At 41.2% G+C, this 288,358-nt stretch overlaps 4 protein-coding genes and 2 long non-coding RNA genes across 23 annotated transcripts in view; 3 read left to right on the top strand and 3 right to left on the bottom strand.

Moving 5' to 3' along the window:
- MXD4 (MAX dimerization protein 4) overlaps positions 1 to 3,204 on the bottom strand; it is a 36,566-nt gene extending 33,362 nt beyond the window's left edge. Inside the window, exons 1-2 of one of the 6 annotated variants that reach the window (XM_021396328.1) lie at positions 2,980 to 3,204; positions 2,389 to 2,557 (exon numbers count right to left, since the gene is read on the bottom strand). In XM_021396328.1, the coding sequence (XP_021252003.1) occupies positions 2,389 to 2,557; positions 2,980 to 3,043 (233 nt within the window). In that variant the 5' untranslated portion in view covers positions 3,044 to 3,204. The remainder of the gene's footprint in view (positions 1 to 2,388; positions 2,558 to 2,979) is intronic. The other 5 variants (XM_021396332.1, XM_021396327.1, XM_021396331.1 and 2 more) reach the window with 5 other exon arrangements.
- On the top strand, positions 24,766 to 37,236 carry LOC110398302. 6 transcript variants are annotated; one of them, XR_002438310.1, is made up of 5 exons: positions 24,766 to 27,023; positions 29,100 to 29,211; positions 29,371 to 29,895; positions 30,050 to 30,379; positions 30,848 to 32,877. It is a non-coding gene; the product is annotated as an uncharacterized LOC110398302 (long non-coding RNA). The 6 variants fall into 6 exon arrangements; XR_002438307.1 differs by lacking the exon at positions 29,100 to 29,211 and adding an exon at positions 34,481 to 37,236 and having other exon boundaries at positions 24,810 to 27,023; positions 30,848 to 31,118; XR_002438308.1 differs by lacking the exon at positions 29,100 to 29,211 and having other exon boundaries at positions 24,810 to 27,023; positions 30,848 to 31,118; positions 32,683 to 32,877.
- Positions 30,507 to 32,002, bottom strand: LOC110398301. Its single transcript, XR_002438305.1, has 2 exons — positions 31,782 to 32,002; positions 30,507 to 31,105 (listed from the first exon to the last, which is right to left on the bottom strand). It is a non-coding gene; the product is annotated as an uncharacterized LOC110398301 (long non-coding RNA).
- On the bottom strand, positions 59,012 to 203,427 carry ZFYVE28 (zinc finger FYVE-type containing 28). Of its 3 annotated transcripts, none has more exons than XM_021394859.1 (14): positions 203,323 to 203,427; positions 131,964 to 132,104; positions 113,543 to 113,680; positions 110,845 to 111,047; positions 109,045 to 109,134; positions 107,518 to 107,607; positions 103,328 to 103,429; positions 97,754 to 99,115; positions 88,524 to 88,628; positions 76,065 to 76,219; positions 74,172 to 74,288; positions 72,887 to 72,991; positions 61,472 to 61,575; positions 59,012 to 61,288 (listed from the first exon to the last, which is right to left on the bottom strand). In XM_021394859.1, exons 1-14 carry the CDS (start codon positions 203,359 to 203,361, stop codon positions 61,157 to 61,159), a joined length of 2,883 nt encoding a protein of 960 aa, XP_021250534.1. In that variant the 5' UTR covers positions 203,362 to 203,427; the 3' UTR covers positions 59,012 to 61,156. The 3 variants fall into 3 exon arrangements, with proteins under 3 accessions (XP_021250534.1, XP_021250536.1, XP_021250535.1); XM_021394861.1 differs by lacking the exon at positions 203,323 to 203,427 and adding an exon at positions 114,075 to 114,269 and having other exon boundaries at positions 131,964 to 132,100; XM_021394860.1 differs by lacking the exon at positions 88,524 to 88,628.
- CFAP99 (cilia and flagella associated protein 99) lies at positions 204,107 to 252,490 on the top strand. 4 transcript variants are annotated; one of them, XM_021394865.1, is made up of 16 exons: positions 204,107 to 204,238; positions 206,649 to 206,776; positions 212,770 to 212,914; positions 215,693 to 215,787; positions 222,139 to 222,251; positions 224,325 to 224,499; positions 228,244 to 228,324; positions 230,596 to 230,661; positions 231,651 to 231,722; positions 234,864 to 234,952; positions 237,116 to 237,320; positions 238,475 to 238,616; positions 239,705 to 239,856; positions 243,468 to 243,673; positions 249,662 to 249,824; positions 251,979 to 252,490. In XM_021394865.1, the coding sequence occupies exons 2-16, from the start codon at positions 206,657 to 206,659 to the stop codon at positions 252,144 to 252,146; spliced, it is 1,992 nt and encodes a 663-aa protein (XP_021250540.1). In that variant the 5' UTR covers positions 204,107 to 204,238; positions 206,649 to 206,656; the 3' UTR covers positions 252,147 to 252,490. The 4 variants fall into 4 exon arrangements, with proteins under 4 accessions (XP_021250540.1, XP_021250539.1, XP_021250537.1 ...); XM_021394864.1 differs by having other exon boundaries at positions 204,128 to 204,337; XM_021394862.1 differs by having other exon boundaries at positions 204,129 to 204,328.
- On the top strand, positions 255,206 to 271,570 carry RNF4 (ring finger protein 4). 3 transcript variants are annotated; one of them, XM_021395296.1, is made up of 8 exons: positions 255,206 to 255,337; positions 260,447 to 260,614; positions 261,126 to 261,246; positions 262,168 to 262,247; positions 263,538 to 263,547; positions 264,814 to 264,979; positions 268,526 to 268,574; positions 268,964 to 271,570. In XM_021395296.1, exons 2-8 carry the CDS (start codon positions 260,606 to 260,608, stop codon positions 269,111 to 269,113), a joined length of 585 nt encoding a protein of 194 aa, XP_021250971.1. In that variant the 5' UTR covers positions 255,206 to 255,337; positions 260,447 to 260,605; the 3' UTR covers positions 269,114 to 271,570. The 3 variants fall into 3 exon arrangements, with proteins under 3 accessions (XP_021250971.1, XP_021250970.1, XP_021250972.1); XM_021395297.1 differs by having other exon boundaries at positions 255,272 to 255,408; XM_021395295.1 differs by lacking the exon at positions 260,447 to 260,614 and having other exon boundaries at positions 255,254 to 255,408.

Below are 288,358 nucleotides of genomic sequence, written 5' to 3'. Positions count from 1 at the left end.
ACAAAGGGAGCTGAGGATGCTGCAAGCAGCAGGACATAAAAACAGATGACGAAAACAACCAAACCCCTGCAGTTTCGAAACGTGCAGTTCTCTGCTCCTTTCCTTCCCCTCCAACCTTAAGCACGTATTTTTGTATCTAAGAAGAACGCAATCGTTAGGAATAAACTTCAGACACATATGCACCCTGCCTGAATCTGATGCTCCAAGCCTGGAAAAGGGTTGAAGTAGAACAATAGCGACAAACGCTTTGCCCAGCGCTTCACACCACCACGACCACTCCAGATCCTCTGAACTTTGGCCCGTCGTCTGCCCCTGGTAATCTCCGAGTTGCTTAGGGAGACTTAGTGGCATTACCCAAACTCTAGACTGGGGTTTAGACCCTGCAGCCTATAAGCTCCAAATAATAATAATAAACAGCGATGCTGGTGTACTTCGTGGGGCTCAGACTGGATGTTCTAATGTAAAGATCATTCTTCCTCCTGGAATTCAAGCTCAGGGGCAAAGCTGAGCAGCAATAGCTCAAAGTGTGGATGGCAGCAGGAGGTACGATGCAGAGGTGCCCACACAGCTCCTAACACAGCAGGGTGCTGCATTTCAGCAATGCGTCTCCACTCACAACCTGACAGCATCCACGCCATGCAAGACAAACCTGGGGGGGCTGCCTCAGGGCTCAGTTTGGGAAGCACCACCTTGTCCCATAACACAAAACTCATTGCTGATCTAATCACTGCAGTGAGGAGGAAAGAAAGCGCAAGGAAATGTGTAGGTGGCATGTCACAGGATTGCATGTTGGAGGCTGGCACTGCTGCATGGTGAGGATCAGAACAAAAGTCCGAGCAGGTAAACAGAGGATGCAGGATGGTAACTGCAAGCAGGCATGCATGCCTCAGCTTCTGCAACACCAGCAAATCTGTGACCAGAAATCTTTTAATTCTGCTGTACTTGATAGGTTACAAATCCTCTCCTAAAAACTCCGGAAAGCAGCTTACGGTTCAGACAAATAACTATTTTGCAGGGATGACAAGAGACCTAAGAAAGGAAATGATGGAATAATAGCTCTCTAAGTAACACAGCTTTCCAAACACAGGAGACAGAAGAAGTCCGTAAGATGCAACGAGCGCTTTGCAGTGGGAAATCCTAGGAGCCCTGCTTAGATTCGCCATGAATTTGTTTCAAAAGGCAGCCAGCATACTTTGTGAGTAAATAGCTAGAAATCTCCAGGAGCACAGTCTCAGGAAACATCTCCCACTCCTGATGACTCTCTGAAATGAACTGACACCTCCGTACTCCAAAATGAGACAAAGAATTCAACTAAACCCAAAAACCACACCTGAGTGCTGCAGCGAGAACGCAGCAGCGTGTGCCTGACTTACAGCGGGGGACAGGGAACAAGCAGCTTCCCCAGCAGCTCTCTGAGAGGCACTGCTCAGCTGCGGCGGGCAGGAGCCGGGCATCGGCTCTGCCTTCCCAGGGAGCCAGCTGCCAGCTTTTGATTTCAGTCTGCACCTCGGGCACCCTGCAGTATCCCTGCTGGGGGAGCGAGAGCGGTGCGGGCCCACCGAGCTCACGGCCGCTTTGCAAAACAAGTCACGTGCGAGCCGAGTTCACGTTAGGCTATTCCAGAGGAAGCACCGTGCCCAGCGGAACCGGCGGTGGGGCCAGGCCCAGCCGGGCACAGCGACTCTGGAGCAGCCTGGAAGAGCCGAGCAGAGCGGAGCGGAGCAGCACAGCGAGGGCTGGAGGAGTTCCCAGGCGGGGGCCGGCACTGTCCCTGTAAGACAGCCTCCTGCACGTACACAGCCACTGCCGGAGCAGCAAACAAAGCTCCAGAGAGCCTGCGCGCAGCCGCCCTCCGCTAATGCCATCGCAGCACAGGTAGCGCTGCGGGGAAAAAAAACAACAGGCGACGGCACAACAAGGCAGGCGACGGCCACGACGGGCCACGCGGTGTGACAGTGGCACGCGTTGGCCGCGCTCCAGCACTGGGTCAAGCTCGCTCCGGCACCTCCTTGCCGTGTACCTATGGGAGAAGTTCAAGCACGGGGCTGGGACCGTCCCGTGCACGCGGTGATCCTGAGGCCCCACGGGGGGAAGGTTATAAANGGGGGGGAGGGGGGTGTTGAATTAGTGCCATGCAAAGAAAGGGCTGCGTGGGGCCCGGGGAAGGCGCCGGCAGCGAGCGCGGAGCAGAGCAGAGCCGTGGGGGCGGCCGGCCGGGAGGAGATGGTGTACGCGTGGCAGTGTTTATATGAGAGATCAAAACAGAGCCAAGCCCATCCAGGGAAAAATGGCGACTCCCGGGATGGGGGAGCCGAGCCACGGGGTTCGCTGCTGTTTGGATCGATGGGACACGGGACAAGCACTGTGGGGATGCGCTGCGTCGGTTACCTGTTATTCGGGGACTTTCTGGCCATGGAGCCTGCCTTTGTTTTCTTTCTGGAATAGTCACTATCGAAGGGTAACACTGATGCATAGCCATGTTCTGCTTCTAGGGACAAAGTCAGCATTAGTGGCAATATATTTTTTCCATGCATTTTTTTCCTCCTTTGCAGGAACGCTAGGGGTAAAGAACAGAATTTGTTGCGGTTGATTTGGTGGGATTTCATTCCGGCATCTCTTAAAGCAGCGACACGCACGCACTCACACACGCAAATAAAGGCCACGGCGCGGGCACAAAGCGCAACGCCACCCGAAGTGCCACCGCCGCAGGATCCCCCCCATCCACGCGGGTCAAAACCACAAAAAAAAATAACGACCAAAAAAAAAAAAAATGATCTACATTCAGAACGGTTTGCTCTATTCCAAAAGCAGTTTGTATTTTGTGCTGATGCTTTCCGACCAAAAAAAAAAAAAAAGTAAAAAAAATAGGGAATAAAGCGGAAAGGCGAGCGCCGTGCCCCCCGCGCGGCGGCCCCGGGGCAGGTGGGGCGCGGGGCCCGGCCTCACAACAAAGGGAGAGCGGCTCGCGGCGCCCAGTACCTCGGTCTCTTCTCTCCAAGTACTCGGCCGCCTCCAGGAGAATTAACAGAGAGTTCAACTCCATGGCTGCGTGTGAGAAGAGGGCAGAGCCGAACCGAGCCGAGCTAAGCTAAGCCGAGACGAGCTATGCCGAGCCGAGCCGAGCCGAGCCCCCCGCACCCGGCCACTCCGCTGCGCGCCGCGCCCCGCGCCGAGTTCACGCGCGGGGGACTTCCAAGTCCCCAGTTATAAGGCACCTCTCTCAACCTACATTTGACACACAGCCGACGGGCAGCCCTCGCGGCCAATAGGAAAACGGGGTTCAGTGAGGGGGCGGGACGAGGCCCCTCCATGGGGCCAACCGGCGGACAGAGCCCCCCTCCCTTTTCCTCTGGCTGGGGCAGGGAATGTTGACAGATCCCCATCTCGCCTCCCATTGGCTGGCCACTATAGTAACAATTTAGAAGCCGAAGCTTAGCAACAGCACGTGGTGGCCCGGCCCCCTCGCGCGCTGATTGGCCTGCTTCTTGCATGTTAAGCAGCTAGCTGGCGCTGATTGGCGCGATGGCAACTATGCAAATGATAGAGAGGAAGGAGCCAATGGGGCAGGAGGGGCGTGGCAGGCAGCCGGGGGAGGGACGGAGGGAGGAGACAGCCAATGGGCGTGGAGGAGGCGCGGCGTTGCCGTGAGGAAGAGGCAGGCGGGGCGGGGCATCGCAGCGCCTCACGTTACAAACAAACCTGCAGCCAGGCAGCGCGCCGCGGGAAAAGCGTGAAAAAGGGAGACGGGGCAAAACCAAAAAAAAAAAAAAAAAAAAAAGCGGGGCAGAGGAGACTGAGCACTCCCACAGCCCTGCCGCGCAGCCCGCGCTCGCCGCGGGGGCTCAGGGCCGCGGTGCGAGCTGCGGGACGGAAAGGCCGACACGCCAGCGCACTCGCCGAGGAGAAGCAGCAGGCCACGCGCTGCGAGTGTACTGCGCGTGCGCGGGGCGGGGCGCGCATGCGCTGTGCGGCGCAGGGGGCGGCCGCGGGTTGAGATGGGGCGGGGGGCGTCGGTGCCGCGTGGGCGTCGGTGCTCGGTGTCTTGTCGGCGCCTGGTGGCTTTCAGCACGGAGTTGTTCTCAGGAAACGGGAGGGCCGTTCGGAAAGAAGCGAACTGGGATGAAAAAGACGCTGCCAATTAGATGGTAGGGATCTGCGTAATAAAGCGCCCGGCGCGTGCGTCTGTGATCCCTCACAGGCGAGCGGAGAACGGTAGCGCTGCAGAAATACAGCGAGTTAAAAATCCAACATGCAGCGAAAGCAAGGAAACGCGTCAGAAACGCAGCAGCACCGCCCGCCGGCTCCCCGGCTCCTGCCAGCACACGCAGCTGCCTTCCGTCACTGGCACCCAGCAGCCACCCACCAGCGCAGCCTGCTGCTGCAGCGCCGGGCAGGAAGGAGCTCGCCGCCTGCCTGTCCGCGCTGTCCCATGTGCGCTGCGAACTTGGCCTCTTTATCTCGGCTTGCTGCTGCACAGCTGCTGCCTGAAGATGAGTTGGCTTTCACACGAGGAAGAAGTTTTAAAATAGATGGTTTTTAAGCGGTGCTGCGAGTGCACACTGGTACGTCTTCCGGCCAGAAGCGCTGAAGGCTGTCATCAGCCCTGCTGCCGAACAGCGCTTGCACGCACAAGCGGTCCTGTTGATTTCAGTTAGCTGCTTGAGTGAGAGCTGCTCCGCACATAGGAGGACGCAGAATATTGTGCTCTGCACTTATACTTTAGCAAAAGACATCACCTCCCGTGGGTTCAGTTACAGGTTCGTTTTAAGAGTAGAATAGCAATTCAGATTTAAAATACGGATTGTGTTTTACCTTTTTTTTTTTTTCTTCCCCCCCCACAGGAATGTAGTAAGATTTCATATATGTAGGTTTCTCAGAAAGTAGTGTCTCCTATTTATTTCCATGGAAACTACAACAAATAGAGCACAATAATAATGTTTAATAGAGCAAACTCTCAGCTACAAAACACTTTCTTCAACACAGTCACCACCATTAGCTGTGCATTTTCACCAGCAATGAACAAGAGCCTGCATGCTGTACTCATAACAATCTACACCAGGAGAGGTGACCCACTGTCACTGCTATTGAAATGTATTACCCACTGCCTCACTATGCTCACAACATCCACTGTTTGGTCTCCAGAAACGTTCAGCAAGCCTTGATGAATGTCGGTGGCTGCAATTTTTTCCCCACATGGAAGAATTCCATTTCTCACATTTATTTCATATACACTTTCATATTAGACACCATCTTGTCAGACTGCCCCTCTGCTGCCATCTGTCACATAGCGACAACATGTAATAGAATATTGGTGGGAAGGCTCAACCTCTACTGCCATACCCCCAGTATCTGCCTCTAGTGTCATGGGCCGACATCATAAAATAGGAGGCATTACTTTTGGAGCAGCCGTCATACATTACACCTGGTCTTTCATTAGTCTGTATCTTTGCCTCAGATAAGTGAATGTGATATGGCTGGTGAACGCTGCTGATCACATAGAATCATTAAGGCTGGAAAACACCACTGAGATCATCTAGTCCGTCAGCCCATCCTGCTGTGCCCACTAAGCACCTCCCTCAGAGCCACATCTCCATGTTTCTTGAAAACCTTCAGGTATGGTCACTTCCCTGGGCAGCCTGTTCCAATGCCTCACCACTCCTGAGGAGAAATTGTTCCTAATATCCAACACAAACCTCCCCTGGCTCAATTTAAGGCCGTTAACTCTCATCCTATTTGGTCCAGTTCCCCAGGATGGGACAAAATACAAGGCTGTAGAGAAAGCAGCATTGTAGCTGTAATTTAAGGGAATGCTATATCTGCTTGGAAAAAGTACAACTCTGTACGTTGCACAACAGAGGAGAATTCAAAGTATGTATGGCAATAGAAAAAAAAAAAAAAGACTGCTCTAAAATTTTTTACTTGTTGCCTGAACTGCTGAAATTCTGCATGTGGATGAGACAGTAATGTCTTCACTGTAAACCCATCAAGATTAATGGCCATTTTGCTGCTGACTCCGCTGGGAGTAGATTTAGAAACTATTTCACGTTGCTTTCTTCTGTGAAATAACATGAAACTATATATGCATAGGTCTGCATTGTCCACACAGGAAAGGAAGTTCCCTTTGCCTGACCGCATGCAATAGGGCATGTAGTAAAGAAAACAGAAAGATACACAGATAAGGCAATGCTGTTCACTCCTGTAGCCAGGGGACTAGCTGTACCTCAGATTTGCAGAGTATCTGTATTTCTTAGTATGCGTGTCTAAATGCATCTTACAGTCTTTGATACCCACGCTGTACAGTCATACGGCCAGAAAGGAAGATAAATGCAATCAGTGTACAAATGTACCTGGGTGAAAGCAGGGTGCACTTGTACCTAAAGCAGGGATTCAAGTATGGCTTTGCCAAGGCTCCAAGGGCCTGAAGCGTCTCCTGCTCCTCCTCACCACACTTGACCCATGCTGTTCGCCTCTGAAGCTTGTGCATGAGTAACTGTCATGCAATGTTGTTAAGGGCTGCAAAATAGGCCCCCTTGCAGTCACGACAATAGCTGATTTCTGTTCATGATGTCGGTCAGTCTGAGTTATAAACTCTATTTTTTTGCTTGAGCAGTCAGTGTGTGTGTAACCACACGCGGACCTATACAGACGTAGCCCCTACAGATGACATCCAGAGTAAATCCACATGCTTTTAGGTAGGAGTGAATGGATTGGCTTATACCAAACAAATGTTGTACGTTGTGTACATTGTACAAATGCACACATTAACCTGTAGTTGCATTGAAGGAGCTTCTGTACAGCATGCAACATTGCGCTAGAGTACTTAAAGCAGGTTTACCAAGATATTTCCTGGAGTAAGTTCTTCTCATGAGGCATCATTAAAACTTTCCAAATACTTAGAATGAATTGGACTGGATCTGTTTTTATTTGTACCTCTGATCTAGGACTAGCTTCAGAGAGGTCAGCATAGAGGCACAGGTGGATGTGAAACTGAACTACTGTGAGAACCGAAGGACATGCTCTAAGATGCACACGTGCTCAAAGGCTTTGCAGATTTGCATCTCTAAATAGCCTTTTTCCATTTCTACAAGCAAGCAGCAGGAACAGCTGAGTGCTAAAGGAACAGCTGGCCTCCAGTGATAGCGGGTGGCTGTCACTTCATGGTGAAGTTTGAAAACCTTTATATTTAGTAAACAGAAGGGAGAGCCATCAGTAGCCACACCCCACAACCTGCTCTCTGTAGTAAACTCACAGCCTGCGCTTTATGATTGGAATGCCAGTACTTACATTTTTAAATGCCATCATTCCTTTCCTTTCCAAAATCCATCAGTGGTGTGACACGCCATGTGAGGCCGCTGATGCCAGAACTGCTTCTTGTCCTGCACTGCAATAGGGGCAGAATTCTGATGAGAATCCATACTTAGAGAAACTTGCTTTGTTCACTGCTCACCGCATCTACTTTTAAAGAAATAATTAGTCCTTACACGCTTCTCAGATTTGGCTCACTGCAGCTACCACCTATTCCTTTCTTTCATCTTTTTAAGTTCCCTATTGTATCTTATCCCTGTGTCCAAAACCTTGGCCTCCTTCACTGTGCCTTGGAATCCATCCTCTGCTTCCTCAAATGTTGCAAGGCTCAGTTTATTAACTAAGAGCTTTAGTTGTCTTCCCACAGAGGAGGGGATCTGCACTCAGAGCTGGCACTGACAAGTTCCATCTCCTTGTCTCAGCACCCCACATCCCATTTACTCTCTCATCTCACCTGTGGTTCAGCTCATTAACTCCTGTTTCCTAAATGCAGAACCCAAACCACCTGAAAGGTGAATGGAAGGAAGTTCAGAAGCAGTAATTTTGGCAGTGCCTAAGCCCAATCTGAGATGCTTTAACTACACCTGCTCAGCTAACTAGAGCAGGGCAGAAGACCACTTTCCAGCCCCGATCTCAAACAGCAGATACTTACTGGACACAGGGCTGTGATAACAAATCAGCCCCTACTGACCTGAGTCACCCCTGTCTGCTCAGGTGATGGGTTCTGTATGCGATGCTCACCAGCCCAGCTTCCTGCCTGCTCTGGATCAGTTGTTTCCTGCACTGTTGGAATGGCTGGCTTTTCAAAAATGGTTGAATTTGCCATGTTTTTGTTTGCCATTTAGTTAGGGTTTATGAAATGCTACTTTGATTGAAAGTCAAATTTGAAATGTCAGTCCTTTATAAAATCCTTTCCTTGTTAATTGCAGCAGTATGAAAGACAACATTTGTATCTTGGCATCCTTGAGGGCTTGGCTGAGGGACCTTGAATGCCCCGTGCCAGCACTCCCTGACTGGCGAGCTGCACGGAGTGTGAGACGTGCAGTACCCTGCTCCTGGCCCTGCAGCCATTTCTGTGACAAGGCATGAAATTATGATTAACTGATTGAAGTGAGGCATAGGTTGAAAAGCTTGAGAGACACCAATTTACTCCATCAGCCTGCTCTACGTCAAACCCTATTTTACCTAAGCCATGCCTGACAATTTTGGATAGCATCTTCCTAAAAAAATCTTCACATATGCTGCCACTCTCAAAGAGCTTTGTGAAAGGCAGCAGTACCACTGCTTTCATTTTAAAAGACAAAAATAAACAGAGACATAGACAAAACAATTCAGTGTCAGTGAGTGGGGGAAAAGCTGGAGATAGGACTGGGTACCCGGTTCCCAGTGCAATATGTTAGGCATTATGTTACGCTCCAAAAGCAGGATTTATTATTTGATTTTGATTCCAAATCACGGACATGCCACAGCTTTATTATATTCCTCTGGCATAGGGAGGGGACATTGTGTACGTTTGTATCGCATTAAAGTTCCACAAAATCTGTAGCCTAGTGCAGTGCAAAGAGGCTTTGAAGAAACTATGACTCAGATCCACTTTGTGTTAGAGTGCTTACTGGGGGTCATGGGCATCTTCCTGAAGTTACTGCCTGAAGGAGCTGCTGAATTAAACATTTCTACTTTAACCCATAACATTTGCAGTTAGGCCTTCTTATTAGGTTACTTTGATATAAGCATGTCATATAGCACTAAAAGTGTATTCCAGGTTGCTGTCATGATCATGTAAGCTGTATTGGTGTTTAGCACCACTTTTGCAGTCCAGGAGAGAGAAAGAGAGCAGGGCTGAGTGCATGTTAACAAATGGAGATGAAACTTCAGTGTAAGAGAAGAGGGAGGCAACTCTGGGCTTCATAAATAAAATCAGTCAGTTGTAACACAGCCTCAGTAGCATCATTGAACATGATGGAGCCTGTGAATGTATGAACATTTAAAAAAAATAATAAAACATTTTCTCACCCAAGATACCTGCCTTCTGCGGGTCTGTGAAGTGAATCTTGTCTATTGAGTTTGCAGGAAGAATCTCAAAAAAAAAAAAATGGTATTGTTCTTCAGTCTGAAAATCCATCTAGATTTGGAAGAATGAGCTCATTTGTCCTGTGGAGACAAACAGAGCTGTTAGCTCCCATTCGTTTCTGGAGTATTCATTACAGGTAAGAGAAAAATGTCGGAGAAGTAGCCTTACACATTTGAGGATAGAATTCTCTCACCTGGACGTTTGGACATCCAAGATCAACTGAGTTGTACGCTTGGTGAATCAGATTTTGAGATGAAAAGGAATTACAGGTGGACTCCTAATGTCTCATATATGGCCTTTCCTCAGGAGCCAACTATGTGCTAATGTGTACGGGAGAACATATTTTTGTTCATCAAAGGATTGATGTCTGTGACATATTTACAGGCCTGCAGTAAGTATGTAAGCAAATCAATAAGTTTTATTCCCAGTAGGGAAAATTAATGCCTGATGTGGCTGATGCAGATCTATGACTGGGCACAGGGTTCTGCCACTTGTGTTAGCCGTGAGTAGATCTAGATGAGTCTGGAAGAGCGTAGGTGTAACCTGTGCTGTGCGATAACACTGTTTGTTTCTGCAGCACATCCGAGACTGCTTAGTCAAGCTTTGCCAGTTCAGGCCTTTTATAGATATTAGTAATTAGGTAAGTAAAATGCTGTTCAGCTGAAAGAGAGAGGAATCGGTATTGATTCTAAACCTCATACTGCTGGTACAGTTGGGCCTGTACCACTCTAGTAGAGATAAAAGAGCTGGTGCATCAATACACATGGTCAGGAGGAGATCAAAACAGCCCAGGTGGTAAATAACCTGGGCAATTGCCTGCAGCACGTAAAATTAGGGAGCAGCATAAAGACTTGGCAGGTGAATAGTCAGCAGATGCTGTCTTATCTCTCTATTTGCTTTGGATGTTTGGGTCTGACCCAAAACATGTTGAAATCAATTTGTATCTTCTCTGTTACGATAGGCTATGCACCAGGCTCTGATCAGCTGTGGGCCTAATTAAGTGATTTTCCTCATTGGAAGCTAATTAACCCAATAGAGGAATGAAACTGAATGCTGAATGAGGCACCATATCTGTAACATACGCTTCAGAATAAAAAATTGTGGGCTTGATTTCTCACTGTCTCTTATGCTGCATAAAGCGAGTATAGTTTCCTACTCTATTTTATGGGTAAAAATACAGAAGCTGAGTGAAGAGTCAGACAAAAGGTCTGCAGAGACCTCCTGGGCCACTCTTGCCTGGTACTGGATGGAGTTTTGCACTACACCATGAAGAAATGTCATGGGAAATTCAGTCCCATCACATTGTGGTGACAGGGTGTCTGCTATTCTTGCTCAGAGGGTAAAGCAGGTAACATGAAAATGTGAAATCTGCAGTAATTAATTAGATAATGGGAAATCAATCATGCTAATGGGTATGTAAACATTGGCAGGGTCTAAACATTACTGCGTGGATGGAAGTGATTTAGTGAATGCTTCTTTCAGAGGTTGTGGGTGGGAGGCTGTGTAGGTCTGGCCAGCAGTGATAGTGTGGGGTGCCTTCCTGTGCTGCTTCACAGCTCAGCTTCCAAGCTGAGAGCTGGCTCTAGTGCTTTACTCGACACAATGAGCCCCAGCAAAAGGAAGATCTTTGCTCAACAATCCCATGACACTTCTGTGACAGGGATGGAGAGGAAAAGGCGTAGCCTCCAGGAGACACAAAATTGCTGAAAGCAATACATGGTTGGATGGTGACAGAACAAAGGGGGATGATTTTACACTAAAAAAGGGGAAGATTTAGATTAGATATTTGGAGGAAATTCTTTTCTCAGAGGGTGGTGAGGCCCTGGCACAAGCTACCTAGAGAGCTGTGGATGCCCCATCCCTGGAGGTGCTCAAGGCCGGGTTCGATGGGCCCTGGGCAGCCTGAGCTGGTGAGGAGCAACCAGCCCACGGCGGGGGACTGGAACTGATGGGCTGTAAATTCCCTTCCAACCCAAACCATTCTGTGATTCTATGATTCTGTGATAAGTTCAAGTCATGCCAAGTAATTCTATCACCTCTATATTTTTGAATGAAACGATGAGGATCGTTTTAAAATGTCATGCATATTGGCAGTTATCCCAGAAGGTGTGAAAATTAGTAGAAGTACATTCCTGGATCAAAAAAAGGTAGCTGTAATGTTCAGAGGTGCACTGATGGGACTTAAAGCTTTACCTTCTAATGAACATCTCTCTGGCATTTCAGGACCCCTGATCTACAGCTATGAGGGATTGTAATTAAAATCCAAACTCCTGCGAGCTCAGAAATTCCCCAAACGCAGTAAAGTCTGATTGCTGAGCAGCAGTACTGTTCACTTCTGAAATGCTGTCATAGGCTTCTCCAAATGTGAATGAATGAACGAGACCCATAAAAGGGGCAGCTTTTGTTAAGACTGAGGTGACTAGGGCAGGACCAAGGAGTGGTCGTGGCCTTGTGTGAAGCAGTGCAGATCTCCCACCCACAAAGAAAGAGTCGGTGCTGGGACACTCTAGTCCTGCAGAGGACCGGTTTGTGCTTGATGGAGGACAAAAACCCAAGAGATGGTGGATTGTTCATCCACACCTCCTTACAGATGGGTGGACTTATTGCACAGAGCTGCTGCTATTAGCAGAGGAGCATGCTGTGTGTCTGTCCTGACATCAGGTAGAAGAACCCTATTTGATGGCTCATCCCTCTGCTTACAAGTTTGCCTCTGCTTCCCAAATAAAGATACATGCTTTACACAAGGCAGAGAGCATGACAGCTTAATAAGGAGGAGGTAGGAAGTAACATCTGAGCGTGACCTCTGCTTTCATTGTTTGTTTGTGCCTTTGACATCTCATAAAACACATTAAACCACCCCAAATGCATACATCTGGGCTTTTTGTCTTGAATACTTGTTTTATTTTTTTAGGGCTTTGGTTACCTGTGGAGCCTACTGTTTATTGCATGATGGTTTTTGCCACTTAGGCACTATGCTTAATCAGATTTGTAAATTAATTCTCTCCTGGGGCTTCTCTTTGTGTGCTCAGAAAGCATAAAAAGTGTTCATGACACGCTTCAAAACATACTAGTTACATTAGTCATCCTCTCAGCATAATAGTTTTATGGAGAACACTTCATGTTAAAAACGTCCTTTAAACCAGTGTCTTTATCCCACTTTTGATCCCTGCAGTTACGTTACATGTTAGTAAACAGCTACACAAAGGCTGTAATCGTGATTTTTCTCTGGAGGAATTACCTACTGTTTATGTCTTCAAGTACCTATTACTATTTTTTCATGATTTATTCAACTGAAAGAATTTTCATTCTGGAACCTGACCTTCTCCCAGTAGCTTGGAAACTGCTTTAAAAAATTAGCACTGCTGAATCATTGTGTGCCTTGTGCCTGCTCCCCATCTCCTCAGCTCTGCAGCCCCTTCTGTGGTACAGAGGGCAGCAGGGGCAGAGGGGAAAATCCAGAAAATCACAAGATAATGTAGCTGTGGTCTTCTCTTCAATCCATTGGGACCCAGGGAAAATCACATTCTTAAACAACCTATCAATCCCCTTAACCTATCAATCCCCTTCTCACCCCTTTGCACACCAGTCTTTCACTTTGTGTTTAACGGGAAACCAGCAGATAAATCACAGCTTTAAATTTCATAGAATCATAGAATGGCTTGGGTTGGAAGGGACCTTAAAGATCACCTGGTTCCAAACCCCCTGCTGTGGGCTGGGCTGCCAACCACTAAGTCAGGCACTAGATCAGGTTGCCTCATCCAACCTGACCTTGAATACCTCCAGGGACATGGCAATTTTGTAGTTACTGAAAAAAAGAAAAGAAAAAAAATGTAGAAACTCCTAAACTTTCAGAGGCTTAGAAAGGCTGAAGCAGTTGGGAAAAAAAATAGGTAAAGGGAAGACCTGAAAGCAAATGGGGATTTCACATTGCTGATGTTGGGATCTTGCAGACATTGCCAAACGCTTGTGGTTGTATTTGCCAGAAGAAGACAGAAGCATGTGTTGGAGAGAGCTGTATGTTGGAGAAGGATGCAGAAGCAGAAATCTCTTTTATCTGTCAGAACAATCCGTGATCCTGAAATGAGAAAGCTTTGCCTTGAATCGCTGCCGAGAGGAATTTGCTCAGCACGGCAGGGAGGAAGCCGTCTCTGACACTGTTCTCCAACAGGACCTCGGAGCTTTCTAGACACATTTTTCCCCAAACCATTTCTCTCTCAGCTTCTCTCATTCCCTAGACCTTGCCTCAGAGCTGTGGGATGGCCAGAACCCCCAGGAATTCCCCCAGTCTTCACCAGTATGGCACATGTGATGGCAATAAATGCACATGATGGAGCCCCAGCAAGAAGCTGGAGGGCAGCTGTGACCTCCAGTGTTTTCGTGGTCCTTGGTCACCTCAAGAGGCCGAGCTCATCCAGCTACTCCCTGGTCTCACACATTCACTCTCCCATTTCTTCCCTCTTGCCATTGGTTTGCGGTGCATGAATTAATCCCTTCCAAATGTTCCTGCACTTGGAACCAATTTTGGGAAACAGGAAAGTCCTCCACTGAGATGCACCTGCGGGGCCAGGCTGGTGGGACTGGAGCCTGTCCACGGGTGTCCATTCACCTCTCCCACCACTTGAGCTTCTCTCTTGCTCTTTCCTTGCTAAGCCCTCTGCTTTCAACTTTCCCTTGGAGAACAGCGTGGTGATGTGGAGGAAGCAGGATTCTCCTGCTCTGCTGAATTCGGGGAACAAGTACCACTGTTCTCGGCCAGGTGCCAAGAAACCCATGTTGTTCAAAAGCACAACTCACATTTGCTTCCTTAGCAATTCCTTTGCTCACCTGTGCATCATCTGGGCCAGAGGGAGAAGGGAGATCTGCCAAGCACTGTTGGCCAGCCTTGCAGGCAGCTTTGCATTTTAGGACAAGGTCAGGAACCAGTATGGATATGTGGTTCCCGTTAAAGGAAAGTACAGGCATGTGTCACACTAGAGGAAAATAAAGCATATCTAAAGAGGACGAAAGTGGTATCTTTTATTGCTCTGTGTAGAGCTTTCATCACAGATTAACTTGGCTCATCAATGCAAACTCTAATTTTGTCCAGCAGTAAAGAACAAGCCCAGGGGCTAGGGCAGAGGCAGGGACAAGCAAACTTCTCAGTTTTGTTCTTGATGTGGAGCAAGTGAGCTTTGGTTTCCCTGTATAAAAACAGAGGACTGATGTGGATGGGATGAGGGGGAATGGTTTTAAACTAAAAGAGGGGAAGGCTTAGTTTAGATGTCAGGAGGAAATTCTTCACTATGAGAATGGTAAGGCACTGGCACAGGCTGCCCAGAGAGCCATGGATGCCCCATCCCTGGAGGTGTTCAAGGCCGGGTTGAATGGGCCCTGGGCAGCCTGGTCTGGTGGGGACAACTAGCCCACAGCAGGGGGCTGGAACTTGGTGGGCTGTAAGGTTCCTTCCAACCCAAGCCATTCTATGATTGAGCCACTCTATGCTGACCGTGCAGAGCTCCAGGGGTGGGAAAAATAGGAGGTTAGCGATGCAGATGCTGAACACTTCTGGTGATGCCACATGGCATTGCTGAATGATGCTTGTCCGGCACATCTATCACTCTGGAGAAACTTAATTCCTCCAAATCAACACATACACTGAAGTGGTACGTGTTGTCTCATGGGAGTCAGACATGGATGGCAGCATGAGCTGGATCAGGAAGATGGGCTTTTTAGGTGAGGGACTTCACATCCCCTCCTAACAGTGGCCCTGGGGAATGAGTCGGAGAATCATGCACCAGAGAATCTCAACTGCATTGGGCTCCTTCCAGATCTTCCTGTTCTCACTTGCAATTGTTTTATCTGTAGCTATTGCAGAATTGCACAGAGTGCACGTTTCAGCCTGAGACTGTCCTGCTTCCTTTTGTATTCCCCTTATGGTATTACACACAGCAAACGTTTTTGGCGACATGCACTCTTTTTTGTAGCTTGGGTATTTCTCATAACAAAAAGATTTCTAAGTCTGGTGTTACTTCTTTCCCTTACTGGGAATATTCAGTCAGCGATTACCTTTGCCAAAGATGATGTATTGCAAGCAGGTGTTGCGGTCTTACTTTTAGCTGTAATACATGGAAAACACATTTTATTTCTGACAGAAATCTTGCTGTTTCAGTGGGAGGCTACCCCATGCAGAGATAGGCTGGTAAGATCAAACTGTACTAATTGCATAGTGCTTTTGAAATCTGTTCCACTTGCAAACAGAATGAATCTAACACTTTGTAACATTGAATTAACAAAGGTCACATTTCATGAATATTGCAGAGCCATTTTCATAGATAATGCAGCAGTCTAGTTAATGATTAGATCAGTAAACTCTTGACGTAAAGCCACGATGAATAAGGGATGTATTTTTACAGCTTCCATTATTATTGCCTTAGGAATTTTAACCAAAGCCAGCAGAAATTATTAGAGTCCAACATATCTTTAATATCTAGCCTGTCTATTTCTGGTCTTTGCAACAGCTTCTAGATCAATAACAGCACCTAGCAAATTTAATAGATTTTACAGTGTCAGTCAGATTCTCAATGGGAAAATAAGCGTGTTGGTCTCAATCCAGTTCTACTGGATTCTGCAATTAAAAAGCACCCAGCCTCGATAACTGGTGGGAATTGGCAGCACTTAGGCTAGGCCCAGATTCAATTCTCCCTCCTGCTCCAGTGCTGGGGCTGCCAGGTCAGGGCAGAACATGCAAGGATTGCTCTGGTTGTGCTCCGAGCACAGGCTGCAGAGATGGGCTCCAGTGCCATTTCTTCAAGTGAGAAATGTTCAGGCTACCTGAGCAGCAATCTGGCTGAACTCCATGGGACTCTGTAGTGGGGCAGTATTTTACGTATGACGTGTAAGAAGGCTGTGGAACGAAACCTGCGTGAGCTCAGATTACTCAGAGGCATAAAAACAGGAATCTTGGGTCCGTGTATAAACAGAGAACATAAAACTGGAGAATGTAATTTTCCAGGATTTAATTAGGAGTGATTTATATCCAAATGCTGTGCACACACAGGCAATCCATATTTCTCTGTAGGGTTTTATCTACTGTGAGCCATTCATGTCTGAATTTGATGGGCAAGAAAATCCTGGTGTAAAGCTGTGGGACCACTGCCACCATTCCAGCAGGAATTTTGTGTTTCCTCCATCCAGAAGAAATCCCCAGGGGATGGAAAGTGGCTGGTGTAACACTGCAATGTATTATTGAGAAAAACTGAAAGGTGAAGCCTGTTTGGGAACACATAGCCATATCCAGACACTTTGATGGAGAGGTGGGGCCAACTGAGCCTCTGTTGGGGAAAGCTGTTGAAGAGAAGAAATGTGAATTCTCTGTGCAGTGGCACTTGCCATTTGGACATTTCAGTTCTTAAATTTTTACTTTTAGACACTTCGTGCCTTGAGGCCATTCAGAACCTAAACTGTAGGTCCTTGAAAATCTGATGCAAACTGAGTGGAAAAAATCCAGAAACAAAACTAAACTCTCCAACCTTTCTGCAAGCAGGAGCTCAGCTACATATAAACCAACCCCAGCTACAAAACCCAGCCCAGAGCAGTATCAGTACCAGGGTCACACAAAACCTTGAAGGCTTTTCCCACAGCTGGACTCCGGGGAACTCTGGCAGGAAGAGGGAGGGCTGTGGGGCCACCGCTCCCGCAGGGCTCACCCTGCCCACAGTCAGCACTTTCTCCAGCCCTGCCTCCGACCCAGCTGGAACGGGCTGAAAAATAACTGGAAGTTTCTTGTCGCAGCACACGCACGGCACAGCCAGTTCTTCCTTTGACAAATGAGCAAAAGAAAAAAATATATATCACACTGTCATTTAAAAATAGCTCCGGTGGAAATACAGCAGGGAGGGCTTTGGCGTTATCACCATACCTGGTGCTGGATAAAACCTGATCCTGCTGCAGGCATTCTCGCTCCAAAGGACAGACTGCAGCGTGGCAACAAACACCTGAGAAACTGTAGAAGTTTTCTGATAGCACTGGAGTTTGAGACAAGGGCTTTCTGCCCCTCGCCTGCAGTGCAGCTTTAGCAGCTCCACATACGTGGTCTAATCCTGCAAAGTGGTGTTCCAGGAGCTTGTTGAGACAGGAGACAGTGAAAGAGCTCAGACACTGTTCTTCTTCCATGCCAGTTTGCTGTTCATGCAAAAAGCAAGCTGGCTTATCCCACTGCCAATCTGGGGCGAGTAACTCTGTGCAAGAGTGATGCCATCACCGAAACTCAAAGTGAAAGTGATCATAAAGACAAGATCCTATTGTGAAGAGCTTTGGTATGGAGACTTTAACACATGATGTCTGTGCCTTCTATCCATGCTCTGACGTGGTATATTTTGGTCACAGGCTTTACCATGTGATTTTTGGGAAGTTGGTCTTTGAGCTTTCTTTGCAGGGTCATCACTGTCTTTTGTAAAAAGCAACATGAATCTGCAACAGTTTTCCAATGGCAGAGCTCAAATGTTTGACCCAAGTTCAAGGTCACTGCAACTTTGGACATTCTTTCTCGTCTTCAGCCTCTCAGTTCTGCTTATACAAAGAATTCAGGTGTTGAAATGAATTTATTTTAGGTTTCATTTAAAATGAGTTTACATCCATAGAACATTGTTTAGTTTTCAACTTTTGATTGGATCCATTTGCACTGTTCCAATTATTTTCCTCCAAAGGGGAATAAATATGCACTAACTGAAAAAAAATCAAGCAATGATCCAAAGAGTCTCTGTTTTAAGAGACTCTTGGATGTATTTAAAAGTGAAAGAAAAAGCGGATGGAAAGAGAGCAAGTCCTCAGTGCTTCTGGGATGGTACCGCTTGCAGTTCACTGCAGTCCTCTTAAGACCTATGTGGACCCATCACTCATCTAAAACTTCAAGCTGGAGACATGGATGAAATCTAGAGGCTGGAGGCACCATTGGTATTAAAGGAAAACAAGTATGTTATAAGTAGACTGATTGCAAATGTAACTTTGCTAGGTCAAGTGTCATTCTCATGACCCTAAGATTAAAGATCTTTCCTGTTTTTATGTAGTATATCCTGACTGCTTTTTACATAGGACTGCATTAGCAAAGCACATCCTGATCAAAATATATGCCAAAAATGCACCTGAAGAGACATATCAGGTACCAGTGAGGAGCTCCAAAGCAGCGCAAGTCCCAAGTTGCTCTTGCAGCCACAAGCATGTGTGTCCTCTGCATGATGCCGTGGCAACATTCATTCCCTGTGGGATCCACACAAATCATTGCTGAGGCAGTGACAGATCCACCATGCCTCCAGATCTCCCCTGTCCTGCTCTTGAGGCTAGTTTAATACCAAGGGGCTATGTAGGACTGGTTCTTTACTCACGCAATATGGGACTGCTCTTCTGCTCTTCTTCATGCTTTTCTGCATGAAGAAATGGAGGGCTCTGCCTTGATGTACACCTTCTGCTGTTCCAGGGCATTCAGTCTTCCTTTAAAAAGGTCTGCCAAACCTTGAGCAGCTTTCTGTTTGAGCTCAGCCCATCCCCTTGGATGGACAGGTGGAGCGAGGCCAGCAGCACATCCTGGAAGCAGGCAACATCTTTGATGCTGAATGCTTCACATTCCTCCTGGACACTTGTTGGGATATCAAGAAGCACTGGAGACCTGACACAGAGGTCATTCATTGTAAGACATTTGTCTCTGCTTGCTAATCCTATCAGTGTTGTCTTAAAACCTGGATAGGTGTTGTTTTCTTTCTACTCTTCTGTTTGGGTGAAGCCAACCTGACCATTCTCCTTCAGTATATTGGTAGGCAAGTGGATTAGTAGTGAAGAGCAGCATGGCTTGGGCTTTTCCCTTCTTCATGGCTTCTAGGCACTGTGCTGTGAGAACTAAACAACCCTGCCTACATCCAATAGGTCTAATGAGTATTTCTCATGTGTAAGGTCCAGGTTTTGGAGAGCTCAGCACCAGCATGTCCTCCTGAGAACAAAAGGAGTTGCTGAAATGTCAAGCCAAAAGCCATTTGCCCGTAAATACGAGATTCAGAGCTGCCGACCCAGTCCTGCTCTTCCTGCATTTGGGGCCAGAGACAGAGATCAGCCTTATTTTTGGAAGGAACAGAACCAGGACAAGTTGAGGAATTTATTTTCTTCTCCCTGCCTCACTCCTCTTTGACTTGTTCCCACACTTTGTGGCACTGTTTCCATTTCTCCCTCAGACTGATGTGCTGCTGTGTGGAAAGGAGTTCATCTAAGAGGGAGTTAGGCCAAAAGAAGGAAAGCAGCATCTGAGGACCATATTTTAAGAATTACTGAAATAGATTCTGGTATCACTTATTTTTTAGAACAAGAAGTCAAGACTAAAAGAAAACTGTAAAGTGCTGCATTTCCCCTTTCTATCATTGCAGTTGTTAAGAAGAAGGTGACGTTTGCCATCTGCCCTCTGAGGACACTGACACTCAGGCAGCTTTTCCTCCTGCCCCAGAGTTTGCCCTGCGGTGCTGCTGCTCTTTACTCATTACTGCTGCTGTTATCACTCCCCAGGGTTATGGGAAGATAAAGCAACAGAAAAGTTTGCAAATCCAGGTTTCAGGAAGAAATAAGAGGCATACATCTGGTGGGGGAAAGAATGAAAAATAAATTGTTCTGGTGACATGCAGTTGCTGGCTAGTAATTCCTTTGAGGATTTTGTAGTGCTTCCAAAGCAAATACAGGATTAGCTGTTAGAGTGGTGGAGTAGAATGGGATACAGATCCCAGCGTTCTTGTAAAACAGATGTTCTTTTTTTAGCCAACACAGAGCAAATCTACTTACAGATAAAATTTTGTGTTCATATGCTAACTATGACGTCCAGCCGCCCAGTAGCCCCTATGATAACCTGAGGAAGCCGTGATCCTGGTGAGGCAGTAAATGGTGGGACATTCTCCAGCTCCAGACAGGATGGATGTCCTACCCTTGGAGCACAATGTTCCTGAGTTGCCAGGAGGGTGCCAGCCCTTTTGATGCAGCTTCATCTCATTATGCAGAGGTGAGCAGAGCAAAAAGCAGCCTAGGTGCAAGCAGCAAGTGGAAAGCAGGCCTCATTTCCTGACATGTTTCTGGTGATGCCCCAGCTGGAAGGGCTACCCATCCTAGCTGCACCAGTCGGTGGTGCTCAGAAGAAATGCCGCCACTGTAAGAATGCCACTATTTTGTTAGAGCGTTTTCAGGACCTTCCAGTGCCAGATATCCAGATGTGCTAATGCAAAATGCATTAGCCTGAGCAGCAGGAGCTCTGGAGTTGCTGGCGCCATTGAGTTCCACTTGTTTCATCTTTATTATAAATACTGCTTTGTCATCTCTTTCTCTTCTCTTGTCCTTTCTTTAGAAAAGAATTAAAAGGCTCTAGCTGACGGGTCCCTTTGACATAGTACTGTTGTTAAACCACAGGCAGTTAATACCTCCCTCAATTGTTTAAGGTGAGTATGCGTATTTCATTGGAGCAACTGAATTAAATCAGTAAGAGCCAAAAGTCCCCTCCTCATGGCAGATGCATTTCTCCACCTCTGAGCTGAACACAGAATAAATTCCTCCTACACTTGAAGTGCAAAATCAGCCTAACTTCAGGCTTGCACCTGCTCAGAGTTCAGCTTTTGGGGGTTCAGGATGTATTCCGATCAGGGATTTGGATGAGTAGCAAGGCTCACTCTACAGCTCAGCCTTCCCACTGCTTCCCAGCCCACACAGAGCTCCAGGATGGGGCTGAGCAATGCAGTCCCACCCTCTGATTCTGCACTGAACCTATCGCACTGGGCTGGCTGTGGGGGAATTTGTACTTCCCAACCATACCAGTGCAGTCATCAGCTGTGTAGGACTTAATGGGTTTGATACAGTGCAGTTTGAGATGAAAATAGATAGATAGGGAGAAAGAAAGGACTATGAATTGAAGATTCAGACAACAAGGAAAAGCTTTCACTGTTTTTAAGACCTAGTATTGCTTACTTTCTTTGAAGCTCATTTGCATTGATTTGAGAGGCAGCAGGGCTGCAGTCTACTTAAAAGTAAACAAAACAGTATTTGACCTAACAAATCTTTTCCAGCCTCACATCTTCCCTGCTTTCGCATCCGTTCGCACTGTCTGGCTCAGCTCAGCTGCCACGTGCTATCTCTGTGCTGCCCGCTCCCTTTAGCAGCTCTGTCTGGCAATATGTTTGATGCAATATGGTGCAAGTCCGTTCCCAAAGGGCCAAAAATGGATGGCCCCAGTGATTAGCAAAGGCCACCAGTTCCTCTCAGCAGGGGCACTCTCTACAGGCGACTCCAAGAGATGAGACCCCAGCTCACAGCAAACTGTTTATTATTAGTCTTCTCTGTATCATTTTACAATTGCAAAGCACCTCAAGATCTGTCCCTCCAGGAATTTTTCATGTTTATTGTACTATATTGGGATTTTACCTCACACTCACTTTAGTGACTGCCGTGCTAGTACGCTCTTGAGATTTAAAGGTTAAGCTTTTATTTATGTACATTCTCCTGATGTTATATATCTGGTTTTAAAGGTATATCTGTTTAAAAGTGATGTTGCTTGTTTTAGAAATACTTTATTTACTAGGTTCTTTATTACAGTCTCATCTAACTCTTGGGTGATGGGTGTTACCAGCAGCAGCTATTCCTGAACCAACAGGCTTTCAAACATCTGGATTTCAGCACCCATCTAGCTCTCAACCTGCTGTCCCAATACTGCAGCTCCCAAAGTGATACCCCTTAGGGGTAAAGAAGCTCCTACTTGGCTGCCCTGAGCTCAGTATTTCCTCCAGGACTCCACCATAACTTCCCGTTCTTCCAGTTCATCCCTCCTGGCAGCTCATGTGTGTGTGTGACAGAACAATGTACATGAAGACTCTGCAGGGGAACTGCTTAAAGTTACCTTTGCTTTATACTCTATGCTTAGAAACTAGCAAATAATAAAAACACCTCTAAAAAACAATGAACACCAGAATGCCTTTCCCATCTCTGGGAGTACTTACTGCTTCTTGAGTCCTTTGAGGTTTGACTGATGCGTTTCAAAAAATGGCATAAAATGGCTCAGAACCCTTTGCTTAGTCTTTTGTTTCTAGACAAGGTGTTGCATTTATTTTCTTCAGGCTGTCTGTCCGTAATGGGATTTGATCTATGTGATGTCTTCATAATGCTCAAATTTTAAATTATTCTGTTCTTTTTTTTTTCCAGGTAGCAGTTTAGAAGAGATCCCTGAAAAGCCAAAGGCTCTCGGGACAGTGCCAGTGGTCCTTGAAACTTTGATTTGGAGCTATGATCATTTATGCTGTCTGCATAAAACAGACATTTTAGTTGTCACTGAGAGTTAAAATTCATAGCAACTTTAGAACTGAAATCGAATTTGTACATACACAAGAAAATTCCCCAGGCCATGTGTGTGTATGTGTGCATAAACATATGTATTTACCTACATATGTCTACATTAATACACACACGCACAGACACAAATGAAAAAAACCCAAACTACATTCTGGCAGGAAAGATAAGAGTTAATAAAGCTGTACCACAGAGAGGCAATAGTCAATACATTCAATAGCATAGTAAACATCCAGTCACCCTCACAGAAGATACCATTTCCCTGGTCCTGCCCTCAGGAACTGTGTTACCCTACCCATCTGTACAGTGCCCACATTACTCAAGAATTTAAGTGATGCAAAATAGCAACATATTTTTCAGCTGCTGGTGTTCAGGGAACCTTTCTGCTCTGGAGTTTCTCAGCTTGAGGAAGTGCTAAGCTGTGCATAGAAGATTCCTGTATTTAGAGCAACCATGCAAATTACAGTATAATTTTCCCATGCCCAGCTTGAAATACAACTTCCATCTTTCTCCTTCTTAACCATATCCTAGTGTGAGACAATACCGTATTGAGAAACACTTCACACTACAATAGTACCAAAATAATTCTTTTGTTTTATCATCAAGTGGAAAGAATCCCTGAGGACTAGAGAGAACTCCAGAGAAGCCTATATAAGTAAAAAGAGGTTACTTACGTTAATCAGGGTTCTTACTGATGTATTGTCAATGTGCACGTTCACGCAAGGAGTGCACAAACACTCAAGTATGATGGGCATTTTGGTGAGGGACCCTTCCCTCTTGCCTGTACCAGCAGAACAAGGAGTAATCTCTGTCACCGTTTATGATATTTCAGATACACAGATGAAGCATAGGAGTAAAAACAGGTCCAGCTATAGTCTGTGACTCCTTCTTTTTTGAGGACAGATTTTATTCTTCTGTATTGACATCTGCAGTAAAGACGTTTCTTTCCAAGTGTCTCCTGCCTGAGAAACCAGCCTACAAGACAGCAGTGCCTGTATTCCATCAGAAGTAGATCAGTCAGTCTGTCAACTAAAAGCATTCACTGAAGGTGAGCTGTAGATTAATTAATTAATATAATAGGAAAGCTCCATAGGTCAATAATTCCCTGTCAGGCACCGGGGAATGTCACAGCACATTGCTTGCTGGGATTGCACATGACGGTAATACTGTCTGTCATCACCTGGAAGCAGTGTCCCTGGATATGTTAACGACACCATCGCCTGCAGCCTGCGTGGTGCTACAGTTCATCATGTTTGATCCACAGGTTTGTTTCTGTAAGGACCAAATTTCTTGTGCTACCGAGCTGTCCATGTTAGCACATTGTGCTAGCACCCTGGAGGGCTGTCTCTGCACTTGGGAAGCTGATCTGCTGCATGCACTAGAAGAACTATTCTCACATACCCAAGAGGAGGTAAGTCTGGGTCTGTGTGTAAGCACTAATATGTGGAGTCAAGATCGCAAGTAGATAAAGTGCAGTCAGCGTGGGGCATGATGCAGATACAAGCCAAAGGAGTTCCTCACAGGGGTCAGCAGCATTTAGCAGTAGTTGTTAGCCAAGGCTCTGGGGACGAGGGGGTCCCACATGCTCAGCAATTTCCTCCAGGTCCAAAGCAGTGGCAGTGGAGTCGAGTCACTCCAAGGAAAACACAGACCAAAGTGGTGAGCTCCCAACCATTCACAGTGAAGTCCTGCCCTCTAAAGAAAAGGTGGCCCAAGATCATAGAACCATAGTATAGCCCAAGATGGAAGGAACTCACAAAGATGATTCCAGCTCCTGGCTCCACACAGCACCACCCCAAACCCAAACCCTATGTCAGAGTGGTGTCCAAACACTCCTTGAGCTCCAGCAGCTCGGGGCCATGCCCACTGCCCTGGGCAGCCTGTTCCATGCCCACCGCCCTCTGGTGCAGACCCTTTCCCTAACCCCCTCCTGCCCCTCCCCTGACACAGCTCCATGCCATTCCCTCGGGCCCTGTCGCTGTCACAGAGAGCAGAGCTCAGCGCTGCCCCTCCGCTCCCTGTGAGGAGCTGCAGCCGCCATGAGGCCTCCCCTCAGCCTCCCCTGCTCAGGGCTGAACAATCCGAGGGCCCTCAGCTGCTCCTCATACACGTTGCCCTCCAGAGCCTTCCCCGTCTTTGTAGCCCTCCTTTGGATGCTTTTTAATAGTTTCATGTCCTTATATTGTGGTGCCCTTGCCACAAGGAAGCAAACAAATTACAAGCAACACAAGAAGACATGACTGCACATAAGATGTGGAAGAGCAAATCTACACACAATGTACCTCAGAACTTCAGGAGAAGGGGAGGGAAAATGCTCAGCAGCACACTCTGATGGTCATTTCCCTCAGATTATGTTTTGTTGCCTAGAATAATGTTTAAAACATTACATTATTGGCTGATGTTCCTCAGCCAATCAGTTAACATCTGTTTTTTTCAACTTCATATTTATCCTCCCAGAGACCTCTAAGCGGAAGTAGATGTTTTCAGAGATGCAGAAGGAATTCTGGATTAGTTTGGGGTTTTGTGGAGATGAAGAGGAATTTGAGGGCAAGAGCAGTTTATATTTACTCACCAAGCCCTGTATTTTGTAATATAGATACCAGACATGAGTAGAAGAAAGTGATGGAGATTTCATGAACAGAAGGGTAGCCTCTATCTGTAAAACATGTATCCAAAGAACTATTTACAGTCCAAGTAATGGAAAAACATCCTTTACTGGGAGACAATTGGTTTGTCACAATTCAGACAAATATTTGTTATGCAAAAACAATTCTTAATTTAAAAAGGCAGCACAGTACCTTTGGGACTGCTCCCACAAGCTGTATTCCCATCTCTTTGGAAAAACAAAATGACCCAAATCAACTGTTTGCATTGCAGCCTCGGGTCAACTGCTCCAAAGGCATCACTGGGCACAGGAGCTGCTTCTGCCAGAAATTGTAGACGTTTTACGTCATGCAAATTCTGGTTCTTCGTTTCCCGTTACTGTTTTCTTTCAGTTTAGGGATAATCCAAGATGTATGTTTCTTGCCATTTAAAACCAAGAGAAAAACCACAACAGTATTTTCCACGTAAGCCAAAATCTTTCACATGTGCCAACTGTCAGAGCAGACAAAAGAGCTTTGATCATAGTCAGACACCATAACTAGCTACTCGTTTTAATTACAGAAAGTTTTAGCTATTATTACACGACAGGCTGCCACATTCAGCACATGACATAGTTTCATGAAAGCGTTTCATTTCTCTCAGCACAGATCCAGCCCTAGGCTATTTCACTCACAGCAGAAGCATAGGTTTGAATGAACCCAAGGAGATAACTGAGCCCGAGACCTACAACAACCCACATGTGCACCAACCCAGCTCCCAGCCGGATGGGAAACCATCACCCTCAGGACCCCAGCTGGTGCAGAGCTGCGCACTGCCCGCAGGTCATGTGTTTTCTTTTGTTCTTTAAATTCTTCGGAACGAAACAATTGTAAATCCATGGGTTTGGGGACATATTTCAGTTATTTTAAAATTCTTTTTCTTGATGTTTTCCTTCTATTTTTAGTATGCTAGCTGTTTTGAGGGGCTGATGAACTCAATCCCAAACTATTGTTTTTTTCCTGCCTGGATTGCTGTCAGAGAATCAGAAAGAAATAGCTGTGGCACAGGTCAGCCCAAACATTTTCACGAGGGCTGTTACACGTTTTCATCTCTATTAGCAGTACTTTCATTTTGGCAAACCTTTCTGTGAGCAAACTCACAAAAGCACTGATGAAGAGCAAATCAAAGGGAATATGACAGTTGTCAAAAAGGCTCTGTGTTTTCTGTTTGAACAAATGCTTATGAGTACTCATTTACTCATAGCTGGGAGCTCTAATCCTCATCTATTCAGCACATTACAGAAAAAATACTAAATTACATCCCCTATCACTGCATCTAATTCCGAATGAAGTCAAATAAGTGTAGTAAAGAGAATAAACAAATAATTAGTGACACTGATAACGTAGGAATTGGGCTGAAAGAATGTCTTTCCCTTGGAAAACAGAGAAGCAGTGTCAGAGTTGTTGATTAATTTAACAGCCATTAAAACATCTTATTAACTCAAGTGCTAATTGAGTGCCTGGCAGGAATAACAGGGCAGAGCCAACCAAATGCATACATACAAATTGCTAAAATATGAAGAAATTCTCTGGCTTAATATTTCATTACTTCTATAACTTGTTTTTTTGTAGTGTGTTTGGCTGGCTTATGTGACCTCACCTGCCTGCTTTGTGCTGGTTTTGAAGATGCCATGGCACACAGTCTCAGTCTCACACAGTCTCATTTTCTTTAAAATGTAAGTCCATTTACAGTCCTCGTGGCTGAGATCTTCCAAATCTGAGTGAAACGAGTGCCTTGCAGTGGTACCTGAGTTTGCAGTGGTACCTGAGTTTGCACAAAGGCTGCAAGTGCCAAATGCTGAGCTTTGGAAAGTCTCAGTGCTGTAACTGCTGAAGTGACGGGCACCAGAGGAGGGGAGGTGGGCACTGAGGGAAAAACTGCTCCAAACATTCCAGTCAAGAAATCACGGTCATGCTCACCACCACGTTCATGGAATCACAGAATCATAGAATGGCTTGGGTTGGAAGGGACCTCAAAGATCATCTGGTTCCATCCCCCCTGCACTGGGCAGGGTTGCAGCAAAAAATCAGACTGCCCAGGAACCCATCAAGCCTGGTCTTGAACTCCTCCAGAGATGGGGCATCCGCAACTTCTCTGGGTAACCTGTTCCAATGCCTCACCACTCTCTGAGTGAAGAATTTCTTCCTAAAACCTAAACCTCTCCTCTTTCAGTTTAAATCCATCCCCCCTTGTCCCATCACTCCCCCTTGTCCTATCCCGTACCTTCCCAGGACCAGTGTTTGGTTTTCAGAGAGTTTTGGTTTTCAGAGTTTTTTTTCTTGTCGATTGGCAGTGTGCAGGCGGAAGTTAGACTAACATTACTACATCATCTGCATTTGAATCCCAGCTGTTTGTGGTTGACACATTGCTTCTCATGTCCTTTCTTCCCTTGTACCCATTACATGTTAAAACATCCCTAGATGGCAAGAGGAGAGCCACATGTTGCTGTACTTTGCTCTTGTAGAAGCACAGAGGAGATCACCTCCACTCCTCCCCACCATCACACTGAGTGGGAGAGAAGCAACTAGTTTTTCCTGACTGAGCAAGGCCAAGACATCGCACTGCATGAATTTTGCTTGGGATCTGAAGGGGAATATATCCCACTGCAGAAATTGTTGCAAAAGCTCCATACTTCTCCCACTGATGACTACAAACGGAGGTGGTGGTAGGGAGCTCACTCCTATAGGGCAAGCCCAAACTTCCAGTCATGTCATACTAGTTAGTTGAATACAGGCAGGAGGTATTTTGAGCTCAGATACTTGAAGATCAAGTGATAGCCAGCAAAATGGAAGAAAACTTACAAGTCATGAGGACCATGCAGGACCATGCATAACACCACCTTAAGTCAGTCTTCCAGACCTCAGAACAGACGCAGCTCAAGTAATTTGTCTTTAAATACACAGAAAGCAATGCATGAAGCCAGGAATTACAGCCAGTCTACAGCTGCCCTTGTTGACCCAAGCTCCTGACTTGTGTACAGCTTCTCCATGTGCTCCCATATGACTTCAGCACGAGCTCCTGTATGTTGGGAGTCTGCTGTTGTTGCAGTATCTGCTGCTCAGCAGCAGTTTTACACAGAGCTGCTTTGAGCCTGTAGGAGCCTCTGAAAGATTATTTAGCTGCAGCTTAAAATCTGCTCAGCTGCCCTGGATGGTCTGTTTGCAGCTCCAATGGAGCATGGGCCAGTAAGCACAGTCAGGGCAGGGCTGGAAGCTGTATCTGGAGCAATGTTTAGGCACAGGTACCCAGGTATAAAGTGCTTTGAAGAGTCAAATCCACTGGGAACCTTGGTCAGAGAAGAGTGGGTGTTTGTGCTGTGTCCATCTCCTTCCTCAGCCTCCTAAAAATGATCAGCCACCTAGCACCGGTGCTTATTAATAACCTCGCTTAAGGAAATTGGCTGGAGACTTACTTTTCATTGTGCTGAATGAATGGGACTAAATATAATCCAGGGCTCATTTTGGTGGATAACAATGCAAGAGAAACTTCCTGTTCTAGCAGAAATCCTCCAGTTTTGAAGTAGGAGTTTGTCCAGGCTTGGTGAAATTCTTCAAATTTCAAGAAACGTTAAGGTCACACTCTAAATCCTCTATTCTCCCAAATAAAGATATTCTTTTAATATTCTGTGTGAAGGGTAATGTAGTGTCTTTATTATAATCCAGCTGAAAGCACAAGATATTTTAATCAATGAGAGCTCAGAAACAAAGGTACTTCTTGGCTGAAGACTCATATTCAATAATTATTTTTTCAGCTGAACTGGAATAAAGACATTATTTAAACATGCATCTGTCATCTCAGACTGCCTGCAGCTAGCTGCTGGGTATCTATTTCTCAGGTGCACTGTGGCAGCTCCATATGCAAAGGTAAAAAATATATATATAACAATTTCCTTGCATGGCTTCACTTGGGATTATGCCTTCTTACATCTCTGTTACTGGAGTGCTATGTCAGGGGAGGGTTCCAGGTGCTGTCAGGTGTGTGAGTGTGCTCTGTCTTTGCAAACATGCCTGCTTGTGTTGCAGGTTTGCAAAACCAAGTCCCATGGTGTCTGATTTGTCACTTGATGCTGGTTGGAGGACAGGTCCAGGGACTGCAGGAAAGGGGAGCACAGGAGAACCAGGAGCTCAGCAGCAGTACTGCTGCCAAGACCAAACTCACGAGATTCAGTAACGTAAAAATGCATCAGCCTTGCCCATCTCCTTTCCTTCATCTTGCCATTTGTTACCAAGCTATCAGCCTTTCTGACTTGTTCTCCAGGAGCTCTGATCCTCTGGTGCTGCTGGCACGAGCAGCCTCCTTTGCAAAGATCTTCACTCTGGGAGAAAAACAAGAAGCTCACCTGCGAGTACTCTTTCTCTGCAAGTGCAACATCTGGTGTTTTCCCATCTGAAGGATGCCACACATAAATGGACCTGAATCCAGCACTGCTGATAAACTGACACTTCACCATCTCAGAAGGACAGAGACAGCTTGGCCCTGCTGGGCTCTGTGCTGCCCCATGCATCAAAGACCAAGTTACAAAGGGTGGAAGCAAGGAGGAGAGTGAGGTCAGTGGGCTGTATGGGGAGGGACATTGCTGGAGGTAAAGAGGAGAAAGGGCAGGAGGCCCTTGGAGTAAAGGGGTGAGAAGAGGTGGAAGGGAAAAGATATGTGAGGCACTTGCTGGGTATCTGGTGATCTTAAAGCTGTGATTCTCCACAGGGGACCCTTCACTGCCTGCAAAGGAGCTCCTGGCTCTGGTGCAGCCACATCTCTGAGCCTGGAGAAAGTGGGTGAAGAGCTAGAGGGCACACTTCTGCCCACGAGTCGCTGAGATGGCCCATTGTGCAGGACGGACAGCTTGCACCCAGACGGGCCCTGTAGAAACCACTGCGTGTGAGGAGTGGCTGGAGGACACAGCAGGAGATTTCATGCTCTCGCCCTGTGCTTTGATGCACTTGGCTAACAAGTTAATCAGCTGTTTGTTGTCAGGTCTGATGGGAAAATATCAACAAACACAACTAGAGGATGGAGAGAGCAAAACCTTTTCTGGTATGTACTCCTTTGACTGCAACTTCAAAGATCTCATTAAGACTTTTTTGTAGAAGATCATTTAACTCTAGAATAGTCAGGGATGTCAAACCCCAGGTGCAGGAAAACCTGGGGAGGAGGACTGCACTGAATGGGCAAGAGTGTTTAATATTTCACAAAGGGCATGCACAGACCAACACACAGTTCTCAAAACATCCTAATTAAAATGCTTTAACGAGTGTATGTTTATAAACTAGCAGACAGAGCTTTGCAAGTCCCAGTTATGTCAGGTACCACAGGAGCATCCTTTCTCTTTCCCAGGAGAAGGACACATCTCAAACCCCTCAGAACTTCGTTTTATCACTGGATGATTTTCCTCATCTCAGAGGGCCAGGAGATTTCTTTTATTCAGCTAGAAACCAGTCATGCAAAGCAAACAAAGTAAAGAGTGTGAAGGGAGCAGCAGACATGATCTTGTTTCCTCTCCAGGGCTGTAGTTTCAGTTCCCCAATGGCATACAGACCAGGCACCTTCCAGCTCTCTCACAGGGACTGGGAGCGCTCCTCCAGCCTCAGCCACTTTGTCTTGCTCTTGGAAAAGGGACAAGCAGAGTCCTTCAGAAAAAGCCAGATGATACAAATCCAAAGACATACTTCCATTTCCAAAAAGACATTTTTTAAATGGAGAAATAAAACTGCCTTGGTCGCTCAGAAGAGACGGTGAGACATGCATTTCTGAAGAACAGGGCTGAAAAAGCAAGGTAAGGAAAGGCGAGTGGAAAGATACCCTTTGTTTATTTTATGGGAAGTCCCTCAGGTCAGGAAGGGTTTGGCGGCTCTCTAGGAGAAAAGCTTGCTGCCAGGACTTAGTGGCCACCTTCTCAGGAAAGTCAGTGACTAAACATGCTGCAAAGATTGAGTGAATTTGCTTGCAAGGAAGCATGCTTTGCCACATCTGCTTTATCTGCACAGAGATAAGAGTTGGCTGCTGCCCTTCACAAATGGCCCCACAGCCCATCCCACTGCAAAGTGGCAGAGAAGCAGGATGGCAGCTCAACTTGCACAGCCTTTTCCAGTCATTATTAACCTGGGCTGACTGCATGCTCTCAGCAGCTGCATTTTGGCAGCACTGCCAGTGAGCCACCATGAGCTGGGTCTGCAGAAATGTGCATGCTGAGTGAGCAGCCGGATGATGGAGGAGCCTCCACCTCAACTTGCAATGCATATGGAGAAAATGCATTTTAATTATGCAAATGACACGCACATTTTTTACACATAAGGAAAGAAAAATAGGACTACGCCTTGTCTTTTTGTGAAATCGTCATTTGGTTTGAAATCTGTGGATAATTAACAACATTATCATGCAAATTTAAGTGCATTCAGCTGTGTCAGCTTCATCTACCTTCCAGACAAAAAGCACCTACCTTTCCAGAGAAACACGGCACTGCCATCAGGAAGCGCTCAGCACTATTTTTAGTGTGGCTCTATGAGAGAGGGCCTGTGGGAGGGCATCTTCCAAAGGAATGCAGACGGTATCTTATAGGAGGAATTAATCCTTAGGAAACCATTGCCTGCTCTCACCAATGACCAGAGGATATTTTTCTCGCCGGGCTGGAGTTTATACACAGCGGGCCGCATGCGCCGAAAGAAAATCATGACTCATTGAATTTAAGGAACTGTTCACTGAAGCCAAATTTTCCAGCGCTCCTCCCTCTCCCTTGGCTCGCTGCCCCCTGGGCACACCAACCCTCTATCAGCACTCACAACAGAGTCACAAAGTCCTTTTTATTTCCTCTGAATTGGAGAAGTCAGGCTTTGTCAGGACTGCGATTCTGCAGAGCTCTCGTGCGTCCTGAGAGCTGTGTGAAAGGACACTGGCATGCTAAACTCAGCTCATTTCTGTGCTCTGTGATTTTGCAGTGCTGCTCCCTCTAGCTCGGCGGAGCTGGCAGTGGGCTGGGCTCCTTATCTCTGCCCGCAAACCCCGCAGTGTCAGGCACAGCAACATCACAGTATCGTGTCTGTCACACGGCCACAACATCTTCCCCCTATGGCAAACATTGCATGAATGAGCATCGTCTTAAAAGTGGCTGCTTTTCCCCTAAATATCTACAAATGCATGAGCTGATGCCTATCCAGGCTGAAATGTTTTGCTAGTGTCAAAAACCACATAAACTCACATTGTACCTGTGTATGAAGTACTCTTAGCAGCATCACCTATGGGGAAAAATAAGGAGGAGAAAGGCATCAATACCCAATCAACAGACAATTTTAAAGAAAGTTTGTGCATTTTTTTTAAATACATTCTCTTTCTCTTCCCTCCAGGCATGTTGTGACTCAAAAATGTTTGACCCCACAACAGCATTCACAAAGCTTTAGCAAGCAGTGATTTCAGAGGTGTTCAGGAGTTGCTGTCTCCCTGAACATTACTGGGATGGAGCTTTGTGATGCTGCGTAAACGGGACTGCAAAGCCTTTCACAAAGTTATAGTTGTGGGAAATAAATAAGCAAAAGCTGCAACTGGTGTTGGCCTAAAATTTTAAAACAGTGAATGACTTTTTATGGAACACATTTCCATTTATCAGCTAGTGCTTCACAGATCGTGCAGCGGGGGTCAGGCTGGCCACTCATCCATAACACAAACCTATATTTCTAATTTTGCATCTTGCTTGTTGAATCTTGCTTGCAATTGCAAAGTCTTTAGGGAAAGACTTTACGTTTTCCTGTGTCTGCAAAACACCTGCCACAATACGTGAGCTCTCTAGATGCTACCATAATAATAATTACTATTATTATTATGAGCATAATTCCCATTGTGCTCAGCATGCAGCAAAGCGGCCAAGAGCCCTGCCATGAGCAGCTTTATAGTCTGCTGTCAATTACAGGCAAAGGGAGGGGGCAAGAATGGCTATAGAAGGAGAAGAGGGAAGAGCTCTTGGGGAATCAGAGAATCATAGAATCGTTTGAGTTGGAAGGTACCCCTAAAGGCCATCCAGTCCAACTCCCCTGCAATGAACAGGGACACCTACAGCTCCATCAGGTGCTCAGAGCCCAATCCAGCCTGACCTTGAGTGTCTCCAAGGATAGGACATCCACCAAATCTCTGGCCAACCTGTGCCAGTGCCTCACTGCCCTTATTGTAACAAACTTTTTCCATATGTCAAATCTAAATCTCCTCTCTTGTAATTTGAAATAATTTCCCCTTGTCTTATCACCACAGACTCTGCTAAACAGTCTGTCCCCTTCCTTCCTAAGCCCTCCCTTTACATACTGAACGGCTGCTGCCAGGTCTCCCCGGAGCCTTCTCTCCTTCAGGCTGAACAGCCCCAGACCTTTCAGCCTGAGAAAAGATGAGCGTTTTACAACAAGGTAGACTTGCTCTCCTTACCCATGCTTAATGAAGATGCTGAGGCTAAATACCTTCAAGGTATTGCCCCAGACATCCCATTTTTCTTCTGTTAGGGAAGTTTGGGTGGACTCTGTGGTCCTTCTGTGTTTCTGTGGGATGTCTGCAGGCTGGACGAGGCCTTGAGATGCTCCGAAGCAGTGACAAAAATTGCAGTGTGGCCTCCATGCCCGGGACAAGGCTATGCGGGGAACAGGCTGCACAGGTGCTAAGGGCACATGCAGAAAGTTGGATGTATCCTGAAACCCTCTGATTTATGGCCCTACTCCAAGCCATCTGCCTAACACTCTGCTGAGAAATCTCACATGGAAACAGAGCAGCCTTAGGCGTGGGGCGAAAGGGACCATCCAGGCCATAAATAAAGAACTGTGGTTTTCAGGGAACCAAGCTACTTGTTACATTTAGAACTAAGCAAGGAGGGAGCTTAGTTTTTGTCGTTGCATTTGGTTTATGTATTTTTTTTATGGGAAAAAACAGCAATTTTGGAATTGGTTTTCTGCTCTGAGGCAGGTAATAAATTTGTCATGCATTGCAATTCTAAAATTGCCTAATTTCAGGCAGATCAAAGTGCTTGGTTTCCATGAAATCAGCCTTGAAAATCATACATTATACCTATTACACTTTTGTATGAGACTGAAAGAAATTCAACCCGAATGTTTCAGAATGGAAATTAAAATTGTTCTTTCTTGTTTTTCTGTTTTCTGGTTTTTCTTTCAGTTTCTCCATAGAAATGATATTTTCTCCAAGAGGATTAATTTCTCAGCATGTTGGCCTTTCCATAGAGGGCACTGGTCGTGAGGTGACCCATCCCACACTGCTAATAGAAGCTTGTCCCAGCAGGGTCAGCGTTTGCACTGGGAGACAGTGGCAAAAGCCCAGCCTACAGCTGCAGCTGCCAAAGAGCTGCTAAAAGGCAGCCTAAAAACTAACCACTGATCGGGGCGAGGAGGACCAGCTGCTGTATCGCTGCCTCAATCAATGATGAGCATGACACTAGCTGGGAAGACTTCTTCATTAGGAGCCATGCTCTGACTCACGGGTTGTTGCGTCTGAGCAAACACAGTCTGTTGACTTAATGCTGGTGCAGGTGCTGGGCTGCACCTTGCCCCACTTGCTATCAGGCAGAGCAGCAGGACGCCCCATAAAAGTACATAAAAATCCAACAGCTGTTAGAAGCTGGTGGGTTTCCTTGTGGGTATGGGTGCTCAGCTCTCCCTCACTTCCCCACTGCTGCGGGATCAGGCTGTGGGCAGGCAGAGGGAAACGCGAGCAACACTTCTCCTGCAAGGAAAAATACAGCTTCACATCATCTGCGCAGCATGACTGGATGTCCCGAGCAGATGTGTTATTTAAGGAGCATTTCAGCGAGCACAGGGTGGCTTTCCTAGGGCCTTGCATCCCCGGCTTTGCAGCCACCTAACCACACCTCCGGCTGCCCCGTGGTGCTCAGCAAAAGCAACTGGCCTGACTGGGCTCCTGTGGCTGTTTCTACTGGAATTAAACCAAATCAGGGATCTCCGGCCGTGCAGCACCCAGGGGATGGCGTCAGCGTGGTGGCTGTGGCGGGGATGCGGCCATACCAGGCACCATCCCCACCGCGCCGGCAGCCCTCGCCGTGGGAAAGTCTTTGATGTAACCAAAGCTCCGGGGCCGCGTTTCCACCCCGGTACCTGATCTCGTAAACATCAGCGATGGCGCGGCCGCTGCGCACGCAGAAACCACATCCTGTCACCCGCTCGGCAATCGGCGGGGCCATCTCGGTGGCCAGGACGTGGAGGAGTTGCGACACTCGTCTGCATGCTGCAAGCAGGAGCGCTTCCCGTCAGGGCGAGGGGTCAGCGTTTTGCACCCTGTGACCCCACGGGCTGGTGACAGCCCGTCCGTATGCAGCCGGGGTTTCAGAGAGGCTATGTGCATCAGTTCATTTTTGCCAGCAGTTCTCCTTCCACAGGAACATGGATCTGACTTTATAATTCATGCATGCCTGGGAAGTTCAATCCAGTCCCGCTGGAGTAGCAAGCTCAGTGGGAGTTTATTTATTTAAAGCAGTGGATGCAGTAGCATGGAAAAAAAAGCAAATCTATCAGAAACCATAAGTCTTAATCCTGAAACAGCTTTGCTTTTTGTAAAATATGGTCTAGAGAAACTGCTTTTACGATGTGGCTTCCACAGAGCCTTGGCTTAACATTTCAATCCCCACAGAACTATATTATAGCATAATAATTAAAACATTTACAAAATGAAGATAATCTATGGCTCATCCAAGTTTCTATGGAAATTTGGAGGCTATGGTGTATGCAGCTGTTCTCATCTAATGCAAAGGTTGGCTGTAGCTCTGCTTCTGAGCACATTCGTAACTTAGGGGATAATTTATCCACTCTGTTTACACAGTTCTCGGCTTGCACAGCCCTCGGACCTTTTCTACGGTTCCCAAGCAAAGGGCTGCCTTACCCTCCCCTCTCAACTTGAGCAACGCTAACAAAACTCCTCTACTGAGAGACATGGGTGCTCGCATGTGTTCCAGAGGCTCTGTTGGAGATACGTCAGAGCATCTCAGAAGAGACACGGAGATGCATGCGCCCTGCCCTGCAGTGTCCCATAAAATGCAGTACCACAAAAACTTGTTACCTTTCCCCTTCGGGAGGAGTTGATCTCCCATTTGCTCCCCTCCCAAGCAGCACCCCAGTGCTCAGGGCAGCAGGGGAGGGGGCACAGCTGGATGGCACTGCCAGATGTGCTGCCCCAAGTTCAGCTGTGGGTATGGGATGTTCTGCTCCTGGGGGGATGTTTCCTCCTGCTCACATTCGTGGTGGGACAGGGTCTCACATTCACGAGCTTATCAGCTCCAGTGAGCCTGTGGATGATGCAAGCCGTTTTCATTTTGCAATGTGAAATTGCTAATGAAGAAGGAGTTAATGACCGCCAAGCAAAGGAAATTAGCCAGCAGCACGCAGCTCCAGCCGTCACGCAGTGGCCCAATGGGTGCAAATCTTCAAGTCTCATCTAAGTCATGTCACGGAAGCCTGCGCTTTGCAAACAGGACAGTGCAGCTACATTATTCAGGGGTTCACAGAAGAAAATATTTCAGCTGAAACAGTGCTAGAGCATGCCATCCTGAACAAATACTTAGTAATGTTCAACAAATAATGTGCCTGGTAGCAAAAATTTTTTTGAGTATGAACTTAGAAAGTCTTGGAGTGTCAGTACTGTGCAGTCTGAGGGAAAAAAAGAAACAGGAAACCAACAAAAAATCAATTGATCGATCGATCTAATGAACAAACAAGAAACACTGTAAAACCCATTATTTTAGTTCCTGGTCATGTGTAACCCCTGCAGCCCAGCTGAGCTGCTGTTGGGATGGAGGTGGTGGTGGCTGAGAAGTCCCATGGATTTTGGAGAGCAGCTGTATCCATAGGCTCTCAGTCACTTCTCAGTGCAAATAGCCTGCAAATAAAGATACACATCTAAAGACACTGGAAAGCCTGTCAGAACACGAGGGAACTCAGAAGCTGAGATCACTATCACTTTGCACGGCAAGTCTTCACTAAAGAAGCAGTCGCTCTGTTCTGTGCTGCCGAAGTCTCAACACCTCGAGCTTGTTCATGGGAATACTCGAAGGGAAAATTGTTCCCTGCCATCCTGAGAACATTAATTTGGCTCATGTGTGGTATTGCAGGGGGTCATGCCAATGAGGAGAATCTCTGCTAATAATGAGTTTGCAGGGCTTGTGTGCCCTTTACCATGATATTACTACAAGGGAAAGCTCATGGGGTGTAATTACTGGGCATGTGTTTATTTTACACTGTTCTTCAGTGTTTTATAAAAGACACCCAGAGCAGAGAAAGGGGTTTGTTTTGTCTTTTTGTAGACCTCTGAGTACATAAGATTCCAACACAGATAGTTGGTAGTGCAGAGGGATGCAAGCCAAGCTGCTGCTGACCGAACCCACTGCTGCCCGCAGGTGCAGAACCACAGCAGGCAGAAGCACCGGGATGCCCATGCACAGAAATGCCCCACTCACTGCCTGACACACCTGGGAAGGTGTGAGGGGCAGGGCTGGGCTTTGAAGCAACACCAGTGTTCTTTCCTAGAAGCAGACAAGCCGTGTTCACACTTGGAAGTGGCAAGCATAGTTCCCTTCATACCTATGCAAGTGTTTGCAGCAACCAGTCACTGCCTTGGCCACTTGCAGTCCTTATTCCCCTCTGGAGCCCTGTTGCTAAGTCACACAGTTATGTCACTGGGGAGTGCCTATGACTTTCATAATTTTTTAATTTATTTTATTTTTTCCCCAGCAGACTGACTGGGCATCCTGGTTTCCTAAAGCCAAATTCCTAAATCTCCAGCTGTATGTCAGCTGGATTTTTCTTCATCGTCTCACCTGCAGCTTGGGCAGGCCATGTCTGCATCCAACATCAGTCCCTGACCAACACATTAACGAACTGGAATTAAAAAAGAACTGGAATAAGACACTGGAACAGGCCACCCAGAGAGGTGGTGGAGCCACCATCCCTGAAGGTGTTCAAGAAACATGGAGATGTGGCACTGAGGGACATGGTTAGTGGGCATGGTGGGGATGGGTCGGTGGTTGGACTAGATGATCTTTACGGTCTTTTCCACCCTTAATGATTCTATGATTCTAAGAATTAAACCAGATTAGACTAACTATAATTTAGGATCTTCATAAATCCACCAAAAAGCAATTTGCGCAGGCTGCTTGCTTTTTTGCAGAACACCTTCTCTCTCTGGGATTACACTTTTTTAAACCAAGAACCTAAATGCTCCACGCATGTTCAAATCTCTCTCTGCACAGATGAAGACTTCTGATTTTTTTTTTCAATTACTGACATTCTGATAGAGGATTTTCTTTGTAGCTACTACTGCCATGCTCATTAAAACAGATCTGAAGTTAACCAGCAATTAGAGCAAATGCTAAGATCCACAGCCTCTCATGTCTTCTAAGGCAAGAACTATTCTCAAGGCAATCCAAGAATCACAACCTCATTACAGTGCAAGGTCTGTGCAGTTAAGAGCAGCTGTGTATGACTGCAAGGCACCTTGCAGTCCATACTGCAAAATGCAGTGGTTGGTGATGGAGAAGCCAATAGGAGCTGCCGTCCTGCAGGGGGGCTGCTCTTACCCTCTGCAGCACTGTTTAATACTCAGACTGATGCTTTCCTTTACCCAGGCCCAATGCTCACCTCTGCAGCCTGTCAGTGCCCACTGCATCCCAGCAGGACGCTGGTGGAAGCTGCCCCATCAGCAGTGCCTTCTGCATCCTTGGGTTCTCCTTGCAGGTGAGAGCCTCAGCATTACATCTGGGACCATATGCTAAGTGATGCACAGACAATTCCAACACAACAAGTCAGAAGCCATGGTACCAACTGAAAGTAGGGAGCACAGGAGTTTGCTCTCACATTTCTGCGGCTGTTGGCTGGCTCCCCAGGAGACTGAGCTCATGCTCAAGAGCACAAGGCAGGCTCCCATTTTTTGGGGAAATGGGACAGCAAATCACTGCCAACAGGGATTTACCTCCTCGGCGGGGCAAGGTCAGGTTGAATAGCCAAGTCCAGGGGCTGGCGATCTCTGAGCCCAGCCCAATACACCCCAGCAGCAGTTCCCAAGTACCTCCCTCCTCATTCTCTTTGCAAAGCTTAGCGTGCAAAAGCCAAGCAGCAGCTCTGCAGGCTGCATCCATCTTCCTCTCTTCTTTTTTAGAATCATAAAATCATTTAAGTTGGATAAGACCTCCGAGATCATCCAGTCCAACCATCCATCTACCACCAATATTTCTCCACTAAACTATGTTCCTTTGTACCAGATCTACACATTTCTGGAACATCTCCAGGGATGGTGGGTGACTCCACCACCTCCATGGGCGGCCCATTCCAGCACCTAACCACTGAGAAGAAATTTTTTCTAATACCCAACCTGAACCTCCCCAGTGCAATTTGAGGCCATTCCGTTTAGTTCTATCGCTGTTACCTGGGAGAAGAGGCCGACCCTCACCTTGCCACAATCTTCATCCAGGGAGTTGTAGAAGGGAGTAAGGTCTCCCCTGAGCCTCCTGTTCTCCAGACTAAACAATCCAAGTTCCTTCAGCTGTTCCTCATAAGACTTGTGCTCCAGACCCCTCACAGCTTTGCTGTCCTTCTCTGGATGCACTCCAGGGCCTCAATGTCTTTCTTGTAGTGAGGGGCTCAAAACTGAACGCAGTACTCAGGACACAGCCTTACCAGAGCAGAGTACAGGGGGATGATAACCTCACTGCTCCTGCTGGCTGCATTATGTATGATATAAGCAATAGCTTTTTAATCAAAATTTTTTTAAAGTGTTGATTCTGCAGTGATTTTGCCATTTTCCTTTGAAATGAACCTGTCACAGAGAAAGCAGAACTCATCAGCTGTACCAACACTCAAGACAAAAAGGTTGAAGATTGAAAAGTAGCAAAATAATAAAAAGCAATGCCACCAAGAACATCCTTAAAACAAAAGGGAGAAGTAGACAGAGAGAAAACAGAATTAGGCAAGAGGGAAGAGGTAAGTGCCTTATGCTATACAGTCCTCAATACCCTTCCCTTTTCAGAGAAAAAAAAGAGATCCAGATCTCAATTCTTTCATGAGGACATTCGAAGATGATTACATCTGCAGATGCTCTGTCAGTCCAGTACATTAACATCTCATCCCCACACCCCATGCAATATTTCCCTGGAGATGTCACCTTTCATCACATCTGATGTCTAATAAAGATGTAAGAGAATTTAATAACAGGCTGCACAGGGGGGAGTTCTGTTCAAACAACCAAGGGAAATGCTGATATGTTGTTACTGGAGATGCCCAAGAAGGATAAGAACGACCAGGAAACCATGGGGTGTCCAGTTTTGGAGGTGGTGCTGTTGGATCCACTTATATCACCCCAGACTTTGTACTAAATGATACACGAAACCTTTTCCAGTCATTCTAGCTTTGTCTGATGGGGGTGCTCAGGTCCAACTACTTGACTCCTCAGAGGGGCACACCAGCCCTAAAACTGTGTCAAGTTGAAATAAAGCCAGTTGACCTGATCGCTTTGCCTTGAGATTCTAGTATGGGTTATTCATGCAGTGTCTGCCAGTTCCTTTTTAGCCAATTCTCACTCTGTTTTTATAAATCCATGTTCACATTCTCATTTTGCAGAGACATAATGGAACGTTTTTTATAAAGACTTTTATTGCTCATGAGGGAAGACAGGCTTCGCTGCAAATTGTTTATGACTATTCTCAGGTGTATGTTTAAACAGAGAATGAAATAAGCCAAGTGTAGACAGATACTTGGTTGCAGACATATTATTGATACTGAAAAGTAAATATGGATGGGATATGGCGTTTGCCTGTTTTCTGAGAGTGGAACCAGGGACCTGAGAGCAATGCAGCCTGTGCCCTTTGGCATCCCGCCCCCAGTTCTGGCTCTGGTGTGCCAAGGTGTCATGGCTCCACGTTACCCAGTGACTGTGTGCCAAGGCCAAAGAGCAGCAGCCTCCTGCTTTCCACAGCCCCCAAACCTCAGCTTCCAGGGGCAACCCTTTTTCCCTTGAGGCAAGATCTTTTATGTTATTTGAGTACTTTTAAATGCGAATAAAATCCTACTTTCAGGATCTCAGGATTACCACCTGCACAAGTTGACATTCCCTCTAATGCCTGAAGGGAGCTTATATACAGGAGAGAAACCAACTTTTTACACAGTCTGACAGTGATAGGACAAGGGGGAATGGCTTTAAACTAAAAGAGGGGAGTTTTAGGTTAGATATTAGGAGGAAATTCTTTACTCAGAGAGTGGTGAGGCCCTGGCACATGCTGCTTAAAGAACCTGTGGATGCTCCATCTCTGGAGGTGGCCAGCATCCTCCTTCTGCCACTGGAGACCTATCCTGGCACTGTAGGACCTGCTGTGTCACCCACTTCTGTGTCACCCACTTCTGTGTCACCTTCCTCTGCCACTCAGGAGGGCCCCACCACTTTGCTTCCAGATGGACCACTGAGCCACAGAGAAGCAGAGGTTTGCAGAGCCCAGAAACAATCATAGGGAGAAGAAAGGAACATGCTGACTGTTGGCTACCTGGCAAAGGCTCTGTATTGTGCTATTGTGGTGGAAGATGGCTGGGGGGGGTCACATTAACGTGGGCTCATTGCTACAGACTGGCTTGCGTTCACCTCACCAAGCTTCTTCTGAAGGGCTACCATGACCACACTGGTCTCCTCTGAGCTCCCTGCACAGTCTCACAGACCCTGGGTCAACAATTATTGTATCATAGACCTTTTTCTTTTCTTTCCTTTGCTTTTGAAATTCACCAAATAATGAGAGGGCTGGGGGCCACTGCCAGAACAATGTGTCTACAGCAGGATGTGAACGTGTCTTGTGTTTTGCAGCACTGCATGAAGATCTGGGCATGGGCTCTCCTGAGATGCTTGGGGAACTGTCCATGGCAGAGCCTGGTGCAGCCCACAACAGGTTTTTCCATCTGCGTAACACTGGAAAAAGCAGCCTCCCAGTCGTGGCGAGGCTTCTCCTTGGGAGAAACCAGTTGGTTTGCTCCAGAGCAGAGACAGGAGGGAGCTCATATGCATGCTGTGGAGACAGATGATGAGCAGAGCCCTGGGGGGAGCACGGGCAGCCAAATGAGCTGGGCAGACCGAGGAGCGTTTGGATCCCACCCCGGTGTCACCAAGTGGTGCCATCTCCCTTCACCCAGTACCTATGGATCAGTGCTGCTGGTTCCTGCTGCCTTCTGGTGTTGTCACAAGAGTCATGTTGAGATGTCTCTGGCAAGTGGTTGTCCCCCACTGGGAGCTCTTCCTGCACTGGGGGTCCTCCAGATGAGGACAATCCCTGTGTCCTGGATTCACAACATTTTAGTTACTTTTAGACATTAAGACAACTGAAGAACTATGTTTCTTTATCTCAATTGCCCTAGCCTTTAATTTGGGGCCTGAATAGGGTTTTAGGCTTTGTTTTAGTGTCTAAAGGGGACCAACTTTTTGCATGGGCAGATGGTGACAGGACAAGGGGGAATGGCTTTAAACTAAAAGAGGGGAGATTTAGGATAGACATTAGGAAGAAGTTCTTTACTAAGAGGGTGGTGAGGCCCTGGCACAGGCTGCTCAGAGAGCCGTGGATGCCCCATCTCTGGAGGTGCTCAAGGCTGGGTTGGACAGGCCCTGGGCAGCCTGAGCTGGTGGGGGGCACCCAGCCCATAGCAGGGGGTTGAAATGGATGGGCTTTAAGGCCCCTTCCAACCCGAATCATTCTATGATTCTATGAAACTGAATAGCACACCACTGACTGATTTCAATAGCTCCCTATTTGCAGCCCGTGTTTTCTATATGGCAGTTCGGGCTGCAGAGCAGTAAGAGACACCCTTATTCTCTGTAATGCACGGTCTATTTACAGTAATACATGAAAATGTTTACTTTAAAATATAAATGTAATTATAAAGGTATAATTACAGATAAGACTGTGCCTCTTTGAGCCACCTCAAATTACAGCTTCGTGTTATAACTATAAAACAGGATCAAATGAATGACCTTGATTAATTTCATTACAGAGAGGAGCGAGTGCACTCGGCACAGCGCTGCCTGACCTTGTTCCACCTGCACTCTGCCCTAGTCGTGCCGTGAGCCCGATTGCCATCAGGTGAGCCTAGACGTTGCTAAGCGATCGGCTACGGGGTTATAAATGTGCAGTGCTTAGTACATGGAAGCACAGATAACTTTTTTTTTCCAGGTATTAAGAGACCTGAGATGGCTCAGCAGAGTGGCATAGAAATACAGAGCCAGAAATTAACCCAGATTTAAGGCAGCCATCAGTACTTACGTACAAACTGAACTGATTTATCGTGCATGCTATGTGCTGCGTTGCAAAATCTTGCTGTATTAGTGATTTAACCAGAGGAACAATTTGATTTGTCATTACCAATAGGGATGTAACTAAATTAGTCTCCCACATACTATATGTTGATGAGGTCATGCTTAGATTTCCCTTTGTAGATTTACATTCTCAATAGCTTTAATCATGGCTAAGACACATAGCATGAGTAACACCATTATGAAATGCTGAAGCACTTTCAGAGGGGTTTACAAACCCAGGAAAATCATGGAAGTCAAAATCAAAGATAAGCTTTAATATCCAGCTCTGTGTTACACATCTGATTAAATATTCATTCACAGCAGTGTTTTAGGTACTTACAGTTGAGCTCTCTTGACCCATTTGAAATGCACGGTAGCGTATATGAACCTGGTAGTGAAAAAGAATAGGTCAGCCCCGTAGATTCTACTTAATTTTTTTCCTAGAGTTCCTGCTTAATTAGCATCCTGACCCTGCCTTTATAAGTTTTTGACTTGATCACTAGCATGGAGTTAAAAAAACAATGCTGTAAAAACGATATGGAGCCTTAAAAAATGCAGAGGCTCTCCACAATTTTATTTTGTTTTTATCAAGGAACAAAGGCAAACAAATTCTGTTTTTTTTTCAAATAATTTGCCTTTTCACTGCCAGCAACAGAGCTGCAGTCCTTATGGATACACTGGGAATTGGGCTGCTATCTAGCTGAAAGGAGTAAAAAAAATGTCACTGGATGGAGCAGCTTCCTGAACTACTTAGAATCATAGATTATTAAGGTTGAAGAAGACCACTAAGGTCATCTAGTACAACGATTGGCCCATCACCACCATGCCCACCAAACCATATCCCACTTAGTAGAGAATGCTGTGGGAAAAGAAGCAGATAGCTCATAGTCCACTTAGGATGCTTATTTATCCAAACCACAGCAGCACACTACAGCCCTCATCTTTGGCAGGGCACTTGGTGAAGAGACAGTTCAGGGTAGAGGAGTTCTACAGCTGCTTCTGCCCTTCAGCTTCTCAGGAGGAATGTGATATCCTTGGCCTTGGCCAACGCATCCACATCTGTTGGTGAAAGATTTGCTGCTCTCAGCCCCTGCTTTGTGACAATCAAACAGTCAGCACTAGGATGGAACCACCTCATCCCTATCCACTGCCATTCCTCAGTCCCAAAGCCCTGAACTGAAGTTTCTTGATGATTTTTTGCTTGTGAGAAAGTGTTAATGGAATTTCATCTGGTATCGCTGCTTTGATCTCCTGACTTAAATACCATATGAATTCAGAGCTCTCTTGGGTGGGTGAGTTCACAGTGTTAGTTAACCTCTTCTGCTGGAAGTCTCAAATATGATTTAGAAGTAATTTTGTGCATTGCAACAGAAACAAAAACTCGTAGTTAATTAAAATACAAATAAAAATTATTTATATCTTTAGATGAACCCGAATTCAGATACCAGCTCTTTGCATTGCTTTCGCACCACATTACAGCAAGTTTTCAAATTCTGTATGATAAACCTAATGAGTCTTCTTTCTGGTAAAAAAACTAAGACATTTTCCAGAATGCCTGTGAGCAATGAGCTAGCTGGATCCAGGAAAAAATTAGTTATTGATTCTTCTTTTGGGAATAGTAACTGAGCTGCAAATTTTGGGAACACCCAAATTTCATTACCCCTGTCAACTTGTGAATGCTTTATTACTATTTTAAAGTCCATCAGGCAGTCCTTCGAGGTGGTTTTTTCTGTTGGGTCCACAAAAGGATCAATCTCAAGGTTTGCAAAGATGCAAAGAGCCTATCAGCTCCCCACATATTTTTGACTTCGCACCAAGAACTTTCTTGTGGGCACTTGATCGCCTAAATCCTGGCAGTGCCAAGCTGGCTGGGCCTGAGCTTTCCATCTCACTTCCCAACAACTGCCAGTTGTTCCCAAGGACAAGAGGAGGAACATGGTGACTTTACCACCCAGTGCCAGAAGATGACTTTTTGCTGGTGACAGTGGTCACATCTGTGTAAGACTCAAGTCTAAACTTTTGAAAAAAATCTAATTCCTTTTTATGTTGTTTTCATGTTGTTGTGTTGTTGTTATATTATTTTCCCATGTTCCTGTCTGAAATCAGCCAGCTTGAATTCCATAATCACTAAGCCCTGGGCTCTGTGCTCCGTGCTCTACCTTCTGTCCCCATGACTCTCACGAGCCCGGTCCTAGGCAGTACTGAAGCTGCCATGGAGGCTGTGGGATCAGTCTTGTGATCCTCCAACCCTGTCCATGGGTTTGCAGGACCCAGAGCCTACACCTTTGCACTGAGGCTGAGTTCTCTGCATGAAAGCAGAGGGCATTGCCACCAGACATAAGGCACCACCCTACCAATAATGATGCTAAAGTGGACTGACTCCTAGCTTAATTCCACCACTCCTCATCATCTCAAGGGAAGATCAATCCCTTGTTTTGAGTGGACAGGGCTGCCACCTGGAGGCACCCCAGTTTTCCTGCATAGCCAGAAGGTCAGACTGCAGGCTCCAGAGATGTCTGAGTTGCACGGGATGTTGTGCATGGCGGCCATCTCCCTCTGCCAGTGTCAGGAGATGGCAGTTTTGGCACTTAACTCAAGCAGAGCCTGTGTGCTATTTCCTGCCAGGCTGAGCTGAAGTCTGCAGGGAGTTTCCCTCCAAGACCCAGGTTCAGGTAGGACGCTACCTCCTATCTTCCCATTGACCTAACACTCTGTTAAATAAATATGGACCTTCACCTTCCTCTGTGAGCATAGGCACCTCTCAAACATTCTTAAAGATGCATCTTTAACCAACTCCGGTCAGTGCCAGTCTCAGGTTTCCTCTCCAGCACCTGCAGAAAACTGACTGTGGCAGAAGGCTCAGCATTGCTCAATGCACTGGGCTGCCGTGCGGTTCAGCAGTGAGAACAGCAGAGTAGCAACAGGCCTTGAGGCATGGTGGGACATCAGAGCCCACGGTGACCCACATCTGACACCGCGACAAAGGGGAAGCAGCCTCAAAAACACTGAATTGCTGCACATTTCTTGAGAAGTCAGGGCTAGGCAGAAGTGAGGGATGCAACTGAGGACCCAGCAGTTCCCCCATCAGCATACAGCTACCTTCAGCCCAGCCACCCCGCTTCTGCTCAGGCTGTGTGTTGCTGGGTTTTGCTGTGCATAGAGCAGATTTGTTGGGCTGTAGTCTGGGCAACCAGTTGGACTCAGTGATCCTTGTGGGTCCCTTCCAACTCAGGATATTCTATGACTCCACGATTCTATGATTTGCCCAAAGAACAGATCTATTTCCTTGCCCCAGAAGTACTGGATGAGCAAAAGGTTTCTCCAAAATCTCACAGTTAACTTGACTCAACACAGACTTATTTCCAGAGAATAGGTTTAAACCCATCTCCTCCTATCCCAGCAGCAGGAGGCCCTTCAGTAGGAAGACTGGGATGAATCACTACAGTGTCAGCAAAATCAGAAAGAAAAAAAGAGGAAAAAGTCTTTTCCAAATCTGCCTCAAGTTTCATTTTTTTAATAGAAACTATGAAGGATGTGAATCCTTAGGCTACAGTCTAAGAATTCACTAAATTAGCTATAGTAAATTCACTACATTAGCTCTAGAACAAGTCCTGCCTTTTGTCTCACCTGCTCCTTGCATTGCTTCTCGCTTTCACCAATCATTTGCAGCAGGGGAGTTTTCTGTCTCCCACTAGGCGGGTTTCTTTAGTTACCCAGGGCTTGGGCTTCTGGTGCCTTGTGCCTTCATGATGAAAGGCTTCATGTGGAGAAATAGAGCTGTCACGGCAGGACTCAGTCTGGCCCTGAACATTAACTGGGGGAACTGGAGCTGAAGCTGTGTTGAATCACAAGCTCAGAGCAGTGGTGACCCCAACCTTGATCTCAGTTCAGGGTGACAACGTTTCTCCATCCTCTGGAAACAAAAGGCAGAACAGCATTGTGCCACACAGCACTGAAGAGCTGGTTTGCCCCCCCAAAACATCCTTTCCAAGTGCTGTTGGTTTGTTTTTTTTGCTGTCCTTTTAATACACATTCACACATCCACAACCCTACTCAGCAATAACCTTATTATTTGCCCCATTTAAGGCAGCATTCCCAGTGCTGGTGCTGGCGGTGCCGCTCCTGCTCAGACACCCCCTGCTCCCTCACCTTGATGCCATTGCAGTCCCCTCATACCAGCAGCTGTCTGCCTGGAGCAAACCACTGCTGACAGGAGTTTGCCACCTTACATTCACAGGTTATTAACCTCCAGTTTGTTTAAAAACATTCAGTACCTTCTATATGTATATTTATTTTGTGTGATTTGTGGCTTACTCTGAGCAATTCAGCTCCCGTTCTTTGCTGGGACTGGCTTCACTCCCTCCATCAGTGAGAGCTGTCTTTGCAGCCAGGATTTTGGTGCTCATGCTAAAAGACAGCCAATTTTAAATCCCCTTTCCATCTGTCCTGAAGACAGGAGATTAAGACCTCTTCCTCTGGCAGCTGTTGATAAAACTTGGTTGTAAAGTTGGAGGCATAGAAACATAAATAGAATGTAATACAGTCAGCATGCAGTGATTTCAAATGCAAGTATCAAAGGAAACATTCTTCAGAAATATATTTTCTGAGTCCTTCTTTTAAAAGAAGTGGAGATTTCCCTTCTCTGTACGTCCAAGGGCCATATGTGCTTGGGTGATCTGGAGGTTCCTTCATTTCTTAGACATGAAGGATGGAAAATGCAGCCTTTCAATAACAAGTTCTGCTACAAGAGCTGTCAAAACATTACAGAGCAATTCTTAGCTCCTCTGTGGTTTTCATCAAGAGGCAATTTCTTCAGGAAAACCCTACTGCTATGCAAACACAGTGGCCAGACAGATTGAGACAAACCATAACCACTGTAACAATAACCTTGGGAAGCAGAGTTACACGGTGGGGCTTCCCTTATCATGGTGTGAATTCCCTCTGTAACTTACCTACAGGTGATGAAACTCAACACAGGGGTGCAGAAAGAGTAGTTTTTGCTTCCCTTTATTATGTCTGCAGGCTCTTGCTTCTCCAAACACTCTTTGGGTCAGAAACCAGCCTCAGTCCCCATCCCTGGAGCTGTTCAAGGCCAGGATGCATGAGGCCCTGGGCATCACCTACTGCCTGGTTTAGTGGTTGGCAACCTTGCCCATGATAGGGGGTTGGAACTTGATGATTTTTAAGGACTCTTCCAACCGAAGACATTCTATGATTCTAAGTATCTTCCCTCTGCTGTTTTCCCCAATGGATGCCCTTCTACAGCTGCCCAAGGTTCAGCAGCTGTCAGCTTGCTTTAAAACCTCCCATTTCCGCCCCAGTGCCTTGGAGGAGAGGTGTCACATTTTGAAAAAGGACTGGGGCACTTCTAGGATATTACCTTAAAGTTTTCCACCATTTGTAGCCCAGCTATACTCAAAGGTGTCCAAAAAAATGGCATGAGACTGGCCCAGACTCGCACCACATTGGTTGCTCTTGCTGCAGTTTTCTTGAGGTTTCCTTGTGCACCATGGGCTCACGGCTCCAGGCTTTGGTGGGAGAGGAGATGTCCTTCCAGGAGTGACCTAGAGGTCTGCCCGAGGAAGGGCAGCTGCCGTGAGCTTTAAAGAATTTTCTCTGAAGTAACAAATCAAGATATATATTTTTTTAACTCCGTCCCTATTTTAAAATGAAGCCCCAGTGTAATATCCATGCTAATCAGAAGAAAGCTTGCAAAATACATTTCCTTCAAGATCTGGGGGCATGCATGAAGTTAACTCCGGGTGACCTGTGACTTTGTCGGTGACACACACCATTTAAATCCGCACAAATGAAAACCTTGCCCACGCCACAGGCGCATTCTTTGCTTTTCCCATGCTGCTCGCAGGGAGCTGGAAATGTTTGATGAGTGAAGTCTCGGTGATGCATTTCAGCAATAATTCATATGCTATACATAATTCAGGCGCTCGCCACAGTCCCCCCATAACACAAGCCGCATGGTTTGTACACATAAGGCCAGGACGTTGCTTTAAGGAGGCTCCAGGCATAATCTGCAGCAAGAGTAAGTTTGATCTGTCTCCAATTTGCACCTGCCAGATCATGAAGGGAGCTAATTGGATTAAAATATTGTAATTATCGTTTCATTTACGTGCGGTAAAACCTTAGGGAAACATTTTAAATAGCAGAAAAATTCAGGATGCAGTCTCTGAAGTCTGCTTCTTAAAAGCTGTCTATCTTCTGTTGCTTGAGGCTGGGGGTTTTTCCCTAGGAAAAGGCAAGCTCAGTGAGGGATGTGCATGAAGCAGGTGTAGCACAAACAAACACTGCTTGGTTGGGTCAGCTTACCACTGTCATGTTTTCATGGCTGCTTATGGCATGCCTATTTCATCACCAAAGGATGTCAAGGTGCAGGGCTAGCTATGAGTCTGGAGGAAGAAAGCCCCTTCCCTGGGCAATAGGAGCAGCCCTCATTTCTTCTCCACATGCAGACAGTCCTGCATTGGCTTGAGAAACATCACATCTGCCAGGAGGGCACCCACCAGGTCCAGCAGCCCAGGACAGGGGGCAGCACGGGGTACCCGCACTGGGGTCTGTTACCAAAAGGCAGGGAAAGGACAACCGCATGGTGCTGGGCATTCATGGGGTTTATTTCAGAAACTGATGGAACAGAATACAAGAAAGGCCAAAAATAACCAAAGTCACTATCTCCTCACACCTAGCAGGCACTCTGCAGGACTCACTTTGTGTAGTGCAGAGGACATACTTGGCTTTACAAGCCCAAGTTGGACTTCCCAAGTCCCACATCAGTTGAGGACCTCAGTCTGGATCAGGCGTGAAGTCATTCCTTGAAGCTGTGTGCTTAATGGCAAAGCCTACACCAGAAGATTTCTAATTAACTTCTGTATTGTTTCTGTGACACGGAGCGAAAAATAAAGTCATGGGCATGATGAGAAATAATGTTGCTATGCTCTTGATTTTGGGTCTGCTCGGGTCTCCGGCGGAACTGGCACATCACTGCTGATCAAGAACAGCTTCAAGCCTCACTGCACAGCCAGGCCTAAACATGTAGACATGCTTTGTGCTCATTGAGAGCAGAAAGGTGGCAATGGGAGAGCTGGTATTATTCTCACAGAAAAGAAAATGAAATTAAACTCCATTCAGGGGAGTGTATCAACCCCTTACCTGAAGACAGAAGGCTTTGAAAAGTATACTGTGCAATGCAGGCCATGCTCACATCACTGATGAAGTACAGGAGCACATGAGCGCAGCTTCAGGAGCTTTGCATGAGCTTTGGCAGCCTGGAGCTTCCCGCTGACACACTTACCTGATCTCAAGGTTACAGCTTCTTTTTTGGAGCACCTAACTCAAGACACAGTACGTGGATCTGATGTTCAAAGGGTAAGCACCCCACCCAGTCTGGAAGCTGGAGACTGAAAAACATGTCCCATTAGACAGGCAGAAATCAGTGCCTGCTCGGCCATTAATCACCCTGGAAGCCTCCACCTCCATGAGTCAGCCCAGGAGCCTGGCATACCTGGCAGGCTGGAAGGGAAGTCAGCCTCCTTGGGAAATCACTTGGCAGGGAACACGACATGAAATCAATTTCTGATCTCACCAAGTGACATCTAACGTGTCTAAAGAACATCTGGCTGTCAAGTCCCCTCTGTCCAGCAAAACAGTAAACAAAGAAGCAAGCCTCACTACAGCAAGCTACTCAATGAGCTTTGTTAAAATCACAAGTCCAAGAGAGAGGGGAAAAAATCTAAAAGTAGAATTTCCTGATATACCTCCAAGAAGGGCAGCACAAAGTACAGTTGCGCTCAACCCCACCACACATAAGCAGCATTGGTTCAGACAAATGTTGATCAGGGACAGCATTGCCATTCACGTCGTTCTCCAAGCTTCAAGTCAGCTATGTCAAGGCCAGTCTGGATTTTCTTTCACCACCTGGGCATCTCAGAAAGCCATGTGATCTCCTGTTTCCAACCGGCAAAGCATCCTGTGGACTGCTGCAGAAAGCTAAACAGCATGGTTCCTGTCAACAGAACAACCACAGCTGCTGTGGATATATGCAATATATAGAAGCATTTCAGAATTGCATCTGTTTAGCATTGACTTTTCTTGCCTTAGCCAAGCAGTATGCAAGAAACTCAGCCTTCCAGGTTTAAGCCACTGACACACCTGTGTATGCAGTCAGTGCATCCTCCATGGGGCTGGAGCATCCACATGAGAGCAACAATTTTGCACCCTTGCCAATTCTGTGTCCTGCTTGGGCTACAAATGCACATTTGTTATTTCAAGTCTCAACACTTAAACGGTGTTGATTTAAAACTGACTTCACTACAAAAGACAAAAAAAGTCAATTGAAATAAAACTTTTAGCACTTACTTGCTGAAGTCATGCTAATGATGGTTTGTAACCATTATGTTTCTGTGAACCAAGGGATTTAACCTTTACATTTTGGATGGGAGAGCAGCCCATCAGCACAACTGTTGCTTTGGTTTCCTTGAGACACAATAGCGAGTATCCGTTTCCTTAGTAGTGAGGCTTCCAATTTCCAGTGGAGCTGCTTAGGTGAGCACCAAAGCATACAGGCAGGCACCCAAACCCATGACGGGCAGGGAAGCTCAACCCCTCGCTGCTCTCCCAGCTCAGCTCATCACCCCGTGTTGGACCACCCAGCAGATCTGGGATACGTGCGGCTGACTCCCTCTAATGGTGGATGCCTGCAAAACCCACAGCTGTAAGACCAATGCAACGTCATTTTAGGGGCGTCAGAACCACAGAATGATTAGGGTTGGAGGGGACCTCTGGGTCCATCTGGTCCAACTCCTGCTCGGATTGGGCCACCTACAGCAGGGTGACCAGGACCTAGTGGAGGTGACTTTTGGGGATCTCCAAGGAGTTCCTCACTTGTGATGGTGATCCCCTGGGCATTGTGTTCAGAGGGACACAACTTCAAGCTCATAGCTGAGTTTTATGCCATGATGCAGTTTCTGCCTGTGGAGAACTCTGAGGCCCTATCGAGATCAGGGGATTATTTATTCAGCGGATGTGCGGGTAGTGGTCAGAGTTTTGTATACGTTGCTTTGCTTCATCAATGTCTCAGACCTGAGTGATGTGCAGGCTGCCAAGGGACACTTAGAAAACTCTTTAAGCATCATTAAGTGTTCAGCAGTGCCCAGAAGCAGCCCAGCTATTTTCTTTGTGCTGTAATGTAGCTCAACATATATTTCAATCCAATGGCATTTACTTGGCAATGAGACTTTCCCACCTCCTCTCCTGGAAGGGTGTCAGGGATGTCTTCCCCAGGGAGTCACAGAACCATTAAGGTTGGAGAAGACCTCTAACATCATCTAGTCCAACCCCAACCCATCCCACCATGCCCATTAACCACGTCCCTCAGTGCCACATCTCCACAGTTCTTGAACACCTCCGTGGACTCCTCCATGAAATGTGCTTCACTCAGTGATGGGAATGGGGAAGGAGTGGGCTCAGGACTGGGGTTTGGAACAGGTATGCTTAAGGCAGGAAGGAAAACATGAGCAGTAGGCTCCTCCTGGGTATGCCCTGGCTGCAAGCTGTGTTGGGTACTTGATATTTCACATGGTGAGCACAGCAGGAAGGTGAAAACATCTGAAGTCTGGTCAAGGGGACATAGCTGGGCAGCCCTGCTCCTCTGCCCATAGGAAGGACAAAGGCCCGGTGAGACAGCCGCAGCCTGCTGTGCCACAGAGGCATTCATTCCACTTGTGGTGTGAACTGTCTGCCGGAGCGCTGCAGAATGGATCACTCAAGGTTAAATTGGATTAAACTGTTACAGCTAAGCTTTCCCACGTGTGGTTTAAATTTAAACGCTATAAATTTCACGGTGAGTTATTAAAACCTTCTTGGCAAGGAGAAGTCATCTCTGAAGGAAAAAAAAAAAACATTCTGCAAGTTTGCAAACCCACGGGGAGGCTGTAAGTCCGGGCACGGGGAGACTTCCAAGCAAAGGGGATGGACCAAGGTCTTTCAGTGTGGGACTGGGGAGCAGGGGAGCAGCCTGGCTTTGCTCCCAGCTCAGCTCTCTGGTTTGTGAGCGCTTGCCAACACCAATTAACAAACAAGCAGCACAAGAGGCCTTGAAAAGCCATTATTTCCCAAGAATTATCATCGTTTCGGTCTCAACAACCTCTGCGGCCGCCACACGGTGTCACACCAGCCCCACGCTGCTGTGCCATGCTCCGTCACCAGCTGCTATTTATAGGGACAACCAGCCATTTCCAGCCCCAGAGCGGGCACTGAGGGCCAGGACCGTGGCAGCAGGGATGGAGAGAGGGGATGAGAATGGGCTGCATTGTGTCCCAGGGGGGTTGGAAGTGGCAGTGAGATTTGCTGCTTTTATCCCACTGGCATGCTGGGGCCAGGCTGGTGAGAGCCCCCTGAGGACAGCGTGAGCTCCGATAACGTCTGCGATGGGGAAGCTTTGGGAGGATCGAACCACCTGCATCCAGCCTAAACATTGTGCTTTGTGTTGGAGCAGTGCTGCTGTGTCAATGCTAAGCAGAGAATAGGAGCACTCAGTGCTCGCCCTCAGTTCCCGTGCTACTTCTGAGCGCTTGACCTAAAAGTGTAATTGCACGGTGCAGTGCTGTGGCAGCAGGTAGAGCAGGAGTGCTGTGAGAGCCCTGCCTTTTGCCACCCCAGCTGCCAGTCCATTAAAGGAGGAGAAACTATGATTTGGCCAAAAGACTTGGCATGAACAGCTTTGCTGCGTTTTCAATATGAAACGTTTGTTTTGCTGGAAGATGACTCTAGGATCCCACACCAGGTTTTACAGATACTCAAAGTCCCCAGTGAAAAAAAATGCAAAAAGCAGAAACAGACCCAGCTGGCTGCTGGGAGTAAGGGGAGAGCAGGAGGACATCAGGTCCAGCACTGGGGACAGAGGCATGGGAAGAGGACGATCAGAGAGGCAAGGGAGATAGGAGACATCTTCCATGTGCTTATGCAACATGGGATGCATGGACACATGTCTGGGATGCTCCTCTGAGCAGACAGGCAGTCAGCCACTTCCAAACGTAATTAACTGTGTCATTACCATCTAAACAAAACAAACTGCTCACTCTGGGCACACTTCTCTGTGCCAGAGAAGATATCAACGCTGAGACCTCCAGACCACAGCTATTACACTGCAGCACTGCTGACGTCCCACAGCCCCGCATCGCTCTGTGTTTCCCAGCTCAGTCACCAGGAACATATTTCAGGTTTGCTCAGGTGCTTCAGTCTGCACCAGAGAGACACTGCTATGTCTCCTCATGTGCTGAGCATCTTCAGAATGTCAGGGAATAACAACTCAGACAAAGCTGCCCCTATAGACCCAAAGGAAGCGGTGGAAATGAAAGCAGAATTGATTCTTCAGAAGTTGACCTTGACCTGTGCTTGAAGTGTGCAGCAGGACTGGAGATTTTTAACCAACCAAATGAAGGCCAGAGACTGCTTTTAGGATGAGAGCAGCCTGCCAAAGAGTATGGAGCCTATGGCACACCAACCCCTTTAAGGAAAAACTGACAGTTTTGAGCTGAAGACCAAAGCCACCACAGGCACCTATTTACATGGAGTGGTATTTGGAGCAGCTTAGATGTTTCCTACACACTCCCTATTCCCCACCAGGCACATCTCTAGGGAAGCGGCCTTTCTAGGCAAGAGGAACTCAGGCTGTGGGGAAAGGTTAAGCTTCAAAGGGCAGCTTAAACATCAGAGCTTGGGAACTTCACCATCTCAGTCTTACGGTGTACTGAGAAGACTGAGGTATGGCATTTATGTGTCTTCTGTTGTGCGTCACAGTAACGTTTGGGCAGGCGCAGCTGCTTTGATCTATGCCCTGCTCCCCAGTAGGGTTACCCTCCCTGCTTTCCTGGTGATGAGAGCTTCGCAGCTCTGGACTTTCCCTCCCCTTCTTTAGACCCTGGGTTCTCAGACAGCAGCACACATCTCCCCAGCCTCCTCCTCCACTGTGTTTGATCTGTGTTATATTTTTTCCCTGCTGTCTGCAGCCAAACACCAGTATGACTCCAGTCCCAGTGCAGGACCAGCCCCAGGATGGCATGGGAAGAGAAGGTGCTGAGAATCACAGAACCACAGAATGGTTTGGGTTGGAAGGGACCTTTAAGACCATCTAGTTCCCACCTCCCTGCTACATCCAGCCTGGCCCTGAATGCCTCCAGGGAGGGGACATCCACAACCTCACTAGGCAACCTGTTCCAGCGCCTGACCACCGTCACAGTAAAGAATTTCTTTCTGATAACTAGTCTAAATCTATGGTCTTCCACTTTAAAGCCATTTCCCCTTGACTTATCACTACATGCCCTTATAAAAAGTCCCTCCCCATCTTTCCTGTAGGCCCCTTAAGGTACTGGAAGGCTAAGGTCCCTCCAGTGGCTTCTCCAGGTTGAAGAGCCCCAACTCTCCCAGCCTGCTCCCTGTCATGAAATCATTAAGGTTGGAAAGACCTGTAAGATCATCTAGTCCAACCATCGACCCATCCTGACCATGCCCACTAACCATGTCCCTCAGTGCCACATCTATCTGTTTCTTGAACACCTCCAGGGATGGTGTCTCAACCACCTCCCTGGGCAGCCCATACTAGTGCCTGACCACTCTTCTAGAGAATAAAGTTTTCCTAATATCCAGCCTAAACCTCCCCTCGTGTGACTTAAAGCCATTATGTCTCATTCTGTCACTAGTCATCTGCCATGAGGCCTCCCCTCAGCCTCCTCTACTCTGGCCTGAACAAAATGAAGGATCTCAGCTGCTCCTCACACACCTTGCCCTCCAGTCACAGAACAGTTTGGGTTGGAAGGGACCTTACAGTCCACCCAATACCAACCCCCCACGGTGGTCTGGGTGCTCCCCACTCACTCAGGCTGCCCAGGACCCATCCAACCCAGCCTTGAGAACCTCCAGGGATGGGGCACCCGCAGCTCTTCAGGCATAGCACGTCCTATGGGATGTCCTCACAGCACTTCTCAGCGCTAACTCTGCTCCGGGCTGTTTCTTCAAAGCACCTTCTCCCATGCTGACAAGCTCAGCAGTACCACAGCCTAATTCCAGCTAGAGCCTGAAAGCTGGGCTCTGCTGAAATATTGCCTAGAAAGTAGTCACCTCAAACACCTTCCCTACTGCAGTTTTCTTTCTTTTTTATTAACTCAGAAAATAAAAAAAAAGTTGTGGCAGTAACATTTCATTGCCCTGTAAAGCACTACAGAAAACTGCAAAAATATGTAAATAAGACTTTGTGAAACAACACACGGGCTTTGTGCTCGTTCAGGCGGTATAAATGCTCAGCAATGGTTATGCTCAGGAAATAAAATCTCTGTACTTCCCACCAGCCTGCGGCAAAGAGGGGATGGCAGCAGCCCCAGGTCCTGGCACCCACAGGTGCATCCTGTGGGTCTCTTCTTGAGACCAGCTCGGTCAGATCCCGAACAGCAACCCTGTGGTGGTGATGTGCAGAGAAATACCGAGCAGAAAGCAACAACTCAACGTCGTACCGCTGAGTGAAACAGAAGGGAACATCTGGGCCCACGCCTTAGACTTCAGAGCCTTCACGGTTAGCGAGCACAAGAAATGAGCTCATGAAGCACTAATTGCCTGGTTTGTTCAGTGCACAAGCATGGCCCCGGTACCTGCAGTTACAGCTTGTTTTCAGACCAATTATTTCATTAAAACATTACCTCCGCATTTCCAGATTTGCTGTAACAAGTCTTTGCTTCATCCTTTCAGCTTAACACTTTGCCATTTCTTGGTATAAGACCATGGGAGAGAGAGCCAGATGCAAAATCACAACCTCTATGATGTCTGTCACCCCAACAGCTATTAAAACCTGAGACCGAGTATCTGTCCTTTCTCCTTTTGCAAAGCCAAGAGGCACTGCAGGACAACAGGAAGGACTTGCGCAGGGGATGCTCTTGCAGGCCCAAGGACACCAATTAGAGGTTTGAAATGAACCCACGACTGGGAACCTGGAGGGAAGCCACAGAGCTAAAAGCTGCTGAGCTGTGCAATGCGGCCGCTGCTCTTTGCTGTGAGGCTGCAGCAGGAGGGGTCTGCTTCCCATGCAGCAGGGAAGGGAAGGCGGATGGCAGCACGGGGGAAGGGTGAAGAAGAGAAGGGAAGAGGCTGAAGGATCCTAAAATACTCTAAAGAGTGTCCACTGAGGAGAGCTCTTCCAGACAAGCATGATAAATACAGCACAATACAATTCAGTAGAGCGTTACTATTATCAGAAAAAGGTTCACAGCAAGCACAGATCTCCAGCACAAATGAGGACACCGGAGCCATCGCAATCCCTCTGACGAAGCAGAAAGCTGCAGCGTGCGCAGGGATGGAGCGCTGCAGTCCTGGCACCCGCTGATGAGATGCTATCGGGGTTGCCACGGCAACGGGAGGATGCAGCCCCAGCAGCTTTGACTTTGCATAAACCGACAGTGGGTTCAGCTGGGGACGAGGCGCTGAGAGCGCTGCTGCTTTCCTCCAGCTCTGGGAACAGGCGCGGTGGGGCCGTGTTCCGAATCCCTATAGCCACATCCTCTGCCCACACCACTCTTACAGCCAAGGCTTCGTGTTCCCCACTGTGCACGCACCTCAGCTTTGCTGCTTCCCTCCCCAGATCAGACAATGCGCACACAGGGGCCGTTTCCCTCGGCCATCACTTCCACCCAGCTCCCACCTCCCCGTGCTGCTCTCTGACCTCTTCAGTATTTCATCTCCTGAACAGAAGGCAGAGACCCCTCTGCCGAAGCTCCTCTCATGGCCGGGGCAGCCACCAGGTGAATGGTGGCCATGCCACTCACACCTTATCCTGTATCTCTGCCTTCGTAGCACCCCAACAGGAAGGGAAAACCACAGTGCAACACGGTGCTGATGCTTTTGTCATGACAAGTACTGCAGCAACGGGAATTTCATGAAGAAGGCCCTTTGGGATAAAGTTCTACATTTATAAAAACCTTAAGGCCGCATTACTTGCCCATAAATACTACATAAATGAATCCAACTGCAATCCTCAGCCTGCGTGCAGACATCCCATACACTTTTCCTGCTGTCGCAGCACCGAGGCAAACATCCCAACAGCACAGAGCTGTAATGGTTCAGCAGCAAAAAGGCCTTACAAAGCCCTGCACTGAATCCTATGGGAAAAGAAAAGAATCCCAAACCCACCGCAGTTCCATTGGGCAGGTGGACAGGCTGGCGCTGGCACGCCGCCCCTCCGCAGCAGCTCCTTTCCTTCACAGTATTTGCAAAGTGGGCAAAGTGAGAAATAATTAAGGGCAGTTTCCTCGACAGTCTGGCAGCTGTCACTGCACGCCAACAGACCCAGAAATGAAAGAGCAATCCAGCACAGGGAAGTAGAAAGTCCTGACATTTTAATTATCTGAAGAGATTACAAGATGAAAGTCTTCCTTGAGGCAAATGTATATTAGTATTGATATAGTCATTGTGCTTTTCAGTAAGAGAAATAGGAGTCTGTATTTACATAAGAAACTATAGTGTCTGAGATCTTTAAATATCATATTTATGGAAATGATTCTGAATTACAGCATTTACAAAATAAAAACAAGCTCAAATAAATATTCAGTCCATTAAATAAGATTTTTTTTTTCTCACAGAAGCAACTTTTTGTGCATATTTATTACACAACTGAAGTTTTTGTATTTTTATCCTATAAAAGAAGCATTAAATTTGTTGTTTTTTTTTCTTTCTAAAAATAAAACTGCAATAATCATTGCAATGTGAAGCCTGAGATTTAAGCCTGAATAAGTACCATTGCTTGCACCACGCGCCCGCCCACCCCGTGCTGCTCCAGCCCTGCTGAGCGCTGACACTCCCGCTCGAGGATTCCATCGGAGGAATTTCAGGGGAAAAAAAACATGAAAAAGATAAATAAGGTGAGGATAACACGTTACAGCCGGCGTTGGCTACAAGCAGCATCGTACAGCTTGTGCGCGACACATCAGCGAGGTGAAGCTGCTCCACCTGGTTCAAAATGACAGCAGTGCCCAACCGTTACACCTTGCTAGGGCTCATTAACGCTTAACGTAAAACCACACAACAAAGGGAATGTCCTCAAGAGTAAATAAAACAAAAGCAAATCACACCGGCCAGTTTTGCTTTGTCACTTGGAATGATGAGTTGTTGAGCACGACACCGCAAACAACTGCCTCATCTCTTTCTTGAAGTTATCGGTTTGAAACACACCGTGTAACACTGCACGTCAGGAAAGGGGATAAGCAAAGAGCTCTTGATCTCCCTTCCTCCATAAGCACAGCACACAGAGCCTCGCGTTTCATGTGGCTAACTCAAAGCTCGTCCAGACGGCTTTGAAACCTCAGTGCTCAGGGAGCTCTCACCGTAATAGTTTGTGCAAGATCATAGCAGGAATCCACGTGAATCTTACTTCTTTCCTCTCCAAGTGGAACTAGGAATGAATCCCTGGTGTTTCAAACAAATAAAAACATCTTCCAGTTTGTTAGCACGAGTGAAGTAGCAGTATGCAGTATTTTACATGGTTACTCTGCCAGATGCGGACAACACAAACCCTTCTCCGGCTGACCACTGTAGGACCTTTCCAATACATCACTGCATGTTTGCCTTTTAAAAATCATTTTAAAAACTTGCATGGGATAAATCATTTGTCACAATACTGAATTCCGCTGCTAAGCTCTTCCAGAAGTATGTATTTCAATATTAATTCATGCATTTGGTAAGTTTGTTTTGTTAAGTTTTAGGTGCTGATACAGAAAGCAAAGCTCTGTCTTTTAATTCTGTTACCAGGATTTAGCATAAATGTTTCTGATAATAAACAATTCCAAAGTCTCAAAATATGGAACCAGGAGTTATAAATCTTAATTTTTTAAAAGACAACTTGGAGTTATTACTCTGCTCAGTAAGTGAAAAGCAACGGAAACGTACTGCCTCAGGACCTCCAGTGTGAATCCTATGCGATTTGAAGAAAGTTTTGCTTTTAGAAATACTGAAGATGGATACAAAGTATTTTGCTTTAATGAATGCTGTCATAGGTAGCAAAACCCCTGGTGCTGGGAAAGTTAAACCGCAATGGGAGGGAGAGGGCTGATGCCACAGCCATGCTGGAGTTAGCGAGCACATTCTGTGTCCAAGCTCTGGGGCTGCTCTGCTGTGAGGAACTAGTTAACCACCTGCTCTTTGCTTAGCATGACAGATAAGCAGCAACGCTTGTTCGGTTCTCTGAGCCCTATTTCTTTCCACACAGTGCATTTGTTCTGCATATGGCATCGTAACATTAATGTTATAAATTTATGGAAGACTGTACTGCAGCCTTAGAGCTACAGACGCTTCATCCTTCCCTTTAGCAGCTTAGTAAAATGCAGTAAAAACTGTCTGTACAAAATTTATAACAACGGATGTCAAAGCTTACACACCCTCACCGGGTCCCTCTTTCACGTTAATTCTTGGCTTAGGTCAAACGTATCGGTCCGTGTCAGACTCCAGTGGACACAGCACTACTTTAATACATCAGATACCGGCTTTGTCACTATAGAAAGGAGTGACATGGAACATGTAACAGTGAGTGCAAACGCGGACAGGCTTCATCTGACCATAACGAGGTAATGGCGCAGAGTGGGAGGAACAGCGGGAACAGAAGATCTGGAAAACAAGAGGAGATTGCACTTGAGTTCCTTGGAGAACGGAGTGGGAAAACTTCACCCACACACCGCAGTCACCCCACGTAGCCGAACAGCCAACAAATGCAAACACTCATCACTTGAAATCCTTGGGCAAGAGCACGTGGCTCTCAGTAGTTTTCCCCGCGTCTGACCGAGTCATTACCTTGCCACAGCTCCTGCAGTGGTGCTTCCTGCGGATGACCGTGAACGGAGCCTTGCAGGCAGTGCAGTAGCTGCAGACTTCATCTGGAACCCAGTCAGGAGGATCTGTCAAAGCACAGCAACAAAAGGGGAGATAAATCAAAAGGGAATAGCACCAAACACGCAACTGCCGGCTCCTCCAGGGAGCAGGGAGGATAAAAACATAAAGACAGCTGCTTTCATCTAGGTCTCTCCAGGCACTGTGCAAGCAAGCAGGTGGGTAAGCTGAGGAGTCAGGGAGAGGTGCCCCAAGGCGGTCACCTCCGGACGAGCAAAGCATGCTGAGGGCTGTGACCATCCCCAGCCCCTTCAGTCACTCCGTCGGGAAAGCCAGTTGCTCTTCCTACAATTAGGCAAGCAGACGATCAGTTCAGAGCCCAGTTACTCGCTGGTAAATTATCAGGACTCTTTCTGGCTATCTGCCTTACCGGCAATGAAGCAAATACTGAAAATCACAAATACAAGACTCACCAGAAAAAGAACTCGACCATTATGCCTAATAGCATGTCTCGATTGTTTATTTTTCCTGCGAGCTCTATAACCTCTCATAGCAGCCAAGCAGTGAAATGATTTGTTTTTGGCAAAGCAGAAAGTATTGGGCTCACTTCTGTTGAGCTGTTTTTGCCAGTGACAGGTTGATGTGACCTCTGGGAGACTAAAATTATGAGTGTAGAAATGATGGAGCCGATTGCTTAATTAGGTTGATAAAAGTCTAATCAAGGGCAAGCCAAGTTGCATCCAGAAGGAACCCATGGGCACAGTGGAACACAAACTGCTGGGCATATTTACCCATATGGAACTTCCCTCCAAGGATTATTTACAGTATGCGGCCCATGCGATTGCTGATTTGTAAACCTGACAAGCAAAATCCCTGCCTCAAGGAGCACATTATCAAACAACAAAATATATGGTGTGCTTAATGCAGAGATCAAGTGGACAGCGGCTACAGGCAGAAGGAAGATAATTTCATGAAAATCCAGCTCATTCCACTATATTCAATGGCCAAATATAACTGACCAGTCTTCCTTTGTTTGTCATACAGCAACACGTGTCAAATTAAACAGATAAAGAATAAACAATTCAATGAAGAAAATGTTCAAAAAGCAGACAAAAAAATCTGAACAGAACTTCAAATCCTGAAGGATTTTGAGGACTGCACATAACAGCTTTCATTTAATCCCTGGGAACACCAGAACAGTTCACCAGTAAGTGTTCTGTGGGGAAGCAAGGCCACAAAATCCCATTTAAAAGCCATGCTTCCCATGGCAGCAGGGAGGGGCAGGACTGCCAGCTTAAGTCAAAGCAGTGACGTCAGCGAAACCAAAGGATTTCCCTCTCCTCTCTGCAGCTTCCCCACATACTGCACATAGCTCATTCGGTGAAACTCACCCCTAAAATCAGTCTGTGATGCCAACTCTGAGAACTTCCTATCGCTTCCATCAGAAAAGCCACAAAAACCAGATCCTTTTTGAATAGGTTGCAGCAGGGCAGTATGAGTTGAAGCTTCTGCAGCATCCTGTCCCATAATCCCCCCTTTCCCCAGATCATGATTAGTCCAGACATTAAAAGCTAACATAACTCGGGCTCATCAGCAGAAAGCAGCTTTCCTATCAGCAGGAGATGACCATTTGGGTTTGGGGTTGCTCACTTTGTTCTGTTGTTGCCTTTGATATGCACCGGTGAAAAAGCTGTTTGAAAGTAACCTTATATGGATTCAGTTATCCCCAGTGCTACATAAAAAGGAAAATCACCAAAAAAGACATATCAGAAACAGAAGTGTTTTGGTAAATAGTGACCTTATAAACTCATAGTAGTCACATAATCCATAGTTACACAATTACTTGACTGTCAGATGAATTCATCAGAAAACTTTGTTTTAATGACTGCAAAATAGAAAATATCAAATACACAAAATCACACGTCACTGGCATTCAGCATACAGAAAAATATAACCCTCCCTACAGCAAATTCTCCCAGACTAGGAGAATACCTTTTACTTTCAAGTTGGCGTCAGTTCGGCCAACTCACCACTCCAGAATGGATGCACCAACAGAAAAGTCCAAGGACACATTGTCATAGCATGAGTTGGGTTGGAAGGAGCCTTAAAGCCCAGCCAGTCCCAACCCCTGCCATGGGCTGGGTGCCCCACCAGCTCAGGCTGCCCAGGGCCCATCCAACCCATCCTTGAACAACTCCAGGGATGGGGCATCTGCAGCTCTCTGGGCAGCCTGAGACAACTGTCCCCAGACAGGCACTCAGCACACTAAGGCACTTATGGCCATGCAACTAGCACTGTGCCCCTTTGCTTCTGGGCTCCAGTGCCCTCCTAACTCCCAGATTCCTTGCACCAAAGTCAGCCGCACTGCAGCACACCCCGAATAGTAACACTTTGTTACGTAAGGGCGTTTAACATTCATGCGTTGTCTGCTTTCGGTTACCATTCTGTGTGGGGAGAAATCAGCAGAGAAATGCCTCACCCAGATCATACACTGGTGCCATGGTGAAATAAGAACCTCTGGGGCCATTAGCCCGTGCTTTTGCTTCCATATGTGACTTCCATTCATTCAATGTAAAGAAAAACTCCTTATGATGGATAGAGGCAGAAGCTTCATTTTGAGGTTCTGCTCTTGCTCAAGAACGAAGCCCAGCCCGGACCTTGCGGCATCTGCAGGAAGATGAGGCTGGGAAAGATCACACAAGCCTCAGTGGTGATGGGATCTGCACCTCTAGGTCCTGTCTCAAGCTTTATCTCACTCAACCTTGGGAGCAGCCTTCTGACTTACATACATTAAGGACTGAGTCATCAGGCTTTTTATAGTACAGGTTTTGGAAATATTCTCAGAAGAGCAGTCTCACGAGGGTATGGAGCTTCAGTGTGAGTAGCTTAAACCTCCGGCATTATCTCGCAGACAGGCTGGGAGCAGAGCAGCAGCGCTGCACCCAAAGGCTTTTCCCATTACGGTCCTTCTTCGGGCTCTGCTGCTCTGCACGCAGCAGCAGATGGAAGCATCCAGTCTCGGAAGCCCTGCCTGCCTGTGCTTCTGGGACTTGCAGCAGGCGTGGAGGAAAGGTTCGCTCGTGGGCTAATTGGCCCTCTGCTTTATCAGGCAATAAGAGCTAAGAAATCAGTTGGGAAACAGCTGAAGACCACGGCAGATACATCAAAGAGGAGGAGGAAGGGAGGGAAGGGATTAACAAGACAGAGTACAGAAATGAAATGTAGAAGAAAACATGAAAAGCATGTACGGGAAAAAGGCAGAGAAAAGAAGTGAAATGAGTGTTTTAATGAAGAAGAGTAAGTTTAGAGAAAGGAAAAAAAAGGCTCAAGATGAAATTAAATGGTGTGAAAACTAAAAAAGACACTTAAAGAAAAACAGCATTTCTAACTCCAAACTATTCACAAGTCTTTCATTATGAAAGCCAAAGTGAGAAACTTTATAGTCTTTTGTTTCATTTTATACTATAGCTTTTAGAATTCACCTTTACACATCTCTGCAACCTCAACAGCTAAAAAAGTTCATTATATGCTACAGAAGTTAAAATCTCACACAAATCCAAAATAGTGGAACTTTAAGAAGAAAAACACAATCATGATAAAATTCAGATGCTAGAAACAATGTCAAAAAGCACATGTGAATTTATTTTGCTTAAGTGCCCGCTACAAAACTGCTGCAACCCTATGTAAGCTGACAGAAAGAAGGGTAACATCTCTGTGCCTCAAAGCAGGCTAAGAGAGCCTGCACCTGGATCCATCAGCAGTACTGACTGAAGCAGCATCAGGATGCACTGCAGTGTACACCTCAGTGAGAGCACAGTCCTGCTGGGACAAGCATTTGGCACCAGCAACCCTGAAGACTGAAAGATCAGAATTGAAAACTGAACCTGACTCCCTATGAGCATATACTATCCAAATCCAAGTTCTGACACCACAGAGCCACAGCTCTGAAATAACTCTGAGCTCTTACAGAAAGCAAAGTGCACTGTGCGCTGAGACAAGAGACTGGGTGAGGTGGTGAAAAAATATCCCCAAAGGTGTTGGAGCCTGCAAATTGCCTTTATCCAGCAAACCTGCAGTCTGAAAGAAAACAAACACATTAGAAAGCAAGTGCACCCTGACTCCCTGCTGAGCCCTAAGCTCACTGCAGTGCCAGCTTTACAGCAGACAGCTCAGCGGATCCCACATCTTCCAAATATCCCTTTATGCAGAACTACATCTGGAAGTTCCTCCTGGATCAATGCATAATAGACTTTAGAGCACGTCATGCGTAACCCTGAGTACACGTTTACCAACCAACCTTAGGAGGGCTGCTCCTGCAGCCCGTGGAAGTTGCACCTCTGCAGCCATCAGCGTGCATTATCCTCACAGCTGCAAAAAAGGTCAGGCTGCCTTGCTGCAGTTCTCTTGATGAACGCAGGAATCGTGGAGCACAGTAAATTCAGTTTTAAGTACAGAAAGCAGAGAACTAGGGTGACGTGACTTCACCTCTCACTTCAACTAACACAGTGAAAGGAACCTTTTTGTCCCTTATGACATTTAATTTTCTGCATGTCATTCTGGGTAGACTCCAACTTTTATGTAAGATTCCTTGGAGGCAATCGTACCACAGTAATCTTTTCCCTTGCTCAGTAGATTCAGTGTTGATTACAGCTGGCTTGAAATTTTTCAATTAAAATAATTTTCTGCTTCAAGAATATTATTTGATGAAAATCGGGGCGGGGGGAGGTGAGAGAGAAAACAGAGGTACAGACTGATTAGCTTCGAGGGCCGCTTTGTCAAACCGTTTCCTTAGGATGGAACCTCAAAAACACAAACCTAGGGAGCTGGGGTCAAAGCTTGGCACTTTGGCCCTACAGAGCTCTACCTGATAGAACGCAATCCTGACAAAGACATCCTGTATCTGCTCTGGACAGGTGTGAGATCAGCAGCTCATTCCATGGGCTGACTAACCGTTACTAGGAATCCTTCGTAATGGCTACCGATAACCAGAACAGCCATCTCCTGGATTTCTCCCAGAGAATTCTGTTCTCCCTTTGCCCTCCTCCCCTCTTTTTCCTTTTTTCTTCTTTTAATCTAGTCTTCCCTTCAGAACATAGAATAAAACATACTCTGAAGCCTCAAAATCGTGATTTAAAAATTACATATTATAATAAAACACGTTTAGAGTCTGAGTATTTCTCTAATGACATTCTTGATGTAGGTTCTAAAAACTAGAATGAAGTTGACACTGTAGATCTACATACCACGTGCCAGCAGAACACTAAAAATGTGTATTTTGAGGGCAAAGAAAATTCAAACCCAATCAAAATCTCAGTTATGTCACTGCGGAGACAAATAAGCTGGTACTGTACAGTAGTTATGGGGCGTTACCTCCTCTGCATAAAGTCTCAAGTTCCACACTGTGCTGACAGAGAGAGATCGTATTCGAAAAGATAAGAGACCATGGGCGAGATTTTAAAACAGAAGTCACACTGAATTACTGCAATGCTACCTCAACACTGTACAATTGGAAATCTCGTCATGTTGCACGCATAATTGAGCGTGCTCAGCTGATTATAAAACAGTGCCTCATTTTGGAAAACTTTACGCTAAATTCTTCTCTTGTGCAATGGAAGTAGAGCTGCTAAAAAAGGAAAAAGTGAGAAGTTGTATGGACAGAACTTGTTTGGCCACTGAACTGTGCAACAATTTAACTTCTTTCATTTAGCAAGTGTTCCTGGTCATCATTATAAATAATAGTGTAGCCACAGGCAGGCAGAGGACAAAAGAAAAATGGAAGCATTCAGCTAGGGTTGACAGCTAATTCTGGACTGATGGTGATTAGATTCTGCACACACAGTAGCATGGGCAGGTTTTCTTGACTCTGTGACTTCATATGGCAACATGAACAAGAGCTCGAGCTTTGGGACCATAAATTACTGAATTGTGCTAGTGCTGCTGGTTGGAGAGCAGCAAGGAGCTGCGAGTAGACAGAAGTGGGTGGGCTGGAACATTATGAGATGGGAAGGGATCAAGGAGTAAGACCGTGCTGTTGTGCAGCAAACAGATGCTAACACCATTTGGCACAAACAGTTATTTGTACTGGCAGGCAAAGCAAATGGATTGTGGCTGGAGTTACAAGCAGGTGGCAGCGAGCAGGGCAGTTCTGTATAAACAGGAGAAGAACAGGGAGTGAAAATGAATGTATGGCTGCAGAGAGCAGTGGGATGCTACAATAAATATTTTCCTGGAGAACAAACAGCTTCGTAATGCTTTCTGGTTTTCCCTGAGAAAGCCTTCTGATTTCCAAATGTCTCATGCTTATTCCTAGAGCAGGAACATAACCTGCTTTTTTAGCTTGCCTGTAACTTCACGACATTGACACATTAAAATATTCACCTTTCTTCAGTCCCAACTGTAGCAAGCAGGGACTTATTGTTCATCACATTTACAAACTGATAAATAAGGGAATACACACAAATCCTTATCAAAACAAAGAAGACAATTACTGTGTATATATGGGAAACTGTAGGCAAATACAAAGTAAATTTTGTGTTGGGACTGGAATCAAGATCCCAGACACACAAATTGCATAAAGATATCAAATTTCTATGTTTCAAATGAAGTCTCTGGGAGCAGCATAGCCCTGACCTAGTTGGGATACGCTTAAAGTAGGTTAACTGAAAAGTAATTTTCTTCTATCTTCAAATACAAATGTTTGCTTTAATTCCTATGTGACCCACGTTGCCCACTCCCAGTCCCAAATGCCTTGGCCACTTTATTATCTGACTGGCTGGATCCACGCCAGAGCATGGGAACTTCCCAATAATCTTCTCCCTGTGCCGGCTGCGAGGTCACCACTGGCACAGGGATAAAGGCAGTACCACAAAAGGCCCCAGGACACACAGCCCTTCTGTTATCACTTCAGAGCAAGCACCCTGGCGTCCTTTCTCCTAGCAAGGAACTCAACCTGATTGTTTCTGAGCAGCTGCCGCTACCATTTGCTCTGCATTTGTACACCAAACTTTGTACCCACTGGCCACCTTCTCCCTCATATGATCAGGGCATATTTTATTATGTTAAAAACTCATTTATGGAATATTGTATAAATTCATCTTATATTCTAGGAAAGTATAAATGCATTTGCTTTGCATTCTCTCTCTTCAAAAAAATAGACTGCTTTTTACAACTATAAATTATAAATAAATATGCTTCCTCAAAAAAAAAAAAAAAAAAAAAAAAAACCCTAGAGCATTAGGAAAGCAAAGATGAACATATACACCACAGGCTCATCTGGACTTTTGAAAACGAAAATGCTTTTGTTTTGGGATGCCAATTAATCTGTAGTATATTGTATTTCAACCTTCAGGAGGTCACAGGATCCAATTCTTATACCCTTGCCAATGTCAGTTGGCTCATAATAAGCATTCATATTTGTTTTATGACCCAGACCAGCTGGTGGGTTTTATATAGAGTAAGAATGAGAAATCTGACAAAAACAAGTGATTCATCTTTATAATCTGAGTAGAGGATGGAACCTTCAGGAAAGTCTTAATTCATTTTTTTGTTTGTTTGGGTTGCTAGGCTTGGTTGTTGTTTATTTTCAATTAGCATTGATCAAATGCAATCTTAAGCATTTGTGGTAAGAGAGTTTTATTTGGTAGTTGGAAAGAGCTTTCCTGGCAGGTAGCTTGCTGGACTTTCTCAATTTGACCCATGCTTGTTTTCTGCCATGATGCTAGAAGGGAGGAGCTTACCTGTGTGCTCATCTGCTTTAAATTGCTTCACTTTCTGTTGAAATCATTAAGAGTGAACAGAAGTGTAGAAATTATGTAGAAAAATGGATGTAATTAATTTTGGTGCAATGATGTCAATAGATTGGTGCAACAGCTGCCCTGTATTCCTGTTCCTGGCCTGTGGCCTAGCTTTAGCCTGAAGGATGCACCCATCAGGCTTGCTGCAACAAATGAGGAACACTGTTAATGCAGCAAAGGTTGTCCCAAACACCAGATAACTTCCTATGCATTCAAATATCACTCAGCACAATGTCAGGAGCTATTGCTGTCACAGTGACCTGCAACAATTATATAGGTGGGGAGGTGTTAGAAGGTGGGGAGGAAAGCACATATCTGCTGAGGTTAAAACACTGCTCCAATTATCCACCTCAAGCAGGATGCCTTAAAGACAGCAAAGATTGTATCCCAGTAGCTATCACTAAGTATCTAAGTGATAGGTAGTAGATACAAGTCTGCAGAGCTTTGCCAACAATGACACCTTGTGACCTGTGCCTGAAAGGACAGAAGTCTGGAATGTACTGGAGAGGGGACAAGATGGACATTTCTACAGTTTCCACGAATGCAACAAAACAATCCACTTCAGATGCTCCTTTTTGTAGATCTTGATTCATTCCAGTTTGGAAGTCAGAGCCCATCTCCATGGTCTCCTGCACCCTCTGTCATCATGTGACACCCCCCAGTGTAAGAAGGATCTGGTCATACTGGAAATAGTCCAGTGAGGGGTCACCAAGATGATGAAGGGACTGGTGCACCTCTCCTTATGAGAAGAGGCTGAGAGAGCTGGGGCTGCTCAGCCTGGAGAAGAGGAGGCTCAGGGGGAATCTTGCCACTGTCCACAAGTACCTCAAGGGAGGCTGCAAAAAAGACAGAGCCAGGCTCTTGTCAGTTGTGCCCTGTGCCAGGAAAGGAGGCAAGGAGCACAAGCTGAAACACAGGAGGTTCCATCAAAACCTCAGGAAACTTTCATTATGTGAGTGATTAAGCTGAAGCACAGGGACTCAAAGACGTTACAGGTTCTCTTCCTTGGGGATCTCCAAAAGCTGCCTGGACGTGGGCCTGGGCGCTCTGCTCAGGGTGGCCCTCCTGGAGCAGGGGTGGGACCAGAGGGACCCTGAGGTCCCTGCCAAACTCTATCGTTCTGTAATTCTGTAATTGTGATATGCGCCTCTTTCTGACACAGAAGTTCTGCCCATTAGCCAGTGTGAAAGCTAAATAACAAAGCAGACTGAAGAAGTTAGTTTACTCAGTCAGAGTAGCTGTACTGGTTTGTACAAGCAGCTATTTATAGCATAAGCATTTACACACCAGCCAAGTAAGACTCCCAGACAATGTTGCAAGGATGTAGATTCAGACATGCCCAAGCCTTCCTAGTGAACAAGGACAGGTACCAAAAGCAGAGTAACTGCAGGAGCACAGATCCCACTCAAGAAAGGTGCCAATGTGGCAAAACATGGTGCCAAGAAGCCAAGTTGATTTTGGGATCCAAATTTACTTATTCAAAAGGGACTTGGATTATCCCACAAGGCTGTGTTTTGTCCCACAAACATACACGAAACACATGCTATTTCCAAAGAAAGTTGCTGGCAGTGATCTGTTCTGCTGTGGTTATCTTCATATGCTACTGAATCTACAGTTTGGGTTTTACCACTCTCTTAAGGCAGGGACACACCTGATTTACACTGCCTGGGCGCTGCGGGAGCTATTGGATCTCCCAGTATGTAACTGGGATTACTGGGATCACCAAAGATTCCCACTTACCACACTCCAAGACAGCCAGTCGTAAGATCACCTAAGCATCAAGACTGTTGTTCTCTGCTCCAATAAAGCGCATATCAGTTCAGAGGCTGTGCTTCTCCATGCACGAAACCTTATAATGATAAGCTAAAAGCCTTAAAAGCTGAATAACATGCCGTGGAAAGGAAGTGAATTTGCTTTGAGGAAATATACATCCACTGTGAGAAGGTTATTCAGCACCCTGCAGTTCAGAAGAAGTTGCTTTCAGTTCTGGAAGTCAAATACACTGACAGCATCAGGCATCGATTCAAAACAAAAGAAAATGAACTGAAATGGTAGGGAAGTGAATCATCTTTTGCAATCTTTTCCACTTCAGCCTGTATATGGTAGATATTTTGCTTAAAGATTTGTTCTTCACTGCGTGTTCTGTCACATATTCAATTACAGCACAATAGAAAAATCAATTAAAATTATTCTGAATAGTTCTTTATCTGCCCCCAAATCATCTTCCTCCAGAAGAGATAATTTTTCTACAGTACATTTTACATAAAGTAGCCCTGCTGTTCTAAATAAATAGATTAGATGTGAAATCCTTTAGCCAGTAGCTTCAGAAGAAGGGTTAGCAAGTTTTATATGAGCACAAAACAACTTATACATACATAGCATTTCTTTCAAACCTAATCTTTACGTTTGTTTTTTTTCCTATGATTTCTGATCTTTATTATAAAAGACATGAACTAACATTTCTTGACTGTTGGTCAACCCCTTCTGCACGCAAGCTGAGATGTACATTGCTTATCACTCACATCATCCTGGATTCAAAAACTGACTGGGAGAACAGTGGTGTACATGGAAAATGGACAACAACAGAACAAAGCACAGCAAAGTTACTGCATACCCAAATTTCAAGGAAGTTCAGATACAATTTCATAGTTTATGGTTGTCAAGAGTTTTTCACCTGACCAGGGACAACACTTCTCCAATAACAGAGCTCCTGGAGCGATGAAATCACCATGCAGCCCTAATGATCAAAGCCAGTTGCTTTCTTGTTTGCTCCATCTCATACATCTATTTATTTTATCTTATTCTTTGATTGCAAGTGCTTTGATTTCTTTCAATCCATTTTTTATACAATGTTTACTATACTAAGGCTGCAGTTCGTAACTGACTCCTAAGCTCTCCTGCAGCTCAGATTCAAAACACAAACAAGAAACTTCTGAGCTCTCTGAATACTTGAATCTTGACTCAAACCTTCAGAGTTATTATGCACTTCCCTTCACTCTTAACCTTACATTCAGTGAGATTTCAGTGCCCTCAGAAGACTCACCAGAACTATCTTTTCCTTATTTTGAAGTAATACGGTACGAAAACAGTAACCATAATATTTTGATCATTTTCCTCAGAGACAGATGTGTATAAAATATGAAAAGTATTTCTACTGGGGAAAAGAAGTAGAACTTCCACATTTAGCAAAGGACATAAGAGCTGCTTTTAGATTTGGCTGCATCCACCTTACAGCAGTACATCTTCTGTCTGAGAGCTGTCACATGTAGTGTCACCTGTTATGTTAAAGTATTTACTATGGAGAACCTTCTTTCGCTAATACAAAGGCAATCACAGTGGATATGACAATTTGTAGCCCACAGAGTTTCATGAGGACATTAGAAAAAAATCTTGAAGACATATATACTCGGTTTATCATCTGACTTTGTCTCTAAACCATGTAATAACAACATTTTATATTCACTTTCCAGAGCCAAACTTAAAAAGAGTTGTTTTGTTTTAGTTTTTGTTTTCCATTTCAATGTGTTTTTTTTTTTTTTTTAATGTCAGTATCGTCTCATTTTAATTCTCAGAAAAAAGAAAGTACCTTCGAAGTCCCCATCTCTGGCTTTAGCTGCAAGTTCTGAGGATGATATACTCTCTTGACATAAAGCACAGTCTTCCAGTGCTGCATTTCTTAAACCCTGATTAACTGTAAAACAAACCAAAAAGTACTTCAATTCACATTTTTCCAACTTGTACTTAAAATACCAAAGATAGGACTTCAAGGATTGGATTACGGTAGAATCTATATGTAACTTATACTTCTTGCTCTTTCTTTACCCGGACACACTTAAAAATCTCCTGAATCCTTCTCTGAATCAACAAGAGCAATTAAAGATGTTGTTATAAGACATACAGTTCTCTTATTTCAGCAGTTTAGCTGCATCTTATATTTCTCAGCTTTCAACTCGCATACTTAGTTTTCTACATAAAATCTCCATTAAAAAAAAAAAAAAAAACCAACCAGAAATCCTCATTGAAACATGGAGACGGGGTTAACAAAAGTTTTCAGTCTTGAGGAAAGGAAGGAAAAAAAGGAGCTCTGATTACCTTTAGATGCTGACAGGTGTAATCACAACAAGGACAATGGTAATTGCAGTATTACTGAGATGGCATGGTTATTTTTAGGTAAATTAGCAGACTTGAATCTTTGAAAAAAGAAATAATCCAAATGGTGATGAAGGAAAAATGAATAGAATAAAAAAAAAAAAGTTGCACTGGCTGATGATCCAGTTCTGGTTCCTTTATCTGAATTATCTAGAATTCAAAAGAGGATATTTTTTCTATTTTGAAGCCAAACTCAGCATTCTGTGATTTATACAAGACAGGCCAGATTCCAGCATCTTACTGAGCATTGTCGTATCTTACAGTCTGCTTTTCTTGCACGGATATTCAAAGTCCAGAAGCAAAAACAAACAGATACCTGTCTTGCTAAAATAAAATGTATCCATTGTGAAATCAAATCAGGAAAAATAAAAATAAAAATTGAATCTGTGAACTCCAAAGCCTGCCTACATCACATTATGACCATATAGGCTAAAAACACTGTTCTGTTACACGTAGGGATATGGGAAAAAAAAAGCAGATATACTCTGAATGCTTTAGTTCCTTGAACATTTGCTTTAACACATCCTCCCAGTACACAGAATTCCAGTGACTTTATCCTGTTTAAAGTCCATTTAATGACTTGTTTTAAACACAGGTAAAATCATTGCACAGTGAGTCTAAAGTTAGCATGGTTTTAAGGAAATCCTTATCAAATAGTTCATATAACCACATGGAGCCACCAGCAGAAATTCACTACAGAGGAACTGTTTTAATCCGGTTACCTTTCTTTTGCTTTTCCTTGTCTTCTGTTTCAGGTTTGGTTGCCATCACTTCAAACAAGGTCTTCAAGATACTTCGCAGATCACTAGCATAGTTTGTCTGCAGCTGGTCAGCAACTCCTGGGAGTTTGAGAAAAAAGAGAAAACATTACTAGACTAGTACAACTCCCGTAAAAAAAAATTTACAATTGTTGATACCAGTAATGGCCTGGTATTTATATCTGAAAGATCACTAGCTCATATCAGTAATAAAAATTGATGATTTAATTAAATCCATTTTCTGCAATGGCCAAGCCATGTTCTGGCTTTTATGTTAGCTGCAATTTGAAATGCCTTGTCTTCCTGACAGACAGGGGAAATTCCTTCTGTGTCAAAATAACACAGCTGTATCTTACTTCTTCTCCTGAAGACATAAGGCATCATAAAGAGAAAGGAAGCAGTACAAAAGCAAATCCATTGCAAGCCCAAAACCATCATTATTTAAATATTTAAATATTTAAACCATCATATCTAAGATGTCTGCATCTCTGCATACACCAGTCTTCATGAGGTAACAGGTTTTTCTAAGACTTAAGATACACAATACAACGTTCTGTCATTTTATCTCTAGACTGTTCTAACATAGAATCATGGAATCACCAAGGTTTGAAAAGACCTCCAAGATCATCCAGTCCAACCGTCTACCTGTCACCAATAGCTATCACTAGACCATGTCCCTCAACACAACGTCTAAACGTTTCTTGAACACCTCCAGGGTCAGTGACTCCACCACCTCACTAGGCAGCCCATTCCAGCGCCTGACCACTCTTTCGGAAAAGCAGTATTTCCTAATGTCCAGTCCAAATCTCCCCTGGCGCAACTCGAGGCCATTCCATCTAGTTCTATCACTAGTTACATGAGAGAAGAGGCTGACTCCCAGCTCACTACAACTTCCCTTCAGGTAGTTACAGAGAGCGACAATCATAGACTCATAGAACCATAGAATGGCCTGGAAGGACCAGGTTCCAAAGGACCTCAAAGATCATCGAGTTTCAGCCCCCCTGCTGAGTGCAGGGTTGCCAACCACTAGAACAGGCTGCCCAGAGCCACGTCCAGCCTGGCCTTGAATACCTCCAGGGATGGGGGCATCCACAACCTCCCTGGGCAACCTGTTCCAGTGCGTCACCACCCTCTGAGTGAAAAAATTCCTTCTAATATCTAACCTAAATCTCCCCTGTCTCGGTTTAAAACCATTCCCCCCTGTCCTATCACTATCCACCCATGTGAACAATCGTTCCCCCTCCTGTTTATATGCTGCCTTCAAATATTGGAAGGCCACAATGAGGTCTCCCTGGAGCCTTCTCTTCTCCAAACTAAATAAGCCCAGTTCCCTCAACCTTTCTTCACAGGAGAAGTGCTCCAGCCCTCTGATCATCTTGGTGGCCCTCCTCTGGACTCGTTCCAAGAGCTCCACGTCTTTCTTGTGCTGGGGCACCCAGGCCTGGATGCAGAACTCCAGACAGGGCCTCACAAGAGCTGAGTAGAGGGGGACAATCACCTCCCTCTCCCTGCTGGCCACTCCTCTTTTAATGCAGCCCAGAACACATTTGGTCTTCCGGGCTGCCAGCGCACACTGCTGGCTCATGCCCAGCTTCTCATCCACCAGGACCCCCAAGTCCTTCTCCGCAGAGCTGCTCTCAAGGAGTTCTTCCCCCAGTTTGTATAAATACCTGGGACTGCCCCAGCCCAAAATAAAATAACGATCCTTCCACAGGTCTCCCCTGAGCCTCCTCTTCTCCAGACTGAACAATCCCAGCTCCCTCAGCCACTCCTCATAAGCATATTTTTATAAATCTTAAATAACAATAATAACAAATAGAGTATTTTTACATTCAGAACAAAAGGATACTCTCATACCTGAGATACAGACAAAAAGGCGGTGAATAAGATCATTACTGCCATGAAATCTTGATCTGATCTTTTCTCGGGTGGCAATTTTAGCAGCCTGCAAAGCAAGCTGGATTTCTTCCTGATCAATGTCATCGGATGAACAAGAACTAGTCATTAAACTGCTGTTGGAGAAAAAAGGCACAAAGAAGAAGAGTAATGTAAGTCCTCACTTGGTTGATCAGGACATTCAGCAAATCCTAAAAGATTTATTACTCAGGCAATACTCCACAGCAAACAAGAACTAATTGCTGTAAATTCTTGCTGAAGGTAATCAACATGCAATCAATCACCATCATGTTTGATTTTCACTCTGTGGTATAGTTGCAGAAAACTTCAAAGCAGAAAATCATTTGTCTGTATTTTATTGCATTTCCCTTAGCTATTTCAAAGTACAGGACGATCTTTCACATTAACTCCCACTAAAAGCTCTGTCCTGAGACCATAAGTCCACCAAAAATGCAAGAGTGGAATGTCAGCCTAAAAATAAGAAGGTCAGTTCTGAAGTCAGATGAGAAATTTATTAATGTTGGAGTTAATTTGAAAAAAGAATTTCTGAATTATGTTACCTCAGAATAGTGAGAATAGAATCCAAATATAACCTTACATAAAAAATGGAATGGGCAATAAAATACAATTTACACAGTAGAGAAAGATCAGTCCCTTTATATACCTAAGTGCAGAAACTGCTGAAATGTCAAATGTCAAGCTATTGCAAGAAAATGGCTCATCAATTCTGAAGAGATTAAAATGTGTCACCAGGTGTCTACTAAAGGCTTAACCCTTCTTTTTCAAAACCAGATGCATGGTTGCTAGCCATTTCTGTCACTACTACTTTTAAGAAAGGAAAGCTTGAAACAGCCTGAGGCTGCAGGAAAGCTCTGGGAGGAATCCAGCTTCTTGAAATATAAGGAATTACCTAAACTGTTTGTAAATCAAAACACATTAAAGAAGGAAATACTTAGGAAAAATGCAGCACTTTGCCAATAAAAAAAACTGAACTGGGAGTATAGTATGGAATGCAATCACACTGGAGTCTTAAGGATTCACTGTGCTGATTGGAAGGAGACATTGCCCTCTCATGCTATTACATCCAAAGACAGAAGAACACAAAACAATTTTCCCCACATATTGGAAATAAAGTAATCTCATCAATGAATACAGAAAACTAGAATGTTTTACTTAAAATCATACTTAGGCTATCCAGAACTCAAGCACGCCTTACTATACAGACAGCCACTATGAAAGGAAAAAAGAAAGAAAAGAAAAAATTATTGACTACATAAATAGCATGCGAGAGGAAGAATGTAATTGCTAATGCATTTTGAGTTCAACCTGTAAATTTTATTAAGTGCTGGAGCATTCACCAAGTAACAGATCCCATCCCTATGACAAACAGTTATTGCAAGATAAGGCATAGGCATCATTTAGAAAAATAAAATAAAAATAATTATAAACAAAAATTTATGGAATATCACTTTGAAGTTTCTCTCCGTGAGCCATATAGATAATCCTTAAAATGTAGAAATGAATTTATTAGGCAATACAGTCTTAAAAGTCCTAGTAAAAACAGAACCAAAAACACATAAATACTAGAGATTAGTTATTGATAGAAATATCAATGGAAAACGTGTAGTGCGAGTACCTTAGCTTGCTTCCCATTCTTTCAAATACAGAGTAAAGAGCATACTTAAAAGAAACTCATTTCTGTTTATATCTCCATTGCTATTAACAATTGCAATTTCCTGTAAAAAGATGTTGCGCTTTATGTTTAAAGCTCCCTCAGCAGGTTGACTGATTTATTGAAGATACCCAGAACTGAGTTAGAGTTCTTCCTCTCAATTTTCCATTTGTTTTTCTGTAGAGGATAGATGATATATACCATAAGTGGGTATGTATATGTGTGTGTATATATACTTATACACATACATATATATATTTAACAGCAAATCTGTCAGTGTGGAAAGATCTCTGTTGAAGACGATAAAAAGGTCATGTAAGAATGTGGCTTATAAAAGAGTAAACTGAAATTTACTAAGTGCCAGGATGACACCCTTGCTTCACAATGGCATGCAGTTAGAGGATTGCCTGCTTGCAGAAATGCTCACATTAACTCACATAAAGGTTTCTCTCAACCTCCTAACATGGCCAGATAAGGTCTAGCCACTTATTTATTTATTTTTTTGAAGAATCAGTCTTATGTCTGTTGCATGGCAATAAAATGTAATGGAATATTGCTGGGGATGTACAAACTCTACTGCAATACCACCAACATCTGCCATAAGAATGACTCCCCAGCACAGAGCACATAAGAATTGCTGTGGCACCGTGGGATGAAGTTCAGTATGAATCTATACTCGCATTCACAACATACATTCATATCCATGGACATATCAAGTACAATTTCTATACACAAGACATTCATGAAAAAAAATGACATTTTGATTGCTTGTGCCGCTGCCAAGAGAAAAGTGAACATTCAAGAATAATTTAAAACTAGACCTAAGTATCATTACAGTTAGACCTAAGTATCATTACAGTTAGAAAGAAATGATCGCTCTGCTTTTACCAATACGACCCAGTCAGATTTAGACCAAAAACGACTCTTAAAGAGTGACTAATGACCATATGTTCTTTACTTGAAATACATCTTACTCTTATGTATGTCAGAAAATATTGTAGACGCAGTCAGAAACACAAGAACAGAAACGTAACTGTTTCAGATACACAGCTTTCCTTGCCACAGGGTTTCCCAAACAGCAGTGATTGGATCTATGCAAATGTTAGATATTTCTGGATTTTTTAAACTGATAATTTAGAAAGCAAACATGAATTTTGATCTATAGAGTTTCACTTGCCTTTTGTCCATACTATTTGTTCACACTATTTTTATAGCTTTAAGAGGAATGACATTCCTACCAGGCTTATCTAACATGCATAATTTGGATAAAAACTCTCATGTGATACCAAGTGTGTAGGAAGCATTTCATTAACGTCAGGCTGTACTCAGATTTCAAATGTTTTACCATCAGGATCTGCAGAAATATATATCACTGCAGAACACAAACATATTTAAGTACGAAGTGGCTAGCGACATACTGTCTATTTTTCTGCCTTCTCAGTTGAATGTAAACCCCTGCACTAACCAAGGAATCAGTTTACAAAGAGATACAACAGGCAAGGAATTCCCTTTGTGAAATGCTTATTGTAAAAACAATGCTCATTATATATTTATTTTTTAAACTGTGAAAATATTGCAAAGTTAACGTGTCTGAAGGTGCATATGAAGAAAGGAGACATTATGTCAAAAGTTGATTTCAAACAATAAATCCACTTATATGCCATAAAGGAACCGGTAGATAGAAAAAAATCAGCTTTTCACCTGACTTGCATTTACACAGCAATCTTAAAATGGCTCTCTGTTGATCACATTAGAAAAGCAGCAGGACTCAGCACAGTACAGTACAGCTTTCTCTCTAGAATGGCTGCCTGGTCTCAACACTTGACTGTGAAATTTAGTCAAATATGTACAAGCACACAACACCCAGTAATTCATTGTGCACAGAATCACCTTTCACCTGTGGAACCAATACGCTTCACAGCTTTTAAATTCCAAAGCGAAGCTAAGCAGTGATATACACACAGTGAAGAGCAGAGCTGTGAAACAGAAAAAGTTATGACTGATATTTTCAGAAGGGGCCAGTCGTTCTAGGCAACCAGCTGTGATCCAGCACACCTTATGTTCACTTTGCTGAGTGCTCACACTCATTCAAAAGCAGTAAAAGCAGCAAAGCCTAAAACTGAGCAATCAAACCCAACAAGATTCAAAGACAGTCTAAAATCAAATATTTTATAATATTTTATATTTGTGCTCAAAAACAGACAGTGGCAGTAGAAGTCTATAATGTGTCATAGATGCTTCCTTTCAATTTACAAGTACTTGGTTTATAAAACCTAGAATCTGTTCTGTATTGAATGCAGAACATGAAAGAATCTCTCAGAGAATTCTGCATTACTCCTCAAACTGCTGAGTATCTTAAGTATACATTAAATGCACACCAGTGGCAGATAAGCACCAGGTGGTCACTCCTTCCAGAGGAGAAAAAAATCCAACATATCTACTCTACACACAGCACAATAACATCAGCAGTTTTAAAAGGAAAGATCATCCCCCTGTGTTTCTGATCTCATGCAAGGTTTTAAACGACAACTACTTTTCAGGTACAGATTTCAGAAGATTGTCTGTCAGCGGTGCCTTTAAGTCAGGAGGGATCAAGTTCCAGCAAGACAAACTCAACCCAACTCAAACACTTACAAGTTCTATGAGCAACACTACAAATGCTTACCTGAAAAGTGTTAACACACAATTCAGTGACTATCCTCTCATGTTCATTGTTCAAAATGCTGAATTTTTTGAATATCTTATAAACACAGAGCAGTATCATGTACAAAAATTTCCCTATATGTATGTTTCAAATATTTGGTCTTTAACACTTGCATACTACTTCCCCAAAAAACAACCTCATGAGCTCCCTGGCTTTCATTTTTGTTCATAAAGAATTTATCACAACGTCCATTTTGTGCTGTGTGTGCAATATCAATAACACACACTTCTCCACTCTACAATATTTAAGCTTTTTTTTTCCCCTCTCATCTAAATTTTCTTATACTTTAAGTAAAAAAATCCCTTTTTGCAGGCAAGTCTGTTATTGTCTGAAGAGAGCTGCTAAAACTACTTGGGTAACTGGTGCATTCATCCCACTGATGCTTGCGTAGGCTGTAACTGGAAACCCCACCACTGAGCTGTCAATTATATCTCTCCTAAGCTATTACTCTTACTTGCTTGTGTACTTCATAAGTGCCTGAAGGCTGCTGTCAGTGTCATGTTCCATTCTGCAAAAAGAACAGATGACTGCTCCAAAGACCATCTAAAAGATCACACACAATAGTTGGGGAAAGGCAAAGGTTGTACTCATGAGGAATGGCAACAGGAAAATGATAGGGGTTTGAATAAGAAAAGAGTGACTTCATGTAAGAAAGAAATGAAAAAAATTACTAGTTCCTATCCTGCATTTTGCAGTACCTCCAGCATTTCTTTTCTGGTTATCTAACAAAAAAAATTACAATAAACAGTAGGCAAAAACTTTTTTGTTTCTAGTAACTACTAGTTTTGATATGGTTGGGAGGAAAACTATGATGAGATTAATCGCTTCTTACAATTATTTTAAGTGAAGTGGGTGGCTACACAATTGTAGAGTTATTTAAACCAAATTCAGAACATGTCTTATTATTCAGGTAATACACGTATTTTAATCAATTCTCTCAGAAGCTACATTTAAAGCAGACTAAAAAAGCTTTAATTCAGAACTGTATTTCTTGACTTTCTACCCTAGTATTATATTTAGTCAAGAGGGTTTTTGTATGCAATCTCTTACGTATTTTCTCTCTATTTTAAGAGAAAAGACAAAAGAGGAGGGAAAAAAACCTTAAAGTGTTCCCAAGTCTTCAAAACTTTATTGCCTTGAGAAATGACTAGTACAGCAGCATGCAAACACCTCTAGCAATGACAGCTTAGCTGAGCAACTCTTGAAGAAGTGGACCCACTGTACGGCAGTATTAACATGTGTACCACCTGTGCTCAGCCCTATACACGCCAGGACATGTGCTATAAGCCTCATGTGCTGTCAGCCTTTTGAAGTCCACAGAAGGGGAATTATTTTTCCATCACTGTAAGACTTGCAGAAGCTCTTTCTTAGCCTTTTTTACCCCAGATGAGGTGAGCAGACTAAAATAAATAATTTGGCAAACAGGATGAGTCAATGTTCTAAGCGATATCTTCCACCAGAAAAGGCAGAGTCTGAAGTCAACACAAACAACCTCTGCCCCACAACCTGGCAGCTTCGACAGCTTCCCACTCCACTGGAAAAACATTTTGAACCCTTCTTTCTGAATCCTCTGAAGAGCACTCTTGCTGTACATACCATGTTGGACTTCTGAAAAAGAACACCTGTTGAAGCACCATGTTGCTAAGTAGATCCATGGTAAGAAAACGCCACCTAGACAACTGTCTAATTCAAACTCAATACCACTGCGGCCTGGCATTTCAGAAGAATGCCATGATAGTGTATTCCAAGTGGGAATTAAAATGAATGACATTGCCAGCCCAGAAGTTACTGTTTTGGATACTGCAGTCTTCCGAAGAACATTTTTTTATTTGTTATGGATAAAATGTCTATAAAAGGAATAAGAACAAATTGCTAAGAGCATTAGTAATCAGTGCAGATGTTTTCTTACCATCAGATTAAATATCAGGTATTTGCAAAGTACTATAATTCTTTTCTTAAAATTTAAACCAAAAAAAGGATAAGATCTGCAAGATAAGAGCAATGTGAAATTCAAGAAGAAAATAGAAATGAAAACACAAGAGGTTAGAATTGCTTAAGTTCTACTAAGATTTTCCCGGTTCCTCCATGATGTTTTGTTTCTAACACTTCTCTGTAATCAAATGTGTATTTAAAGCTATCCAACATTCACTCACATTGCAAATGAAAAATAATATGAGATTAGAGCACAGAAATACTTCAACTTCAAAAATAATCCTGGACTGTAAAAACTGAAAGTGAAAAATAGAAATAGTTAAGCTCTTACAAAGAAATGGTTTGTGATATCAGCTCTGGTATCTGACGATAGAAATGCAGCAGTCCCAGCTTTTTATGTCTTATCCAGAAGTTGACATCAGAACATATTGCCCTGTATATCCAATGTCAGATACAAATACTTCCAGTGGCAAAGTCATTTCATACAGCCCTTCAGCAGTGTCCTCTGTAATATGCAAGCAACTATACTGTATAGCTTAATATAAAGTGAAGTAATTTAGCATTGAACTCTGGTAGAAACTCTCAAGTTACAACTGCTGTGTGTGACAGACACAGAGATGGAGAAGAGGCACTGAAAAACAGTCTGCAGCACAAAGAAATCTTAGATAGGGAAGCTTATCAGCTGAAGGTTTTCCTATCACCTCCTTCAGATCTCACAAAAAATTATGAAAAACAAAGAGGTGAAGCATTAAAGCATCCTAGGGTGATGAGAATCCCACAGGAATTCTGTATCCAGTCATGGGAATCAAAGCTGAGAAAAGTTAATTACAGTATTAGGTAGAGCTTTAAAATTGTAATTAGAAAATATCTCTTCATTTTTCAGCTTCAGTGCTGCTGTAAGTATGAGGAAATCCTTTATTTTCTCTTTCAATATAACCTTGGTTTTCGGCATTGCTAAAAAATTCAACAACCTGTAAACCTGCAGTTGCTATAGTGATTTTGGTTGATTACACAATCTCAAAACTCCCAAACATGCTTTTCTAAGTTTTTTTGGGGATGTTAAAAAAAATCTGTAAAAGAAAATCTAATTTCTGAGAGGCAATAATTTTTGTTCCATTAGAAGCACAGAGAACACCAAGTGACATTCAACAGCCGATTTTACATGTCATAAAAATGAACATAATTTTAAACGTGGCCAAATTACTAGAAATGAAAATTACAATTGAGCTAAGTAGGAACACAAATACCAGCCCTTTACGATCACTTTGTACCTGTCTCCAGCCAAACATGCTGGCTGGAATACAGCCCGACAGTGGCAAATGTGGGGGTATTTAGCAATTTTGCTAGAACAGACTCCTTGCCTCTGCCACTGATGCTATTCAGGTTAAAATATTGCCTTATTTCACTTCTTTTACACAGAGAGTAACACATTTTAAATTTAATTCACTTCAAACATATTGGACATTTTAACATCTCCAACATATGAACCTTACATTTCAGTAGTGAAAGAACAAAACAAAAAAAACACCAACAAACAACTCCCAACTCCGTTTTTCACCTTCCCACTGTAGCAAGCACTTGTTAACAAGTTGTTCACACAAGATGCCTGGTTTTCTCCTTGAGAAAATAAAATCTGCACCAGCTTCTTGTACTCAAGACGAAGACATGCACATAATTTACCTAGAATTATCTTGCGGAATTTCCTATAAAAGGAACACTAAGCTTAGAAAATGCTGCACCATTTGGAGATTTAATTTTTGTCTTGCATGAACAAGATGGCATGAAACACATCAAGAAGGATGCTGGCAGTGAGAAACCAGAGACATCTGCGGCACTCACATATGCCTCACTGACTGAAATCAAGCAAAAGCTGACAGACCTCATCAGCACTGATGGGTTTGTTTTGCTGGTACTGCTCAGCTGGTTGTTGGGGCAAGGGATTTAGCTGCAGAGCAAGAAGAGTCCCCACAGCAGCCTGCTTATGATGGTATTAATATGCATATTAATTGCCCTCACACTGCTTGAGTGACAGAGCTATACAAAGCAGCACAGACTCACAATGTTTGAAACATACACTGAAAATTTGCAGCTCAAAACCATTAGGAAGGAAAAGCATCTATTTCAGAAGTCATTTTCATTTTCTTAAGGTTTAGAACCCTTTCTTGTCCCACAGCTTTTCCCACTGAGCTCTTTATTTCTGATTCCAGTAAGGTATACCACAGTTATTGTCAATCTTCTACCAGTTATAGAATCATTAAGGTTCGAAAAGATCACTAAGGTCATCTAGTCCAACTGTCAACAAGCAGTCTTCCCATAATGAAGGAGAAAGGAGGAAGGAAAATCTACAGCAATGAATCGATTAAATCAAAAATGCCCACCAAACTGAATTCTGAATTCATCTGTTATTCTGTACAGCTTAAACGAGTGCGATGGTAAAACTGCAAGAGGGAAGATTTAGAGACACAGCTGATCGGGTTGATACTACAAAATATTGGTATTTAAGACACAGGGATACACCTCAAAAATAAAAACAAACAATTAAGGCATCTATTACATCATTAAGGTTTCTTTGGAAAGTTACTTTTTAAAGTTATCATTTACTGACTCATTATAACCCCAAAATGAAGAAGTAGGCTTTACCATGTTCTTCAGGCAGGCAAATTACTCGAATGCAGATTCGTTGGTGTTTCTTCTTCCTTTGCATCATTTTTGACAAAGAACGCCAAGAAGAGTTGAAGTCAAATAATTGTAGTTACTTGTTTTTCTTCTGTATCACTTTCCCCCCCCTCATTATTCCCAAAACTTGCGTTTCATGGCCATTTTCAGCTCCAGTCCTTCAAAGAACTTTGGTTCATTCTTGGCTTTAAGCATATCAAGTTCTCTCATTCAGTTAGCATACAAATAGCCTTCACTTCAGTTTCCACTCAAATTAATGGCTCCCTCAGGATCTTGCCTGATAATTTTAATGCATGTTGAAAGCTGACAGACAAACAAATTTCTACAAACAGTTTATTTTTAAAAGCCACTGACTTTAGTACTTCTGACAATGAAATGGATAAGCTTCCAGCACTGTACTGAAGTACTAGCCGCCTATTTACAATTCAAGAAGTTATATTAAAAATTGCTCTTAAAATTACATCTATGAAACAGATACCAGTAAGAAGGAAAAACTGGATGGATCATTTCCTGGAGCTAATATAAATAATAGACCAATTGCCACTTTCATGCTGTAATTACAAATATCTAATTTGCACTTAAGTAAGCCGTATTATTCCACATTCACATTGACGTAAGAGAAAGAGAATGCAAACTCACGTGGGTCTGCATAACAACACAGTTTCTCTGAAACTTTCTGAAATATATAGAGTACGTTTACTCTTCACTAAGAAAGCTGGATACTTATATAAGCATCTCAAGTCTGGATACTGATACTACATTTTGCAAAATACCTTCTGTACTGGGATGAAAGTTTAACTTCCAAAAGTTTTATTCTAACTTTTAGATTAACCATCTAAACAGATTTGCTACCAGTGAAATAAACAAACCAAGCTACATTAACAAAGCCATTTGAGAAATTCTCTGTACATTTACTCTCTGTACATTTTTTTTTACCTCTCAACTCGTGCTCTCCAGGCAAATATTTAATCAGGACAGTCAGTAATAAAAGCAAATAATTATAGTTCTGATTTAAGCCTGAAGATTTTTGGTGTAGATGCATTTGAATAAAACGTACATTTAACTAAGAATTCTGTTTTTCTCCCTTGATAAAACAGGGAACCTAGAGCAACAAAACTTCTGATTTAGGTGCATCAGTCTGTCCATAGAGTTAGGAGGGATGAATTTAGTTCAGAAAACTACACTGCACTGGTTGAAGATGGAGAAGACTTCAAGGAGCCTCCTTTACAGTATCCCAGTTGGATCCCACAGTCCCAGCAGCCTTTCCTTCCCAATTATAAATAAAACAGCAAACAATGAAGCATGAGTCAAACTGTGGTCTATGACGTAAGGAGTGGAAATTTTCTCCCTGGTTCTCCATTTGGAAAACAACTGATATACAGATATGTGGAATCTCATATCTACCATACTTCATTGTTTCAAATCCATTACCTTTATGCTGTTTAATAAACCAGTTCATTCAACGCTGTATTTTAACTGTTTAGCTAATTATTTTTCATTAAAAATTTTGAAATGTTAAAAATAAATTCCTAACTCTTAAGATTACAAGTGAAAAAAGCAAGAAATTGAAGACATAGTAAAATGGCGCATTTCAGAGGAAAAAAGAAAACAATACTTTAGGTATTATTTTGGATAGCCACATGACATCAGGGAGAATTTGGTTATTTTAGAAAAGAACATTTGTAGAGATGGTCTTTGCAAAGAACATTGTTTTGGAGTAGAGAGATAGCATAATTCTGCATAGCATGTGTCATAGCTAAAGAAAACACTTCACATAATACAAGATAAAAGAATAGAGAGTACTTTAAAAAAAATTTTAAAATGTAATATAAACAAATGCATGGAATACTCCATTTCTACACACACTGATCTAGGAACTTATTTCCCAGAAGCAGTCAGACTTGTGAGCTTTTTTTCTTTTTTTTTTTTTTTTTTCAAATTAAGTTGTGTAATCATTTCAAAAGGAGAAATCAATTCAGACCTGTATAGTCAAGCAGGCACCTAACTGTTTCTATAGGATCATTAACTACAATAGCTAGATCCCTAGCAATATCAATAAGATACAGAAAAATAAATAATTTGAATTCTTGCATGACACCTGGGGCTGATATAATGCTATAACTCACTGGGCAAAAGTTCAAATACAAAAACCTTGTCCTGTAAATTAAACTTTAAGAAAGAAATGAAAACAAGAGAAGGGAGAGATCTAGTTTATTTAAACATCAAGATAACTGAATACAGTGGCAAATACAATACTAACATACAAAGGCAGTACAGTAAGGCCTTAAAAAAAAGGTGTTGTGCATAATGAGGAATGACTCATTTATTTTATTTCAGCTATGCCCAAAGAACAATTGGTTATTTCTGTTACCCATTCAGATAGTCCTGTGTCAAACTGTCTCTTCCATGTCACTGTATTTAGCAGCGGGCAACCACTTCATGTTGGTAAACAGAGTTTTGTTTGAAGAATAGTTAAAAGTCGGTGTGTTTCAAAATTAAAAACATAAACAACAGATATGTGGCATCTTCCTTCCCTTATGTGCCCTTTTAAAATATGGAAATACTGAGCCTGATGGTAAGAATATCCTAAATTTACTTATTTCTTCATGTAATATTTCCTCTATCACTTTTACTGTCTTCTTTTTCCCAAATCTATACAAAATCAGGAATTCCTGGAGTCATAGTGAAGCACTGGGTAGAGATAAATGGATGAAAAAAGGGAGAACGAGAAGCAGTGGAAGATTTACCTTGACTGAAATTGTGGTATCTCTCTACCTGTACCAGAGTAACAGTGTTACTGTGTAGAATGTATGCAATACATGACATACATGTATGGTATTCATACCTTGAAAAAAGCCAGATAAATCAGGCTTTAGTAACTCTTCTCCCTAATCTTTATTCCTCTGCTATTCGCTACAGGAGTTCTGTGCAAAACAAACTGAAGTTAAAGCCATCACATGCAGGCTCAGAAGATGAGAAGGTAAAACTACTACTCTTAACAACTTTGGCCAAGAAGGCTTTGGAAGTTATATTACAGTTATCTGGCATGCAGCTCTCACTTTACTACTGCATTCTTCACTAAGTGAAATTAAATGGAAAAAAACATGCTTTCTAGAAAGGCAAGACCTAAGACAGACATTCAGTGCAGTTCAAGCTAAAACCTTCAGTCTCTCAAGAAATTCTACATGGACAAATAAAAGAAAAATCACTGACATATCATATAATTCAATGATACATGCATTAAAACTTTTCTGTAAATTGTTGCCTATTAATTACTACAGTGCTAGAGAGAACTGCTGGGGAAAAAAGCATCCACTGTTCGAAAGGAAGAATATTCAGAAGTGTTGCTGTCACTTGATTGTTAATTCAATGAAAATTTTCAACCAACCATAATGCAATACAATTAGTCAAATCTGACTGTGAAGGGAGTTATTACCTCAGAGCGTATATGCTGGAGAGACTACATGTAGTGACAGAAACACTCTCATAGTCACTGCTGGAGATGGAGCTGAGGGGGGAATCACGTAAGCCATCCTGAGAACTGAAAAAACATGGAAACAAAATGAACTGCTGAAAAGAACAAAGGTAAAAAAAAAACAGAGCAGTGTGGTAACGCGTGGGTTGTCATTGATTATACAGAAATAAGAGTAAGTTGACAAGTGTACTTTTGTTCCTCTGTGATATCTACCTTGGGTTCTTCCCAAAGGGACAGGCAATTTGGCAAAGCTGGTGGGCACATATCTTATAAAAATCCTCAGTTCAATTTATGACATACAGTTAAATCATTCAGGAAAGAAACAAGGATCTCGCACTTTCAGAGGGCACAGACAGAACAGTGCGCCCACACTGTTTCAATGTTATAACAAAGACATAACATCACTGGAGGTCCATAAAGGCACTGTATGCTTCAAGGCAAGATTATCTTCATCAATAAGCTCCAAGAACTTCTGAAATACCACAAGTTTGGTCAAGTTTTCCACAGAATGAGAATGGGAAGGAAAAATTCCATGAGAAAGCAGACAGTTGACTCTTCAGTAAAGGAGATGAGGACTTGCTATGCGTGCACCTCAATACATGACTCTATATCAACCAAATGAGCACAAAGTTGAAATCCCATGACAAACCATGGAAACTTCATTAAAGGAAATCCACTTGCTACTAAATAGAATATGAATAATAATTTAATCGTATGCAACTTGCTTCTGTCATCCCTGGAATGATGAAAAGCCTTTAAATGATATGTTGCTTCAGCTCTCATGTCACATTATCAACATTAACTGGAATTTTGAGGTTAAAAGTAGTTTCATAACTGGTCTTGGAGAGATCGATTTTTTTTGTTTCAGTAACAATTTAGTGCTCAGCTACTGAAAACTGCACCAAGCAGAGGAAAATTAAATTACATGAGATAAGAAAATATGTAATCTTGAGCAAATGTATCAAAGCTGTATTAGCTCTAGGCAGTGCACAAGCATCAGTCAAGACTGCTGATCTCAAAAATTAAGTCGAAAGAAATATCTGAAAAATGCAGAGAGAAATGTTAAGAAATACCTGTAGTTAAAAAGAAATAACTGAATAGATCACGATTCTTTTACCTTGCTCCTCCCCCACAGCTATCAGATTTCTTAGGCGTGACTGAATTGGAGGAGCATGTGGGCTACATGTTCAAACCAGCTGCATTCCAAATTCTTTTCTTCTACCAAATTTACTATTGTAGCTGTTTTTGCAGCTAAAAGTCTGGAAGAATCCTTAAAAGGAATTCTTCAAAGCAGCGTATGGAAGGTATGTGCCCTAATCCCACTACGGAATAATAGGATTTGTTTGCATACCTCCCACTAATCACTTGCAAAATTGACCCCTTCATGTTCTTCATTTCTGATTGCCAATTTGAAAACAAATTTGAAGTATAATATGCTTTAGTTAAAAGGAGAGCTGTTGCAATTGGAAAATAATTTATCAGACATGAACAAAAATCTATTTAACTTCTATTCATTTTATATAATTTCCCTTGTTAATTCCACTCATTATGAAGAGATGCATGCATTTAAATAAAGGCTTCCTCTCTTATACCTCATCACCTTAGGCATCCAATCTTACAACATGGTCATGCCACTAGAATGCACTTTTGGTGTTTTATGGCAGCAAAGGATGTAAAAAAAACAACACATTAGAATGCGATTTCACAGCATGATTGAGCAGGAGAAGCTGTCTTGCAAAGATGAAATGTATCATTCAGAATAAAGCAATCTTTAAACAACAACACCAGGAAATAAGAACAACTAGCAAACTCAGCATCTCCTGTTATTCTCTCACCTCCCCATCACTTCCAGTTTTTTTGTAGTCCAACAATCCTGCCAGCTCATTTGGGCAGTAACACTTTTGAGAAAGATAAGGTTTGTTATTCATCTTTGAGTGCTTTCTGTTAAGCTCTGCCTGACAGATTTGAAATCCAGTCAAAATATCTGTTACCAACGGAACGCAAAACAAAATCATGAGACTATTTAAGAACCTAAATTCAATTTACTTTCATAGGTTGCATATGATTTTTCTTTTTTTTTTTTTTAATTTGTGTTTTTCAGCTTTTAACCAAAACCAAAAGGGCCAGCGCTTCTCCTATGTATAAGAGTGAGATATGTGTCTGTGAACTAAATGCTTCAGGCTAAAACATAAGTAAAACAAACCACCCTAAGTACCACCTCTCTTGCAAAGAGCTTTTAGCAACTCTGTCGCAAGAACAATATTACTTTCAATCCTCAGCTAATTTTTTGGATAGGATGTTCCAAGCCAGAAGGCAAAATGATAGTGAGGGCTGGAACACAACGGACTGGGACTTGACGGTGGGTAAACACGAAGAGGAACCTCAAAACTGAATGGCATAAGAATGGTTCACCTTGTCAAAAATCTTAACGGTACCTTTATTTTCACTTTCATGGATGTCTGAGTCACATCTCACCTATAACTAGTTGCTAGCTATAACATCTAGCATAATTTTTTCTCTTCAGTTCCACTATCCATCTATTTTTAAGTCTTAAAGCTGATTGCCACTGCCTCGTAAAGCCCTCGTTTTCTTCTGCATTATCTCTTACTCGGTGTAGGAACCTGGCCAGGTGGAGCCACCCACTGATCTCACCCAGCTGCCAGTAAGCACTTGGTAATGTGAACTGTTTGGAGATGCTTTACACAAAACCTGCTTACAGAGATCAGTTTCTTGTACAAAAAATACCTGCACCATTTAGGTAATTACACTCTGTAAATATTTTTTGCGCTTATTCATACCATTACAGGTTGAATTTTTCTACCAGGAAATAATATTTATTATTTATATTTATTTCTAGTTGATATTCAGACTGGAGTGTGTCAGAGTCAGAAATTCTGTGTTTAGTCAGTACCAAGAAATGGAAACTGAATATTGAGAAGTCTGCTTTACATCATTCCCAGAACTACATAAAATAACTTGTTAAGAACAGATTCCTGGCATATTCACTACATTTTTTTTCCTCAGTATACACAGATTCGGGACATCTCTTCACACAATTTTCTTCTCATTAGTGCCTGCCTGACACTGTAGGTACTGATGTGAATTGACCTGCGCTTCCCGACTCATGGCTACCATTACAGCCAAGGTGCATTTGTGCATTAGCACAATTATAGGAAGGGACATGTGTGTGCATGCAGATAGGTTCTGTGGCAGCCTGCAGTCCCACAGAACAGCTAATCCTTCCTTCCCACACCAGCCCATGTGTGAGCTGAACTTCACGGCATCTCACACTCATGTGAAATAGGCGCCAGGTTGCACTGGACCTCTGCTCTCACAGGATTCACTGTGCTGTATTCAATGAATGTAAAGTGGCAACATTCTGTTTTATCTCTGAGGTCTTAAATGCCTATTGTGCTAACTTTAAAATTACGTTCTAGTATGGAATAAAACCACCATCCAGACTCACCAAAATAAAATTATTCAGCACTTCTGATCAAAACACAGAATAAAGATCTGAGGCAACAGACCAAAGGGACATGGGGTGAGGCAGCCACCTCTTTTCATGGAATGCCATCAGGCCAAACCACTTACTTACAGCTCATCTTCGGTATTCTTTGTATCTATGGTAAGCTTAAAAAAATAAATTAATTAAAGCCCATTAAATTTTGTGCTCTTTTCTACTGGAATGTGTTTCCAGCCTTTTAGAAGTTCACTTAAATCTCACGTCATTTCACTCAATGGCTTCCTCATGCATCTTATTACTTGAGTTACAATTATATTCCATATTACATCAGTTAATTAGCACTTCTCTCCTTGGTCTGTCTCACTCTACATGAGAGCTAACCCTAAAGCCTCATGTCAGCAACACCAAACCCACTCAGAAAAGTCACTTCTAAAACACTGTTTTATCAATTAGACATACAAATTCATTTTGGGAATATGTATGTTGTCAATTAATACAGTTCCCTGATGCTGCATTTTGATATATGGACCCAGTAAGAAAAAAGCTGCTCTACAACTCTGACACCTTTTATTTGTATGCTTATGCTTCACAATAGCAGCTACGTTATCAGATACCACATGGAATCTGTTCCCTGTTGAACAGACAAGGTCACACACTGTCACTTTTAATTTCAGACTTGTATTGTTAAAAAAAATAAATCAGAGCAGGAGGAATTGAAAGAACTTATTTGTACTACATCTGAATTTTTCCAGTTGCATGAATAAAAGGTTACACAGTAAAGACACAGAATAGCAGAAGGGGAACAAAGGAATTTCAATCAACAGACAGATAAAAGACTGCTTAAGAAAGGTTCTGCAATCAAAAGGCTGGTATGTTTTCCCCAATCAGCTACTATTTCCTTCTTGCTGATGAGAAATTCTTACTCCTAAACAGCTACATAAAAGACTAATCAATACAAGCTGGCTAAGCAGACATGTTTTTGCTTTTGTGAACAAGCACAGCTGTCCATTAATTTTTCTGGAAGAGGCAAATTGTCACGTGAAGACAGGCACAATCTTCTTAAGTCTTCCTATGATAGGAATATTATAGGGAAGACAAGAATTTAATACACTTAATCAAGTTGTTCTGTATTGCAATATCAATCTAGTTTTGATAGAGGAGCCTCTTATAGAATCAAATGCTATAAACTCAAAGTCAAGCTAAAAAGGATTTTTTTTAATTATTACTATTCATTTAATTATTATTATTCATTTTTTTGAAGTAATGCTATTCAAATAATTGTTTTCCATGCATTAATAGTGGTGGAATGACTGTAGTATCTTAAAAGTTTTTCTAAAGAAAACGTGAGCACGTCACATGTTGCTAAGGAGTGAACAAAATAAAGCACCCAAACTAGAACACCTACTGTATAAAACAGGTGTTCATCTTTTTACAAAGCCATTCTAACACACTGAGGAAATAAAAATGTTAAATATATTATAATTTTACAGTTTTTAGATTACAGAAGCGCAGAGCTAAGAAATGGCACATCTTGAATACCAAGGAGGAGAAAATTAAATTATTCATCTTATTGTAGAATTGCAATATAGATCAGTAAATAGCAAAACATACTCTTCTGAGGATGTCTCATTCCTCCTACTTACACAGCAAAAGCATATGGCAGAACTATTCTATTTTTTAAGCCTTCGCAAAGAAATGCGAACAGTGCCAGTATCTAGCAGCTGATGGACACACTTAGAACTTGCAGAATGCATGAGGATTGGATGTTCTCCTCGCTACCAATCTCAGCTTCTTTTGCCAAGTCTCAGCTGCACTGGAAAAGGCTTCATTAAGAGTAGTACGCTCATCATATACATTAAGATCAAGGAAAATGGAAAAAAAAAAAAAAGGTATGATTTAAGTTAGACATAATAGATGTACAGCAAAAAGGAGAGGAACTACATTTCAGAACCTTTTACATCCAAATTGTTATGGGTCAGTATGTAGGAAAACGAATACACCACAGAACCAAGTATTTAAACCTGAGGCATGAAAACACTAGCACAGCATGTCAGTGTGACTTCCTGCAGTATCTGCAGATGTAACAGAAGTTTTACAAGGACAAATCAATACTGGAAAAAACAGAAAGCCAAAAACTTTCAAAACACCAAAATAAAGACAAAATAAACACAATACTCAGTCCTTGTATATTCTTCCCTCAGAAAAAGGAGGGAGACAATTCTGACAAAAAGAACATTTAGAAATATGTATACCTTGCTTCTAGTTGGAAGAGAAAGGAAGGGAATGGAAGAGGACCAGATACAGATCTAAAGCTTGTTTTTTGTGTTAATATAGGTCCTTTTTACTCCCAAAATATTAAATGCCACCTTGCTGTAGTTTTATCACCTTCTGCATTATTGTTTTACAATATTTCTTCTCTTTAATGGTTTGCTTTGCTACCACAGCCTTTACTTATAACATTGTCCCTGCAGCAGATCAGATATTGACTACATCTTTGCCAGTGCCTCTCATATTTGTATAGCATTAATGCTGCAGCCCAAAACTCTGTTGTCTTTGCACAAGCAAATAATGGAGCAAAAGAAAACACCAGCTTTGTCTTATTGCCCAAAGTAGTGAAGACATGCCACCACTTGGATCTTAAGCAGAAGAGTATTTAATCTTTACCTTAAACTCCACTGAACATTGATGCTAGATCAAGAAATACAAGGTATTTCAGACTTAAAGGATTAATTACAGTAAACCTGACAGGATCATTGAAATTACACTAATAATGTCATGTCTTACTGAATAAGAACAGATTTACTAAAAGAAGCAGTTTATTTCACAATGAACACATTTGATAGCTGCTTGATTCAGACAAGGGAAAGAAAATTTTCTTTTCCTAGTTTCTGAGTTACAGTAACGAGAAAGTAAATACATTTATCAATTTGATGAATGAGCATGCCCTGCAGCTATTCCATGTATATTAGATTGCTTATTGTTCTAGCTAATGGGTCCATCATTCTGAGAATTATCTACTGTCTCAAACATTTCCCCTTTGGTTAAGTTGGCATTCACAAGCATGCAATAGGGAGCAGTCACAGAAGCCTAATACGATCTTCCAATTTAAAAATACCATTGAAAAGCAGTGATTAGTCACCACTCAGGCAGTGTAAGTAAGAAAAGGTCCACAAAGTTGTGTTTTCTAACTGAACTCCCTCTCTTCCTGACAACATGACTAGTGATTCAGAGGCAAGAACCAAGTATATAAATAGGCATACATGTATCTGAAAACTAACGAGCAACACACGCACACAATTTTTAAAGCTAATGCCATTGATAGACCCACAGCACCTCCATTTCCCACAGAATACACTGAAGGAGTTACATGAGAATAGTTTCCAGTAAAGGAGCAACAATCTAGCATCATAATGCCTTCATCTCATTTCCCCACTTCTGGGAAAATGGAATGCTGCCTCCCAACTAGTAATAGAGGCACTCTGGTCTCCGTAAGAAGAAGAGAGAATTAACTGTCACCAATAAAGGAACTGTGGAAGAGGCAATGGTGAAAACACACAAAAACAAAATTAAGGGTCTATACCATAAGAGGAAAAGTCCTAAAATGGATAAATAATTTTCAACCATGAGATGGGAGAAGTTGTTAAGTAAGCACTTCTCAAAATAGCAGGAGGTCATTAAGGGGGGGGTTCGTTTTCATATTATGTCCAGCAGAAATGAGGAGAGCAAGCAGGACTGAAGAGCACTAGAAAAAGGGCAGGCTGAGGAACTGGACAGGATCACAGAGCCCAGATATCAGGTAATAAAATGGCAGGAGCTTCAACTGATAAATACTGGGAGAAAAACTTTAGCTTCACAAAGACCGATGGTCTCTGAGCTCACAAGTGGCATTTTGGGAGCTGGCAGACAACTGCAAAAACCATTAGCTCACCACTCAGCAACAACCCAAAAAAATCCAAAGTCAAATATAAGAAATCACTGGAAAAGCCTTAGAAAATGATGAGGTCACTGCACATATCCACAGTTTGCCCATATCTTGACTAACTGTAGTTCCGATTCCCTTATCTCTGGAAGGAAACAGTACAATGGAAGAAGGTTTAGAGAAAGACAAAAAGAATGATTAAAGTTATGGGACAGCTTCAGCACAAAGAATGATCAAGTAGGCTGTGACTTCTCCAACCTCAAAGACAGATCATCTCAGGAAAGCGTTACTGAGGTCTACAAAGTCCCAAATGGCACAGACTGCACAAGGACTTGGAAAATAAGTTGTTGTTGCATAAACAATCCATGAGAGAATAAAAGGAAGCTGAAAGATATTTGTATTATATTTTACAGAATTGCCCTCACAAATTTCACTTAATATCCTACCCAAGGAAAAAGTATTACTAGACAAATGGAATTATGTAATAGATTCATAATTTATCAGGACATTGTAATTAAGCATACAACAGTATTCTACTTGAAGTGTTGTAAAAGCATTAAATGTCAAAGGGATTTGTGAATTATTTCTTCAAATAAAGACCACTTGGTATTTCTGTCATGAGCCCCTAAATGTGACAATACTTGCAAGCCTAATACTGCAAACACTCAGAATAATGAGGATAATAATGTCATCCTTTCAAAAGTTGAGTTTTGAGCATGCTATGTTGTATTGTACCTGTAAGAGGAATCAACTCTGGCCCAAAGAATTCTTGATTCCATTTTCACATCTAGCAAAATATTTCATGATTCAATTGGAATATTATTAAATTATTATTTCTGCAGCCTTTATCTTGCGGTAATGCTTCATGGTTCAAGTTTATCCTGAACTCTGTACACATACAACAGGAGAGAAATCCTGCACCACACAACCTCTGAACTACTGACAAAGCAAGGCATAAAGAAAGAAAATTATCACAGAAATAAATAAGACAACATTAACTTGTTACATTTATTCCCTTTGCTTTGTGATATTAATGCTTCAGGGAAACTGAGGATACTACTCACTAAAAAGAAGTTATTCTCTAAAGAGTAAGAGAAAATAAGTATAAAAATACAAAAAAGCAGAAAAAAAAAGTCTGGCTTTCTACAATTGTATGTAGGATCCCAACATCTAATCAAACTTGAGTTGAATCATACCATTTTCTTTCACAGATATTATGGTCTCTCAGTGTTATAAAGTTCCTTATTTTAACAAAATGCAACAAACATTAATCTATGAACTCTATTCTTCTAGTTTTGGTTGAAATGGTCTAATAAAGTTTAAAAGCTGTGTCTGCATTCTGTTAAGTTCCTTCAACACATGCATTCACAAATCCACTCATGCCCACAGGCAACATGATCAGATAAGTCCTGTTTCCTTAAATGAAGTTAAGAATTGGGATGTATTTAAATCACAGTTTAATCCCCCGCAGTGATGCAGAATTTAACTTTTTAGTATCTGCTAGACGCTTTTTTCTGCAAAACAGCAGAATGCAATAAATATAGTCACCCAGGTAATCTATAATGGTAATACATCTTTTGTTACATTAAAATGGGAAAATTAGTTTACTTGATTTCAAACTCAGCTGTTCTTTGTTTTCTTAAAAAAAGCTGACAAAAACCAACAAAAAGTTAGTTGCATTAAAATTACGTACACAAAAACTTAATCCTTCAACAAAAATTTATATCAACATTAAACACAGATCACTAAAGAACAAGAAGGATTTATTTATATGCAAATCTTACTACCAAGCCATCAAGCTGGTCTTACCTTGAACTAGATCTTGACTTTGTGTCTTCCTTTGCTGTCCTTTCACTACCAGCATCTTCGTTATTCTCCACTTTTCTCTCACACAGTTGTTTTCTCTTCTCCCACCTTTTCTGCTGACTTGAGGTGCTTTCTGCATCTCCTTGAGAGTCATTTTCTGCTCCTACCTGTGAACCTGAGGAATGTGCCAGGCACTTAGAGGAGATTGGCAGATTTTGCTCTTCTCTGCCAAAGTCTCTTTCTGCTAATAAAGCAGACGTTTCGGGTTTTAACGTTTCCTGTGCAGGGACTGAATTGTCCAGGTCATCTACATGGTCCATTTCCTTAGACTTCACTAGTGTGTATGAAGCATTTACAACACCTCCTGCAGAATGTTTAGTCTTTAAACCTTCCACACTCTCCTCCCTGCTGTCTTCACAGCTGCCACAACACACACAGGAATTAATTAGACAGTTTGTGGCAGCTATACTGAGTTTATGAGATTCATCCTCCTCCTCATTTGCTAATGGATTAGCAGATCCAGGAACACAATTAATAGCTGCTTCGGGTGTTACTGGGGATTCTGAGCTAGAGGGAGATTTAGGATTGAATATCACAGTAGCAGATATTTTCATTCCCCCTGTCCTGTGAGCTATCATTTCTGCCATTTCTGCATCATCAGCATATGCATCCCAACCATTGAGGTATAACTGTGAATCCGGACCTTCTAAACAGCTGCATGAATTTTGAACTGAGATACCAGACATCTGTTTGCTGTCTTCAATATTGTTATTATTGCTTACATCACTTTCTGCATCTTTTAAAAGCAAAGTTTCCTCTGTTTGCTGACCATTCTCGTACAGCAGAGCGTCTCTATATTGCAGGTTCTGTTTTGAATTGTGACAAGGGTTATTCACCCAAGCAAAAGTATCACTTACTGAATCCAACCCAGCAAGAGCCTCTCCTGCTCCATCTAGGTCATCCATAAAAAACACTCTGTCCTCTTCATCAGTTAAATTGTCAAGATGGTGTCTTGTTGGTGAAGCTTCTGTGCTGGAACTATTTCTTAGGCTAGGTCTGTGAGCTGGGGACTGACAGATGCTTGGAGGGGAAAGCAGAGAAGACATTTCATCTCCAACTCTGTGTACCATCCTATTCAGCTGTTCCAGCTCCTGTTCATCATACTGCATTGAACAAGCCAGCTCAGCCTCTGTGTTCTCAGCTTTTGCTGAGAGCTCCTTTGCTGGCAAAGTTGCAGTTATGCCTGGTGTAATGACAGAGGGTACTTCAGGATCTGTTCTGACAGGAAAATCCACATCTTGAGAGATGCACAGGTTACGCTCCAGCGTGTGCAGTTCATCTTCAGTTAATGTCTGAAGTAGATCCCTAAAAATAAAGAAATACATGTGACATTGCTTTTACAATCACAGGAGGCATTGACACTACACAATTTAAAAAAGCTTTTACTGTCAGTACAGAAATCCAGAAAGTGAACTTGGGAGCACAGAATGCTTTCAGCTGCATAACTCACGGAGCATTTTGCATTCATGTTCAGAACACGTGGGACTGCCGGTGCCTGAATTTGAGAACACTCAGGCAAATACAGGGTACCAAATTATTTATATCCTTGCAATGAAGCCCCAAAATAAATCGAAGTAAAATGGATCTTCTCCTCTTGCCGACCTCTCAGAGTGAAAATGTTACTCCAATTAGATGTACTTTGTCATTTTTTAATTTGCAAATTTGTCTTTGATTAGTAAATAAATTTGCCATCCTTTGTATTAGATCCTGAAAATTATTCTATGATAGAATACAGTAGAAATTCCACACCCTTACATTGTCAGATAAAAAGAGCTCATTAAAAGTATTAATATCACTTACACAACACTGATATCCTAGAAGCCTATTCAGTGAAATAGTGACTGGAAATTGGCTCTCTCCTCTACATGCAACTCAGGTATCAGGGAGCTAGGCTTTTGCATGATGTTAAGAATCAGGCAGGCTTAAAAGTGTTTACTAGACTGTTTTCTGGAGACATAAAGCATCTCCACTATTATGAAGTTTTGGACTATAAGCTCCTAAAAAAGTGTTGAGACTTTCAATTAAATGCTTTATAACTGTAAAACAAAGAATATGGATGCAGCACTCATTTTTATATCTGAATTTGATTTATACTATGCTTCTGAATTAGAAGCTGCACATAAAAGTGTCCTCTGTCAAGAACTGCCAGCAGCAGTCTGGTCACCCAGAGTTGCTCTATGTCCCTTCTGAAGACACAGAAAGCCTGACTGCTTGGATCTATTTATTAAACATTTCACATGTTCATAGTAAAGACGAAGGTATCTGCAAATCCCAGAAACGCATATTTACTGCATGCTAGCCAACTGGCTAACTTCACTGAACACTGAACTCTTTGTTTCTGCCAATAACACCTAAAATTTGAGAACAATTGTTTGCAATTTTAAGGATAAGTAAATAAAGCTTGATTCAAAAATCAATTAAATCAGCTGACAGTCACATTGGCTTTTAGGGTTTTGAGTGAGATCCCATGCCACTTACAATGCTGAATACAACCAGTTTGACTAGACGTTGTAGTCCAGCAGTCCTGTTATTTTAGTAGGGAAATAATTCCTACTTTAAATTCATATGAAATCTGTTCAACTTTCTAATTGAAACACCAGAAGCATTACTACAAACAGACGTCATTTGTCCTAGGAAAAACAGAATCTGACAATTGCCTTCAGTTTTCTGCATAAAAAAACTAGACTCACTGTGTTAATTTAAACACAAGTTTCCTTGCAAGATGACAGACTTTTGATTAACAGTTATCTTTGTGACGCACTGTATAGTAAATAAGAAAGATTCACTGCCAACATTAGGAACAAGGCATGTTTAAAATGCCTATATATTTAAAATATCTTTTATTGGGAAAAGAACTAATGTTAACCAGTATACAGAAATAAATGGTAAATCTTACTACTGTAAGTTTAAAACTAAATGATAGATATCATTGTCAAAGCATAAGGTTTAATTAAACTGAATCTACTTCCATGGTTCATTTCCTCTCTGTTGAAGCATCTGTAACACGCCAGTGGATCCAAGCAAGTACTGTGCTCATATGAAAAAAATAATTCTCCCTCTGTTTTCATTACTCACAAGACACAGGTAATAAGGGCTTCTGCAGTCTAGCCTGACAGCTCTGGGGCACTTGCTTTTCACTGAGGCTTCAGAATACAGCAAATTAAGAAAGGTGCATGTTGGGTTTCACCTCCTTTTATTAGCATGGTATCACAGCAAAGCAATCTACCCTTGAAAATCCAAGGAACATTTTTCTTACAGTGGCTTCAGCCAAAAGACAAGGTCTTAAAATGTACTGTGCCTGTTACAAGCTGGTAGTAACATTTACTCTATGTATTGCAAAAGCAATAAATATATTTTACTGCCAATATCCAGGATGCAGAAATTACTTCTTCAAAGATCGAGGCCAGATGTCCAGTCAAGGACAGCCAGCTGAGCAGAGGACAGGGCCACCCAACCCAGGTGCAGGGATCCCGCACATTTGCCTCTGCTCCTGTTCTGACTGGCACTTTATTCTGTTTTCAGAAAGCGCATCTTGTTACTATTGCCAGCCTATGACTCAGTCCGCACTCCAAACAGAACACAAACAGCTCTCCATTTATGGGGTTGCCACTGGAAGACATGATGCAGGTATGGAAATGCAATTTGCATCCTCCTGCTTCCGCTGCGGTGAGCCAGGCTCAGCACAGCAGCACCAGCAGAGTGGCTCCAACACATCACCTGATGCTGATAAATAACAGACATCACTGTGCTCCCTTATTAAAAAAAGTCTTGAAATCAGCTCCAAATTTTAAACACAACCATCTTGGTAAAACTATCGTATTTTCCCTGAGTCACCATGTATGTTTCACAACCTGTCCCCCTGTACTCTTTAACACACTGACAGCAGGTATACTACGTTTGATTTCTAGTGCACGTGGAAAGATTTCAGCGTATGTAAAATAGTAGGGTCCCCTGATTCTGCACCATTTAATCTTCAGTTTATTTGACTGCACGCTACTGCAATCCACAGGGACCTTGCCATCAGCTGTAAGAGGTCCAGAACCAAGCACCAGGCAGGCAGGGAGCTCTGAAAAGAGGGCAGAACTAAGAAGTACTGCAATATCCCAGACTTGCTAACTTCAAAAATCACCACCTAGTAGCTTTTTTTTAAAGCCCAATTCTATCAAATAATCAAGATTTTTTGGATGAGTTCCTTGACAGCTCCCTCTGACAGCAGGGAAGTTGGAACAAAATGATCTTTCAGGTCAAGAGTCAAAGAATAAATTATATACATAAATCTTAGAGCATCAGAATTCCTTTTCCAAAAATGAACCTGAAAGAGTCTTTTCATTTTTGAAAGTGTGTAACAAAAGCTACAGATATTGAACAGAAAAGGATGTTACCCACGTCTTTTCAACTCATGAATTTAGTTCACAGTAACTGAAAATTAAATGGACTAAGCAATAAGCTGACTTCACTGATTTTCATTTTCCTTGTTACGAAATGTAAGGAGTAAGCACAAAGTATGGATTTTGAGAAGTATATTTGTTTTTAAATATTTTTTGACTCTAGTCAGCCAGTGATCTGGATATTTATAAAAACTAACTTCAGAAATAGGCTTTTCACTTGGAGATTAATTGGGATAAATTCAGTCTCCGTGAAAACTCTTCTTACATCAAGCCATTATCATGACAGACAAAAAAGGACACATACAAGTGAAAATTGGACACAGGAAAGAAAAACTGCCAAGTTAACTCAAGATCTATAGAAATAAAATTCGCAGTCGGTATACAAATTTGAGTGAAAAGAAAATAATAGGGTCCATGGATTGAGAGAACATGCTCTTTTACAGGCTTTTTAAAAATTTATTTATTTTTTAAAACTTCCAGATAACGTACTGTAAGTGCAAATATAAAAAACTTAATGTAAGAAATAGCTTGATTTCTCCAAAGGAACACACCAATTTTTTAAAAGACCTCAACTAAGGAAAAATTATTTTAATGCTGTTTGTACTTGAATTGAGCCAAAAAAACACTTCTCCAATGGTTACCAAGACTGTAACACCGTGAAAAGAGATACATATAAAATGGTACACCCTGTAAAAACAGAACCAAAATATGAAAAATTGATAGTCACTTCTATTAGATTAAGAATGACCTGAGTATTGCATCATAACATACTGAGAACATATAATAAGCCTAGTTAAACAGAAATATTGATGCTAATTAGAAACAGGATCTCCCAAAATAAACCGTAACTTTAATATTTCAGGCATCAACCTACCACAAGGAAAAAGTGAAATGCAGTAAAATGATATTCAGAGAAAAGAAAGTAGCAAGGAGATGAAATCTTCAGAAAACTGCTGGTAACTGAAAAAGCAAGTTAGATATTTCAAGGATACACAAGGCAGATGAGAGGAGCACGTATTCTAACATTCACTTAGCAAACAAACATTTCTGCAAGCATTTACGTGTACTGTTTTACCCTCTGATTTTCACTGCAGAAAAGAAGCAGTTGCAACCACTGTTTATTACTTGCCTTATTTTTCTTAACAGTGTGTGAAAAGGTCTGAAGAGTTCAGACATATCTTCTGGCTTGTGGTCCAAGTTTAATGGTCCCTCAGAGTAGACTACAAGGCCACTGCAGTTCAGACATGCATGAATAGACAAAAATGAAAATTTAATCACACAGAGCAACTACTGGGTGAGGAATCACAAATGAAACTGTACATAAATATTAGAACTACACTCAAGTTACTTAATTTTCATACTGTTATCTTGTCTTATTCACCTCTATTAGAATTAAATGTTACTTAAAGCAACAGGAGAAAGATTCCCTTCCTTCCATCCCATGCTCCTAAAACATGGGAGAAAGAGCAATGGAAGCCCAAGAGAAAGAACATAATTTTAATTCATTGTTGCAGCTGAACCAAAAAAAAATAAATGAATAAACCAAGAAATTGATTATCAGGTAAGTTGGGGAAAGCTCAATGGCTTAAGAAAGATTACACATGGTTTTTTTGTTCCAGTCTAAATCATTTCTAGGTAATAAAGATGACTTGAACTCCTATTTTTCTGCCTCTAAGTATAACCTGGTAGTATAGTAACAGGAAGTAAAAAAGAAAAACCACACGCTAAGTTGCAAAAAACACATTCTGATAACGCCACGCTTCTAAATGAACTCTGTACTTGTAAAATTTCCCCGGGAGGAGGTTTTAGAATGGGTGTACTTCACATAAAATACCTAACTAGTAGTGATAGAAAACACTACACTAGTAGTGACAAAACCCACCTGCCATACTGCCTGAGAGAGTGGATCCTACCAACATCAGGCATGTTGCTCATAAGTATTTAATCCTCCGCCCACTGCAAAAACAACTTTTATTTCTCAATATCAAATGGATTCTGTTCTCACTCTCTAGATTACATATCACAGAATCACAGAATCATAGGGGCTGGAAGGGACCTCAAGAGATTATTGAAAACAACCCCCTGCTAAAGCAGGTACCCCATAATACATCGCACAGGTAGGTGTCCAGACGAGACTTGAATATCTCCATAGAAGGAGACTCCACACCTCTCTGGGCAACCTGTTCCAGTGCTCCATCACCCTCACTGTAAAGCAGTTCTTCCGCATGTTAGTACAGAACTTCCTGTGTACAAGTTTTCGGTGATTACTCCTCGTCCTATTGCTACAAACTGCCGAGAAGAGTCTGGCCTCATCCGTTTGCCTCCCACCTCCCTTTAGATATTTATAAACATTTATCAGATCCCCTCTCAGCCTTCTTTTCCGTAGGCTGAACAGACCCAGGTTACTCAGCCTTTCCTCACATGAGAGATGCTCCAGGCCCTTTATCATCTTTGTGGCCCTTCACTGGACTGGTTCTAGGAGATTCCTGTCTTTTCTGAACTGGGAAGCCCAGAACTGGACACAGTAATCTAAATGTGGCCTCACCAGGACAGAGTAGAGGGGGAGCATAAGCTCCTTTGACCTGCTGGCCACACTCTTTTTAATGCACCTCAGAATCCCATTGGCTGTCTTGGCCACAAGGGTACATTGCTGGCTCATGGCCAACCTGTTGTCCACCAGGACCCCCAGGTCCTTCTCTACAGAGCTCCTCCCTAGCAGGTCATTCCCCAACCTGTATTGATGCACGCAGTTATTCCTCCCCAGGTGCAAGACTCTACACTCGCTCTTGTTAAACCTCATCAAGTTCCTCCCTGACCAACTCTCTAGTCTTTTCAGGTCTTGTTGAAGCGTAGCACAGCCTTCAGGAGCGTCAGCCATATGCTGACATATGCTTTATTTTACCTTGAACATTTTCCCTGTCCTTGGGTATGTGAGAGCTGACTATTTCCAGGGCACACTGTTTTTCCAGCAGTCAAATTACACATTGCTTCAGAGACACTTTCCAGGTATTCTGCATCTGGATCATCCAGAACAATGGAGACATGTACTAATAAAACCCTTGGTGTCTTCTGCTCAATAGCAAGACCTTTGCATAGCCACCTAAAGCTTTCTAAGATACAACAGCAATGCTGGTGTCATAAATAATACAAAACCCACTGAAGTATTTTAAAAAAATAATAATAAAAAAAGACCACTTATACTCTGGTTACCATCTGGAATATACTGCTCTTTTTTCTTCTGTTTATAATCTTAAGAGTCTGGCTCATGCCCTGGTACCAGGATAGTACTGTAGTCTCCCATCCGGCTGGAAGATGGCCATCACAAAGTTCAGAATTGTCAAGGTAACAGAAGGTTCAAGAAATCTGACTACTGAACTTGATGAACCTTGCTCTGGGGAATGGTATTCTGAGGGCAGGAGCAAGGAATGGGGTGAAGTGGAGCAAGAAGGAATTTGCTTCTTTTGCAAGTCTTTTTCATTTTTTTTGTGGCTTAAGACAAATTATCCTGTTACCAAGGATGCATACTTTTTTTTTTATTTTAAGCTTTCTGAGCTTCAACAAGAAGACTGACACAAAGCAACACAGTTATCACTGACTCATGTAGTAATGTTCTGCCTGATTGTCCCTTCTTTCCGAGTAGAAGCTAGAGACTGTTTCTGCTGAACTTCAAGCAGACAGAACATCATTCTTTTGTCAGTTTCTAGGTTCACTTTTTTTTAGAGCTTAATTCTCAGAAGAAATAAAAAAATATAAGCAACCAAAAAGGGCTACAGCGCTACAAAAATGTTTATGAAAAGGTCTCTGCTTGATACCTTTGAAAGAGTTCAGAATCAAAGCTTGAAACTAGTCGTACTGTGGAACAAAATAAAAATAGCTAAAAAAGTGTATCTAAGTATTTCCTACTAAATTCAGTATTAACTGACACCTGTTAACACACAATGCAACATACAATATGTACAGTAAGCTAATGTCTGAAAAGAAATCTTAAAGAAAAATGACTCTGAAAATGATTCCTTAAAGGAAAGGCTTGCTATTAGAGGATCAAAAGAAGCCAGCAGTTCTCCTTGCCCTAGATGCATCCTACATAGCCTACAGAACATCAACAGCATGGCAACTTGAAATGAAAGACAGATGAAACTCAAAGGCATTCTCCTTTTGCAGTCCAAATAAACGGCTTGCATTTCTTCAAGACAGCACCATAAGGATGGTGTAATTTTCCTGCATAACTTTGCATGGCAGTGATTTATTTTCAGATCACCAGATACTCAGGAGCAGTTAAATTGATTTCCCTTCTCTATCTCTGTCCTTCTTTGTAATTTGGGATTGGCACTGCATGTTTTCCAGAGAGCCTTCGGTTTTCCAGTGAGCAATCATGTTCTTCTTTGTGTCTTCCAAGAGCTTCAGACTGTATTCTCACTTTCATGCTGTCTTTTGATAATTAGATTAATTTCTTTAGAATGTCACTTATAAAGAATATCAAGTTTAAAGAAAAACAATGGGTCACGGGGATATCCAGAACAATATTACACTCAGGATTTGAGGTTTCTTATTTCCCTACTACTACTACTATACTACTCCTATACTACTTTCATTAGTTAACTTTAAAACATTCTCAGTGGTAAAATATTTAAAATGTACTGGCTTTACTGCAGAGAAACTGCTATCTTATTAAATCAGGAATACTCATTAGGAACAATGCATTTGATCTGATCAATCTTAAATAAACTGCAAGAAGCAAAAAATCTGCTTTAATTCAATTGTCTGAATGGTCAATACAGGGTACAAATTCACACAACAATTTATACTTATTAATACTTTCCTTGCAAGGGATTTAAACTGACTCACTGGTCACAATGCACTCAGCTTGTTATGACAGTTCCTTTCAGATCTTGACTAATTAAGAAAAATACACAATAACTAATAAAAATGTTTGGTTTTCAGAACTCGTATCCTTAAGTTACACTATTTTTGAGTGACAGAATATCTGCATTCAAAAAGATCTTTTTTGACAGCATGAAATACTATATACTGATGTATTTGATTCATCACTCAATTTTTTTTTCTTTCTGGAGGATGACCGATCAACAGTTCTAGGGCCCTGCCTCCTATAGCCCCCCTCTTCTCTTTCTTTTTTCTCTTGACCTTCAACAATAAACTGGCAATTACTCTTCTAAAATAAAAATCCTCTTTTTCTGTAAGAAAATGCAAGAAAACTCAGGTGAAAGAAAACATGTCAAAATTCTGAGCCAAGTTTACTAAATCTTAAATAGTTTTGTAAGTGAACAGAAGCAGAGCAGAGTAGTTAATAGAATTACTTACCATACAATGGCTAATCTTGGAATAGTAAACATTAAAGCTGGTTCGTAGTCATCAATCATATCTTGAGTGAGGTACCCAAGCCTTAAGGCTCTAGGCAGAAGAATAAATTGATTTAGTAAGAGATTAGACTCACAAAGAAACCATTTCAACATGAAAAAAATCTGAAAAAAATATTGTGAGGTAAGCCCAAATGACTGTTGCAGTCTCCACTGTAAAAAACAATATAAGAAAAAAACATTTCAACATATAAAGCTTTTAAGGTTATCCAAAACCAAAATAATTTTTATGCCACTTTCCCTTCTTATTCACTATTTCATGGCTGTTTTCAGCTTGTTGCTGGAAAATACTGGTGGTTACGGGCTTGCAAGCGAAATGGTTTTAAAATAACAAAGGAAGCATTTGGTTTCATTTCAATTAAAATTTGCAAAAAACTTTTAGGTCAAAACACACTAAGCTTACAAATCTAACTAAAATAAGTTATATAAAGCAACAGTTATCAGGACCCTTCACTATTCCCTAACAACTCTTCAAATATCTTAAGCCCTTTTTAGGACTGAAACCCATTTTTTTCATTTTTTAAGGCTTTTCAACTTGATGGGATCTTCTAAGTTTCTAGTTTCTTCATAGTTTCTTAATTGCCTTATAAATTTCATAAATTTGTCTATATAACAGTGAAAGATGACACCTAAATGGCACCTTGCTCCAGCTGATAGAGTTGTTCCTGAGCAGAATGGAATTAACAGCTTTTTCATCTTCTTTATCAATACTTCTATTCCCAAAGACAATAAAATGAACACTTTGCTTGGTGCTAGGACTAGATGCACTTATCTGATACATGGCTAACTACAACTTCCACATTTTTTCCTACAGTCCACTGCCAGATTATCCAAAGCTGCAAAAATCAAGCCACAGTTTTCCTCTGAATGGGCAAATATATGGCATTTATATTTATACTTGTTGCAATCACTTTCAGTTGTAATCCTTTCTTCTAAAATGCCCAAAACACCTCTGATCTTGGTGCCATCTAAACATTGTGAAAGTGTGCTCTGTACTTTCAATTCCTTGATCAAATCTCAACCACACGATATGCATAGATGCTCCAGTCCTCCTAGGGTTTTCAAGAAACTTTACAAGTTCTTCATGTTAATCACTGATGTTTCACGTATGATTTGAATAATCTCCTCACATATTCTTGACTGAATTATCATTAACCATTGATGTCTTAAGCAGATTTAGCCCATTTAAATGCTAACTCTTCATTTACACATATACAACTAGCCACACCTACAATATTACAGGATTATTACCTTTTACAGCCATAAGAAAACACTTGTACCTGGCAAGCATGCATAATATTTTTTAAGCTTGTAGTTGGATATTTGCTAGGAAAGCATTTAGCTGACATTTTTATGATGCTTCTTACAGGCTACTGGTAAGGTATTTCTACAAAAAATCAGACTGAAAGCTGAATGCTTCAATGCCGTGAAGCACTGAAATGAAAATCTGGTAATTAATTGAATTGCTTACCTTTCCACAGTTTCACAAAAAAGTACGATTACCTCTTGCTGTACATAATATTCTTTTGGAGACTTCACAGGTACCATAGCCGACACGTAACTACAGAGATCATAAAATAGTTAGTGTACAATTTTTTTACATGGTTTACCAGTTCAGACCATAAATAAAAAAAAAAAAACCTAGGCCAAATCACCTTAGAAATATAACAATTCCTAAACCGTTTATATTTGAGAACACACACTACAAAACTGCACAGGGTGAGAAGCTATGTGAAATGCAGCTGATTTACTTATTGCACATTGAGGTAACAGAACTCAGAAGAAATTTCTAAGTATCACATCACATAATTGGACTTTCATACTCAACGGCACAGGGAGGCAGGTCCTACAAAGATCTTTATTACCGTATCCTGACAACCGAAGACTTGACGCTGCATTTCATGGAGAAAAAACCCAACTAAAATACATATTTTATCTAGAAAGGTTTCAGCTGAAATTGTATTAGTGAAATTCATTTAGTCAGTGGAGAAACAGTTTGGGAGACTTAAAAAGGTGGTCTAGTTTCTATGTAGAATTACATGCAAAATCCCTAATAGACAAGGCAAGAAACACCAGTAGAAGGAAGTGGTCTTCTGTCATGTTATCCAAACAGTCACTTGAGGACTACATGTAACGCAGGAAGGAAAAAAGTTTTGGAAAACAATGGCAAATAAAACTTCTGTATGTACAGTTGGTTTGAACAGGTCACAAACTGGGCAGGCATTGTCCAGAACCAGCTACTGATTGTCACTCGTGTCTGCACAAAAAGTCACACTTAGAAAATATTTTCAATCAGTGATTTCGATGTTTTCCAATATAACAACATAATTATAATTTTCTGAATAAAATAAATGGGTAAAATAAAAGAAATAACAAACACTGAGGGAGAACAAACAGTAATGGAAAACAGGACATTCTAGGGATGATTCCTAAGAAAAATTTAAGACACTATCCAAATATAAGAAAAATTGTTCTGTTAAAGGTAGGAATTGCTGTATTACATTAGATCCATAGACATTCTTGTCCAGAATCCTGTCTCTAACTATTCCAGCACCTCATACCTCCAAGACACATGCAGGAAGCTGGCTTAAATCATGCAGCACAATACAAGACTTAGTCAATAAGATCTTTAACCCAATAAGTAGTTATTTTTCTCACCCCAGAAGCAGTTATTTTTATTTTTGCCATAAACCTCCAAGCCATAATTCCATCACAAGTTTTTAAATCAATACTTTCTTGGCTTTAATTATGCCTCAATGTGTAAAAGCATTTCCTTCATCAGATTTCAATCTGCCTTCTTAAATTCACTGAGTACATCTCGCTTTTATCTCTTAGCATGAGAGAGACCAAAATCTCATAATCTCTAGACTGTTTGTTATCATAAATATTTTTTTAATATCTCTTATTTGTCGCCTCTCCTCTGACAAAGAAAACACTGGAGGAAGAGATTTATGGCTTTCTTTTGTGTCTTGGAAAACCTCCCTCAAATGCCATATGCCAGTATGCAAATGGAAGATTACAGTTGACTTGAAGAGATCAAATGCTGATTGCTAAAAAGCTATTTAATTTTCTATTATTGCTACAATAGAACAGAAAAACGTAACAATATAATATATTACTGAAGAATTCAACTGCTGTGATAAAAAAAATTAGACTTTTTTCTAGAAAAAGAAAACAGAACAAAACAGCCAGCTTCTAAAAAAAAAAAAAGCAAGCAACAGCAACAGCAGCCAGGGCAATGTTTTCAATGCATTTACTTCAGATTAGTTACCTTAATTCAAATTCAGCAAAAAGGACATCAAAATGCTTGAGTGAATCTTTCATTTTTTCTGTGTAGAGGTTCAAATCTCTTAAGGCCTGGTCACGTATGATGTTTCTAACTTCCTCTAAGCTGCGGGTCAGATCCTTGGCCAATGGTCTCATAGCCATACTCTCAATTTCCCGATTCATAATAATCGAACCAGCAGCCAAACACTATGAAAACACATTGAGAGAGAAAATATTCTTTTACAAAGTTACTTTTATGTTAACAAAAGCAGAAAATGAGATATTTGATATATTAACTTAGAGATTTAAAACTGATATGCTGAGATTCCTAAGACTTTTTCTAAAAGGTTAGGGAGCAGCTCAGTCAGGGAGACATGAGAGTGAGAAGAAGGCTGGCAGACGAACTTACAGAAAGTTCTTATCTGACAAGCAAGGAAATCTTTAGTAGAACATGTCCTTGGTATTGCTTGCAGAAAAGGGACATGAATGCAGCTAAAATATGATCAATGGACTGCTTAAATTCAGGCTGGACTGCTTCCATTTGTAAAACAGATCTATCCTTACAAAACGGAAAGAACTTCTGCTTAAGAGATTCCTTCCTCTGACCAACTCAGAGCCATTAAACATATACTTTTACCTGAACATATTAACAAAACTTTTTTTTTCCCAATAATAAAAATCATGCTAGTAAAAAGAAGTTATTTAATAATCTTTACTCTTAGCTTTATTCCCCTACAGATAGATTAGAAGACAGATTAAAAGACAAGAAGCACAGACATAAGTCCTACAGGCTGTATTAACAGAAATATTTTCTTTAACTGAAACCATAGGGATCTGCTTTAGTCTAAATTCTCATTTTATTCTTTTCAAACTCCTCTCTGCAGTTCTGCCCCTCTCCCCTGCTCTCTGTGGAAGGACCATTGCTGCAGCCCTGGACAGAGGAGATGCAGCCCCAGTCCTTGTTCAGCAGCCTCATGTGTGCTCTACAGGTACTCAGAATCAATTATGTTTTTACCTTTTTAAAGCCAAACCAGGACAAGGTAAGCCTTACCTGCCAATAGGTGCTCTTAGCCTGATGTCTGAAAGTGACAGCACTGACAGGACACGAGTGCTATGGATAACTTCAGCACTGCATACATTACATCACTGAAACCAATAGGATGGCTCAGACCATGATGAAAGTTTGAATTGGAACGATTACAAGTATGAGCTTCTGTAACCCCAACAATCACTAATGGGAGGAAGTTTTTTTCTCCTAGAAGATACTGGCTATCTCAGTGATTCCCACAAGCATTTTCCACCATGCACTCAAAGAGAAGTTACTACCTTCATTGAGAATTTTCCTGTTTGTTGCTGCAATCCCAGTGTGTTAGTCCCTTAGAAGAGAAGAAGATAATGGGATTCACAGGGATTCATTATGAAAGGCTTTATAAAGAATTACCCCATCTTATCCTCCCTAACTGCCAAGGAAGGTCTACCAAGTCAACATAACAGACATCTTCAGCATTTTAAAACTGAGCAGAGTGCCAGCTGGATGAAGGTAGGGAAGGTCACATCTTAACATGAAGAAAAACTGCTGCTTTCACTGCTGAGCACAGGATTATAAAGCACTGATACTGCAAATTCATTTTGCAAATTCTGTCCAGGACTTCCCCAACCCAAAGGAGCCTGCAATTAACAACTGTCAAAGAAACCTTCAGAAACACATGGAGATATATTGGACAGAACAACACAAGATCTGCTGATATAGATCATGTACTATAAAAGGAAAGGAGGCACTGGTAGAGAAAAAAATGGTTAATAGCAGGAGCTGATGGATTGCTTCAAATAGAAAAGATGCAAAGCTGAGAAAAACATAAGGTGCTGTTATGTGCTGGGATGCCTAGACTACTTCCCCTCCACCTTAATAAATGCACAGTGCTTAAAGTCACCTCAAGGCTAGCAGATCTGAAGATACTAAATTGACCATAACAATGTCATAGTGATTTTTTTAGCCAACAGATATAAGTACTAATGAATAAGCATCTTACATATCACAACATTTTTTCTGATTCTTCAGGCTTCCCTTTATTAATATAAAAGTGGCTTATTCCCTGTAAAACCCCTCACTTCTATAGGCTGCTTTAGAAGTAGGTCTTTGAGAGAAACCAGATAAGAGAAGGAAAGTGGACTTCAGTGTTTTGCACAGAATCCATTATATTTTCAGCATACATATAGAACGAGTACATTAAGTGCAAGAAATGTCAGCAGGACAAAGTTCTGCATGTTTAATGAGTTAAAGCATAACATACACATTAAAATAAAATGACAGCATACACTTATGTTTGCAGGAGAACTTCTCTCCTGAGAAAACTTCCTTATATCCCTTTGCTTCTAAGGTTTTCAAAAGCATGAGATGTGAGATGGCCTATCAGGATAAAAATTATGAAGAATACAAATCAGATGCTAATTCAAAAAGGAACAGTTTTTATAAGGTGGTCATATCGACAGCAAAGAATTACAAAAATAACCAAAGCCATAGTGAAAGAATCCCCTTCCACTGCACATCCACAGCAAGTTCTCAAGGATCTGTCTCCATCACTCTGTAACTAGATGGACCATCTTCAAAGAAATCTCAGGGTACATGTTAAATTCTAACTGCAAGCTTTATACAACAAAAATTTGTCCATTAATCCCAAGTGAAAGAAATATCAGAGACTTACTTCTGCTCCAAACCAAAGCTGTCCTGCAAGGTTGTCATGGCGTATTTCTTCCGGAAACTTAACACAAAAATCTCGGTTGGCCCGTTCATGAGGAATGCATTCATCCATGATTTGATTTATGATGTTCAAAACATTATCCTGAAGCAAAATACAGGATAACATATAAATTGTTCCAAAGAAATCCCAAACTTTTTTTTCCTAATTTTTAATGGAGTTTATTAGTGAGACTTCAAATAAGCAAGGTAGAAAATGCGTTACGCAACCCATAAGGTCACCACACACACACAGCATTCCCTTTGAAAAAAATTAGAATATTGCTTGGAAGGAATCATAGAATTAGAGAATACCCCAAGATGGAAGGGACCTGTAAGGATCACGGAGTTCAACTCCCGGCTCCACACAGGACAACCCAAAGGAAGGGCGGGAACCTACTTTTTGTCATCTTCTGATAGTTTCTCAGACTTGCTTCACTTAACTTTAAATACTTCAGTGGGACTTCTGATGAGGAGGTATGACTGAAAGACCTTCTTACCTCCAGCTATCTATCTGCAAGATGCCGGTAAATCAGCTAGCAGTACAAGTAAATTAGATTTCTTTCATTTCCTCTCAGCAGCCCCAGTGACATGCATTCCATTCTTCCTGAAAAGAATGCCCTACAGAGCGCCCTGGAGCCATAAGAAATTGACTTATGTTGTGATTGTCAGGGTTGAGTAGACTTGAGTTTGTCCTGGAAATAGAGACAAAGAGGTTTCACCACTCCAGTCCCCAGTGGGCAAAAGCTGGCACGTTCTGTGCCATCTCACCTCCCAGACCATCCAGGAGGATGTGGGGACACAGCACTAATTAGAAAGTACTTAGTAATAGCTCTAACATACCTCTGGAGCAGGACAAAGAACAAAGTGCTCTAACAAGATTCTTGATATGCAGAAAATAATCTGTATTCATTTACTTGAGAAGATAATTTTCACATAACCCTTCTGGGTACTGCAAGGAATTTAATTACCATAATAAAGGTAGATTCAGAGCACAGGGAAGGCTGAGTGCTTTCATTATAAAGATGCTTTGTTTGTCTCGTGCTTTTTGTACTATTTACAGAATTCACATTCTACTTAAAATATTTTTTCAAACAAATAAAAACAAATCTGTCGTGTATAGAACTGTTTAACAGGCAGAACTGCTTTAAGACTGCACTTCACTTCTGTATTTTTCTCTGTACTTAAAAAGAAATAACAGAGGACAAGAATTTTAAATAAAGCTGCCTCTTTTATATGTTCCCTACTGAGAAAAAACAAAACCTACTCTAGGTAAGAAAAAAAAAATCTATATTTTCTGTAATTCCAGTGCAGACTGCTGGAAGTGCTCTTGCCACAAAATAATCTTAGTATCAATCCTGTAACCACAATGGTCTCCATCCAAACAATAAATAAATCAACCAACTATGATTGGCAATATTTATTACACATTCATATACAGTATTTTATCTATTGATATAATAATTGAAACACTCTTATATGTGTTTTTTAAGTCTAGCTTATTTAAGGACATGAAACTATTAGAGAGCATGCAAAGGAAGGCGACAATGATGGAGAAGGCTCTAGAAGGCGAGATGTCTGATGAGTGGCTGAGGCCCCTCGGCTTGTTCAGCCCACAGCAGAGGAGCTGAGGGGAGGCCTCATGGCGGCTACAGTTCCTCACAGTGAGTGGAGGGGCAGCGCTGAGCTCTGCTCTCTATGACAGAGACAGGGCCCGAGGGAACGGCATGGAGCTGTGACAGCGGAGGGGCAGGTGGGGGTTAGGGAAAGGGTCTGCACCAGAGGGCGGTGGGCATGGCCCTTATCTGCCAGAGTTGTTTATTTAGCATTTGGTCAATGCTCACAGACATATGGTTTGGATTTTAGGTGGTCCTGTGTGCAGACAAGAGTTGGGCTCAATGATTCTTGAGGACCCCTTTCAGCTCAGGCTGTTCTATGAAGATGCCCGCACCAGGCTGGGCACAGGCACTCTTGGCCACTTGCTGAAGGAGCAGCAGCCTGCCAACACTTGCCCTCCTCTGGGTAAATTGGTACGAATTACATGCAAATTAGTAGGTAATGTTAGGGTGACAAAGGCAGACTAATGGCAAGTTACCATTTTCCTTCCTCCCCTCTCTTCCTTCTCAGTTCTATTCAATACAGATGTAGATAAAAGGATCAGTAGAAATGCAATTTCTTAATTCCTTCTAGGTAATACTCTCGTCACATCATTATACAGGCAAGATCTAGCTGGGAAACCAAAATATTTTGAATGTAGGTTCCATAAGGAAATCAGCTCCTAAACCATTTATTTCCCTTCTCAAAGCAACAGAGTGAAGAATAGAACTGAGGATTATAACTTACAAATGGGAGAAAGTCACAAGTCATTCATGATGTATTTTAAATCAGTTATTACTGATCTATTGCAAGAGCAGGTGCTTTGTCTGTAGCTCCCATATTAGCACCAGAGCAACAGAAGTTGGCAAATCAGAATAAAAAAAGAGACATTTCTGTTTTCAGGGTATTAGCATGAGCTTGCAAAGATCTTTTTATCTCTGTATCAATCCAGTATTAAAAGTAACCCTACCAGCTGGATTTTTACAAAAGCTGCAGAAAATGTAGAAACATATATTTAAGCAGGGAACTCAGAAAAGAATTGTATTTGAGTCTGATTTGTATCAGTTTAAATAATCCAGCTCAATTTTAGTTTAGGACATGATACTCCAACTGATTTTACTTGGCACCGAACTTGAATATGAGAAAATACAGTTTCCCATTTCTTGCTTTTCCAAAAAGCTGCACAGAAGAGGATAGTGAGGGCCATATTGAAAAGCCTTTCCCAATTGCTCATTTAAATAATTATTTAACTTTAATGCACTCCTTTTCAAATGCTATCTTATTTTACAGCGACAGGACAGACTGAACTCCCATTTCATAATCAATTACAAACTTATTCAAAATTCTCTATATGTGAAAGAAAGCTTTATGCAAATGGAGTGCAGCAACACGATTCATACTGGGGTGTTTTTTTTTTACTATTTGAAAAAAAGTCCTAAGATTCCATCTAAATCATCTCAGGAACTAATTATAGACATCATGAAATTTTGCACCTTAATGCACAAATCAGATATTGTAACTGAAAGTAGTAGTATGCAATAAAGATAACTACATTTTTACAGAAAGCTATATTCCAGTTCTTCAGGACGTCATTTGTTTACTGTGTAAATGGCATTTGATATTTTTTCCCTGTTTCTTCAGGTGTTCCTAGAGTCTATAGATGCTTCTGCTCTAAAACACCACCAAAGATCTGCCATCACATCCTCATGCATGCAAAAAAAATGCAAAAACAAAAATACAGCTTGTTATTTGAATAGCACTATTAAGTTAAACCGTAGGTAATAAGGGTTTTACTACAATATCCACTTTTTACTGGAGATCAATCACAATAGCTCAACCTTTAGACAAGTAGCAGGTTTTTTTCAAGAGTTACCTCGCTTCACATGGGCAGCCAGTCAATGGGACAAAAAGCAACATGAAAATCACAGTTGAAGAGATGAGCACCTTTCCCTTCCTAATCTATTGGTTATACTGGAAGACTAAAAAAATAATATTTTATAGAACTTTAATATTTAGTGTTTAAGTGTTGAGACAATTCTATAAAGTAAACTGGTTTTGGTGTTTCAAGATGTGTAATTTCCAAAATTCTCTCTCTCTATAGTGTTTATTTTATCCTACTACAGGGAGAAAAAAAAAAAAAAAAGAAATACAATTCTCCATCAGATTCCGTCCCTCTTCCATTCCTTCTTCTTACGACACCCTGAGCAGAGAAATCTAAATAGGAAATTTAGAATACTTGCTACTATAATGATTTCAAATCTCAGCTGCTTTGAAACTGGAAGAATGCCAGCCAATTTAGACAGACTAGCCAATGCATTGTAAGCAAATTAGTCTTTTCTTTAAAAGAGCTTCAAGAAACATTCAATTTAGTTAATTACAGTATTCTGCTTTGTAAGCAAACGAATGGGTTCAGATACATGGCAGCACAGAGGTTTTGCTCTAATTTAAGCAACAGAAATCAATTAGTTGGAATTGAAGTCGTAAATCTTTCACTTGATCCATCTTTCTACATAAAAGCCTCCGGATGTTAATGTATCCTTTGGTGGCTTTATCTGTTATCTGCTGGATCATTTGCATACAGGGATGAGCACTTTTGTTTCAGCTGCTCTCTTCAGTCTTTCCAGCAGCACAATGGCCAACGCTGCTTTTGGGATTTATTCCAAGTTCCGCATTTCCTGGAAACCAGAACTGGGTGCTTCCTGTAATGAAGAACATTTGTTTGTATTTATTTTGATAGGAAATATAATGAGCAGCAGAGAAACAGTGAATGCAGTTAGCCACAGTAGAGGACAAAATGTTGGTTTATTTTTGGCCCAGCAATAATTGGCCATATACTCAATAATCAGAGCAAAAAGCCAACAGTAACCACAGCATTAGCCTTTGGATAGGTACAAAAAGAAGAGCTGATAACTCCATCTTAGCTATGGTCTAAAAGATATGCTTCTATCAGTGAAAGGCAGATATATCTAACCTTCTCTACTTATCCTTGATAAAATCTGTGCTGCCCCTCCATGCTATTAAATTTAATGATTTTCTTGAGATCCTCTACAAGAGCAAAGTAGCTTCCTGTGTTGCTAAGTACCTCTTTGTTCTCCATTATTTGAATTATCCTAGTATCTAGCCATGGTAACACAGTCTGATAACATTACTATGAGCTCAACAGACTGTTTTTTAGCATCTTCATTGAAATGATGTCCTTTAGAACTCCTCTTTCTTTTTCTGGCATGATGTTAAGTTGCAGACCACTTCAACAGTGTGTTTCTGACAAACAGCAGCAACTCATAAACAGAAATTACATAAAGGGACATACAGGAAGATTCTGCTCCAATTTAAAGAATTAGCTGGCACTCAGGTTTTTATGGCTTATGCTAAGCAAAATAAGAGACATAACAAATGAAGTATGCTTTGTAAGTAAAGTAAAGGGACTCCAGAGGACACCCAAATTCTAGCTTCAGCACCCCACAGGGTCTCTGCCAGCCCATTTCAGCAGTCACAGTCTCTTTCCATACAGCAACAAGTTCCACTGCTTACCCTCCACCCCATTTCGTACAGATGTCAAAGCTCACACTTTCAGTCTCTTTTTTGCCTGATGAGCTTTGTAATTATTTCCCACTGCTAACTTCTAGATGCTCCCCTTTCTAAAAGTAACTTCAGACTTTCCTCAATTTTGTACAGTAGCTTAGTTTAACGTAGCACACTACAAAATGCTTCCAAAATCCACCATGACTGAAAGGCAAGTTGGATCTCTAGCAATTTAATTGCTGTATCTCCCGACAACAGCAGCAACAATTGTGTTGCTGTGTTGAACTGCAGCAAAGCCTCTCTTCCCAAACTGCCTTGATGGCATATCCTTGTGAGGGCACAACACACCCCAAATATCACAGGTTTATTAATGGAAATGTTGATCTTATCTCCTTTATATGCTCCAATTTATTATGCGTACACTGAATAATTACATCTCCAAGTGGAGTGATTGATGCATCTGAGCTGGTGAAGATGGGCACACCAGTTTTCAAACTGGAGAAGTCACGGATATTAGAGTACAGCTCCAAATGCAACTATTATTTTAACCAACATTTTATTTATTTCCCAACTAAAACAACATCTTCACTAGGCCAGCATGCGTTCTTCCAATGGATTACATTTATATTTAACTTCAATCTGCTCTGAGCATCTGCCTCTAACACAAAGACCTAATCGTGGAATTAATTTCCCTCTTTTCCTGCTACCCACCCAAATATAGCTCTCAGTAAATACAAGGGAAATCTCCATTTACAGAAGGGATGTTCCTAACTACCACCAACTTGTAAGTCTGTATTAAGTAACACATCATTGCAGGGTATCCTCCCTTTGCAAAGAACATTTTCAGACCTCAGAAAAATTCAGTGTTCCCAATGCCATAAGAAAAAGAAAGAAAACCACCTGTTCTACTCCATCTGTTTACCAACAAGCCATTAGCTAATAACAGACATTACAGCCTGAACGGAAATGAAGAATACCTGGACTTGTACTGAAGAACTGGGGTCTCAGCACAGAGCTTTTTGGCCAAGCCTTCCTTCACCAAGAAGGGAGAACTTACCTCCGTACACAGTAAAACAAGGTATTACTAGATAAACATTGTGGATTAGAGACACGCTCTTAAAACAGTTTAACTACTTGAGCTTCTTCTATAATATGAGGTTTGTCTTGTATTAAAAGACTCTTGAAAACAATCTAGTAAGTAAACTGGTACTTTAACATCCCCTTTTACGTAGTTTCATAGCAACAGAAGAGTAATTCTTTCTGAACATGGGCGTGTGCTAGAATAAACATTACCAGGTTTCCTGTGTGGCACAGCAACCTCAAAAATGCCTAAAAATGCACTGCAAGATCTCTCAAGAGCCTCAAAGTTGGTATCAACTTCCTTGTATTGCTTCAAACGTACCCAGCAGCAGAGGCCAAGAGCAGAACAAGGAACACGTCATCATGACTTACTGCCACCTCTATTAAATGCTACTGCAATTCTTTATTCCAATAGAAAGGGAAAAGAAAGGGAAGAGAATCCTTGGTTAGTTAATGGAGTTATACTGATGACCTAATTTATGGCCAAGCAATTTGTATTTTCTAGCCTCCTTGCTCATCATTCTACAGTCAACAATAATGCAAATCACCAAACAATTCCCAACAATGAAGAAAAGCAGCGAAACAGACAAGCATAGAAAGGACAATTATTTACCAATTTTAAAACTTTTATTTATTATTTATAATAATAAATAAATAATAATTTATATTATTATTTATTGTTGCACATTTATTTTTTAGCAAGTTGTATCACTATGTTGGTAACTTAACTTCTGGGAAAAAAAAAGAAAAGCAAACTTAAAATCTGCAGATACAGCCTACTTCAGTTATACAACTGAAAAAAATCAACTTTTCTGATACTAAAAGTAATGAAATGAGAAATATTGTAATAAATTATTAAACAATAAGATGAAACTACAGCAAAAAAAACTTAAAATCTTCTATCATACATAAACAATGCAGCATAAGCATTCATTTTCTGAAATTTAGGGATAATCATGGTATCACCAATTACATTAATCAAGAAATGCTTCTCTGTTTCATTTTTCTTTTTTTCTTTAAACTGACGCTGTTGCCACTTTAAATCAATTCGAAGTATAAAAGAGAACATTTTTCTCTGAACAAGGCTAGGCTCACTCTCTTATCAGTCAAATGCCCAGTCCTTCTGGCATGAATTTCTGAGTTTCCTAAATCTGTAGCACATCTCTTAAATTCCCCTGTGGGAATTTCTCTGGAGCCCACCTGCTCTATTATACTTTATGTAAACTCACAAACAGGCACAAATCAGGATACCAGCATGAGTCCATCCTTATCACAGATCAATGAATAATGAATACCTAAGTGTTCCAATTCTATTTGATGGAGAGATTCTGCCTTAGATTCCTACTTTTCCCCTCTGCTGCTCAAAAAAATATCCTTATTATCTACAGTTTCTAAACTTAGGGAACACTAAGGCAAAGATTTTCAATTTCTTTAAGTTCATTTCTTCCCTATAGCTCAAAAATTGCTTTGCTGTCTCCTTCACTGACCTCCACTAACATCACTAATATAAAATCTCAAGGGTTGCAAATTGAACAGACCAGAAACACTTGGCCATTACTTCCTCTAAAAGTACTCCTGGCTCAAGTCATGCTGTTTAACCTTTATATCATTTAACAAAATAACATAAGGAATAGATTCTTGCCAACTTCTAACCAGTCACAAGGTCTCAGAATCCAATGGAGAGTTTCTTAAACCTTTAGTCTAACTTGTCTCATTTAATGGTATCTATTTCTGTCTAATTCTGGAGGAAAATGTTCTTCGATGGACAGATGCAATCAAACATGAAAATGTCACACCTCTGAATTGCCTCACTGTTCACAGTGATTACAGTACATACTCCCAGTTTGCACTTGTCAAGAATGTTAATGAATACAATTAGTATTCCCGAGATAATTCGCTGCCAATTCACTATGACACCATCATTGTCCTATGAGTTATTTAACAGCTCTTCACAGGTATCTTCTTCACCAACGGATATTCATTAAAGCTGACTCTCTTTTTAAACATTGCTTTTTCATCAGCATGGATACAATTCAGATAAAATAAAGAATAAATAGCCTGTCCTAGAGATTCCTGACTGTCATGCCACTTGAAGTTATCAGATAACAGAAGACACCTTCGGATTAGTCAGTTTTTAAAGATGAGCAGCAAACAGCGTAAAACGGTTCTGCAACATAAGCTGACAGGTAGCAATGGCAGCTCAAGAAGCCTAGCCCTTATCTCACCCACTTTGCAGCTCTCAGTCTTGTCTCCAGCCTGTACCAGGCAGTCTTATCAGCACTGGCAGTTTCCTTGTACACAGGGCATATGTGAAGGGGCTCAGGGCACTGATCCACAGTAACACAGGTCATTTCCCTGGTAAAGTTCATGGGATGACACTGCAAATATTTGCAGCAGCACAGCTGAAGATGTGGCTTCTTAGCAGTCTGAAGCTAGCCGCAGCTTATTTAAACTGGCCCTGGATAAGGATCTATACAACCACTCCTCTCTCCACTCCTGGCTGTGGATACTCATCCAGCTGCGCATCAGCACTTTCATACCATTGCGCAACCATACGTACAGCAAATCAATTTGCTGGGAATGCAACCCCGCAGATCTGGCTACAAAGCAGGCTTCCAGGCAGATTCAACCCACCTCAAAGCTGGCTCCATCCCTATTGGAACTCAAGCCTGCTTCCTGGGACAGATAGACTGCTGTAGGAAGGAGAGACAGACAAAGTTGCCTTCTGGGATGGCAACACAGGCTCTAATCAGTTTTAGCTAACATGAAGCTCTGCTCTGTGGTTTTACCATGCCAAAGTGCAGGGATAGGAACAAGAATTGTGTAAGCTGGGGATGGAAAACCTTTATAGTGACACTGCCAATGGATCATGGAATTTCAGCCTAAAGGAACCACATGCTATAACACCAAAATCCATTTTTCAGTATATGTTTTTAAAATGAAGTTTGTTTATCTTGTTTTCTCATACTCAGCCACGTATTCAGGCTAATACGGTATTACATCAGCCATCAGCTGCAGAGTTGTATCCAGCAATAGTTCAACTCAAAACTACAGAGCCCAAAACTTTGCAGGTATCTGTTCTAAAACTGAGTTTTCAGGCTCAGGAACATTTCCACTATCAGTATATTTAAAATGATCAATTTAAGAATTTCCTTGTAAAATAAATTACAGAAAGATAATGCTGGCTATTGAGGAATGCACTTGGAATTTGATTTTCTCAATTATACAATATGATGTGCTTTTAGGCTCCTATTTGCATTGCAGAATAAGTCAGACAACCACAGATATGTTAATTAGATCTACTGAGAGAGCCCTTCTCATTCCAGTTAGAGGGTTAAATTATTTCCCAGGCAAATATGCAAAATCCCCATGGAAGCACATATAATAAACAAGGCAGATCCTGAGGCCACTGGTTTGCAGGAATACGCAAAAACAGTAGAACACTTTTTAACCCACTATTGTGAAAATCTAAAGTAAACATTACTACGTTAGCATGATGGAATTCATCCTTTGCTTATTTCTAAGACTACATCAGATGTAACAAAAAAATAATTAAGAGAGATTAGGTCAATATGGCAGTTTATCTCAGTGCCTCTTGTATTTATGCAGATCAATTCACTGAACTTTGCAGTCTAAGAATGATCACTTTGGTATTTTAACCCTGAGGCACCTGAAAAATCACAGAATACAAGTATCTGCTGCTTGGTATTAGCTTAAGTAAATTTCATCCACGCATACCTTCAGAATTGAAAACTTACTCATAGGGCTGAACCAAAAATGTATACGGACTACATCATACATGAGCACCAAGAGCACAGCTACAGTTTTTCTCCCTCCTGCCCCTTTTCTGAACAGGGAGCACTACTGCAGTATTGACATTTGGGAAGGACCATGTACTGGGGTAATACTGCTGTTTTTTTTTTATCTCACCACTGCTTTTAAAGAAAGCAAGACTATTTTGTGCAAGAAGTGAAAATCCAGCAGAAGTAGATGCGTAAGTGAGAAAGTGAGCATTCTTAAAACAACAGAGCATTCTTCCTGCATAATTCATGTCATACAAATATTTGTTTTCCAAGGTGTTCCAAGTTTTCGTGTGTACAAGTAGTGCAAAAGCTTGCAGGAACAAAGTCTACCATCTGCTGCCTGCTCTCCAATAAATAAACTTAGGCTCATCATAAGCTGTTTTCAAATCAACCTTTTTCATCTTCTCTGAAGTGTTCCTAACTTACTAAAACATGTAGTTCTTTGAGAAACTAAGTTATTTATAATTAAATGACTGTTGTAAAGTCTGCACCAATCATTTTAGAACATCATGCTACAGTGAGCTAACTCACATTCTTTCTAAAGCTTAAGTCTGAGGAAGACATAGATTGCGTCTTCACAATGCAAATGGAACAACGAGTACTCTTCTCTCTGTCTTATGATCAAGTTAACTTGATGGGTAACTGTTAATCTATTTTTTCCCTTCACCTTGAACTCAAGACATTTGATTGGTAGCTTGTTAAATTACACACTAGTAGTAACAATAGTGCAGTCTGCAACTCATCTGTTCTCTCAGTAAACTCTAAATCTATGTTGTAATTTGTCCTGCTCATATGCAGAAGTCCTTGGTGTTCCCAATGTACAATACACGTAGATTGAGATCTGTATGCAGAACTTTATATAGATTTCCTTTCGTTTAATAAAAAACTTACAAGTTTTACATGAGAAAAACAGGTTGCAAAATATTCCACAAAATATTCATAATAATCCTATGTTTGAAATATATAGACAGTATTATTAAATACATAGATATATTGCTGTTACATTTATCCAAAACAGGAAACAGTTAATGACTTATGAATTATTTCTTATAGGAAAGTTTAACCTTTAGCTTTCAAAGCTGTTAAGATCCCAATGTAAATTGAATTCCACTGCTATGGATTTTCTTTATGAAATTAATTTGCCGTCTTGTGTTTCTTATCATACTTGTCCAGGATGAAAGAAGAATTAAATGATTTATTTTCTTAAATGATTAAGTGAAAAGGCTTTTAGCAGAAGAAAACAGACTTAATCCCCAAGTACAGAAATATCAAGTAAATAACTTGCACATACTCATAAAATGGCTTAGGTTGGAAGGGACCTGAAAGATCATCTAGTTCCAACCCCTCTGCCATGGGCAGGGTAGCCAACCACTAGATCAGGTTGCTGTAATGGTTGTCTTGGATCACCTCCTTGTCTTTCTTGTATCTGCCTTCACATTTCTTCCATGATCTTCACAGGCACAGATGCGAGGCTCACCGGCCTGTAGATTGCCACATTTTCCTTTCTCCCTTTCATAAAAATGGTAGTGATGTTTCCCTTTTTCCAGTTACCACGGACTTTGCCTGACAGCCATGACTTTTCAAATAGACAGCAGCTTCGCAACCACATCATTCAGTTCCTTCAGGACCCTGAGATGCATGTCATCATCCAAATCCACAGATTTGTACATGTTCAGCTTCATGCATCTTCTCTGTCACTCAGCAGTACCTCCCCTTCTCCCCAGGAAATCTAGTTTAAAGCTCTGGTGACAAGCCCAGCCAGCTTGCTGCCCACCCCAGCATATTCTTGCCCCTCCTGGTCATCTGCATCCCATCCAATGTCAACATGCATAGTCTACTGAATCTATATTGTTGATCTTGCTAGCATGTTGGTAACGTGCACGTATGGACAAATGGAGGAAAGAAGGCATGCTGCAGTATATTTAAGTCATGAGACTGCATAACCAATTTAGAGGATGATATGGGAATTTATCCTGCTTTGCAATAGTTAAAAAAGAAAAGAGGGAGTGTAAAGAAAAATGGATCTGACAGCAATTCTCTAATGACACCATGGAAGAGTGTGGAAAAACTATAAAATTATAAAGCCCCTGACAGTGAGACACATTACATTAGTGCCCACAGAAGTGGATCTGGTATAGTTCCATATCTCACAAATGCTGAGTAAAGTCAGTTTCAAAATGACCTTACACCCTTGTCCTCATTTAGCCTTCAAATGCACAGAAATTACCACTGTATCTCAGATACACCATGTCAATGTTCAGTCAAGATACTGACATGTCCATTCTTCTTGATATAAAAAGTACAATCTAGGGCAAATAATCATGCATTAAGAAAAAGAACATCTTATCTTTTTAAACAAAGTGTCTGAAGACTCAAACGAAGAACCTTCTGATTATTTCTGGCTTAACCTCTTGCAACAGGGTTTTCTTTCTCATAGAAGAAAACACTTGGACAGAAGTGTCTTGATAGCAAAAAAAAGTTTTAGCTTTCTAATTGAAGTACATATAAAATATTAACCTTGTTTTCCTGTTAAATAGATGACTACCTCATCTTCCACCAAAGATAAATTATTTTTCCTTACAAGTTTGCATGCAAAGAACCTGGCCATCATGAGCAGATGGCACAGCATGACCGAGCATCACAAGCCCTTTCAGCACCAACCACCCGCTTCCCCAGCATGCACTATTTAATACAAACACATCCCTCTTCACACTGATAAAAAATTAATTGTATTTTATATACAAAGACAAGTTTCCTTTTTCATTATTTAGTGACTTGCGATTCTAGCTTCAGCTTCATCCTTGTGAAAAGACATACACACAAAATAAAGAAATCACACTGAAGATACTTTCCATTCTTTGCTGGAGAGAAATCCCCATGTGCTCTGTGGCAGCTTGCTGCATGCAGGAATGGCTCTCTCCACCTAGCTCAAGAAGCAGTACTAAGCATTTTTGGAATCCTGCAACCACTTCTGCATTTTTGGTTAGGCTGTTTTTTAATTAAAGAGAAAAGGAACCTAGACATTTATAATCTCAGTTATGTACATGAAGCAAATGGGTGAAAGGCAATCAGACTGTCTCCTCGTATCAGGCCATTGGTAACTCCTTCCAGATGTGCCTCGTTATCAAACAGCAAAAAACACCAGATGAAAAGACTGCCCATTTTTAGATTTCTCTTACCCATCCAATTCCAGTGTCAGAAAGCAAATAATGTTTTAATGCTTATTTCAATGATGAAGGCTGGAAATCATTTCTAAATCAAAATGTAGATTTCAGCATGCCAAGCTGTGACAAGGGAGGTTCCCCAGAGGGACTCCCACAGCATTTTGCCCTCAATCTTTTTATTTGTTTTCCCAAAGTCAGTTTTTACCCACTTTCCACATAACAGAGGAAGCTCATGCAGCCCTTAGCTGAGACCAGCCTGTAACAGGCACAATCCTTCACAGTAAGAGCCAACCTCTGTTTTCCTCAGCACTTGAATAGCAAGCAGCTCATCTCAAACTGCTACTTTCCGTCTCTGAAATAAGCTGCAAGAAATAAGTAAATAAGTATGACTGGTTCAAAGAGAGCATTTCTGATACCATTCTCATGGTGTATTTTCTATTGTTACAGAAATTGAGGCAAACAAATGATAACAACAAAATATGTGTCAGCTTCCTCTAAGGGCTCTGATTCCACAGTAACATCAGTTTATACCATGATAGATAATGAGATTCAGACTCTTAGGTGTCTACTTTGCTACTTTTTGTATGGACTAACCTGTATTCATAAGCAGTACACTAAAGACTACATACATTTAAAGCCTGTTGTTTCATCAAATTGAAACTACAGAGCGATGACTCAAAAATGATGGACTGCCAATTTAAGGCATTCAAGTAGTGCTTCCCAAGTGGCTCCATCAAGAAAATAGCAGGAAAAGTGAAGAGTTAGTATAATATGTTGCAAGTCAATCATTCCTATAAGAGCTAAGAAAAATAAGGTTTCGCAAATAGTAGAAATTTCTCATTTTATGACTCTGTGGCAAAGCACAAGAGGTACCTTATCTCAGCGAGTAAATGTCTTGCTTCAGGTCAATGCCCTGGCAGGGGCAAATTCCTTCCCAGGGTACTTTAATGGATGGAATGACATAGTGCTGAGACATAACCTGCAGTTCAAGGAATTATTTTGATAAAACCATGCTGGGAACTGACTCATCTGCTATTCTGAGAACTTGCTGCTTTACAGAGAGAAGTAATTCTCAACGTACTAACCCAGCAAGTACTATGATCCTGGAACATCTTCACAATGGGAAGCACTTACACACCATTCAGTTTTGACCTCTCAAGATCTTAGAAAATCTCTAGGTTAGAATCAAAGGTGTTTTTACTCTTCATCCTCCAACTTAACCAAGATCTGCCATATTTAACATTAAACCTAATTCCACTGAGAAATTGCTTTTAATAAATCTATCAGTTCATATACTACAATATTAATAAATGTGAAAATAGTAATGGTCAAGGCAAATACATTCAGAGAGTTATCACAAATGTGTGAATGATTAATTAAAACACATATACTAGGTGTTTTTCCTTCGTATGAAATTCAATGGCAGAAAAAGCCCTATGCCATTGGGAGGGGTGGGAACCACAGAGAAAAGGACATGTTCTATTAACCCTAACACAAAAACATGAATTATTTGTATTGCAAAAAAACCCAAACACCTGGATGAATCAGTGCTGCATATTCCTCAAGACTCATGGATGCAAATATGTTGTTTTGTTTTGTTTTTTTAAAAAAACTACCTTCTCACTATTATCATCAATCAAGTTCAACAAATCAAAGTATATCACTCTACCTTTTGTTTTGTTCATTTAAGTGCAACATATGTATAACTTCTTAGCACGCATCTCTGCACACAACAGAAAGCAACACTAGAAGAAGTGCTTTACTTTGGTTAGATATTAGCCACGCTAAAAGTGCAAGATAACATATTTGTTAATACAGTACATTCTTATAATATGCTATTGACACGCAAACACCAAAGCAAAACAAGGGATATCATTTTTACAGTAAGTTACCATAACCACAACAAACCGCAAAACACCTTCTTACTCATAAATACATGCTATTTAGCACCATGCTAACCAGTCCACTCACAGCATTTGAAATTCAAGTTGCAAGATCTTCGGAAGTTCTTAAACGTTAATTTACTGTAAAAAATGTGATTTTATCATCAGTGAATAGTGCTAAAGCAGAACAGTAAAAGACAACATTCAGAGTTGCAATTTCATTTTATTTTTTTTTTATATTCCTGAAAACTGAAGTTCTCTGTATATGTGGAAAACACACCACAATGAGAACTGTTAAGGTAGCTTCAGCTTGCCTTGAATAATACTGCCATTATTTTAAGACAGAAAACACTAAATATATCCAAATAAAGGGCATCCTCTGGGTAGAGTCCTTCTGTTTTGTCTGAATTAGTTTACATACTACAGTAAACTCGGAACTCTTTTAAAATTGTTCCAAAAACTGAACATACAAACAGATAGAAAGCACATCTCCTGGGTTACAATCAAGATCCAACAGAATATAACCTCTCTAAAAAAGAATCTCCATTCCTAAGACTTGTGGGTCTTTCATAAAACAGCCCTAATTTAAAGGCAGTTCTCTCTAGTTAATAAAACAGAGTAAAATTTCATAATATCACCTATTAAGCAAACACTGAGTAATTCACCTGAAAATAAGCAACCTAAAACCAACTAATTTCAAAAACAGAAAAAAAGGTAGAAGGTCAAGGGATTTCAGAAACATTCAGGTCTGACAGAATGAAAGACTATGTACCAGTGAACTCTAACGAGATAATTTTTTTTAATCTATATAATTTCCATCTAAATAAAAATTATGTAGATTGCAACTGATCCATAAATCTTAGTAATACATTTAAAGACCAAGGACAAAATAAGAAAAAAAAAAAAAGAAATTTTAAGCCCAAGACTCGGAGTCTGTTCAACTATATATCCTGCGGTCACAAGAACCTTTTCAAAAGCATCATGTGAAAGAACACATTTCACAAAATGTAGCTCACACGCACAACCTTACATGACAATCATTTTGATCCATCTGCCACAAATACCACCATACTTTCACTGGAACCCTTTCTTCTCCCTTGTTCCTGTGCAATATTTGATTAGCAAACACCTACACTCTGAACCCTTTCTAAAATACTGCCCTTTATTCTGTGTCCTTTACACAACAAATGCTTAAGGAAAAAACATAACAAATATACACTTTTCAAACAACATACTACAAAATAATGCAAGATCTGAACAGCAAAGTCATTTCTGAAATAACATCTGACTATGATCTGACCTTTACTGTAGAACACTGCAAATTAGAAATTGCAAAAATAGCTGCATAAAAAAATAAAACTCTCGATCTTTTCTTTCTTGTCTAGCAACAGATTGTTTTAGTAACAGCAATCTGTTAGACAAATGAAAAGAAGAAATTACCAGGCATCAGACTGTATTAAGAGTCACAAGATAGTGAGTCACCGCACAGTAAGCCAAGTAAACTGACCAAGGAACTATCAGAGCTTGAATTTCTTGCATTCCTACAGCTAAAAGATTCAGAGAATCTACTCTAGGAACAGAATGGTTTGCCTAAACTACAGTAAACAAATAGGAACGCCTGTGCACCTGCTGAGAATCAGGGAAGAAGTTTTTACCACCAAGGATAAAGCATCAAGGAGAAGAAACTGTTCATCTACCCTTGTTAACAAAGTCTTCACTGGTATCAGTCTGGAAAGAGTTTGCCTAGGAAGTTTGCGGAATGTCCATTACTGCAGGTTTCTAAACACAAGTCAGACAAGCTTTGTGAAAGGTGATATAGGTATAGCTAATCCATCACAGAGAAGATTGAAGTCAATGGTCTTCTAAGATACCTTCACCCCTATTTTTTTCTTCCAAGGTACTGAATTTTGACTGTTTCCAGTTTGGTAAATTCTTAAACTCCACGCATTTCTCTAGTGACAGTACAGTAGGAAACTGAAGATAATCAAAGCACACAGAAGTGTTGAAATTGTTTCTAACATAATACACTGGCTGCCAACACTTTTGCTGTAAATGCTCTTTAATAAAGGAAAAAAACCACTGCACTTTTCCATCCAGTTAACACATAGTACCTTACTTTCTTTTCCTTCCCTTTTTCATCAGCAGACTCAGCTAACTCAATGCCAACACTTGTTACATTGATCAGGGCACTGCTCTTCAAATTTATCTCAACTTGTTCACCAACAAATTTTTTCTGCATTAATGAAGTTTGGTGCATCCCAATGAACAGCAATATAACAAATTTGAACCCAAAAAAAGGTTGAATCAAAATGAATCCTTTGCATAGGACTTAAATTTTTTTATTTAGTGGAAATAATTTTTTTTATTACCATGGTCTTTGCACTTACATTTCACTCAACTTGACAGCAAATGCTTACTTTTCATAAATAAATCCTCCTGAGAATGGTGAATCATGGACTCCAGGTCACTTTGCATTATGGCATGTTGCTTGGTGCGACTGAGAGGGTAAGTATCAAAGCATTTGTGCAAGAATGAAGCGTATCACAAAAGCAGTTTACATCTCTAATTCATTGGATTTTACTGTTGAAAAAACTTATTCTAGAATGGTATACAGCGTGACAGAGAAAGTCGTATTTCTCAATTACTTTCCAATTTCTGAATTGTTTTTCTTAACAAATCAAATCACAAATTCATCCAAGTTAAAGAGCTAGATTTAACTGGTCCTTGCAGTCTCCAATTCTTCTCCCTTCAAGTCTTGCTTAAATTATAGTCACAGTTTCAGAAAATAGTATGAGGAATCTTTTCTTAGGTGAACTGTACCATACAACAAGATCTTAGAAACAGATTCATACTTCTGAAATAATTTACAAATAAATATCCTTTTCTGTTTGGTTCCTCGGGAGTTCCTCTTAACTTCAAGGCTTTTTATGTGAAGCAGATAATATTATTTTCAATTAGCAAAGATATCAGCTACTTTTACATAGCTTATTTACTAATTAAATGCTATCAGATTCATAAAATATAAAAGCAAACATCTACAAAAGATGTGGCTACTTTACACTGCCTGAAATTTTGCAGTATTTCTCTCATTCTAGTAAGCTCCATACACAAAGAAAATCTCTGTGTTCTCATTTAAAGGAAACCATCGAAAAACACTTAAATGAGATGTAAAAGATTTATGAATAGTGTTTTCAAAGAAAATAGGTTTTAAACTAATAAAAGGCATGTATCTACCAAAGTCATTTTAAAGGGATTTGACAATAAAAATTAATTCATACAATAAATAGCATTTAATGCACACAAAAATGCCAATTAAATCAAGATGATGTCATTTTCATTACCTGACAAGAACGAAACTGGTTGACCAGCAGTGTGCATCTCTGCGGGTCTTTTCTTCCATCTAAACTGTCCAGTTCAGCTGCTACTTGATTTAGTTCCTCATCAGCATAGTAGAACTGAGCAAGGAGCTGCGGGTCCGTTCTCTGTGAAGAAGAGATGCATAGAATATTGCATTACAGAATATTACATTATTTTTTGCCAGTTAAAAAAAATACTTCAGTGAATTATATTGATTGTAATTTATTTTTTAAGTCATTTAAGCCAGATGATTAGGGCATTGGCACAAAAAGAATGACATTAAGACATCCAAAGACAAAGAGGGTATTATTAAGCTACTGTTATCTCCAAAACCATCCTGGCATTCTCACCCATGGTGGCATAATTGCCTGGTGAACAAACAACTGAATCACAAGTTTTGTTTATTAAACAAAAGTGTGCTTCACTTTTGGCAAAGCAAGATAACCACCACCACCCACTGCCAACACCAAAGAAATGCGAGGGGCCTTCAGGAGAAGATTCTGCAGCTGCTCTTAGGACTCATGACCACTGCAGTGAAATCCAACTGCCTGCAGAGGTTTATGGACACTGGTGAGATCTACCTGAGCATTCTCTTTTCTAGACTAAGTTGTCCAGCTCTCTCAGGCTCTCCTCAGCAACAGAAACGGTGAGAGCACAGTAAGTAATGTGGAATATCATATATTCGCAAAATACAACTCCAACAGAAAAAACACTTTACGCCTTCACATTACATGAACATTAAACCTACAGAGCTGTACAGTCACACAGTTAACTACTGCGATACCTGGCCTCATTAGTGATGCTACAGACTGCCTCGCCAGTGCATGCCGCGTGGTTTCTCAACTAGCAATTTAATGGGACAACAACTGCCTTCCCTGAAAGCAAACACACCAGCTCCTGTTCCTACATGTCCTACTTAAGCATGAATATAATGATTTAAGGCTATCCTTCAGCTTTCTACATCGCTAGTGCCACTCGAGTTGGGAGGCAAGTCAGAAATACCTTTTAAGCAGATGAAACATAGTAATGAAAGTGTTTGGATTTTTTCTTTAAGTAGGGAGCCAGTTGCTTACTACAAAATAAATGACAGAAAGCCTTGGCAATCTTTAGATTTTTCCTTTGCAATTCTTCCAATGTTGTCTTTTATTAAGCAGCTACAACATAAATTGTGAGACATTTAAATAGTGGCTTCATTACAGCCTTGATAGAAAAGCACACAGGGAAAGGATAAAGCTTGCAGTTTATGGGGAATGAACAAAATCCAGAATTAAGGACAGTAAAGAGAGATCCTACAAATGAGTTACTTAATTTAGTTGACTTTAGTTCTAAACTCTTGCATTTTCCCTATCCAAATATTTTTATTATATCTGGTGATTACTTTTTCCTTTAGTATTTATTGACACCAACAAAACTTGCTAGATGAAGTTGTTAACTGAAGACACAGGAATTTATGTATGGAAGCGTGGCAAAACACAACTTATTTATACACATCTAAATTGCACTGCAGAAGCAAAATAAGGCAATTTGTCGAGTGGTCCCCAGCTAAAAAAGCAAGCATACGGCTGAGATGGTTAGCTCCCATGAGGCTGATCTTTTAAATTGTAGAAACAGAAGTTTTAATTGAGTTCTCTCTCCGGTGTTATGTTTGTTGTGGATTAGCATCATGATCTTTGATTAATTGTGTCAATCATGTAGTCCCTGGCAAGACAAAGCTACATGAGACTCTAAATCTCCTAGCAGGGGGGCATTTAAAGTCAATGGCCTCAACTTTCTAAATTCAATTTGTTCCAACCCATAGGAGAAAAAAGACAGCACCATACTCTGTGCCAATTTTTGCTTTCCATTTCTGTGAAACATGGTTCAAATAATTCCATCTGAACAGGTTACTATTCACTGGCAGAGTAGAAGTTAGTAATCCTAATCTTCAATTGTTTAAGTTAATAGAAAAACTTTGTTTGAGTGCACCTAAGAAAGAACCTATCGCTTAGTATCCTGATAGTTTGTTTCCAGAATTAACTACATTTACAATCAAATTTGTTTATCTAGATTCTTGCTGTGATTAGCTAGACTCATCTTCTAGGTACTAGATCTTGCCTTTCCTCTTTCTACTAAGAGCATCATGTATTGCAGCTACTTCAGTTCAGCTGTTTTTGTATCCATAGACTGCAGTAAGCCTTTTTGCCGCAACGCCCTTGTACAACCAATATAGATTTTTGTTCCTGTTTTGTTGAGGTGACAACAGATAAAAACCATAACCAAACACCACCCTGAGCCTGAGCTCTCCATACAGGAGTCTCCTCCACTGTACAAGAACACCCATATTCCCTCAGATGTTTTTCTGCATTTCACAAGTCATGTTCTGAAAGATTCGGCTCACCAAATGATCTGGGTTATCCTCTGTAGCAGTAATTGCCAGCATGTAACTTACCACAACACTGGACTGCATTCACCACACATCCAAAACCTTTTTTTATGCATTGGTAATTATTTATTATCCTCATTTATAAGACATACATCGGCTATTGCTCCAGTCAGTACAAAGACAAGAATCAGCATATCATCAGTTACAGTAATAGCACATCATTCCTTCTATTAGGAAAGATCACTCACTGAATTTTTTTGTGTGCATTCTTCCCCCACAGAACATACACACATTTCTTATTAGGTATTACTTTTTATTCTCAGCTCGCTAGGTGAGAGATTTAATGCAGAAGACTGCCTGCAATTGCCAAGCTCAGTACTCAACAGCCCACATGAGAAGCTGTATTAGCTACTGAACTGGTTACACACAGATTTTGCCAGTGAATCCCCACCTAGATTAGGTTAGTGCAGTTTATTGCACAATAAATTCTGATTCGATTTTTATCAGGATTTACATTGACTATAAGAGAATGGTAAAAGGAAAACACCTTAGTTTAAGTGAGCTGTCAGCTACAGGTTATTAGATAAGTAACAGGTCGGTAAGATTACATGTTATCAGTTGAAAAGATGCTATTCTCACATCTTGTAAACAAGCTGGTCTTTATCAAAAACAGAAACTGTCACTTAAAAAAAAAGTGTAAGCAGACTGGGAAAGCAAGAAGTTCTAGCACAGACATCTCATCACAGGACAGAAGCAAGCAGCCAGACAGAAAACAGATACTATAATGAGAAGCCAAGGTGCTAAGAGAAATCTCAAACCAGTCAGTAATTCCAGAATTGTTTTGAAAATCAAGTTTCCAGAAATAAGGATTTTTCTAGTAGAGAATTTTCTTTTGAAACAAGATTTGAAGCATTTTTTGCATGATTTTAATGGCACCTTTTGAGCATGCTGCTTTTTTTCAACTACCTAACAGATAAAATATGCATGATCTTATAACAGACAGGAGACCATAATTTAAACAACAAGGAACATTATCCCCAGGTTTCTGTGATCCTTGGTAGAGAAGTAAAGGTGCTGTTTAAGTTCTTCCTCTATAGATGTCACAACATGATGAAGTCTCCACCACCATCATCAAAAATAGAGAGGAAAGACATCATCAATACAAATAAGCCAAAGAGTAGACTGAAACAAGTGAACCAGAGAGATTAGCAAAATCCTAGCTAGTGATATAGTTATTTCCTGATTCTTGACAGTTATCTCCCAGAAAACAATATTCATCATGTTTGAATTGCTGATCTAAAGGCTTCAGAACAACAGATAAAGCCCAGCCCTGCTTAAATAAAATTTGTGGACTTGATATGAAAAGCTCCAGACTTTGGTAGTCCATTTGCAGTTCTTCAGTATCTGAAGTATTTACAGCTCTCCCACATACTCAAGCCCTGATCTGATCCCGGTAGAAAGAAACTACGAAGGAAAAGCTTTAATTATATGCCTTTTGCTGCTGGTTAATCCAGATTGCTTTTCAACAAGGGAACACTGCAAGACTACACCCACTGGGGAAACTTTTCAAATAGCATTTGGTAGTGGTAAAAGGTACGTTTTACATATATTTTATTACACATGAAAGCAACTGCATTCACAAACAGGATGATATTGGATAAGAACAGTCAGCCCCTGTAGGATAACTTCAATTGCTCTAGGTGCCACATTGTGTTGCCCTTCCGTAGCCAGGACCAGTTAAACACCAACTCTATTCTGCTACAGCTGACGGGACTTTACTAGCTGATGTGAGAATTTGTAGGGAAAGGCCATGGTATTTGCATCAGCACAACTGTTTTATCTGTATGGCCTCCTTTGTTCCCCACATGGAAAGGGAAAGTATAAATGTCTCTGTTACTGAAGGCCAAGGTGCTGTCAGTCTAAATCTGTTGCCTACTGTCTTTTGGGGGAAAGGAAACAAGTGCATTGTCACACAACCAGGCAAACAGGATCAACCTCGAACTTTCCATTCTCTGAAATAAATGCAGCAGTTACTGGACTTTACCAAATAGAAACAATTACTGCATGGCACAGAAATCAGAACAAAGTCCCCACAGATGAATGTACATTTGCTTTGAGATGGGAATTTGGGAACGCTGTAGGTAAAAACATCAGTCCTGTTCTTCAGCACACAGAAAATATTCCCTAACATTTTGGAAAACAACTCACTGTACACCATATGCTTTGTGTATCTAGGTGCTAAGAATTCAAGTATGGTCAGTTCTGCATTTCAGAGATGGTGTTATGTTTTCAGAGCCTAAAACTGATGTTGCACATTACTAGTTTTAAACTAATTCAACTTGTTTAAGGCTTACGTATAAAAAAAAAAGCTTTGGGGTTGGTTTCTTTTTTTTCAGAAGTAATAGGATTTAGGCTCAAACTCCCAAATGTATCCATTGCAAGTGTGAAAAATAATCATAGAATCCTTAGAGTTGGAAGGGACTTTTAAAGGCCATCTAGTCTAACTCCCCAGCCATGAACAGGGACATGCACAGCTAGATCAGGTTGCCCAGGGCCTGATCCAGCCTCACACTGAATGTCTCCAGGGACGGGGCATCCACCACATCTCTGGGCAACCTTCTCCAGTGCCTCATCCCCTCACTGTAAAAGACTTTTTCCTTATATCTAACCTAAACCTACATTCTTTGAGCTTGAAACCATTTCCCCTTGTTCTGTCACCACAGACCCTGCTACAGAGTCTGTCCCCTTCTTTCCTGCAGCTCCCCTTTAGATACTGAAAGGCCGCTATCAAGTCCCCTCGCAGCCTTCTCTTCTCCAGAATGAACAGCCCCAGCTCTCTCAGCCTGCCCTCACAGGAGAGGTGTTCCATCCCTTGGATCATTTTTGTGGCCCTCCGCTGGATGTGCTCCAACAGGTCTATGTCTCTCCTGTACTGAGGACTCCACATCTGGACACAGTACTCCAGGTGAGGCCTCACCAGCACAGAGCAGAGGGGCAGGATCACCTCCCTTGCCCTGCTGACCAAGCTTCTTTTGATGCAGCCCAGGATACGGTTGGCTTTCTGGGCTGCGAGGGCACATTGCTGGCTCATGTCCAGCTTCTCATCCACCAGCACCCCCAGGTCTTTTTCAGCAGGGCTGCAGTCAATTCTTTCATCCCCTAGTTTGTATGGGTAATGGGGGTTGCCTTGATCCAGGTGCAAGACCTTCCGCTTGGATTTGTTGATCATAAGGTTCACCTGGACCCATTGCTCAAGCCCATCTAGGTCCCTCTGGATGGCATCCTGTTCCTCTGGTGTGTCAACTGTACCCAGCAGCTTGGTGTCGCCAGCAAGCTCGCTGAGGGAGCGGTGCACTCAATCCCACTGTCAGTGTCAGCGATGAAGACATTACAAACTATCAGCCCCAGCATCAACCCCTGGGGGACACCATTCATCACCAATCTCCATCCAGACATTGAGCCTTAAATGGAATTAAGAGTGACCAACACGTATTCAGCTGAAGCACAACTACACAAGTCACTGATGCACTAGTAGGCTTGACCGGCAGATGACTTATTCCAAACATTTAAGCCATTTCTTCAAAAGAGGAGTGCCAGTACATTGTTACATAGCTTCATTTTCACCTTCTATACAAGGCATCCTCTCTTCAGACAGATCCTTTGAATTTTTTTCATGCTTTTTAAGTGGTAATAAATACCAAGATGAAAGAATTACACTCTAAAAGGTGGATGAGTCAATACCCGATACTTAATTTCAAATATTATGATTTTTAATAACAATATATCTTTGTATTAAAGGAAAAAGGATCTGGACAACTCAAAGCATGCAGGTTTTTGTTTTGTTTTTGTTTGTCTGTTTTTAAACCTACCAGCTTTACCTCAAGAGTTACCTGTTAAAAAAAAAGGGAAATTATTCCCTCAAGGTTTGTTACGTAGAATGTAGGAAGCTTTAAAAATAATGAAAATGCAATTTTAAATGAATTTTCTTGGCTTTCCAATGTTGCACATGCATAAAAAGGACTCCACAATGAGCCCAACAGTTACCAATTGGATGTGAGGACTCATAAAAAAAGCAAGCGCTGTGGGAAAAGTTGCAGACTGGTTAAGGCCTTACCAGCTGCTCTGTGTTTATCTACAGAATATCATTACACAAGCTAGAAAGAGAGGTAAACAGGTTGCTAGCACAAAAAAAAAATGATAGCAGTGCATTAGGAAAAATTCAGTGAGATAACGATTTATTATTAGACAACAGAAAAAAATCAGGTGAGTCAGTTTTTCGAATACTAGCACACTCAAAAAATCCCATTTAAATGCTATGTTCCCACTACAGAATGTTAATACCAGAGTAATAGCAACTAAAAAAAAAATCGGATATATTTCACTGAACTAGAACAGTAAATATTTGAGACTGCCACACAGTCAGATTTCACTCATGATGGATTATGTCACTGTATACAGCTTCTATTTTTGTGTGCTTATAATACTAAGGTAGAGAAGCATGTGCTCAAATTCATATTTTCTTGGGGAAGTACATAGGCATATGCCTAACATGTGTTACTTAAGCTTTTGGACATGCACTCTGCTGAATAGGATTGGACTGCAGCTGAACCATAGCCTCTATTTCTAGGAAAGAAACATAACTTGAGGAAGAGGAAATAGTTTTACTGTGGGGAAATGAAGATGCCAGGCAGTGATGGAGCAGCCATGTGAAGCATGGTAACCTGCAGTGCTGCCTCCTCTCTAAGCCCACTTGCCAGGGATTTCCATCTCCAGAGTTGCCTCCTGTGAAAATCAAATGCAGCTATGAAGAGACTTAGGGAGAGGAAGAAGTGATTTCCCTGTCTTTATTCCAACTGTGAGTTTTTTCATCCTATTTCATCCCCTTAGGCAACTGAGGAGTGAGAGAGCGGCCAGGTGGGAAGCTATGCCAACCATGGTGCACCCACCAACTCCACTGACCTCACAGCCCTTCCTCCTCTCACTGCCAGTCTCCTCCAGTTTGACCTTAGGATAATCACCTTTCTTTCTGAACTGCTGCAAGAACATCAAGCTTAAAGTACAGCTAAGTATTTAGAAAGAACAAATTCAGCTTGCTGGGGAAAGTACCAAAATGGACAGTCCATTCTTAAATTTCTTTTATGCAGCTTGCTTCAGATTTCTCTGTTTGTCTGTATTTGCAGTCATAGATTACACTAAGCATCCTTTCAAATGAAATTGATTCTGTCACATTTTTAGTCATCTGTTACATATCATGAGGAAAATCACACATTTATTTCCCTGGATTTCCAGAGCTACAAGACCCTCCATAACATAGGGGTGGCATTTGGAAGCAGCATCCAACTCTTTTTCCCCCTGATAATATGAAACCCTCCACCTTGCTAAGCTCCATTTACTCACAACTTCCTGCATTAAATGACTTAATAATCCAGTACTGTTGTTTCAATGTTCTACGAATCTTTTCAGGTATTTATAAAAAAATCCCCAACACTGAGATAAATGATGATCCCCTCCTGCAGGCCCTCAATATCCATATCTTCCTACTTTTTTCTACAAGATTTTTTCTTTCCTAAAAATAAAATTTCTATTCTTAAACCAAAAATACTCTGCACGTTTTAAAAATTGTTTTGCAGTCTCTATGAAAAAGCTCCATCTTGTTCTATGGCACTATATCCTAATAGGATATTTTTTTCCTCCCAGGTCTGCAAGGTCTGCAGTCCCAGTGTTTTGCACATGCTCAGCAGCCCTGGTTGCATGCCAGCTTTGCCTTGCTCTTCAGTACCAACCTAGTTTGAACAACCTGCCACATACAGTATTTTAGTTCTGGATCAAGAAATAAATGTCTTAGTTAATCAGGGCATAGACAAAATACAAACAAGAGGGAAACATAACCCAGCAGTGAGCTCAAGCATGCTGATTATAAGAGTTACTGCATAGTCCCTCTTGAGTATGAACAGGCATAGAACATTCCTTAGGTTTCTTCATATTGCAAGTGAATCCTTATTTTTCTTTGCCTCAGCAGATTTGCTCATGATGAATCTGAGGTGTTCTGTATCATATTTTAATAAAAGAACAATAATCTGAATAAAGTTGCTCATTCATAACCTTGTTTGCCTGGTAGGAGGCTCTCAATAAACCCAGGTTGAACACCTTGCCAGATGTGCAGAATTTAACTGCCTTGACATCATATCACTACCATAATCAATCACTGCAACAAAAAGATTTCATCAGAACTTTATTCCTAAATGCACCTGTTCGAGCCCAGCAATGAAAGCAACTAGGCTCTCATCACAAAACCCTCTCCCAGCTGCTGCCTTCTATCTGACAATAGCTTCAAATGAATGTCTGCTTAAGTAAAACTTTTGATCTTATTTCCACTATTTCAGCTAAAGAACACAAACAAGTAACTCTGAATGCCGTCATCTGTCATACTGGGTTTGTTTGTGAGATAATAGCAAGCTTCAGTTGATGTTTGTCCATGCTCAATACACAGGCACACAAAAAGCATATATTTGCTGGCAAACAGTACACTAACTGGATGATGCTGCACGGTAGTGTGGTCACCCATGTCCCTGCCCCAACCTCTGTGGAACTGAACCTTTTTGCGCCATGAGGCTTTCTCTGGTCCTCTCAGACAATGTACTCAAGGTCTGCCTTTGGTCTCTGGGCACAGAGAAGTCTCTCCTGGGAGAGAAATGGGTATGTACAGCTATTCTTGCTTTATGTTTTCTATGCTAGCTCAGCACACAGTTTTTGTTTGACTATTTCTCCTCATCAGCATGCAGATGCTGGGTAACCTACATCAGGCTTTGGCTGTTGTCCCACCCCTGCCCCCAATTTTAGCAGGTTCCTTTTAAGGCAGGACACAGAATGCACAAGAACTAAGCAACAGTACAACATGAATGATTTCCTGACACATGTTTTCCTGGGCAATTTTATATTCACTACTGAAAAGAAAACCATAGAATCATAGGAGTGTTTCAGTTGGAAGGAACTTTTAAAGGTCATCTAGTCCAACTTGCCTGCAATGAACAGGGACAGCTCAATCAGGTTGCATAGAGCCTGAAATGAAGAGAAATAGAAGACTTAAAGAGAAAACTCTCTAGTCATCACATATCTAGTTGTCACATAAGCTAGGATTTCAAAACCTTATATTGTCTCTTCTGGCAAGATCAATTTTGAGACCTGTCTGCTTCCTGTTTAGGCAAATACAGCAATCCAGCACAATTACAGCTCTACTTATTTAACCAAGAGGTAATTGATTTTCCTCATTCCAGAAAACAATCATCAGAAGAGCTGTAATACACACCACCTACTGCATATCACTCTCTATTGACCAGCAATATCATTTTCACATCACAGCTATATACTTTCATGCTCCCCGTCAGCAACATTTCTCAAAATTCAGGCTGCCAAGTATTTTCTTTGGTATGCTAAATAACAGAAGAGCCAGAGGCATTAATTGCAGAACTGCTTCTGAAAGCAAGGAAATGCATTACCAGTAGTGCTTATTTTAACATTTACAATGCTCTGGCAAGAATGTGATTCAGACTAGTTTTAGTTTGCTATATTTGATAATAGCATCAAGAAAAAGAACAACAACCCACTACACTGGAGACACCAACAAAAGAGAAAACTGATCTTTGAAAAGAGAAGCATGCTTAGTTAATGCAAAAAAACTCAGCTCCTACAGGAACAACTCCTTCCATTTCCAAAGTAGACACCTGCTGCTGGTCTTTACAGTAGATAGCAGTAACCTTCAGCTTCCAAAGCTGAACCTTCTTCTCTGTCACCACAGGCAGACTCCTAAAATGAACCCTTGCCAAGCACAGTACCAAAATTGGAGACTGAACCATGATTTTTCTCCCACATAATGGGATGAAGAATTCCTGTGCTTCCAAAGCCTCAGGGAAGAACACCTGCTGGAATTTCTAAAGCTTACATTTCAACAGCACTACAGGTCAAAAAGTTCAACTGTTTTACTATAAAGATTGCATTTGACATAAAGCTCCACACATATGTGGTCTTGGATCAAAGTTATTCATTGCTCTTCAATTGAAAAACAGGGAATATTTTTATCTGAACAAAACTATCAGTGTAAAAAATCAATGGGGTTCTGCACTCCCCGGTACAAAAAAGACAGGGAACTCCTGGAAGGAGTCTGGCAGAGGGCCACAAAGATGATAAAGGGGCTGGAGCATCTCTCTTATGAGGAAAGGATGAGTGAACTGGATCTGTTCAGTCTTGAGAAAAGACGACGCAGAGGGGATCTGATCAGTGTCTATAAATATCTAAGGTGCAGGAGGCAAAGGGACAAGGCCAGACTCTTTTCAGCAGCGTGTGGCGATAGCACAAGGGGAAATGGCCACAAAACAAAGCATAGGAGGTTCCACACAGATGTAAGAACATCTTCATAGTGAGGGTGATGGAACACTGGAACAGGCTGCCCAGAGAGGTTGTGGAGTCTCCTTCTCTAGAGACATTCAAGACTCCCCACCTGTGTGACCAGGTCTAGGGAGCCTGCTTTGGCAGAGGGGTTGGACTCGATCTCTAGAGGTCCCTTCCAGCCCCTACAATTCTGTGAAATTTCTGCGAAATGAAAAGTCAAAGTTCTGACATTTCTGAAATCAAAGTTATTAACTATTCTCAGTAACTTTAAGACCACTCTGCAAATAGATGATATTAGGTGAATTCATGTGTTCTGCATACAGTCATGCAGTTACATTATTTGGCCAGAACATGGAAAATTGTTCCAGAACAGACAAAAATAACAGTTGTCTCCCACTCCTCCGTTTTTTTCCTGCTCAAGCCTTCACTTTGCGTTACAAATGCAGAAATAGAGGCCACAACTTGGATGTACTTTCCACTGTGGTCTTCACTTGAACCAGACACCACTTTGCCCTCAGTCCTATGACACTTGGATGTTCTAAGGGTTCAGAGAAAGGAACTGCAGAAGGACTAGCACAAATTAGCCAGGAGCATGGCGATTCTGTCTGAAGGTGAGATACATCTGCTGGAACCTGTCAAAGTTAACATGGCCTTCCTTGCTGTCTCAGAGAAAACTCAAACAGCCCTGCTTTGGCATTAAACTCCAGCTTTCATGGCCCTTTCACTTCCGCTCCTGCCAGCTGTGGCTGCTAGTGACAGACATGAAGCCCTGGTGTGATCTTCTGCAGCCAGCAGGTTCAAAGTGGGCAAGAGTGCAGAATGCAACTGTATTCAGAAATTCAGGGACTACTGGTGACTTCAAACAAAATCTCAACGCATTATTAGACACAAGAAAAATGCTTTTTAGATATATGACCAAGTGTGAGTGGGGAAGTACTTAAAAGATACCCATATTGTGCACTTGTATAGATGTCTGCAAGCACTCTCTCATCAATTAAACAAAAAGGCTTTAGGTTATTTTTCCAAGCAGACACCTTCCCTAATTAGGCAACAGTTTCCCAATACACTGAATATTTCACTGTTCTAAAGCTACATGGCTTTTCTCTATCAAATCTAAATGAAATACGTTGTTCTCCATCAAAGAAAAAGTTGTGGGGGATGACAGATTTTTTAAACTACCAATATACACGTCAATAAAGGAAAACCGGGGGGAGGGGGTAGGGACGAGGGGGCAGGGTTGGTTCTTGTCATTTGTTTTCCTTGATATAATTTCTTACATTACTTTAAGTTATCAATCATATGCATTGAAAATCATTGCAGTTAGATTAAAATAGAATATATGCAATTAAAGTCTCTACTGAGAAAGACACCAGCTTCAGAGAATGATGTTATCGTAACCCAAAATTGCACTGCGATCACAAGTACTATTCAAAATCATGACTAACACTCATAATTACAGCATGTGTGCAGAAACAATTTTTATTCATTTACTTTTTTGTTTATTTATTCGAGAGGAAAAGAAAGTCCAGAATTAATCAACTGGAGATGACAGGCAGAAGAATATAGCCAGAAATTTATCATGTCTGGGGATACACATCGTTTGGAGGGATATCAAAGATGATTTATAGTCAGCAAAACACAATTATGGTTTTGAAATGGACCAAAAACAGCAATGTAAATCAAGCAGGCATTATACTTCTGCTCTCCAAGCAGCTACTGCTCAATTGTTGGTGGTAGCACCTACAACACTAGGCAGCTCCCTGTGCGTCCTACACAAGGGAACGAGAATTAACTACTAGAAGGGAAAAAAATTACCAGTAAGACTGTAAAAATACTGACTGATTACAACATGATGACACATTTCTGGAATACATGTTTATACATTTTTTCCAAATATAGGAAACTGATCTCATGTAAAGCAAAATAATTTGTCAAAAAATGTATGGCAAAAGAAGTGATTTGCAGGAGGTAAATGAATATGGATTGTTTCAGAAAGATGGGTTTGAGACAGACACTCTCTGAATTTAAAAAAAATTTAAAAAAATCTGCACAAAATATAGTTCCTCTTCAAATGTTTAAATTCCATAGCAAACCTACCCTCTCTTCTTGCCCCCTGGTAACATCTGAGGACCAAATCCAGTCCATCAGACAATCAGCTGTTAAAGCCAACTTCTAAACCTGTGTTCAACCCAGTCCTTACAGAAAATCCTTGAGTAAATGAGACAACTTCAATTACAAAAGTTACACTAAGAGCTCTTTTATATATTGCAAAAGACAATTTGCAAAAAATTTGTCTTTGCAAAAGACAATTTCAAGAAAGCTATGCAACTTATTTTATTCCATAAAGGAGAAACTATATTACCTGCAAAGCGATACCCACCAAATTACCAGAAGAGCCATTACAAACAGATTCATTTCCCAGGAAATAATTTCATTACAGAAAACATAAAAAAAAACCCACGAGACTGCTAGGGTTCCTAACGATTACATGTATTTCTTACCAGAAAGCAGTTTGCACTTGTGAAGTGCAGATTAGCCTGCCTTCCATGCTCCACGTTTCTAGAAGAGAGCCCAAAGGGAAATGAGAGAACTTTCTCACTTAATACACTTAATTTCTCGCTGGACATATTACATAAAACTTTGTTTTACAGCAATCAGACTAAAATACACTGCACACAAAATTTGGAAAACCACAGTTTAAATGGAGAAGTGTTTTTTTCCTCCATTCTGTCCAGGCCAGCAGTGACTCAGCACTGCTCCCCAGGCATCACCCCTTGCAACAGATGGGAACGCTCTCCTGCAGAGTGCTGTCAGGCACTTCAGCAATGAAATGCATGTAGCAGAAGACATGACAGTCACACGTTCTGCATACCGAGGAATTTATTCTGACTTGCAATGGGAGATGCTAAAATAAAGGCTTTCCCTAGTGCATCTCACTGCACCTATCAGTATATTCAGGTGTGGTGGTAAAATTAATATTTAAGACTTGAGAGGTCTGGTTAAAAAGTTTACCTTAACTAAAAAAAAAAAACAAAAAACAGTGCTTTTGTCCAAAAGCAGCCTGATTGTTTCCAGTCCCCACTTCTGAGCTAAGACAACTTTGAGTGTGCTATGGAGACAAGCTCCTTCCACCAAGAGCCAACTCTCTATGTTTTCACACATCCACTATGTGATTCCTTCTTAGAGTTGTGTCAGACAGCGAGCTATCCAAGCCCACTCCTGCAAGGGGTAGACACCTGGCCCTGTTAACCCAGAAATAATTGTCTGGAGCCCCAAGGAGGGATATCTGGCTTTGTTAATTTGTTTTTTCTTCATTTCCTCTTCAGATAAAGAGACAGGTCTCTGCAATCACTGGGCAGAGAACAGAGGAGCAGAGGGGAGATGCTGTCTCAATGATCTCTTGCTATGAATATAGTTGAAAAAAGCTTCTATCTGCCCAGTCTTAAATCGTACTGTTATGGCACACTTGGAGCCCTGATATTCTCTGACACAGGAAACTGAAATTTAGAAGAGGACATTGCCCTCACCCAACAAACTCAGTTGTGTCATTTTCCAGAAAAACACTGGAGCCAGATAGTAGTTATCATAAGAGGTCAGCGCTTAAAAGTGACAACACAGCAAAACAAACATATAAAGTAAGCTTTTTGCCCACTCCCTGGAACAGCAGAAAGTCTCTCTTGGGCTTCTGGAAAGCAGCTGCAGCATGTGTGAACCTGCTCGGGCAGACTGGTCTTCCCTGCTCTGTGAATCAGCGCTGCAGACATGAAGCATGTCATCCTGGGTGCAGCAGGATGTGGAGGTGCAAGGCAGAGTAAACATGCACGCAAGGTTCAAACGTCACACCACGATCCTATTCAACAGAGCAAGAACAAATCCAGCATCATAGGACAACATAGATAATAAAGACAATAGTTCACAATTAAAAATAAAGTCAGTATGGCTGTCTCCATTTTTCTTGGCATGTCACTAGGGGTGTTTTCATTAAACACTGGATTATTCTCTCCACAGCTAGCTCAGAACTGCTAGAAAGGCTCAAAACCAGCAAACAGACAAATGAAATACAAATTGATTCTCAGGGGTGTCACAACCTTAACTGGAGATAGCAGCCTATGCAGTCTCAGAAAATTAAATCAATTATGTTCTGAGAGTTACGCATGGCCTTCTACTAAATACACATCTTACACAGAAACTGATAATTAGCTGTTGTCTGGAAGAGACAAATCTAACCTGGTAGGGCAACAGTGACATGCAGAGGACAGCAGACAATGTGTACTGCTACAATTCAGTATCTCTCCCTTGTTTCCATGTTTAAAAAAACAAGGAATGCTGCTTTCCTTTAGGGCGAAAGGAAGCACAGGATTTATTTTCCCACTCCAGCGTAGCGATGCCACACAGAAGCTCACAGACCCTTGCCCAGCATGGCCAAAAACTCCTTCTAGACTGGGACAACCTGCTCTGAGGATTTCTCCCCATTCATAAAACCAGTGCTGTCCATAGTTGGGAAGAGAATCAAAACAAGTGTTTTCCTCAGACTATTTCTTAAGTTTGACGGTCAGTTTGTGCCAAGGAAAATCTTGTTGAAGCACAAACAGCCCCAGCTCCTCAGGCAGAAAGAGAAAATCATCAAGTTGAGCAGTCCAAAGGAAAACCAAGGATTGGTACAGTCAGATTACTCCACATTCTACTGAGGACTGAACATTAAGGAGCTGTTCTCACCCAGACGTCACAGCTCTGCATGAAGGCTGCCCAGCCCCACATGAGACCATGACAACAAAATGACCCATTCTGCATGGGAAAGTTCAGTCAGGAACCTACAAATGCAAATGCTGACTTCCAAACTTCCATGTTATGGGTGGCTTAGCTATCCCCAAATATTTCTATTTCTGAAGATGTGCTCATCCATAGAAGCCTTTCCTCCTCAATCTCCCCGTGTGCTCACCAGGCTTACTCTGCAGAGGTAGGCCTCTGTTGACGCATCTTTTCTCTTCAAAAAGTTATCACAAAGTGGAAAATTTGACCATCATGCTTGACAGCTTCAAACTGTGCATGGACTAGCAGTCTTGGCCTATCCTCCAAAAAGCTTACATGGGAAAGTAAGTATGGTGTGGGGCACCATGGCTATTTATAAAGAGAAGTAGCACTCACTCTCCAGGGAGACAGACATGCTACTTGGATTGGCTGTAGTCATAAGCTTGCCCAAGTAGACCTGCACCAAACATAAACAGGATGAATATGAGCCGAGATCAAAGCATTCTAGTCTAAATCACTGAAGTACAATGACAGAGAAAATGGCAGAGAGAGGGGGAGAGGGAAGAAGAAATCTCCTGGAAACTGCATCTACTGCCAGGGTAAGGTAAGAACTGGTGTGTTTTTTTCCATATCACAGATAAAGGAAAACTTAGATTAAGACTACATTCTATCTGTAACATAGCTCAACTTCTGCCAAAAACAAAGATTAAAAAAACCACAACCAAAAAACAATCTTTAGTTGTATGGTCACGTATTGAGCCAAAAAAAAATTCTGTGGATTCATCAAGAAAGTGAGAAAAGAGAAAAGCAGACTCTTTATTATTCTGGAGGGGAAAAAAAAGAAAAAAAAAGAGTAATCTACTCAGTGGAATTTACTCAGTTGTACAAACACAGGGAATTTTGGTGGTAACACTGCATTGTCAGCGTACACACCAAATTTGTTTTTCCTACTGCCTTGAAACAACCGACTCTCCTGGAAAAACTAGAAAAAAGTTAGACTGCAGCATAAGGGAAGCCTGAAAAGGAAAGAGGTGTATGAGCTCTGCTTAACAGGAAAGAAAATTATTTTTGCATAAACTCAGACTTAATGCTTTCAGTAGTCCACAAGTCATTTCCTTAAAACCAAAATGCTACCAGAGTCTCATCAGAAGCTGAACAGCCACAAAAAAGTAGAAAAAATCCTGCATAGAATTGTCTAGTACAGTATCAGAATTTTGTCTTTAGAGTACAAAAAACTAATTTTGCACTACTCACATCCTAGTCAGAAGTTCACAGACTAATGTTACTGCACCCAGGCAGTTCTAAGAATTCTGACATCTGCTTCTATCCAACAAATCTATGGTTATTTTGACTCAGTGTGAAAACAAGCTGCTGAACCACTGCAGCACAGCTGGAAGAAAAAACAAAAATGTTTTGAAGTTGGTTTATGTGCAAGAACATACTTCAGTGTGGAATTACACAAAGTCCCTGTGTGACTGTTTGCATTACACAGGAAAGGTTGAACTGTTTTGAGAAATGGTTTTGTAAGATACTAGAAAACAAACAGCATTTCAACATGATATCACCCTGCTAAGAGACGAGGGCTGCTCTGAAAGTAACCCCTCCTATTTTATTATGTTGGTCTGTGCCATCAGAGGCGAGTATTGGTGGCATGGCCTTAGAGGTTGAACCTTCCCACCAATATTCTGTTTCATCCTGTTGCTGTGCGACAGTGGCATGAAAGACAAGCCACGTTCCACGCAGCCACGCACAGCCATCACACCACAAAATGAAGAGCATTTCAATCAGCTAACGGTGGTGACAGCGTAGCTCACAATTTGCTCTATCAAAGTGGTACTGGGCTCTTCGTATCTGTTGTAGCTTCCAAAGAAATAAATAGGAGGTATTATTTTCAGAACAACCAAATAATTATGAACTTATTTGCAAATACTCAGGTAAAATTTTGCACCGAGTAATAAAAAGCTTTAGGGATTTCTTTGTAAAGTGCTAATTACTTTCCACAACCAGCACACTGGAGCACAGCAAAATACTGTCTGTAAGAAATAGCTGTATCCCCATTCTTGTAGCATTCTGCAGCATATGGATGAACAACCAGGCCAAAGGCAGATTTTGACAGATTTAGAGATGTATAGAGAATGGGAAAAAAAAAGATCTTTGCTGGTTGCCATTGGAAAGGTTCACATAAAGTACCAACCTGACAGACTGAACTTGTTGCTGCTACTGAACTGATGTAACACCATGCATCTTCTTACACACTTAAGATAAAACTTATTCTTAGCTCTTCACTTACCCTATTTACCTCCCATACACAAAACATTAACGCTGCAACATCCACTTTTCCCTGTCACATCCCACAAAAGTGACCAAGGCACTGGCAATAGTAATAATCCTCACAACACATTTATTGGAATGGACGTCAGCAAATCCAAAATGGGTTCTGTGCCACCTATCACATTTCCTATCTTCCATTTTTAGATTATTAGCAAAGTGCTATCTTCATTTTAGTTGGAAAGTAACTTAAGTTACTGTCAGTTTTCAAAAACTGCTGTGTTCCTTTCTACAGTTTAATAACCAGCCTCAGCATTTATGGTGCCATAGTTTTCACAAGGCTCGATCATGACCTGCTTATGCTGCAATGGTCCTGAAATGCACTGAGAAGCCCCCTTTAGCCTCAACACTTGAACTCCACAGCAAGGTTCAAATTAAAATGAAAAGGAAGAAACCCACGAAGAAGAATGCACACAGCAGGTCGGCTCAGTGAGTCCATATGGCTGTCAGCTCCTCACTGCTTTCCCTTCTTTGCCTTTCTGTGACACTGCTGAAACCCTCATCTATGTGCTCTGCTATCGAGGTCTGCAGTAACTCACCTTCTCAGTAATACCATTTTCTCTGTATAAATGCATTTAATTTGCTAGAGCACAGTTTGATATATAACTACAGGTTTTGTTTTCAGAAGCTGGCTTCTGCTTGTGTGTACTCTACACAACAACTTGGTGCAGAGCAATAAGTAATTATGTGGATTTGACTTTTATGTCAAATGGTTACAGGCATGTCGTTCTTCCCACGCTCAACAGCAAAGCACAACAAGCCAAAAGACAACGAAGACTAAATCACCTCTGTGTTTCCTCTCCTTTTTTCCCAAAAGTAAACAAAAACACCAAATCAACCACAATATTCTAATCCTGCTGTATTTAGCATTTGCTTGATAACAGGTTCATAGATTCCATGACAATAAACAAGTTACTCTGTTATATATATACAGATAAATTCTGTAGGTTGCTCCCTTTTTCTCTTAATAAAAAATGTTTCACATTTTTCTAAATTAAGAAGTAGTGCCATCATTCTTTCCCTTGAAGTGTTACAAATGAGAACCTGAAGGTTATTTTTTTTAATATCTAAACATTCCTTTCCTTGAATGAACTGTGCCAGCAAGCCAGCCACACCTTTCCATAGACTGACCAAGCACAGTGGACAAATGTGCCCATTAACCAAGCAATTGGCTCAGGATGCAAGGAGAAAATTTTCCCTTCCAACAGGATCTCTCCGTACTATTGCTACCTACCCAGGATCGATAGCATCAATTCTCAGGAGCTGAGAATCTTTACAGTGGTAGACGCTACAAATCCAGTGTCCTCCTAAGTTTCACTCAAACCTGTATGTTCACAGAAGCTTTATAACACTACAAAATGAGAGCCAAGATGCATTCCCATTCCAAATACAGCAGACGGGCCTTAAGCTCCCATATACAACAGCAACAGTGGCATCAGTACAGAAGTGTCTGCTGAGCCTAAAGTCCCATTTCCACCTGTGGTTACAGCAGACATCCAGCTGCTCTGTGCACAGCTGGAATCCGGCAATATCTGCAACCAAGCAACTTTGAGCTGGTGTGGTATCCGGGACTTATGTCATTTGTCCAGTTGCTTTCTGAAAATGCTGTTAATACTGGGCATCTGCATATTGCTAGGTGGTGTTCCACAGGTTAATCATGTGCTGAAGAGCAACAGCGAACCATCTGTTTGCCCTGAACGTGCTCCATTCAGCACTGCTTACTTTTTCTACTATTAGAAGCCACAGGACTTTCTTCCTTGCTGACCGCTTCACAGTGCTCTCACTTAAGCATCTGTCATGTCACTTGGTTCTTTTGTCTTCGAGGTAGTAATGAGCCAAACAGATTAGCCTCTAAGCATTCCCATTAAGTCTGCCCTGCTAGTAACACAGGATTCCCCAGGAAGGGACGCTTCAAACAAACAGTAACAGAGGGGAGAGAGGGAATGTCTCAAAAATCAGCATTTGCTGAAGCAGCTTCCAGTGACTAATGATAGCCAAGGCAGCTACCAAGGATCTATGCTTGAGCCTCTGAGTTTCCTCCAGAAGTTTGTCTCAAGTATTCTGGGAACGTACACATACTGAAATAGGGGTTGTTTTCCACTCTTTCTGTGAATACTGAAGAAAATGAGAGCATCTGTACTAGCAACCAATCTTTATTGAAAGGATGCTCTTACACGTTGCTTCAAAGGCAGATTCGAGTAGAAATATTCTTAAATATGGACTGATGCTTAGGAAGGCTTTACTTAAGGAGTAAAAACTGGAGAAAAACAAAAAAATCAAGACAACAGATTATGGAAAACAACATATACAATCCACTCAGATTCATTTTTCTCTATGTATAAGACAAATGTCATGGCTCAAAGGAACATCACATACGTCAGCTTTGAGTTAAGTCAGGCACACAGTAGACAAACCTTCAAGCAGGGACAAGTCAGATGAGTGCCTTAGCACAGATGTTGACTCCATCCAGTCTAACTTTACCTTCAGAGCAAGAAGATCTGTACTGCTGTATCATAACTGAAAAGTTGCCCACCTGGGCAAGTTCTACATGAACAAACAGAATGCACCACTGTGAATCTAACACCTTTTTAGTTTTATTTTTAAACATCTGGAGCTGAATAGCACTTACACAATTTATGAGTAATCATGCAAAGTATTTCACAGTAACATTTGGTAAATTCTTCAAAGTACAAAATGCAAAATGTGACTGAGGAAGATGAGGCTAAGAAGTGCACTTGCACAGTTAGAGTGCAGTAATTTAACGCACAATTAATGTCTTTCATGATCACGTATCTTATCTGGAATGAACCTTCAAGGCAACTAATATTCTAGGAAACTTGCAGCTGTAGCCCAGAAATTGCTGGGACTAAGGATGGCTATCAAACTAGAGCACTAGCAAATCCCATTCTCCTCACCGGATGTGTTCTGCAGAATGTAACTGAAAAAGGAAATTAAAAAAAAAAAGAAAGGACTTTGCACAGAAAGGGCAAAAGAAGTCAGCACACACATTTGGAAGATAAAGTTTAAAGGCAGAAGAGAAACCAACCTGGAAGAGTTCTTCTAGAAGAGTCTCATAATCCCAGCTGGGTTTTGCTAATTTTTCTTATTAAATAGCTTTTCACCACTTTCTAAGTCCTACTTTCATACTCATCAAGATCCATCACTATCCAGCCAAAGTGGAAGTGTGGTACCAATCAAATCTGGAAACTCATCTTTTCAACATGCTACAGATTTCTTCAATTATTCACTCATAAAAGTCAACAAAAACCTGGTACGCCAACTATACAGGTAATACGGATAAACTCCAATTCTGCAGGTAACTTTTTCTTCTTTGTAAGCACAAAACAATCCTGGCTACCCAACACCATATGGAATTCCTATCAGATCCCCAGGGAAGGACCTGTGGTGCTGCTTACTCCTTTCTTTCATTCTTCCCTAGTCAGCGCCTCACAGATCCTCATGGATGCACAGCTGTTGATGCACCATGAAGACCAGAGAAAAGAGTATCAGCATAACAAATAAGATAACTTAGATGAGAAGTTTTCACATTCTTATTCACTTTTCCTGTTTTTACAGAAACATTCAAGCACATCAAAGCAAAAGCAGAACCACTCAGTCAACAATGGAAAACTTGGTATGTAGAATTGAATTCCTCCTTGCAGAAAAAATTGTACAAATTGACATTCGTCAACACTTGCTAAATGTTTATGGAGACCAAACTGTGGATGTGAGCATAGTGAGGCAGTGGGTGGTGTGTTTCAGTAGTGGCGACAGTGACAGTGGGTCTCCTCCATTGGTGCAGACTTTTATGAGCAACAAACCTTGCACAGTTTGAGGGGGGAAAAAAATCATTAAAAACATAGAAAATACTTCTGTCTCAAGTGCTCTGCTATTCACAACCACATTGTATGATGACAATATTAGGGAGCTATGAGCAAAAGCAAGCAACTTCAGCTTTATTTTTAGGCTACTGATGTGATACAGATTGTAACCTGAAGCACTTCTAGGCTGGTGACATTTTGCAAAGGAACCATGATATGAAGAAAAACTATATTGATTAAATAAGACAAGGGGAAAAGAAGAAAACAAAAAAACAGGAGGCCCCAAAGGAAACAACAGAACTTGCATCCTCTTAACTCTTGCAGATGAGATCTGTTGCTTCACGCTACGTTTTTTCTTCCTGGTTTTCTTTCAGCTTTCTAATTTCTGTTCAAGTCATTAAACTCTGCAGCACAGAATCACAGAACATCCAGAGTTGGATGGAACTCAGAGGATTCCAATTCCTGGAATCAGAAAAGCCATTTTTAAAAGTTTTTGATTACTCAGAAGCTGTGAAAAAATAGTATTAAATATAACAAAACAAGAACAAAAAGCTTAATAAACTCACAGACGATTAAATAAGGAAAGGGCCTCTCTGACCTTAGTTTCTCTTGAACTTGTAGTCTTGTGAATGATGAGAAAACCATCAGCTTGGGTCCTGGCAAATCTGCTGACTGCTGTGTGATTACCTGGGACGAACATCACTCCAGATCACTCTGTGGCCATGGAATAGTTCTAGGGTTTGAGCAGTATGATTACAGTCCTTAATTTTAGCCTGTAACTGTACAATGAAGTGTTACTAAACTGTGGTCTACCTTGTGACTCACATGAAAAGTCATCACAAACATTTTCTGCACTGGAACCGCAAGATACCCATCTCACACAAGGAAAATGAAGGTAACATTTCATTCTCACAGCACTCCCTTGTTGCAAAGCATTGTAATACAGACAAATGTTGTGAGAACGAAGCCACCGGTGTTAATAAAGCCGAGATTCTTGGATAAAAGATGTTGTAACGCAAAACTCATTTACTCTGAACCAGTGGAGGCACTGCACCAGGGAAGGGACCCCATACTAGCAGCGCCCATGCCTCATATAGCTCACCTGCTCCCACTGAGCCGTGTGGGCACAATGCAAGCTGGGGCCCAAGAGCAGTTCTGCTCTGTGATCTGGAAGTACAGCAGCTGAGAAACTCCATCTTCCTCACCGAACTAAGGCTGGGAGACACTTGGTCTGAAACTTTCAGGCTCAGTTCAGCTAGGAACCAATACCGTAACCCTTCAGTGGGTATTGCTCCTATAACCCTTCTTGTATTTTAACCAATTAATATTTACAGGGGGAAAAAGAAAACCATGACTAAGCAGTATGAAAGGTTAATGGCAACATACAATCCAAAAAAAGTTTAAACATCTGTTCACTGGATTTTATCACCTTCATCTAGCTTTTCTCATTACTTGAGGGTTAAGGGAAAGAGGCCCAGGAAGATTTGCTGAAATAACTTCTCATGTATACAGCAATCATTTCACGCAACAGAAGAGCTCTATTTCAGAACCCGCTACACCTGAAACTCTACAAACACACTGTCAGGGCCTCCATGCTGAAAGAAAAATGGCTTTAAGACAATGCTGACATCAAGAATTTGTTGTGCAACAATCATATAGGTAACATCTCCCTCCTTTGCATAAACAGGAAAAGCAATTAGCGAGGGTACAACAGTTGCTTTAAAATAGGTAGAAGTTCAAACATTAACATTTTCCTATTTAAAGCCTTAATTTCTGCCATGGCCTTGACTGGGCAGCTCATCCTTTTTCAGAGCATGATGCTGCCAGCGGTTGCATAAGGGAATTACGGATTTTCAGAAATACTGCCAAAAGGAAAAAAAAAGCAGACATTTGATTATGAGCACCTTATCCTAGACACATTATTCACAAGCAATAACCAAGCAATGCCTCAGAATTCTGTTTCATATTCATATGCTCCATCAAATGCAAAAATCCAATTACATATATTTTTAATTATTGCACATTCGTGCAATTTCAGTTACATGTAAAAATACTGCAACTCACTTTCTACCACACCTGACAGATAAAAAGGTCAGGTAATAAAAGGGACCTGGTGTCTTTGGAAAGCTCTTACCATCCTAAGCTGATAAAAGTATATATACTGTGAAAAAATCAGGGAGGCTCCAAACAGCGACTTGTGCTGCGAGCCTGGCACAGGCCCTCTAGCAGAGATTATGTGATTATTTATGGATGCCGCAGTCATGTGGCTGCACAGCAAAGCTTTTGTGGGAAACATGACACAATTAGATCTGAGTCAAGCTGCTGGCAGCGACTTGCAGTCCTGCGTTCTCCTAAAACCTGTCCTCAGCGGGAAAGAAAACTCAGCATACCAGTGCTACTGCCCCAGCTGGGACGGGTTCACATGCCTCGGTGCAGGGAGTGACTTCAAGGCTCCTTGCTGTGCATCATTCCAGCAGCGAGTTCCCTGGTGTCCCTGCATTTCTGCATCCCTGCTCAGAGCGATCCCAGCTGAAGGAAGGAAGTTGTGTGGGTGCTCAGCCCTGCAGCACCCCTCCCTCGGGTACACCAACACTCTCAACAATCCAACCGCAGCATCGCGCACCACACATCATCCACTGTGCTGCCTTCCCCATACGGCATCCACTGTGATACTGCATGACTGAATGCTAACCCTTCATCCAAACACATTTGTCAAATATTATCATATAGTTTCCCATTGTACTTTTCAGAAGAACACCCAAATTGCAAGAATACCATACTGTAGTACATACATCACATAGACCAACTAACTCATTTTATTTTACTCAACTAATTCTGCCTCCTATCACATTCATCACTTCTTTTCTTTTACCCGTACATTCTACATTCTCACTGCCTGACATTCTGGGTACTACAAAATACTTGTCTAAATACCTGATTTCATGACGCTTCACATTTGGCTGTAAAACCCAAATCTTCCAACTCAGTAACTTGCACAGTGTATTTTGGCAGCACTTTGCTTCCTTTCTGAAAGCTCACAGAAGAAATGCTCAGCCAATAAAATGAACTCCCATCCAGCAACATTTAGCAAAGTGCTGTGAAAATCAAAACCTCATATTAAACATCATAGAAACCTCCAAACACCACTGCATAGCTTGGGGGGGGGGGAGGGTGGTAGTGTTTCTGTAAGGAAAAAACTGCTATTCCCAGATTGACATCAGCTCCCACTGCCAGCTCTGTTTGCAGAGCCATGGCCAGATGTTTGCTCTCACAGCAAGGTAGGACGTGGCTCCGTCCCAGCCACCAGCACCAGGATGTAAGGCTTTCCTTGCAGACCTCAACTCAGCCCACAGCCCGCATGCAGTAGTCAGCACAGCGCACATGGGGTGAGGTAGAGTTTAATGCACACTCAGCTACAGTTGACTAGCAATTGGTTTTTTCCTTGGAAACACGCTAAATGAGCCAAGCTGTAATGAGCTCCGTTGTAAATGGTTAATGACTTTCATATTCTGAAATAACCCCTGAAAATGAAGAACAGCTGCACAATGAAAGCTTGAGAAATATTATTTTGCACTCTCAGTACCAACAGGTCTCAGTTTAAAGAAGCAGCAGAACTATCGAATTTGGACAAGTAGCAGCACATCACAGTTCAGCATCTTGCTCATCATTAACCAGCACAATTACTCACTGCAATAGGAACACTGAGCTCCCATTTGAAGCTAAAGAGAGCTGGGTTAAACAGGGATGGTTAGGAGAAAGTGCAGCTCTGCCAAGTCTTCTGAAGTGCTCTCATCACATACCTTTACAAAAAAACCTGCGCTATTAGTAAATCTGCCAGAGATCAGATATAAAGTAACTTTTTCAACCACACATAAATGATGCATTTACAGCAAACAGAGGAAACACAAGAAAAAAATATACAACATTATTTAGCTATTATGAACTCATTTAACAAACAGATTTGCTCATTGTAACTCTCAGACATTCCCATGGCTAATCACAGCCCCTTTAATCTGCTCCTATTTGGCAAACAGGCCAGTTATTCAAGTATAGTAATAAAACAAATGTACTGTAGACTTCCTTTTTGGGCTTTCAATACCTTGTCTCAACACTGCTTCTTCCAGATTAATTCAGCTATTGAGTATCTGGACTTCAGAACTACAGAATTGCTATCAGGTCTTGTAAATATGCATTTTTTTTTAAATTATTATTTCCTCACTATAGATCTCTAATCGTGCCAATATCATAGAATTATAGAATGGCTTGGGTTAGAAGGGACCTCGGGGATCACCAGGTTCCAAGCCCCTGCCACAGATAGAGTTGTCAACCACTAGATCAAGTACTAGATGAGATCACCCAGAGCCACACCCAACCTGGCCTTAAACATCTCCAGGGATGGTGCATCTATAGCGTCTCCAGGCAGCCTGTTCCAGCACCTCACCACTTGCTCAGTAAAGAACTTCCCCCTGACATCTAATATCAATCTCCTCTCCTTTAGTTTAAAACCATTCCCCCTCATCCTATCATTATATGCCTTGTAATCCTTCATGTTTATGAAATCCCCTTAAATATTGGAAGGCCACAATGAGGCTGCAGCCTTCTCTTTTCCAGGCTGAACCATCCCAGTTCCTTCAACCTGTCTTCATAGGAGAGGTGCTCCAGCCTTTGGATCATCCTCATCGTCCTTCTCTAGACCCTCTCCAAAAGCTCCACATCTTTCCTGTGTTGGGGGCCCCAGACTCGGACGCAGTACTAACTGCAGATGGGGCCTCACGAGGCCAGAGCAGAGGGGGACAATCACCTCCCTCGCCCTACTGGTCACTGCTCTTCTGATGGAGCCCAGGATACCATTGGCCTTCCGGGCTACAAGTGCACACTGCTGGCTCATGCTAAGTTTTTCCATCAACAACCACCCCAGCAGGGCTACTCTCAAGGAGTTCTGCTTCCAGCTTGCAATCTGGGATTAGCTCAATCCAAGCACAAAACCTTGCACTTTACTTCGCTGAACCTCATTAGATTCACAAGGGCCCATCTTTTGAGTTCATCAGGGTCCCTGTGGACGGCATCTCTTCCTTCAACCACACTGCTCAGCTTGGTGTCATCAGCAAAATTGCTGAGGGTGCACTTAATCTCATCATCTATGTCATTGATAAAGATGTCAAAAAGACAGGCCCCTGGAGGACACTGCTCGTTATCAGCCTACACAGCCTCAAGTAACAACTGATGCAGCTACATCTGCTTCACTTTAAAGAGAACTTGAACAGAGCACTAAATGCACTGAGCCCCTTATTTATCTCAATGGGTGTTGAGATGCTGAGTGATACAGGTGGTCTGCCTTCAGCATTTATCTCATGGTCTAGTAATTCAATTTTACACTAAGCCCGCTCACCAACTTGAACACAGGCAAAATTGAAAGTGTAGAAGCCCTCTGTTTATAGTTTAATGCCCCTGCTTGTCAATACAGGAGAACAGTTCCAGTCAGATTATATCAATTTGCTTATGAAATAGAATTCTGCACTAATTTGGCAGTGGAGGATTTTATTAATAATATACTTTCATTCTGTAACTCACTGTGTAAAAACAGTTTGCAGAGACAATATTCCAGAGACACCCATGTCCAAATCACCAGACACCAGCGCTAACAGCTCATCCACTCAGCCAAGCATAAAAACAGTCAGGCAGCCACAGACTGCTCACTACACAAACTCTTTCTGAAAGGGAATGGTCCAGATGACCAGCATGAACAATGCAATTTCAATGTTGCTCTAAAAACACAGACTCTTTTCTCCTACCCCAAGACGTTCTGAACTGTTTGAAAGCCCTCTCTGGGCTTTCAACATCATCAGCCTAAGTGGGACTAGGGCTGGAGAACAAGCCATGGCACCCAGCTGACTGCTGCCACCAGCATCCTGACCAGCTTACACACCAACCCCATTGATGTTCAGCACACCTTACCTTGTAACCGCCTTAGTAAATTCCTCCCTTTGAGCAGCAGACAAAGTCCTAACTACATTAAACAGGTCTGGTTTCATTCATCCCAACAGGCAATGGCTTTCAGAACCTATTCCATAGCAGCCAGCCCTGGCCAGCAGCTCAGAACCAACCCTGCCTTTCACCAAAGGACTGGGAGAAAACCAGAAGGCAGGCAAGATGAAACATGCATTAATGTAACAGCAAGGGGAACTGTTATTCCAAGATATCTCTGAAGTACCAAAAACTGTAACACTTGTTTCTTCAGACCCAGAGTCTGGGACATTCCATTGCTAGCCTTTAAAATAGGAGGAGGACCTTCCAATGGTGTCTCCATCTTTAAAAAGGCATTTTCAGAGGTGTTTTCTTGTTTATTTTTAACCATTTTAAACCATGCACATAACTTACTTTTAGCTAAAAGTCAGGAACTTCATGTCCTCCACAGACCGGAGGACCAAAAGCAGAGGCGGCCAGCTTCTCAATTAGAAACTGCAGGCTCCCAGCAGCAGCATAGGGCCACACTGGGTTGCTTTAGTGAGTTTTTGTTTCTTCTTCGGGGAACGGTTGTTAACTTTTAAAACCAAACCAAACAACAACAAAAAAAACTATAAAGCAAACTCAGCACGAAGTACTTACGCATTTCTTGGCAGAAACCTAAAGAGAAATACAAATACTCTTTTGTAAAGTTTTTATTACTCATTCCTCCCAGTCCTACCCCTCTAGTGCAGGTCAGTTCTGACAACTTTGAGGTTATGCTTTGTGTTTTATATTGCTGTTGAATGTCCTTTGCTTTCTACAGTTATGAAGATGAAGACTTTTTTGTACTGTTGCTCTCCAGAGGTCCCTTGCAATGCAGCTGGCAGTCATCTAAACCAAGGCAGAAAAGCAATCTTTGAACTACAAAACTCCTACATCTCTAGTCATGCAATCCACACTACACACTCAGTTCTTAGAACTGCAGCTACTTCAGCTCCAACTCCAATAAAATCCAGATGACAGGCACGCTCCTGGATGCTATGAAAAGAAAGAAGAGTTGCCTTGGTTAATCTACTCTGAACTTGAAAGAGTTCTCTTCAGCCTGGGGTTGTCAGCCCCAGATGTGCATTCATCTGCTTGCCAAATTAGGTGCTCATTGGTGCTAAGCTTAAAATGTTGAAAAAAGCTTGCACAGGCATACTTGGGTTGGAAGATGTCTGTGTTCTACACATTCAGGTCTTACTTACAGGTTGCTCTCAGAGCTTTTTGTTACTCAGATTCAATTATCCCTGCACACAGTTATGTCTCAAAGGACTGTACAGTAAGAGGTAATCCAGCCTTACATTCCATCCCTCCCTCCATGTGCTTGCTTCACAATAGAAGCAAGGCAGACACAAAACTTCCCCACAGTACATTCAGAGTCCCGCATGTATTTCAAGTGTCACCTTATAATGATTATTTTTCTAAGTTCAAAAGATCCAACAGAATAGTTGGAAGGCTTTAAGCACCATCTGAGATCAGAATTAAAGAGTATTTTAGTATTTTAATATTAACCTGAGATAGGCTCAAATGGAAATTGAACTGCACTGATTATTGAAAATACAAGTTGAATTACAGCAACAAATACATTACTATTTGCACAGTGACTTTGCAGATAGTTAATTCCCAGTATTTTTTATTAGACTTGATTGGGAAAAAATTCTTTATTCAGAACACACAATTATACACTACAAACAAACCAACCAACTTGATGCAAGTTTCATTACAATATTACAATGTAATGAAATTCAAAGATAAAACACAAGTTGGGGGACAATTTACTTTTTTTTTAATGCATTTTTGTACTTCCATTTCCTTCCACAGAATTGTCCAATAGTAAAGTTGACAAACTATAAAGACAACGGAACATCTTTTTAAATGAACTTTGTCAGGATGCTTTTTCACTGTTAAATTCTGCTTAGCTAATGACAATCTATTCTCCACCATTTTTTCCTTGAGCCATTACTACAATAAAGTTTGGTGACATTTTAAAGGAAAGGAAAACCATCTGCTAACACATGGATAGCTAGCAACTTTGACAGCATAATTTTCATCAAGGACAGCAGCAGAAATGATGTCTTGCAAATGCCACATATATCACAAGTGACATCAGCCTGTGCTTTTCATTATTCTCCAAGCACTGCATGTGGAAAGGAAGATGCAATCTCACATTAATACATCTCATTGTTTGTCAACACCGTTTATGACTGCAGAAGTCAAGAGTCAGAAACAAGTATAGAGGGATTTTTTAGGAGAAAAAAAACAAACCAAAGTGATTAGAGGATGGCAAACTGATGACCTTAGATTTGTCACTTGTTTGTGTAAATGAAAACAGACAATTCAAATTTGATGTTGTGCTTAAAACTTTGGAAGAGATGAAGTTACATATTTTAGTCCACAACAGATCCACATCCTGCTTACCAACACCAAGAGTACTCTAAAGGCTAAACGTTGTATAGAAAAGACATCTGAGTTTGTACATTGCAAGGTAAAAGCTCTGTAAATTCCATACAGTACTATAGCAAGAACAAAGCATATTAAGAAATGAAAACAAGGTTGATTTTATTTAACTTCTCTTCATACCATCCCCACTAGTGGGATGAGCTCCTCCATCCCATCTCACCCAGCCCTGGGGTAGGAGTGCTGCCAAATTCCCTGCCATACCCTGTGATCCATGAAAAATACATCATATGCATTAGGGAAATGGGAAAAGAAAAAGGAAGGGGTGGGGTAGAGGCAGAGAAGTAAACAAAAAAAAAATCATGTCTCTCGTCAGCATCATGTACACAGACCTGTGTGAATACCTACACGGAACATGTTAATTTAATTAATCTATTTTATAGTTATGAAACAGGATGCAGATTTTCTTCACCTCATATCAGATTTGTTCTAGAATTTCAGTTATGGAAGTATCTGCACATCATTCCTAAAACATCAAATACTCACTTGAAAGAACACCAAGTCCTAATCTTAATTAAAACCCAAGTTCCAGGTACAGCAGGAAAGTCAAGTCCAAAGACGTAGGAGAATTTTTGCACCAATACAACCAACGAGACTTGACACTTCTATCTGCACAGCTATCATGTAATGAAATGAACACAAATTAAACAAAACACAACTACTGAGAAAAAAAGACAATAATTCAGTGCAAATGTGCAATTAACAGCTTAGTTTGTGGGGACTACTGTAAATTGTTGTCTCTGCAGAAGCTGGTACAGAACTTCCAGATCACCATGTGGTAACCTCACTAAGCTTAACCTTGCAATTCAATGCAGCCTGAAAAAACTTGCTAGAGGCAAACTAAAGTGTTGTGCTACTTTATAAATCAACTCATGAGCAACAACAGCAGTAAGAGACCAACAAGGAAGCTGCTCTGAGGATAAATGCATTTAATAAAAACTGTTAAAATCTCTTTATGGGACCATGCACAATCTGAACTCGTATTACCCAACTTAGTCCAGCTTGAGGACAATATTTCACATCCATTCATATGCAAAAAGCTGAATAAAGGATGGTTGGGATCACATGTCCCCTGTACCTGTGGCCTTCAGAGGACCCTAGAGAATATACAGTATACTTACAGAGAATCTCTGTACTTTCTATCACAGAAAAAGACAAATTTATGATGTATTCAAGTACCATATTGAGGGAGAAAATTAAACAAGGTACAACTTCATTAGGAAGTAGTTTCTGTTCTTGTTGAGCCTCTGTACTCACTCAGTAGCTTAAACTGCCTCATTTCTTCAGTCTTCAGTGTGGCAATGCACAAAGATGGGAAGCCTCGCTTTACAGGCTGACACATGGCTGCAAAGCACTCCCAGAATAAAACAAACGCATCGGGATGCTCAATGCCATTAAAGCTACTAGTTCATAATAGAAGGGTGAGAGAAAGCAAACCAAAGTATTTCTTAACGATGGTTCCAAAATTGTATATTCTTTAAGCCTCTTCTTTGAATTCCTCCCTGCCCATCTCATCCCTGCTTTCACGCAATGATTTCTCTGGATGAACAGAATACAGCAGGTTAAAAACACACTGAAGATCAAGCACAGTGGTGTTTAACTGAGTTTCTTGAGACAGTATTGGATATAACGTAACAAACTGTATTTGGTCCTATCTGGAATTTCTTTTAACCCAGCCCTAACCAAGGATCTTACTACAGTTCTGGAAGTGCCAATACAGCAGCGCGCTACTGAACAGCAGGCAATTCTTAAACACACACTCCACTTGCATTTCCCGAGTTGAAACACATGAAACACTGACACCTTTTGCGACTGACATAGCAGTCAGACTTGATTTATATTCCAAATTTCTCCTAGGAATTATGGCCATGCAAATCATTTTACTTTTAAGTCGTATATATGAATCTGTAATTATGTGAAACAGGCATAGGCAATCTACAGTGCTGATAACCATTAGCATAGTCAAAATGTGAATATTCAAAGCTATATCTTACACACACTTTGCAAAGTAGAGCAACAAGCTCATCTCACTGAGCACTTAGATGTTCTCCAGTTTTATAATCTCTTACATAATTACTGGAATTTATTAGAATTTGTATTTATTTTTTCCCCTGGCTGTATTTTTAAACTAAGAAAGGCCAACGCTGATTTTTCTGTGCACTCACTGAGTAGTCTGTCAAATATGCCATTCAAGACTTTCAATTTTTAGCCTTACAGTCTAAATTATTAGCCTTCAAAAGCCTGTATGTGGATTTATAACTGCTGTCTGAAGAATTCACTTGAGCAGCTTTAAAACACTCAGAAGGAGACAGCACAACATCTGTCCGCGACAAGCTGCTGAAAAGCAGGCTGTAAGCCAAGCACTCTCTCAAGTTCCAGACAGCAAATCAGACAAATTTCAACAGCTGTAAACAGTAAAGCAAGAACTGCCTTTAACATTAAATCAAAGAAATATTAGAACTTCCAATGAGCAACTCAATACAGCATGTGCTCTTTAAAGTTTCCCAAAAAAGTGACAGGGCACAACTTAGCCACTCCATATTGATGTATTATTGTTTATAAACATTTTAGCAGGGAAGATACATTCGTGTCTTCTAAATTGTCACAGACTCAAAATACAGGGAGGGCTTCCTTGCTTTGCAAAAATAAACTGATCCTCCATTGAGAAGCTCATTCTGCCATGTCAATGGAAAAAATTAAGTAGAGCAAACCTTCAGAAGAAAAAAGGACAACAGAAGTTCAGCTTTAAGATACTTTTTGTTTTGATCCCACACAGAGACTTTAAATTATCTTGGTGTTTTGGGACTTGTTTTCCTCTTAAGGAAAAAACAATGAAACTGGTATTACAGCAACGAAAACTTAAGAACAGAAATAGTGAAAAAGGCAAAGAAATGTAGATAAGCAGAGGGGAAGTGATATGAAAGAAAGAAAGCCATAGGAAATTCTGACAGAGGAATTCTAGAAGCTGTTAACTCCTGGTAAAAGCAGAAGAAAAGAAGTATCTAAACAAAATAAGGCCCAGTTTTATTACTTAAAACAAAGCCTTAAATAGTTCAGAAGATAAATACAATATAAGCACCATCTCTCTCAGTATCAAGAATATACAACTCAAAACAATTTCTAGGGATAACAAGGAAAATGTTTTGACCACGTTGCATTTAAAAACATAACCTCAGAACATGAAGTCAAGCTGCAAAATAAACCTTCAAGGGAAATTTTACCTGAACATGCATAATCCCATGTTTTCATTTGTTCAAAACACGGTTCATGTATTACATTTCGTCCTCAATGTAGAAGATTTGACCACATTTCTTCTGCCTTCTAGCAGCATGTTGCTGAATCATACCAGATGGAAGAACACACCATTGTGAGGAGCTCTCCCTTTCCATGTGTGACAGGGAATGTTAACTGCATGAAAAACGGGCTGATCCATGAGATACTCAGATGATGCCTGTGGGTAACCTGAGGGCTGCAGCAGCTCAAGGGGACATGGTGCAATCCACTTCTGGGCACGGCACCCCTGCATGTGATACGTGCTAGCTGAAGGTGTGTGAGGCTTGAGACAGCTTCTGCGCTGTGCTGCCGTGGCTGCTCTATCTGTGAGAACCCTGTAGTCAAAGCTACGTGGTGCAGGAAGTCTGCAAAATACCCCCAAACCAGCTCCTGGAAAGCAGCTTCATGCCACAAGGAGAGCTGATGGCACAGCTGGAGGACTGATGCCCTTGCAAGGTCAAAGTGTTGGCAAGTGCAGACGAGCAGGTCTGGCAGTACTAATTACAAGAACCAGGTAAGATACTCATCAGATACATCACCTGACTTCCAGTTAACTTCCTGGTGCTCAGGAAGCTGAAGCCCTGCCCCATGGCTAAGAGCTGTGCCATGCAGCGTGGTCACACATGCTGCAGCACGAGGGTCTGAGACACATCACCAGCCAACAATCAGCATGCACAGCAGGAACCCCCACGCAGCCCTTCACCTCATCAGCCTGAAACAACTCAAGCTTCAGCTTGCACAAGCTGTACAAGCCCACCAAGGTTTGCTCACTGCTGCTGTTTTCTTAAGGTCAGATGGTATTTAAGAGGCTGCTACATGATTCTGAATGGCCTTCTTTGTTTTATTTTGGTTTTGAAGGGAACAGTTCTAACATCTTTGTGTACCTCCTCATTTCTGCATTTGAGTAAATGCTACCAATAACACGAGCAACTTTCATGTAAAATACAAAAGGATAGACATACAAGCTGATGGACAATTATGAGGAAAGAAGAATTGCTAGTTTCACAGAGACACACCAAGGTGCTGGCAGGTAAACGATAAGGCGATTTTGCATTAAAAATAAGGATCACCTAAGGTAACTTGAGGCTGTCATGCAACAAACTTCCGAAGAACACCCTTCTGAATGTCATTCTCCTTCCAGAAAAATTACTTTCTTTGAATGCCAAGTGAAACACTGCAGCCTCGAAGTGCCACAGTGTGAATAAAACTTCTGTATCTTTCTCCATAATATAGCAAATATTGACAAACTAATTTTTTCCATTGATCTTCATAGTTTTGCACTGAGTCTATTCTGTATCCTTCGTTGAATGATGAACCAGGCTCTAACAACACTGAGAAATGTAATTTGTCACAGTGGGCAGTGTTCAGTCCTGCTCCAAGCCAACACAAAAGTTACTATCGTCCCAAAGACCTAATGAAAAGAAAGCAGAATTTATACCACAAGCTTCTTTGGAAAAACAGGGTTTAAAAGGCACAGGCTGCCCAGAGAAGCTGTGGATGTGCTATGCTGGAGGTGTTCAAGGCCAGGTGGGACAAGGTCCTGGGCAACCTGATCTGGTGGGGGGAAACCAACCTGCAGCAGGCAGTTGGAACTAGATGGCCTTCAAGGGCCTTTCCAACCCAAACCATTCTATGATTCCATGATTTCCCTCGAAACGCAAGTACATGCAATGTGGTACAAGGCTACATAGTCAATAAGGTACAATGTATGATTTAGTATCTTTTATATGGAAGAGCCTCTGATGTCATCTATCTGCATTTCAGTAAAGCCTTTGACACGGACCTAAATTCTTGTCTGTACATGAAAAAGATGAACAGCTATCACTATCATCTCCTAGCCTCCAAAATTCACTAAAAATCAATATGTACTGATAACACTGCAAAGCAGTTTTTCTGGGAGTTGTTTGTTTGGTTTATTTGCTTGTTGTTAAATGGCATTAAACAAAATGACTTGTACAACCTGCATGGATCCCAGGATGTAACACGATGTAGCTTACCTTGATACCAACATTACTGCTACGAGATACTAGAGAATCTGACTGTTCAGACAAAAAAACAACAAAATTTCAATATTTTAGCTAGACAGGGGGAGATGAGAAGGGCTAAGATGAAGTACATACTCAGACATCTGAGTTTCACAAGGGTTTTGTGTTTATTTGTAAAAGGAAGTACACCAAACAAACAGAGTCACTTTTACTCACAGCATCAGCCAGCAACCACAGTATCTTCTTTGTTCTGCATGTACCTCAGGTGAGTTATTATAATTCAGATGGTTAAAACATGGAATAAATTCTCACCCCCAGCTTGAAGGACTTGTTCTCATCTCCCCTTTCCCCAGGAAGGCCTTTTCTCTCCAACCTCCCACGTGCCCTGGGGATGGACATTGCACTGAAGTCTGAGTATTTACTTGGAGAGAGAAAAAGCTTTAGGATTTTCACTCCTAAACAAGATATACCCAGCATGCCAATTAATCCCATGAGGAAGTTGGCTACAGTCAAGTTTTGTTTTTTTTTATGACTATGCAAGAAAAAAAAAGGAAAGAAAAAAGCAGCAGGCCCTGCCAAGGAGCAGCAGGGAGCAAAGCAAGTAGAACAACCTGGTACTCATGTCCGGCTGTGTGGAGCTGCTGACATTTCTGTACTAAATGAAGCCTCCTACAGGCACTGGAGTTAGGTGGGCTGTGTTAGGGAGGAAAGCAAAGACAATGAAAGAAATAGCTTCTGTGCCTGCTATGAGCAGGAGGCAGTGCAAAACAGTGCAGAATAGACTTACGTAGCCAAAATAACTAGGATATTACTCTGAGTGATTGTATGAATCCAAACGCAAGGGGGATAGATTATATTTGGTACAGTGAAAGAATAAAAAACCTGATGTACCAAGTTTACTTTTAAAATGCCTCCAGGGCTAAGGCACAGAAAAATAGAGCTTTGCAGATGAGAAGGCCACTTCAAAGGTGCACACAAGAAGCAACACAGTATTGAGAGCCACAAATGAAAAATATTAACAACAATATTTGATTATTAGTAGAGCAATTGGATGGTTCAAGAAGGCCAACACTACCTTACACTATATAATACACTATCTGACAGTGTTAAGAGAGTTTCAGGAATATTTCCATTATGATACTAGTGTTTTCCATTTATCACAACTCTCCAGAGCAATCTTTCAAATCAATATTTTTCAGACAGCATCCTTCTCTGTAAGCAATTCCCCCATTATAAAAAAAACAGGTTTAGCAAGTTACTTTATGTTAAAAACAAGTGAAAAAGAACAAATAAGCTTTTCAAGAGTTTTTCTCCTAGCTAGAAATGTATAATAATTCCAAATAGTTCTAGCAATAATAACTCTGAACTCAGATAAATCCTGACAGGTTAATACCCACCTCTGGGAAAGGTAACAGACAAGGAAATTGCTCCACAAACATCTCTAACTTATTGCTACCTGATGATTTTATGATAACTTATTGTAACTATGCTTTTAACATACACAGAGCAGAAGCTACTGCAAAGCTGTGCTTTATTTTACAGTAAGATTTACAGTATTTCACAACATTCAGAGTCACATTGCATCTGCAGCTGGAAACCTAACTGGCATTGAGTCTTGATCAGGAGCAATATATTTGGTAGTTCACTTCTAAGGTTTTACTTCTGTTAAAGACTGCAATTCCCTTGCAGACATTTCCATGAAATTTGAACACTTCAACAATAATTAGCATAGGTTAAATTGGAACAAGAGAAAAATCAACCAAGCACAAATATAGACTGAGTGTGGACTGGCTTGAGAGCAGCCCTGAGAAGGATTTGGGGGTGTCGGCTGATGAAAGACTCAAAATGAGCCAGCAATGTGCGCTTGCAGCCCAGAATGCCAACCGTGTACCCAAACCATTCTATGACATATCAGAATAAGAATGAACTCACAAATGAGCTTATTATTAAACGAACGTTTCAAAAACTAAACCTAACTGATAAAGGAATGAAGAAAAGTAGATGTACATGAAGGTTTTCAGATGTCACTTGGGAAACCTCTGGATTTGGGTATTCAACTTCTCACATTTAAAAGAACTGTTTCAAATCAAAATGAACATTCCCACCTGGAGAAAACAATCTTTTTCAGGGAAAGTTAGATATGTAATATTAACATACCTGCATTTCCACAATTTTCACAAACGTTTCATCTCCTTGCCTATTCAGTAGACTGAATGCTTCCTTCCTGGACTCTCACATCTCTCTCATAATTATAAACAAAAGCCAACATTCAAAAAATCTTCTCATTTCCTGATTAAGAAAATGAAAACTGCCAGTTTTCAGATAGACAAAGACAAGAGAGGAAAGACATTCAAGCCTTTCACTGTATTGTATTAGAATGATCCTAAAGTCTACTTCATTAAGTATTTGCAGTGGAATTTACATTCGTAACACTAGAAACTTCAAGAACTGATTTGCACCTGCCAGCTTTCTATAATGGTGGTCTTTTTCTGCTTAACTCTTCAGCAATATTCAAAACACCGCAATCATTTAAAAAAAGCTAACTATAAAACCCATCTCAAATGCAGTGAAAAAGATCGCATGGTGCAACATTACTGTAAAAAGATTGAAATAAGTACTCTTAATACGTATGTTCCACAAAAAGACTTAAATGTTGTTCACAGAATCAGCATAAGATGCGAAATAGAAATTCCAAGTCAAGGAGCTCTTCTCAAACACACAGGCAGTAACGTTTCAGCCAGAAAAAGTTCTTACACCAGCCATCCCAGAGAAAGAATTTACCTTGCTATTTAATTTAGAAGAGTAACTACTGAGCAAGACTGAATTAAGTGAAGCAATTTACAGCCTCAACTCAGCTTTTGGCAAATTCTTTATCCTTCATTTCAGTGTTACACTGGAGAGGAGATACATCTTCACCTGTAGATAGGGAAACACTCAAGAGGAAACACACCGCATAAGTTTTAATCAAAAAGATAAAACTTAAAATTTAATTCCTCCGAAGAATGTTAGGAAAGCACAAGACTTCAGTTCTTCAAATCTAATTGTATGAGTTCATAATACTCCAAACTCATGTCTCAATACACAAAACAATTTTCAAAAGACTGCTGACTTCTTCTTTACCTGTGAGATCCTACTAATCAGACCACTCAGCAAAAAATTGGTAAGAGCACTAAATTCTTCATTAATCTGAAAGCTAACATCAGTCCTGAAAGGACTTAAACTAGTAATTCTGTAGTTCCTTGATTCTACTGCAGATTTATCATTGAAAATGAATTCTTTACATGTTCATCTTGCTACAAAAATAAACCCTTTCTTTTAAAGAACCAAGATGAGTTTGTATCACGAAATGCAATTTTGTAATCCTCTCGAATCCTTACGACAAAGGCACCGCAAGGTTGCAGTGGTGGCATGTAAGAGGGAAGCAAAGCATGATGCAGAGTGAAGTGTAACTGGAACTGAAAGATACCTGACTTCTTCCAAGATCTAAAATGCAAGAAAAGCATGAGATAATATCTTGCATGATTGTTTTTAATGTATAAGAACAACATCAAATGCTTATAACAGTAATGGTGGATCGTCACAAAAATACCCATACAAACCACAGGAAATTCACACATCAAGTATGTGATTTTTGATTAAACAGATTAAAGTTTAAGTACTTGTACAGCTATAATGCAAGTAACTTTTTTTTTTTTAAGAAAACATTCCAAGGATTTCTTATTAACAGCTACATTAACTGCAAGCTGATGAAAGAATGATGTGGAAAAATACAGCTGTAAAACATTATACAACAGACCATGGATTCCCTTTCAGGCCATGCAGCTCCTGGACTACCTTCCTGTATCTGCTTGAGACTGGGCAAGTCTTTTCATGGAGCTCTTGGACACATAAAACAAGGTAGGGTGAAGGATTCTAAAAATATTCAAATTGTGTCGTATTTTGTAGGATTAGACAGCTTTTTCCCCTTATTTGTTTTGACTCAGCTGTATTGTTTCTTCATATGAAGAACAAAGAGCTCAAGTGAGAAGAGATAAAAGCCTCTTCTGATGTGGTATACTGATGATCCAAATTGGCAGTGTAGTGGTTATGCTCAAATTTCAGTGGAGGCAATTCCAAAATTTAAGCATTTTTGACTATACCTCAGTCTTACAGAGCAGACTTTGCGCAGAACAGTTGGAGCTGATGAAGCTTTAAGCAATTCATGCTAATTAGAAAGCTAAGCAAAGGGTGGTCATTGGACTAGTCATGATAACTTCAATATAGAATTTGACATAACATGTAGTTGTACAGACCATCATTTTGTACTTAAGCCATTCCAGAATTACTATAATCATGAAAGTACAAATTGCTCATAATAGACAAAAGTGGAATAAATTTATAAAGTCCATATTCCTCTTACGAAGCTGCTTATTAATGTTATTTGTGATGTGCATCATTCTGGCTTCCAGCTTCACATTTCTCTAAACTTTACTTTTAGAAACTGTGAATGTGATCTACTTGTCTGAAACTTTAACCAAGATCTAAAACCTATGTTATATAAAGCACTCTTTCCTGATACTGATGATGCATAATATGAGTCACCACTTCAAAGCCTCCAACACACCACACAATCCACAGCCTTTTAAGTTGTGAATAAACCTTCAAGTGATTTTTCCCATCCTGCTCCTAACAAAACATCCTCAACTCTTAACAGCAATCTATAACTCTGTCACAGTCAGTAGAAAAATCACCAAAATTTCTTGGCAATGTATATTTATAGACATCCTTAACACAAAGCGCAAAATGTTTCCCGTGTGTATTTAAGCTTTGTAGAACAGACTTAAAAAAAAGTTGAAGTTACCAGGGAAATGGTAGCAGGGTGCCTCTGCAGCTCTGTCAGGCTGTCCACAGTGAAGGTGCAGCATGGCTCCCAGTGCCATCTGAGGAGAGGCGCGAGCAGCTGCAGTGATGGCCTTGGTACTCCTCACCCATGGCCAAGGTCAAGCAATTGGAGGCAAGAGTTCACCACATAAGAAAGGGTGAATCTAAGTAAAACCTTCACTGTCACCACAGACAAAGAATTATGAGACCTCTGATGATGTGTAGTAACTGGATGGTGTAACTTGGCCCTGAAAAATTTCTACTCACATTTGAATGAGGAAAATATTGAAACAGTTACTCCTGCTCAGGAAGCAATCATTTCCCAGCTGATTGCTCTATCAACAGGATACTCGTTCTCATTGAGCACTTCCACATGCCCACAACAGTGACTGCTGATCAGCCAGACATCTCCTTCAAGCCCAGCCATGGAGTCCACAGATGTAGGCCCAAGCTAAGCCAGGCATCCACACAGAAGCACACTTGCTCAGTGACAGTAATTCACATCTTTACAAGTGTATCACCGAAGCAAAAGCAACGTTATTTCTTCATGAAAACACTACTGTGAGAGGAAATACAACATTAATAACTAGTATTAATAGTTTAATTCTTATTTTACAGTTATAAAACTGAAGGGTGGCTTTTACTGCCAAGATTGTTTTCACATCCAAGCTTGTCTTACAACTGAGCTAAAACCACTGCAGATGTCCAGTCACCTTGGATAACAATCAACAGGAAGTGGTTTGCATAGGAGCTGAGCTCTGACAGCAGCACTAGCACCCTGTGAACAGAGTAGTCTAGCAGTGATTGGGAAGTTACCTTAGCAAAATTAATCTACTTTGAATATATACCAAAGTGGTGTCACTGGGGGGTAATAGCAGAACTGAAGTACTCATCTTCAGGATGTTGACTGCACTGGACTTGAGGAAGACATCCCAGCAGCTCTAGCCATAAAGCGATTTTTGTTCTTTGAACTGAAGCTTAAGCAGACCTTACCATCTTTCACTGTAACCAGAACACAGGTGGAAAGCTAGCTGAGATTCTTCACATGCACCTCTGTGTATTCTCACATCAATTTATCACTTCCAAATGAGTAATGGGTTATTTTCTTGCTTTGTTTCTTCAATTTCCATTTCACTTCATTTTCCACTGAAATTTCAGCTACAGCAGAGTTCAATGGCAACATCACCACAAAGATGTGGAGGAGATAAAAAATACAAGGTGATTAAATAAAACACCTTGGTTGGAAGAGATCTGCAAAGATTGAGTCCAACTATTTGACCACTTCAGATAAACGTAATTAACACACAACCTTGATACCGCCTTGGGAACAGGAAGTCTAGATAATTCTGAAAATAAGCTACAATGAGCAACAACACTAAAGACACTCTGTAACTCTCCAACACTTTTCCACATGCAAAGATCTGAACAAGGAAGACTCCTTTCCTGAAGAAGCTCATGAGCATTAGCCAATATAACATCCCAAACTCAAACTTGATACAAGAGTTCAGCTTCCTTCCACTAGGAAGCAGTGTTAATCCAATGAAGGAATAATTGTGATAAGATTACCTAGCTCTAGACAACATTCAGTGAAATAGGCAGTACTCATTTTGGCACAGCAGTCTGATACAATCAGTGTTGCTTACCTAGCATGACTTGTGCCACCCAAAGCGCTCAAAACAAGCTCTATAGCACAGGTATGCCAAGGCTCCTACAAGATGAAGTCTGAGAGACTGCTAGCTGAAGTACCTGCTTTAATAATGGCCACACAGAGGAGGACAACACGAACTGCACAAGCTCTAGAAACAGCAGACCTTACTCTGTAGTCCATAGGTGAGTGGGATTCGGTACTTCAGACTGAACTGAAAAACCCATACATATATTTAAACAGCCAGAGTATTATGGATTCACAATTCCAAATTACAAAATTTACCGTTATTACACTTTTTTTTTCTTAAGTTACCCTGTATCAGAAAGCTTACTCTAGCGCTACACAGTACCACTAAGCTAACTCACTGCTGTTTAAGAGGAATATTACATAACATTACGTACAGCCCGAGCAACTCGCTCCTGGATGGATTCCTCCCTAGGATAAGTGCCCAGTTTAACATCAGCACTAATTTTAGCATATTCAACCAAAATTATTACGTTTTCAGTTATTCTAGTTTTAGGAGCAGTATCACTCAGAACATGTCAATGCAACCTTAGTGAAATAAAAATCGGTATACGTTAAAAATTAAATGATACAGAATTGATTTCACACAATATCTGCAATTATAATTAATGTTTACATACCTTGGGCAACTAGCCTTCTTCAGGTTCAATCTTAACTCCTCTCTATCTAAAAAAAAGATAATTACTTCTTCACGTGACTTTTTCCTTGCTTTCCCTACCGAGCCCATAATTATTCACAGGGATAAGATAGCAATGAGAAAAAGAATGATTGCAGCATACCACACTGCTTTATCTTAAGATACTAAATGAAAGCGTTCTATTTTGCCTTTGAAGAAGGATGAAAAACAGGTTTTTTAATTTAACTCATTAAATAATGACAACTATCTCCTTAGAAAGACATATTTTAAAAAAATACATATAATGTTGTACTAAAAGTGTAATATTATAACCCTTTTAAGACTGTTAGACAGTAACATGGAAGACAGCCAGCACTCTACAGATACCAGTTACTTTTCTGCTCTCCCATATTGGTACAAGGGGTTGTTAGGAACACATTCTCTAAAGTTATCATCTCAAGCTTGTATCAGCAAAGGAGGAGAGCAAGTCCAGCAGTGCTTCACTGCTGACCTGAGATGAACCCTGTGCTGGTGGCACTTGCAAAACACTGTCCAACAGACAATGAGACATCAGCACAAGGAGCCATAAGTGACATGACTCTGCTTTCATTCTCCCTTCTGGCTGCAGTTGAGTGCACAGTGTTCGTTGTGAACCCAGAGCGCTTTACTACAGCTTTGTCTTCTTCCTCCCCACCCCCTTTCTTTCTTTGCTTCTTTTTTTTTTGCCATAAGTTGGCTTTTATTTCTTCTACAGCTTTTCTTCCCTCTTTTAAAATTTTAAGAAAACAATATGAAAAGAGCAAAGTGTTTTCAGCTTACATAATTTATGGACACATACTCTGCCATTTCTCATCCTACTTAACACAAGATAACTGCTGAATGGGACACAGAGCTTGAAGCTGAGCTAACTGCATCTTCTCCAAGTGCTGTCACTCGCCCACTGTGAGAGCTTCAGCATTCACCTCCCTAGGTCTGAGTGAAAGTCTTCCCTTTGGTGTTTTTTTGTTTGTTTGTTTTCTGGAAACAATGAATATGTTGTCAACAGCTAAACTCAAATATTTACAGTGTTTAGCAAAGCATGTCAGCAAGTGCTTCCATAAAACACACCCTGCCCAAAATTTCTGGCTCCACAACAGGCTTCTGGTAAAAGATGAGGTACACTCCTGAGTCAGAGCACAGCAGCAGAGGTTTCAGGTGGCTAGTGAGACAAAGGACCTCATCCCCTGGCCACAGAGCAGAAGAAAACCACCTCTCAAGCTCCCCTGTCAGCACACAGAGTCTTTCTTCAGCCAGGGCCTCTCCCTGGGAAGCCTGGCCTCCACGAGAGGGAACCCTGTGGAGGAATCTACTCCGCACATACAACCAAGGGAAGAGGCTTCACAGAACATAGCTAACACCTGGGACCATGTAGTCATACTCATAAGGAGCTTCTGATATCAGACAGAACTGTAGCTGTGGATTTCTGGTTTGAAGAAAAGCTTCTCACGGCATTAATTCTTGCCATGAAAACCAACTTGTATGTAAGTGAGCAGAAAAAAAGATCAAAAATCATTTTATAGCATAAATGACATTCCCTGCATGAAAGATCAACCTGGAAGATCAAACAAAGGCCACATTCTCCTCTGCAAGTGTGTATAAAGCATATTAACTTACACGTGTTTATTTCCCAACTTTAGTTAATTCTATCAACTCTCCTCAACTCAACTGGATAAGCAAACCCTTGTAAATGTCAAAACAAAAGAGCAAGCATTAACATCAAAAAAACCCTAATAATTGGAAAAACTACGAAAGATGTAAAATATCAAATACTTGAGAGAGAGAAGCTCCTGAACTTTTATTTTGCTTCAAGAAGTACAGCTTAAAGAAAATGAAATGATAATGCAGCATCTTCCTCTGAAGCATGCAAGCAGCACACTGCTGCAGGGAACCACAACACGGGCTCTTTCTTCACTTCTATGGCAAACAGTTCAAGGCAGGTAACATTCCTTCTCCCAGAAGTCCTCACCTCATGCCCTTTGCAGAAGTGCAGAAATGCTGATAGATAAACAAGTGAGACAAAACAAGCCTCCAGTGCACCACATGGTACAGATTTATTTTTTTTTTTTAAACAAAACCAGATTTAAGAACAAGTTTAACCATGGCATCTTGGAGCATTCCCAAAAAGCACTCAAAGGTTTAAGCTCCATAAAACTTACCTGGACTCATTTATTTCCCTTGCAGCAGCAGAATCATGAAAGTATTTTCTCCTTTAACTAGCACAGAAGGCTCGTCACCTCCCAACTATCAGCTTCAGCATCAACAAACCAAAACTATGGCCTGCCTAATGAAAGCATGGCTTCCTCAGTGCGCTCAGCCTTAATAAGTCAGCTCACACTGGTTTCAAAATCAATTTATCCCCAACAGTTCTACACTCTTAAAGATAACATTCAGCAAAATCTCATATCCTTCCTTTCACAGATCTGAAATCTCTCTTACGTCTTTAAGAGAAATTCTAACTGAAAATGAAAGCAAATCAAGGCCTCAGTCAGGTAGGTGCCCATTATCCCAACATATAATGTACTGAGTTGAATAAATTAACACATCTAAAAACATTAAATGATAGATTTCATTAAGTTGCAGGTAACACTTCACGTATTTTGTTTTTATTTTTTTCAGGATACTTCAGAATTCACGTAAATTTTGCATAATCTCAATTAGAACATTACCCACTTGCTTTAATAAACAAGAAAAAATTTACCAGAGTTTATTCAGTGGTAACATTTTTAAGGATAAGAACTATTTATTAGTTACCTAGCCTACCCATAAAGAAAATATACACACACACACCTCTAATCCTTGCTCCATGACATGATCTCTGTACACAGAAGTCAGACTAGAAGGATTTTTTTTTTTATGATACCCTTCAAACTCTCACTATACGTTACCTTCCAGCAAGCGTATAATGGGTCTATTTCTGTTCTGCTGATTCCAATGCTTCTCCTGCAGAAGCAGTCTGTCAAATTTGTCAGACACTGAAAGCACAGAACATGCAGTAACAGAAAAATTTGGAAGGTTCAAAACCTTTGCGAGAGAACATTAACATAACATCAAGACTCCAGAACTAAAAAAAAAAAAAAAGATTTAAAGCCTTGAAACTCACACTGAACAAAACATACGATTTTCTTCAATGTGAGAAGTGGTAGGCAACAGTAACAGCAAATAGCAAATGAATGCTGCTCGCTTCCCAGGAGACTCGAGTTTAGTAAGCAAGTCACATTATAGGCTGGTTTGCAGTCACTGATGAGAGCAGAAACGTAGGACCTGCACTGTCCACAAAGAACGCAGGGTCTCTGGTTACTGCAACCTTTTGCAGATAGCATTCATTTGAAGAACGAGCCAGCAATTCAGTTTCTGCAAACCAATGCACACAGAGCACCAACAACGCACCCAAAGTTGAGCAGTGTCAGCTCGCCTTCCCAGTGCAACTGTTACTGACAAAACCAAATGAAGTGTAGTTCCCCTAATTTCATAATTAAATTCTTCAGCACCAAGTAAGACACAGAATTGACATGGAAGCTTTCTTTGCAGCTGTGAACACACTTAAAATGGTTACCAGCAACAGATCGCCAAAGCCAACAAGACAGAAGTTCTAATTCCTTACAGAAGTCCCAAAGTTGTTTTGTTTCTTTGCTTATTTTGTTTCTTCTTTTCCTTTTCACTTGTTTTATAAGTTACTACTATATTACAAATACTAGCAACTATACATAAACAATAACAAAACTGACATGGTAATATTACAATCAAGTACACAGAAGGAGTTGGACTCTGAGTTCCTTCCAGTTTGATTCTATGAAAAGAAACTATTACCATGACAATTTTCTTATTCAGTTCATTTTAAAAGCTTCATTTTACTCCTCCATAAACAGTTTAAGAGCCATATTTAAGATTTAAACCCTTAGGTCTCACTAGGATTTGGACTTCCCCTGATCAGAAGACAGCATTTGTTCTTAATGCATCACTTTCATGCTGGATACATCACTGCAAAACAATTACAGTATTATTACGGTTTTGTGATGTTTCCGGAAGACCTTAAGATCAGCAAGAAAACCTCAACTAGAATCTTCACTCTGAATTCATACCTTTAGTTTCAGACACTGTATTCAACATCGTTACTTGAAATTGCAGGAATCAAACTTGAATTCCTTCTCACTGAAGTATCACACCTCTAACACATTGAAAAAACTCTCTGAAAACAAATATGGTTAGATGAAGCCGGACAATGCAGTGTAACTAACTGAATGAGGGAAACATGCCAGTCCCTTGAAATAGTTGTCATGCAAGACATCCCAAATTCTATAGTGAAACAATGGTAGAACCTATATTTAATGTAATATTTGAAGTGGTTCATACAAGCGTGAGGGTCCATGGCTTGTTTTGTAAAATGTAAAATTAAAAAAGAACATGGAGGACTTCAATGTTAGAAAGATAGCACAACAGGCCAAATACGCTGAGGAAAAGGAATTGCAGATGTTCCTGCTCTTCCCACTGTAACTTTTTACCTTGTCGCCAATCATTTAACCACGAACTCTTCAAGCAGTTACTAACTAGAACACCAAAGAATTTAAGCTACATTAAAAATGTCTGGAGTTCACCTTAAAAAAAATCTGATGCTTCAAAAAATATTAACACAATGGGAGATACAGTCAAAATCTATTTTGTTCGTGCATTCCTCAGGATACCAGATGAAGAAAAAATCTTTAGGACTTAAGATGGAAATCGTTCTAAAGATGTGAAAAGAGTCAAATCTCTCACGGCCACTTGCTTAGCTTCCCAGACTACCACAACATTCTGATTTTGCTTGAATGCTTTATTCCTCCCCATTCTCACTCCCCTTTCCTGACCACATATTGATTGGTATAATCTCTCCTTTGAAAACACAGAGTAACTTAAGCAGAAATACGTTTGAACCTTCACATTTCTCATTCTTTTGCCAATATCACCTCTAAGTCTATCCACCTTATTTCTTACTAACTTTTCTATGTTAAATAACAGCTTTCTAGATAAAATCAAAGTTAAGAATATGCATGTTTCAAATTGGACGTTTTCCAATAAAGGTCTGTTAAGGCTTAAAAAGATCTGAAACTATACTAGAAGTCTGTCCATCACATGTGATGCAGTTCTGCTAAGCACAGGCTCAGACATGAGCTCCATGAGGTGCTCTGAAATACAGAATTTCCACAAGTTGTTGCATGTGACACATGCAGCTCCTGTATACTACGCCAAAAATATAGCTCATAACCAAATTGTTACTAATTATCTTCTGAATGCATTCCACATAAAGCAGAAACATCATCCGGCCTTAAATCCAGGGCAAAAGAAACAGTGAATATTACAATAATTTACTTTATTAGAAGTAAAATAGACAGGTTGCAAGTGGTTTTGCCCCCCAAAACAAATGTTTACATTGAAATCCAACTCATCTAAACAAGCATGGCTTTGATAAGGATGTGAAAGTTTTCAGTGGTTCTAGTTTAATAATATCAAGGCCTTTCCTCAGCAGTATCAACCACTGACAGGTACAAATTTCATTCCTAATAATCAACAGAGAATACTTGAAAGAAGAAAATCAGAAAGCAGAAAAAAGAAAATGAAAAGAGTGCCCACTTTGTAACAATGCTAATTTTTTTTTCCCCTACTCAATTCCATGAAAAATTGTTATCAACTTTACTCAGAAGGATAATTCCCTCCTATTTATTAGTACACATTTTGGTAACAGAGACCTCTCTTCAGGGGCCATTTTGTTTGGGTTTTTATTAAGCCACCTTCCCCAAAGTAGTCAGCTGCCACCCCGATACGTGAGTTGGTGATTTCATGCAACACACCTACAGGTACTTCAATGTGGTATGAGAGTCAGCACCACCATTCAAGAATTTCTGGTTTCTGATCCAATGTGCCAATTCAGAAGCATTTTAAAGCCCTTCCACAGCACTAGCTTTACCTCTTTGTTAGAGTGAGTGAACAAACATAAAGAATGTGCTACCTTTAGAAAGAAACAAATCCTTCAAATCCCTGACACTATTGCTTTAACTACATGACAACTCGATAGTTATTTATGTATTCTAAAGAACAGCTGTTGATGCCATACACCCTTACAGCACTTTCGTTAGTTTTCTAGTTTACTGTCCACTTGTAGACACCAACAGCAACAAAACCCCATCCAATAATCTGTATAAAACAGCAATGTCAGTAGTAGGGGCTAACCACAGGGTGTGCATGCATGAAAATGCCAGGCATACTGCAACCCTTCCGACATTAGAGAGGAAGATCTTTAGTAATAGGTGATCTTGCATCCCTGTCTGTAGTGGCAGCATTTTGGGGGGGGGGGTGGGGGGTTGGTTTTGTGGTGTTTTGTTTTTGTTTTTGGTTGGTTGGTTAGTTTCTCTAAGCACCTATTGTGTAAATTGTTCTCAAACTTCATGAAGCATGATGTGGTCAAGTGACAGAAGCTCTGTCAACATACACCAGATGCCAAATATAAAGAAGAATGGGGGGAGGTAGTTTCTAAAAACCCAGTCTGGGCTACATGCAAGCTCTGTAGAGTTTTGACTGCTGCAAGATTTCAGGGAGGTGAGAACAGAATGGAGAGCCTTATTCTGGATTTAGTTGTAACAAAGAGATAGAATAATTTCTAATAAAGAGCAAAATTTTTTTCTTTCAGATGTACCAGATAAACATCTTCAACATTACTAAGTTCACTAGTTCTCCCAACTTACCTAGTGCTCACAATACATAGCGTAGTTCTAAATACAAGCTTGGAACACTTCAAAGCCCATATTCAGACAAACCTTTCTCAGCAGCACCAGTCTGCAATGCTGGAAGAACTAAGAGCTACCAACACACTTCGAATTCATTTCTCCAAAGCAAAACAGTGATAAAAGAATGTGACTTAAAGTGAAGGATTTAAGGGGAGAAAGGACTGATGTTTTGGTTTCCTTGAGCTTCGCCATAAAAACGTCACACGAAATAAGAAAATACGACACAAAAACTGCCCTGTCAGCAGCTGGCCTTTAACACTGCACATATGTTAAGTATCAGTGCTTTGATCCTAACAACTATAAAAATATACACTGTTTATTCAAACAAAATGGAAAAGGAAAAAAAACAGTAAAGATAGCATTTGTCATAATGAGTACTCTTTGCCTCCATCTGCTGCTCAGCTAAACCTTTCTAAGGAATAACCTCAGTAGAAATCAGTGACACCTTTAGCTTAGACATTTATGAACCTTAGTTTTTAACTAACTCTGTTCTCAACAACTTATGCAACACAGTATGAAGATGACCTATGATGACCTAAGACGACCTAAGCTATGATGCTTATTCAATTACTCCCCAGAGCCACCTTTACATCTGGGAATCGATAGTGTTAAAGCAAATAAGCAGACACATGCAAACTTGGTAAGGTCTCCAATGCAGCAACAGAAATCTGCACCCTCCTTCCTGCAGTCACTGCTACCTGTACTATTCCACACACAAACAACTTCATGCAGAGATTCTCTTGTCAAGCTGCTAGTAGTATTTCAAATACAACAAAATAAAAACAACACAAAACACCCACCCTCAACCACAACTGACTGATTTTCAATGAGGTTGTTTTAAAACTGTGTTCATTCTTAGGTTCCAATAACAGATTTTGGCAAAAATACCACTGCTATATTCAAGTTTCTACATACTGTGTTAAAACACATTCATAAAGCTTATTGAAACCTGCACTTAAGAGCACTAAATCATAGGACTGGACATTTTCAGCTATGTTTCCAAAGGTTACCTGATCCCCTTGCATTTAAGTGTTATATATATATCTCTCCATATATATACTATATATATAGTGCTTTTTTCATTAATTCCTCTAAGAAGTGAGAAATCATGTTAAACAATAGAAAACATGGGGCTTTTTTTAGATGATATATACATGAAGAAACAGAACATGGAACCTAAGTAAACTGATGTTAGACATTGAAAATTATACAGTTTCAAAAGTTATGGAAGTTTCTTTGTACAGACTGGACTGTGATGGGCAACTTTTTTCAGCCGGAGAACACAAACTATAGCTGCTGAGGAAATAATCCAAATATTTGATTAGAAACACTGTTACTTACAGAACTATTTCTGACGTACTTCATATCCAGTCGTCACTCAGTCACATCCACTTAAGATGTGCATTCAGTTTGTGTACTGAGTGACTTTATAAAGTAATTACTACAGTGGAGGCTAATTATCTAGTAGGATTTGGGCAGTCATTTGTTGCAAAAAGCTTCTGAGAATAACTGAACCTTTTCCAATCTCACTGCCACAGTTTGGAAACTGTTTCTGCACATCACAGCAGCTCTGCCTGATGCTGTGAAATTGCTAAATCATGCAACACTTGCATTGGCTGCACCAAATCTCCTATGACTTGCACTAGGGACATCACATGCGACAGAAAGGCTACTGAGAATAGCTCTGTCCCAGGGCAGGTAGGTCACACCAATTGCTCTTTCTGTGAAGTCTAAATTAAATAAAATAAACGCTAACTAGGACACTGACATTTCTATGTCCAAGTAGAAGAAAACATAAGTAACCAATGTGACATGTGACTATACTTCCAGACACTATATTCAGTTACTCATCTTTTTCTAGTTGCTTGGGAGAAAATTCTCCCAGAGGAAAAAAAAAACCCACACCAAACAACTCTGTCTCAAGTCTTAATCCAGATAATACCTTCCAAAAGCTGGGTAGGAAGTACTGCCTCCTGCGAAGCAAGCAATACAATTTCCATCGACTTTGAAAAGGACCTAGATGTCACTCCAATATCTGTAATTCTAAATCATTCATCACACCACAGGGAAGTTTTTTCTAGCCTATGCCCACTTGTCCCCAGCCTCAGAATCTGAGCTCAGCTCTCAGTATAGTAATTCAGGACCTCAGGAGTAATATCAGATGGCAGATGTATTTTCCCCACCACGTCTCTACGAGCTTTTGCCCAGTTACTGTCCCACCACCACACTGCAGCCCCACATGTCGCTGCTTCAGGCAGGCAGATGGACAATGTACAGGCAAGCAGGGAGCTAGGAAGAGGCTTCCTAAGCCACAGAAAAAAGCCTCTTCTCCTGACCCCAACTGCTCTATTGCAGCTCTGCTCTCCCCCAAATTAATGCCTATACACTGAGCAATCTGTCCCTATGCAAAACATGAAAAGTCAGAGAGAAAGGTAGATGTCAAAATCAAGAAGTTCAAGACACCAAACTTCAGGACATGCCTTCACATCTTAATTATATATGTTGTAATACAGATTTATTCACAGTAATTACTCCATCCAGCTAAAAACTAAGATTGTAAGTCAATGGATGCAACCCTGAGCAAGCCAACCTAGTTTGGAATCAGATTTAACTTGGAAGTCTGCCCTACCCTGAGCAGAGAAATAACCAGGTGACCTGAAAGAATCTCTCCAGCCTCACTTTTTGGTTATTTCTTGATAAATAGTCTCCAGTTTATCGAAATAGCTCTGGTATAGCATGCCAAGATGGATTAAAAAAATAGCAGCACGTGTCTGACATGATTCTTTCACAGAGCACTTGCTCCAGTGTTAATAAATTGCTTGCCCAAGAGGTAGAACAAGTGCTATACAGGACACAAATCTCTAAGCTGCTCCAGCAGAAGTTTTTCATCTGTTAGCAACAACACTAAGAGAATAAACTTCTTAAAATGAAGACTGAGTCACCTAGAGAAGTACCCCCAGCCCTTAACATTGTGCCAGTTACGTGGCTTTTTTCATAAACATTTGTGATCTAAAAAAGAATCTTTCCAGGATGGAGATGTACATCCATAGAATAAATTAGCTATCCCTTCACCCCGCTCTTTCAGTGACCCCGTATGCGTGAACAAGGTAAGTCTACTGGTGGCAACTAACGTTCTGTTGATGCTGGCAGATCTGTTCTTGTTGGGGGAAAAGGAAAAGGACATGAGTCCTCAACAAAATGCTTCTATTAAGAAAGGCTGACTTGATCCTTTTTAAGCAGTTCAAGAAATTCAGCTTCTGAATAAGGTAGATAAAAAGCAACTCTGAAAGAGGAAGAAAAAAAGCCAACAACATAAACCACAGGACTATATTGTGCCCAAAATTTGGGCAAGGGAAAAGCAGAAGTGAAACAATACCTACGGGTATTCAAAGTTGAGATTAATACACTATAATCAGATTAATTCCAATGTAAAAGGCAAACTCTTGCATTTTTCATGTGACAAAATGAGGACTCTGCCTTACCACACAACTACAGAATCACAGGACAGCTGGGATCAGCAGGGACCTCAGGGTTCAAGCTGTAAATCAAGCTTCATGTCCCATTCTTATAAGGCTTTCTGCTCAAGTTCACCAGTTCTTCAGAGAAAGCTGCTGGAAATATCAGTTAAAGCTCAAATACTGCTGGTGTTCAGAAGAGTGGGACAATGGGGATACAACAGGGGCTAATCTAGCAGCAACTGCATAATTACGCTCGTTCCCCAGGAGGAGTTATTTTACTGCAAGCTACACCAGTTAAGTGTATGAATTTTTATTTATTTTAATCAGTACTTCATAATCAAGAAAACCTCCAGCCACTTCACTTTCAGGAAAAGACCTAAGTTGTGTCAGAGTTTGGAACTGGCTACATCCCTGCTACTTGACATTCATCTACACAGATGATACCAAAAGGGTATCTCGTAAGAGATTAGCAAACCTTTGTGAGCTTTAGCTGAACTGACGCAGGCAATGAAACTGAAGGTACCGAGGATTAGAAATGCCAAGAAAGGGCCAACAAAATCCTAGTGACTACTTGAACCCACATCGACCCCACATTCCTGCTATAATGCTACGTTACAGTGATCCCTCTCTTGCTGACAGCTCTGAGAGACGACAACAGATCATGCTAAATACAGCCTGACAACCCCAACTATCTTTCTCAAATAAGTTATTTCGGCTTGTTCCTAGCATTAAGAAACTCACAAAGCTTTTTATTTTGGATGAGGAGCAATGCATACAGAGAGAAAAAGACAATGATCTTTTCTTCAAGTTCCTCCGCAAACAGGATAAAACTACCAACAAAATCATGCCTACTAATACCTGCAAACTTAGATGCTAAAATATACTGTGTTATGTTTAAAAAACAAGCTTCCAATCATCCTAAGTTCTTCTAACCATTTAACTATGCCAGTAAGTTATCTTAAAATAGATCCAGTATTTTTCAGTCTTCAAACAGAAATGCCATAACCAGTGTGAATTTCCTAAGACAGTAATTGGACTTCACCTTCAGGCAGTTGCTCCCACTAGCAGCATTCTGGAACCAATGAAAACACCATTTGCAAAAGCTAGATGAAAACAAGTGAACACAGACCAAGTTATGGCAAATATTACTAAAAATAAGAAGCTTTTCTATCAACTTCTTTTATTCTTGGAAACCATGTAGCCTTTAAAACAAAGATTCAAGGTGGCTGATGCTGTATTCAAGAGATAAAAGAGCAAAGTCAGAAGAGAGAAACAGACTAAAGTAGCACTATCAGTATTGTGGATGTCCTTCACTGTCTTTCAGGCTTGTTTGAATTTTTCTTCTGGAAGAACATGACATTAGGAAAGGTCAGAAACTGGAGGAATCTTACATAGCGTATACAAATACTTATTGATTGCTATGATTCATCTCTTTTCTCCAAAATCTCTAAGATATTTGACCAACAATTGTTTTATTTACAAGAACTGGAAGTGCCTCTCACAGAGAAAATAACAGCACTTCAAGTGCTAGCAGTCAATTCCTCAGCTCACCTCTGGAGCTCAAGCAGAAGCAGGCACAGATGCGCAGGAGTGAGACCTGCCCAGCTTCACAGGCAGCTGCAAGAACGAGAGAACGGCAGCTCTTCCAGGTGGCAAACAACACCAAAAGCTACCTGCAGGGGCTACAACCTCTTAGCTGCAAGAGCATCTTTTCCATCCTTGATGTAGGAAGTAGGCTGGCTGCACTAGGCTAAAGCTGGCCTTTGACAAAAAAAAATTAAGTCAGCGTAGTTTTGTTCTCAGGCTCCATGGGTTTTGAAAATAAGGCTGTTTAAGGCAGCAGCACACATTCAACACACACCAGCAGCAGCCACCCTGCCCCAGGCTCTCTTCTGCTGCAAACGCTCGATGAGCTACCTAGAAAGTGGCTGAGATCTCATACACCTTCTTCATCCATTTATGAGCATCTCCTAAAGATCTGTAAGCTACCATAATACTTAAAAATCAAGAGCTACGCCCTGGACTTTTGGCTACATTCATTATAAAAGGAAAGCCATACTTTAATCTGAAGAGAAAGATTTCCCTGAAGAGACTTCAAAAAATACCTAACACCTATTCAACATCACACAAAAAGAAACATTCCAGGATGCCACAAACAGATATTGCAGTAGTTAAAGGAGACCACAAACTAAATCAGCAGTATAGTCAGCTGTTATAAAAGTCCCTCCCTAGCTTTCCTGTAGGCTCCTTCAGGTACTGGAAGGCCACTATAAGGTCCCCTCAGAGCCTTCTCTTCTCCAGGTTGAAGAGCCCGACTCTCTCAGCCTCTCCTCATAGAGGAGGTGCTCCAGCCCTCTGAGCATCTTTGTGGCCCTCTTCTAGACCCACTCCAACAGCTCAATGTCCTTCTTGCCTTGGTGGCACCAGAACCGGACACAGTACTCCAAGCAAGGTCTCATGAGAGCAGAGTGCAGGGGGAGGATCACCTCCCTCAACCTGCTGGTCACACTTCTCTTGATGCAACCCAGGATACAGCCGGCATTCTGAGCTGCAAGCCCTTCAATAGCTTTGATTACTTCATGTGTACTTAGGGCATCTCCCAGATTTTCATTTGTCCCAAGCCAAAGGTAAAACAGATGAAGAAGAGAGAAGGATTCAAAGAATTATGGAAAACTCAGCCTAAGGCAATGCTTCGGAAGATATGAGGTGGGAGAGGTGGGGAGAACAATGAAATCCTAAGTTTGCAAGCTTTAAAAGGCCAATATATTATTGTACTACTAACATTATTTTCTTATAATAAGGACAAATTATGAAATCATTTCAATTGCAACTTCATGACTGGTCTAGTGAACACAGCGGAGGAACCTCTTCTGCCTCACTAGAACTCTTCAAGCTGTCCCTTGTGACACTATTAACAAACTAAAGAAACAATCGAGACAGAGGTGTCCTGAGATAAAAGTCTGCTTAAGTACTTGTGTAACAAAGTATATACTGTGTGCTATTAAAGTCTGAGTATGTTTCAAGTTCTGTCACAGGTCTGGCTCTGCACAATTTAAGAAAATAATTAAGTGTGGTTATAGTCCACTCGAATTGCATTAAGGCATGAAAAATGCTTTCCCAAGCAGGAATAGAATTTACATTACAATAAACTGACTCCATTTTACAGATGAACTGTAATGACTTGCTGTTGTCAATAGAAATCCCATTTCTCTGGAATCTTCCTCCCCCACTCCAGCATACCCGGCTAGCTGCTAGTCAGCTCTTGCACCTCAAACTTGTTCAGTCAACAAATCTAGCTAAAAAAAATACTAAGGTGCAGGAACGAGCGTGGAAATGAGGTCAGTTCAGTTCTCAAAAAACCCTGAACCATTTTCTTATATGCTGAGTCAGCCCAGCAAGGGTTCCAGCAAACACCATACGCAAAGCTGGGGAAGCAATAGGAACACTGAAGAGCTCGCTCATCAGCTGACAAGCTCAGGTCTAACAGAAATGAACCAAGAAAGCAGAACTCTTGAAAAATAGGTTCTAATGAATGAGCATTTCAAAGGAGGAGCAACTAACTACCACAGATCATAAACTGAATAGAAGGCAATGTCATAACACTGATAAAACCAAGATCACACATAACCACTGTAGAAGAGCATTCCAATCCCTGTGGCACTTCTGCCAGCCTAGTCAAAGCACTGGTACAAATGTATTAAAACATTTATAGCTCATTAAGGACAGGTGAAAAACTAAAAAAAAAAAACCACCACAAACAACAACATTAGACCTGTATATTTAATACAATAAAATGTTAGTGTGATTTTACATCTATTTAAGAACAGAGCTTTTGCAGAAGAAAAAAAGAACCACAGCCTTAAGACGTCATGAGCTTCAGCCTGTTCAGGGACTGGCTGAGAAGAATCCCACAGGACAAGGCCCTGAAGAGGCATCCAGCAGAGCCAGTTGACCATCTAGTGGAAGAGGTTGCCCAGAGAGGAAGTTGTTTCCAAAAACGCAGACTCCACATCTCAAGCCCATTGGATATTGGCCTGAGAATCCTCCTCTAAGCAATCCTGCTTTGAGCACAGGGAATATACCACACAGTCTGCATAGGTCCCTTCCAGCCTCATCCCTTCTGCAATTCTCTGATGTTTGCCCAGAGCCCAATTGTAAATCTATTCATAATTACAATGTACAAAAAGCTTTTATATAATATCGAAGCAAGGCAATTCTGCACAGACATAGAAGAAAAAAATTCCACATAATTGATTACTTGTTACCATTATACTATTCTGTACCAATCATTTAAAGACACTGAAGTAACATAAAGAAGGTTTCAACAGTGTCACCAATTTAATAAGATATTGAAGAAAAAAAGTAAAATGCAGTTGTACATTCAAAATAGCATTCCTCTATGAAAACAAATCACAGTTTGTGGCTCAGTTGTCTCGTAAGGCGATAAAGACTGCACATTATTCTCCAGCACAGCTAGGGTGGCTCATAAATTAAACAGGGTCAGGCTATTCACCAGCAGATTAGAAGAAACCCAGATGTTTCCAGGAAGGCCATAGCAGTGGCAATGTACTTGGCCATGCTCTTTGCCAGCCTGACCTGAACCCATGTCCCAGCATGACATCAGATTAGTCTGTTGCTGAATGTCTGGCTCATATGATTCATTGGTTACCAAATCCTGGGACAACTGTGATTGGAAGGCAGTAAACTAGCTCTCAAAAAGGCAAATTCTTAAGCTTTTCTCCCCAGTTTATTTAATGGCATTATAATTTGTCCATTATACAGAACTAATTCTCATGCAGTTTCTACTGGATGCAGTATTTACTTTTCAGCCTGAACTGCAGTGAACCTACAAAAGCTGCTGGGGATTTTCTTTCCAAGAGAGATCTGTTAGGACACTAGGGGTCTAGACACAAAAGGTCTAAAACATGCTAATTAATTATTTTCCCTAAGATCTGCCATTGTACTTGGACGGGCCCATAGAGTAGTAGGGCCCATAAAGCACCTGGATACTTGATTTTTTTTTAATATTCATACCATTAAGCTATCATCAGAAATGTACAAAGCTCATTTAAATATTAGGAGGCTGCAGAGGGTGCTCCAACACTGCTTATAGCCAATTTCTGTTCAATCCCCATATTCCTCAGCGCATCTCTCAATTTTTCAGATCTAATTAGAATTTGGAAATAACGCCCTAAAAATAATTTTGAAGGTAGATTAAGATCAGACTTCCCCAACATCCTGTCAAGAACCCACAGAGAAAAGTGACACAAATCAAACACAAATTTATCCCCAATAAAAGGCATTCTGTGTGGGAAAAGCATCTAGAAGGACAGCATAACATCACCTTTTTCTAGCACCTGATACATCAAGGACTTAATTGTTCCACATGGATCTAACAGACTGGGGAGTGTGGAAAGGGGGACACCCAGACATGGAAACACATGTTGCAGTATCACCATCGCCCAACTCGCTTAAGCAAACATTCTCCCAAGTTGCTTAAGAAAACACCCTCCTTAGAAGAAACTCCTGCTGCTTTAAGAGTAGCTTCTCAAAAATAGCAAAGCTCTTCACTGTTCATGGCCACTAAACAACAGGATAAAGCACACACATTGCAGAATGAAGCGACCTGTGAAGACAGTATTCCACACTTGATGGGGGGGGGGAGGCTTGGTAAGCACAAAATAAAAATATGGCCTCTGTTTGCATACTCCATATATTACATTTGTATTTAGCTCTGCAAAGTTTTACTTGCTAGCATTCAAGCAAGTAAAATGAAGATAAACTCATTTCAGCTAAAATTGTTGTACTTCTCCCCATCCCTACAGTTCCATCAATCCTTATTCCAGTAAGAGCAAAGTGAAAAACATTACATTATCTGACAATACTGCCATTAATATATTTAATAGTGAACCAGTTGATGAAAATTAAATAGAGGAGAGGCTTTTAAAGACTTGGAAATTAATTAAAAATGTTGAATGTGACTGATCCGTCACTTTACTGGCTCCAAGCTCCAAATTTGCAAGTTTTAAGTTTGACAATTCATATAATGGACTTGAAACAGAAAACAGATATGCCAAACAGACAATACAGCATTAACTGGATACTTCAGTACCTTCACAATTCCTGTCTAAAAGCACAGTCAGCTCAGAGTCAAGCAGTTCAACTACGCAAAAACCCCATCCTTTCATAGCTCACTGCTTCTGTAGCTTTGCGCCTTTGTCACTGCAATATTACCTACATTAACATGGTCTGTACCCTAATGTCACCTAAAAATAACTTGAGGTGGGCCTGTGTTTTGCAATAAAGAATTTAATCACAAGTCCAACTCTTTTATTTCCACATGACTTCACCTTGGTTTCAGACTGCTCCCTCAATACACAAGTCACCATCTTTCACGCAAAAGAAATAGCAATAGAATAGGTGCTATTTGAGCTAGTGACACCAGTATATATTCCTTCAGATTGCAGATTTCATTCTATCATTCCTTGTTGTGAATATAACATAAGATGCAAATCCAAAAGACTGAAATGGTGTCCAAAAGACACAAATTCACAGTCTGTACGAGGCAATATGAAGACCTCGTTGGCACAAAAGAGGTGATCCTGCTGCTCCTCCACCAATGAAGCTGACAACAAACTCTGCAAATTACTGTAAACAAATGGAATTTGGCTTCAGCTGTGTCAGGAAGTGATCCAGGGCAGAACATGGCCACCTCATTGCTCACGCGGAGCCCAGGGCCAGCAGCCTACAAAGCAATGGGCCGCCCACAACCCTGCCCTCTCAGTAGACACACTACTGTCTTCAGACAGCCAGAATTCACAAGAACAGCACAAAAGTTTTTATAGTTATATATTATTATATATTATATTGCATTCATATATTTTGAACACTGGAATAGATGAGTGAATACTTCTGTTGCTCTAGAGGATCACTGCTGCACAAATATATTTGACCACACTGATAGTACTTTACAAGAAATTTGTCTTTATAACAGAAAAGTTGCCTAATAAGCAGTAAAAGAAAGGAGTCATAAACAATATATAGTAGCAGAGTTAAGTAACCAGACTCGTGATATGGAGTAGCTATAAACTGACTCAGATTCTGGCAAGAGTTTGCAGCAAAGAGGTTCAAAGTTTGAGTTTAATCATTACTGACAATGCTTTCATCCAATTTTGCAAAACCTCTGCATCTCAGATGCCAGCATTTAAAAGGCAGTTCTAATTCATACTTTATTATACAGTGTTGATCACATCGTCATCTTTTCAATTTTTTTTTCCTCCACAAACCAAACAAAAATGTAACATCTTTCAGTAAGGTACCCCTTCTCAATGAGAAGTACTTCGCTCTTAGAACTGCTGGATAGCTACTGAATAGGAATACAATCTCCCCCACCCCAAATAACCAAAATGCTTCAGCAGAAGGAAACCTTTTTGCCCAGCAGCTTTGCAGGCTGACACACATCAAAGGCTTTACCACCAGGGGGAGATGAGGAAGGCACAGAACTGACTGAATGCATGGGTAGTGAGGCGCCAGTCTGAACATGACTAATTAACAGTTGAAAATCACCATTACCTATCTCCCATATGTTCTCATTTGTAAGCAGGAGTTGGACAGTGAATCTTAGCATATGGCGACAGTAAGCTGCACTCCAGTCTTTGAATAACAAAGTACATACAATCTGGTCTTCAGTTTCAGCTGTAAACCATGACAGTACTGTAACTTTAAAAGGAAAAATAACATCATATAAAGTAGTGGACAGAGAGTAATGATGGATGAGGAATAAAATATTAAAACCCCAGATTAAACTTTTTCTGGCTACTGTGGCTATTAACTTACATTTGGGAAAATTAAGCCTTCATGCCTCAGTTCCCCTTTTGAAAGCTAGAAAAAATAATCATGTTTGGTGTTTTAAAAATGCACAGAAGACGCACAAGACGTGGATCATTCACAACACGCAGGCACAGAGAAAGTGAGAACTAGAATGAGCCAGAACCACCCTGACAGCACTGCATCACTTGGCCTGACCAGTAACACTGAGCTCTGGGCTTCAGCCAAAGCTGTGCTTGGCTTTCTTACATCAAAACCAATGCTCCCAGGAGCAAGGTCATCTAGTAACTCTTCAGGAATACTCATGAAGTAATATTTGCAGTAATTTGACAGGGTTTATCTTTTGAAAAAGCATGCATTAATATTTAGTGGGTAGATGTTTTCTCTCATTAAGAAGCTTTTTAAATACTGATCAAGTCTAGCTCTGTTTCAGGTGGGAAACACACAACTAGACATCAGCTCACTCATCTTTATTTGTTAACATCATAATAACAGAATATGCACATGTACATATATTGATATACACACACTGTATGAAGAAATTAATACAATATTTCTACAGTAAAAAGTTATCCTGTTTATACTGAAATTTATGTTGTGGCTTTTCCAGGATGCATTCATTTTTCAAGTTGCATCCCTGCTCCACATCTGAAAATGCTTAAAAATTCAGAGACCTGACTTATTTTAACATTAACTCATCGGTTTATTTTAATCAACTACACACACCGGTGTCTACCATGCCAGCCCCAGATAGCAGCTCTCAAAGCTACGTAACAAAAGTAGTGAACTGAAAAAATAACAGTCTCAGTCTGAAGCTTTCTTAAAGAAAACAACTGTCAAAAGAAATTTTGTGACTGAGATAATACACCTTCAAAAACAACTACACAAAATAATGTATGAACAGAATATATGCTCTGAAATAAAGACTGATGCCCACTAATAAAACTCTCTTCTTCGCTTCTTCTAGGAATAGAAATAGAGTGTTTCTGCACCTTCTTTCATCCTACCATGACTGCTGTGAGGCACACTACATGTCACACATGCTGACTAAAGTCATGAGGGGAAAAAAGGTTGTAGAAACTATGAAAAAACTTAAAGCAAGAAGCAGCACCTTTATTAGGGAAACAGAAGAGCACGTGCTTGGGATAGAATTTATCTTCCTCAAAAACAGTTAGCCTCATCAACTTCTTCAATAGAACAATAACTAAAAAATATATTAACAAAATACAGTAAATCTATAATCAACACTCCTCCACAAAAAATAACATGACATATAAAACCAGTCTCCAAAACAAACATATCACTTCTGAAGTAAATACTTGCTAATCATTTAATTAGAAGAAATTACTAATCAAATGAACAATGACATCAGTGAGCACTGATAGTTAAACAACATACACTTCTTAACATAAGGCAGACAAATTGACCAGCCTTCTTCCAGTTGTTTGTTGCTCATCACGACATCACATTCCCATTTTAAGTTTCATACAAACTTTCCAATACAGCTACAAAGCACACACAGGAAGCTCATATCTTGAAACAACCCCATTAGTTTTTATTCTTAAAAAAAAAAAGTCCTCCAAATGTGGCCAAATTCACTATCAGAACCAAACACAAACTTTGACAGAAAAAACTTCAGCCAACACAGAACATTCTAACCCACCTCAACCACCACCTACCAGATTAGTGGAGCCTAGAGAAGGCCATAAGGGATCTCACCCAGGACACCACACATCCCTGCAGGACCTACACACGTGTAACCCCACAACCAGTGTGATCCAGCTTGAACACACACCAGTCACCATCAAGGGATGGAAATAAACCTGATTATCATTTCCACTTCATCTCTTATGCCTCAGTGATGTCCCATAAAACACCTCTAAAATCCAAAGCAAAAGAAATCACGGGTACAAGATTTGATCTTCATGATTTCTCCTACTTTTATGTTCTTTTAACTCCATCTTATTCTCATAATGCACCTTGCACCACAGAATGACATCATTTCAATTGCATCAAGGCACTTCTGTAAGGCTGTCAACTAAACTAGGTACACTCGTCTAACTCTATAAAAACACTTTACAAAAGCATTAAATAATGCACTCAGAAGTGCAGGTACTCTATCTTTCTGAATCTTGAAAATTAAATAAAAGCAGGCGGTTCTTGAAGAGAATCTGGAAGGCTTTAAAGGAAGCAGTCTGAAATGTTCTTCTTATTTGTACAGTAGGAGCACTAAAACTCCAGCAACTGGAACCAGACAGGAAGGTGAAATGTATACCAACAGGTTGGTGCTTATAGAAAGAGAATCAGACAATGAGGCACTGATATGAGAGCCCCCCATCACTCCTAAAAAGAATTCTAAGATAACAAACATCCAAAAGCCAAGTTCAGACAAACATACAAGATTCCTTTCATGCTCAGCTCTGTAACATTGGTATTGAGAGGAAACTTGAGTAATCTGATAGGTCTAATGAACCTCAAGATTTCAGGAAAATTTTCCTACGTTAAAAGGTTTATGAAGGAAGGTGAAAATTAGAAGAATGCAATGTAGAAATGCAGAACACCCTGAACATCTGGTTGGTTTAGCTACAACCACCTGTAATTCTCAGAGATCAAAGTGCTGACTGATGGCAGGAATTAACACATTCCAGCATAAACATCACACCAATTTATTTTCACCTACGCCACACATGAAAATATAAAGTACACAATTTGAGAGAGAGCATCTCCTCCTTTTCTCCCACCATGAAGTTACATTTCAGATATTTTTATTCCAAGCACTTTCTTCCACCACCCCATCTTCATCTCTCCCCTTCAGTGTCCTTTGCCCAGCAGCCCTCCTTTCATTCATTTACCCAGCGAGGAGTACATGGAAGTGACACGATGCTCACTGCTACGTTATTCATTCTGAACAGCTATCAAGTGTGGATAAGGTCCTGTGAAAGAAAAGAAGGATGATCGTGTGGCCTATAAAGACAGGACAAAGTAGGGGCAGTCTTTACATGACATTCTCAGAGGTCAGTCTTACTTGCTGTGCAACACTATACCTATTCACAGCCCCACTGCAGAATCCTATTTCCTTCTATAACCCAGTTCCTGTGGATCAGTCCTTCAGGGCATCCTGATCCTAAACGATATCAAAAGCATTAATACTCTAAGGAGGAAAAGATGGTGAACGTAAAGGAACATGAGTAAGCAGAGCCACCATCAACAGGATTGAGAATGTCAAGAATTCCCAGGCTAGGCCCATGGAGGTAATACAAAATTGTTACTGACTACTGGGGAGACAAGAAGAAAAATCCCATAGACTGCAGAGAACAGAAATATAGACAGAATGGAGCAAGCCTGATCCACTTCATCAAATAGATAACAAAATAAGAGTTAGGCCCTCCAGTGTTAGCAGCAAGGCACACTGAGACAGGAAGGCTGTACCCTTCTTTGTCCAAACATACAATCTCCCCAACAGCTCATCTTTTCCTGTATCCTAAACCTACAGCTCTATAAAGCGTACTAGAACTTGCGTCACTTACCTGCTTCCTAACAGCAGGCAGCTGAGGCTGCCTCAGCAAAGGAAAACCGAGCTCTGTTACACAGCAACGCCTGCTATACGCAGGCTGAGAGCTCTGCTTTGTTGATTTGGGATAGCTCTGGCTGAGGAAACTAAATAGCTTCAGCTTGCCTGAAGGGCACCAGTTCAATTCCAGAATGCAAGCATGAGGCCGTTAAACCAGTGATCCCCAGCTGGTAATTTTAGCTACAAAAAGGTATTTGAATATTTTGTACTTTGAAAACGAAAACAAAGACTCACGAGGATGGGTAAGACAGACTCCAACACAGCAACACCTTCCACTAAAAGAATCAAGCTTGAGAAACTTGCTTTGTCAGATGCACTACAAAAGCTAGTCAGATTTCAGACATGAGCTGAACATACCGACTCAGCCTTCAATTAATTTATTTTTAACGTGATTATTTAAAAATAGTTTTACTGAGTACATTTTTTTAAATGAATGTTGCTAGCAGAACCACCAGGACAGGAGACAGTAACTATTAAAACAGCTAAACGAAGCATGTCAAAGGTGTTTTTACTGCTAGCTTCTTTCAGTTAGCTCAGTAATAAAGTATTATTTAGCACCCTAAACTACTAGAGCTTAAAAACCATGGCTCAATGCAGATTCTTTTTTTGTATTGTCATTCTTCTAATTAACATAGAAGAACACATTGTGTTCTAAAAATATATATATATATCAAAAAGCACTAGAAATTTTTTTTTCCTTCTACATTCTGCTAACTACCACCACAGCAGTACAGTCAGGGGATCTCAAGACCCAAATCAAGTTTCCAAGACAAAGAACAGAAGGGAATCTGCAAGACAAAGGGCACATCAGGTGACACTGATGGAGACTTGAAAACACACATGTCACTAGAACAAGCCTCACTTTAAGCACTTTTAGCCAGTAGTCATTATGGCAGCCAGAAATATAAATGGACTGAAAAATGATTAGACAATAAGTAAAAATGTTCCCAAGCTATTGAATTATAAGGGCACAATCTGTAGCTCAGCACATGCCTAAGATGCAGACTACCGTAAATTGAAGAAAAAAAAAAGCCCAGGGGACATATCACTTTCTATTCATCTCATCTTTTTCCCCTAGGCATCTGTTACAGGACACTGCCACCAGACCTGACACCAGGCTAGATGGACCTTCAATTTGATACACTGTGACTCTGCTTGCAGTAATCCACATCAGAAGAGTCATTCTGCAAGGTGTATGCATGTCTCTCACATTAGAGTAATCACAGAATCACCAAGGTTGGAAAAGACCTCCAGCCGTTCTACCACCAATATTCCCCCCCCCCCTCTAAACCACGTCCCTCAGTACAACATCTAAATGTTTCTTGAACACCTCCAGGGATGGTGACCCCACTGCTTTCATGGGCAGCTTGTTCCAGCACTCTTTCAGAGACAAAATTTTTCCTGACGTCCAACCTGAACCTCCCCTAGCACAACTTGAGGCCATTCCCTCTAGTCCTGTTGTTAGTTAAGCGGGAGAAGAGGCCAACTCCCACCTCACCACAATCTCCTTTCAGGGAGCTGTAGAGAGTGATAAGGTGTCCTCTGAGCCTCCTCTTCTCCAGACTGAACAATCCCAGTTCCCTTGGCCTGTGCTCCAGACCCCTCACAGCTTCATTGCCCTTCTCTGGACACACTCCAGGGCCTCAATGTTCTTCTTGTAGCAAGAGGCCCAAAACTGAACACAGTATTCCCAGTGCGACTTCACCAGTGCTGAATACAGAATGAAGACCACCTCCCTGTTCCTGCTGGCACCACTATTCCTGATACAAGCCAGGATGCCATTGGCCTTCTTGGCCACCTGGGCACACTGCTGGCTCCTATTCAACCAAACATCAACCAACACCCCCAGGTCCATTTCTTCCACACAATCTTCCAGCCATTCAGTCCCAATCCTGTAGTGTTGCCTGGGGTTGTTGTGGCCAAAGTGCAGGACCTGGCACTCGGTCTTGTTGAACCTCATCCCATTGGCTTCAGCCCAGAGATCCATCCTGTCCAGTTCTCTCTGTAGGGCCTCTCTACCCCCAGGCAGATCGACGCTTCCTGCCAGCTTGGTGTCGTCTGCAAACTTACTGAGGGTGCTCTCAATGCCCTCATCCAGGTTATCAATAAAGCTGGATTTAACTCCATTCACCACCAAGTAATTAAGGACAGACAAACAAATCTCTTAGCAGACAACTGCATCAGTTTACCTACTTGACTTTTTCAGATATAGGTAAACCAAGGCTAAGAAATTATATGACTTGAGGTAATTATTTTAATTCAGCTGCTGAGCTGCAGAACAAACAGCAAAGAATTATTAGTTTCCACACTGGAGTTCAAACCACTAGATGGTGCTTTGAAAATGAAGCAGTTCAGCATACAGAACTCTAAAGCTAGAATAACATATGCTGATTTATAGGTTGCCTTTCTCAGGATTTTTATCAATATTGCTGATTACTGCAGTTCAATAGCTGCAGGCTCTGATCAAACAGCAGTAACAAGAAGAATTAAGCAGGTAATTGAGCGAGATCAAAGAGCTGATGAGAAAAACAGTGAGTATCTCCAGAAATCCTCTAAGTGCTGTCTCTCCAAATAAGACAGATTCCTAACTCTCCTGGTTTTGGAAGTCATTAGATGTTAATATAAATGTGGCATTAAGTACCAGGTTTTGATCACAAACAGCATGGCGCAGCGACTTGGATTACCGTACAGCACCAATTTTTTGGTGCAAATAACATTTACCTCTTCCTTCACTCTTCCTCCAAGGAGTTCTCCTAAGACATTTTTCCTCAAGACTGAAGTCACTCTAGTTCTCTCCTGTGAGGAGTAAATATTTCACTTTTAAGATGTAGAAATCACATCTAAAATGAAATACTCCTTCCTAACTATTACTTTGTAAATTGGTCCTCTCTTATCCATTCACTCACTCAAAACTTGTCTCAATAGTTGCTTGGCTACTCCAGCAGTTTCATCTTTTTTTGATGGCCTGAAATGGTGAGAGATGAAAACACGGCTTAAAATAATCCTCCCCCTCCCTACATCTCATTCTACTGAATCAACTTTAAAAGTGTTCTTCACAGTGTGTTAAGCACATACTTATGACTGAGTAATTTTCACTATCTTCTGTTCCTCTGAAGTTCATATTTCTACTCATCTTCTATATACAACTTTTCCCCTACAGAAATTCCCACAAACACTCTTCCTCCTCCTTTTAAAAAAAAATTCAATTTTGGCTATTTTTCATTATACTTATTTCCTATTTCCATTTATAAAGTAACCCTGCAGATGCACCTAAGCAAGATAACATTCTTATATGCAACTTTTAAAGCTCAATTCTTAACTACCCTTAAGTAAAACAATGACCAACAAGACAAACAACAGCAACACACTTATCCTTGCATAAGGTAATGCAGAAGCTCCTAGAGGTTATTTGATTATTTTTAATTGCCATTGGCTCTCACATTTCTACATTAGGTGATGACTCTTTATCCCCTAGGAATGTTCTTACTTGCACAGCATCTTATTCCAGGATGCCTAGTTACTAGCTCTTGTTTTAAATTAGTTTATCTATGTTTTACTTTAAGTTCTTCAATAACTATTATTAAACGCATTATTATAAACTATGGCTTACTTTCATTAAACAGCTTAGTAGGAAGACCTTTAAAAAGTTAGAGAGAGCTTCTTCTCATTTGCACACTGTACCTTTCTACCAGTACTGTGAACTCACATTGGCATCCCCACAGCTGCTTGCAGCCTTCTGGTTAAACCAAGCACCAACAGCTCAGCTGTAGTTCAGTCAGTCCTAGGCAAAAGGGGTGCTAAAAAACAGCACCATGCCTCCAGGCTCATGCCAGCCTGGTGAACACCTGACTGGGACAAAGCATGCATAAAACAAGGTACTTGCTACCAATAACTATGAATTTTGTGTTAGCTAATAACGTAAGGAATTCTGCAACATTTATCACAAGATGCACAAGAGCAAAAAAAAAAAAAAAGGGTAGGAAATGAACACCTGAAATAAAAAATTGAAGTCTCAAGAAAAACATATTTCTTGGCTTTTATTCCCTAAAAAGAGTAATACAGAAAATGAACATTCATCAAAGATGCTGCAGTCTTATGCCAAGCAGATTAAAACACCTTGTTGTGGTTGGATACAGATTTTTTTTTTCCAGCCAAATACGAAACAGTTCTTTCAAAATATCGATAAATCAGAGCTCCATTCAACACTGACCCCGGTGAGCAAGTTACTTGCTATCCGCTCAAGCTATTCTCAAACCTCAAGTAGCAACATTCGTAGAAGTTATTGTGAATACTTTGGTTATCAAAAGCATTTTGTAACCTTACAAAAGCAGTCTGTTCCCATACTTCTGTGGGATGCTCACATCTGCCTGGGAGCATGCAGTGACCTAGCACCTGTGGAATGTTCTGACAGCAAAAGGCACAGGATAAGTTCCCTGGAGTGACAGGAAATGTTTCTATTATATCTGTGCGTGCATTCAAACATTTGGATTTAGGAGTCACTCCTTTTCTCAGAGCAGCAGCTGTCCTGAGGTGGTCACTGCACACAGTTGCTGCGTGCTACAGCCCAGAGCTGCTTCCAGTCACTCCTCTGCACCTTCTCCAGCTTCTGAAGTAAACACAAACTCCTTTCCAAAAACGTACCACGTTGTTTCCTGTTTGGGGATGGTAGATTCATCTCGCAGAAAGCACTCAAAAATCAGATTGCAAACAATGTAGCACAAGAATTCAAAAACCAAGCCTCAGCTCTTCATTTACCTCAACCATCAGCATTAGACCCGGTTTATATATCTGGGTATCCAGCCTACTTGGAGAGCCAGAACAGGGCCAGACAGCAAGAGCATAAGGATGCAGGAAAGTCACGCTGTCGTCGTGACATGCTCCCAGCATTAGTCAGGACTTTGCACTTCCCTACACCCACATTTTCTCTCGCATCCTTACTATGTTCAAACAGATGCAGCAGTTTCAAAGTCGAGGTCTGTCCTGATGCAGGTATCCGCCTCTTGCAGCAACTTGACAATTATACTGATAACTTTGTAATTACATCCTGTTAAGCAATGCCTGCTCTGTTTCATTTCTTAGTCTCCCCTACATAAAAATATTAGCTGAAACAGTTTACACAAATACTTTTGGGGGATAGATCTACCAAATAGTTTTTCCCTGGGATCAAACCAGAGCATTTATTGATGTGTCTGAATGGACTGCACAGTGAATGCACTGCGCCCCGAGCTCATCGCCTTCTGCTCCTTCCTGATCCCATTTTTCCACTGCCTTCAAAGCTCCCTCTGGATGTAACCAAACAACAGTGCCCCATACCAGCAACATATGCTGCCATGCAGAAGTTTATTACATGATACTAGCATCTGGAAAGCCTCAAGAGAAGCAGTCTCCTACGCTAGCAATAGCAATATCTAACTGATAAAACGTACCTGGCACCTGCAGTACCTAACAGAAGATTATAACTAAGCAACATCAGCGCTGAATAGCCCCCACCAGACTGAATATCCCAAAAGTAGCCATCTTCAGGATACACGATCTTCCAAAGAGTTCCAAAAGAGACCTTGGAACCCATTAACCTTAGCAGAAGGAATCTCAACAATACTTTGACAAAACAGGACAGTAAGCAGTATAACCAGGAAAGCTACAGTCATAGAATCATACAATCACAGAATGGCTGAGGTTGGAAGGGATCTCACAGCCCACCCAGCCCAACCCCACCTGTGGGCTGGGTGCCCCCCCACCCCGCTGAGGCTGCCCAGGGCCCATCCAACCTGGCCTTGAGCACCTCCAGTGATGGGACATCCATACTCCTTTGGCCAGCCTGTGCCAGATCCTCACCACATCCTTGAGTAAAGAATTCCTTCCTAACAACTAACCTAAGTCTCCCCTCTGTTAGTTTAAAGCCATTTCCCTTTTGCTTGTGCAAAAAGGGAGTCCCCCTCCTGCTTATAAGCTCCCTTCAAATACTGGAAGTTCCTATATGAGAACTCTCCTCCATCTTAAATGCCGCCAAAACATTCCAAGGTTTCAAACATTTTATTATTATTAATTCAACTATGTTATCCATAAAAATTTAATAGGCACATGAGAAAAAAAAAAAAAGGCTATTTCTGAAGAAGACACTATCACACTGACCCATTTTGAAGTTTAAAGGCAATGCAATAAGCTCCCAAAACCAACAAGAACCATTTGCAAACAAAGTCTCAATGGGCCACAGCTCTGCCTACCTCAGGCAGTTCCCTGGAGCAGGAAACCCAGAGGTGCTGCCCGCAGTGCAATGGCACGAGATGATAGTGATAGGTGGGGCAAGCAGGACGCAGCGGGGTGGGAAGGTCCCCCAGCACAGCTCAGCGCCATGGAAATAAGGGCACACACTGGGTACCGAGAGCACCGTGTACAGCACGGTACTGCATAGTGGTAGATAGGTCTTACCATAAAGAGACAGAATTTCTATTAGAATGAAGATAAACGTAAGATCAGTTTTCATTATTAATGTGAAATCCGATTCACTTTGATTAAGAAATCGTGACAAAAGCTACAAGTGCAATTTCCTGTACGTTTAATTCTATGAATATTTTCTTTCTGTCCACTAAAAGTTTACTGATATAAAACAAGAAGTCTTTTAAGAACTATCGGTAATTAGTTGCTGCGCTTCCAGTTACTCCGTCTCTCGTTGATTTCCACCGCAGTCGCTCGGAGCAGCACCAGAGCAATGCGTCCCCCGCGCACCGAGCAGCGCTGCCTGCACACACCGCCGCCACCCGCGCTCCAGTTCTGCAGTCTCATCTCAACTTTTCCTGTTATTTTTTTTCTAACCCAGCAGCACAGCGCTGTCACGCGGGTGAACGAGCTGCGTGCGGGAAAAGAGTGACAGGAACGAGCTTCGGCGCGGCCGCCGAACGCTGGAAGAAGGACGGGTGGCGGTGACAGGACAAAATTAAAACAAGTGCTCCGTAAGGTGAATCACGCTGCTGCAATAGCCGAGGGGAAGGGATGCGGCGGATGCTGAAAGCCAGCGACGCTCCTTGCAGCGCCCTGAGCACGGCGCAAGGTGCGCGCTCGTGCCACAGGGCACCGCTTCGCCACGCAGCGGCTGCGAGCGCTCCGCAGAGCCCTCAGCCCCCAAGCAACCCCCGGAGCCGAGCGGGCAGCGCTGACGCGGCGGCATCCGGACCCCCGCGGCCGTGCCCCGCCGCTCACCTTGGGTTTGTAGAGCCACTTTCGGAACCTGTTCATCATCCCCGCGGCCGCTGCCCCGCCGCCGCCGCCCGGAGCGCGCCGCCCGCCGGCTGCGGCCACAGGGGCTGCCGGCTGCCCGCCCGCAGCGCGGGCTGCTCGGGGAACGGGGCGAGCCCTGCCGCTCGCCGGGAGGCTCCGCGGGGCGGAGAGTCTCAGCGCCGCCCGAGCGAAGGCTGCGCGCCGCCGCCTCAGCGCAAGGACCGGCCGCCGGCACGGGCAGCACCGACTGCTCCGCGCCTCAGCGTCTGCCCCCAAAACATTGCGCGGCCACCCGCCCGACAGCGGCGCCCCTTCGCCGATCGGCGCATGCGCGGGGGCAGTCCCACGCGCTCCCTCAGCAACGCCCACAGGCCCCGCGACCAATCGGAAGGCGGCTGGGAGTGGCCTCCGGGGGGCTCGCCCCGCCCACCAAGCTGCTCATTTGCGTAACACGAGGAGGGGGCGGGGGACTACATTTCCCAGCATGCCACGCAACGCAGCCGGAGGCGCGATGCTGAGTGAGGCGGTACAGCGCGTGCCGGGATTTGTAGTCTTCTCCCCATGAGTGATGCTGAGCGTGTCGCATTCCGGACGCCAAACTTCTGCTTGTCACAGCTATCCTTAACCGAGCGTGTAGCAATCGGCTGATTAATTTCTAAGTCTCTCGTTAGTGCAAAAACCGAGGAGCGGATGAGTGCGTTGCTCGGCAACGGAGGCAAACAATCGCCGCCATCTTTTCTCCTGCCCGGGTAGTTCTTCGCCAACGCTGGCGCCGCTGTGCCACAGGAAGGCAAGCGCGCGGAAGAACTACAGCTCCCGTCAGCTCCCGCGCCGCATAGCAACCGCGGCGATGCGACGGCTTTGAGCTGAACAACGGGTGGAATGGTGAATGTGTGAGGTGAAGTGCCCTGGGCAAGGCAGAGATTGCTTTCGCTGTGGTGATTTCGGTCAAGCAGTAGTGGTGTCCTTCGGCGTGTCTGCCTGGTGGGTGAGTGAGGTACAGGAGGTTTTGTACAGTGGGTATTTAAAGCTAGATTTAAAAAAAAAAAAAAATGCACTGCCAACGAAATATTTGTGGTAGGCATACCAGATAGTGAAATAAAATACAACAGTGAGGTGCGGGATGTAGGTGCCCCCCGCTGAGGCCCTGCTCCCTCAGGGGAGGACGGCTGAGAGGGCCCAGGGCTGCTCAGAGGGCTCCAGAAAATTCCAGAGTAAATGAGAAGGACGGGATGTGACCCTGGGACAAACACACCCTGTGTTCAGGGGCTCTTGTGGCATGCAGCTGAGGAAAACATCTCTCCTACTTAGAGCGGCAGCTACGTGATGTGATGGCGTTTTGCAGGGAGATTTGCTTCAGCCCTCTGTTAATAAGGGCTGCTTTTGGCAGGGGAAATGTAATCTCCGTCTTTGTAGGCAAGGAATGGAGGAGCAGATGTAATAACTGAAGGAATCTCTCTGATCGTTGAAACCAGTGCCTACAGTCTGTGGTCAGTCTTAGTATATGCAGTTGCTTTCAAAGTATCTCCAGGCCCTGCTGCAAAATAAGGCCACATCGGGTTCTTACCTCCTTTAACAGAAATTCTGTATCAGATAATGGAAAACAACATTTTCTTCATATCAAATTTGTATCATACACCAGAATTAGTATTTTCTCCTAAATGTATGGATGCACTCTATAACACAATGCATTAAGTTTGGGATTTTGTGTATATGTTTTAAAACTATGATAATAACAGCAGTTTGTTTAAATACATTCACAGGGGAAGAGCCCCTCTATGTCCAAAGCACTCAAGCTGTTAGTTTCATATTCCTTTTTTTTTTTTATGACTGTTTTTTGGGAGGGAGGTAGGGGGAGGAATATCAGCATGTACAAAGGATGAGAGCTCAACTATGATTTCTCCTATGCCAGGAGAAAAAATATTTGTCACTGGGAGAGCTGTTGGAGCCTGAATTATGATTCAATCTGAATGAGTGCAGAGGTATTTCTCTCCCCCTTATCAAAAATTCCCTGTGAGTGTAAGAACCTTGGCAGGTACAGAGAGTCATATAATGTTCTGCAGAGGAGGGGAGAAATGATGATTGCCCCTATGACACAGACACTGTAGCATCTCTTCTTTATTTGTCATCGCTTGTCCTGATCCAATCTTGTCTTGCTGGTCATTTTTTTTAATTTGGACGTTTTGTCTTCATCACACAAGGTAACTAAATGCCTATATTGCACGTAATCACAGACAAACACTTCCTTTTCAGCAGTAATTTAGTAATTAAAAATACTGCTTAGGCAATTATAATTGAGTTTGATAATGCTGAAAGGCAGAGTATAAGAACACAGTATCAGGAAATGTTACTACATCCTTCTACAACAAGAAATGAATTATCTTTACCACAGCAAGAATGAATCATCTTGATCAAGCTTTCTTTCCCAACAGCAGAATATGACAATAAACAAAATGGAAGAACAATTTTCAAAAACATATTTTTTCACCATACATAATTACTTCTGTGTTCATTTTTTCTAATTGCTAAGCCAGATTAATGACTTTCAGCCCTGATCGTTGTTGTTATTGGTCTTTAACATAGCAATATGCACACATGTATGAACTAATGAATAGTTCTTGTCACGCAGACATTAAGATCCAGGTAGCCAGCACTGTGAACTCTCACACCTATGAGTAAGACATCATTTGAGAGAGATGTAATCCCTTCACTTCAGAAACAAAACGTCAAGCATAAAAAGTAACCAACTGCTGTGCCTTCAGAAACCTTGGCAGTGGCTGAGGCTACCGATGTGTTGCTATCACTGCCCAGCCTGCTGACTTCCTTCTATGTCTCATGTCTCATCTCCCATTCCTTTTTTTTTTCTTTTTGAAAAATAGGCTGTTAACAACTACATGTAACAGGGTTTAAGACTAAAAGTTCTGTTTTCATTTACATCTCACTGGGAAGATCAATGTATTAAGTAGGACCTGTATAGCACACATGCAAAAATTAATGCTTTTCTCTAGATTATATTTAATTATATTTTATCAAATAACCTGATACAGAAACCATTTAAAGTATCATCCTAATGATCTCTTGAGATATTTGCAAAATAAGAGATATGTAATTATGTCTTGTATTTTATTGATGTTTCTACAGTTTTCTCATTTCTCCTGTTAGTGGTTCTGAATAACTGTGATTTTGAAAGCTTGACCTAAATGTTCTCTTGTACATTACTGCAGTGTATTTTCTCTATGAGCCTATCAACATATATTATGCTACAACCGAAGAAGGCATGAAAAATTAATGATTTACTGTATTTATAGGATTCTCCATGGTGAAGATGGTCAGCCATGGAAAACATATTACAATAATAATCCAACAGCTTAACAAATTTAACCCAGAAAATCAGAGCATGGAGGATTTCTTGAATGAATCAGCTAAGATGTTGCAGGTACATTGTTTCAGTTCATTTTACATCGTTTACAACTTTTTAGTGAATTATGAATTATGAAGTTATCGATTTTCTAACATACTCTTGTAGCTTTCATAGATTTTTCTTACAGTACCGACGTTTTTCATTCATGATTTTAAGACCAAATTTCTTGAGGTTATCACCAGAAAAGAGAGAAGTAAAAAGATCAGAAGAGTTGAATAACTGCTTGGGTAGCCACTAAAGATGGGGGACGCAACAACTTCCTAAAATGGATCTGACAGTCACAGGGGAAGTTTCTCTTCCACTTCTAAACTGTTTTGTCATTTCCTTTCTCCTTTTCTCCTTCCAAATGAAAGTTCCTGTCAGCACCACCTATTTATATGTACAAAAGCAGTTCAGAAGCTGACTCGCAGGATCTAGTATTCTTGCTCTGAGGACATAAGTGATTGTCACAACAGGATAGAAGGCAACTGGCAGTAAATTGACTACCTGATTTTAATCTAATACTGCAAGTAACCTGACTAAGGTTTGCCAATCTGTAGCTACGCTGGCTGAAGCAGTTCCTATCCTCTCCTGACCAAGCTCTGTCATCTTTTCACATCTCTTTGTCCTTACTGCCACCCTAACTTCTGCTGATGCAGCCAGTGTATTGAATCAGCTTTAAAAAATCATTAAGACATCAGTATTATTAACCTACTGTTGTCTGTACATGCTGTGTACTAACTACTTTGTCAAAACTCTGATTCCATACTGCCATGTAGCTCAAGTACTCATTTCCACTTCTGACAGTAAAGAATAAAATGCCGCTATTCCATTTAATTAGTTTCTTTTGTATTCATTTTGCATAAACATAAATGACTGCAGGAATACAAAACTTCAGAGTTCTGGTATGGAGACTACAGGTTAAATCCATACACATTTCTTGACTGTTTGCTTTCTTAAACAGTTTCCACTTCGGCCCCTATTTTCTGTCTCTTGCACTGTACTGGCATAACTCTTTATGCATTCATGTGTTGAATTACATCAGGGAACTGATCCAGTTTCAAAATAATCATTTTTCACTGAGCAGAGACTGGGTAAATTCAGCTAAATTCACTGCTGCCAAAATAAATACTTGTAAAAATTAATATTCAGAGCATTACTCTTCTCAGCCCAGGAAAGGTGACATAAAGACAAAAGAAGCAGTAACTCCGTTAGAAAATCATGAATGTTAGGATTCTTAATAAACTATTTCAAATGGAAAAGAAAACAGAGGATAGCTGATGTCATAGATAAGACAAAAATCTTTCTCTGGGATAGTTTGAAACACTCTTTCAGCTCACTTACTACATAATATTTTTGCTGGGAATTCATCCAACAAAGTAAGATCTATTTTTCTACAGAATTCAGCTTCAGGAAATGTTTCAGTACCAAATAGATGATTATAATTTATCAGGGAAAATTCATTTCACTTCTTTCTTTTCTATTTCATAATAGGTTTGTGTTCCCCAAAATATTGTAGTGTTTTTGTACACATGATCTCCAGGCTTGGCCACTTACCAATTAGTCAGTATTAACTGCTTTCAGCAGAAACTTCCTCTGGTTAGAATCCTGATTAAGGCTACCACTTTAAACCACACTCAATTTAAGCCTGTATGTCTCATGGTAGCAGCATGATAAACTGCAAAACTAACATTGTGAACTGCTGGCCAGACAAAAATCAACAGACTCAGATTTTGAAAGTACAAATCCATATGATTGCAAGACACAGCTCTTTATTCAGTTAAGTAGGTATCCAGTGTATCAGACTTGACTTCTCAACAAGTTAATATATTCTATTCTATTGGTTTTCTATTTGATTAAATTGTTTTCTATCTCCTGGGAGAATAATCAGATTCAACTGTGTTTTATTAATATTATGTATCTTTAAATATTGTATTTGTATATTTCTAATCTTTATGTCCTTCTAATGTGATACCTGATGTATCTTGTCTAGCTTTTTGATAACCTGTTGACAACCTACAGAAAATATGCTTGTTAGCTTATTGTCCAGGTATTTGATGTTGATCCTGGTGAAACGAACAAATTTGAGCTAGGTTATATCTCTCAAAATAAAAAGACAGCATGCACAGGTCACTCCAGAATACGTTCTGAGATTTAGCACCTTCACCAGGCTCTCTACCAGCCTGTGGGAGCCACTACGGATGCCAGTATTGTCAAGTGCCAGGTCCTCGAGGTTATTGCAGCTGGCAGGCACGTGCTGATATCTGAACTGCAAGGAGAAGATAGCAAAGGACATTTCACAGACCAAAACCTCTCTTTTTTCAGAATGAAGTATGTTTTGAGAAGCAATGTAAATGCTCGTAGTAGCTGAAGATCATCTAGATCCAACGTCCCCTGCCATGAGCAGGGTTGTGACCTTCTAGATCAGGCTGCACAGGTGTCATCCAGCCTGGCCTTGAGCACCTCCAGGGATGGGTCAACCACAGCTTCTCTGGGCAGCCTGTTCCAATGCCTCACCACTCTCTGAATAAAAAATTTCCTCCTAACATCTAATCTAACTCTCCCTTTTTTTAGTTTAGAACCATTCCCCCGTGTTCTATCATTATGCACTTTTCATTCATATGTGAGTATGTTCTAAGTAAATCTCATTTTATAGGTTAGAAAAACCTATAAACCCAGGTTTCAAGAGAGAACATAATCTCTCCAAAGCCACTCAGGAAGCATGAGAGAAAGGCTTGTTCCAGTCTCAGTTCCCATCTTCCAAGTCCTAATTCGTGTTTCTGTATACAAGTGGAGTTAGGGAATCTCACTGATTATTCGCCTTCTGTTTTTAAACAAATGAAATATCATAAGCATTTTGTTTCTTCTAATTAGAATGTTATGATAAAAATTAATCTAGAGGAAAGTCTGTGTTAATCTCCATATATTTTATTTCTGCATCATGTTAATTTTATGTCATGAAAAGAATTTATGTTGATTGTTCCCAATATGTTCTCATACGTGATTTTCTTCCAGGAAAGAAATTACACTTTGACTTGTAATTCAGCTATTTACAATCTTTGTGTTTATTGCATTATATGTTATAACATTTGGAAGATAGTGCTGGACTTGCTTTTCACTGGGAATGTTTTCAAGAACATGGGTTCATTCGTTATATGGTGTGTGATTCTTAGGTGCAACAAGCCAGCCTTCACCTTTGATCTCACATAGTCTGCTATGGCCTTCAGAGCTCGTAAAAGCAAATAGTAAATGCATATAAATGTTCTTGTTCCAGTGTTGTGACCTCATTGGTATTAAAACAGAGTTCAATTTGAATTGTCCTGAAAATACATTAACTTAATTATTTAAACCTATCTTCGTTCTTTAAATTATGGATATTCACATTCTAAACTACATGTTTATTTCTATTATTCTTTGTTTGAATGCAAACACTGCTTCTCTTTGTTTATCTTCCTAAATGCTTTTTAATACTCTTCCCATCAGATTGATGCCCTCCAGAAAATATCTTCATTCTTGTTTATTAAAGCCCCTTCTTTTTATTCAGTATCTTCAATTAAATCTAAAAATGATCCACATCCATAGAGATCCTTCATCTAGTGTATTTTACATAAGGACATGATTTTATCAGACCTTTTATAAAAATGGACTGCTTCTGTTCATTTTGAAGGAAAAAAAAGGTTTGCATCAAACTGAAGCATCCCAGGCTGTTTTTTGTCCAACTGACTGCTAACAAGAGACATATTCTAATACAGAAACTGTCGTGCAATATTTGTGCCTTTCTCTATGTAAATAACTCACTTTGATTTCAGTGGAATTATTTGCTTCAATTAGAATTGCAAGATCAGACCCATCATATTGACTTTTATAAACCCCACCTACTGAAAAGCTTACTTCTGTAAAACTGGAATAGCCACTCCATATTCACTGTTTTACTCCTTTATTCCTCTGATATTGATAGCAAGAGGAACGTGCTTATGAGCTTTCCGTTTGCAAGAACATGGTGTAATTTGGCATAACTCTTTATCGTTCTCATTTGTATTGGTTTAGCTGTATGTCTCACACATGCCCACTCAACTGTGAGTAAAGTCGCCAAATGTCAAATGTCATTCGTTTATTTTTTGATATGAAAATAATTTAATGGGAGATTATTTTGATATATACAGTGGAGAAATGTCCTACTAAATTGCACAAGTCTAATCTGTATTATTGGTTACTGATATAGATGCATGCTATGATCTTTCTATGAAAAGGGTGGAATCTGATTTTTCTGCAACATTCTGCTCATATAATTTAATAAGTACAAGGGAAAATAGCCTTAACTGTACCTCTTCAAGATGCTCAGCACTGTTACATGAAAATACTAGCTGGTGACTGCAACATGGACTGTAAATAGTAGAAGCAGTGCATTCTCCTATTTATATCCTAACATGCTAGGGCTTTTTTCCCTATTGAAATGGCTAGTAGCATTTTCACTGACTTTAAGGGCGAAAGAGTGCTCAGTTCTGGTGACTGATCCAAACCCCAGTGAATTCAGTAGGGATATTTTCTTTCCTTTGCATGGCATTTTGATTAGACCCCTGGAGAGGACTAGCACTGATATCTGAAGTGCTATAAATTAATCAGATAGCATCTGCAAAATGTGCATATTCTGCCTAGAAGTAGGCAAGATCAGTACATGCTATTACCTAGTTCTCTCAGGAGGTGAAAGCTGTTTTATCTTTTCATCAAATATTATCTTCTTCCTTAAATGTTTGTTTCACCTCAAACTAAATCCTTATCCTGAGGAGACTCAAGCAGGGCATGGCTGGTGCTCCTTCTCTTCCTTCCCTCCAGAAACAAGAACTTTTCTTTCTTTCCTTACCCATCCTTTTCTGACCTCCCCTAAACAGCTCCCATTGTCATACTTATAATCATGCACCCACACTGGCGAGGCTTGCTTTTTGCAGATATTTCTCCATTTAATTCATGGAATTTCTTGTACTAACAAATTTTAGAAGTTGTTTGTGTTCACAAATCGTATGCTTAAGCTTTCTTACACATTCTCTTCTATTCTTGAAGCAACTTGACCCATTCCCAGCCACAGCTAAGTGTCAAGGAGCAGGGAAGATATGCCCCCAGAAGCAGACTAAGGGCATCAGGAATCTCTCAAAAGGCAGAGATGCCAGTCAGCACGTATTCATACTACAGCCAGACAATCTCATGCACAGACAGGATCCTTCTTTTACAACTTAAACACTTTGGAATCAGGAAAACTGAAATTCAGTGTCATAAAGAGAATGTATTCAGATATGTTTTATGAGAATGACATTGTGAACACATATTACAATGCTTTACTTACATCCAGTGCAGCCATTGCTCAACGCTGTAATATATTGGCTTCCAAATATTAAAAAAATAGAACCATCCAGTATTCATCTACTATAAGCTTACTATGCTTTACACAACAAAACAGATAATAATAAGCTGTAATATTTGAGATAGATTGTTTCTAGAGCCATATTATTCAAGATTTATTGTCTTTGATAAATTTCAATAATCAGTGCAATAAAAGATTATAGCTGCATGTTACTTTCACCTGTAAATTATCTGGCCTTTCTCATGCTGAAGTACTCACACAAGATGCTTGCCAAGCTGACCAACTGGTAGTTGAAGGGAAAGCAGTTGAAGGGAAAGCAGTTCAAGGAAAAGCAGTTGAAGGGTAATTAAGAAGATAAGAACATGGCCTGATGGACAGTAAAAGACTCACAAATTTTAGCATTTATGATTTTTTTTCCTGTTGCCGCCGATGACTTTGTGTTATCTGGGGTAAATCTCTTACCAAATCTGTACTGCAGTTCCTACATTTGCAAATATTACCTGGAAAGGAATCTCCTTAAAAAATGTGATTGATATCTGTGATGTGACAGCCCTCTGAGCTGTTCGCTATTTGTGTTGTTCAGTTACCTCAAAATGATTGTACTTCTTTTTATACACAACTAACATTTTCTTTCCAGAAAACATTAATCATTATTAATTTTGTGTCTCGATAGACTCTTAATGTGGCAGAAGAAAAATTTGTATTGGAAACACTAGCTGGATGCATAGAATATAAATCCTTGCTGGACGTAGTAGTCAGTGCCTTTTTTGCTCGTGATGGGAGATACTGTCTGATTTCTGAGCGTAATCTCTATATAGGTAAGCTTTATTTAAAACAGCAAATAAGTTTAACACAGATCTTTAAAAAACATTATTTTATTAGTGCAGGTCCTATTGTTACATTTAAAGCACGGTCGTCGTGCTCAGTGCATTATGAAATACAGGGCCTTCTCCAATAGCCTGATGTTGTAACGTCTAAATCCTGAAATTGTTATTTAGTTTGGGTTCTCACAGGTATTAGCTGGATATTTACCTGAGAAAATTCTGTAGAATATGCCTGAAGATTAGATTAATTATAACATACAGGCTGGAAATAACATCACTGACTAGAAGTATCTTGAAAGCTCATTGTTTTCCTTCATTGTCTTCTATGAGATTCAATACCTCTGCCATTCTGAGATGAAACGGTATAACAGAGCGCTGTCTGTCGAGGAACAAAGCATGTCTCACAACATGAGAAACCATTGCTTCTATCCATACATGAGCTTCTTCATTACTAGTCATCACAATGATGTAAATAGACTTACGTCTTGTCTCCATGTGTTAGGTCAATAGTCTGCCTTACATTAGTTACTAGGTTAAAATCAGTTATAATACAACTGTGTCTGATGGAATGAGCTAGCTAGTTAGAGGAGATACTATCACCAATGTTTTTTCAGGCATTGAGAAGTATTAAAAAGTCATCTTTTAAATACTTTTACGCAATGCATTTAAGACAGATACACTTAGGTTGAGTTATAAAGTTCCTAAATGAATTGGAATCATGAATTGCGCTGGCATTGGTTCTCTGGGTCTTTTGGGGTACTTTGTAATGTCAAGACTATTTCATTCAAAATGTTTGAAAATATTAAAACATAGCTAACATAATTACAGCTACATTTTATGTTTTAAAAGCTATTACATTTTTACTGTAATTCTGGTTGCTTCTGTCACAATCCCAGGAAAGACGCAGAAGTCAAAATCAAGTAGCAAACTGAGGGGAATATCAAGGACAAAATTCATATAAGATTGAGTTTATTTTAAATGATAATGCTTCATTGTCTCCATTTCTCCAAAGCCTTGTTTTTCGGTGTCTGGATCACATAAATTATACCTTTAAGCTGAGTGTTGCAATAATTGGATTGTTAGGACTGGTCCACTCAAAAGCCTCCATTAATCACAGACAAAGGGGAGACCCCAGAAGATTTTCCTTTATCAACAAGTTGAGAGTCTAAGGTCATTGGCTTATATTTTTTTAAGCTGCTTGTGATTCCCTTTGCCAAGCTGCATTGACACTTAAATGATCAAAGCTGCTTAAAAGGGCTGTTGCTATGTGTGAGCAGATTTGAATTTAATAAAGCTTGTAGGAGATAAATGTATATTCTACTAAGACTGCTTAAATATGTTGCTATGCTAAAGCACAAGATTGAAGCCTAACGATTCACTGGGTTGGTTGCAGCATATTGGTCAGGACTTATTGGTTTGGTGGCAGCTAAAATACTGCAGTGTGAGTGAAGTCTGACTGATGCAAGTCAATATGGTCAAATAAAAGCTGATACGGAAGCTCGTGAACTTTGCAGGCCCATTGAAATCTCAAAGAACTGATTCCTTCTGTATCAAACTGCGTATGTGCCAGAAGGGAATGAGAGAATCAGATCTGGATTTCTCAGAGAATTCCACAATTTGAAAATTTGTTTTAATTATAATTTAGAATAAAAGCATAAATTGCAATATCTATGCAAAGTGATCACTTGAAAATAAAAGGGAAATGAAATACTAGAAATTTTATGTTTAAAACTTTTGTTTTGTACAATAAACTATGATTTTGGAAAGGTATCCTCTCTTAAGAATATTAAAAACAGAATATGTTGAAAAATCCACTATCAAAACTTTTTTTTAGTTTTTTTTCCTTCACGTTAGATTTTTTTAGAATGACTTTGCTTACACTGGAAATGTTCATTACATCATAAAAGAGCTGTTTATAACAATTTAATCCTTTCAGAAACTTTTCAGTCATGCCTCTCAGGAGCCATTTGAGTCCTGTTTTCCCTGCCTTATTGCCACATTGACGTGGAATTTCACAGATGGAATATGCATATACTTGGTGTATTAGATGGTACAATTGCCCAAAGAAATGGTCTGCCCTTATCCTCATCACTGGCCACCAATTCTCACCCCCATGAGTTAGAATTTTTTAGCTGCCATCCAGCAAACTGATCATGAAACTGTTTCAGGTTAAAATTCACAATCTGATTCACCTTGGCTCTGTGGGTACTTGCCCTAGAGAAGAAATGCCAGGAAGTAAAGGGAGAGAATGGGAACAAGCGTTTAGGGGTTGACGGAGCTGCTTATTTTAGCAATGAGGGTGGCATAATGAAATCTCTGCACAGTCTTAGAGGATTCCAAATTCTGCACTAGTAGGTATCCCAGTTTTGCGAACAGATATTTGCAGGTGCTGGGAGGACCTCTATCTTGGATGCTTTTTGGATAGCTACTGCTGCTTTACATTTTTTGTGTAAGTGGACAGCTGTTACAATTTTTGCATTGAATTCTATATAAATTCTTCAAAAAACTGTAAATTTATGCTAGCCTAGATCTAATTCAAGAAACTGATAACTGACTTATATGAACCACAGCATAGTCACAAGGTGAATAATAAGCATAAGGTGAATATTATAACTTTCCTTTTACGATTTCTCACTGACAAGCACTATATTGCCCAGTTAGATAAGCAATATAGAAGAGTATTTAAGATTAAAGCCCTAGAGCATGCTGAACAGAGTGTATACATTTACCACACTTTCCTGTTGCATTTTAAATATATTTCTCTTTTGCCAGTTATTTGCTATTTGGCAACTTTTCAACTAGAAGAGCTTGGTCTTCAGCACTTCAGCAGAATTGTGAAATCTCTAGACACTGCAAAAATGCATAAGGTAATAGAAGTACTTTTTTTTTCACTAATTTGTGTTTTCCTCATTGTATTTGATTAATCAGATAATTTCTCTCAACTTTCAGGATAATTTAAATTGAGAAATTAGTTTTCAGTTTAAATTCAGCAATTAAATAGAAATTATTATTCTGTTATCACAAAAATCTTGAGTTTCTGTACTTAGGCAACAACTACCTCATATTCAGTCAAAGATTAAATTGTATTTTTTTATCATCTAAGGAAGTAGAATAATCCAATGATTTACAGCTGTCCTTCTAGCTTACTCTCGGCTCTGCTTGCATTCCATCTTTGACTTCAGGCAGTAGAACAAGTTTTTGTCATACACAATGAATCTGTTGAAACTTGCACTTCATGCCAATTTGTGTTCTTTTTTCCCTAAGCAGCCCACTGCCACTTTGATTATTAATCCTATTGCCCCTCCAATTCTTTTTCCCTTTTCCAGAAAAAGCAGAGTTTCTAGTTTGGGGTTAGGCACGTACCAATTGCATCATTACAAAATATATACAATTGACAATTCCATTGCTGCCAAACAGAAAGTATGACAATAAAATTCTGCCTGCCTTTTCCTCCCTACTCATCAGTTTGGATTTCTCTCCTCTACTTGTTTGCTAGTTTTCATGACAGTTATAAAAACGTAAATGTCTTTTGCTTCTCTTTAAAAATGGTTGAAAGTGCTGACTGTCTTAAAAGCTACGACTTAAAGCTAGGGAGAAGGATCAACTGACTGGCAATCCTTTCTCATAAGCCCTGTTTTCTTGGGAAAATAAGCTAAAAATTAGATTACTAGTGACTTTACTTGTGTTAACTGTGATAATCTGGGTGTTGCAAAACACATACAAATAGAATGTTTGAATAGCAAATAATATAGTCTTCTATATAAGTGTGAGATTTGGGGATAGCCAAATTTTAATCATTAGTACTCAGAAGGTGATGTTTATCTTTTTTCTGAACATTGAATGTTCATGTGAATGGCTGTGTCTTTTTCATGAGCACAGTTGCTTTGTATTATGTAGGGAGAAAGAAGGTTAGGTTGTCTGCATAATGCTTTTAGGAATACTCTGGTCACTTTGCTTTCATGGGTTCACCATGGATTGTTTTTATTAATTCCATTCAGAGAACAAAATGATATATTTTATCAACTGTTAGGAAAAAAAAAAAAAGAAGTGGTTAGAAGAATTACCTTAATCTGATAGACAGACAAATCACTCTGTCTAAAATGCTCTCCCAGCCTCTTCTTTAGTAAACATCTTAGGAACAAGCCTCTGGATTGGATGCATCTTGAGCTCATTCAGCTAGCAACAGAGTCTTCCCACTTCATGCCAGTTATCTCTTGTTGATTCTGTTCACCTAGATGTATATGTTTTATGTGTCAGTACCGTAATGTTTTATTTCAGACAGTTTCTCCTTTCTTGTCTGGAATAGTTTTTGTCTGATAGGGAAGTGCTGCATGTGTGGTGATCTGCACCTACTACTTTTTTTTCTCCTGTAGATGTAACTTTGTTTGCTTAAGTATTTTATCAGATCCTCATCACCATGGTACCTAGGTTTTCCTTCCTTGCATTAGAAGAGGTTCTTTGTCTGCAAAGTGAAACTAGATTATATTAATGCACCTGCAGCAGAGGATTTAGAAGCAGCATTTGGTCCCCCAGCAACCGAGACAAAAAAACAGCTAGAGGCAGATTTACAGCCTTAGCAACAGCCTGAAGTTGTCAGCAATTTGGGATTCTCCATCAGGATGCTGACCTGTACATATTGCCTGATGACTGATTGTGCCTGAGTTCAGCTGAGGTAGAAAATAATTATTCACATTTATTTACTTAGAAAAGATTCGTTCCAGTTAAAAGAGAAATGTTCCTGCATATCGCAGGTTGACTGGAATTTTCTTAATCATGCAGATAAACCATACGCACTTGAGTAGCTTTCATGAAATTAAAGGCACTATGTTTATGAATGAGATCTACTGGTGTGAGTAAACCTTCCTCTTACAGCACTGTGTGACAGAATCCATTTGAATGAAATTCAGTGTTTCCCTACGACTGGTTCCTGTTCAAGTATTTTCCAGGCAAAATTATACAACTACTTTGTTCACACACATTCCTCTGCTTGAACAGAAAATTGTAAGATCTCATTCTGTACTATTAAGGATACATGCAAGAATTCTTTGTGGTTGTATACTTACAGAATCATAAGATAAAACCCAGTTTTGTAACCTTAGCAGGATTGTTTTTCTAATAACTTAGTTATGCATTGCTAACTCAAGCCTATTTTCATGCTCAATTATTCATACATTTTATTATTTTATTTTTGTGATAAAATTTTAGGGTTTGTATGATAGAGGAAAGACTCTGTTGAAATAAAACGTTGAAGTAAACATCTATAATTTTATACTTGCCTTGTAAAAAAATGCATTCCCTATAGCATTTAAGAATGTTTCATTCTATTTTGTTCTGATTGTTACCAACAGCACTGAAGTCATTTATAAAGAACTTCTGAGATCTGCAAGTAAAATTACTGAATAAGAACTGCATATTATTATTGCTGCTATGATGAGATAGGAATAGTAGGAAAAGATCAGTAGGAAGTAGGGCAAGATCATCCTCCTAGAGGATATAAGGAGAGAAGTCCAAGTGGGGTCAAACAGGGGCAGAAGGACCTGAGTCCATGCTAGGACACTTTTCTGCATACGTTTAACTCAGGATTCTCAAAATGGAGTTGCCCACTTCCTGGTAGGACAGCTTATACATGGTTCAAGTGAAAAATAAGAGGGAAAGAATCAACAGGAAAAGAGAAGAGTGGACAGGAACGTCCTTGATTGCCTTTGCTAGTACAGCAAATAGCTGTGGTTGTGTGCAGCCGAAGTAATCTCCTTCTCAGGTAGTGGATGACCTGTATGGAGAAAATGAATCTACTGTTTCTTGCAGTTACTTCCTTGACTCAAGAATCAAAAGCTTATCTTGTGAATGTAAGTGACTGTGAATGTGAAGATGATCTCAAATGAGGAAACTTCCCATTTTTTAAATTCCTTCTTACAAATGATCCCTCTGGGTAAAAATATATTAAGAGAATATTAGCAGGACATGTTCAAATTCTGATAAGCAAGCTTTAATTTAGCCCACCTGTACAAATGCATTATTACAGCCAGAGAAAGTTAAAATAGTAAAAATGGGTACAATTTCTGGTGTAATTCCACCTATTTCAGAGAAGAAATGAATCTAGCTCATCTTGCTCAGTGAGTAGCTAAACTCTAGGGCTATGAACATTTAGGACAGAGGAGTAAGCAGAGGAATGCTGTTATCCAAAAGACTGTCAGAGTCTTCACTAAGGAGACAGATACTGGTAACAGAAATCTGAGAACTTTAGACTGTATTTTGTTCTATAAAAGCAAAGAATGATAATATTGGGGTTCCCACTTGCTCACATGTGACCAAAGACAAAACAGAAATGTAAGGGATATTTCCTAGTAATTCAGTTCACGAAACACAGAAGCTTCTATTATTAAGAAACGAAATGTTCTGTGGATACATGGGTCTGATTCTGCCCAGATTTGCTGTCTGTGATGTGAATTATCAAAGCCAAGACTGTGGAGCTGGGCCCAGGCAGCCTAGGGTCAGAACCAATGTCTGGCAATCCCTGCATTGCCACTGGCATTCCCTGCATTACCTGAATAACTGTTCCAGGGCAGCATCCAAGGTCTTTTCCCACATGATGCATTTTGGGCATGTCCTTATAGCATTTCTCTGGGGATTGTGACTAAAACACAGAAGACTAAGACGTGCATCACAGCATCTGTATCTGATTACACAGTTAACCACAGTCTGTGCCTCATAGGAATACATCATAGCATCTATCCATCACAGAATTACCCGTTTGTCCTAACACAGTGTGAAATGTTAATTATGAGTGCATAACTGGAGATGCAGTGGGAGACCTCAATTGATCATAGCCAGCTGTTTAATACAACAACTAGAAATCACCAAATTCATGTTTTTATTAGTTTCATCTGCCTTGAAGAGGTAGCTGCAAGTACTTTGTAGAAGATTATTAAAGCAAACATTTAGAAGACCTAGACAGAAAAGATCAGTCAGAGGGAGCTCAGATAACAATAATTCGGAGGCTTAGTTTCATGTAGCAACGTAATAGAAAACTGATTGAAGGCTCTGAGGATGGAGTAGGCTATAGAAGAAGAATACTGAGGACACAGACAGGAGCTCAAATTGATGAAAGCCAATGAAAGAAAACTGGAGGATTTATAAAACACCACCTGCAGTATTTCCACATCCGCTTCTTCTATAAACACTCTGAATACTCCAAAATGTGAAACTAACTCCTCACCTCAGGGTCTGCCTATTTTTAAGTATATCAGCTCACGTTCAATACATCCCTGTACTCATACTTGTGTTCATGGGATATAAAAATGCATTTTTTTTATAAACTCTGGCTGTTGTCAGGGCCTTGCATAGGGTAAGAAGAGTACTTGGGCAATGGACACGATTCTCTGGGTCAATAATCATATCTACACCTGGGATACCTGAATGCAAAATTTGTTGTTATAACTGCTAGAAGTAGTGTATATGCAATGCATTGGTACTCTTGGAGACTATGAGAACTGTCTAGACTTTTAGCATTTTATTTATATATTGCATAAGCACAAATGATTATGTTAGTGAAAAATGAAACTGAACGTGTGTGTATTACAGAGAAAGATCCTCCAGAAGGAGAATGAATGTGTTTCTAAAACAATAGGATGAAATACATTCACTTATCATATGCTTGGCATGCTCCACTGAACCTGGAAACAGAAAAAAAAAAAAAGCCTTCACAATTCAACATTTAGTTTATAGTCCTGCTTTTAGAGATTAAATATATTCTTCTAGGTAGTGTGCTGATACATCAGCATCTTCAGTTTGGGGGAAGAGCAGTAGTTTCTAGACATGAATGGGAATCCAAGGTAGTAATAATCACTTAGTCATTCAGTTGTTGATCAAACATTTGATTCTACCAAAAGCCAAACAGATGAAAATAAGACCAAATTTACCGGTTGATTCCTTGGAAATTATCAGAATACTACGGATTTAAAGTAGTCTATGCCTCTATAACTTCTACAGCAAACACCTAGAGTCAAACCTATATTGTTTATAGCTGAGTAATTCATGAGGCTCTAACCCATCTTGAGCTGGGCACCACCTGTGAATTAAGAAGCTGCCTGCTAGTCCTCTGGAGCAAAAACTCTATACAAGAACCTATATGGCTCTGTAGAAACCAACCCAAATAAGACAGGACCGAAGCCAAGTCTGAAATAATAAGACCTGCAGTCTCTGCTGGAAACTATTCAAGTGGCTGCAAACAGTATGTCCCATAATGTCTGTATTATTTAGGGCTTTTTTGCTATGACTGGGATTATTTCTGTGTGATAGTTGGGTCCCTTCCTCTTCAGCGTGTTCTATGATTCTGTGATTGCCAGGAATTCTTACATTTCCGGGAATGTTAATGAAAAAGTTCAGGTTCAAATTTGAAATTTATGTTGTCCGTGACACGTGCTGAATCTGAGTACCATTTTTCAAGAGTGTTTCAAAAGGCTGTTTGAACAGTTCAGGTTTTAAAGAAAGGCTCTTGACCTTCTGGTGAACTCCAGTGGAAAACAGAAGTTTGAACGTTAGTTGTTATTTGTCAAGCATGTAGCGCCGTATAATGTGTATGTGCCAAATTGAAGCTTCCTAGTTTAATGGGAGCATGTCAATTAATTGTATTTCAATAAAAAATGAAACCGTATTGTATAGCAGCTACTGTAGTTCTCACCAGTTCTCCCTGCAAAGTTCCCAGGGAGTTGAAAGGATCCAAAGTAATTCTGGTGCATTGCCAGGCCTGAGATACTTTGGAGCACCATGGCTCATCCAGCCACAAATAATCAGGAGCTGGCTATAGGTATATTAGAATTCAAAACTCTAATGTGTAATTAAACTAAAATCAGTGTATGGAGGTAGCAATTACTTTATTTTTTAGTGAAAACTTTTGTTACATGATGTTTGAATCAACTTAAAGATGCATCAAAACACCTCCATATTGTAGCCACTAGATTTTTTTTAGGCCATTAAAGTATTTTAGTATCTATTACTGTTTCATAAAATAGAGCTGAAGAACATGAGGCTTTCCTAGCAGAGCTAAGGACATACAAATATCAAGCAGATGTGGTTATAATACAGGGTAAAATAAAACCAAGTTCTTCAGCAGTATCTGTAAACAAATCATGTTTGTTTGTTTGGGTTTTTTTTTTTTTGTAGTTTTATGTACCTCATACCTTTAATAACCATGTTGAAAATAAATCACTTGTTACTAGTTTCTTAGATTCTTCTTCAATGCCTTGTATTTGAACACGTGGATAAAAGATGAATGGAGTCAGTTGTACGATTCACTGTATGTAAAGGAGAACTGGATTGATCCACTGCTAAGGTAAGCAGTCAGTACTTTAGTAGCCTGTGGTCACCTCAAGAGCTTAAATGCAATACATTGCAGAAACCTTCTGCTGAAAATTCAATTTGCTTTTAAAATATTTTTCCCACTGAAGTCACTGAGAACCCTTCTTGTCTTCATGAGACAATAGTAATCCGTTTTAGTTACCCAGAGGCAGGGTTCTCTCATAGAGAAGTCCTTTCACAGCTGTTCTAAATTTGTTTCTCAGTGCCCATGAATAGGTGAAACATCACACTAGCTGGTTCGTGTTCTCTCAGGGAGTGAGTCCAGCCTCATAAGTCACTTCAACATCTGTATGACATTAAGAACATGAAAAAGAGATGTTTGACTTCCCTGAGCTTGGCATTGTGCTCAGATTTGTTTAAGCAGACAGTCGTAAAATCCCTTCTGAGCAAATCAGATAAGCGTGTAAACAAGTATTTTTAAATTATTATTTATTTACGTAGTTGCAGCATCACTTAATGGTTTAAATGCTTGAAGGGGCCAGATATGTCCACACATTGCTTTGGTGGTGATACACCAGCATGAGTACCTTTGCTAGGCTGGAACATTTTCACATTGAGAAAGAGTAGCTGCATCTCAGTTACTCAGCAGCTTGTTGTGTCACTTTTTAACTCTTTTTTTCTCCCAGGACAGATAAATTAACACTAACATGGGTATACCTTGGTGGCTGCAATCACATATCCTCCTCAATGCAATGTAGATTACCACAAATGACGGCGAACACTGTTAGACAGAACTGTTATAAACAATGCCAGCTGAAAAAGAATTTGTGTCTTGTTCTGTTGTATCAGTCAGTAGAATTAACCCTATAGTACCCTATAGACTATGTGAAATTAGTAAATGCAGTACTATAGATCTGGCTTGAAATACAATTCCACTGCATACTACAGTAATTACAGAGACATATTTGAAGTCAGAGTTTGGTTCAATATATTCTTGTGTAGTAATTCTAATTCTAAAGTATTCTTACAACAACAATATAAAGATACAGAGGTACAGAACAGCAATATGATCTGTTGCTTATGTTTCATTAATAGTAGGCTTGTGAGAACTGTCATTTGCACACAGTTGCATTCAGAGTAGCAAGCACACATTTTGCCTACAAGCAAATGTAAGTTGTACAACAATGCTGAAGACCTGATTTCAATACTAGATTTGAAACTTCTTTCAAGGGCCTGAGGGTGCACTGGTCAGTTTAATTACTTCAGTAGCCTAAATTCATTGAAATACTAGGTTGATATCAAAGTCCCGTTACTTTCAGAGGTTACTTGTAAGCTTCATCCTACAGTCACAGTAGTGGCTAAGCTAATAGTTGCATGAAGAAGTCATGATAAATTTGCAGTCATCTGATTTGTACATTCTGAGAAAACTCCATTGCATATGTAATACTTACAGGTTGAATGATATGGAGAATCAGTAGCTGACATTTAGCTGTCAGCCCTGTGATAGCTTGTTTGTATGGCACCTTGAATTCTGTACCTTCCTGTCATTCCTGGGAAGTTTGAACCATCATACAGTCAAAAATCCAAATGCAGAGAAATCAAAATCATCTCAACTGCCCTACAGGCACCAACTTGTTTTGAGGGTTAATTTGCTAATCCCACCAAATTCCTTACATCTTTCTATTTTTATTTTTTTTTAATTAGACTTGCATGTGCTATGAGATTGATCTGTGCATACTCTGTCAGATGATGGCAGTGGTAATACTTAGACCACTGTCTGTCCATAGTCTCTTCATCTGCATGTACTCGGCTTCTGAAAGCCAGTTTGCTGTTTCATGGTCCTCTGCAAAACAAGCTAGCAACATAGTTGCTTATTCAGAAGAAACTTTGGCTATTTTACTTCTGGACTAGCATCCACCAAGAGGTGAAATAACACAATCCAACTAAATCCTAAGTAGAAGTTAACAGGTTTATTTTATTTAAAGGAAATTAACAATGGTGTGAAGTGTTACAGAATTCACACAAGCGCCAACTTCAAATACCGTATTGTAAGTTTGTACAATAGAAAAAAATGTAATAAAATTTAAAAATCTATTTTTATTTGAAGATGGCAGCCTAAAGTACAGCAATTGGTAGAACAACTTGCGGATAAGTTAAGTAATCGTACTGCCGATGTCAAGATATCAACGGTCACTCAGCCGAAGGAATTTAATTTGACTGTTCCCAAGCCACGTGCTGTTCCTGTACCTCTGCCAATACCAGTGCTGGAAAAAAGTTCCCCTGTGAGTTTTTTTGTGCTTTGTGAGATACTATGATTTGTGTGTTCTTGTGCACAAAATCACGGTAAGTGATTTAATAGTCTATTTCAAAATAATTGTAGAAAATCTAAAACGCTTGACAGACCAACAAGAATGTATTCCATTTTCAGTGTTACTGAAGGTCAAATTTCTAAAAAAAACTGGCTGTTTTCATTTCAGTGAATCTTGTGTAAGCAAACTGTAGGCCAAATAAAGGAGAGGGAAACGGTTGATTTCTGTTGTTTTGCATCTTTTGGAGGTAGAACTACACAGTGGATATAAATTGATGAAAGCATGATACGAAAGTTTATGGTAGTCCTTGGATTTGTAAAATGCTTGGTTTGGATAATACAATGAAACAGGTAAGAAAAGAATATTCAAATGAAAAAAATTAAATGGATTTTTTTAGATTAACTCATTAAAACAAATAGCAAAGCAATTTCAGTGGAGATGAGATGAACTCTAATTTTGCAACTCCTCCTTGAGGGTGGAATTTTATTTCTTGCTATTTCTATTAATGTTGAATCTCTAAATTTTCTTTTTTCTGTTTAAATTTATTGCTCACATACAAATGAGAGTTGACTTTTTTCTTTGAAATGGTAAGCTTTTATTTTACTAAATGTCTAAGATTCTGGTTCAGTCACGCTGGTACAAATTAGAGACACACAGTTGGTTTTAAGTTAGCTCACTGGGGTAAGGCAAACAGGATTTGGGATCAAGTTGCTCTCACTAACTTAATAAAGACTCCAAAATCATCTATATTTAAATGCAGTGGGAAGTGAGCTTGGAAGTCATTGTTTTGAGTATTATCTGCACTTCAGATTTTAAATAATGCATATGTTGAATGCTCTTAGATTCCATTTACATCTCAGGACAGCAGAGCAACTTAGTGGTATTGTGTTATACAGTTAATGGAATTTTACATTGAAACAGCTTAATACTGGGCTCTGAAAAACCGCATTTAATAACTACTTAATTGGTATAGGAGTGAGTCATATTGCTGTCATTTTAGTACCTTTATGCTGTGCAGCCCCTCTTAGAATAAGTTTGCTTTAATGCAGATTAATTGACTGTAGTTCATCTGTGTTGTTCAGGTTATACAAAATTTGGATTGCATTCTGGCCAACTCTGCAAATGCAATAGCTTGTGTGAATCTAAAACCATTAGTGCAGTAGTAACATATGATGTGCCCATCCCTACACCTATCTCAGCAAATAAAGCTTCACTTTAATTTGCCACATTATTGCCAGCATCACCATTTTAGATCCTGAACTTTCAGCAGAGACTGAAAAGGCAGTCCAGATGGCAAGAAAGATGTAGTACATAGTGAGAGCAGTACATAGATTTGGATGCTGTGCGGTGAAGAGTTGTATGTTAATAAGAGGAATGCTAATACATAGATCAAATATACTTGCCTTCATGATCTTGTTATGTATAAAAAGAGAAGCTCTTAGTAGAATAAGTATTGCATTAGCCTGCCCTTGTCTGTCTTACAACAGTAACTTTAAAAAAATAGAATTCTGGTCACTACCAAAGTTCAATGTGCTAATTTATCATTCTGTATAATAATTTCCTCTCACGCTTCTTCCTGAAGCTTATATTCTCCAGGCATTGTGACACTGCCTCATCTTATCTACTATAAGGTATTTCTACTTGGGTGTGTATTTTGGGAGTGATTAAACAAAACTGAACTGTTTCATAGAAATCATTTGTCATTCTCCAGATATTTGCTTGTCTGCACCTTTAAGGCGCTGAATAGCCCGTGTTGGGTCTGGAGTTTATCCAGAGCTGCTGTCTCAGGGCCCCTTAGAAAAACCTGTAGTTCTGCTTCTTTATGCACGGTGTCAGCTCAGTGAGGATGTCATGCCATTTTGTTCTTCCTTAAAATTCTCGTGATGCCTACTCCTGAAATAAACCTCCGGTAGAAGCATATCTAGAAAGCGTAGGTGAACCTGACTACAGGCTGGAGGGGAAAAGCAAGCTTGGTGTGTGCCACTCCAGGCCCCCTTTTTCTTATACTTTAGAATTGAGTAGGTGCAGTTTGGCCTTTCCAATCTCTCTATTGCTGGAATTTACAATTTGCTTATAGTGATTTATTCATCCTCTTCTGACAACTGCAAGTTGTTTATTATTAGAAAGGGTGATTGCTGTGTTGTCTATCCATCTGCCTGATTGGTAATCATAACCGTGATATCTGAGGGCTAAATTACAAGACTAGGAACATTTCTGAAACAGCAGATTGAAAAGTCTCCTCCTTAAATTACTTGGAACAAGCACAGCATTTTCTGTGGTGAGATCTTCAGCTTATGCTGGCAGATGATTGCAGTTTTGCAGGTAAAGCACATGACTGGGAAGAGTGAAATAAACTGATACTCACTGCCTGTGCAACCCTTTGCAAATCCTCTGGGCTTTAATTTCTCCATCCATAAAAGCATAATAAAAAACTGTAGATATTGCTGGGAAATACTTTCAGTTCTACTTCACTTAAAAAGCTCACAAAAATATTGAGCAGTCTTACCATGCATTTAATTGCTGGCCTTTTCTATCTGTGCATTTGTTTTGCCTGTAGATAATGATGTCAGGTAGCAAAGGCAACGGAAAGTACATCAGTGCCATGAGTTTTTCAAAGCATAGCTCTTTATATAGTCCAGTAAAAACCAGATGGGATGCCCCCATTCCCATTACAGTTTTTTTCCCATTAATTCTTGAATTAATTCTGAAACTTCTATTGGAGGTAGAACATTTTTAGCAAGATAAATATTTAAGCAGATGTCCTGTAAGCTGGTAGACGATCTCACCCACACAGGAAAGAGACATCCAGTCTTTTTCCAGATTCTGCTTAAGCAAATACTGAAATCCTCCAGAAGCTTCAGCCTGGATGAAAACCACACAGCTCCTGTTTCCCCCTTCTGCCTAGTCTCCTGCTCAGCCATAGGATGGCCAGGCAATACATTTTTCATTTCATCTGTTGCACTTCCTGACATGTGAATTCTTTCCCAAATTTCTGATTAATGGTCAGTCCTCTACCTCCAAACATTTTAGCTACATCTCCAATTATATCGTTGTACAAAAGTTCATCAGGGCAGCCAGAGTAGGCCAGGGCAAAGGCCCGTTTTGCCCAGTGTGTTTTCTTCAGCAGTACCCAAACATAGATGTGTAGGAAGAGCACAGGGATGAGACAAGTTGCTGCTTTACCAACAGCCTTCTCAGATTCCAGACATTTCAGCTCAAAGAGTTCCTGCAGTTCCTGGCTGTTTAATAACCTGTGAAGTATTTATCTTCCCTAAACTTTGACCATACTCTGTGTCAAAGAGCCTCACCATTTAGCTTCATGAAGCTGCCCTATCCGACTGTCAGTGCTACAAAACACAAGTTTACGAGATGCCAAATAGAACTTTTCTATTTCTAGCAACTACTTTTCCCCCTTCATAGGGCCTATGGTGTTTATTATTTCTTTAGCCTTTCTTGTGCTCATTTCAGATTTTTCTTTTTTTCTGGTTCTTTGTCGAGGTCTTGTATTATACTGGACAGATCTAAAAAGCCTGCATGGTCCCAGCTAATCAGAATCTGTCCGTGGCTTCTGTGCTGGCACTAATAGAAAATAAACAATATTTTAAAAATAACTGCAGCTGTTTTATAGTGAAGGTGAATGTGCCATTTTCACTGCAAGACTATATCACTTGGAATGTTTTATGTCCCATATTGTGTATATTATTGCTTTTTTTTAAGGTTCCTCCAAGCACCTACAAGCCTCCAAAGGAAAAAAAGCAACTAGAGAAAATCAAAACAAAAAACCGCCAGAAAGCAGAAGTAAGTCTATTATGTACCTGTTATGCTCTTCTCTTTCTTCTAACAATTTGTTCTGCAATTTGTACCGGTTTTCACAAGTCATAGAACTCTGTCTGAAACATTTTTGCTTTTGCAGGTAATAAGTTCTGGCTCTTTCTCTAGAGTCCTGAAATTTGCATTCTCTAATCTGTTCTATCACCCTTTGTTCATCTTGATTTTAATATTAATTGTCTGGGTGTAGGTCCACCTTTTATTCACAGAATAGGAATTACATGAGAAATTATGCAAATAACTATGAAAGGCAGTAGAAACACAATTATTTCCTTCTCTTCACAGGCTAGAAATTGTCTCTTCTACAGGGTATGTGGGTACTTAACACATTCACTTAATAATCAAGACTTAAAATATGAAATATGTTCAGACTTGAAACATGAAATATGTTCAGTACTTTTATTTGCCTTCTGTAGTAAGTGATAAATAATGACCACATCATTACTCAGAGTTTTAAAATATCAACAGATTCTAACTTCTTTTTCACACAGACTTCGTGCTCTTTCCTTCAGTGGACTGAGAGAGTGGGAAGTCATCACGATTTGTAAATAAGCATAGTACATGGTCTGTGTGTTAAAAGAGCCGGAGAAGGGAGGGTCTGATAAGTGCCCTCCCAGAAAGAGACAGATCTAGCTATTTGAATTGATCCAATCTTTGTTATGAAACCTGTTCATTAGGTTAGCTCCTATCATGGTTAAAGCAGATTACTGTCGTCTTCTTTTTGGAAGGGAATTAATTAAATGTCAGTTCCCACTTCTTTCTTCCTTCACACACTGCAATCACCATATCCAATCCAATCACAGTATAAGCATGATAAAACATGTGCTATTTGACTTGTTTTTATCTCCGTTCTCCCACCTCCATTCTGAAAATGCCTTGCTCTAACTTTTAGTAGCTAGTACTCATACAAAACCATTTATCACTGTACTGGGCTCTCCTTACGTCCATGTGATGAAAGGGGCATTGGATTTTGTTCCTAAACTACAGTAAAAGCTATAGCGTGTGATAAATTCTAGGGGGATAAACTTTGTGTTCCTTTTGCTGACTCATCACATTACCAATGCTTGGTATTTCATTACCAAACAGTACTGCATTTTTCTTTATCCTCTTATTATTTCCACACTATGGAGAAAGCACACATCTATTTGTCTGTGTTCATATTTGTACATACAAACTTCCTGGAAAAACTGTGGAGGAAAATCAAGATATCACAGTGCCTATATTGTCAAAACTCTATGACAACTATAAAATCACTTAAATACCAGCCACATTCTTCGGTGGAGAAAATGCGTGAATACAAGGAACAAAAGAAAACGACCACAAAAATTATAGCTGCAATAACAGCAGTTTTTGTTGCCTCTGGAACATTATAAAAGGAATCCAAAACATTCATAAAGGTCACTTCCCTAAACTCTTTGCTAAACAAGCTGAAATGTTGGGTTCTAAAAGAAAACGCCGTCTGTTTTGTAGCATTTTTGTAATAGCTATGGCTGTAAGTACAAAGTCTGACCAGCTGTGAAAAATGGGGTGAGAACTCTGGTAACCATATGCTAGATGGTTATAAAAGTGCTGATACTATGGACAGCTGACCACAAGAAAGCCATTGGAAAATCTAGTCTGTGTTTCCCATATTTGATTAGAGATTACAATGAAAAGAAATATCTAAAAGCAGGAAATGTGAATGCCTGTACTTCCCCCCCATTTGAAATGACAGCTGGAATTAATGTTATCGATATGCCTATTGGAGCAGTCCTTGGTGCTCAGATCTCCTCCTGAACATAATCTCATTTAACAGAAAAACAAAGCCATTTTTCTTACATGGAAACAGTTTCTATCTATGGGACTGATGTGCCATAGATGATTATGAGGTAGGTCCACCTACCGCCAATATTTTCACACTAAACCATGTCTCTTAGTACCACATCTACACATTTCTTGAACACCTCCAGGGACGGTGACTCAACCTCCTCCCTGGGCAGCCCGTTCCAGCACCTGACCACTCTCTCGGAGAAGAAATTTTTCCTAATATCCAACCTGAACCTCCTCGGTGCAACTTGAGGCCATTCCTGTGGTCCTATCGCTAGTTACATAGGAGATGGGGCCGACTCTCACCTTGCCACAACCCCCCATTCATTGGAAACAAATTAGTATACTGGTCTGTGCTGCAGAGTTTTTTCAGACCGAAAATTAATAGAGACTATGAATGTACCGTACTCCTGAAGCTAATTACTTTTATTCTAGGATCTGCTTCTGAAAGCAAACACTAACCAGTTCAGGTGTGCAGCTATGAAACCCGAAAAAGCAGAGGTATGCTACAAAATACTTTATTGCTTAAATATCTCCGAGTATGAAGATGAAAATAACTGAGTTGTGTAAAGATATCTCAAAATATTTGAAAATTCTTGTTTATTTGGGGCTGGGAATTATGTGTTGTCACTTACGGGTGTGTTGTCAGTTCACATCCATATTATTGTTTTCAGATTATACAACAAACATACTGACATTTGCCTCTCTGCATTTATAATGTACAACCCTATTTTCTTCTGTTCCTGCTGTTTTATTCTCCTGATTCTGAGACAATGAGACTTCCCATGATACTATTCCAGCAAGTCTCCAAACCAGCAATATCCTTCTAAACATACATATTATTTTTGCATTAACTTTTAAGGCCACAGATCAGTCAAGCTGAGGCATTAACACTTATTTTTCATATCAAATTCTTGTTTTGGTTGATTCTTAATTTACGCCTATATCACAAACTATTTATGTAATATATACATCACATCTGCATATTCTATTCACTGTGTTCATCTTTAAAAAAGTGTCCAGACACTTTTACATCAGTATCACCCTAAAATGAAATTAATGACCTTCAGTAGAATTTGACTACTTTAATGATTCCATTAAATATCCTCTGACACTACCTTTTGTCTTCGCAGTATCTATTTCAGTTAAGAGCTGAATACGTTAATGGTTGACAGGTAGAATTCAATAGCCAAATGAAACATCACTGTTACTTCTTTGGCATTATTTTAGTCAATAAGGGTTATAGAAATAATATAATTGTCTTTGTAATAAGTTTTTATTTGGACCTGCATTTGTATAGTCATTTGATATGAAATATTCCCACTGTACTGGGTGTACATAACAAGTTTTGAGTATATAACAAAAAATGTATATCCTATGATCGTATTTGTTACTCTAGATGAATACTCAGGAATGATTTTCAGTACAGAGCTAACACTGTTTGCTGAGTATTTGAAAATATTTCTCTGAAATGAAAAAAATGATTTTAGTTTGAACTGCAGAACACACAGGACAGTATGAAGAGCAGGCCAGCATTCCAGGCTCAGAAGATCCAAAGCCGTGTGAGTAACGTTTCAGATCCATTGCTAGACATGTTTGAAATTTTTTGAGTGGAAAACACAGATCTTTTGGTGATGCAAATGCTAATGGAATCTTTGGTTTTACAACATATACTGTGGCCAGGAGAATGGGATGGATTAGATTTATGGTTTATAAATTCAGGCCTGTGGACCTTTAACAATTCACAAGGAAATGAGTGTCTACTCCAGGATGGAAGTCAAACTAGAAGCCAAGGGTGATAAAAGCACAGGCAGGAGAATTGTAAATAAGGAAAATTTGTTCCACTCTTGGTTGTATAATACATGAAAACTCATTGCTATCTCTGCAATAATTATGCTACAGAAAATCTTCAGTCTTACATCATTCAATCTGTCACCTTTCATTTAAATTCATAACCAGAATAGTTTAATGTAGAAGTTGTGCTTGTATTGTCACCTCAAAAACCTTGTGAGCAGATCTACCTACTTTTTAAAACTGTTTTTAGATACAGTTCTTACACTCTTTGGGAAGTCTGGTTCCCTGCTTGCAGAACTGGGCTTCTGGTAAAAATTTCTAAGGAATATCTGGCACCTACTACATACTGATGTTATCTTTAATAACAGTATCAGCTACTCAATCTGCTTACTAGCAATCTAAGACCATATAAATTACAAGGAAAAAAAATCCGGAAACACCTACACAAAGTTAACGCAAACACAGGACCTGTAATGATGTGATCTTGGTTTGGGACTATGTATATTCCACCTTCTTTTCTCATAATTTAAAATATTGAAACCTAAGTGCAGAGTCAGGAGAGTCAAGCCATCTGCCTAAATTGCATAAAGAAAAATGTGGATCTGGCATCTTACTCTATTGATCAGGGATATTTCTAACAGCTTCTAGTGTCTTCTCTAGAAGCACAATCAGTTTTATCTCATCTAAACACATTTGCCATTAAAGTTAGTTAGACGATATTCAAGAAGCTGCTATAAGTTTTAAGTTGAGACAGGCATATTGTTATGGACTTTCAAAATACTTTCCATTCCATTTGCCTTCCTATCTGTGCAACTCTGTGAGAATCGTAAAGGTTTATCCATTATGTGTTATAAAGAGTATACTCTATCCTCAAATGAATGACATCACATAATGTTTTAACCGACTATTATGTTCTTTTCCTCTTCTTAGAACACCCACCGTATGTAAAATACATTTTTTCAGTTCTATCAAGCACACTTATTATGTGCACCAACAATTATTTCTGATTGCCATTACAAAATCCCTATTCATCTTTTTCAGTGCAAGAGTGAGACAGTACAAATGCATCATCACTCTGCCTCAGTCTACTTCTTGCTCATATCTTGTTCTTTCCATATGTATTGGTTTTGGTGAGCTACTGTGTGTTTATTAGTTGGTCATAGTGAATGCAATCTTTTTCCACTAGACTTACAGTGGTCTACATTTTGCCAGTTTTTTTCTATTTTCTCATCTTAAAAAAGGGAAAGTATCTCACAACAGAAGGGGAATGAGAAAAATTCAAAAAATTTTTGATACCACATGAAACAGAAGAATCTTTCCAGTTATTTTACTTATGCCTGTCTTTATGTATCTTGGAAGTTCTAGTAACTTTGACTATATAGGCTTCATTCATACTTCTGCTTAACAACACGAGAAACTGAAGTTAAAATTATTTTCATAATCAGTCTTAACTCAGTTCTCCAGCCACATTTTACATAGTAAATACAGAACTTGAAATCTGTATGTGCAAATAATTGCCAAATATATGGAAATTTCTACTTATGTCAAAGAAAATGTCTACTCTAAGCCAGCATAGGGTATAATACAGGCTGGAGGGGGAATGTCAAGAAGAACTGTCAGTGTAATGCATTGAAAAGGTCTGATAAATGGACCAAAAGAATATCATTAGGCACTCAGAGTACGTATGGTGAATCAAACGAAATTGGATTCTTGTCCTAAATTCTTTGAGTTATCATTATTTTGCCCATAAGTAACTAAGTAGTTAATTTTTGGCCGTTAAAATGTGCCATCTGTGAGGAAAACTCAATAATTCTACTTAGTGAATTTCCAGGTGATACCATACACTTATTATCCTCAACCTGCCTAATTAATATCAATTATAAAATATCCATTTTCCAGTTAACTTACACATTTCAGGAGACTGCAGCACGTACAATATTTGCACTATATAGCTTGAGTGATTCTGTGCATCTGTTTGTCAGCTTCTCATTACGGTGTTAATTTGGAGTTTAAGTATATGTTTGAATATTAAGGAAAGTATTTTTTCTGGAGTTAGGTCAAATGTGTCATGACTAAGCTTTGTTTTCTGTAGAAATGATCCAGTTCTTATCCTGTCTGCCTTGCTTTGCCTTGGACTTGATCAGATCTAATTATATGCTTTTGCAAAAGTAATATATTTTGTCATCTGAACAATCTACATATGCAAGGAGCATTTTTAACTGGCAAAGAGATTGTTCCCTTCCTCATGCAGTATTTAGAGATTGTCTGGGAGTTAGTCCTAAGGCAGTACTCTGAAGAACTACAAAGCAGCCACAGGATCTGATCCAAGTTGTAAAGTCAAGACTGAGTCGCTGAGAACTTTGCTTCCAGTATCTAGAAAATGGATATGGCAATTGGTACTGCCAGTTGTCTTAGAAAAATTTTGAAGTTAAAATAGTGATTATTTGCAAAAAAAAAACCTTTTGAGACCTTCATGTGAGAGGTACTGCTTGTGTTTTTATTTTAATGTTGTTGGCTAATTTACCTTCCCTCAGAGACAGGCACTCAAAATATTTTATCCTGGAAACTGTTTATTTCCTTTGTCCAAACCAGATGGAATCCATGCACACTATGAACATGAGCACTGAACAAATGAAAGGAAGTGAACACATTCTAAGGGATTTGACATGGTCCAAGAGTGATTACAAATTTATAATCCACTTGGGGGACTTTGCTGATTTCTTAAGCAGCTTGAGTGGTTTATGAACAGCATGCAATTTCATTGTGAATGTCAGATTAATGCTAGATGAATGCTTTAAACAAAATTTATGCTGTCTTGGGTCAATTTATTTAACCCATTGAAATGTTTTTATACTCTGTTTTATGGTTTACATTACTAACGATAGCATATACATTCCCTCTCCTGACAGATCGACAATATACCTATTAAATTAAATGCAGCAGCTATTTTAAGAGAGGGTGCCCTCTATCAGCGAAAAATGGAACAGGAGCTCCAGAGGTATGCTCACCCATCTTCCTCAGATTATTTTTCACACCTCTTGATAAAGAATAATTGACAACATTACAATAATTAAGTAAACTGCATTAAGTAAGCTATTCAGTAAGCATTGCTGACAAACAGAAAAGTGGACTAAAACGAAAGTCTACACTGAAGTCATTATTTACTATAGATGATGTGCAGTGTGACTGTGTTCTGATTTTGCACTCTGGGTAGTGTCCACTTGTAAAGTCCAATAAAGATTGATTGTTATATTTGTTCCAAGTCTCCAGAATAAACAATGACCCAAATGCACATCTACCTCTGTGTCCGTTATAAAAGGAACGTATATATTAAGCATATAGATTAAACATTTCATATACCTTTTTTTTTTTTATGGTTTGGGGAAAGCTACATGCAAAGTTGATAGTTGAACTTGTTTATCTGTATATAGAAATACCTATCCCTTTCTATCACATTAAGGTGTATGGCAGGACTAAGACCGTGCTGCTCCACACGCTGAATGAGTAGGAGTGCAGGTGACAGCAAGGCATGCAAGGACAGTGTCCTCACTGACAAGCCACTCAGTCCTGTAGTACCCTGGCAGTGCAGCAGAGCGTGTCCAATGAGAGGAAGCAGGGTCAGCCAGCAATCCAGCGATTGCTAGGTGAGACCATAGGGACGAGTCAGGCCAAGGCCAAGCCCAGAGACATGTCAACAAGATGGGGTTAGCAGGTATAATTATGACTGGGCACAGGCATACCTGCAACGTAGCCAAGGACAAAGGCTTCTACTATGAGATTAAACGCATCTTCCAGGAAGAAGCTCCACAGACACAATTTTTTCAGCAGTTTTTCACACAGCTCTTCTCACTGCAGTCAGATCCAGTGGTGCACAGCTGCACCATAACACAGCTGCCTTTGAATACAGGCAACTAAACGCTAGGGGTGGGGAAGAAGATCTTGCAGGTCCATTTCATGCACACAGAACTCTGACATAAGGAAGCCTGACTATGCAGCACAGATTTTCAGCTGATATTAATTAGGCTTCTGAGTGTCCACTGCTGACTGTATTCTATAACTAGAAATACAGACCATTTTCACTAATAATTTTAACAGATAAAACCTGTATCATTGTCATCTTGATTTAGTGTTATTACTAATCCACCTTACTTAGCAAGCTAAGGACTAAATACTGTTATTATTCTAAGTCCTGGAATGACTGTCTAAAGATGAATTTGGTTTTCATACAAAATTTTGATAGATGGATCAGAATTTCAGCAGTAAGATTTTACACGTCACTCAGTTTGCGCTATCACCTATCGTTAACAGCTGTGTATGTATACTGAATTTTTTCATACAACTATACATGATACTGTTCACTTTATCTGGCAGAATTTTATTGCACTCAGCGAAGGAATAATGTTCCCCTTAACACTGTTTTTTATTCATGAGACGTAATCTTCAGCTGCATTTAACACACAACAAATACATGTATATGCATTGGGGAGCAACAGTAAGGCACAACTCACTGCATTTTTGTGTCTGTGCCCAGACTCTTGGCACATTCAGTCCTTTGCTGCTGGACTTTGAGAGGCCTGCTGCAGGGCTTTGCGTTGCTTTTCTCTCCTGACCAACCATAAAGAATAAGAATGTGATTTTACTTAATAGCTGAATTCTTCTTTGCCTCATTACAACAATATTGTAGGATTATTTAATTGACAAAATACAAAACAGGAACAGAAATAAGGAGAAAAGCTTTTATTTCTCTGTGATAAAGTTGGCAAGAAAACTGCCAAAGAGAAAACTTATTTGTGTTTTCTACCTCTAAGCAAAATAATCCTCTGGGAGCATTTATGTAACTTTGGCCCAATTCTCCTTGCTCCTTATAAGAATGTTCAGGTAAATAAAGTTAGCCCTCTCTTTGGGCTTTACTGTGCTGACAACTATCACATCCATGCCTTCGTACATTTTCTTACTGCCCTATTTTCCCAGACTTTCTACCTAGTAGGAACACCTCTTAGTCTGGAATTAAAGTACATCTTTCAGATGACTTCTCAGTGACTACCTTTTTTCTCTGCAGAGATCAAGCATTTTATGTCACAAAAAACTTCTAGAAATGTTTTACAAACCAAAGCAGGGCTGGAGAGCCAGAGTATGATATATTCTTCCTTCACTCTTGCAGAATTGAAAATTTGCTACGAGGGACTGGAGATCCATCTGAATTCTTGGAATGGCAGAAACAGATGCGCGGAAAAGATTTGGAACAGCAGCTGGCTGAAATAGAGTGTAGAAGGCTTCGAGGGAAACTGAGTCATGAAGAGGCAGTTCTAGCCCATCAGAATGTAATTCAAGAAAATAAGAAGAAAGCTGATCTAATGAGAGAAGAGGTAATACAGCTTTGTTCAAATTTTGTCTGCATTCAATTACTGCAAAACTTACCATAGACGATGCCTATTACAAGTAGTTACAAAAGTTCTATACAATGTCTTCACTCACTGGAGTCTGTAAACAATGGATAAATAATGCTGTAACTTCCAGACACTGCAATGTTTATACATTCAAGTAGTTTTTACAAGGGTTTGATTTGATTGATAGCACTTCTGAATTCAACTGAATAAAAATAGAAAGTAAAGCATCCTTCCCAATATTCATGTCGTTATTAATATTCTTTTTGTTCAGATACTGAGATACTAAGCACTGTTTGCAATGAAATCACCAATATGTGACTAATTTCATTATCTTGTTAAAATGAGAGCTGTGAATATAAACAAATTTGTTTCCTTAAACAGATATAATTCAATTTATTTCATATTATCTGGCATGGCTGTATGTCTCCTAGGGGAAAATTCAGACAGGAACCCTCTTTAGATCTACAGATATGGAAAATGGAATACTTTTGCCAAAAAGTACCTTTTCACATATTTTCCAACATGGCAAATCACATTTTCCCTAAAACACTGATAAATCTTTTCATTTTTTTTTCCAAACTCACATTTTTTCTGGCGCTTTTCTTATAAACTAAGCAAATGCTCAAGAAATAATCAAGTATTATAGAATTAATCGTTTCAAAAGTGACTATCACAGGCTGTGTCCACTGTTTTTCTTTTCTATTAAATAGTTTGTTGCTATGTCCTGTAGGCTGACCATTACTTTCTTCTTGGTCACCTCTCACAGATGTCGGTAGTGACTCAGCAATTTGGGATAGACCCACAAAGATTTTCAAAAAGGGCATAATACAAAAGAGAAATGTGCTTAATGGGGTCCTTTTCTGTCCTTAAAAAAATACCTTTCAGCTATTTTGGCATTATGTCTGTCTAGACAGACTGTCAAGCAACAATTTGAAGTGAACCCTAACACATACAACTGAGCATAGTGTGGTTGCTTTCACCCATTCAAAAATGGTTGAAGCTATTATATTCACCTCAATTTCAAGGATGATATAGTCCACTGAATCCAGTTTTCTTTGTACTATTTCAATTATTTGAAGCACTCATGTCATTGGTTATCAGGAACTTTATTAACTTGTTTATTTGGGGTTTAGAAAGCAGAGCTGATGCACGAGTATGCAGAGAGATGTCTACAGGAACAGAAAGAAATGAGAGAGCTGATGGAGAAGGTCGTGGAAGGACACAAGAATGCAAAGGAAGCAAAACTAAAGCTTCAGAAATACAAACAGCAGATAGGTATTTATATATTGCCAGAAAAAATAGATATGATGCCAAGTGACCCCAGAATACTTTATTTTAGAGAGGCAATTACAATTTTTTTGAAAGAAAGAGGAAATTGTGGGAAATATCCAGGATATAAATTCCCATAAATGTAAGAATATGAATTTTAGGACCAAGTTGGTAGTAGGTAGATCAAAAATTCTAACCTACTGCTTATGGGGATTAAATTTTGTTAAAAAGGGAAGAATACAATGCTAATATTCTGCAACTTCCATCTAAAAGCAGCATACCATACTTGAATGGCTGTACTTTTTGTCAAATCAATTTAGGAAGCTCAGATTCTTGTGATTCATGCCATTAAGAGAGGATTTGCCTAGCAACCTCTCTGAAAGAATCATAGCTCAAGATTACTGTCTTCTTTAGAGAAGACAGTCTGGAGGAGATGATTGTAGCTAAGGAAAGAAAAGACATCTGCCAAAAGAACAGTACCACAAAGGAGAAGGATTAGCACAAGACAGACCAGTCATTAGAATGAAGAGAAATTGGGTTACACGTTCTCCATAATTCTTAAATAAATAGTTAATGCATCAGTGACAAAGCCTGGACTCCCTTAAATTGTGCATATTTTGGTGAGCAGAATACTTTTCACTGCTTATCTATCTCCATAATTGTACTGAGGGTGGCAGAAAGTGTTAGCCGATCTGAAATGACATAGCAAAGCCTACCAACCTTTGTGGGTCGCTGATTTCTAGGATATGCACAGCTTGATAAACTACAAATGTTTGATGTTGTATAATATCCTTTCATTAAGTAATGAAACAACAGACATTAATTAGAACAGAAAATAAGAAGAAATAATTCAAATTGCCTATTTTATGTGTGTATTCAATATGCTTCTTTGTTGAACAGAATGATAGATAGTGGAGGTGGGAAGTACTCATTTGTTTCTTTAATTGTACCTCCCACCAATGACAGATTGTTCCTTCAAGTACCTTCAGATATGTATTATTATCATTATTCACAAATGCATATGAGTTTTCCTCCAGATGGACTACTAGTTAAAATATGCAACCGGCTAACAGAGATTAGTTCTTTTCTTTCAGTTCAGGAAGTTTGTGAAGAAAACCGAGAACTACTTCGGCAAGCTTTAGAAGAAGAGGAAGAAAAGTTTAAGAAAAAATATGAATTAATTCAACAAATACGAGCCATTGAATCTTTACCAATCCTTAAACACAAGTTTGTTGACTTAACTGAGGTAAGCTAAAAAGAAAAAAACTATAGTTTTTACATTAATATGTATTGTATTTGTTTCACACGTTCAGAGGAAGTGTATACTGTGTGCAGATGTGTAGTGCTAAGTACAAAGTGACCCCGTGAGATGAAGATTCAATCTGAAACTTTCACAAAATTTATAAAATGAAAATTTTATCATGGAGAATATACTGATGATAAGTGAGAACTTACTACTTCTGATTGTAAGTGAAATTATAGGCCCTTGAACTTGCTTTGAATTTTGCTGGCAGTATCTATGATTCCAGACATCTTTCAAAAAGAGACTGCCAACTGATTACAATATGTGCCATCCACCTTCATAAAGTCACAGATTTATCAGTCTTTAGTGAAGACCGACACAAAGTGCAAAATTATGTATAGTTGTTCATTTTGCAGTGGTGATTGCCACGCTAATTGACAAAATTAATTTCCTGTGCTTTCAAAACTTTCAACATTCAGGTATACGAGAGATTGTCTGGAGAACCCAAAATCTGTTTTTTTGTTATGCAGGTACTGTGCAAATGACTTGTGAGTGTGTATGTGGCTAAGTCCATGTAAATGTATCCCAAACTTCCTGAACTTACTATTGATTCACACCAACTGATACACCTGACACTGGGCTTGGCAGAATTTCCACATTTACACAGCATCCAGAAATCTGTTGTCTTACCTCTGAACCAGAAGCAGAGTAGCAAAAATATACTCCTCCATTTTTCTTCTCCAAACTGAAAAGAAGAATAACATAGAGTAATACAAAATGACCTCACCAATTTTAAATGTGATCGTTTTGGTGATGCAAAGTCGTAAGACATAGTCTGCAAAGACACAACAGTTTAAAGTAGTCGGATGTGGAAATGTCATTACTTTTTTAATCACAGCAACTTCTATAAAATGGTGCAGGCTCTCAGTGAGGAAAATGAAGGTGACTGGAATGTCAGTACTTTCTTACTTTTGAATGTACTTCATTTCACTGCCATGTACAGCGGCTGTCAACCCGGCACAGAGCTTCCACTGGAATCCTGTCTGTTACTAAGTACAGAATATGGCTTTAAAGTAAATTTCCCATCTAGCTCTTCTCAAAAGACAAAGTAGAAAATCACAGTAGGTTTCAAGGCATATATAAAAAACTCAACTGAAATCAAGCTTATGCTATACCTAAGGTAACTGAAGTATAAGGTTGCTGGAAGTGGGATAGCTGTACAAGTCATATTACAAGTGCAAGAGAGTCAACCTGAATGATATCTTAGCTTATTTCACAGTTTCCTTATACCCAATCTTGCAATGGTTCTCAGAGTAATTTAGCATTCTTTTGGTGATGGCTTGGCCTATTTTTTCTTCCTACAAAAGACTTTTGTGGGCTCAGTGAAATTAAGTATGTGTGCATAAAATTCATACTACTTCTCAAAATTGTTGAAGTACCCAGGTCTTCCCTTGCTGGCACTTCAGTTTCTCTAGTAGCAGCATTACCTACTGCACAAGTATAGAACTTTCCTTATTCTAGGAATCATTTCACTGTCTTCACTGAATATTTTTGAAATTCACATGCTCAGAGTATTCATCCCTACCATTCCATGCTTCTCTTTCCTAGATCTTTTTGGTGTCTGCTTACCATGCTCACAAACAACCACTGGTACATATGCCATGTTGCAAAACAGTTTACTTTCACCTTCTGTGAATACAGTTCAGCAGTCACTGAGTAGCTTAAAATAGAGGCAAGGTATTATAGTACTTGCCATTTGAAATTTCACTTGAAACTGAAATCTCAGAAGGAGAGAAATGATCATTTAGTTTTTCATTTAGCTATGATGGTACATATTTATTAAGAAAATGCAAAGAGAAGATTGTTTAATATTGAATTCTTCTATCACTCTTCTTCTGATGCTACTGGTAACCAATGTTTCGGTCATGTTTGGTAAACATGAGGAGTGTGGAAGCAGAAACCACTGAGCCAAAATTGAAGAGTCAAACTTGAGGTAAAAAACAGTGAGGTGATGATTTCTTCCTACTGACTCAACTTTTGAAACTTTAGAAAGAGAAGTTGTGGGGACCAAAACACAGGAGAGACTTCTGGAAATGTTGAAGTACTCCGCAGTTTACTCCCCAAGACTCATTCTCCTTCACTGATGAGCTTGTATCATTAGGCTCTCCAAACTAACTCAATAATAAGCCCTCTTAAACACCACCGTAACAGCAGATAGTTAAGTCTGTTTCTGTGTCATACTTGGTGTCTTGCAGCAAAACTGACAATCTGAGCATGTCTCTGTAACAGAACATCCTTCTCTCTTCCTGGTTGTTGTTTTTTCCCTTCCCATTCATGTTCTATTTTGTGAAAGGCAAGTAGTATTCTGTCAACAAGCAACTCAGTATGCAATACAAGGGATTTTTTTTCTGCTAGAAAGGATTGCTTGAAAACACATCAGCTCATGAACTGAATAATTTCTCTCCATTAAAATGACTGTAATGAGTTTTACCTAAATATATTTATCATTACCACTTAATTTCAGCCTTAGAAATAACATTCAGAGGAGTGATTGTTCTTTTGTTTTGCCTTCCTCAAATTCAGCCTTTCCAAACTGTCATTCATTTTCTGTGGAACTAAGTAGACCAAGGTCTTTGTGATTAAAATCTTAACCAGTGTTTCACTCTTAATGTTATACAACTGTATAGAAGAAGTCTGGTAAGCATCTTGACTTCCTACACCCATGTCTTCCATTCTAACATGCCATGGTACCAGATCCTCATGAAAGATGTGTACCAAAACTATGTTGGTAAACGAAAGAATATTAACTGCCATGAAAGGGATGAAATTTTGCAAAGATTTATACAGAGAAGCTCAGTATTCGTGTGTATTTGTGCAAGTTTTTCCTATATGCAGATGTATTTATGAGTAGATACAGGGAAAGGGAGTGTATGTATAAGGGCTGAAAACTTCAAGTGTACACAAATCTGTTTAGAAATTATCTGTCTTCATATGGAAGCTAAGGTGCGGAAGTCTCATTACATCTCATAATCAGGCTTATTGTCACTCTTATTACAAAGTGGATTTTAAAAAGCCTTCATTAAACATTGAATATTTTAAATCTGGGCATTAAGTTTTCAATTTCCTGGGTATAAAGTGTTGTTTATTCCTAGTCTGTTCAGATAAAAATGATAGATGTCATCATAGTTCAGATGCGTAATTTGGATATAGATAAATGCAAAAAATGCATATTTTTGAGTGTAAAGTCAGTTCTGTTTTTACCAAAATAGGAAAGATGCAGTTTTACAGATTTCAGAACTTTAAAAGGCTTATTAAAACTAAGAGTCAAATAGATTTTTTATTGGACAGCGAATGTGTTTGTGATTATTGTGTTTATTTCAATATTTTTTCATGAAATGTTTTGCAAGGCTTGTGTTTTTACGCATACAAAAGATGATCTCCACACTTTAAAACCAGCTTGTAAATAGCAGTTAGGTTAGAGTCATCCCTGTCTTTTTTGAAGTCAAAAAATATTCAGCATGATTTGGAACACAATCAAAATACTCGGGTTGTACTCATTTTCTCTCCCCTTGCCATTTACAGTGTTATTTAAATCTATACTTCTTATTTCCTAGACTGGTGGCCATGGTTTAATTTGTGAAATGTCAATAGTGGAACTACGTGAACGCCTCGCTCTACTCAGAGAAGCACAGAAGGCAGCAGAGGAAGAGAAGAGAGACCAGATAATTCATGATAAACAAGCTAAGGAACAACTTCTTCTAGATAAACTGGACCAGATTTCCCTTTTCAGAGCAGAACTTGGACGAGCGGCTGCATTAAAGTCAGTATAAAACAGTATATGACATTTAACACATTGAAACTTTGTTAATATTTTGCTAGTTTCGTGAGAAGAAAAACAAGTGGAGCGCAAAATACTGCCCTCTTATAAAGCGGTGCAGCTCTCGTCAAAGATTAGACTGGGCCCAAGATTTCTTTTTACTCCTGAAAATAATTTGCATCAAATTTAACAAATCTTTTTCATCAATTTGAATTTACGGTTGAAGACACTGTACAGGCTAGTGTTGAGAGTACTGTGCCAGGATTCAGAGCCAAAACTCTGTACTGAGTAAGAAGCTCTTTCTTCTGCTCCTTTTCAGTTAATCAGAACTAATTTGATTTTATTACAATCATTCTTACTTGCTATTTAAAGTGGTTTCTCATTTTCATCTAAACCAATACATTAGGGCTTTAGTTTTCTTCTTTGAACTTAATTTGTTATGTGAAAGGGCAGGCATTATTTTAGAAGTTAAAGATACTTTAAGAAGGAGATTTTCTGATAATAATAATAAATTATAAATTAAATATACTATAGCTGTAGATCAAAGAGAAGAATCTTTGCTTACAGGCTCTCTGATCAAATTTTGTATTCATTATGCATATTTATTATTCATTATCATATTTATTATTCATTGTCATAAAGGATCCATAACCATCATAGATGGCTGCATATGCAGAAGACAGATCCCATCCACAAGGAATGTAAAATCTAAGTTTAAATTATTTACAAATAAATCTGAGCAAGAAGAAAGCCTGTGTAAGTGTGTAAAATATGGATCACCTCTTGCTCTTATGCCATTTTTACTGCATCTTGACTCTGCCTTTTTTTTTTTTGCAAGTTTTCATTCACCTTTCTTCTTTTGTGACTTTGATAGTTTAGTTCTTGTCTTGCCCTATTTATTTTGCAAATAGATGTTCAGGCTGACATTCTGAAGACATACTCTATCAGGCTAAAGCCATGCATCTTTAGACATGTTTTAGATTTGTGTTTATCACTTAGATACCAAAGGTGGCTTCTTAGGAGTTCAATTCATGTTATTGATTTATCTTCCAGTTCTAAATCTCAATTACAGAAGGCAGTACTGATGTATTCATTTAACTAGTTTTCACGGGTCCCAGCTCTGATTTGGTTTGTAGCTGATAGTTAAGCTCCAAAGAGTGAGGTTTTACTGTGTTAGTACTTAAGAACTTATTTTAATGAGGTTAGTGAATCAATAACTGCAGCTCCAGTGGATTGACTGCATAGATCAGTGACCTTCTCTTCTGTGTCATCTATGGAGAGAAGACTAAAGGACCTGAAATAGACTTTGGGCTGGAAGCAAATTCCCATCTCTAAGCATTCAGTGTTATGTAAAATCCTGTAGGAGCAATTCAAGTCACCGCTTACCACAGGAGATTCAAACTAGGCATTAGGAACTTGTATGCTACATAAAATCTACTTCTCTAGAAAATTATTTGTTATGGTAGATATGCAGTGTGTACATACTGTATAGAGCTGGGTTTCTTTAAAATAGGCTCTCTGTTTTAATTCAGATCTAAAACTGTTCTAATCCTGAAATTAGCTATGCTGGAATGTGAAGTTAACATGAATTTACTTTTTGTCCTGACATATTTGAGATGCTATTTAGAACAGATGACCATGCCAATGATGGTAGAATACAAATAAATTTAAACACTGAATTTGCAAGCTTCTATTCAGACTCATGGTAAGGAATACAGAAATGTACTTTATTTTAATGGCGTTCCGTTTGTTCTCCAAATGAAGGAAATATAAATTTGCAGTATAGATTCTACAAGACATTTCTTTTCACATCTCCCAGGCACTCTATGTCACAACTTGGGAACATCAATTATAAAGAGGCATCATCAAAGTATACTAGAAATGTTGTTCTTCAGGAATGTATTTAATGCTTGATCATCTAGAATGTAAATCTGTGGTGGTATTCTTGTTAATACACAGCACGCTGGCATATTTACGAGTGCTAGACTTTTTGCTGCAGCTTTCATCTTTCTCCAAAGAGAAAGATGAAAACAAACAAACTATAGGCTTTGTGTGTTAAACCTATTTACAGGTCTAGACTCCTGAAATATCTATCAAGTCAGTGTGACTGTTTGCTTGAACTGTATCAATATACTGCACAGGAGATATAAAGATCAAATTATGCTTACAGAATTAATTCATAATTACAGACATAGAATAGCAAATCTTACTAATGGTGCTCATAAGATACCACTGTGCATCAACACAAAATTACATGTTATACCTGCAAGTGTGTTATGTTGAAGGCTCTTGCTAATCAGCAGAAGTGTGATGGCTAAGCTTTGCTAAACAAATATGCTTTAGTTAGTGTCAGCTGGAGTTTAATTGGGTCCCTACCAAGCAAATTCCTTTCAGTATCACTTACAAACAGACATACATCAACACAAAAGAGGCCTGTTGGGCAAGCATATAATGAACTATATTAAACAAAATGGGAAATGGAACATGAAAAATCACAGAAACATCAGCCTTTAATAGATTGAAAGCCACTACATCCATCACAGCAGTAGCTTTGTGACTGTTTGCAGAACATTTAAGAATCAATTCAGCATATATGCAGGATGTCTCTTTAATTGCTAGAATTTCACAGTTTGAAAATTAGCCCTGGCATATGAAGTGGACAAACATTTGAGTTCTCAGCTTTCAAACATGAACTCTAAAAGATTTTTGACTGTTGGTATACATGTGCTAATGTACTATAGGTATGTGCCCATAGACTTCAGTTACAATTCTCTTTCACTCCAGTGAGGCAATGTCTATATTGCAAGTAATTTAATGCAATAAAAATCAAGCAACAGATAAAACCAGTTTGTGCTGAGGCTCCAAATCCTTGGTTTGGTGGGGTTACTCTGGATTAGACCTAGCCTGGTCTTGGGACTGCATGTTCTCACCACTCACCTGATGTACCACTACAAATACAAGCTGGGGGATGAAAGGATTGAGTGCATCCCTGCCAAAAAAGACCTGGGGGTAGTGGTGGATGGCAAGTTGGACATGAGCCAGCAATGCACCCTCACAGCCCAGAAGGCCAACCGTATCCTGGGCTGCATCAAAAGAAGCGTGGCCAGCAGGGTGAGAGAAGTGATCCTGCCCCTCTTCTCTGCACTGGTGAGGCCTCACCTGGAGTACTGTGTCCAGATGTGGAGTCCTCAGTACAGGAGAGATATAGACCTGTTGGAGCACAAAAGGAGGGATACAAAAGTGATCCAAGGGATGGAACACCTCTCCTGTGAGGACAGGCTGAGAGAGCTGAGGCTGTTCAGCCTGGAGAAGAGAGCCTCTTCTCCAGGTGAGGTGACCTAGTAGTGGCCTTTCAATATCTAAAGGGGAACTACAGGAAAGAAGGGGACAGGCTCTTTAGCGGGGTTTGTGGTGGTAGAAGAAGGGGAAATGGTTTCAAGCTTAAAGAGGGGAGATTTAGGTTAGCTAAAAGGAAAAAGTCTTTTACAGTGAGGGTGGTGAGGCAGTGGGATATGTTGCCCAGAGGTGTGGTTGATGCCCCATCCCTGGAGACTTTCAAGGTGAGGCAAGATATGGTCCTGGGCAACCTGATCTAGTTATGCATATCCCTGTTCATTGCAGGGGAGCTGGACTAGATGGCCTTTAAAAGTCCCTTCCAACTCTAAGGATTCTGTGATTCTAAGTAAACTAAGAATTATGTATATGCTTTCCAAAAATTATCACTTTTTTTTTGTAACTAGAGAGGGTTCTTCTGGCCATGGACTATCCCATTCTGAGTGACTGTTAACTTGCTTCCTTAGGAAATATGTGATATATATAGAGAGAAGCTGTATGAGGATTTTATGTCGCAAATCCTACAAGTTCTTCACTGACCATTACAGAAAAATAGAACTTGAAAAATCCTTTTTTTCTTCCCTCTCTGAGTTTCCACTAGAATGTGGTGTGGCATCTGAAAATTTATGGGACTAGCTGCTTTTTGGAAGAGCATAGATGGCTGGTACATGACTTCAGGTTGAGGAGGGCTGAATATTCGTCTGATAATAACCAACTATTTACAATGTTAATTCAGAAGCAGCTACTGCTGCTTCATGATGTTAAACCTCTTGTTGTTTCTCTTGTAATGGTATTTGCAAGAATCTGGATTTGCATGTAATGAAAGGTTTTGTTGCTTATTCCCACTGACAACATTTAATCATTGAGTATTTACATAAAACCTTACTGTTGTATTCTCTTAGATCCCCTGGAATGCATTGCCTTATTGCAATGCAAATAGAAATAACCCATGTTCTCAATTAGATTATATGATAGCACATAATTTTTAGACTTACCAAATTGTGTTAAAAATTAAGCTCAGTGTCGCAGTGTGTGATTGTACTAGGGAGGGGACAAAGAGTTATCCCAACTGGACAACGTGACACAAACTGAGAAGCTCAGGAAGCATCTCAGAAAATCAACCCAAAATGAGAAACCAAGCTAAAGTTTGCCCTTCTTTTAGAGTTCACAGTCACATTTAGGAATGTAGCATGGGTCAAATCTCCTGTGCATCCAATTTCTGAGGATTTTGGGAAATGTAGTCCAGAATGGCTGCTTTGAAGAACACCTGCTATTATGAGGAATTTCCTATTAACAAAGCTGAAGTTAACAAGACAGACAAAAACATCTCTCCCAAGATGAAGATAGTGTTTGGATCACTGGAATCTCGACACAGATACTTCTGAAGGCAAACTGGTGGTTTTAGCATCTGAAGGAAAATACGTTCTTCTCTTTCTCCCAACTCCTTGAGAATCACAGCATCACAGAAGGGTTAAGGTTGGCAGGGACCTCTGGAGGTCATGAGAAGAGCACGACTTATGGTGAAAACACTGTGAAATAAGACCCAAGAGATGAGGGAGGAATTCTTTTCTAAAACATTTCCAAAGGACAACCTGTCTCTGAAATTAGACCTGGCACTCACAGACTAACAGTTTAACACTGGCTAACAAGGCCCCAGTGCACTCTGCTCTTGGTTATTCCAAGTCCTATTCTGGTTTCCAATAATAGCAGTTGTAATGTTGTACTACTACAATATAAAAGGACTCTGCAGAAAATTATCCTTGCCAGCTGAGAGAAGACATCAGATCTAACCTGGTGATATATTAGATAATGATATATATTCCTTGGTAGATCTGACACTCACTTTAGCACTGGATTTGGACAGAGAATCACAACTGCTCATGACATAGTACTGCAGCATGATGGTACCCAGCCAAGTTCAAGGGCACTGTTGAGTGAACGAGAAAATTGGATGTAAGTAAGTCACAGTGTAAGGTAGTGCAAATTACATGGAAAAAAAAAAAAGTGAGTACATTGCATCAGCTGGGTGAAAGCAAGCAAAACCAGACAAAAACGTAAACTCCAAAGGACAAAATACCTATAACAGAAGGAAAAAAAAATATAAATAAATAAGACAATCCAATAACCACTCTCTTATGCCTTACACATGTGCTACACATGCTACTATCAATTTATGCTCTCCTAAAACCTCTAATTTTAATTCATCACCACCCCACAGATTCTGAATCTGAGCACTGAGATTACACAGAAACAAATATCTTGCATTTGTCAGGGAATACAGCAACTGAGATGAATACTAAAGATCACGTTAAGAAAACTCCACAAGCAAAAAGCTGCAGTGTTAACACAAGTTTTGCATGTTTTTTTTTTTTTTCTGAAGAATGTTATATCAGGCTTGAAATATCGTCAGATACTGTAATCATGGAATCCTATGGGATGAAATCATTCTATACTATTTAGTAATGCTGTTCTGTAAAGAAGAAAACAAGCTGTGAATACCACATCCATTGAGCTATGTGATTTAAACCTGTTTTCAGCCAACCTGGTCCCCAGAAGCAAAAGCAAATTCATTATCATCCAAGTAATATATAATCAGGTGGATTTATTCTGTAGGTTGATATTACTTTACATTCTCATGGCTTCTTTTTCATTTTGCAGGCAAGAAGAAAAGAAAAGGAAGTCCCAGTCTGGTGAAAGGCAAATGAAAGATGAACGCATTTTAGATCTGCAGAGAAAAATTGTAGAGAAAGCAATGGAGCGTAAAAAGCAAGCAGGACTCTTAAAGATTACCCCCAAGAAAGCCAGCACTGCATCAAGAAAGGTCTGGGAGTTACGTAAGGAAAAGGGCTCTGCAATAAACCTGCTGTTCAGAGTTTTGCTGTACTGCCAGCACTGGCAAGGGTGGCAGAAGCCATACTGGAAGGACAGTAGCAAGTCCCTGCTTCCTGCATAGGCACAAGCTCCTCAAACCATGGCCTTGACCTCACCTCCTTGCTTTACATTTGGCTACCACAAACCAGAGTCCATCCACAATATCTACCTTCCCGCCCATGTCACCACACGCTGAAACAGCATCTGACCCCGCCCCTAATTCTGTCTCACTCTCCTAACAGGAAAACCCCACTACATCAAACTGGGATGTTCGCCCCTTCCCATGCCCAAGGCACATTTCAGCTTATCATTCCCTTGATTTTAACCTGGTCTTTCCTCCACCTGGTCCGACAACATCAAATGAAAGCATTGATAGGCTGTAGGCTTCATGCTGGTAACAGTGGTTGTGTTCCCTTGGGAAGTGGTGAGAACTGCTGCTACTGCCACCCCTGCCACTGCAGTGAACAGTCATGGTGGAGTCACGTTTTAAAAGCTGTACCAGCCCAATAAGAAATTAGAACTACGTCTCCCAATCCACTAAAATAATAAATCTTTACTTGTTCTGTGGAAAAGATGAAGCCGAAATCAGTGAAGAGAAAAACTGTATTTTTCAAACGCACCTAGTTTAAAAACTGAAATAGTGCAATCTTTCAGAGTACCAATGTTTGCAGTCCTCAGTATCCCCATTTCAAGCCACAGCACATGTAGCAGGCTTACATAGAGCACTAGGTCTGTTCCTTTTAGCAGAGGAAATACTGAAGACCTATTTGAAGAAACCATTTCCTAAATTGGGATGGCTTTCTGAACTGAGGCTTTGAACTTATGCTTAATCACTTTGCTGAATAGGGTCCAGTATAAAGTAGAGGCAATAAATGCAGACTTCAAAGGCAAGCAGCTATATAATTACAAATGTGAGACATTTATAAAATAAACAAATTATTAATTTAGAGCTCGGACTTTTTACTACTGATGTGGGTCTGTATGAGTGTTCCTGTGTTGCATAAAAGTGGGAAAAAAAAAAAAAAAACAAGGCTTGTTTGTTTTGAAGTTAGATTTTGTATTTTATTTATTATTTTTTTAGCAAAGCTTTACAAAGTTAGCCTCCTAACATGTCTCAGTGTTTTTGTTTATGGCCTGCTCAGATGTTAAGAAATCTGTAAAAAAGAAAAAAAATGAAAACAACAGGAGAATCTTAAGGTTACTCTAAATTATTTAGATGTTTTGGTGTATATTCTGTCAGTGCTGTTCAGCCCTGCATGACCCTGTCCAAATGTTATTACAGGGAAGTAGCTCAATGCTTGTCAGATATGCCCAGCAGCATCTTTATTCCAGCTGAACTGCATATTGCTGTAAATGGTGTTAGTAAAGCTATAGGAAAAAATTATTTAATTACAGTGCAACAGTTATCTGGCATTCAGTTTGTACTGCTACCTTTTGGGTTCCTCAATATGTAGAAAAATAGTGAGACTAACCCTGTGTACAAAAGACCCAAGCCTAGACTGTGGCTTCAGTTACATTTGGGATAGCCCTTGAGGCCCAATGGGTTTGTGCTGGTTTAAGTGAAGGTAACATTTGTTCATATATCTCTATTGAAGTTCTTAATAGAACAGAATTTATATTGCAACTGGGAAAACTAAGATATGAAAAACTGCCGTTAATTTTAAAAAAAAAAATTTCCTACCATTTTAAGTGAAGAATCAGATTAGAAAGTAGCTGTTTTCTGTTGCTTCTGAGCTTTTTTGGGAACACTCCCTTGTGAGCTAACTTGTAAATCAACTAACAGCAGAGTCTGATAGGGTTCATTTGTGGCTTCAAGGATAACTTGATTGCAAAGAAAGAACATGAGGTAGTGGCATGGGAGCTAGCCATCCTGTTAGTTTTCTATCGACTTCACATTCTGTGGAATGTTGCAGCTGTGTACTTCATCACAAACTGAGCAACCAATTGAGTTCCCTTCTATTCATCATGCCCAAGCTGATGATGTTTCCCAGTCATGTTAGCCGTGTTACCAGCCAGCCAGATTGTCAAATAAAAGTTCAGTGTATCTTCTAAATAAAACCATTATATTCTCAGCAGTCTGATTCTCTGTGTGTCATCTCTACAGGACTCTTTGCAGTGGAATCATTGGAAAGAACTGGAAGAGAGTCGGGAAAGGCGGTTCAAGACTCTTCAGTATGGCTTCATGGCCAGAGAAACAGCCCAGAAAATGGCTGCCTATGAGGCAGCACGAAGCGGAGCCACAGCTTGTATACTGCGCTCCGAAGTAAAATAAAGTACACTTGGAACAAGTCCAGGCCCGCTGGAAATCCCCCAGTGCGACTATTTACTACAAGGCTGAATTTTAATCTTTATTTGATCTTTAACATTTTAATAGCAAAATTTGGGTCATTCAGACACGATAGAATTAAAACGTGTTAATTTTTTACAATGGAATTTTATTTTTAAGCTGCAATGGTATATTTTTTTCCTTTTAGAATGAAAAGTTGTAAGAAGCCAAAATGGCCAGTGTCTGGGTAAGAATGCTGAGGACTATATTACTGTTATCATTGTACACTGTGCCATGAGTTGCTGTGTTCATTTTCCTAAAGAATAAAAATGAGGGGGAAAAAAAAGCAATACTCGTTTACATCAGCATTTTTTCAGAAGGCATGCTCAACCCAAGTTCCTAACACGTCATCTTCTCGCATGACAGTAACTGTGTGTAACAAGATCACCAGTTTCAACTCTGGTTTTAGAGGGTGAAAGAAAAACTGTTCAGAAGGTTGAGATGACCTGATAGCCTACAGCTGCCACAGACTGCACTCAGCGACCCAAGAGACCATCCCTCTATTTGCAGAGGTTAATCTTTTCAGACTTTAAACAGTGGAAGGAGGACATAGCATTGTTGGATCTCTCTAGCAAGCTGCTTCCAGAAAAGTCAGAATTCTGTTACTCACCTAGAAGATAATTTGCCCTCTATGACAATTTCTATACTGTGTAAAATAGCCCTTAAATCACCAGACTTATTCTAGGCACAAAGCCAAGGAGGATATAAATCTGAATTAAAATCTGCACAGCAGTAAGTCTACATAATGCATTTCTATTTTAACGTGATGCCAGTTACTAAGTGTTTAATTAAGGCTATTGCAAATATTTAAATTGAAGGAGAATGTCACTGACATTAGAGTCAGGCAGCTGCTTTTAATGCTCTCACAACATTCCATTTCTCAATTTTTAACTGAAGGAAGTCTAGTGGAATTCTTTTGTTGCCATCTAGCTGTGAAGATCACTTCCACAACGTGCCAGCTGATAAAATGTGCTGTGCTTTTCCTTCATTGTAAACGCTATGGTGGTGCACAAAAGCAATGTAGGACTTATTCTATGTAGGAAGAGATAGGGAACTTATCTCCTAACCTAAGAGGGTGAAAAGAAGGAATGATAGCAGCAGAACTGCAGGCAAGAGGCAACTATGACATTAGATCTGGCAGAGGAGTGCAAAAGCTTAAAGTGACAAACACTAGGTGGCAGGGAGTTCGTCTGCCTTTGTGGATGTTCAGTATTTTGTATTGTATTCCAAAACACCACCAGCTGTTGACTGTAACATCTCAGTTTTTCAGAAACTAGCAGTTAACGGGGCAGACACTCATGGTTTGGGATATTGCATAGCTGAGGCAACTTTTTGATGCCCCTTGGGTTTTGAGAATGTTAAGGAAAATAAAAGAGGCATACTGAAGTATGTGATACAGAAATTTTAAAAATCTAGTATACCTCATGCTCCTTCTCCCTTTCAGAATTCTTACTGAATTGTACTCAAGCTGACTCGTAACTATTTTCTTCTCTATGTTTTCTCAGCTTCTAAATGAAAGGGCTGAGGAATCTCAGTAATCTATCTGTGGAATCTTTACCATTGGAAGTTGCAAAGAGCCCCGTTCTTGTTACTGGAGGACCTGATACTCTAATTCATTTTCAGAATTGATGTTCTGAGGAATGTAGAAAATTTTAAGTCTTTGCGGAAACATACCGATATAGTCTTTTTTTCCCATTGCCCATTGATTTTATGATGATGACAGATCTTGCAAGATAACACTAAAAATACCACAGTTCCTCATTAAAAAAACATGGATGACTTGATGTTGGAGGCAGCAGACCCTGTCTGAAGCCACTCTGCCCATGGCCACCAGAGCACTTTGTACAGTATTGCTCATTCCAAGAGTATGCTACACTGAGACCTAAAGCAATCCAACAGAAAGCTGGCAAAGGCTTGGTAGGACTTGTTAGCTTTAAATTACAAAAGCAGCTGTAATGCCATCAGAGCTCAGTGAGCTTTGAAGCGATACATCTGCATTCACTGTGCTGCCTCAGCTGGTACCTGTGGCACAGATAACCCACAGCCAGGCTGATCTGCGCACAGATAATTGGGAGTCAGCTTGCAAACACAGGTGCGTGAATAATTCATGATTCATTTATTTAAATATTTGTGTCTAAGAAAAGCAGGGAAGTGGACAAGACTGGTTCTTAAATAGTCTATGAAAACAGACACAAAATCAGAGATTTCTCCTGTCTGGGCTTAGTAACAGACTCATAAAGAAAGGTCTTTTAATGCTGTAAATTTCACGTTCTAGAACCACCTGGATAAAAATGAGGTCGCTTGTTTCAGTGTAAATGACCAGATCACAAAACCTTATCAAAGACTGAGGGTATAATGAGGCTCAGAATAGCTGTGGAAGAGCAGGGGGTTTCAGACCTGCAGCCTGGTAGGGAGGCAAAGCCTGAGTGCCCGGCCAAGCATTCGCATCTGCCCTAAACAGTAAGTATTTCATTCTCTGTACGGAATCAGAGACAGAGAGTGCTGTGTTGGCGTGGCAGGCAAAAACCTCATGCAAACTTGTGAGAACTGGTCACCCAGTGGAGGAAAGGTGGGAGAAGGCTCCAGGAAAAGCTATGGCTGTATGTGCAGAATGCCAGAAAGGCAGGTGGGGGTGGAAGGCCCGTGAGCGTTGAGCTGCTGAGGGACAGCGCTCAGAGCAAACCTAATGACAGCAAAGTAAGGTCGTGGAAATACCCCTGTGAGCTTCTACAGCGAGACAGACTGAGGACTGGGACTGATCACAGCAGAGGCCACGCGGAACAGTCCCTGAGGTTGGTGGCTCTGATGAATTTCGCCCTGTGCACGGGGGAACATTTCCAGACAGTGGCTGTAGGGAAGGAACAGAAAGAACCCAGCTCGGCACGGATCCGCACACCTAGGGCCGAGGAGAGCTTCCCGTGGGGCAGCCGCAGCACCGAGCGGGCCGCGGGAACCCCAACCGAACTACAACTCCCAGCAGCACCCGGGGCCGGAAGCGGGGCGTGGCCGTGCGGATCCCCGCCCCCCTGCTGACGTCCGCGGCGGCCATTCCTCGCGCCGCGGAGCGGCGCTGCAGCCAATGGCGGAAGGGCGGGGGCGAACGCTGCTCTACGCCGTTGCCGGGCCGGCGGCGGAAGGTGAGCGCGGCGGGTCGGGTTTGTGCCGCTGGGCCGGGAGCGGCGTCCGGCTACGGCGCGCGGGGCGGCAGGTGAGAGGCGGGAGGGGGCCGCGCTTCCCCGGGGCGGCTCCCGGCCGCGGTGGGGGCAGGGCGGCCGGGGCCGGGTTGGGGGGAGGACCGGGCCCCCGTGCCCGGGGCGCGGAGCCGCGGCCGGGCGGGCGTTGTCGTTCTCTGGGGGTCTGGAGGCGGCCGCGGCCCCTTCCTCGGGCGGGGAGCGGCACGGCCCTGCCCGCGGCTCGGAGGCTTCTCTTGGCGCCTGCGTACCCCGCTCCCTCCGAGCCGAGCGCGGGGCCTCGGGCCCGGCCTCCCGCGTGCCGCCGGGCGCCGCTGCGGCCCGAGGGTGGGAGCGGGGCTGCGGGCCGGCCTGCGTTCTGCGGCGTGACACAGCGCGGCGGGGCAGCTCCTGCCGGCCTCCGCGTCCTGCGGTGCCTCTGGGTTTTCCTGAAACCGAACTGCGGCCTTCCGCTGAGAAAATCCGGCCCCTGAGAGCCGCGGAGAGCTTGTCTTTTGAGCAGTCCTCGTCGCTTTTCGTTGGTGTTTACAGAATAGGTCAGGCGGCCAAATGGCAGTTCTGGCTGCGTTTCCGTGGCTGTGCCTTTATCGCCTGTTGGTGAATGTGTGTGTGGTGCCCGGGGTGCAGATGGCGCGGGGGGCTGTGCCTGCTCCGGCTCTGCAGCACCTCGTGCCGAGCTCCTGGGGCACGGCACTGCACGGCCGAGTGGGGGGAAAGCAGAGCACGTTCACTGGCTGCTTTCTGTGAAGATGGCATACTGCATCTGGAAACAAACAACAACAAAAAAAAAACAGGGTTGTCTCTAAAGACACCTGCAATACATGGCTGAGGCTTGCAGGGACCTCTGGCCCAGCCCTGCCTGAGCTGGGTGCCCGGACCCACATCCAGGCAGCTTTTGGAGCATCACTCTGCTAAAGAAAGGACTTGGGGGTAGTGGTGGATGGGAAGCTGAACATGAGCCAGCAATGTGCCCTCACTGCCCAGAAAGCCAACTGTATCCTGGGCTGCATTGTGGCCAGCAGGCCGAGGGAGGTGATCTTGCCCCTCTGCTCTGCACTGGTGAAGCCTCACCTGGAGTACTGCAAACAGATGTGGAGTCCTCAGTACAGGAGAGACATAGACCTGTTGGAGCACATCTAGAGGAAGGGCCACAAAAATGATCCAAGAGATGGAACACCTCTCCTGTGAGGACAGGCTGAGAGAGCTGGGGCTGCTCAGCCTGGAGAAGAGAAGGCTGCAAGGTGACCTGATAGTGGCCTTTCAGTATCTAAAGGGGAGCTGCAGGAAAGAAGGAGACAGGGTCTGTGGTGGTAGAAGAAGGGGAAATGGTTTCAAATAAGAAGAGTGGTGATTTAGATTGGATATAAGGAAGAAGATTTTTACAATGAGGTTGGTGAGGCACTGGTACAGGTTGCTGATCAGGCTGGATGGGGCTCTGAGCACCTGAACAAGCTGTAGGTATCCCTGTTCATTGCAGGGGAGTTGAACTGAACAGCCTTGAAAAGGTCCCTTCCAACTCATACAATTCTGTAATTCTCTTCTCGCCAAGGAGAAGACCCCACACCTCCCTGGTCTCTGTACCTGTGCTCCGGTACTGCCCAGCACAGCAGTGCTGCCTGGTGGTTAGAGGAGCTCCTGGGCTCCAGATTGTGCCTCTGGGCCTAGCCCTGGGCACTACTGCCAAGTGAACCAGAGAACTTGTGTTTTTCGATAGGTTTGCATCTTTGTTACTGTTTCATGCTGTTAAAAAGTGCATTGGGAGGTCTTAAGAAACGAAGTGAGAAGCAAAATTTAAAGGCACGATCTGTCCTACTTTGACAAATCCTACCTGTGCTGTTTTGTTCGGGTGATTCTGTGTGGAGCCAGGAGTTGGACTTGATGATCCTTATGGGTCCCTTCCAACATGAGATTTTCTGTGATTCTACAATTGTGTTGCTCGTGGCTTGCACTTACCAAGTCTGACATTGTTGCTGTCTTCAAACGCTGCCTTCAGTGCATTGGTAGTGTTTAGGATGTTTATGAGGTCAAGTCTTGTTTGTGTTAGTGAGACATGGTGGAAGGATCTGCTGCTTGCTGAAGCTGATTTGCTTCAAATCATTCTGAGCATGTGAGTGGTCAAAACTTAGTTCTCAGAGTCGTGCAAGAAAAGCTTTTGGTTCATGCTGTATAGAATGCAGTTTTTAGGAATGTAATTGAACTGTTAAATGAGGTCAGCTTGAATTCAGTGGAAATATTAACTTATTTTAGAAAAAAATATTAAAGGGGGACTTAAGCCATAGTATTATGGGATGCGGTGTTACTGCACTCCTACTATTAACATCCTTTATTTAGATGGCTTTTCCTTTGTTTTTCTCCAGTATCTGCCTGTCCAGAGGGGCTGGTGGCTGTAGTACCAAAAACATCTGTAGGCTGGCTAGAATAAGCCTTGAGCTTCACTCTGAGGGTAACAACACTTAAGATTTGGGAGAGGTGAATGACAGAACAGTAACTGCATGTGGAGAGCTCTGTAGGCGAGGAAGGGCGAGCAGTTCGTTCCAGGAACGCATCATCCTGCAGTGATGCAATACAAGTTCTCTGCCAGTTGGAAGTATTTCTGGGCTTGATAAGTTGATCTGCGAACTTTCTTCATTTAAGAAGAATAGAATCTTGAACTTTATTTTTTAAAAATATCCTTATTTTAGAATCTGGAACTGATTTCTGAGTGCATCTTGCCACAGCCATAATAGGTGACTTTGTTAATAGCTGCAGCTGGAGTTATTTGATGCTTCTAGTTTGGGGTTGCACCCCCCAGTGCCTGTTTGTGCTGTTGGGTTGAGCAGTGTGTGGTGGAGGAGGAGCTTGCAGACCCTGCAGGTTGATATGGCTATCTGGGCCTGTGCAACAGTGCTGCTGAGTAGTCCTGGGGCTTTGAAAGCATTTAAGAAGTGCTAATTAGTGAGCAGGTGCCTAAATGAGCAGGATTTGCAGCTGTTTAGTTTCTTCTGTTCTTATGTAATAGTAACTTGATCTGTGTTGTATCAAAGAAAGTAAGCTTGGCTTCTTTTTTCCTCCTGGTTCTTGTGGTTTGGATAGTTACTGCTGGGAGAAGCTTCCTGGGTAAGCCAAGAGCCTACTGTGGAAATCTGCAGCTGCACAGAAGACGTTTGCTCTTACAAGGAAAAAATATTGCTGGATCAGATGTCTTCCACAGTTGTAACAAGTTCCAGCAGTCTGGATTTCCCGATTACTGACTCTTGTGAATGCTGGTGGATCTTCCCCCGATGGGTTGTTGTAAGGTGGTTTTTCAGCAGTGACCTGTTATCCTGTGGATATTCATCCTCAACTTTCTTCTTTAAAGAAGCTCCCAGAGAAGTTAAGATTTGGGCCCTTAGCAACTAGAACAGGGCAGGAGCACTGGGGCTTTGTGTAGGCTCTGTATTGAGTATAGATACGTCAGTGTATCAGATTGCTTTAAGAGATCCCAACAAAAACAGCTCCAGCTGTTGGTAATTTTAAAGTAAGCTTGTATGAAGTTTAATTCCTTACAATCCTCAGATGTATATGTTGATATTCCCTGGCTTTTTATTCTCAAAGTGTTTTTCTAGCTCTGTGTCATAGGAGAGCTGAGGAAGATGTCACTCGGCTTTTCAGGTGAAGCCGGCATACTGAGCGCAGTGGCACAGCGAATTAATATGCCTCATCTGTTGCTCAACCCCATTACCTTCCTGCTGCGTGGGGCATGCTTTGCCAACGTTCTTTTTGGTTTTGGCAGTAGCTGTCAGATGAAGGTGCTGCCTTGTCTTCGGGTGACTGCAGTTTGAAGGAACACAAGTGTGCCAGGGCTGGGTTTAGGGGGCACGCTCTTTTCTCACGTCCCTCATCCCTCGCGCTGCTTGCCTTCCTTGCTTCACCCCCCTCTTCCCCTTGTCTGAAAGCTCCAGAATAAAACCTGTAAGTAATGATCGTACAGAGCAGGGAAGTTGTACAGCACCTAAAGATTGTGATCATAGAACGAGGCATCTGCTTCAGTAAACCAGGATCTTCCCTAGTCTTGGTAAGGCTGAGAGGTGGCGGAAAAGCTTTGTTCATCGGGAGGTGAAAAGAAATCTCAAACTGTCAGCATTAGGGTGAGGTGTATGTGCTCTACCTTGATAGAGGATGGTGTGGAACTGAGAAGGGTTATGTGTGTGAGTTCTGTGTGCAGGGAGCACCTTTTGGGCTTACTTTGTAGCTGCCTGGGATATGCAGCTGGCTGAAATCTGACCTCCATGGGAGTCTTCTCCACCTCTTTCAAGTCCTTCATTTGTGCTTTGGGTACAGGTGGTGAAGTGTGTGAGAGCCAGAGTTGGTTCAGCAGTGCTCAGACGGGCACCCTTTGTGTTCAGAAGAAGTAGGAACTTGCTCGGGTGCAGTTTGCACAGAGACATGGGCGCGTACAGCGAGCCTCACTTGGCACCTTTCAAACTGCAGCCCTGAGCCAGAGCTGTGACCAGAGCAGTGAGCTCAGCCCTGCAGGGACAGCGGGGCTGGGTCATCCAGCAGCTAGCTGCCTGCTGAGCGGGGCATGACCCCTGCCATTGTGACAGAGTAGTTTTTCTCAGAGCACTTCTAGGCAGCAATTTCTGTTCTTCACTTGCTTCAGGTTCTTTTTGAGCAGCTTAGCTCCCACATGTTTTAATCTGGCCATGGTTTGGAGAAAAGAGAGCTGCTTATCTGTAATTTTTGTTCTCTAAGGATGGCTTCTTATGACACGATTCCCAGTTATTTCTTCCCCCACGCAAACATTGCCTTCAGATAATCTGTTGTTTTTTCAGATAAACCTTAATTGGGACTCCTTAGTGTGTTTCTGGTTTGCTGTTAAGCTGACTTGTTCTGCTGTTTAGCTAGGAAATGAGTGAGCCTAAGTGAGGCTTCATGCCCTGCTCTGGGGGTCTGTGGCTCTGATACTAAACTTCTGGGACTTCCATTCCAGCTCTGGTCAGAAGCTCGTGGCTCAGAAACGGCATCCTTAAGTTCGGGTGTGTTTGAGAGAACAAGAATTACAGATAGGTAATCTTTTCTCTTCTTTTCTTATAGGTTTGGAAGAACGTCATTCTAAGATACTGAAAAATCTGGACTTTTTAACACTGTACTACCTAAAGAAATATAAGGAATTGAAAGTTGTAGCTTCCTTGCATTTAATTTTATGGTATTTGTACCTCTTATTTTTTCTGTAACTCTAGATCAAGAAACACCATGAGTACAGTAAGTATTTTACTGATCAATGCAAAAGTGATTCTTAAAATGTTTATCGTACTTGTATAAATCTTTTTAACAGTTTATTGTAAATACTGCTGTAACACTAATTTTCCATTTAACTTCATGTTCTGTGATACTTAAAAATTTCTCATCTCTAGGTGCTAGCAGTGTTTCAGAAATACTTGGAGCATGAGTGAAAACTTTAGGTCAGACTGATTCGAATGGTTGGCTGGAAGCTAACACCTGATGTAATTGTGACCTCATCTTCTCATGTAGACTGTCAGAATGTGGTGTGGCTTTTTTCTTTGTGACTCAACTGGTTAAGAGACCTGGCGTGATGTCTGCTCCTTGATGTGATCAGTTCACATAGGAGTCACCCATACCACTGTTATATTTATGCTGCAGACTTGTAGCGGTGTGTTTTGTCTACCTTGATATGCTGACCTTGATGCTGCAAAAATGAGGTCCGCGTTAGTATTACTCCTAAAGAGCATGCTAAGGCTTTCTTCTCTCTTAGACTCCAAGAAAGCGCCGTGGAGGATCAGCTAATTCAAGGCAAGCTCAGAAACGAAGCAGGCTCATAGCTTCCACCACAGAAATGGCTTCAGAAGGAGAGCCAATAGAACTGGAAGAAAGTGGTAAGCTTTCTTTTTTCCTGTGTGAGAAAACAGAGTGCTCCTGGAAGGCTGGGATTCCTCTTAACGTGTTTTTTGCCAGTTTCAAGGCCCTTTGAAGGAGTGGGGAAAGCTACTTATTTAAGAAAACGTAGTATGGAAGCAGTAAACAACAAGCCTGCTGACAACTGTTTAAGGTTGTTACTGAGGTGCAATGCTTTCTTACCTAATTCATCGATCTCTGGAAGTGAAAGGTGCACACATGCTGTGCGGACAGCCAGTTATCTAGACTGATGCACTCAGAGTTACTGCAGCTGCCACTTCAGATAACAGCAAGCTAAATTTGGGAGCATGCAAGTTTGTAAAAGATATTTAAAATTCTGTCATCAGTCCCTTGAGGGGAGGGGCCCTGAGCCAGCATATTTCACAAAAGGATCAGAATTTGAAAAGCCTCTTTAACCTTCTAAATAGATACTTAAACCACCTTCTGGAATTTTAAGAAAGAATTAGAAGTAAGTGTTGGTCTCCAGGTAGATAAATGGCTTCTTCTGGTTTTGCTGTGTATTTGGCTTTTGAAAGTCAGGTGAGACATGAGATGGGAACACTTACAGCATAGCACTGGAAAATACTCTTATATCCTGTTTGATGTTTTACAGTGTGATAAACATTCTCCTATATTAGATGAATAATCTATTGCTATGTACCTCTCACAAGCTATTAATATATAAGAATGTATGTGATGTCAGATACTCATGCACTGCAACTTGCAGCAGGTGTTAATACTGTATATGGACTGTTGAGAGCAAAGCTTGAGTGAAAAGTTGAGAATGTTACCAAAGAGAAGAGGGATGGGGCAATGTCGAATGATACCTCAGCCTGTTATACACTGATGGGTAACTTTACACCTGTGATCTCTGATTTGTATTCTAACATTATGTTTTGAAGCTGGTGAAGAAGTAGTAGATCTCACATGTGAATCTTCTGATCCTGTAGTGGTTGATCTAACTCACAATGATTCTATCGTGGTAAGTAGTGGTACACTTACCTAAATGCTGTAGTCAAATGAGTTTTGTGTTGTGCTTGCTGCTGATAGTCTAAGGTTGTATTCTAAGTTCAAAGTTGACTTTTCAATTTGTGAAATGTGTATTGACCTACATAAGGAGATCTGTACGGTGCAAGTAAATGGATATACTCGTTGCAGAAGTAAACTTCGTCTTTACAAGACTGTTGCTTGGGTCATAGCTTACCAAGGCCTTAGTTTTTCAGATGATGAGCTTCTGAGTTTGTCTTCTGGCATCTAAGTAGCCTACCTTAAGGGGTTAAAGCATGGCTCTTATTTAGCATTTCAGAGTTCACATCCAATCCCAGATAGATCTATTAATGTGTCTATCAGTGTTACCTGCAGTTAATAAGCACAGTCTAAAATAGGTTGTTGCCCCTGATCTTGGGGTTATATACATGGTTATATACATACTTACATGGATTGTGTAAGTAAATGCCATTTAAAGTTGAAGCTGTGATAAATATTTTAAAGAAGATGGCCAATGATTTAAACAAAGTCAAAGAGGCAGCAATAAGTCTTCAACTTGACAAATAGAAAATGTTCAGGCATCTACAACTTGCCTGACCGTGTTGGGAACTAGTTAAACTTCTCATCCTAGGAAGTCTTAAAAAAATTCACTTTTTTGTTACTGACGTTATTAAAGCTTGAGCAATATTTGATCCAGTCCACAGTGTAGTTAATAACGTCAGTTTTGGGATGCAACTACTGCCTTGTAGAACCAAAAACAAGCAGCAGGAATACCAGGGTTTGTTTGTGAGCCTGTACAAGGGGAATGCCCCAATCTTTATAGCATAATTTGCATTGCCCTGGCTTTGGTTCCACCAAGTGTAATAGCGGGTTGGTTTTCTGTTTATTTTCTAGCAGTTGTGGGTGTAATATGAAGCATTCATGGATATCACACCTGAATTTTTTTGTGTGTGGGGGAGAAAGAGATAAAGCTGCCTCAATCAAGTTGGAGTACTGAAACTGGGGGACAGAGGAGATTGTTAAGATGGTTCCTAAGCTGCCTCCATTTCTGTCCCTTTGCAACAGTGAAGGCAAAATCACAAGTAATCGCTTAGTTCCAGAGCAATGGCTAATTTATTATTTTAACACTTTCTTAATCAAAATACCATAGTGATATCCTAAAATTCTTAGCTTGTTTTGTTGTTAATTGCTTAGCTTTTCTAGTATTTCTATGTAAAACTTTGGTGCATACCAAAATCTAATTTTATTTTTCTTTTCCCTCCCGTGCCATGTGTATTGACTCAAGATTGTTGAAGGTGAGTTTCCATTTTACAAGTGATAAAGCAATTGTCCTGAACTTCTTCCAACAGACTTGAGCAGCATGAATTGAATTTGCTTTCAGGAAAAGACAAAGAACAATGCTGTAGTATCTGGCCTCTATCTTAAATAATGGATTCAATCTGTGTTTCATAGTCTCTATGAAAGCTGATATAAGGTATCTGAAATAAAATCCATCGCATGTGCTCAGAATACGTTTTTCTTCCCCAATGCAGAAATTCTGTAAGTGTGAAGTCAGTAGTCACTTGAGTTAGCATTTGTAGCAATGGAGTATCTGCTTTGATGAAGGTTCAAAGACCTTATTAGCCTGTATTGCATTGAAGGAAATGAAGTAGGAAGATATCAAGGGTCATAATACTTTCATTATGTAGTCTGATGCTCCTCAAATATAGTACTAATTAGTGCTAACAAGTTGGATATTCTCTACTTAGGATGTCACTGTAATTGTAGGCAGGGTATTAAAAAAAAAAATTAACCCTTTATACCTTTCAGGCCTTGTTCTGATTACAGTACCTGAGGTGTGTTAATAAGTTGCTTACTTAAAATGTAATCCATTTGGGGCTCTAAAGCAAGCAAGTAAAACAGCGACAAAACAAAAACCCCACATGCAGTAGAAGTTGTAGCTCAATAATTATGCAAGAACTAACTTCAATTTTGTGGTTATTTATATAATCTTAATTAGGGCTCCATGATTGATGTTAATGTCAGAGTTGCAAAGAAATAATTCTGATATGCGGCTTCTAATGGTGGAAAAGCAAACAGCAGTTCTATAACTTTTGGGTTTTACAGGCTCAGTAATTTTTTTGTTCTTGAACAAGTGAGAAACCAAAGCAACTACATAATTTACATTTGTGACTTAAGCATTTCTTCTGTCACTTCTGAAAAATGATTTCTTTTAACTTTGTTACCAGAAGAATGTTCTGAGGCACGTGTGTGTTTGCACATATGGTCAGTAATCCCCTGAAGCAGCAACTGGCTGCTGGCAATGATATCACTGCTCTAAGCAGTTTAGGTAACTGTGGGGGATGGTGCTCCCTTCTAATCTCAAGCATTATACCGTTCTGAACTAAGTGCCAACCCTTTTTGCTCTGCAACATCACTGTGCTACTTAGAAACTTAAGTCTTCTCTGCCTTTTTTTAAGAGTCAAATAGAAATTGTTTGACTTCCTCAAGATAGTGAAGTAGTGTTGTAGGATTTTCTGTATGTATTTCATGGTATATCTAACTTAATAAATAAATTACAGAGAATCAACAGCGGAGGAGAAATCTCAGACTAAGAGGCCAGCGGCAGCCAGACAGCTGTGTGCTAAGTAGTGATGATGAAGATGAAACAAGAGATAATGATGTGTATGTAACAGATAAAGTGTCTCGAGAACTGGGACCACTGGAGGATGAAACTGCGAGTTCCAAGTATGTATGCCTTACGACCTAACACACATTGAGTTTCGCTGTTCTGTACGTGAGGGTCTAATTCAGGTTGTTATGGGCTGGCTTACCTTTGAAATCATAACTTAGTTTCCACTTAAATTAGTACAGCATAACATTTCACATAGTGACAAAATGGTATTGTTTGCACTTCTTGACTAAAAACCCAACCCAAGGTGGATGTACAACTTTGCATACAACTTAAAGAGATGTGGCAAGGAAGGAGGATTAGTGACAATCTGTAGCTCATAACATATCCCGTTTACTTATGTTCAGAGCTCTTGTAGTGCTGTTAAGATGTGGAAATCTTTTCTGTTGGTGTAGATGATTTGGTCTCACAGTCTATCAGACTAACTATGAATGAAATCAGTTTCCTTGTCTCCCCTTGTCACATGGTCATGACAGAACCGTGATATATTTATATTTGAAAATGTGTTTTTGGAAAAAGAAATGTAGATTCTAATAGGGATTGTAATGTAGGCTTTTGTTTAGCACACTGACAGTAGTGCTGTGTGCTTAGGCTGTGCTGTCCAGGCTGTGTTATCATTAAGTGATTGCCTCTGACAGGGAAATAGATTAAACCAAACCGCAACTGAAGTGCAGTGGATAATAAACTAAAGAAAAAATCTGTTTTTATTTGCATTATATATGTTTCCTAAGCACATACTTAATATATAGTCAAACTTAGCAACTGACTTAGAGCGGTTACTGAGGAGGGACAGCTGTTCTTATCTCTCTGACAATTTTATAACTTTGAACAGAGTATCCCCATCTGACCTTATGGCATAAGGTACTGGATCTGAGCCAAGTGAATGGCATTTACAGTGCAGCTGATCTGCCTGCTCTAGTTATCAGGGAGTAAAGGATAAGAAGTTAGCAAAAGGTGTGCTGAAAATCTTCAAGCTGAAGAACAGTGGTGGGGAATTTTGTTTTGAATTTTAAGTGGTCTGTCAGGTTGACAAGGACAACTCAGTGTAATGGTGAGGGTTTGCTAACTTACCCTCTTTTCATCCCAGTGTCTGCAGGGTTTATATGTGGCCTTAACACTCAGATTTTGTTAATCCTTTCTTTTGAGGATCTCAGATCCAGCTGTGTGGCCCAGCAGTGCTACGAGTTAAGACTTGCATTGTGATTTAAAAACAAGCCAACAAAAAACCAAACTCCTGAATGTATTGATGCTAGCAATAACTTCTATCCTCTAAGACTCAGAGAGGCTTTTTAAGGTGTACTCTGTAACAGCCTATTTGAGCACATTTTGGGAAGCAGCTCGTTGCACTGATCTTACCTTGCTGGTGTGCTTTGAGCCTTTTAGTTTACTAGAAGACAAGATGGGAGAGAACTTGGGTACAGAAACTTTGGCTTTCAGGTTATTAAATGTAAAGTTGCTTGTAGCATATGAAAACATAGTGCTCTTTGTCACTGAATTTGCAAACTTGTTATTCTTGGCCTATTTTTGGTTGATGTAAACATGTAATGTTTTGATGCTTCAAGCTCATACTTTTCTGTTAGAAGTGGGCCTTCCTGCTCTGTCTTGGCAAGGCTAAGACAACTCAATGCTGCAACTTTTTATCATTGACAAGAAGGTGAGGTTATAGTTTCACACTGTAAATGGCTCTGTGGCAGACTACAGAGTTCAGTTAGATTTGCTCATGTGAAGGTTATCATCAGTTGTAATTAATTATTGAGTTGGTATTACAGCCTTTGCTTAAAGAATTTGAGTAGTAAAAAATGGAGGAATTAATAGAATTTAATTATGTATGTGAAACTAGGGGTAGACATCGGTATTACTTGCTTCAATTTAAGATTATGAGATGAAGGATGTCTCAGGCTTTCTATCCTTGTTGTCATTAATTAATTATATAAACTGTTGCTTAGCATGGAGATGACAGAATTGCAGAATTGCAGGGGTTGGAAGGGGCCTCTAGAGATCATCTAGCCCAACCTGCTGCTAAAGCAGGTTCCCTACAGTAGCACTCATCAGTGTCCAGAAGGGTCTTGAATATCTCCAGAGGAGACTCTACAACCTCTCTGGGCAGCCTGTTCCAGTGCTCTGTCACCCTCACTGTGAAGGAAGTTTTTCTGCATGTGCATCAAAGCCAAGAGTTTATGGTAAAGAGTCACTAAAGCAGCTTACTGTGATCACTTAAAATGAAGATTACTCTGTCAATAGAAGTGGCAGGAAGCTCTTACTCTTTCTAATAGAAAACATTAATCAGCACATAGAGTATGACACGTTCCCTTATGCAGGATTGTTTGGCGTGCAGTTCTTGCAGTACAGCTGTCCTAGCAAGCAGAGGCAGAAGGAGATACATCTGGGACCTCAGCTTTGAAATGGCTGCCAAGCTGGTCTTCTGAACTAAGAGTTTTGGGGGAATATTTCCTTCTGTTCATGTTCCTACCCAGACCTATACACTGCAAGAAATGAATAATGTTTCCCAAGGTAGTAGCATCATGAGGGCTTCCCCTTGCCCAAGAGCCTCAAGGATAATGAGAAGTTGTTTGTAATGGTGGAGCTGCTGTGACCCTGTAGAGCTCTTTGTCCAGTTTTGGCTGTGAATTGATAAAACTTGCAGTCAGCAGTTGTGATATTGAAGTCATTTACTTGTAGAGTAGCCTCTAAATTTCACATCTAAAATGTATACCTTTAAAATTTTATTCTAAATATAGTGTGTGGATTATATAAAAAAAAAAACTCCTTGTTAGGTGAGGGTAAATCAGTGAAGACAAAACACTGCCAAAGTTCTTACTGTTAAGTTTATTTTCTGGTCACAGCAGAAACTGATTTCTGCAAGACTATGACTGATTACTGTGCTAAGAGTATAGGCCTAAAATACGCTGCTTACACCTCAAGTATAACTGCTTTTCTAGAAGACATCTCATTCTAAAAAAACTAAGAAAATGAACACCCACACGTACAAAAAAAACCATGCAACAAAATCAACAACCAAGCACTCTAAGTCTTTGTTCTTGAAATCATTAACTAGTGTATCTTGCACAATGAATTAAGAGACTTGGGAATAGTTGCAGTATATAAAAGAGAGCCAGTGTGAAAATACCCCCTATATAATCATTCATTTTATAAGGAAGGAGTTCATGGTGCATATGTTACTGGGCTGGGACGTTGCTGAATTAGAATATGGGATGTGTTAATTTGTCAGCCTCTTTCATTTCTAGAATGATTAATTAATAAAGGACAGCTACATGTTTTTGTAACAAAACTGATACCATGTCTTGAAGTTCAATATTGTTGTCCATGCAGTGCACGGTTTGTAGGCTATTGTTAGTTCCAATGAAGCAGTAGGGTGAATGAAAACCAAGAAGCTGTTTCCCTTAGGTGACGGAGACCCGGACTGCTTGCTTGGTGCAGCAAACTGACGTAGTTAAAGATATGCAGGGATCTTCAGATGAAATGTGTCATGGCTTGTCAGTGCAGTCAGATGATTATGTGACATTTTATGTTTCAGTAACTCTCAGTGTACCGTGAAATTGATGGATGTGTGTTCTTTCCTTTTTTATTCCCTTTACCACAAGGCCTTCTGGTACTGTTAGCTGTCCAATTTGCATGGACGGCTACTCGGAGGTAAGGATCCACCTGTTGTCATTTGTTTCTCTTGTTGTTTTTAGCGGGAGGGAGAATGGGAAGAGGGTGAACTACACAACTCCATTAGGGCATGTGGGATGGTACAGACAGCTAGCTTGAAGTGTGGGCTTGGGTTCTAAGGAAAAACTAGGTAGTAGCATACGCTGAGGGAGAAACTGAGAGTGAGGTTTGTTCTTACAGTAGTAATGTACTGATTGTGGGTACCAAAGTGCAAGTTGACTGGTGCCAGTAGACCAGCAGCGCTGAATTCCTTGTTCACCTGCTGTAGGGATCCTGCTTTAGCAGGGGGTTGGACTCAGTGATCTCCCGAGGTCTCTTCCAACCCCTGCAGTTCTATGAAACACCTGTTGTGGTTTCTTTTCTTGCAGATTGTGCAAAGTGGACGACTTATTGTGTCAACCAAATGCGGCCATGTCTTCTGTAGTCAGTGCCTCCGCGATTCTCTTAGGAACGCCAACTCCTGCCCAACTTGTAGGAAAAAACTCACTCACAGACAATACCACCCGATCTATATATGAGTATTTGCATTTCTCAGGACAGATTCACCTGGATTTGGGGGAAAAATGTCATGTTTTCAATGCTCTGAAGACTTGAGGAGCAGCAGGTTGTGCACACATCCAAATAAAACTGATTTTTTGGAGAATAACTCGAGGAAATAACTTTCCTTCTACTTTTTTAATGCGTGAATAAGAGGGGTCTGAATATTTTGTTATTTCTTATTCTTGAAATGATTCCCACCATTGCGTACAGATATGAAGTAGTTACCTTTCAAAATACAGATGAACAATTTGCTGTTTCATTACGCTTTTATTTTTATCCTAAAACGTGCTCATTACGTATTGCTTTCTGCTAAATCATTTTTGCCCAAGTAGAATAAGTTCTGTAACGATGGATCGTTTCATCATTAACTAAATTGACGTCCAGGGCAACGCAATAAATTAACCTGCTGTTAACCAGCAATCAGATGTTTTTTCAGCAGGTGGCTTGAACGTGTAGATGTCTTTATGGACTCCATGAGATCTAGAACGCATAGCCCAATCTGCAGCATGTACAGTGTGAAAATACTGCCGAGAATTTGAATCACAACACTGAATTTATTTTCTATTTTCCAACGTGATGAGATGGTCTCTTGGGTTTACTGCTGTTCTATAGAGCTCTGTCTCCTTGTGGCTGAGGAGAAGGTAGTATTCTCTAGGCTTGCTAGTGAGGAATAAGAAGCAAATTGTGTGCTTTGCTCTTGTCAGCTGAATACCAAACTACCCAGGCAGATCTTCTTACTGTATCAAGTGTACCCAATGCAATGCTTCAAGTTCAGTGCGTTCACTTCATTGCTCTCTTCAGTTGCTGTACTGACACTCCTGACTGGTTTTGGCCTGGTGCATAGGATTAAAATTTAAGTAACTGTAATGCTATAAATTGAGAGGGACAAGGAACTTTATTTAATCTCTTTGCCCTAAAGGCCGTGCATCTTTCTTTGTGCGCATGACATCAAGAGTTGTCAGGTACCTGTCCTGGGAGAGAGCTCTTCTGTTTAACAAAGGCAGGAATGCACAGGTTTAGGCACTGTTGTCTGGTTACTTTTTTTTTCCAGAACTGAGAGTTTAAAATGTGTACTTTAAACGAGCTAAAATCTGCAGGCTGATGTGAAATCCCAGACGAGTTGATGCAAGTAGGATAATAACTGAGATAATTAAAACTGGTGTTTTATGGTCCACATATACAGGAGCTGCATCTGTGAAGGCTGAAATTTGGTATGTAAAAAAAAAAATCCAGAATGAAACAGCCAGATACCCTTTGGAAAACTGCTGATTATGAAAAACCTTAGAAGTAGCATTGTGGGCTCTGGCACAACACAACTGTAGGATGCATTCAGTTAGCAGTGGTATCTGATGCTTCTTTGCAACTTGTCCTAGGGAGCAGCAGGAAGCCTTTAATTAAAGCCGCTCTTTGAATTAGCCATCTCAAGTTCTCGATTGAAGATTGCATCCCAAGAGCAAAGTTTCTTATTAGGATGTTGAGGGGCGTTACTGGGTGTAATAATGCATCCCAAATTGTGTTGTGTAAAGGCCGGCTGCAGAACAGCGCTACCTTCCCCAGCGTGGTTTGGGAGAGCTCGGCTTCGGCGCTCTTACCAGGAAAGCGCAGGTTCTGCGCTGAGGCAATACTGTAACTGCCAAGGAGTTACACGTCTCCGGTTCCTCTGTGCTCTGCTGGCAATGTGAGCTCGTAAGTGAAGGAATGCAGCGGTCTTAGCGTAGTGCAGCGACAGTGAGGGCTGGAAGTTTTCATCCAAAAAAGATGAAATGATGAAACAGTCCTAAAGGTGACTTAAAATACGGATGAAGGGAAGAAGCAGCCCGACATCAAGCTGTGAAAATATTTAAAGGCCGTGAAGAGGGAAGAACTTCAGGCCAGTTTTACCTGGGTGGCTGCTGCATCAGAAGGATGGTGATGAGAGGATTTAATGGATTACCTCCGGATGGGCTGTGTCACATCCATGCAGCTTCTGTAGTTACTAGCTATAGCCTGAAATGACTTTGCACAACTCCCTCCGTGTAAATACCACTTTAGTTTGTGCTTCAGTAGCCCTAATTGGAATCTAGATACCCAAACTATAAAATATTTAACAGAAAAAGGGTTTTTTTAGCTGTTGTGTACCATGTGAAGTGCCACAAATCTGTGCATCTTAAAGTTTAAGTTCTCAGTGTGTGGAAAAATGCAAACTTGCATTTTCCTTTTTTTGTTAAAAAGGAAACCCCGCTATATTTGCGTTCCAGTGATGTTTCACATTGGCGAGAGCTGATAGATAATATAAAGACTTTTTCCATTCTGTAAATGTTTGTCTCGTTGTATATAGTTCAATTTTTCCTGTATTTAATTGTATTCATGTCTGTATGTCACATCTGTGTTGGACTCGGCTGGTAAGCAAACAGCTCTTTCAACAGGTGGAAATAAAAAATAATTTGCTCAATTAAGTATTCTTCCTTTTGATCGCCTGTGATGCTTCCAAGGGTTCCAAAGGACGCTGGGTGCTGAGGCTGCTGCTGCTGAGTGTTGGCAGAGCTCCTGGTGCTGCTTGTGAGTGCCACGGGCATGTGTTGTGTGAGACACACGTGGGGAGGGCGGCAGGGATCGCCAAGGAGAGGGCTCGGCGTGTGGCGGTCGCTGCGTCATTTCATTTGTACTCCAAAGAAGCCAGAAAGATGCCATTGCCAAGTAGTTCTTTCCTTTTGCCTCTGGTTTGCCTTCCTTACTCTTTTTAAATGAAGCTTCCATGCTCTAAGGAGAGGGGGAACAACGTTTCTGTTCAGGCTGGCCGGTCGTGTCTGTGTAAGCCATGGTAGCTTGTATCACGTCCGTATACAAAAGCACCGCATCAGAGGTCTGCTTGTAATCTTGTTTATTCTGTTGGGCTGGAAGCCAGCGTGTTAGGATGGACCTGATGTGTTATTCTGATTTATGGTACTGCTCATGAAACTCCTTAAGTGTGTATGTTCTCTACGGACCTTAGTTGCTGTGACTGATGTTCCAGCGTAATTTCCTTAAACTGTTTATGAATGGGAAAAAGGATCACAGCTTCTAATTCAGCTATCAACACTTCAGACATGGATCATGCTTACGTAGGTGCCTCCCTCCAGCTTCTTGCTGTCATGCAGGCAGATGCGTTTTAAAACAGCCCAAGGTGAAGGTTAAGTCATTGATTGAAGGAGGCTCTTTAAAAGCTTCCTTACTAACTTGCCAAATTAAAGGATGGGTATAATGCAAGTCTTGCAGCGTTGAGGAAAATGCCTTCTGCGTGCTGCGGTGTGATGGCTTGGGACTGCTGGGAAGGGGCATCTGTAAGGAGGGGGCTGCAGAGACGGATTAGGGAAGTGCTTGCCAAGGGCTGGCTTCCCACCCCTTCTGGCTGGAGTACATTTGGGGGGCTTTTGTAAGGGTGAGGGCTCTGTGCCGATGGTGCAGCTCATCAGCTTTGCTATCTTTTCATGTTTGCCTTCTCCTGCTGCCCACATTGGGTGCTGCTGCCTTGCTGCCCAGTGGGGCCTCAGTGGCTCTTGCTGTTCAGCTCTGTTAGGATGCCTGGGACAGCTCGTTTCAAAATGATTTTGAAAGCAAATGTTTCATATCTCTGCATCTATGCTCTCCAATAAACTGATTTTACATCAAACATCATCATCTGCCCCCTGGCTCCACATCAGACTGCCACGTAACCTTTGCCGTGCCTCTGTGCTTCCACATCTGCAGCCACAACCATCCCCAGCATCCTTCTGCACACCCCCATCTCTGAGAGAGCCCTGGGGCCTTGTGCTGCGCTTCTGGGACAGGAGGTGCCACCCTGGGAGTGTGCGCTGCTGTGTGTGCCCCGATTCACCTCGTGTTGATGCTGAGGACTGCACTTCACCAAAACAGGATGCAGCGCGGGGCACAAGCAGAGAAAACAGTGTCTGCTTTGGCTTAGGTCCAAAGCTTAGGATCTAGGCTCAGCTCTTCCTTACTCTTCCTTCGCAGTAAGCGCAAGGCGGTGCATCCCTCACGTGTGTGCTGTGGTTCCTGTCCAACCCTTCACAGCGTTAGAGATGCCAATAGAAGAATGATGGGGATGACTGGGCATCCTGGTGGGGCGTGGGGAAGGGAGCTGGGTTTTATTCCAAATGATCTCAGTGCCAACAGAGAGATTAACGGGCAGTGCTGAGACGGCGCTGTCACACAGATCTCCCCCTAATGGCTCCAGGTAGGCAGAAATCTTTTCTTTCTGCCACCATAAAGGAGCTGAAACTCTGTTAGAGGAAAATAATGGACATTAATTTGGGTAAGGGTGGTGATTTGGTCGGAAATAAAATTCCTGTGCTTGACAACACGCTGGAGTGATAAGATAAAGCAGCAAATTACTTAAAGCGTCGCTGCAGGGGAGGGCTGTGAGGCTGTGAGGTGGGGTGAAGCGTGCCATCATCTGTTTAGCAACCGATAATGCAAATTGCAGAAAGAGAGAGAAGTGGAGAGGGAAATAAATTAACTTTGGAAAATGCCGTTGAGGTAATGGGGAGGTAATGGCTTTCTTGACATTTGTTATAAGAACGTGGTTGTTAATCCCACAGCCCTGGAGGGATGCCAGGTCGGGTAGGTGCCGCCTGCCAGCGTTTGTGTCTGAAATGAGAAGCGGCTCCGGAGCGCTCCCTGCCCCTCTCTTTATTGGGGACTGCAGACTGACCCCGAGGCATTTAGGAGCCTTAAAGACCAGGGACACAGCGTCGGCATCCTGCACTGATTGCAGCGGGGTTTTCCTTTGGCCGTGGTGTGGTGGCATCCGGAGGCCCAGCCTTGTGCGCGGGTGAGCATCTGTACTGCAGCTGTGTGCCGGGTGGCGACGGCCACGAGTCCTGGAGGTTTTGGAGCTGGCGGAGTTCAGATCACTGCGGAATTGCTGCGGAGAGGATGGGGTAGGATGAGGACTGGGAGCTGAAGGCTGAGCTTAGTGGGACGGAGGCGGTGGATGGATTGCACATTTGGATAGAAAGACTCCCGCGATGCCCCCGCTTCGTTAGTTTTACATGGAAATCCAATCAGTTTTACATCGCTGTACAGCAGACTGAAGTATTTCAGGTCTGGGTATGATTAATTAAAAAAAAAAAAGTGGCTCCTGAAAGCTGCATCAAGTATGTGCCCTCGTCTGCCTCATAGAATCATAGAATGGCCTGGGTTGAAAAGGACCTCAAAGATTATCGAGTTTCAACCCCCCTGCTGAGTGCAGGGTCACCAGCGACTAGACCAGGCTGCCCAGAGCCACGTCCAGTCTGGTCTTGAATGCCTCCAGGGATGGGGGCATCCACAACCTCCCTGGGCAACCTGTTCCAGTGCGTCACCACCCTCTGTGTGAAAAACTTCCTCCTAAACTTCCTTCCAGCCCCACGCCTGTTCCAAGCCTGGTGTGCGCTTTGAAGAACTGTAAGTCAATACAAGTGAGCGTGCTGCAGAATTTCAGTGTGTTGGAGGCAGACTACAAGGCTGTAATGTTCCATGAGCAGACGTAAGAGAGATTAAGAGAGATTTAGTCTGAAACAGCGTTGGTGTTCCCTGGTGCTCCTGTTGGAGCTGCTGGATAAGTGCATAACCTGCCGCTATACATAGCGTGCTGCTGAGCTGATGCTGTTCCCCAGTGCAGATGTGTACTGTGCCCTCTGGATGTACCGAGGTGCTACTGAAAACTCCAGCCCACACAACAAAGACAACACGTGCCAATGGGCTAATGGCCGCCCTCCTGATGCCCGTGCTGCATTGCAGCTCATTATCTCACAGTGTTTAATTTTACTGTGACCTCTAGGAGACTGGGCAAAACTTCCCTGGGAAGGGGTGACCTACAAACTGAGCGTGGGGCTGCTGTTATTAATTTTCCTGTACAACATCTGGCATCGGTTGCTGGAGACAGGCAGCACAGGTGGTCTCTGACTGGAAATCACCGTCCACACTGTGAGACTGGATGCTAACGTGATGCTAGCAAGAAATGAGGGCTACATCCAAGTGTGTGCAGGATACACTTGTGGTTTCCCCACAGATTGATCAGAACGAAATCTGAAAGGAGACGAACATCTGGGGTGAGCTTCTGTTTGTTTTCTTAGGGAACTGACTGAGCAAGCTTGCGTTGCCTGCAAAACCACAGGGTGTTGTGAAATTCTGAGCTCGAGGAGGTCAGTAGGAGGACTCCAGTGCGGCTGAATCAAAATAAATGTGGTTTTGGTTTGCGGCAAACCTCTGGAGAAGAAATGGCAGGAAGATGTTATGCCGGAAGAATTTCTGTGGGGTCTGGGGAGGTCAGGGGGTGGGGAGGGGCTGCGTGCTGCATGGAAGGGAACGCACACCTCGATCCACGCAGCGAGGCGCCTTAGAAGCAGCGCCTTCCACCCGTCACCTCAACCTCAGTGTGAGGCACCAACTGCATTTGTATCCATTGCATTAGAGGACAGTGCTCAATGAGGATTAAATGATTAATTTTGTTGTTTACAATGGAGTTGAAATGCTTATTCCCAGGTGCAAAGGCTCGAGCTGCATTAGAAAACACTCACCATCTCACAAAAGAAATGCCCTAATTTGTCTTTTCTTCTTGCCGATCTTTAAGAAATAATTACAGACAGATCTTTTCTTTCTGCCTTTTCCCTATCTCCTTGCAAACAATGGCCCGTCCAAGGGCATCTCTCAGCTACAGCTGCTGCTACCTGCAAGGGAATATGTAGCAGCCTTCACCCCAGGATCACCTTGGAAACGGCGGAGCAGCTTCCTGCGGTGTCCAGAGGAGAGCTGGGTGTTGTGCAGGGCAACGGGAAGGGCACTGCTCCAGGGTGCTCTCTGTCTGCTCAGCCACAGCACCCAGGTGGAGGCATCCTGGCTCTGGCTGATAGCCCACATCCAGCCTTGACTCCTCAGCCGTGGGTATGGTGGGGTGAGTATTCCCTGCACGTTCTGGGGCTGGGAAGTGGGTTCAACTCTTGTATTGATAACGAGATGGAGGTTTCCAAGCTGTCTGCACTGCAGCCCTCGGCTTTTCATTTGTTATCGCAAGGAGTTTTGGCGCTGTGTCACGGAGAGAGCTCGCTGCTATTGCAGCCAGGAAGCTGCGCTGACAGGGCAGCCAGAACTGCGTGGTGCTGGGGCACATAGAATCATAGAATCATAGAATCATAGAATCATAGAATCATAGAATCATAGAATGGCTTGGGTTGAAAAGGACCTCAAAGATCATCAAGTCTCAACCCCCCTGCCAAGTGCAGGATCGCCAACCACTAGGCCAGGCTGCCCAGAGCCACATCCAGTCTGGCCTTTGAATGCCTCTGGGGACGGGGCATCCACAACCTCCCTGGGCAACCTGTTCCAGTGCGTCACCACCCTCTGTGTGAAAAATTTCCTCCTAATATGTAACCTAAATCTCCCCTGTCTCAGCTTAAAACCATTCCCCCTTGTCCTATCGCTATCCACCCTCACAATCGATCACAGCCTCCGCTGCCCGATGCCGGTGTGAGAAGGAATAGCCTCACCAGCCTGGGGCGAGTGATGAACAAAATGGCAATGTATGTATTCTGCCTCTTGTGGAGAGGGCTCAGGTATTAATGATGCAGCAGAATGGAATCATAGAATTGTTTGAGTTGAAGAATCCTTTAAAGGCCAGCTGGTCTAACTCCTCTGCAGTGAACCGGGAAAGCCACAGCTCAGTCAGGTGCTCAGAGCCCCATCCATCCTTGCCTTGTGTGTCTCCAGGGCATTCACCACCTCTCTGGGCAACCTATGCCAGTGCTTCACCACCCTTATTGTAAAGAATTTCCATATATTCAACCTAAATCTCCCCTCTTTTAGTTTGAAACCGTTTTCCCTTGTCCTGTCCCAACAGACACTGCTAAGGAGTCTGTCCCCTTCTATCTTTTAGCTCCCCTTTAGATAATGGAAGGCTGCTACTCAGCCACAGCCATAGCATTTGTCTTGCTAAGAACCAAAGGGATGTCCCATGTTTTGTCTGATCACTGGGGAATTTTTCAAGAGCCGTGCTGTTGATGTGGCCTTGAGAAGTGGTGGGAAGAGATTGCATGCGATAACCAGAATGAAGTGAAAGCGTTAATTAGCGTTATTATTGGGCAGAGTTCCAGCTTCTCACTCAGAGCAGCACTCTTTTGTCAGAACAAGCTAAGTTCATTGGGAAGATAACCCTGTTTGTATTGTTTTGTTTTTTATTTATAGGATCAGACACCGACACTGGGCACTGGGGAACATCCCTGGTGCTGTGGGGCCAGGGCCAACTTCCCCCACTGCGATGTCAATGGGGAAATAATTGAAAATGGGCATAGGCATTGCCATGGTGACTCCGAGGCTGGACTTGTGGAGAGGGAAAAGGTTACAGGAATCTGGGTGCATCCAAAGTGTCCATTTTTAAGAAAACACTTCAGTTAATAGTATTTTTTTAAAAAAAAGATTCCTTCACTTGTGCAGAGAGGCATGGATGACCTCACGTGCGTTTTGTGGGGCACTTGGAGACCACCTCTGTGCTGAACTGTAGGACAGAGGACGCACAAAGGTGCACTGCCCTTGCACATGATCCTTGTGATGTAAAAGAAGGAGTCGGTCAAAAAGCTGACATATTTCTCGTTCCCTTTGCCTTTTGTCACTACTTTCCTAACCAAACTTGTGCTTTCTGCTCATGTCCTCCCAGCTTCTGCCCTTTCTTCCTTCCTCAGATCACTGAACTTCTTCATAGGATACAACAAGCAAACGCAACCGGTCCCTGCCCATGGCTGAACCCAAATACATTCGCATTTCCCCACAAAACCCCATGATCTCCACAGCAGGCAGCTATCCGACACCGGGCCCCCAGCGTCACAGACTGCACAGTGCCCGCAGGAATTGCCCATCTCATATCTCCTCCGCTTTCCCTCTTCCTTCTGCTCTTACCAGTAATTATGGCTGAGGGTGAGACAAAGCCGTCATTGTCCCAACCCTCCAAGGACAATACGAGGGAAATGCTGGGGAACAGGGGAACGGAGACTTATTTCTGCAGTTTAGCAGTGACAGTGAGAGATTTTGCCAGTTTTGCAGAGTTAAAAAATGGTTGAGATTCTTAGGAAAATGGTCACTTCAAAACCTGGGTGGGGAAGAAGATTTGACTTCAGCATTTAAGAACATGCCTAGGGTGAAGTCGAACAGCGGTGTTTCCCTGAGTTATAGGCAGGCAGTGTCCTACTGATGCCCCATGCCTGGAGGTGCTCAAGGCCGGGTCAGATGGGCCCTGGGAGGCCTGATGTGGTGGGGGGCACCCAGCCCACAGCAGGGGTTGGGACTGGGTGGGCTGTAAGGTCCCTTCCAACCCAAACCTGTGATTCAGCAGGTCCAACCCACCAAATTCTGTGATTCTATTGAGTGGGAAGCACTGCAGCTCCATTGGCTCACTGTGACAGCCTTTGAATTGCAGCATCTCACCCCACAACAAGAAGCTGTACTATACCAGGTACTGTACCTTTTTGTAAGGCTTTTGCAGTAAAATCACTGTGGGTTTGTAGCTGGTACAACTCAAGCATTTATTAAACTGCTATAAGGTACTGTTTTTTGTATTTTACTGCCATTTAAAACAAAAAGCTCTTCAACTGATTTAATAAATGCTTGAGAGATGATGCTTCAGCAAACCATCATAGATGCTGGCACAAGGCAGTGGATGTATATCTGTTTGCTGCTGAATGCTGAGCCATCTTCACTCATGATAACAAAACAATGAGTGTAGCTTTTAAAGCATTGTCAGTATTAGAGACCACTTCTTGTTTTACAGAGATTTGATTTGTGCCTCATTTATTTTCCACCATATAATTCCTCTGACTTCTTACATAATGCTACCAGTATGTTTTGCAGGAGAGAACCATCGTTCGGTTCAGCCAAAGCAGCTTTTTGACTGGCCAACCTACTCTGTAGACAATGAGCCTTACCATTTGTCCATGATTTATTCTGAAAGCAAAATGCTGGACAACGTGCTGGAGAGGCTCAGAAGGAAGACTTGCAGAGTGTTTGTATTTCCATGTTATACCAGGGAACCTGAGGAGGTTAAATAAATGCTCAGAGTCAGTGGAGCACTGGGCAAAAAGGAAACCCAGGCCCTGTACGCCCCAAACTAGAGCAGCAGCAGCAAGTGCTGTGGGATGTATAACCTGGTTGAGACTGATTTCAAAAGGGTATTTTCAACAGAAGTCTTAGATCAGGAAGCAAATATCTCCCCCTGCTAGCTTCCTAAGCTTTCACACTGCCAGAAAGGAATTGCTCTCTTTGACAAAGCTTTCAAATCCATTCAGGCTGAATCTGCTTTCCCTTCTGGATTTCAGTTATCAACCATTATTTTTATCTCTGATGCATCCAACCACCGTATGTTCTTAAATAAAGCCACTTTCCACTTCTTCTCTTTGCGCTTTGAGGCAAATAGAATTGCTGGAAATAAGTGTAGACACGCAGAAGGGTGCCCCTCCTTTGAGAAGTGCAGGATTTCCAGGTAAATCTTCAGCACAGAGTACTTCTCACAGCAGCACGCAGTTTTGCTGAGGCACACGATGTGCTGTGGAGTGTTTTTATATACCATTAACTTGCAGGCATGTAATGAAATATGTGTAATGAAATATCCCTTCTTTGTCCCTGCCTGGTTCCAATTTTGTCACCAAGAAATAGAAGAATTCTGATAATACACCCATCTCTTATCTGGCACAACAGCAAGGTCGTATTTGTAATTTTGGATGAGATGACTAAAAGTGCTTCATTAGCCAAAAGGGAGAGCTGTTACATGGCCTGGAGAAGCTGAGATGGGGTGGACTATTCTTACAGTGGGAAATAAGCATTTATAAATCTATCATAACCAAACACAGCTCCTGTCTGCTTCCTTCAAATTCAGCTGGAAAGAACTGGCTGCAATAATGGGGATGTTTTTAAAGTGGAAAGAAAACAATTCTCATTTTTCAGTTTGCCTTGGGCTCAGGTACCAATGAGCCACCCCAGAACGGGCTGCTCAGAGAGAACGTGTAGTCTCCTTCTCTGGAGATATTCAAAACCCACCTGGCTGCTTTCCTGTGTAACCTACGGTAGGGAACCTGCTTTGGCAGAGGCTTGGACTGCAGGATCTCCAGAAGTCTCTTCCAACCCCTGTGATTCTATGGGGAAAAATGAGCCTTGAAAACTTTCTAAGTATTTAATGTTGTGGCACTGTCTCAGCTCTGTTCAAAATTCTTTGGGCACCATTCTGGAGAGAACTGGGCGTAAGTCAGAGGAAGGCTGGCACAAAAGGCAGAAAGGTGCTGCTTTTGTGGCCGAGCTTGCTGCTATTTACCAGCCAAAAGGGCAGAAATCAATGGAGTGATGCACCTGAGCACCTGACTTTGAGGCTGCATTTATAGGGTCTCTCTCCGTGTTCTCAGTAAAATCGAGACCATCAAAACCCAGTGGCCACAGCCCTGTGCTAACGGTCTGTGCCCAGAAACACTGCGTGTTGAGAAGCCTGGCCCTGCAGAAGCTTTTGATACTGCTGTTGCACTTGACAACTCAGACACTGAAATGGTGCAGGAAATGTCTCTGCCGGGCTCGCTAATGCGCAAACTGCATCCTTGCACTTACAGAAATGCCTCCTGCAAGCACACACTGTGCAAACACGTCAGTGTTTATTAACTTGGGGCCTGAGATGCGCAGCAGCCTCAGCCTACTCCGACAGCAAGGAAGATGATGTTCCACCCCCTGCAGGGTCAGCTGTTAGCCTGTAAATCAGACTATATTCTCATTCTTCATCAAGTAAATTCCCTTTCTCTGGCAATTGCATGCCCTTGGATTGGCACCAACCTTATCCAAATGTGGCTTGTCCCTTGGGAAATTTCCTTGAATATTTTCTCTCACAGGAATGGGAAGGCTCAGAATGATGACACTCTGTATTCATATAAATATCATACTATTGTTAACAGTGAACTGTGCACCAATCCAGGAAAAAGCCTAAGTGCACAGTGGGTGGGAAGTGGTTGGAATAGCAGCAGCTCTGAGAGGGCCTGCAGCCATTGGCTTCTGGTGCTCAGCATCTTTTTGCATCGTGTCAACTGGCACAGGTTGACCAGAGAGGTGGTGGATGCGCTGTCCCTGAAGACACTCAAGGTCAGGCTGGACGGGGCTCTGAGCACGTGGTGGAGCTGTAGGTGTCCCTGTTCACTGCAGGACTAAATGGCCTCTGAGGGTCTGTTCCAACTCAAATAACTATGATTCTGTGATTGTATTAGCTGCTCAAGTGTTCTGAGGATTAAAAGACACAGTTTGGACATTAGGACAAAATGTAGAAATAAGCCAACAATCCAGGGATGAGCTAATAATCTTATCAAGACAACAAAATATTTAAGTTGAAGTACAGACACACGTTGCAGTAAGGATCTCAGTTTGGACTGGAATTTCACAGCTGGTTTTGGTATCTTTGATCTTGCACCACACACAAGCCCCCAGTGCTCCAGGCTTTGGGGAACCTCAGAGAAGCTGTTCCCAGTCTCAGTCTTCACTGAAATATGCATATGCCACTGTATGAGTAGTGGAAGTTTCCCATGGGATCGGACTCTGCGTCTCCACATTCCACTCCCAGCTCTCCCATTCCTCCCTGCCTGGCCAGGAGAGCAGCAGCATCTTCTGTGCTGCACTGAAGTTACACCTGGGCTGGTTGGCCAGCAGTTTTTGCCTCTTGTTTCAGATAAGAAACTGAAAGCAGTATTCCCCTTTGTGAGGCTGCCCTGGGGACATGGAAGTTAATAGCTGCGGAAACCTGTAGGATGACACATCTAGGGGACCTCTGTGTCTGTCAAGTGGAATTGAAAGCAATCATTAGGGTAAAAATGTTCTCAGCAGGTCACTGAGACAAGGTGACTGCACAGGTGTTGGCTTCCTTGGAATGCTACTATGTTATTCCAATCAGCTGGACCAGCTTTCCTCTTTTTTAGTGTTTTATCAGGTATGTTCTGCATCCATGGCCTTCACTCTGTATGCAGGATGTGACTACTAAATAGTGTTGGGTTGTTCACATTACTCCTCTGATAGAAGCAAAAGCAGCAAAACTTTGGGAGCTTTGTCCTATGCTGTCATGTAGCCAAGCATCACTGTTCGGTGCTAGATGTCTGCAGACAACCTGGGGTGCAAAGAATACAGACTCATGGCCTTTTGCTGGAGTTCTTCTCCATGGTTCCACTCAGACGGGTTGGAAATAAGGGCTGGCAAACTGCAGAAGAGCTGGGAAAGAGAGAGGAAGAAAACAAAAACCTGAAACAACCCACGATTTTTGGCTTCTGCCAGTCTGACATTGGAACATATTCTGGGTGCGTGTAGGGTCATGGGCTTTTGGAAGGCAGCAGCAGGTATCGCTCCTGGCATGGCTGTCCCAGTCTGCCTGGCCTCACACCACTCACAATGCCATTCCTGTCAGCCAGACAATGCCATGTCCAACAAAGTCCAAGCTGCAGGAGTTGCTGACACCTTAACAAGGAGGGTAATTTGCTGCCCAGTTAATCTTTTCCAGAGAATCATAGAATGGCTTGGGTTGGAAGGGACCCAAAGGATCATCAAGTTCCAATCGCCCTGCCACAGGCAGGGCCACCAAACTCCAGAGAGAGACCGGGTTGCCCAGGGCCCCATACAGAGCCATATGTTCTCTGTTACCCAGTATTTTTAAGGCTATCCAAAGATCTTCTGGAACTAATCTGGGGATATTCTGATAACAAATTAAATTTTAAGAAGATGGGAAAAACTGGGCTTTTCTAGGAATAAATCCTATGGCCATAGCATCCTAAGGCCTAAGTTCTCCACCTCCTTTTGTCCAAGGATGGACAAAGGAGCTCTCTGGGACTGCTGCTCATTCCCTGCCGTCATGCTGGGGGGACACAGTCCCATCCAGTGCTCCCTCTCTTCCACCATCAGAGAAAGGTGGGGAGAGCACAGGAAACCCCTCATTCAGTTACTCTGGGTCCCACTGCTCTATGAATGACAATTAAAATTCATGAATTTGATTGCTCAGAGATGGCAACAGTGCAGAGAAGACGAGAAGAGAGACAAGAAAATTCCATCTCTCTTCTCTGCTGGATTTCTCTGGCACAGAGTGGAAATCTGGGTGATCTGTGCACTCTGTAGAGCATCCTCATATTACGAAGAGATCTACTGTAACAACCACAGCTTCACTGTATCACCTAGCAGTGATAAGGAGAAGTAAATTCTTTGGGACATTTTGAGGAAACAGATGATAGAAGAGCGACGAGATATTGTTTTTTCTCCTGTGGTGATAAATTTAAAAGCCAAAGAAGCAGAAAGATAAGCTGTTAGAAGGGTTCACAAGCTGCACTGTTCATTCAGATAACGTTAAAAAGCTCAGGATCAATGAGTGCAAAAGCAGAATGTGATTCTATCGGCAAAACTTGCAGAGAAATTAGATGTCTGCTTTACGTGGTAATGGCTGCCAGGAAGCAGGCTCTGATCTTCCAGCTGTCATATTCTTGCTTTAAACTGATAGATGGATTCAGCATCTTCTAAAAGGCAAAAAGAAAGGGTAAAAAGAGCACCAATGCCTTTTTTACAGGAAGAGGAGCTGGCACCAGGTGTGACAGCACTGAACAACTCTGGCCCAAACCAACCCCAAAGGCTGGCACTGCTCTCAGACACTGGCTGCCAGTGCTTCATTTTAAGGATTATTGGCAATCTGCAAATGACAGAGGCAGAAGGCTGCAGAGGTGGGCAGCCTCAAAGATCTTAGCTTTCAGCAGCACAGAGAGCCTGGGCACAGGGCACAAAGCTGCCAGGACAGGCAGGGCTGGAAACTGTGAGCAAGAAAACTGCTTCTTGTGTTTTTTCCACCACACTAGGGCTCTGTGGATAAAAGAAATCACACACCGGAGGTATTATTTTCACTCCATCAGTTCACCAGCGAAGCTCTGAGTGCATAGCTTAACACCTGTGCTGAAAGGTGGAAATTGGATTTTCTTCCAAAACTCCAGCTGGGATAGTAAACTTCATCCCTCATACACATCGTTATCAGTGACAAAAGGAAGGTCGGGGAAGATGTGGGCCCTCTCCAGAAGGGAAGTAGAGACCTAGTCACGAGGGATATGGAGAAAGCTGAGGTGCTCAATGATTGGAGCTGTAGGAGAGAATCCAGAGGAGGGCCAAAAGATGCTCAGAGGGCTGGAGCACCTCCCCTACAAGGACAGGCAGAGAGAGCTGGGACTATTCAGCCTGGAGAAGAGAAGGCTCCTGGGGGAGAGTATAGCGGCCTTCCAGTACCTGAAGGGGGCCTGTAGGAAAGCTGGGGAGGGACATTTTATAAGGGCACACAGCAACAGGATGAGGGGAAATGGTTTTAAACTGGAAGAGGGTAGATTTAGACCAGATACTAGGAAGAAATTTTTTATTATGAGAGTGGTGAAACACTGGAACAAGTTGCCCAGAGAGGCTGTGGATGCCCCCTCCCTGGAGGCATTCAAGGCCAGGCTGGATGGGGCTGTGAGCAACCTGGCCTAAAGGGAGGTGTCCCTGCCTATAGCAGGGGGGTGGGAAATAGATGGTCTTAAAGGTCCCTTTCAACCCAAACCATTCTATGATTCTATGATTCTATGATTCTATGATTCTATGATTCTATGATTCTGTTATTAAAGGTTTAGAAGCTGGCTTGTCAAAGCTGTTCCACTTCATCCTGAGCTGCTGCGTGTTCTGCCGGGGGGCTCTTCCCCAGCTGCCTGCCAGCTATGTGCAGGTGCGTTGCTCCTTTGTGTACGTGTATCCCATGCTCCTGTTAGGATAAAGCAAACTGTAGAGAGTCTTATCTGCTTACTTAGTACCAATGTGCAAAATGTTTCTTTGTAACTCTTCTAAGAGGCAACAATATATTTCAATGCAAAAATGTAACACAGCTTGCACAGCACAGCATTACTTGATGTATTTCAATAGCCAGAATCAGTCAACGCCTCAAAATGCAGGAGATGCTTCAAAAGCCATCCTTCAGAACAGGCTGAAGGAGCTTATTCTGAGGAAGAAAAAAAAGTTGGGAATCAAAGGAATATTGGGGAAAAGCTGCTGAATGCATTAGGCATACTTGTAGTATTTACATGTGCAGCCTGCTGTAGGGAGCCTGCTTTGCGGAGGGTTTGGGCTCAGTGATCTCTAGAGGTCCCTTCCAACCTCTACAGTTCTGTGATTCTGTGATTCCTGTGGTAAGAACCAGACTTTTGTTCAGTTTATTTCCTGAGGTACTCCAGAGGAAAAGATAATTTTCTTGATTTGTGTTACTATATTCATTGTTGATTAGCTCAGCATAGGACAGAAGTGTTCTGGCACTGTGAACAAGCACCCAGAAATCACACATCTTCATGGCTACATTGGATACGAAATCCAGGTTTCCCTGGGATATTGTTTTCCATGGCGGATCCTCTGAAACAAGTCCCTCTGCAAGACCTCTGTGCTTACAGCTTTACCAAACACATTGTTTAAGGACCAGTGAAAACTGTGCAGAAAAAAAGCCAATAGCCATAAAGCTGTAAAGGTCATAAAGCTAATGAAATAGAGTTTTATTACACAGCAGGTGAGACTCCTTTTATTCTGCTCTAACTTCCCCTGCATTAGATAAAGTTTTTTTCAGCTGAAATGTCTGGCTGTGAAATAAATTCCAGAGGAGGTGAGGTGGAACTGAATTTGGCCATCTGAAGAACAGCCCACAGTCCTTTGCTTTACAGGAAGCCCTGCTAGCACAATGCTTTGCTCGCATCATTCTTCAGTTCAGTCCCCATGCAACCAAAAAAATCCCTCAATGATAAATCAACAACCTTATCCCAAGAACGCTTTGGAAAGGAAGCGGTGCCTAGGACCCCATGAAGGCCATCCAGGAATTTGATTTCAATGCCCCCTGCGTGCAGAAGGAGCTCAGATGTTACTGTACGTGAGAACACATGCTGATGAGATGGCACTCAGTTTGCTGTGGTGTTGCTTCAGTGGTCTGCGTGCTGGTTTGTAATCATGGTGCTATGCTGTGAGACCACAGGCAGAGCTCTTCTGTGAGTTCTCAGTGGCTCCCAGATGTTTTCTCAGACAGCACTGGGATGTGAGTTCAACGTGTTGACCATTGAGGGGGGCTCTCACCATCACGGGGATCTTTGTGATCAGACGGTGTCTGCATGCCGTATCATCCAGTTGTTCTATACTTCTCTGTAAGTACATAGTTCCATATGCCTGTACGCGTGCATGTTCACTCTCTTGTCAAGAAGGCTTTTGAAGAAATGAAATTGCTATTAAAATGACAGATTGTTGGACAGCAAAGACAAATTAGTGCTAGCTGCAGAATAATTACGTTGACAAATTCCTTGAGTTGTATAATGTTGATTTCAGTGCAAAGCCCCAGGTCTTCTGTACAACTGTAACCATGTGGGGGAAACAGAAAACAAGGACCCAAAAGTAATTTTTGGAAATATAAACAAAACAGCAGTTCAGTGAATGGGGGACGACAATTTATTGGCCAAAAGGATATTCCATACCATATGGCACCATGTGGAAGGAGTGCTGAACAGAGGATGGGACTTCATCTCGCTCTCTTCCGGTGCTTGGGGGCCTAGCTGGGCATTGGTTGGGGGGTGGAGAGCAATTGCTTGTGCATCACTTGTTACATACATTCATATATATGTATATATATATATATATATTCCTTAGATCACTGTGTATGCAAGAGAAGAGCAGCACAAATATTCCAGTGAGAGGATAAAACCATACTGAGTTTTCCCAAATGTTGTGAAGGCAGAACTTAAAGGTAGAAGTAACAGGTAGGACTGTCCTCACAGATTTTTATTGACTTTACGCTTCACAGATAAAACTGCAAAACTACTGAAACCAGGCTGGTTCAAAGGATGTCCGTGTGAGTGCACTGCAGCACTCTGTGCTGTTTATGTAGTGAGTTTTCATAAATGTTTTTCCTGGGAAATTTGATAAACTTTAGTAGTATAAATGTTTTTTCCTCCTAAAGGACATTGAAGTGTGATGCCATGCTTTAAATTAACAGTGAGGTAAATTAACGTTAGTTTGCTCAAATGACTAGCTTTATTTTCTTAGGGATGAGGTTGAGCATTTTAAATAATTTGATTCATGTAAAGGCAAGAAATTTGGTTGTAGGTCCTCACAGCATTCAAATTAATTTCCTCTCTCTTTTGCTCCAGTTCATACAAATGTTCAAATCCACCACCAAGCTGGCAATTTCATATCTAAAACAACCTACTGGCTCAGCAGCTAATTGCAAGTTAAAAATAAGGTGTGGTAGCTGAGTGCTGTTCAAAACCATAAAAGTACTTCATTTTCCTGTATTTATTTGCAGATTTAAAAAAAGACTGTGACTTCAACAGTTTTATAAAATCTTTCTGTCCTACACTGCCAGTTGTCTTCAGTGTTGAAAACTGAATTTAAAAAATTATACGAATGACCCTCATTTTCTGAAGAGTGAAAGGAAAATGTTTATGTTTCTAAGGTGAGAGTACTGGAATTAAATATTGTGGTGACAGACTAAGCTGACTTAGCTGCTGTGCAGTTGAGTGATTTAGCTATAATAGTTTCTCATAATAATGCTTTTTATCTGTAACATAGGGGATAGAGACACTGACAGCTGGGACCATGTGAAAATATAATTCTGAAGGGAAGATAAAGCTGGCTGTATATAGGGCTGAAATAAGACATGTCAACCTTTCAAGCCAAAGATACGCACCCTGAGAATAATGCTGTGTATTGAGATGTTAAGAAGTCAAAATTGAGTTAATACTACAGGGCCAAGAATTTATTTGTTCATGGCAAAAGGCTGCATACAACTGTGTGAGTTTTGTGTGACCCTACAGTTGGTCATCCCTGCAATTTACTGCTCATACAGCACTGTGTGCACTGAGTGCATTTATGAAGAGCCCTGCTCCTCCAAAACTCACCATTTACCAGACCACACCAGGAATAAACATGTTCTCCTGGTTTCACAGCTGTCTGCATGTATCTGCAAGGCTTCTTCATGTGTATTAGGGCAAACTGAGCCCGGAATGCCTTCAGCGCAGATGGAGTCTATCTCCAGAGCTGCCAGGGCCTCAGCAGAACATGTTGGAATCAGAGCTTTCTTCTGATTTTCTTCCCAAAGTCCTGAGATGTCTTCTATGTGACCTTTTAGATGTTTTACTGTTTCTGTGTCTTTTGGTTGCCCAGCTGAGCTGTGTGCTTGCAGTGAAGGGAAGGACAACACTCTGGTGTCTGAATGAGAC

This window comes from Numida meleagris, chromosome 4 (genome assembly GCF_002078875.1).
Source record: "Numida meleagris isolate 19003 breed g44 Domestic line chromosome 4, NumMel1.0, whole genome shotgun sequence".
Classification (NCBI taxonomy): domain Eukaryota; kingdom Metazoa; phylum Chordata; class Aves; order Galliformes; family Numididae; genus Numida; species Numida meleagris.
This window is presented reverse-complemented; position numbering and strand designations above follow the sequence as displayed.

Bases quoted from the DNA above. Each gene is read 5' to 3' on its own strand.
- CFAP99 (XM_021394865.1), top strand. From the start codon at position 206,657: ATGGTGAAGATGGTCAGCCATGGAAAACATATTACAATAATAATCCAA. The intron at 222,252-224,324 runs GTAAGCAGTCAG...TTTTATTTGAAG, and splicing joins TGGATTGATCCACTGCTAAG to ATGGCAGCCTAAAGTACAGC. The intron at 231,723-234,863 runs GTGAGTAACGTT...CTCTCCTGACAG, and splicing joins CTCAGAAGATCCAAAGCCGT to ATCGACAATATACCTATTAA.
- RNF4 (XM_021395295.1), top strand. From the start codon at position 255,280: ATGGCGGAAGGGCGGGGGCGAACGCTGCTCTACGCCGTTGCCGGGCCG. The intron at 255,409-261,125 runs GTGAGAGGCGGG...CTTCTCTCTTAG, and splicing joins TACGGCGCGCGGGGCGGCAG to ACTCCAAGAAAGCGCCGTGG. The intron at 264,980-268,525 runs GTATGTATGCCT...CTTTACCACAAG, and splicing joins GATGAAACTGCGAGTTCCAA to GCCTTCTGGTACTGTTAGCT.
- ZFYVE28 (XM_021394859.1), bottom strand. From the start codon at position 203,361: ATGATGAACAGGTTCCGAAAGTGGCTCTACAAACCCAAG. The intron at 132,105-203,322 runs GTGAGCGGCGGG...TCTTCTTCACAG, and splicing joins AGTGGCTCTACAAACCCAAG to AGAACGGACCCGCAGCTCCT. The intron at 76,220-88,523 runs GTAATAACTCCC...TTTCTCCAACAG, and splicing joins TCCAGCATATACGCTCTGAG to CAGTTTAATGACTAGTTCTT.